Consider the following 260,719-nt stretch of genomic DNA (forward strand, 5'->3'; position numbering starts at 1 on the left):
ATCTACCTCCGTTTGATCATTCCTACCTCTGTCTTCAAAACAAGCCTCCTCTGTCCTGCTCTTCTCTGAATAGTACTGTTTCCGGAAGCTGTAATTATTTCCCTAGCTTTCCTGAAACCCTGACATTTTAAGAAAGGAGTCCAGATCACTTCTGCCTTGCCTGAATGACATTCACTCCCTATCCTTCCCTCCCCAGCTCCTCTCGCCCCTGGCAGTCTGACTGTTCTCACAGCCACTTTTCCAGCCCTAAAAATCTAGGTGCTGAGCCACTAGCCAACACACAAACAGAGGTCTATCTCTCTGAGCATGCTCTTTCTGCAACCACCTGTCTCTTCTCTTCTAGACCATTCTACAGACCTTATCTACATGTGTCAACTCACATCATCATCCCAACAATCCTATGAGGAAGGTACTAGTATTATCCCCATTTTACCAAAGGGAGAAATTGAGGCTGAGGACAGTTGACTAATCCATCCGTGCTTGTATAGCTAGTAACTGGTGGAGCTGGAATCCTGTCCATAACCTTAACCACCTCACCAATCGTCTCTTATTGGAGGCTAGCGCAGGGTTCCTTCTGTCCCACGAGACTGTGTATATGGTATACAATGCCACAGGAGATCAAAAACATTCAGGACTTGGAGGTTCTGTCACAGTGTCCTGCTTGCCCAGAAAAGAGACCCTTTTGCTATGTTAATGGGACCATCTAATATTCAGCATAGTCAGTAACATCATGACAAAGTTCACTTTATTTTTAATAAATTGGTCAGCAAGATGATCCAAACATGACAAGCTAAAAGCTAAACAGAGAAAAACAGCTAATGAATGGACAAGTACTTTATTCTCTGACGTAGAAACAGTCCCACTCTGAGATAATAGGAAGGCGAAGGTAGTTTAGGTAATGGTAACGTAGCCTCTAGAGATACTATTTTTGTAAATCTTGTCATTTCAAATAGTAATAGATGCATCATCACTTTCCTCTGATGAATCTATTTTTCTTTTATTTCAGTTCTCCAGGAGAACGAAATCCAGGTTCCTTCATGTGGCCCCCTGCCCAAGCCATCAGCCTCACCACTACCAATACCACTTGCTGTCTTCTGCACAATCTATTTGCAGTCTCCCGAGGGGCTGTGGAGTTCCAGCCCCAAGGCCACGAGTACCTTTGTTTCCAGTGCACACCTATGAGCCCATGCTCCTGCAGCTGTCCCTTTTCTCCACCCTTTGGACTCTCGGAGTTCTTACCAGTGCCTGTATTTACATGTGTCTCACTCTGTTGTGACTATTTGTATCCGCATTTTGGGGAGCTCAGCCAAGCCGGGAGAGACCCAGCTGAGCTGTCAGGTGTAGGAGTGAGTAGCCCATGAAAACAATAAGACAAAAATGAATGTGTCAAGCCTTTAATCACTTACTGCCATAGTATAAGTCAGAGTCTAAAACCAGAGGAATCACCAACTCCTCCTGGCCCATTTTCCCCCGTGGAATGGTATATGAGTTGACCGGTGCAGACGAGAGGGTCCTTCTGTTGCCTGAGTTTTGTTTTATGGACTCTGAAGTGGAATGCAAGGAGCAAGCAAGGTGGGCTAGAAGAGAACTGAGTCATAGTTGGGGGGGAGGGGTGTCTTCAAGGTTCTCCCCCTCATTTCCTGTAAGGAGAGCTCAGTGGGGTTGGGTGCCTACAGAGGACACTGCCCAGGCCCCAGTGAAGAGACCGGGAAGGAAGGCCCTGCAGCGAGGCATGGAGAGATGTGAAAGATCATGACTGCAACTCCCTTCAGACTTCAGTGCCTCAAGCCTGCCTCCACCAGGACAACTTCTCCCTGAGGCCAGTCATGTAAAGCCTATGTAATTGACTTTAGTCAGGCCTGAAAAATCACACCTATTGCTTTTAATCTGCAGCTGGACTCCTCACATATCAATCTGTCTGCCCTACTGAATTTTCACTTCTTGAAGGCATCAGTCATGACTCATGTTTGTGTCTCCATACAAAGTGAATGCTCAACCACACGCAAGATCCTGTCGATTGAGTGAATACCTGTTTCACCTGAGCCCTTCCACCTGGATCCAATTAGAAAACCACTGAAATAGAATACTCTTGCTCTGGTTGTCTTATCGATCAAATCTTAGAAGGTGCATATTTAATAAATTTTAATAGTGTTATATCAAGATCCACCTGATTCAAATTTGTCCTCCAAAAAAATATAGTATTTCTTGCCACCTTGAAAAAAAAAATTCTCTGGTTTAATAGGTCCAGAAATTAACACATAGAACTGCTACTCGCACTATCGAGTTCATCCTGTGCTGATTCTGGTGGTCATGGCAAAGGTTTTGAAAGTACATGAATCTGATTGATATTCAGAATTTAAGGTTTACAGTGATTATTTGTTTTTTTACCTTCCCTTCATTCATTATTAATGTGAGTCATCTCAGGAATATATGATTTTGTTTAGCACAGTTGTTTTCAGTCTGATTATCCTTGATACTTCAGATTCTAAATGCTTGGAACTTGAGTACCATGGCTTCAAGATTACTTCCCCAGGCAATCTATCGGGAAAGCCGTGGTTTCGACACATCTAGAGGAAGAGCTGTGCCTTCTGCCCCTTTCTACCCCCAGTATATACTACAGATCCTGGGATATACAAGGACTCAATATACATTTGTCCAATTGAATTGCCCCACTTTATCTTGAATGTTTGATATTTAAATAATTGTCACTCTTACTTTGTGGTTTATTTGGAGGAAGAGGCTCTTACTTTAGGGAGCATGATCTTTTAGAGATCAAAAAATGTTCCCTTCATCCCTTCTAGGTTCTTTGGCTCATTTAACAATTAAATTGACACAAAACACAGGAGAAAAACAAATTTAATTACATATATACAGGGTCCCCACAAGGACATGAGGGTCAAAGGCAACCGGGCAGTTGACGCTTATGTATGGGTAGTATGCGGCTTATACAAATCCTGAGCTCACTGAGAAGGGGGTAGCGGTCTAGAGTCAAAGGGAAGGAAGACAATTCACAGGAAAAGCAAATATGTGGTAAACAAATGCCTGCCACACCATCCAAATAAGTCTTTCCGATATAAAATTATCTCTGGTATTAACTCTCATTTATATAGGCCATTATCTAATTTTTTTAGGCAGGTAAGGTGGAGGTAAGAAATTCTTCCTGAGTCTGCTGGGCCTTGATTGCCTTCAACCCAAAATAACCCACGTGTCAAAGTGGAATATTTTGGGATAGCGTATTCTGTCACCCCTTAGTCTCTGGGTTGTGACTTCCTGATTTCTCTCTTGTATTTGTTCACATGTATCATTACATTAATAGGGTCTCAGCAAAGCACAATAATATTTCAGATTTTATCACCCAGCATTATCAGTCTCACTTTTGACAAAATTAGATATTAACTTTTGATCACACAGAATATGAAGCTTCAGTAAAGTTGAAGATAATATCACTAGGTTTTATTAATCATTTCCAAGCTGGTGTCCTGAGTCTCCTAAAGAGATTGTTACTACTTCTTCCTTTGCTGATTAACTTTAAATCATAGACTTTCTTCACCCACATCTGTTCTCTTTCTCATTTGTATTCTGCCAGGTATTAATTATCTTTTGTAGAGATTGGGAAAAGAGGGTGTTTGAAAAATGCTTGAAAAATATGATATACGTACAAACACATGGCACAAGTAATAAAAAGTACTGAATGAAAGTCCTCAACGAAACCATAAGCATAGAAACACAATTAATGCCAAGTGAACTATGAAAAAGAGCCAATACACAGCTTTTAAACTTTAATTACTGCCTGTGTCACAGAGAAGGAAAAAAAAAAACAAAACAGTTTCTAGCACTTTGTATACCTGCTAAAGACTCTAATGGAATCAGATATATAGGTATTTCTCCGGTAGTTAAAGAGGTTGGTATCCACGTACTGTGCAAAGACTTTAATTAAATCCCAATTTCAATCTGTGCTAAGACACTGCTCTCTTGAAGCTGTAAATAAAGGAGAACTATTCCAAATAGCTTCAGTGCACTGCACACCAAGGAAAAACAGGAGTATGGGCATGTAGACAAATGCATTGTGAATTAGCTCTTTCAGGGAAAAGAAAAAGGAAAGGTAAAAGAACAGAAGTGAGGTCTTATTAAATGTGACTGAGTCACAGATCACAGAACTAACGGTGCTGGGCCTCTCACACGTAAATATGCATGAAGCCCCTACTGTTTGTGTAGCATAGAAGTGTATAGAGCCCCAAAGGCCTTCCTAATCCAGTTGATGAAAAAGCATAAATTCAGAAAAAGGCATTGTCACAATTGTCTACATGCAAGATCAACACACAAAAAATCAATCACAGTTTTATATGTTTACAATGGCCATAAAGAAACTGAAATTTTAAAACACAGTGTTATTTAAAAATCTCCTCAAAGAAGATGAAATGCTTAGGTATAAACCTAACAAAATAAGTACAGGATCTCTGTGGAAAAGAAATTACAAAATACTGATGAAAGAAATCAAAGAAAGCCCATCTGGAGAGAAATACTGTTCGTGGGTTGGTCAACTCAACATAGCAACAACGTCAATTCTCCCTAAATTGATCTATAGATATAATTCAATTTCCATCTAAATCTCACCAAGGTATTTTGTAGACACAGATAAGTTTATTCTAAAACTGATATGGAAAGGGGTACCTGGGTGACTCAGTCAGTTAAGCATCTGCCTTTGACTCAGGACTTGATCCCAGGACCCTGAGATCATGACCTGAGCCAGGCTCCCTGCTCAGTGGGGAGTCTGCTTCTCCCTCTCCCTCTGCTTGTATTCTCTCCTTCTCTCTCTTGCTCTTTCTTGCTCTCTCTCTCAAATAAATAAATAAAATCTTTAAATGAAATAAAATAAATTTTATATGAAAAGACCTAGAAGAGCTGAGAAAATCTTGGAAAAGAAGAATAAAGGAGGAAGAATCACTTAATTTGATGTTAAGGCTGACAATATAGCTACAGTAATCGAGAGAACATGGTATTGGCAAAGGGATAAATACATGGGTCAATGGAATAGAGAATCCAGAAATAAACCCACACCATTACGCTCAGCTGATTTTTGGCAAAGGTACAAAAGCAATTCAATAGAAAAAGGATAGCCTTTTCAACAAATGGTGCTGGAGTAACTAGATATTCATGAGTCAAAAATGAATCTCAACCCAAATCTCAAGCCTGATGCTAACATTTTTTAAAGATTATATTTATTTATTTATTTATTTATTTGAGAGAGAAAGTGAGAGGGAGAGGAGAGAGAGCAGGAGCAGGGGAGAGAGGGAGAAGCAGACCCCCCACTGTGCAGGTAGCCCAACCCAGGGCTCAATCCCAGAACCCTGAGATCACGACCTGAGCCAAAGGCAGACACTTAATTGAGCCACTCAGGGGCCCCACCTTATGCTAATATTAATTCAAAATCATCATGGACTTAAATGTGGAACAAAAAATGTAGAATTTTTAGTAAAAAAAAAGGGGGGGTAAGCAGAGAGTTCTTAGACTTGACACCACCCACAAAATTCATGAAAGAAAAAATGAATTAACTGGACTTCATCACAATGTTAAAATATTTGTTTTGTGAAAGACCCTGTTAAACAGATGAAAAGATGAGCACAGGCAGACATGAAGAAAATATGTGCAAACCACATGTCTGGCAAAAGACTAGTACTAAGAATATACAAAGAACTCTCAAACCTCAACAACAACTAAAGAAACAAACAACCCAATTAGAAAAGGGACAATAGACATAAAAGAACATGTTATTATAGAGACTATACAGATGGCAAATGAGCACAGGAAAAAATGTTCAACATCACTAGCCATTAAAGAAATGCAAATTAAGACCACCATGGGATATCATTACACACATGCAACACAGCTAAAATAACAAATTGTGGGGGCACCTGGGTTCAGTCAGTTAAGCATCTGCCTTCCACTCAGGTCATGATCCCAGGGTCCTGGGAGTGAGCCCTGGGTTGGGCTCCCTGCTCAGTGGGGAGTCTGCTTCTCTCCCTCCCTCTGCCCCTCGCCCCTGCTCATGCACTCATGCACGCACGCGGGCGCTCTCTCTCTCTCTCTTTCTCTCAAATAAATAAATAAAATCTTTTTTAAAAATCGTGATAATGCCAAATGCTGTCATGGATACAGAGAAAAATCAATGTCCTATATATGGATGATGGGAATACAAAATTATATTTCTGGAATACTTCTGGAATACATTTGAAATTTCTTATAACAACTAAATATGCAATTACTATAAGACCCAGCAACTGCATTCCTGGGCATCTACCCCAGAGAAATGAAAACTTATGTCTACACAAAACTTATACATGAATGTTGATAACAGCTTAATTTATCATAGTCAAAGCTGGAGACAGACCAAATATCCTTCAACAGGTAAATGATTTAAAAAATTCTGAAAAAAGACAAAAGGTGAATATGTGAAGTGATGGCTGTGTTAATTGTTTGTGGGAACTTTCACAATGTATATGTATATCAAAGCACATCATTTATTTTAAATATACTTTTATTTGTCAATTATATCTTAATAAAGCTTAAAAAAAAAAACCTGTGGTATATCCTCACCTTGGAATACTACTCAGCAATAATAAGAACAAAATACTGATACTCACAAAAGCTTTCATCATATTCCAACCTCAACAGAAGTAAAAGAAAATGGATTCTTCCACTATGATACACATTTATTGCTTTAAAGGTTTTGAATATGATGTGACCTTACCAAGTCCAACATCATCTTCCAACAGATGGGAAACCTGAACTTTGACAGGTAAGGGACTTACTACCTAAGGCCACACAGCTAGACAGAGGAACTGAGAGCAGGTCAGATATGACAAACCAACTGGTTGGTAAAATGGAAGTGATTATAACTTTGGGAGAAACCAAATACGTGTCAGAGTCCTAGATATCCAAATAGGGGAATTCTGAGCCACATTAGAGGTAGATTGGAGATTTTAAAAAGTCAGCCAAAAAAAAAAAAAAAAATCAGATAGGCTGTCTAAGAACAAAGCAAGTAGAGGCCCATATTGGGGAAGAAATGGTTACATAGATATCTGGAAAGATGCTTTTCAAAAACTACATGCAACAAATAGAATGAAAAAATACTTCATCAACATCAATGCCAGATGAATTGCACAGACCTATAATCCTATAATTTGAATAATGTCAGAAGAACTAAACCCCAGAACCAACTACAAAAATAAAATAAATTAAATAAGATAAAATAAATCAACAATAACAATAACAAAAAATAACTATGAATAGTTAGCAAAATTAAATGGCTTTTTAAATTGTTCTCTGAGAAAAAAAAGAATAAGAGTTTTATCTGTTTCTGAAAGCAGATAGTTTTATATTAATTTGACCAAAGAAGCAAAATCCTCTCAGATTTCATTCTGCATTCTCTAAGAAATGCATCTTTAGTCATAAAAGCATACAACAAACATGTTACAGGGAACAGGGTCCAATATTCATCCATTCCTTCACCTATTCTCCCCCCTAAAAAAAATTTAGGCTCACACAATATGCTAGGTATTTTTCAAGGGGTACAAAAGTGGCATAAATATGACACAGAAGATAAAAAAGTGACAAGGATCTAAAAGTGAGCAAAACCAGGTGTTATCTGTTTCCTCAAAACTTCACTGATTTATTGTAGGAAACATAGTAAATCAATTGTCACCCAAATAAGTGTAAAATCACATTTCCCAAGTGCTACCAAAGAGAAGTCTATGGTGCTATCATTGCATGCATTGGGAAGATTCAATTTAGAGGAACAAAGGAGGGTGTCAGGATATGACTGGGAGAGGCTTCCTTAGGGAGGAATGATTGAGCTGAGATCTAAAGATGAGTGTGAGCTAAATCTGGATAAAAACAGGACAGAGAAGAGCCTAGCTGGCAGGGGGGAATTACCAATGCAAGATCGGGAAAGCAAGGTGCGCATGCTCAGGTCCAGAAAGAAGACCAAGGGGGCCAAGGATGAAGATGAAGGCAGAGTGCAATGTAGCTTCAGGGGTAGGCAGGACAGCCTGGACTCTGCTTTCTAAGCCACAGCCAAGATTTTAACTTTTAACCAGAATAAAGGGAATTCGTTATAGAATGATATAGTCAGATTCATACCTCAGAAGACCAGCATGCCTCTCAGGAGTTGCCCCAGGTGCCCAATTAGGAAGTTATTCCATCAGCCGAGGTGAGAAATGATATATGTTGAACTGGTATAGGAGAAGGGGAGTTAATAAGAAGGGGGAAATGTGAAAAGTATTTTTAGAAGGTATAACCCATTGAATTTTTTTTGATGGATTGGATACGGAGTAAGAAGAGGTTCATGACTGTTTTCTAGTGTCCTGGTTTGCTGAACTGACCAGATGGTGGTGCCCTTCACCAAGCTAAGATACAGCAAAGAAGACCACAGTTGGGTCTGGATCTCAGGAGTTCAAGAAAATTTGAATGTTTGAGATACCCAAGTGAGGATGTCAAATTGGCAGTTGGATATGTAATTCTGACACCTAGAGGCAAGGTTTCAATCATGGAGGAAATTCAACAAAAGCCTTTTGCTGATTCCAAGATGTTAAAGTGTCCTACATATAGATAGAGATCAATATAGAGATAGAAATCAATAAAGATACATAGTATATATTCAGATGTTAAGAGAAACTGTAGACAGAATCTTGGATCTATGGTTCCTAATCTTTTAGGAATCATGCACTAAAGGATGAAGCACCAAAAGAATGGAAATGGGAATGGACAAATATTTTGAAGGGAGAAAGACTGATTCCACAAACATAAACCGGTGAGTTCAAATTTAAGCACCAAAAGACTCTAGAACAGATGAGTAACAGTATGATTTGTGAGCTCTTCAAAAAGAAAACCATAATTACCAAGTACCAGAACAGACCAAAGATTAGTCAAATTCATTCTATCCCCTCAGTCTGGAGAATTAGCATTAAAATGTGTTAGAACTAGGACCTGGATTTCAGAAAGTCACTTGACAAACATGCTCAGAATACCCTTAGGAACAAGGTAAACTAGATGGTGATAATGTTAGAGGGACTGACAGCTGGCTCCAAAAAAGTAGATTTATGGTGCTTCAACAAGAAGGTAATGGTGATCTGAGGTGCTTTGATGATAGTCCTGTCCTTTTTCTAACATTATTACTTTTAAATTTTAATATTTGGCTACAGAAAATGATTATGGATCAAATTGGCAGATAATAAGGTCAAAATAAAAAAGAATACCTTGTAGGTAGTATTTCCATACGAGTCCATATTTTCTCAACTGGTGGTGATTTTGCATCTCCTCCCAAAGACATTCTGGTAAGGTCTGAAGATATATTTTTGTTTTCGTAGCTCAGGGGAAGGAGAGAGAGGGATGGGGAAAAGTGGTACCACTAATATCTAGTAGGTAGAGGCCAGAGAAGCTGACAAACATCCTACAATGGACAGGACAGCCCCATCCCTGCTTCCATCAACCAAGAAAGAACTTTTCTATCCAAATGTCACTAGTGCCACTGTTGAGAAAACCTGATATAAGTAGATAGATCAGAAGAAAGTGTCAAATACAGCAAAATTTAATTCAGATCATTATAGCATTGTATATTTACTTCCTCCCAGTATCAACAGTGAAAATCGTGGTCAAGGAATTACGTGTCACTGGAGGGAGCTTTCTTATTCTAGCTACTCGTTTTAAGAATACAAACCCATTCCCACAGACTGACTTATCTCTTAGGGCTTCTGTTTCTTTCTTTGTAAAAAAGGATGAACATGATGGTATTTATTGTAGGCTGGAAAACAGCCCCCCAAAAGACATCCACATTCCAATACCTAGAGCCATATTTGAATAAAGGGCTCTTCTAAGATGTGATTAAATTGAGGATAGTGTTGTGAAGATTATCCCAGATTATCTTGTGTCCTAAGCACCATCACAAGGGTCTTAATAAGAGAGAGGCAGAGGGAAATGACACCACAGAGGAAAAGGAGTCATTGTGCCCATGCAGGAAGAGATTGGAAGGATGCTGTCACAATTCAGGGAATGCTGGCAGCCACCAGAGGCCAGAAGAGGCAAGGAATGGGTTCTCTCCTAGAGCCTCTGGAGGGAGCACAGTCTTGCCAATGCCTTGATTTTGGTCCAGGGTTACTAATTTCAAACCTATGGTCTCCAGAACCATGAGAGAATACACCATTTTAAGCCATCAAGTTTATGGCAATTTATTACAGCAGCCATGAGAAACAACAGAGTTTGCTCAGGATGGATCTTGAGAAAAGGAACTTATCCTCCATGATCCAGGTGGTCTCTAAATGCAATCATATTTACCATTATAAGAAAGATACAGAGGGAGTTTGGGGACAGACCCACAAAGGTGAAGGCAATATAAAGATGAACTAGAGATGCAGTCACCAGCCAGGAAATGTCAATGGCATTGGAAGATGGAAAAGGCCAGAAAGAGATTGTCCCCTAGAGCCTCTGGAGGGAGGGCAGCCCTGAGACTTCTGACCTCCAAAGCTGGGAGAGAATAAATTTCTATTCTTTGAAGCTACCAAGTTTGTGTTAATTTATTACAACAGCTTCGGGAAACTAACATAATATTCTACAACTCTTTTTTCTTAAGATTTTATTTATTTATTTGAGGGGGAGAGAGAGAGAGTGCACACATGTACTCGGCGGGGGGGGGGGGGGGGCAGAAGGGGAGGAGGAGGGACGAGGAGACTCCCCGTTGAGCATTGATTCCCAGGACCCTGAGATCAAGACCTGGGCCAAAATCAAAATTCACCCCTCAACCAACTCAGCCACCCAGGTGCCCCAATATTCTACAGCTCTAAAAATAAAATGGGGAGCTATAATGTCATAACAGTAAATAACTTTTGTAACTTGAATAACAAAGGTTTTCATGTGCCTGTGCACTCAGAGTTATGTGGCTTTCAAAAATGCAATGTCTCCTTAGACTTCCCCAACAGAAGACACTGTATAGAGAAGCTAATGCCCTGTTTCCCCCTACAGTATGTTCAGTTCTCTGTGCTACAATTTTTTTAATATTTTTTTTATTTTTAAGTAATCTCTACACCCCACAGGGACTTGAACTCATAACCCTGAGATCAAGAGTTGTGAGCTCCACTGACTGAGCTATCCAGGCTCCCCGTCTGTGCTATAATTTTTTAAACAATTGACATATTGAAATTTGCTCAAAGAAAAAAGGTCAAGAGGAAAGAGAAATCAAGCATATGACAAAGTTGAAAAAACTAAGTCGTATTAAGTGCTTATCTTGAAAAAACCTTGCAAGGAATATGGTAATTGTCCTCAAACTACACAGAAGTCTGCCTTGTGAGGGAGGGAAGGGATAATATTCTCTTTGTCTCTAAAGATCAGGACCTGGATCGAAAGAGAGGTTACATGGATGTAGATTTGGACTCCATAAATTAAAAGCCTCAAATTTTTATGGAACTGCCTGAATGGTGCTAGATTGGCTGGTACTTGAGAGGTGAATGAATGGTTGGTTATCTATTGAGTAATGTTGTCTGGGAGATTCCTGCATAAAGTAACATATTAGATGAGAGGCCCCAAGAACCCATTCAAATACAAGTGTGTAACTGTGCTGCCATTAGGAAAGTGGAATAAGTCAATTCCTGTCCTACAACATCTGAAGATTTGTTCATGTAAGGTTTAGCCTCCTTTTTTCCAGAGCAATAGATGGCGGCTTCTTTGATCCTTAGCCATAGTATTATCATCCAACATCAAAGCACTCTTTGCCTTCTCTGAACACTGCAGATTCTTCTTGACTTCCCCAGTTGCAGAGTTTAGTGTAAAAACCAGCCCTGAACATGGATGTGACCAGTTAGAAGCAGAACCAGATAATAGCAGCTTACATTCTGTTTTTCTGTTAAAGTGCTTCCCAATACAAACTCACATTTGCTTTTCTAAAATAGTGAGCCATTCAACCTTTGCATCTTTCCTGAGTATTTCCGAACTTCATTTTGTAAAGCTCCCTGATCCTTTCCATATGAATAAGATACACTTGGCAGGAACTGAACTTAGGTCTATTTGTTTCTAACCTCTAATTAAATGCTAATCCTATCCTCCAGAGGGCTGGTGTCCTCAGTCAACTTACACTGTACTTTCTCTTCCTTTTCTCATGTTCTCCAACCAACTAGATAAACAAGACAGAACCCAAGGGAGAACTCTGAACCCTCCTCCTTGGCTGTGCCTATAAAAGAGAAAAGCAATCTGGAAATCAAAGAACCAGTTATTTGAGAAAGAGAAAACCAAACTACTGGTTTGTCTAATATTTTAACTGCTTCTGGACCGACAGAGTGGTTGTTATCTCCTTCCAAGCTGAAAGCGTTTTATGAATGGCCATTTGGTGGGCACGACCTATTATGTCCATGCCTCCAGCCTGTGATATAATTACCTAGGAGAAATCGAATCTTTGCCAGTGGTTTCCAAGTACTCCACAGGAACCTACAATTCTAATACTGGTTCCCCCTTTTAGAAAGAAATTCTTGAAAGATACCACTATTATGCATTATCATTTATAATATCCCCACTGTGATGTTGTGATTTATGGTAAGAAATATATATTTGGTCTTCATCCATCTTTCTGCCACACAGCTATTAAAACTTTTGGAATTTGCTACATGAAGAGAGCAGCAACGGTGTCTTCTGTTACGTTGATGATAATGACAGTTGGAAAGCCCTTAGGTAGCCTAAGGATGAGGGGTGGTTGCCAGGAGTACTAACCATGTGATTAGAGGGTGGGAAATTTTAGTCTCAACATTGCACCTCAACCTCCAAGGAGGGGAGAGGAGCTGGAGGTTGAGTCAATCACCAAAGGCCAATGATTTTTTTAAATATTTTATTTATTTATTTGAGAGAAAGAGTATGAGCAGGGCTGGGAGGAGCAGAAGGAGAGAGAGAAGCAGACTCCCCGCTGAGCAGGGAACTGGATGTGGGGCTTGAATCCATGACCCTGGGATCATGACCTGAGCAGAAGGCAGACACTTAACTGACTGAGCCACCCAGGAGCCCACCAATGGCCAATGACTCAGTCAATCATGACAATATAAAGAAGCTTCCACAAAAACCCAAAAGGACAGGGTTTGGAGCACTTCCAGGTTGGTGAACATACAGAGATTTGGGGAAAGCAGAGCACTCAGAGAGGTCATGGAAGCTCCACGCCCCTTCCCCACACCTTGCCCAATGCATGTGTTCTCTCTGGCTATTCCTAGGTTATTTCCTTTTATAATAAACTAGTAATCTGATACATAAAATGTTTCTCCAAGTTCTATAAGCCACTCTAACAAATTAATGGAACCCAAGGGGCAGGTTGTTGGTACTCCAATCTATAAGCAATGGGTCAAAAGCATAGGTAATAACCTGGATTTATGGTTTGTGTCTGCAGTGGGGGGAGGGAGTCTGGGTAAGACTGAGCCCTTACCTATGGGATCTGAAACTATCTCCAGGTCGATAGTGTCAAAATTGTGTTGAATTGTAGGATGCACAGCTGGCGTGGGAGAATTGCTTGGTGGGGAGGGAGGGAGCTACACACTGGAATTCAGTATAGAATCATACCCAGCAAAAACACACCAAAGTGGGGACTAAAGGGCACACTACCAAAAAAATTAGATTGACAGCTTCTCAGACGTGCTTCCATTGAATGCTTCCTATCTAAGCATTCATGCATGTAATTTTGATTTCAATTGTCCTGGAACAAAACTGATAACCTGTTTTAACTAACATGCCAAATTTATTTCTGAAACACACAAATAAATTAGCAAAGGTTTATTTGACTCCACTGATTGTAGTATGCAAATGAATTAAGAAGTCATGATATTCAACTTACATCTAACCTTGCATCTAAAAATTGGATATGGAATATTATACCCTAAGGTTGTTTTGTTTTCTTTTACATAGAGCAATTCACTCATCAACCAACACAAATGCACGGAAATCCCAAAAGGCACATGATCATCACTAATAAAAATGACTGGGGGGCGCCTGTGTGGCACAGAGGTTAAGCGTCTGCCTTCAGCTCAGGGGGTGATCCCGGCGTTACAGGATCGAGCCCCACATCAGGCTCTTCTGCTATGAGCCTGCTTCTTCCTCTTCCACTCCCCCTGCTTGTGTTCCCTCTCTTGCTGGCTGTCTCGATCTCTGTCGAATAAATAAAAATCTTTAAAAAAAATGACTGGGGTGCATTTTATTCATATAAAAATACCATGTAAATGTTGAATAATTATAAGTCATTATTTCAAATCTGATTCTAGAGGCAAAGCATCTCCATTTGGCAAGACTTGTCTTCTGCTCCTAATTACTGAGCAACCTTCAAATTCACTATAAACAATGACTGGCATCTTCTTTACAAAAGCTTTCATATTTTCAAGCTATAACATTTTATGCTAGAATTGAGAGTTCTTATTTAGTCCACCTCATGGAAGAGTCACAAAAGTTGGGAGAGTGAAGGGCAGGAATATTTTCTAGGGAGCAGAAAACTAACTGGGTTTCCACCAGCAAGATAAAGGGCATGCCTTTGAAAGCAGGATCAACTGGTATATTAAAGTGAGTTCACTGAACAATTAGACATAAATATAAACTATCTGTTAGCACAGAATATATTAAACTCCATTCTCCCTAAAAGCTAAATGACTACATCTTTCCTTCATAAAGCAATCCTATATTCTATCAAGTATTACAGTAGTTTTCAAAGTGTGTTCTAAAGGTCCTGAGGAGTGCAGCTCTATATACGAATCCTACCTGTGACCTTCCTGATGCAAACACAGGCTCTACCTGGCAGACCTCACATTGAGAAAGCTGCCCTCCCAACATCAGACTTGGTGCAAAGCGAGTCCACCGCAGTCACTGAGGGAGTGGCTGTCAAGGACTGTGCCTGCCTCACCAGCCATGCTCATACACATATTTGCATTCCCAGTCTAGGCACCTCCATTAAGAAGCCTCATTGTATGTGTTGGGGGGGGTGGCTGCTCTCCATTCCCCTAGACCCCAGGGCCATCAAATGGCAGGAGGCTTTTATTTGAGGGCTCCCTGAGCAGTGAGACCGTCCCCTCCCCACATCTGTGCGGATCCATGTGACCCATGCCCAGTGCCCATTCCATGGGGGGGAAAATGGGACAATGGAGGAACTAGCACTGTCTTTTCTGGCCTCTTGCTTTCACTATCACAGTTAGTGAACAAAGGCTACATCACTACTTTTCACTGGACTTGTCTTCTAATTGACCACCATAACACCTGGAAGCTCTCCATCAGGTCCAAGAGTTTCAAGGAGAGGCCAGGAGGATATCATGAGGGAGAAAGGAGAGGATAGGTAACAGTAGTCCTCCGGGCAACCTCCTTTCCAAAACACACCTACTAGTTTCAATCACACGGCTCTGTGTCTATCTGTTTTATATGGTGAAGTTATAAGGAAGATTCCAGCTGAGAAAAGGACTGTCCAAGGCTTACAATCATGCCTGGCACACAGTAAGAGATCAATACATTTTAGTTATGATTACTGCAAATTTGAAAAACATTACACTAGTAGTTCAAGCTTCTAGATTCTAAATAGTCATGCCATTTTGGAAAGCCAAGAACCCAGTATAACCAGCCAGGTCATCATTCATTATAGACCCCTCCCTCTCAGACCAGGGAGGGCTCAGCCATCACAGTAAAGGGGATCTTAAGACTGTAGCAAAGTTGTAAAGAGCATGATGGACATTAACACCTATCTTTACTAGAATTTTCCACTCAAAGAGAGGGAAGAGATGGAAATATGCCTTATATGGACTCAGTGATTAATAGACATGAGAGTTCTTGCTAACATCATGGTAGTCATCATACCCTAATGCCTACTGTTTAGAGAATACTTACATTGCAAACACACACCAGACAGGGAATTTTCATATGTCGTCGAAATTAATCCTTTAACAAAACCCTGAAGTATAATCCCCATTTTATAGCTTAACAAACTGAAACTTGAAGGGGTTGAATAATATTTCCAAGGCCACACAGAAGATGAATTTCAACTACATCTTAACCCATTTTATTTCAAAGTCTATGCTTTTAATTCCTACTCAATAACACCCTCCCCACTAATGTTCCAACCTGCACAGAAGGAAATAATATCTGCTCTATTACTTACCCCTTGTACTGGGTACCTTAACAACAAACTAATTCTTTCAAACTACTGACAAAAGAATATTTTCAGACAGTCAAAGCAAACTAACCCTGACATGCTCAGACATATGCAATGAAACAAAGCCAAGAAACAAACAAAAACAAAATCTAAGGACCTAACAAAATTTTCAGTCACTGACCCAATCCATACGTGATGTCTTTTTAATCTTTCTACCTAACAGTCTCTTCTCCAAGAGTGAACAATGAACAGGAGTCCCATCAGCAAACGGCAGAAACATCTGATTTGACTTTTTCCCCACTCCGGTGATCATCTTCAATTGCTCTACCCACACTCTCTTGCTTGCTGTGTGATCAAAAACCAGGTCTTCTGATTGTGACAATTAAATAGAAAGATGTTAAACTGCTATCTGTGGGTTTTGAACACTTTATCTTAAAGTTTCTATGGACCTGTGTTTTAATGAATTCACAGTTAAGATCCAAATCCCAGAAGGCATTACACACAATCTCACCCTTCTGCCCTCATCCCCACCCTACCACCTTGACAACCCTTCCTCACTCCCAGCTTACTATAAAATGCATACATTCCAGAAGAGAATGTAAACTTGAGGCAGCATAATACTTTAAAATTAGCCCACTGCCCAGCTCTTTCTCCCTTGCGTTAATTTGCATCCGTGAGCAATTAAACCAAGAAGGTGTATTTCTGTGTCCTCATGCATGCCTTGGCTTTCATTTGTCAGAATGACTTCATTGTGAACCACCTCCCAGAAAGTAAATTTCTCCCACTTTTCTATGACTTTCAGGGTCAGTTAATAGAGCCCTATCTAGCTGCTAATCCATTCAGCTGAAATTCAATGAACTGTCACTCTAAGTGGTTTAAATGGCAAGTTTGCTATCTACTAGGACAGGTGTCATACAGTCTCCTCACTCGACCAAACTACAGATGCTTGGTGCAAGTCAGGGCACAGCCAACTCATCTGGCAATGGATGCAGATGACTCACTGTGAGAGCCAAAGATACCGCCAATGAGAATGACCCTGTCTTGTAACATTTTCTCACCCTGCCAACTCGGTTTTAAGATTGGTGGTTGCATTGCCCATTTCCTGTGTGCCTCTTTCTTCTGAAACCAATAAAAATACCCAAGTCAATTCTAGCCAGCCTGTATCTTTCCTGCATCTTTCCTTATGTTACTCGAGACCATAAAAGGCAATGAGCACAAGAAAGTGGTGCCAGAACCACTAACACATCTGGAGCATGGTGACACTCTGGGCTCATCACCACCACCTCTGAGATGAGATGCTGAAAGAAACCTCAACTGTCTCTAGGCTCTGTTCCCTAGGACGAGGAGGAGCAGAGGTCAGAGAGGCAAGGAATGGGACTCCAGACAAGGAACAGAGTTTGTATTTTAAAAGGAATTCACTAAGATGATGTTGATTCCAGCTCTCTAGAATGTTGGTATCTCTGGAATGTTGGTTCCACAAAATAATAATAATAATAATAAAATTATATTACTATATAATACAATGTTATGATAATTATAATAATTACATTATTATTATTATTATTATTATTATTATTATTATTATTATTATTTATGGAGCCATTACTCTGTGCTAGGCATTATACTTACTGTTCCATTCACATTATCTCATTTTATCTTGCAACCCTAGGAAGTAGGGTTCTCTACTCCTACCCATGAGGCAGCAGAACAAAGCAGTAAGGAGATGGAACCTAGAGACAAACTGCTAATAGGCTCTGCCCCCTAGTAGCTCTATCACCCTGGACCTACCCCATGAAGTGACTTGTGATTTAAAGTGCTGACCTGTAGAAAGCACTCAGTCAGCATGCAGGCTGCCTGTGATCATTGTCATACCATCAGTGGTTACCTGGGAGCTGCAGAGTAGAGGTGAGGGAAATAGGATGTGACACAATGGCTCCCCCAAGACCCAGCTCTGAAGGAGCCCTTTTGGTAGGATGGCTGCCATAGAGGAGCAGCCCTCATCAGTGATGGTAACACAGATCTTCCTCCTTCATCTGCTGTGTGTGTAGCCACCTACAGACCAGGAAAAGACAAGAAGAGGCCATTTCTCTAATCTCGCCAAAACCAGACCCTTGTTTCTAGGAAAAGAATGCACCCACAGTCCCTGTCTTTACGTTCAAATTTCGCCCCAGTGGCAACTGTCTATTCAAGATGAATCTCCCTCAATAAGACAGATATAGTTCTTGTATTCCCTGGGGTTCCCTAGAAACAGAGCCTGAGACAAGGGTTTGGCAAACATGATTTTTTGAGGGGGTGCTCCTCAGCAAAATCCTGAAGGGGAGAGAGAGAGAAGCAGGCTAGGGAAAGGAAAAAATTGAGCAGGGATGTGGTCTCAGATCAATGGCAGCCTCAACCTGGTCCACAGAGGATTCTAGAACATAAATCACACCACAAAGTTGTCCTCATCTTGAGGGAAGGGGTCTGGCCCTTTGTACTCTCCTATCAGTGAGTCATTGGCCATGAACAGCTTCCAGGGTGAACTGCAGCCAAGGTCAGTTCTACAGGAGGGGCAGAGGAGGTGGGTGATGATCCCTGGGCAGCCAATCTCCATGGCAGCTGGGTGACTGGACAGGGCATCAACAGCACCTACTACATTCCTATCAGGCACAGAGCTATACAAACAAAGTAATTGCCCCTCACACCCTTTACACAAGTAGATGACTTGATAAAGAAAGAGTTCAACCATAAAGGATTAAATGGCCAATTTGCCTTCTTATATTTTAAAACAATCAAAGTAAAATCTCTGAATCTCAATGATCAACCCAAGCCAGGCAGACTCACCAGGGTTCTTTGTTTTAGGGGGAACATGATAGGCTGGGGCTCATCTCAACAAGAAGTTCCAGTTAACAGTCCTCTTGCCCATCCCCTGAATAAACCTGTTCTTCTGGCTTAGCTTTGCTGAAATGGACACAGGCTAAAGGAAATCACTTCTAATGCTTATTGGCAGGCTACCATATTTCCTCCACTAGAGAAAGTCATGGTAGGGAAGGATGTTCCCAACCTTCCTTCTCTAAGGAAATTACAAGAGTGAGACAGTTCAGTTACAGGAGTGTAATTAATGTTATTAAATCACTGTTGGGGAATGATTATGCCTTGAATTTAGAGGTCACCTCCCCACAGGGATCCATGAAGGAAAAATCCTTCCCTTATGTTGTCTTACTCATCCTGACAGCACCTCCTGTGAGACAGGCAGACAATCTGCTGTAGTATATGTGGCCTTCCTGGGCAAGCACACACATTTAATTTAGCATCCTCCAATGCTTCCCCTAGAGGACTGTCTTCCCGCATGACTTTCTGTGTTGTACGCAGGTCCACTTTGCGGACATGTGACTTGCACAGTTGCACAGGGCTCCACACTTAGGACTTCAGATGATACTCTCTTGGAACTCTTAATAATTTTTGAATAAGGGGCCACACATTTTCATTTTACACTGGACCCCACAAATCTTACAGCCATCCCTGGGTGTATGTCTTCAGCTGAACCTGGGAAGTATGTAAGGAAGGGTCTCAGCAAGCCGACTATAGCATGTAACGTCCCCAGGGATTGTGTAGCCCAAGGATGCGGTAGTCATTAGCACTGCCAATCAATAATTTTGGGTTCTTCTTTCAGACACAGGTAGGATTGGACTGGAGCTTGCTGTTGATAAAATGTGAGCAGGCAGTGATGATGTCACATCTGGGCAAAAGGTTTACAGGCCAGAACTCCATCTGCCACATCCCCTTTCTCCTGCCTTGATGGTTAAGATGGAGCTTCCCTCAGCAAGTCCCTGAGAGAGACAGAGCCCCCAGACAACCTGCAATGAACATGTTCTGCGAGCAAGATAAACTGTCGTTTGAAGCCACGGAGATTTATTTTTTCCCATAATTTAGTCTATCCTGATGGACACACAGGATGATAAACAGATTCTCAAAGCATCCTTTGCAGTACTAAAAGACTGAGCTGGGGAGAAAGAACAGGGTGCAAGGCAACAACATTTCTGATAATGAAGAAGAAGACTCCTACACAAAGATATGAGAAAGTGGTGGGAGCCCTACAGGCTATCATTTAATTTATTTAGTCCAAATATTCACCACTGAAAGACAGAAAATACAGCATTAGCAGGGTTCATTTGTAATGGTCTCAACAACAAATAAGTTTGTGTCACAGGAAAAAAAAATGTGATACAATTTGTATGTTCTTCCATCCTGCCATTTTGTTAGTCAAACACTAGGCAAGTGCAAAATGCTCCTTTTTGAGGGATAAGGAAAAGAGTGAAAGATAAAATGACCCTAAAAGACCCCAAAAAGTTTCCTGGGGCTGACTAGTGAGGCTCAGCAAATACACAGTATTTTAATAAAATGTCTGATTTGATATTTGTCTCTCTCCTAAGCAAGGTATTCAAGGTCACTGTGAATGTATAGTAGCCTCTGGAACAGCTCTGTAAAAAAGGGTCTCCATCCTGCCTGCAAGCTGGAACAGCTGCTGAGTTCTTTTATTCATGACCAAATGTTTCCAGAATGATTAAACCAGCATTGTAAATGTGCAGTCTATATCTGCTGAGTGACAAGGATTAAGCGAGATTCAGATTAAAATGCTAAGTGAGTTTGTCCCAAGATCAAGCCAGATATATGGTTAACACTAAGAAAATACATGCTGAAGAAGAAGTATAAAAACAACCACCTAGAGAAAACCTCAGAATAACAAATTGTACCAGAGAAAGTGTCTTGAATGGCAAGTAAGCCAGCAAGGGCTGAAATTACCTTTTTGAAAGTACAACTGCTCGGCAATATTTAGAAAAAATACACAGCCAACCAAAAAACTTAATCAACATGCACGTTCACAGTGCATTTGGTTCTGAAGGGAACATTCCACTTTGGCATGTGGATTATTTTGAGTTTAAGACAATCAAGGCCCATAAACTCAGAAAGAGATTTTAACTTTGCTCTCAACTACCTCTAAGAATTTAGATAGAGGACCTGGCCCAGGAAAAGAGCTATCACCAGAGACAGCTACAGAGTCTGGGCCAGGTGTGGTCAGCCTGGGGGAGCTCAGCAGGGCCTGCATATTCAAAGTCCTCTCTGTGTCCTGCTGTCTCCCCTTGGCATGGAACCCATTTGTTTATCAAACATTTGCTCTTCCCATCTTCCTGTGAATTGTCTTCCTTCCCTTTAAGCTCCAGACTCCTATCCCATTCCTTAGCTCAGGATGGCATATAAACTGACTCGCCCTTGAGTCTCACCTCTTTGGGCCTCCCATAGGTAAGAAATTAATTTTTTTCTCCTGTTGATCTGTCTTGGATGTCAATTAATAGACCAGCCAAAAGAACTTGAAAGAGTAGAGAAAAAATTTTTCCTCCCCTACAGTTTACAAAAAGGTACCATAATAAAAATCTATTTCATTGACATAATAATATTGATAAACAAATTTCAGAACAAAATATAAGTTGGAAACCAAAAATTACTATTAGAACTGCTGGATTTGCTACTACAAAAGAATAAGAATTCTTTGCTTCACATAGAGCTTTTCTCCCGGAAAATTGACAATCAAAAGCCAAAACGAATGTAAATTTATTATTTGCCAAATACTAGTGTAACAGAATAAAAAAGAAAACACCATGAGAAAAAAATCTGCTGCCACTGTATGAGTAATGTCTTGAAATTTTTTTGTATAATCAATATAGAAATACTCTAGAAAATCACATACTCCTTTTGTCTTTAATGACATTTAAAGTGATCTGAGACCTTGACAAATAAATAGCGTATTTGAATTGATAGCCTCAAACCTCTCTATCTTTGCTTTCTCATCTTCTCTAAACCAGCTCACATTCCATGGAACTTAATCCCATCAGTCTGCAGGTCTTTGCTACAACCTACATTTTTGCCTGGGAAATTTCCCCAATTGACTTCATGGGAATAGTCCTTCTCAGACTCATCAGACACTCTTGTTTTTTCCCCCTCATCAGACAGTCTGATATGTGCTCCTGGGGGTTGAGTACATATACCCCTCACTCATGTAGCACTGAAAAGGAACAGTGGAATGGTGGCTCTCTTTGTGTGCCTGGTGCCAATGAGGACACAGTCGTGCCTGGGATAAAATAAGATGGAGACCCTACACAGCACAGTGCTTAAGAGCAGGGGCTCTGAGTCCATCCAACCTAAGTGCAAACTTCCTATCGCTCTTGTTTCCACATCTGTGGCATGGGTACGGTGATAATACATAACACCTCATAAACCAAATAATCCTTGCACAGAACTTATGGGCTATCTTGCACATAGGAAGTCAGCAATATACGGTTGCCATTGTGATTACAGTGAATTCTCCTTTCTGGGAAAAATTGAGAGACACCCCAAGGCTCTTGGCTCCTCCCACCCTCCTTGAAGAATCACAGATTTCTACTTATGTGCTAAGGATACTGATATAAAATAGGTGAACAGATGTAGCTGTCCCAAAATTGGACAGAAAGATAAAATATAGATTGTTGAAGAAAGGTCAGAGAGAGGCAGCTGCACAGGAAGATTAAGTAGAAAACAATATTTAAGGTCTGACCCCTGATGAGGTGTTAAATGGCCGGTGGGAGCGATCCCAGCTGTAATCCAGTTAACATTTAGCACCTAATTATCACTTCTCAGCAGCGTCCAGACTAGATAATTGTGAACTGCAACCTCCGAGCTACGCAGGAAATGTTTGATGCTACTAAGCCTCAGATTCAATCATTTAACAGGCACTGGCTATCCAGAAGCAAGTAACAAGAGGTATAGAATGTTATTACTCTACTCAACCAGTAAAGCATCATCTCTCCTCGTGATCTAGCCCATAGTTCAGCAGATTCTCACCAAACAAGATGTGGATGATTTTTTTTAAAGATTTTATTTATTTATTTGATTAAGAGAAAGACAGAGAGCACACATGCATGTGCATGCATGAACAGGGGTGTAGGGAGAGGGGCAGAGGGAGAAGCAGACTCCTTGCTGAGCAGAGAGCCTGACATGGGGCTCCATCCCAGGACCCTGGGATCAGGACCTGAGTCATAGGCAGACACTTAACTGACTGAGCCTCCTAGGCACCCAGATGTGGATGATTTATTCCAAGATTTCCCTCTAAATTGTCTTCATGACCAGCAGTGTGAGATTACAATATAATCTGAGATTCTAAACCTAGATTTTCCTTCACACGGGTGCAAAGCCATGCTAGTGATTCACCAACATTGTTTTTCTGGGTGGGATGATAAATTTCCTCATCCTTCCAATCTTCTGAATATAATTTTTTTTTTCTCAGTATCTAAACAAGACAACTGCTGATGGGGATATAATGATGACGAAACATAGGTCCTACTCACGAAAAGCTCTAATATGAAATTCTAATTATGAACACTGAGAAAGTGAAGATTTTCAATATAATAATAAGAGAAACCAAAAAAAAAAAAAAGTGTGGGAACACACGAGACACAGCAATTAAATCTGCAATGCTATTTATGTCACGTCTCAAGAATAAGTAGAAGAAAGAAAAGGAAAGACATTCTGGGCAGAAAGAAAGGCAAATAGAACAAGACTTGGCATGTGTGAGCCAAGTGGGAAGTATGTTGTATGTGACGCAGATTTGGGGGCATGGCGCTGGAGAGATGGGCAGGGGGTGTGGAGGGAAACATGACATGAGGAATATGATCAAAGAAACCTAGGCATTTGGATTTAATCCTGTAGGTTATGGGGACCAATAGTGAGTTGTTTTTCAATTTTGTTTTTTGTTTTCATGTTTGTTTTTAAGATAAGGAAGTGATGCAAAGAGCTGTTCATTTCGAAACATGACAGTAAGTACAGAGAATGCAGGAGAAGGGAAGGGAATGGAGATGATAAAACCAAGTAGGACATGGTTGTGATGGTCCAGGGAGAACAGACTGGGCTTGTGGGCAGTGGAGACGGAAGAGAGGGCAATTTTAAAAGACAATTATGAGATGCAACTGATGAGGTTGTGGAGTATAGGTGGGGTTCAGTGGGGTGGAATCCAGAGCCGATGACCAAGAAAGAATTCTTGAGACGTCTTTGGTGCAAAATGGTGGCTTATTAAAGCAGGGGGACATGACCCTTGGGCAGAAAGAGCTGCTGCACTGGGTTGTGAAGGGTGGCTGATTATATACTATGGGGTTGGGGGAGGTAAGGAAAAAGGAAGGTTGAGAAAATACTTTCATATGTTAAAGAAGACTCACAGGATACTGGAGCCCTTGCCATTGTCAAGTTAAGGTTGTTTACCCCTCTAGTAAGGCATTAACATGAAGATAGTTGGGAACTTCCTGGAGGCTGCAGATTATAAGGACATTTAATTGTATCTACATTTCCTTCTGGAAGCTAGGTTATTGATAGAAATGCTTTGTTCTTGTAGATTGTTAAGACATTTGTAAACTGAGGGAGATTCAAGTCAGGATTGTGACTGAGGACTGTAGGACTCAGTCTATAGGACTATAACCTATAACTCTATAGGTTAACTATTTCTTTTTCTCTAGGGCAGCCAGGAGTGCCTGAGGAATGTCACATATATTCCATGGGTGTGGGTGGGTGGGGGCGGGGGTGTTTGGAGGTGTCAGTTTCTGCTTTGTCCTCAGCTTGCCTTCTGATTCCTCAACACAACCCCAAGAAACTAGTGATACTGGATGCCTGGGATGAAGAAGGAAGTAAGTTAAGAATATATCCACAGTGAGTCGTGGGGTGAAAGCCATACTGCAGAGCAGGGAGGGAAGGAAAGGGAAGCCCTCTCAAGCAGACTTGAATGAATGGATGTTTTTCCCTCGTCTCCTTTATGGAAAAGGTGCATATCCTCAGGATGACTGCGTAGAAGTCATGGAACAAAATGGAGGCCAGTCATGGAGTAAAATGAAGCCAAATGGGTCACTTTGGGTCTGCAGTTCACTAGCCTGGCCTCACTTGAACCACCTCAGTCAACCAGCCTCAGGCCAAAAAATTTCAAATCAGATACACTTACCAGGTGCACACTTCTGTCAAGCAAAGACAGGAAGCAATTGTTTCCAATAGCTCTGCCTTAACCTCAGTCCCCCAGAAAGCAGAGCCCAAGACAGACATGTGCACAAGAAATTTATCAAGTGGGATCCCAGGAGCAGGAAGGTAAAGCAGGGACGAGAGCGGTCAACACAGAGATGTGTCAGCCACTGCCACAGGCAGCTGGTCGTTCAAACCTCCAAGCATCCACCTATGATGCCACATGGACAGACGGCTTCCTTGCCTCTCATTCACCCCTCACCATTACTCCTTTTGATATTCAATCATTGAGTAATTAAAAGTATGCAAAACACATATGTAGCATGCAAAGGACTGTAGAAATAGCCATTGTTATGTGTACCCAGATCAACACATGTTAAAGCAGGTCTTATTCTCCAGGTTCAAGAGAGCTGGTCTAGCTGTGGGTGACCATCCCTTCCTCCTTGTAGACCTCTTACACTTTTGCATTGTACAGGGTTGAATAGTGTCTCCCCAAAATTCATGTCCATCCAGAACCTCACGATGCAACCTTACGTAGAAATAGGACCTTTGCAGGGGTACTGGATGTCTCAGTAGGTTAAGCATCTGCCTTTGGCTCAGGTCACGATCCCAGGGTTCTGAGATCAAGTCCCGCAGTGAGCTCCCTGCTCAGCGGGGCGTCTGCTTCTCCCTCTGTCCCTTCCCCCCTGCTTGTGCTCATGCTCTCTTTCTCTCCAATAAATAAATAAAATCTTTAAAAAAAGGAAATAGAACCTTTGCAGACACAGTGGGTTGCGATGAGGTCGTACTAGATTAGAATGGCCCCTAAATCCAATAACTGGTATCTTCATAAGAGGCAGGAGGAAATCCAGGACACACAGGAGAAAAGAAGAATGTGAAAACGGACACAGAAATTTTGGTGACACATCTACAAACCAAGAAGCACCAAGGACTACTTGTGACCACCAGAAGCTAGGACAGAACCATGGGATGGTTTCTCCTCTCCACAAGCCTCCAAAGGCACCAATGCTGCTGATAACTTGATTTCAGATTTCAGGTTTCCAGAACCATGAGAAACAGTTTGAAGCCTCCCAGTTTGCTGTGACAGCTCTGGGAAACTGACATTGTTTTCAGTGACAATTCCCCGGCCAGGGTATTAGAGTACCTGGGATCCTGTGCTGGAGTTGCCGAACAGACCTCAAAGTCCATACAACACACCCAGCCAGCTGGCTGCTATAAATTTTCCAAAACTTTCCACCAACCTGTGACTAAACACTGTATCTGCATCCTCCAAAAAACACACAGATTCTTATCCTGTAAAGCTGAGTTGAATATTTCTGCTATTGAATTATACTAATCTTCAGAAACCTTGAAGAAGATCTCATAGACAGTATCTCACACACTTAAACTTTTTTTGAATTTGTAAGTGTTTTAGGGGAAAAATGGGGGGTTGGGCTAGCATTCAACTCTAGTGCTTTTAAAATAAGGGCAAGGAATTTAACTCCAAATTATAAAAATGTTCAGTTCATATGAGGGTCCCTGAAGAGAGAGGAGAAATAGGGGTAAGTATATGAGAAGATACAAGGGAAAAGAAAAAGAATAGAATAAAGAAACACCCTATTTCATTCCTAAGACATACGTTCTTTCACAGACTATGCTCTAAAATCAAGATGCATCACACAGTTGGTAAGGTTTATGATCGTGAGGTAAATGTTATGCCATAGTTTTCTGAAAATCTTCCTTTGACAATGTCTACAAGGATCAAAAAAACAAAACAAAACAACAGCATTAAAGCACACTGGAATTGATGAAATAGGGGTAATAAGAAGGAAGGAGACACTTTGGGGCAGTTCCATAGGCATCAGACAAGTACTTCAGTGGAAGATGAATTGCTCTTTCACGCTGTGGAGTTCCCTGGGGTTTGGGGGATAGTAAGCTATGCCCTGGTCACCCTGCTCATGTAGAAACTGTCTTTTATACCCTAGAAAATGCATTCCATTGTCAACCATGGAAAGATCTTTTTCGTTTTAAATAAGAACATTTGTGAGGGGTGGGGAGGGGGGATTTTACAGTTTCACAGAACAGGAAGGAATGACTAGGAATATCAAATTTTGGGGGAAAATGGGTCTTTAGTGTTATATTCTTGATTTTATAAACTTATAAAATTGAAAGACAAAGAAATTAAAGTGATGTGTGCAAGGTTGCATTTCAGGTGCATTGAGAGCTCAGTATTCTAGGTGGCATGTAGTTTTTCCTAGGTTTTAGTGAGTCCTTTGGAAAGACCAATGTAAATTTACTACCTATACCAAAAACCTGTTACACGGTCTTTAATCTTTCAAGAGTTATGGCTGCTGCATTTGGTAATACCTAAAAGTTACACTGAACCCTTCAAGTCAAATCCAGACTTCTGGTCTAACTGGACCTTAGTCCGTACAATATATATTGCATTATCATTGCGAAAAAAAAAAATGCTGATTATTAGAACGCTCACCCCAGAGGTGTTGCATACCATGCCTGTTCAATACAGAATAAACTCAAATAAGAATTAAATAGAACTTTTTCAGGTATTACTGTCCAAGTAGCAATATTCACAGGTCTTCAACTGCTCTTCGGAAGCATTAAGAAGCTCCTCTGTAATTACTATGGCTAACGGTAATCCAGGGCTCAGCCACAGAAATAGAACTCCATCTTCTCCTTCAGGGCCTCACACCTGAGGCACAGCGCTATCTTCCACTCTCATTTCTGGTCTTCTTTCTTGGACTTCCTTCATTAAGCTTCGGGATCAATACCAACTGAACACACACTTTCCTACTTCTATTCCCACTTTAAGCTCTTCGATTCCCTTTGCTATTAGAGATGCTGTGGAAAATACTCCCCAGTTATTCCTTGTTTTAGACTTAAGCACTGGAGATACATACTAACGTGCATGCAGTATGGAAAGGACATCTCTGATTTGTGCCACTATCAGCCATGACTACTGTGACTTTATTTTGTTTATCACGGGAGGGACACAGGAGGGGTAAATTGTGACAATACATTTAGACCATGGGTACTCTTAGAGAAAGTAAACATGGCTAAGCAACCTCAGGGAGCAGGTCAGAAAACACTAGGGGCAAAAGAAAAACAGTAATAAAAGGCTCTAGAGAGAAATTTTCCTTACTTAGTAATGTGGATTAAGATCTGACCTCTGAAATAATAAATCCTCATCATCTTTCCCTCTCTCTCTCACTCACTGTCTCCTACACACACACACAGGCACGCACACGTGCGTGCGCACACACACACCATTCCTACCATTTTAGCTCTGCTTTCAGGGAAGAGATAATATTCTACTTCATGACACCCGTTATTGCTATTGTTATGAGGTTAATGCATTAATATATGCAAAGCATTTAGAAGTATGCCAGACATATGGTGGGTACTCTGTAATTATTATATAACAATTATTACCACCACATCCACCCATTTATATTTTTCACACAGATACAGAAAAAAAAGTTACTAAGACTCTTTAAAATGCTTAGCACTGAAGGAGGTGCTACGGAAATAAAGAGAAACCAAATTCCTGATTTTGAACATTTTGGTGTGATAAAAATAGATGAAAACAGGGATGGTGTTCAAATCCTTCTGTTAATCTTAGGAGTTAAGTGTTATTATCCTCACTATCCTCATGAAGAAGTCGAGATTCGGAGAAGTGACTTGAGAATCCACAGCTGATAATTCCTGAAGCTAGGACTCGAGACCAGGTCTGTCCGAAGCCAAATAGGAGCTGTGGTTCAGGGTGCATGATGCATGGTTGTACAGCTATAGGACTCTCCTGGGTCAATGGGTTGGAAAAGAAAACATAAGAGCAAGATGGAACTAATTCTACCTGGGAAACTCAGGGAAAGCTTCAGAGAGCAGGTGACACATGACCAGAGAAGAATCCAAAAAGAAGAGAAGGCAGGAAGTAGAGGGCATTTCAGTTTAAGGAGCAACCCCCTGTATCGGGGTTTGGGTGATGGGGTCCAGGGACATCTGAGAGCTCCGTAAATCCTATAGCTCCCCTTTCCTTGTTTGGGACGGTTGACCTGCTCTCCTCAGGGAGTATTTATTGAGCAACTATGCTGGAACAGGCATCACAGTAGGCACCATATTAGGCATTGTCATGGATACGAAAAAGATTCCAAAACACACTCCACCCCCAAGGATCTTCCTCGAGTAAAGCGCTAACCAAGTTAGCTCCTCCTTCAGCCCTCTTCAGTGTTCAAAACCCATGTGTTGTTCTCCTCCTGCCCTGGCGTGGAAAGCAGGTGTAAAATGTTTCTGATTAGAGTGTATTTCCTGTTACTCTAAGACTTACTACTCTCTGGAATACCAGAATACAAGTTACAAAAAATACTGTTATTTTCAGAAGAGACACACATGTATATGCGCCCTAAATAACAAATGGGAAAAATCATTAGGAATTTAGTTTAATCTAGACTATGAGTGTGAAATGTGATCCAAAAGTGAGTTGAGAGAGAGTATGACATTTCCATGGAGAGCACTTACGATGAGAAACTCCAAGCTGGAAATAGGAGGTGAGCTCATGTCACCTGCAGGGTAGCAGGGTCAGAACCTGAACCCAGGTATAGACCAAAGGTTAATAAGCCTTTTCCTTGGAGCCTGGTAAACATAATGAAAGCACCTCCTTGGCTTCTGTGGATGGATGGAAAGTGACTGGGAAATCGAAAGGGTTTTTAATGAATTTGAAAATCTATTACATTTTCTATGATTCTTTTTATTATTATTAACATATATTATTTGATTCAGGGGTACAGGTCTGTGATTCATCAGTCTTACACAATTCACAGTGCTTACCATAGCACATACCTGCCCCAATGTCCATCACTCAGCCACCCCATCCCTCCCACCCCCCTCCACTCCAGCAACCCTCAGTTTGTTTCCTGAAATTAAGAGTCTCTTATGGTTTGTCTCCCTCTCTGGCTTCATCTTGTTTCATTTTCTCCTCTCTTCCCCTATGATCCTCTCTTGTTTCTTAAATTCCACATATCAGTAAGATCATATGATAATTGTCTTTCTCTGATTGACTTATTTCACCTAGCATAATACCCTCTAGTTCCATCCACATCAATGCAAATGGCAATATTTCATTTTTGATGGCTGCATAATATTCCTCTGTGTGTGTGTGTGTGTGTGTGTGTGTGTGTGTGTGTGTGTGTGTCTATACTACATCTTCTTTATCCATTCAACTGTCAATGGACATCTAGGCTCTTTCCATAGTTTGGCTATTGTGGACATTGCTGCTATAAAAATTGGGGTGCACATGCCCTTTTGGATTAAATACCCAGTAGTGCAATTGCTGCGTCGTAGGGTAGCTCTATTTTCAACTTTTTGAGGAACTTCCAAACTGTTTTCCAGAGTAACTGCACCAGCTTGCATTCCCACCAACAGTGTAGGAAGGTTCCCCTTTCTCCACATCCTCACCAACATCCGTCGTTTCCTGACTTATTAATTTTAGCCATTCTGACTGGTATGAGATGGTATCTCATTGTGGTTTTGATTTGTATTTCCCTGATGCCGAGTGATGTTGAGCACTTTTTCATTTGTCTGTTGGCCATCTGGATGTCTTCTTTGCAGAAATGTCTGTTCATGTCTTCTGCCCATTTCTTGGTTGGATTATTTATTCCTTGGGTGTTGAGTTTGATAAGTTCTTTACAAGATTTTGGATAATAGCCCTTTATCTGATAGGCTATTTGCAAATATCTTCTCCTGGTCTGTTTGTTGTCTTTTGGTTTTGTTGACTGATTCCCTTGCTGTGCAAAAGTTTTCTATCTTGAGGAAGTCCCAATAGTTCATTTTTGCCCTTGCTTCCCTTGCCTTTGGTTATGTGTCTAGGAAAAGGTTGCTACCTCTATTCTCCTCAAGGATTTTGATGGATTCCTATCTCACATTTAGGTCTTTCATCCATTTTGAGTCTGTCTTTGTGTATGGTGTAAGGAAATGGTCCAGTTTCCTTCTTCTGCATGTGGCTGTCCAATTTTCCCAATACCATTTGTTGAAGAGACTGTCTTTTTTTCCATTGGATGTTCTTTCCTGCTTTGTCGAAGGTTAGTTGACCATAGAGTTGAGGGTCCATTTCTGGGCTCTCTATTCTATTCCATTGATCTATGTGTCTGTCTTTGTGACAGTACCATACTGTCTTGATGATTACAACTTTGTACTAGAGCTTGAAGTCTGGAATTGTGATGCCACCAGCTTTACTTTTCTTTTTCAACATTCCACTGGCTATTCAGAGTTTTTTCTGGTTCCATACAAATATAAGGATTATTTGTTCCATTTCTGTGAAAAAAAGTTGATGGTATTTTTCTAGGGATTTCATTAAATGTGTAGATTGCTCTAGGTAGCATAAACATTTTAACAATATTTTTCTTCTAATCCATGAGCATTGAATGTTTTTCCTTTCTTTTTTTTTTTTTTTTTTTTTTGTCTTCCTCAACTTCTGAGTATTCTATAGTTTTCTGAATACAGATTCTTTGCCTCTTTGGTTAGATTTATTCCTAGGTAGCCTACAGTTTTGGGTGCAATTGAAACTGGGATCGACTCCATAATTTCTCTTTCTTCTGTCTCGTTGTCGGTGTATAGAAATGCAACTGATTTCTGTGCATTGATTTTATATCCTGCCACTTTACTGAATTCCTGTATGAGTTCTAGCAGTTTTGGCGTGGAGTCTTTCGGGTTTTCCACTTAAAGTATCATATCATCTGCAAAGAGTGAGAGTTTGACTTCTTCTTTGCCGATTCAGATGCCTTTTATTTCTTTTTGTTGTCTAATTGCTGAGGCTAGGACTTCTAGTACTATGTTGAACAACAGTGGTGATAGTGGACATCCCTGCCATATTCCTGACCATAGGGGAAAAGCTGACAGCTTTTCCCCATTGAGAATGATATTCACTGTGGGTTTTTAATAGATGGCTTTTATGATATTGAGGTATGTACCCTGTATTCCTACATTGTGAAGAGTTTTAATCAAGAAAGGATGCTGTACTTTGTCAAATACTTTTTCTGCATCTATTGAGAGTATCATATGGTCCTTGTTCTTTCTTTTATCAGTACCAAAAGATTGGGATCATTCCCTGCATATTTTTAAACGATAATGCTTTGAAACTTGAACTCAATCACAAGAGGAAAGTTGGAAAGAATTCAAATACATGGAGGATAAAGAGCATCCTCCTAAAGAATGGGTGAATCAGAAAATTAAAGAAGAATTTTTAAAATTCATGGAAACAAATGAAAATGAAAACACAACCGTTCACAATCTTTGGGATGCAGCAAAGGCAGCCCTAAGAGGAAAGTATATAGCAATACAAGCCTTTCTCAAGATATACGAAAGGTCTCAAATACACAACCTAACCCTACACCTAAAGGAGCTGGAGAAAGAACAGCAAATAAAGCCTAAACCCAGCAGGAGAAGAGAAATAATAAAGATCAGAGCAGAAATCAATGAAATAGAAACCAAAAGAACAGTAGAACAGATCAATAAAACCAGAATCTGGTTTTTTGAAAGAATGAATAAGATTGATAAACCCCTGGCCAGACTTATCAAAAAGAAAAGAGAAAGAACCCAAATAAATAAAATCATGAATGAAAGAGATCACAACCAACACCAAAGAAATACAAACAATTATAAGAACATATTATGAACAACTATAGCAACTATAAGCCAACAAATCAGACAATCTGGAAGAAATGGATATATTCCTAGAGACATATAAACTACAAAACTGAACCAAGAATAAATAGAAAACCTGAACAGACCCATAACCAGCAAGGAAATTGAAGCAGTAATCAAAAATCTCCCAACAAACAAGAGCCCAGGGCCAGAAGGCTTCCCAGGGGAATTCTACCAAACATTTAAAGAAGAGTTAATACCTATTCTTCTGAAACTGTTTCAAGAAATAGAAATGGAAGGAAAACTTCCAAACTCATTTTATGAGAACAGCATTACCTTGATCACAAAACCAGACAAAGACCCCATCAAAAAAAGAATTACAGACCAATACCCCTGATGAACATGGATGCAAAAATTCTCACCAAATTACTAGCCAATAGGATCCAACAGTACATTAAAAGGATTATTCACCATGACCAAGTGGGATTTATTCCTGGGCTGCAAGGTTGGTTTAACATCCTCAAATCAATCAATGTGATACACTACATTAACATTTTCTATGATTCTGTGACACAATATAATTAAACCACTGGCAGCACATTCTACTTGCCCCACAGAAATGTCCCTGGGTGAACAAGATGTGTCCCCATTCCTGTGGATTCCATAGTCAAGGCTGACGTGCAAACATCTATTTAAGTTCTACCGCTACTACTAAGGACAATAATAGTAGCTAAGATTTAAGGACTCTCTTTTATGCGACTGGTTACTTTATTTTCTCCAATCCTTATATATATTCTTGAGGCAGGTATTATTAGCCTCATTTTGCAGGTAAGTTGACCAAAACTCTGAGAAGTTTAGAAACTTTCCCAAAATGACACCTTCCTCAAAGTCTCAAGTCGCTCAGAGTAAGAGAAAAGGTAGCAATCTCAGACCTTGTAATTGGTGGCTGGGCAAGATAACAGTGTGAGAGTCCTGGATTCAAATCCTGATTGTGCCACCTGCTAACTCTGTGAGTCTCGAGCAAGTCACTAGACACTTGGTCTTTGCGTACATAATTAAGGTGGTTCTTTAAAGAATTTTATGAGATGACTGGTTCTGAGCGTGCCAAAGCAACACTTAGCACACCACAGATTCTCATTTAAAGCTAGTTGAACTGAATAACCAAGAAAACCCTAAGATGACAAAATGAGAATTCACCAAACTTATGCTTTCATTCCCATCCCCAAAGAAAAGGATCCCTCTAGGATATTGTTAACAGAAGAATATTCCTAATGCATATAAACCGTAATGTGATTTGCAAACATTAGTGTTATACAACTTCCCAGATGCATTCGTTTCATGAAACAAGGTGTACTGGAAATGTAGTCGCTGAGAGACTGCCTTCCCCTTGCATCTCCAGATATTAAAAACTGCTTACAAAACAAGTCATTAGAAACTTTATAAAATTTAATCACTCTATTACTTATTATTCAAATCGATGGGGATGACTTACACAGGGTGAAGGACACTAGAAGACACTAACTATCCAGCATGTTTGGGTTTGTTACATAAGTGTCACCGGACAGCTTCACTCACAAGGTTCACAAATATTACACTCTTGGTACTTCCGGGCTGTCAATCATCCAAACTCCCAGATCTCTCATCACCATAGAATGGCCTGGGTTTTCCAGCTGATTTCAAATATTCTCTCTTGTCATCAGACCACATCTCCCAACGTCAAGTTTAGAACATTTGTTCATGGTATGTTTAATTTACAGCCAGTTTAAAGCATGGATTTCTTTGAAAGGAGGAAGGAAAAAGAGAGAAAGAAAGATGGGAGAAAGAAAAGAAAGAAGAGAAAAGAAGGGGAGGGGAGAGAAGAGAAAAAAGAAAAGGAAAGAAAGGAAAATGAAACAACAAGAAAGAAAAATGAAACAACAAGAAAGAAAACAAAAAGAAGAAAAGAAAAGAAGAAAGCAAACCTTTCCTTTTGCCCACACAAGGACCACATGAGGCACAGAGCACAATTATTTATCCAGCAGACTGATGTGGTAGCCACAGGGATTCATTTACAAGGGGAAACTACCACCCTCAAAGAAACAAAAAGTATGAATTCGTCAAACTTAGCAGTAAAGCCTTATCCATTTGTAGGTCTATCTTCCCTACCCCCCCCCATTTTTATGTTATTCATGGTCATTTGAAAAACTAATCAACTGCTAGATGAGGTGTGAATTTGGGGTTTTTTGCTTGTATTTGGCAAGCCTGTCTCCCCTACCCTGACAAATTAATTACCTGTGAATACCTCCCAGCAGCCCCAGACCTTCTCAGATGAAAGAACAGTGAGTACATGTGCTCAGCATTTCAAAATGTGAGCATAACAAATGAAGTGATGAAAACACAGGGCTCTGACCTGGAGCCAAGGACAGAAAGCCTGCTGTGGGCTCTTTTCGACATTGTTTTCATCAGCTTCACATACCACAGAGCACAAGTCCCAGGGCTGCCAGTAGAATGGACTGAATATTGCTGTGTGGGAGGAGGAAAAAGTCACAGGGGCAAAGGAGCTATTAGAAAGAGAGAGGCCCTGAGTAACTGGGAGGCTCAGCCTGGAAAGTTCTCCAGGGGAGGGAGAGCTTGTCAAAGGGAGAGGAGGAAGCGAGGAAGGTGAAGCCGCAGGGCGCCACTGCCACGGAGAAGCACCCTACCTTTGCTGGGGACAAAACAGTGGGTTGCTTCGCCTGTGCAGGGACAGAGCTAGTTCTTGGTACAGCAGCCCCGTTATCGGCAGGAGCTTGCTTCCACGTTACCTTGCAATTTCTCCTTAATTGTTCCAGCGAGATCTGAGCCTGGTTTTAAATGCCTCAAGGGCAGGAACCAAGATGGTTGTTTCGTTTACGACTTTCTACAGGGCTGAGGAGCCAAACAGCATTTGCATAAAGCTTTAGGGCTTACAAATGGCTCCTTATGCATCAGCTCACTTGTTCTTCACCATAACCTTGAGAGGTGGGGACTACTGTTATGATTTGACACAGTGTTCGGCAGACACACGAATGCTGTAGATGGTTAGTCCATTTCATCAAAAGGCTAATGTGTTTTCCTTAATATACTGGGTACTTATCACCTAGATATAGGAGAGGAAAATACGCACCCCTTTGTGAACTTGTAAACTATATTACAAGCTAAAGGTTTGGAGAATTTTGAACATAGGCTTTAGTTTAGAAAACTTCCCAGGAGTATAAAAGTATGTGACAAGAAATAAGATTACATGAGACAGGCCTTGGTCTTCAAGTAAATCCAGTTGAGAAGGGGAGTTCCCTATTAGTCAAAATAAGTGGTTCTCCAATCCTTATCGGCATCGAGCGCCATCTATAGCTGAAGTAACATGTCTCATCCATATACACCTATTTTGCAAATGATCAAATCACATTTAAGAATTAACTTCACTGAGGGGCACCTGGGTGGCTAAGTCAGCTGAGCATCCGACTCTCGATTTCGGCTCAGGGTTGTGATCTCAGGGTCATGGGATCAAGCCCTGTGTCGGGCTCCATGCTCAGCAGAGAGTCTGCTTGAGATTCTCCCATTCTCCCTTTGCCCTCCCTCCCACTTGTGTGCGTGCACACACACTCTCTCTCTCAAATTAGTCAAAGAATCTTTAAAAATAAAAATTACTTCACTCGCAGTAGCATTTCTTTCATTGTATGTGTTCTCAAACAACAGTTACTAGATGACCACCACTGTTACGAGAGAGCCATCAATTTTAAAAGAGGTCCCCATGGGGTAGATGGTCTCACTCACGGAGTCAGATCTTGGAATGGACGCTGGATTCCCAAATCCCAAATGACCCTCAAGAAACGTGTGAGTGGGGCAGGTGTTGCACCAGAGTGTGTAAGAATCACCCACAGATGACAGGAATGACGTGTGATCTCCGCAATCAACAGTCTCCTTGGATCTCATCTGCGCTGTGTCCAACGGAGACTTAATTCAGGGCAAAGGTCTCCTCCAAGGAGAGAAAGAATAAACAGTGAAGATGACTCACTGCTATCACTATAATCTTTGTCCCAGATCATCCTGTTTGGAACCCCAGAAAATGCTCTGGCAGAAATCAGAGAGCAATCCTCGGCATCCTCATCGATGGCACACTTGTTACTACTTCTCCCAAACTAAACCCATGGGTTCAATATGATTTCAACCAAAGTTCCAGTTGAGTGTCTTCACATAACATTCAAACTGATTCTCGAATTCATTTGGAAGAGCAAATGGGCCAGAATAGCCAAGATAATTTTATAAGAGAGCAGAATTGGGTCCAGCCCTCCCAGTGTCAGGACATATAAAAAATTATAGTAATTATGTGGTAGCAGTGTAGGCATAAATAGATTATTTGAAGAAAGTCGAAAACTAAACAGATTCATGGATAGGTAGGAATTTAATATTTCGTAAAAGTGACACTTTATGAAGAAAGAGTAGATTAGTGAACAAGTGATACTGGGAATAACAAACGTCCTTCTGAAACAAAATAAAATTTGTTCATATGGAGATTCCACATGGCTTAAAGACAGAAATATAAACTATATATCTATAAAAGTGCTAAAAAATAGTAGAGAATATCTCTGTGACTTTGAAGGCAACAGGAACTCTCCTTAAATAAGATGCTGAAAAAGCAAGAATGACAAATTTAGCTACATCAAAATTTAACACTTATGTTTATCAAAAGACACCATAAACAGAATCAAAACGTAAGCAGAAATTGAGAAAAAATATTTGCAACACACAAAACACTGGACTAATATTCCCTACCAGTAAAAAAAAAAAAAAAAAAAAAAAAAGTCAAACAAGCCAGTAGAAAAATGGGCAACATATACTACCAGGCAATTACCAGAAAAGGAAATATAAATGGCCAATAAACATATGAAAGTATACTCAAACCCACTGGTAATTAGCGCATTAAACCTGCAAATAATACCTTTTCTTTTTCACACCTAAGATTATCAAAAATTCTTAAGGTGATGACAAGTTTGACAAGAAACTAAGGAAAAGATTTCTCTCGTGTTTTGTGGTTATTACTTAAATTGGCATAGCCACCTTGCTGATCAGCATACAGTACTGGCTGAAGCTAAAAATGTATGTATTTTACGATCCTACATTATCTCATTCCTGAGAACTCCCCTAGTACAATACATGCACAAGTGAGCTAGAAAGGTGTTTGTCACAACACTGCTTGTGCAAGTGAAAAACCAGAATCAACCCAAATATCCATCAATAGGGAGATGGTTTTTAATAACACGAGACACACATAACACAGGACTCTGCAATAGTTAAAATTAATGAGGTTATTCAAACCTATTAACCTGGAAAAACCTTGAAGCATACTGAGTGGGGGGAAAAGCTGCAGAATAATACTGCATCTATTTTCTAAAGAGAAAAAAATTATATATTATATTATACATATAATATAAATGTTTGATAAACATATATATTACATATATTATATAATTTATATATATAAATATATGTATATAATTATAATTATATAAATAATTATATATTATATAAATAATTATAAATAAAATTATATGAATTATATGTAATTATATATAATTATATAATTATATAAATAATATATAATATATATTATATATGTATATATATGTATATATATATATATGTAATATGTATAAATCAATGCCCAGCAAAAGACCAGGGAAAACACAAACACATGCACACACACATGCAAGCAGCAAGAGTAATTACCTACTGATAGCACTGTAGGGGGCTAAGAATGCAATTGGAGAGGATGAATAGCTTGAAGGGCACTTTGGCTTCTCTGTAATATTACAATATTTTTGCAGGGATAATATATTTTTATGTAATTAAAATTTAATTTAAAATGAACACTGTTTTCAATAAACAGTGTTCATTGAAAATGTATGGTTCAGACACTGTGCAGTCCTTTATGGGTATTATTTCATATGAAGCTCAAAACATGTACTATTATTATGTATTATTATTTCCATTTTACAGATGAGAAAGTTGAGTCCAACAAAGAGTAAGTCATAGGTCTGCCTGGCCTATCTATAGTCTGCCGACTTCTCTTGGAGTCTAAAGGGTACTTAGAAATGATATGTCTCAGAGCGCCTGGGTGGCTCAGTCGGTAAGGTGTCCAACTCTTGGTTTCGGGTCAGGTCATCCTCTCAGGGTCCTGAGATCAAGCCCCACGTTGGGATCCATGCTCAGCAGGGAGTCTGCTTCTCCTTCTCCCTCTGCCCCTCCCCCCCACTCACACTCTTTTTCTCTCTCTCTTTCTCAAAATAAATAATAAATCTTTTTTAAAAAAGAAGAAGAAATAGCATGTCTCCTTGTCATGCATATGTGTGTAAGTCTTTCTCTAGAATAGATACCAGGAATTTGAATTTCTGGGCCACAAAGTAGGCATACATTCAACTTCAACTGATTTGATCAAACTGACCCCCCAGGGTTGGCACATCAAGTTACACTAGGCTAACCCTTTCACTTCTCAGAGAAGGATGCTCTGGTCCAGGGACCAGAAGACTAGTCTCAACATCCCAGGTCAGCGTCCTCCCCACAATGAGACATCCTGTCACAGAACATCATTCCAGTCCCAGACTAACGTTTCACAAATGCTGGAGTCCATGGGGCAGTGGTTAACATCCATTAGGTAACAGTCAAAGGCCAAACAATGCTAATCTTCCATTGAAGGGACCCTGCAGCCACTGGCAGTGGGTTTTAATTGGGTTTTCTATTAAAGCAATTTTCTCCTCAGTGATTTATCATAAAGAAATGAAACAATTGAGTTTCATTTGGAAACACTAATGAATTATTTAGCGTGAGTCCAGCACAAAGAAAACATGAGCTCTGTTAGTCTCATCTGAGGTAGAAGAGCATCTAGAAGAAACAGCCTAAGATGGTAGGAAGTGGGGGGCGTGGTGGAGAGTTGCAGCTGTCCACACAACCTCCTTCATTCCAGTGGACCTCCCACCCCAATCTGTCCTGGACCAATTCACAAGAAAAAGCTTGCTAATTCCATTTTGACCAATCTTGCCCATTTTTCACTCGCCTAGGTAATAAAGTCCCTCAGCCTGGCTTCCAACGTTCATTCTATTGGTCCCTCCCTTTCTGGTCTTTACCTTTATTTTCCCACAGAAACAGGATGTGGCTTAATCTCTGAGCTGCACAAATGTCTTCTTGAAGAGCCTATCCCGTGAGCACTACAGAAGACTTAACCGGGGAAACCAGACGTCACAGCAACGACAGCCCCGACACGTCTGGATCTAAACTCCCAACACAGTCGCTACAGATCTTAATGCAGCTTGGAACAGATCCAGTCTGTGTGATGAAGAGAAAAATATCACAACTTACAACAGCCATTTCTGCATGGGAAGAGAATAAAAGGACTTTTCTCTACAAAGCAAGCTTTCTCAGGTCTGCCACTGACTCTCCTGAAAAACACAAAAACACACCAGACAACACCAGCAACTGATTTGTGGCATTTGCCAATTTCTGCGGTGTAAAGACTCCTGCCGTGGCCAAGAAGCCCCAAATTCCTGACCACTTCATGAACAGCCCTTTGCAGCCAGCCCTGGCAGGCTCCAGCAGAGAGAGGACTCTCATTGGATTCTCTGAATAGGAAAAGTAAGCCCCCAAAGGCAGAAAAACAAAGAGCAGCTGAATTATTCAGCAGCTGGCTCAAGCAACTGAAGCAGTAAGTAGAGGAGTCCGGGAGGAGAGGCCAATGAGAAATTCCTGAACAGTCTCCCCTAAGGAATTTTAAAATCCAGCAGGATATGCTCCCTTGATGTAAGTAATTTGCAATGTTGTAATAGAAATTCCCTCAATAACTCTGAAGCTTCCATTAAAGCCAGGCTCCCTCTCCACCCCGTGGGGATGGCATTCTTGGGAGCAAGAGCACACCAGGAGGCATCCAACAGGGAATTCTATCACAAGGAAAAAGAGGAGCACACACAGGGCACCAAGGCCAAGACAATCCCAGGAAACTGGATGATTAGGGGGAACAGACAAGCAGAGCTGATGAAGGAAAACAGCTCATTTCGTGGCATGCATCCCGAAGTCCCCCAGAGAGCCTGGAAGCATGCCACTGTGAAGGAGTAAAGGTTCAAGTGAATTCTAGTTGACCTTCAGAAGCCAGGGTGACTCCAGCGAGCATCTGCACTACCGATTCTAATTGCTTTCCTTCTTATTTTGTCTTTAGGTATCATGTGTCCATTACACACACACACACACACACACACACACACACACACACACACTAAAGGGCAGACTGGAGGAGTCAACGTTCCAGTGTCAGTTAGACATAAACCCAGCAGAGAATGAAATTCAGCAGCTGTGGGTACAACATCAGATCTGAAACAAAGTCCCAGAGGCGAGCAAAAGCGAGGGAGAAAGAGGAGAGAAGCGTTTTCCAAATAGACAAGCAACATTCTGTGCTCAGAAAGTCGATACGGTCTGTCGGACAAAAACTGAGTGAGCCAACATTAACAGAGCTGCAGGAGGGCAAGGCCAGCCTCCCGGTAAGTGGCTTGGGAGCCAGAGGGGCACCTCAGCAATAGGTTGTGGTCACAAAGCCAGCAGCAATACTCTTGGCCAGGCATGGGGTGTCCCCTCCTCCACATGGCTGTGACCATGGCTGCTGGAGGTCATGGCCAGCAGCTCCAGCTGACAATCTGCTCTCGTGATTTTAAGCATCTCTCAGCTCTGCTCTTGGGGCCCACAATGAAGGCTACCAACGCCCTTGATTAAACTACAGGTGGTGGGGCACCTGGGTGGCTCAGTCAGTTAAGCGTCTGCTCAGCAGGGAGTCTGCTTCTCCCTCTCTGCCTGCAGCTCCCCCTGCTCATGTTCTCCCTCTCTCTCTCTCTGTCAAATAAATAAATAAAATCTTAAAAAAAAAAAAAAAAAAAACTACAGGTGGCAAAGTTACCAGCTTTTGTTTTTCTTCCTTCCATGGGAAGCCAGTTTTCCAGGGAAGCTCTTGCTGGTGGTTGTCAGTTTCAACTGTCCCCGTGCAATGAGCCTGCGGATTTACACTGGGCACCTGGCTCTCACCTTCCAAAACCATCAAGGAGAGCACGACACAACCGCTTTGGCTAGAGGAGAGGGATATTTTAATGGACAATGTGATGATCAGCAAAACAAAAGCAGGAGGCATTGTAATCACCAGACACCCAAGGAGCCTGGGGTCAGCAGTTGCCTGTAGACCAGGAATATCACCGCGGGCTCTCCGGAGTGGGTTTTGTCCCCTCTACACGGAGCAGGGTGATCCAGGATGCAACAGACTTATGAGAAAACGGCTTGTTTTGAAACACTGGCACATTTTTCTCACAGGGATAAATTCTTCTGGTCTTCAGCATCACGCGGCTCAGAAAAGCAGGAGGGCGGCAATTAGCATGCTGTCTGCACACTCAGAAAATCGCACACAGTCAGATGCACCCTGGAATTCATCTTGGTGATTTTATCAAGTCTCGCTCAGCTCTAAATTACTGATTCTGAGCTCAGAAATGGCACCACAGGGGGCTAAAAGAGGTCATTTGGATTCCCAACGTTTCCACGTCCTCCTGAGTCGTCCGGCCAACACATTACTGCTGAGGAAATCAGGCAAGAACCTAAAGGACTGAATCATTTCTCAAAGCCATCACTTCCTCTCAGCCCCTAGCACCCCTCTCATCCCAACCTCAGCAGGGAGTCTTCCCACATCCAGCCTCACCCCTTCCCGACTTCCACGTAGCAAGTCAAAGAGACTTTGCTAGAAAACAAGTCTGATTATGTTACTGCTCTTTTTGAAACACCACAATAGGTTCCCATTGCTCTTAAGATGCAGGACACAGGCCCTAAGATGACTTAGAAAGCCCCACGTGCCTTAGCCTCTCCCTTCAGCCACAGCTCCATCCCTCACTGCTGCCCCCACCACAACCCTCCCACCCCCATGCTCCAGTGATAATAAACTTCAGGTCCTGGAGCAACCTCTCTCTCCCACCTCTAAACTTTCATGCCTGTTGTTCCCTCTGGCTCAAACAGTGATCCTCTTTTCCCTTTGCCTAATTAGGCCCCGTTCACTCACTGCAAGTTGGACGAGGTTTATTCTGGGAAGCCTGTCCTGACCCCAAGCCCTGAGTGAGGAACTCAACAGCTGCGGCCAGCATCTGCCACAACCCCATCGCTTGCTCCCTGAACGCCCTGATGGCTTGCCTGCTGGTCATGGCCACACTATGACTTCTTTCTGCAAAGCCAGGCACAGGGCTTGTCTGGTTCACAGACACCTCTGCAGCACCTGGCATAAAGCCTGCCCACAGAAGTTACATAATTGGTACCTGCTGAATAAATACGAGAAAACAAGAAGTACTAAGTATAATATACTTCATTTGCATTACCCCCAAGTAAATCAAAGAAAGACAGTGATGCATAAAACCTTAACGTCTTTCCTCAGTGTCTGATTCTTTTTCTTTCAAATCTCTGAGCCCCTCACAACTGTCAGATTAGGGGTTTGACAGGTAAATCTTGGTTCACAACCTCAGAGATTTCCCAGGTGAAATCTGAAACTGGCCCCTCGTACACGGAGGGCAGGGAGACGGAAGAAAGACGCAGGTTGATGGGGGGTAATTCTAATACACAAAGGAACCTACACAAGGCTTGTCTTCCATGGCTGCCAGATCAGTAGACCTCCCTATCTGCCCACTAGAACCTTACAAGTTTATACAGACACACATAAAGTCCAGATGGTCCCAGCAACACCCTACTCTCAAGGCTGTGTCCTTGAAAATAGTCCCCACTGTGGGAATGGTGGGTGGAAGGTACATTCAGGGGCAGGGGAGGGGCTATGGTGCCAGGGCCAGCCTGGTGGTCACGTCCTCTTCTTGATGACCTCCTCCAACAGCAAGCCATAAAAGTGGGGAGGTTTCACCTTGCCCCAAGTCCTTATGCAAGGTCTTGCCAAAGACTGCACTGGAGTCCTGACTGAGATGCTCTCTGCTCTATGAGGTCTCCCACTACTCTCACGGGAGAAAAAAGTCTGATTTCTAACAAAGAGAAGAGCTTCACAGGATTCTCTGATACATTTAGACAGCAAAAGAAGTCATCATGCAATCTGTGATTACCTTCAGGAAATTTTTAGGCTATCAGTAGACGTCTTCGTTTCTTCAAATTCCTCAAGGAAAAAAATTCATACTGTGGACAATTTCATTTATCTATTTCATTTTTTATGTGAATATATTTGGGTCAAAGGACAAAAACTCTAAAAAATCAAGAAAAGAGACATTTTCATGACACTACACAGCATCGATTAGGGTTAAAATGCAGAGAGGAGGCCAACTGAGGTAGAAAAGGGAAGCTGACCAATAAGAGATCCCAACTCACCTGTTTCTCTGCCCTCTTGAACTTGCTGTTGCTGGAAAGCCCTGACACATCAAAGTGCCACCCACACCCAGCTGCTGTTAAGAAGCCCTGAATAATTACCTCATTGTCAGAGAGAGAGAGAATGAGGAGGGGGGAGAGAGAAACCAGAACCAGTCTCTCCTAAGATATCTGAGAACTGCCTCCAAGGAAATCAACACAAGTTGCAAGCATTTGGAAAGCATTTGGTGGTGACAGCCCTTCTCATCTGTCCTCCTTACAAAACAGTCTGGGCACGTTTCTTAGCAGCAAGAGATCAACCAACAAAAAATTAAATAGCCACTCTGTCCCCTGCCTTGTGTTTGGTACAGTCCAGAATTTAGGAAAGGTCCATTAGGCAGAGCCTCTGCCCTCATGGAATTTCAAATCTTGCTGGAGAGCCAACACACATGGGAAGAAAGAAGGGTACATGGATATGGACAGAAACTCACCACTGAAAATTAAGATATTAATTCCAACTTGCCAAACCACAATAAGATACCACTTCGCACCCACTAGAAGGGCTAAACTCAAAACGGGTCAAAACACCACATGGGATGTTCTTATGCTGCTGGTGGGACAGCAAAATCGAAGCAACCACTTCGGAAAACCTGTTTGGAAGTTTCTGATGGAACTAAACATACACTTGGCTCAAACGGCCCACTCTGGTACCCAAAAGAAATGAAAATACATGTCCACCAAAAGACTTGTATGAGAATGTTTACAGCATCCTTACTCATAGTAGCCCAAACTGGAAACAACCCAAATGTCCATAATCGGGAGAACGGGGAGAACGGATAAATAAATTGTGGTATCTCCCTGTAATGGAATGTTACTCTGTGATTAAAAGGACCAATCTATTGACGTATGAAATAGCATGAATGAGTCTCGAATTATGTTGAGTGAAAGGAGCCAGGCACAAATGCATATATATGGTATGATTCCATTTAAATGAAATCCCACATACAGGGAACATGAATACATTGTGATAGAAATCAGAAAAGGGTCAAGAGTACAAAGGGTACAGAGAACTTGCTGAGGGGGATGGAAGTTTCACATATCTTATTTTGGGTGGTAACTACATAAGTGTATATAATTGTCAAAATTCATCAAAAATCCATAAGTTTTCTTTTGTGTTAATCAGTTCCCAATTAAAAAACATAAAGAACCTACTTTGCCAGGCTAGCAACACAAGCCCTGTTCAGGGTTCCCAGATCTCCCTGGCCTACATAACTTAACTGCTAAGAGTTCCGTCCTTCTTAAACACTTTATACGCCACAGACCCCCTAGAAAAGGGACTTCTAAACATCTTCAGGCTTTGGGAATAGATATGGTACTCAGAGAAGGCAGGAAGCAGAAGCTCAGAGAGGTTAAGCAACTCTCCCAAAGTCACCCCGCTGGCAAATGATAGAATCAAAACTCAGTATCAGACTACCTATGTCTAAAGTTCATGCTTTTTCCAATATCCCTGTGGCATCATTCTATAGGGTAGATACCTCTCAAAAATTCAGTGCCAAGATTCTGCATCTGTTATGCCAAAAGAAGAAGGGAATTTTATGACCCTAAGAGTTTCTCAGGGAAGGGGAGATTAATACCCATTAACATGAGTAATAGGAGATTTACTCAACACTACAGAAGGGTAACCCCTTGTGATATATTCAACAAACAAATCCTAACATCCAAAAGATACAAAGACCTCCTACAACTTAGTGAAGAAAAATATCAACAATCCATAGAAAAATAGCTGAAAGAAATAGCAGGAATTTTCAGAAGAAATATAAAAGCCAAAAAACACTGTCTTGTTAACAAAGGAACACAAAGTAAATAATGAAATTTGAATGTTGTCCGTAAGTTTGTCAAATGTTTTTACAGATTGGTAATATCCTGTGTTGGCAGGAATGTGGAGAACTCACACATGCAGTGTGAAATAGTATAAAGTGGTACAAACTTTTTGGAAGACAATTTGACAGTATCTAACAAAATATAAAACATAAATTCCCTCCAACTCACAATCTTACTTTCGTCTTACAGAAATACAGACACGAATCCACACTGACACATGTACAAAGATTTTCATTAAAGCGTTGTTTGCAATGGGAACAGTTAGAACAATACACACGCCTATGAATAGGGGACTGAGTAACTGTAGGATGCTGAATTATGTAATGAAATACTATGTAACTGTTAAAAAGAATAAAGTGCTCTTAAAATCGCAGAGGAAGGGCTATCCTCGGAATGGTGTCCTTGATACATAACGAATATACAGAAAATGTTGCCATTTTTGCAAAACTGGGTCCTGGGCACTGATTCCTCGTTCAGTGCACTTTCAGAGACTGAGTAAGATTACACATTTGAGCACAGCAGGAACTCAAGTATGGTTTGGGTTTGAATTTCAGGAGCGCTGACGTAATCAACCAGCAAGGAGAGCAAATGCTGATTCTTGGCAGGCATCCTGGGAGCTGAGGCAAGGTCCCATCCTGGTGACCCATTAAGATATAAATGACAGCGATGGTTTTTATTTCTTTAGCACTTCAGAATTGCTGAAGTACTTTCTCATATATTGTCTTATTTAATACTCTCATCTCTTTCTTGAGGTTGGCATTGTCACCCTCAGACCATGAGGAGGGAGTCTTCAGACAGGTTCCATGAGTAACACACGTCCACTGCAGTCTAATTCCCCCACAGTGTTGCCGGCCTCTTGTCACCATGCATCACACACAGGAAGAAAAGGGCTCGAAGATGTACTGCATGAGTAGGTAAGGGAGCGGATGGGTGGGTGAGTAAGTGAAAATGAGCAAATTTGCTTTCACTTGTGACAAAACCTCACCCCGCTCATGCCCACCACTGACAGATAGGCAGGCAGGGGGTGACCAATACGAGACAAGAAGATCTTAAGAATATAAACCAAAATATACAGCAGCCTCACCGTTTTCCCCCACAGTTGTGGCACTGTAAGTGTCCAGGGCAGAAGCAATGGCACCAAGTCCAGATGACCATCTCTAGGGGCAGACTTAGCAGCCAAGCAGCCCAGGAGGGTCCCTGCAAAGGGACTGTGAGGTCCCAGTGAGGTCTTCCCCCTCATACCCTCACATGTCTCTTCCATCAAAATATGGTGGAGTGGTACGGAGACCTGACTTCAGATCTCCGCTTGGTCCTTTGCTAGCTTCATGGACTGAGGCCAATCATGTACTTTCTCTAGCTTCTGTTTCCTTGTCTCTAAAGGAGGGCCACTAATAGTTGCTTCCAAGGGAGGATATAAAGGATTAATGGGATAATGCAGATAAAGTATAGCTTCTGATACCTGGTTAACTAACACTCAAAGTTCCCCCATTAGTTTCTGATTATCACCCAGTAGGATAAACATCATAAAATGACCACAGGATATCTGCAGAGAGCACTTTAAGCAAAGGTGCATGCATCCAAACGTGCGTGTGCACGAGTCTTGGTGCCGAGCAGAGGGTTTTATGGTTTGATCACAGGGAAGAGGCTATTTCAAAGAAACCCTGGGAAGAGTGGGGTTCTCAAACTGTGTTACTGCCCTCTTGGAAAACCATTAAGACAATGCCAGGGCCCAGACCAAAGGCTGGAGTCACCCCAGGTATCTCTCCCCTGCCCGAACAGCTTTTCTCACATCCTTCCACATACATGGGCATGATCGGGAAACCTGTAAGAACACATTCTAATCAGAAGCTGTTTCAGCATTCGATCCCCCAAGAGGTGATTCTTTGCTCCCCGATTATTGTAAAGAGTAAGAGTGATGACACAGTTTTCTGTGCTTTTGTGTCCCAATCACGTTGGGACTTGCTTACTATTAATCGAGAGGCTCTATCTATTCCAACATGTTACCAAAGTGTTATTCCTCCAAACTGGAGAGGGCTTTCACAATTTTGCTCAGAATCTATAACAATGGGGTAAATGAAAAGAAATACCTTTTCTGTTACCATTCTCATCTCCCACCTGAAACTGTTTCTCTTTCTGTTGTTAACAGAGCAGGACCAATCCCAAGAACTCAGCTGCATTCCTCCCACTGGCCATGTTACCATGATACTCTACACAGGCGGCCCCAGAGAGCGGAGTCTGGGTTGGGCTGTCTTTCCTCCCAAAGCCAGCTAACACACGAGCTTGAGAAATGTCCTGAGTGGCACAGGAAACAAAGAGGAAGGAAAGACTTTCCAGAATAATCTAGCGTCTCCACAACTCCACACAAGCCCCTGCTCAAAAACTGAGCATTTCCCCAACAGAACTGCCCATGCTGTTTCCTTCCAGAAGAGTGAGGAGAGCAGTTTTGGTATACTCCCTCCACCCAGGCTGCCAGAATTCTGGTGAGCTCCCCTGGGGAGAGCTTTCACTGATTGCTGAAGGCTGCCCACCCCTTCCCAGGGATGGCCCAGCTTGGATATGGGGTCAGGTGGCCATTTGCTTGTTTTAAGGATGCCACAGACCCCGGGGGTCAGAACACACAGCAGAAACACAGAAAGCCACAGAGTGTGGTAGGCAGTGAGGGGAAAGGGAGGGCTGGCTATTAGGTAAAAGGAACCCTGGGTGGCCCCTTCCAGTGGTCTCTAGATGAGCTGTCTGCTAACCAAGAGTCTCCCAGGAATATTCCAGAAAGGCCAACACACAAGTTTCTGATTAGTTCCACTAAATGTAGATCATCCTAATGCTGAGTCTTTAAAAATGAGCACAGCACAGGCCTGACCCTTGAGGAGCTCACGAGCTAATATTAGAAGGACCACCTGCATACCTTGCACACTTGCTGCTCACCTGGTTCGAGCAGGGCTCCAAAGGTCAGTCCGTGTGCAACATCCAGTGACAAAGCAGCTCCTGGCCTGGACTCAGAGCACACGGAAAGGGGTGGGCAGGGAGCATACAGAGGAGTTGCCCGGGGCTGGTAGTGCCTATGAAAGGAATCATCATCAGGCCTAGGGGCTTCGAGGGTGGAGTGGGAATGGACAGGGGGTGACTTCCTACTTGCTTACTATTTGGATAGCTTTAACTCTCGTTTCTATTCCAAAGACTATAAAACTCCCATACAGATGTCAGAGACTCGGGCCTGATGTGTTTGCAAAATGAGCCTTCACTCGTCCTGACAGAGGGTACCTCTGAGTGGAAGTAAGATTACTCAGCCAAGGAGAACTGTATCCAGTAATGGTCACGCTAGCTGTATAAAAATAAAAGTATGCACATTTCTCCAAATCTTTACCAAAACTGAGTATAATCATTTAAATTTTTTTGCTTGGATGGATATTTTAATTATGCTGCATCTATAAAATGGAATAATATATAAAATGGAATAATATATAGCTGTTCGATTTTCAAAAAACAATGACATGATCCAATACCCCCTGTGATGGCTTCAATTGTGCTCCTGAAAAAGATGTGCTGAAATCCTAATTCCCAGTACCTGTGAGTGGGCTCTTATCTGGAAACAAGGTCAATGAAGGTGGCCCAGCCAATATTTTTCACCATGTTTACTGGTCCCCATACTTTCTTATGAGAATTATCTGCTCACACCTTCCAGGAAAGGTAATTCTTGAGGTTGAGAATTATTCAGCACTCCAGCCCAGGGCTCTGGGGTAGCTCCAGGGCTGACCACTTAGCTGCCCCCTGAGTCTCCCTCGCTCTACTCAGAGTAGGAACCCAATACTCTGAAGGTTAAAATCTGATCCCCTCAGTTGCCCCTAAGTTCCCTTCCAAGGGTTGGTTTGGCCACTGACCTGAGTTTCCTCTTTGGCAGAGAACAGATTCAATGCAAAATTATTTAGCTTAAATTACTTCCAATGTTCCAAGCACATTTCCTGTTCCAGGACTGTAGAATTGATACAAGTACAACAGCTTAGGAACATTACATAATGCATAATTGCCTGATTGGGGCTCTTACTATTGTCAAACTCTTGACTGAGCCCAAGAGGACAGGATGTATTTTCCTTCCCTATGCCTTCCCTTCTTCACCCAAGCCACCTATCCTTAAACCACCAACACTATGACGTAGGAATTCATAGGCATGAGAATCTGCAGCCTGCTCCCCTCCCTCAGCCCTCTCTCTTCCCCATCAATAGCAAGCCACAGCCTCTGTCTCTCTCCAGAGGAAGCTGGCCACGGACACATTATGGCGTCAGTTGCTTACTGGGTACTTTCAAACTATACACCCTTCTCCTATTTAGGGATTTCTAAATACAATCCGTAGTTGTAATTTTTCACAAGTAACCTATTATCTGTTTTCCTCTCAAACTAATGATTCTCCAGTTGGGAATACTCAAAGAAGTTATCAAATGTAAACCCTGATTCTATTATAAACCTTAAAGCTCTGTATTATTTTACGTACATACTGGACTATGTTTTATTTGCATACTAGACTATGAGCTCTTGATTTCAGGGTCATGATTTGTTTCTTTTTGGATTTTCCCGGCTTACATCCTCTGTTGGTGCTCAATACAGTCAATGTGTTTTTCTGAGGAAGATTTTGAAAGCTTGATGTGGCCTCTTCAGCCGAAGAGTGGAGCAGGATAGAGGGACATGGGGAGAGAACTGGAGGGATTATCTGCACACCCTTACAGTGTGGCAGTTGGAGCAGTTTAGAGAATGTCTCCCATATGAGGTGACCTTTCAGTTGGGCCTGGAAAAAATGACTATAATTTCACCAAATGGGAAGGGGGAATGAGGGACGAGCCCAAGGTAGTGTGCAAGGAAGTTTGTGTAATTACCTTGGTGTGGCTGGAGCATAGGGTGGGCAGAAGGCCTGATGGAAACTTGCAAAAAGTTGCAAAATGTTTATCCAGATTAAGCCTGAATGCACCACTAATGAGCACGGTCATTTTTCCGTGGTCTGTTCCTGACTTTAAATCCAGCCTGACTTTCTCTCATTCAGCAGGCATATTGAGCCGCTTTGTTAGGACTGGCATCTGTCTCAGTCCCGCCCGTACAATGGGTCACCCGTTGCTTTAGAAAGGTGATGTAGATGTTCTACGCAGTCTGCTTTAGCTCTGATCTTAAAGCATGAGCTAGAGATTGCATCTTTAACCCTTACATAGCCTCCCACAAAGTATGCATAAATGTTTTATAGATACTGGTTTTAATAAATGCTTTTGAATTGAGTTAAGCTATTCTCAAGTACAAGAATAGCAGAAGGAAGAGGGATAACAGGTGAGAAAAATATATGCAAAAGAAGAACACCTAGGAAAGAAAATGTAAGTGCAAGGCAGGAAATAATTAGAACAGAGAATAAAGGAGATTTAATGAGAAGATGTTAAAGAGCACAGAATCTTGGGTCTTAAAGGATGAATCTTGGGTTTACATGGGTTTCCAAAGGCCACCACTTAAGGACACCTCGATTATAAAGGAAGATGGACAGGACTCTAATATTCTCTCTAACGCTGAAGTTCTAGGCAGCATACAGCAATGTTACTTTGACTCATATTTGACTAAGCAACTGTAGGACTATTTCCATACACCCAAAGACATGGCCTAAGGGTACTGAGCCACCTGGCAAAAGATGGGATCATAATTATAGCAGCTGAACTAATGCTTCAGGACTGGGTAAAATTAGGTTGATAGAATATCAAAGCATTAAAAAAAAAAGTCACAGTAATCTTTTTCTCTAACTCCAAAATACAGTGTCCAAGTTTTGGGCCTGTGAAACCGGAGGACCCAACCTAGACTGCCTCATGTACCAACATCCATTGTTTCTGACAAGCCAAGTGAACAGCACTGTTTCTAACTTGTGCAAATCACACTGCTCTTCAAATCTGCTGCTTCCAGATAGAGGGGATATGTCCCCAAAGTTCCATTTCCCCATTATGGTCTTGGTCGTCGTACAGGCATCATAATAGTGACACATAACTCTCCTCTACTGTTTTTATTACATCAAGTTTCAGTGGACCTTGGGGAAAAGATGACTAATGACACCCCCTCCTTCTTCAGTGTGACACAAATGAATCAGACACCACACCAGGAAGCAGTGGAAATAGAACTAGCTTATGAATCAGGAATCGTGGCTCTTAGGTAAGGTTTTGTCTCTAGTCCTGAAATCTTGCAGACATCTCTCCAGGCATCATTGATCACCTCCTTTTAAAAATGTGTCCCCATTAAACTTTAACAGTCTTATCTCTCAACTCTTCTTCCAAAATCTAATTAAATTTCTATTTATTCTGAAACAGGTCTTATATGTTCATTGTCTGAATATTTTGGAGGACAAAGTATTCTATCCAGGTATTTGGACACCTGCTGAATAACACCTAGCTTATGCATAAGATTTGTCTCCACAGAAGCAATTAAAAGCAGAGGAAGCCTTTGGCATTGATTCCTCCGGAATTTAGAGAAGCTACTTATACAAGGTCTGCCATTTTGTTAGATGGACTTTTTTTAAGGCATGTGCACGCAGCCAGCAAAGCTGGAGCCCAGACGAGCTGAGAAAAAGAAGCTATAGCATATATTTCATTCCTCCTCCAAGAACTCAAAGAATTCATTCATTAGACTGTCAGGTTAATACTGTAAGACAGAACTTAGAATGGAAGAAATCTTTAGTTACTGGCTCCTCAAAAGGTAGGGACATTATCAGGCACTTTGACCTATACCATTAATACTGTAAAGTAGTAAATATGCTATTATTGGTGCTGATGGTATTACATTTGCCACAAAAAAGGTGGGGGGAGTTGTCTACTTTTAACCCAAAATTTCTTCTCTGGTCCTTTCGACTTTGGGCCATTCCCTTCAATGCTCTCAGGCTCTTTCTTAACTAACAGATACAAAGAATTATCAACCACTCTTGGAGAATTTGACATGAAAAAAAAGCTACACACTAGAAGGAGGATACCTTGGAATATTTCTGAAATTAGGTAGAAGTTGGAAAAAGACTTTTTTGAGCAATGATCTTCCCTAGAGCCCCTGAAATCAGAGTATTCCTACATGTCAGCCAATTTTGTGTGTCCTGTCACATAAAATCCCTTCCAGCAGGCATGATGCCAACCAGGCATCATTTTATGGATCACCAGTAACTTTTAACATGAACCAATTACTTATAAGTAAGCTCAGGACCTGCCAGCTTTTCTTAGGGTTCAAAGCTGAACACCTAAGTCTGAAATGATTTTAGAAGCTGCCTAAAGCTGTAAGAGTGAGCCTGAGAAATGTGTACCCGGCCCAGGCTGTCCTTCATAATAAATTAGAAGGCTGCCTGGCTAACAAAGGTTTAGAACAAAGGGAATCAACACTTTTCTTCCATCCTACTAAGCAACGGTGAGTTGCACAGCCATGACCTACCAAAAAGGTAAGTGAATGGGTTTTAGCTTTTTGAGAACAACCTACTTACCAAGCATCTTCTACATATCCCTATCCACATACTGCTATGCTTAACCTACCTATTTATCTACCTACGTACCTACCTATTAGTTTCTGTCTCAAATAATAACCTCATCCTTGACATCAAAACCAGAGTAATGATGACATCGAAACCAGAGTAGTGACCAGAAAGCATACCTGAAATCAATCCCCGTATTTAAAACCTTTAATCCTTGTGTTTAATATGTGTGTATTACACACACACACACACACACACACACACACACACATACATGGTCCAGCCCATTCTCACATCATACCAACTGGTTCCAAAACATTTTCCCTCCAAACATTAGCCTTGACTCAAGATTAAATCTTGACACTCCTGTCTCCATTTTCACGAAGAACATAAAACTTCAGAAGGCAGCTACCATCATGATCACTAGACATTGATTCATGTTCCAACATGTGCTAGGAACAAGAATTAGAAATACTTTAGAAACTTCAAATCTAATTGCGGGAGGTAGAGAAAAAACAGAACGAAGAAAGTAATAACCCAGAAGTAAAAACGTGTTGGTGTCTAGAGCTACAGGGGTCCACACTGGGCATTTTTTCCAGTCCCATCTCTGGATTTCCTCCCTGTAGTCACAAGTTTAAAAATTTCACTCATATTTCAAGATCCAGGTCATTAGACACACTTTTTTCAGACTTTCAAAGCCTCAAATCTAAGATGTACTTCATTTATCCCCAAATCAGAAGTAATTTCTCAATTCTTTCAACTCCCACAGCAGCTAATCTGTTTCTCTCCTAGGATACTTGTATCATAAATATCTATGTACATGATTTATTTCCTGGGCCAGATTAGATTAGAAACCTCTGGGGGACAGAATCTATGTATCTGTGAATCTCAATATAACCTAGCACAAGGGGCTGGGGAAGGGGGAAAATGGGGAGATGTTGGTCAAAAGTCAAAAACTCCCAGTGATAAGACCACTAAGTTCTGGGATCCAATGTACAGCATGATGCTTATGGTTAATAATACTGTATTACATTGTGTACATATACTGAAAGTTGCTGAGAGTAGAACTTAAATGTTCTCACCAGGAAAAGGAATGGTAATTACGTGAAATGATGGAAGTATTAGCTAATGCTCTGGGGGTAATCATTTTGCAAGATGTAAGTGTACAGGTCAGCGTGTTTATACCTTAAACTTATACAATACTGCATGTCAATCATATCTCAATAAAGCTCTGGGAGGGAACACAGGAGGAAAAAAACACTATGGAAAGACACTGCTGAGGTCTTGGGGCAGCTTTTCAGATTCTAAGCCTGTATTTCTCTTCCAGCCCTATGGTATTCCTTCTCCACCCCTAAAACCAACCTGTTAACCAGAAAGGATCTAATTGACTTTTTCACTAATTGCTAAAATAGCAGCTAATATATTTTCCCCCTCCCAAGATAAACTTATCAAAGAAACTATTTCAAATACCCAAATAGTCTCTTGTACCAACTGGTTTACAAGATCCACAAAAGCCGTAGTGTTACTTATTGTTGGGGAAAAGGGAATGTGGAAAAGCAAACATACTTGGGTAGAGACCATGCCTGGAATGCCCTCCAATCACCTGCTCCACCTGAGCAAGGCTGAGACCAGTCCTGCCCACTGCACCCTCAGTCCACATGAATCTGCAAAGCCAAGATTCCTGCAAAGGAGGCTGGGCCTCAGGACTGGGCTAAACAGGATTTCTCAGCCACGGCATTTCAGAAAATGTGAAATTGGATCTTGATCATTGGGAACCTGCCATCATCATTAAACAGAAAGAAAGCAGACAGACATCTGTTCTGTCCGGGAACACAAGGAGCATACTAATCGCAAGCGACTGCCTGGTAGGGAACACTGCGGCCCCAGCCTAGGACAGGCTGCAGTCACCCCGGGAGCAAGGGAGGCCACCACCCAAGTGTCCTGCCTCTCAGCAGGGAATGAACAAATTCTATGGAGCCCCTTCTCCATCATTGTCTCCACCCCTCCCCTTAGAGATCCTGGATTCTGGGGACAAATCTGAGACGTGAGACTGTAGGCTGAATCTTGTGCTTTTCATTCCCTAAGCCTGTCATAATACTCTCCTCTCTCCCTCTTTTACTCAAATCTCATCCACCTGGCAAGGCTCATCTCCAGATCCACCTCATTCATTCACTGATTTATTCATTTACCAAAAACGAGTACTTACTTTATACAAGGTGATGTACTGGTCATTGTGCAGAATTCAAAGTGGCTTGTGGGGGAGATCCTTCTTTCACGATGTTTATAAGCCTGGAGAGCAAATAAACACACAAATAATGCCAAAAGAAGGCCAAAAAAAAAAAAAAGTGGTGGTACCATAAGACAGATAAGACTAGATTCTGTAGGTGTTCAAAATAAAGAACAGTGACCTCTACTCAAGCACATCCTTCGTTGAAAAGATGGTGGTCACATTTGGACTCGAAGAATGAGCAGCACTTGCAGACACAGATATGGAGGAAGAAGCGCAAAGAACCACCAAAGGAAATAAAGGGAAGGAAGAATGTGCAAGCTATGTTTACAGAACACCAAAGACATTCAGTGTGATGTGAAATGAACTTAGAAAGGAATCATGAAATACCTACAAAGGCAGGTTAAGGCGTAATCATAGCATCCTTTCTAGAAAACAACTTGAGCACTGACGACCTCTCCTGCCCTCTTTTCTCTGTGACTTTCCATAATGCTTCTGTCTGCATCTCAGCCTCTGTGCCCTGACTGGCAGCCATTGCATAAATGTGTGTTGAATAATGAATTAATAAGACATTCCCTGGTAAATGTTTTTATGTAATACAACTCAGGGAAATTGAGTAGTATATTCTAAGTGAAAACTGAGTTGCTTCAAAATGATCATCTTTGTTCCCTAATGGTTGCAAGACTAATAAATAAAACCTATGGACTTGAGAAAGGCAAGATAATAGTGATAACTTACATTTAAGGGCATCTTGAGATGTGTAAATCATTTACTTTATCTCAAGTTACTTCAGACTGAGAAGGAACCAAAGGCAGATTTGCTAGAGGAACCTGGAAGACCTGTGTTGCCCCCAGGCTCCTGGATAGGCATATACCTCCCCCACCCCCCATGCCACCTTATGGAAACATCCACCAAGAGTCCAGAGACAGCATATGTTGAAAATAGACCTGGTGAAAGAGAAATGAAGCACATGGAGAATGCTTGAGAAACTGATAAGACTTCAGACTCCCAGCTGAAAATATTCATAAGCTCTCAAAATATTCAGCTAAATCATCACCACACCACCACCATCATCGTCGTCATCATAATTTATTGAGTACTTACTATGTACCAGGCCTTGTGATAAATGCTTTATAAACAGAATTTCATTTAATTCTCCTAACTACCATATGAAGTAGATATTACTATAACTGTTTTACAGACGAGAATGAGGTATGCAGTGGCGAAGCAACCAGACGAGGTTTAATAGCAAGAGTTGGCAGAGCCAGGATTAAACCCCAGGTCTGTCCAATTCCAAGCCCTACTTAGACTACCTCTCTGCATGCCTAACAGGTGATAGATTCTTCATGCACTGTGCAAAGAGACCAGGACACTTAGCAGAAACCAACACAATAGGCAATTAAAAGTCAGCCATGCCCATCCAAAGTCTAACCTCTGATAGAATGTGACTGAGAGCTTCTGGATTTTTTCCATGTGTGCTGCTTCTTTCTGTCTTTGAAGGATGAAAAACACAGCAGCCATGTCACAAGAATAAATAAATGTTCACCAGATCCACTCACTGAATATGAGAAAAGCAAGCTAACAAGCAACATGTCAAAACTCCTTAAAGATGTACTTTCTGAAGACTGGGAAGGACAACAGGTTTCAACAGTGTTGAAAAGTAGTGTTGAAACTCGGGGCAAGAGCTGAGAACCAGAAGAACAGAGAACACACAGCCATCCCTATGGTTCCTTCTTTGGTCTGTCCCCTGTTTAATAAAAATAGAGTTGCTTCTTCCTGTTTTTCAGGCAAAATATCACTAATACCCTAAATCCTGTCCAGGAGATAAATCTATAGATTCCAGTCCTCCTTTCCCATGTAGTAATTGTGTGACCTGTGAAAAGTCACTGTGAGCCTGTGTCATCATGGATGCAAGCCACTTCTCCCTATACCTCGGCCTCCTTATCTGTAAAATTGGGATAATAACACACACATAGAGCTGATGTGAGGATTTAATATGCTTATAATTAATATATACATAATGTGCCTAAAACAATGCCTGCCTAGCACGTAGTAAGCACTAGGTAAACTGAGGTTTTGTTAATTCTGTGTGTAGAATGGCTGGGCAAATATTAACTATTTTAGCAATCATTTCCATTAAATGCCACTTACCAGTGGTCTGCAGAGTCTCCCGAAGCAGGGGTCACTGTATTTACCTGCTAACCTGCCCACACCTACACACATTTTCTGAGATTTTTCACAGGTAATTTCTAGTGTGTTCTTGCTTTCACGCATCTGTGTGTGTTTTTTCTTGAATATCATCACAGAATTCACGCTCTTCATCGTTCTTCCATCTCGCCCATGGGGAGTCCCTGCCGTTGGGGTCAGGGGCGAGGTGAGGGGCTCAAAGTGCCTTGGTGGTGCAAAAGCGAGAAAGTTCTTTCAGCAGGGCCGCGCTCTGCCAGCCTAGCGGAGCTCCTCACCTCGCGTGTCTCATCAAGGACAAAACTCAGGGTCCAGAGAGGCCTCTGCATACCCCAAATGTATCTCAAACGGGGTTGTGGTGCAAGAAGCACCCTCAGGTCGGCCTTCCTTCTCCACTTAGAAACACCGTGTGGTGTACCTGCTGTGCCAGACCCCATGCTGGGCAGGACAAGAGACCAGGACTACAGAAGCGCAGAGCTGGCGCCCAGCCGCTGCGGCGCTCTCCCAGGACACAGCGACCCGCCACAAGGACCACCAGCCGCCTCTTCCCTCTCCCCCCACCCCCACTCCCACTCCCACTCCCACTCCCACTCCGACCAGCGCTGCCAGGCAGGGACCGGGTCGGCGCACGCGCCCGGCAGGGCCCCGCCCACGCGCCGCCCGAGCGCGCCCCGCGGACGCACGTGGCCCTTCCGGCGGCCGCCGCAGCTGCGCGGGCCTCGGGCGCGCGGGCCGCCCAGCTGTCAATCACGCGCGGGCTAAGCTCCGCACGGCGGGAGCGGCGGCGGCGGCGGCGACGGCGACGGCGACGATGGGACCCCGGCGAGAGATCTGCGGCTAGCTGGCTGCACTTGCTCCACGGGTCAGGGGATCGGAGGGGGCAGGTAAAGCCATGCGGAGCCCAGGGGAGGTTTTCTGTGCTCCATTTGTCTTTCCCCACTTCTCCCTCTCCTCCCTTCCTCTCTCCTTCCTCTCTCCTCACGCACACATATTCGTGTTGTTTTTCTGTGCCTGTCACACACACACGCACGCTCCCCTTACTCATTCACGTTTATAATATGTGCACAAATCTCTCCAAAGATCATGCATATTAAAATCCGCGAACACATCCAAATTAGGGGTAGCTAACTCCATGCTTTGGTGGTTTGTGGTTTGTGTTACGTAAGAATTGGGGAGGTATACAGGGAAAACTTAAGAGTTTCTTTCCCGGGAGACAAGAAAAGTTATGTATTAGGTTAAGAGTCAAATATATGTATTTGGAGTTTACAAAGCTGGTTTGATTTGTTTTCCAATTGAATTTAACCCCCACTTGCCCTCCCCATTCCTTTGCCATATTCAAAGATATGCGAGTGCTTTGTTATAATCTCAGGACCTACTTCTTTGCGTTGTTAGAAAGAGGCGTTGGGTGGGGGTCAGAGCAAAGCTGATGACCTCAAAGAAAACAGAGCTGGAGTTCAACAGCTGGTGTTTACTTAATTGGTTCCTGGCTCTGTAGCAGAAATGTTTTCAGCACGTTGGAGAGATCCCCAGGCTCCAGACCAGGCCAGCCTTTGGTGAAGGGCGTGTATGGAGTCATTTCCTTCAGAGAAAAGGGGCAAGGAGACAGACAAAAAGAAGGGACGTTTAATTCAGAGAGAGGCACGGATGGGGGAGGGGAGTAGACTTGTTTTTTGGGGGTTTTTTGGGTTTTTTTGCTTATCCAGATCCAGGATCCTAATATAATTTGCTTTTTTCCCCTAAATCTGCTCACATACCACCTGCAAAATAAAATGTTAGGGGAAGGAAATGAGTCTTGAAGAAGGTTTGACTATGGCTCATACAGACTGAAACTGGAAAATACTGAAAACAGTCTGTTAGGCCTCAACTAGACTTGCTCACCTCAAGTCTTTCAGATTCTCTTCCAAATGCATAGGGAACTGCTCATCAACAAGAATTTTTAGTGACCTCTTGAAAAATAATGCCCAGCTATTATTTTATTTCACATGACTAGAGTAATGTAGGAAGCCAGCAGCTCTATAGCTGGCAGTAACGTTTTAATTAAATCTTGCATGGGCACCTGCTTTTCGTAGGCAGAAGGAAAGTGAAGTGATCATGATAGGAAGAAATGGATATAGGAGTAAAAAATCAACCCAATGAGTAAATCATGTAAAGAACCTTAATAAGTCTAAAATGCATGTTAATGGATCAGAAAATACAATGGCTATAAGATTGATTTATTTTACAATATAATGGAACAGGCACCAAATAGATCAATTCTGGAGTATCTAGGGAGCAAATAAACTTTTTATTTAGAATTTTTAAAATACAAATGTATTAGTCTAGTTGTATTACTGACTATGCAGAATATAATTATATCAAAATAAGAATCGCATTCGCATAGTGTGTTATAGTTTACAAAGCCCATTTATGTTGTCTCATTTACCCTATAAAGTCTGCTGAGAGTGCATTAAAAAGCTATGAAATATGTATACTTGTGTTAAAAACAAATAACTCCCTGCTCTTCAACAAGAAGTCCTTTGTCAATGTTTTTGTCAACATTAAAATGACTCTTTACAGGTCATAAAATGGCTTATGAAATTTGGATTTTTATCTGTATCATAATCTGCAGAGATTTTTTTTTTCTTAAATAGGTTTGAAGGATGATGTGCCGTTAAAAAGAAAGGCCAAAGACTAAACAAGGAGAAGAGAAAGAGGAAGACTTCAAAGGTAAGCCTCCAACCTTGTCACAAGCAAATTCATAAGCACCTGTGGTTTACATGTCGATAAAGAAGAGGTTTAAGGAGAATATATTGGTCCTTTTTCTCTTCTCATTTTGATTATGGACTTTGTATACCTTACTTACAAACATATCTTGAAGAAGTAATGTGGTAATTGCATATCATTATTCCTCTTTTAAAAATTATCAAAGTGGGGGCACCTGGGTGGCTCAGTTGGTGAAGCGTCTGCCTTCGGCTCAGGTCCTGATCTCAGGGTGCTGGGATCGAGTCTCACATCAGGCTCCCTGCTCAGTGGGTAGTCTGCTTCTCCCTCTTCTTCTGCCTCTCTGCCCTGCTTGTGCTCTGTCTCTCTCTCTCTCTCTCTCTCTATCTATCTATCTCTATCTGAAGTAATAAAATCTTTAAAAAAAAAAAAAACTATAGAAGTGGGGGCACCTGGGTGGTGCAGTTGGTTAAGGGGCCGACTCTTGGTTTTAGCTCAGGTCATGATCTCAGGGTCATGAGATTGAGCCCTGAGTTCATCTCCATGCTTGGCATGGAGGTGTGGAGTCTGCTTGAGATTCTCTCCTTCTCCCTCTGCCCCTTCTGCTCGTTCTCTCTCTCTCTCTCTCAATCTCTCTTCCTAAAACAAACAAATAAATCTGTAAAAAAATTATAAAAGTGGCTGCATGCCTACTGACTTAGAAGGTATTAAAAAGCTTATAATATAGAGTCACAATCTCTACCACTGTTCCAAGAAAATAAAATACCTCTGCCATGATCTTTTGGTAGAAACACATTTTCATTTTAAGGTCATGCTTATACAATTCTAGAATGCCTGATTTTAAAATGAAAGAGCTGTTAGCAGGCTTTCATGCCTTCCTGCATCCACACTGAGACTGAATCCTTTAAGCAAATTGACCTTTTGGTTTGGTGTTGGATAAATGGTGTAAAGCGGTTCTGTGCCTATACCCTGCAGCACCAGCTCTGTGGAAAAGTGGCTCTAATGGGGACTTCACTCTCATTATCTCAGAGGGATTTTATGGGAGAGAAAGGCAGTATGAAAAAATCGAATGATATTTCAAAGAGAATAAATAGAACAGGGCCTGTGCCTGGCCTCACAACTGACTCACACATGGAGCCATGGGAAAACACTAATCTTTTTTGTGCCTCAATTTTCTGCCTCTCTTCTCTCAAGGAGACCATGAAGACAAATAATACAGAGTCTGTGATGTTCTTGGAGTTTCATGAGGCATAAAGACTTATTTCTGTTTTCATGGCTATGAACGTTTTTTAAGTAAAATAAAAAGTAATTGCATTTATTTGAGATTCAAATTGCCAACAAATTGATACTATAGCATGTTGGTACATGTAGAGATCATAACAGTACCTATATGGGTTTACTTGCTGAAAGAGGAATTGTTCATGGAGAGAGGGAAGGAAAAATAAAATAAGATGAAATCAGAGAGGAAGACAAACCAGAAGAGATTCTTAACTGTAGGAAACAGACTGAGGGTTGCTGGAGGGGAGAGTGGGGGGATGGGGTAACTGGGTGATGGGCATTAAGGAGGGCACGAGATGTAATGAGCACTGGGTGTTATAGGCAACTGATGAATCACTAAATTCTACCCCTGAAACTAATAATACATTATATGTTAACTAAATTGAATTTAAAGAAAAAAATTTTTTAAAAAGAGGAGTTATCCAAGGGATTCTCAGCATTTTCACTTCCTTCAGCTACAAATACCTGGGTTTTTTTGGTTTACTTATTTACTTATTTTTATTTGAGAGAGTGCATGCACGTGTGGGGGGAGGAGCAGAGAGAGAATCTCAAGCAGACTCCGTGCTGAGCGTGGAGCCTGAAATGAGGCCTGATCGCAAGACGCTGAGATCATGACCTGAGCCGAAATCAAGAGTCAGACATTCAGTCGACTGAGCCACCCAGGTGCCCCAGCGAGCATCTGTTTTTGGTGCCAGTTTTGTTGCCCTTCTTGCTTCAGCAGTGTTTCTCCTACTCTAACTATCCACTGAGAGCACACTGTGCCCTGCTCACCTGTACTATCTCACATAATCGGGGACAAAGCTAGTGCAGCCAAAACAAGGAAGGAAGGGAGGAATGGAAAAGGAAGGACAACTCGGACCATCATCCACACCAACCCATGTACAGCTTTGTGCCAAGAAGTTTCGAGGTGCTTGTCACCAGGACAGGAAGAGCCCCCGCCCTCAGGAAGCTTACAGTCCATCACACACTTGGTCTGTTGAACCATGAACAAATAAACCACATAAGGGGGCATCAGATGGTAACAAGCACTATAAAAAGAAACAAACTTGGACAAGAGAACAGAGAGGGATAGAGGGCTGACACAGAACAGGCTAATTGTAGGAAGCCTCTCGGGAGAGTTTGGAAAGGGAGTTAAGGCATGACTTTCTCCTCCTGGGATCTCTGGGACATGACAGGTGTGCTGTACGGCCAAGAGTTGAATATCCATCTAAATGTATAACCGTGCATGCAGTTGAGATAGAGACCATAGATAGATTATAAAAAGAAGAAAACCATGCACAGATCCTCACTAATCAGCACCTAGAATGTCCTTCGGGAAGAGTGAAAATAACTCCCTCTTCATAGATGACCAAACAGCCAGATGCTACTGTTCCTGGCGCTCCATCATGATGGCCATGCTGGCAGTGAGGACGCGGCATCAAACAGGAACTAGGCTGTTTATAAAAGGAATACTCACGTGGACTCATTTAAGTACAACACTGGAAAATATTTTCACTCACTGCCCCACCCCCCCATTCATGCATTTCCTGGGATGTTAAGGCTTTCCCTAAAGAAAAGCCATCTCTAGAACCCATCACTTAACAAGAGTCACAGATAGAACATTACCGTTTGTGCAGCTGCTACCATAGCTGTAGTTGTTCCAATACAAACACGAGATTGCTCAGGAAACCTTGCTCACTAAGTAAATGCTGAGCCAAGCTGGAGAGCCTTTGTACATACCTTCCGTTTCTTCTCAGCCCTAGTTTATTTCATAATAATTGTCCAGCTTTTAAAAGGGACTTTATGAAGTGACATCATGTATCCTCTTTATGATACTGGAGGTGTCAATCCAAGAAGTAGATTCTAAATAACTGTAACATTTTCTATATTGGGACGAAAAGTTACTGGCTTCACTATGAGGAATTATAACTCTGTTGCGTTTTTGTAGGTGCAAAATTCTCACTGTAACCTGTTATAATTTAAAACTCCTTTCTAGTGATCGTTCTCCTCTAAGAATGAATCCAATCCTTTATCCACCTGGAAAGATGTATGAAACCCCTAAGGTCCCCAGAAACTACAAGCATACCTCATTTTATTGCACTTCACTTTACTGGGCATTGCAGATAATGTATTTTTCACAAATTGAAGGTTTGTGGCGGCCCTGCATCAAACAAGTCTATCAAGCACCCTTTTCCCAATAGCATTTGTTCACTTCATGTCTCTGTGTCACATTTTGGTAATTCCTGCAATTTCAAACTTTTTCATTATTGCTGTATTTGCTACAGCGATCTGTGATCAGTGATCTTTGATGTTATAATAGTGATGGTTTTGGGGGCACCAGGAACTATGCCCATATAGAGACAGCAAACTTAATCAATAAATGCTCTGTGTGTTCTAACTGCTCTACCAAACAGCCGTTCCCCAGTCTCTCTCCCTCTCCTTGGGCCCCCCTGTTCCCTGAGACACAGCAGTATTGAAATTAGGACAATCAATACCTCTACAGTGGCCCTTAGGAGTTCAAGTGAAAGGCAGAGTCAGTTGATGCGGCAAACTTCATTGTTGTCTTGTTTTAAGAAATTGCCACAGCCACCCCCACCATTAAGCCACCACCACCTGATCAGTCAGCAGCCGTCAACACTGAGGCAGAGACCCTCTCTGCAAAAAGATTATGGCTTGCTGCCAGTTCAGATTTTCTAGCAATAAAGAATTTTTCAATTAATAGACATAATGTTATTACACCCTTAGTAGACTACGGTATAGTGTAAAAATAACACTTATAGGCACTGGGAAACCAAAAAGTTCATTTGCCTTGTTTTATCTATTTGCTTTATCGTGGGGGTCTGGAACCAAACCTGGAATTATCTGAGATACACTTACACTCTTTAGGAACGTACACAGTCCTGAAGTAAGTTGTGAAACAAACAATACACAACCGTTTAGTCTACCTAATACCAAGTAATTGATCTAACTAGTCGTTTATATGTTCTTGTAAACCAAAGCTCCACTGTACTATAATGATAAAGCATTGAGGACAATCAGACAATCCGTCCATGAGTGCATGGGAGAAGGTGGGAAATCAGTAAACCCAGTTGTTTATCCAACAAAAATAATTGACTCATTCTATAAATTCATGGCCAAAGACTCCTGGAAAACTATATCTAGAAGGAATTCAAGGCTGTCTGGCCCACGCATCTTATTTTAAGTATGATAAAACCATAGGTTAGGGAGGTGAATGAGTTTACCTGTGATGTCATGACCAATACATTGGCGATCAAGAACTAGGATTAGAACCCATTCTCTGCCCTGTGTGGTTAGCTCAGTGCAGGCTGTGTCTTGCGCTTTATATCCTGGAGAAGAAAGTAAGGCTTTTTGGGATTCCTTTCCTGGCACAGATCTAGCATCACTAAAAATCTATTCTGACTTCCATCACTCAGGCTCAAAAACATTTGTTTAGGACACTTTCTAGCTCTTTCATGATTTGACCCGTATTTTGTTTAATAACGAAGTTGAATTCCTGAGTCCCACCCTATAAAGAGAAACACTCGACCCCATGTGCCGGAAACCAGCTGTGCAGAGAGGGGCTACACCATGTCACACGTCCAGCTCTGCGTCAGAGCTCCACCCCTGAGCAAGAGGGACTTCAGCATTGAAGGAGCATAACTCGGACTGTTGCTATGAGGAATTTCTTTGTGCTCTGGTCCTATCTATTTTTGTCCTTTCTCCATGTCAAAGTCTCTGATGTTTTATAGAAAATCTGGAAATACATATCTGGATACTTGGTCTGATTATGCAAGTACATGATTCAGTCCATACTCCTGCCTTCATCTGCTCCCTGACTCATGGTGTCACCTTTTAGCAGATGACTTTTCGGTGCCTCAGTTTCTTCAAAGACAAAGCAGAATTAGTAAAATACTAATCCCTTCTCCCCTTGATCAAAATTTTATATCGATAATTACTTTCTTTCTCTTAATTTAAATTCAGTTAGCCAACATAGAGTACATCATTAGTTTCAGATGTAGTGTTCAGTGATTCATCAGTAGCATGTAACACCCAGTGCACCTTGATCAAAATTTTATTAGGATATCTTTTTTTAAAAGTGCCTTTAAAATGATTCTACTTATGGGAGCCCCTGGGTGGCTCAGTCAGTTAAGCATCAGCCTTTGCTCAGGTCATAATCCCAGGGTCCTGGGATCAAGTCCCAAGTTGGGCTCCCTGCTCAGCGGGGAGTCTGCTTCTCCTTCTCCCTCTGCCCCTTCCCCTGTTCGTGATTTCTCTCTCTAATGAATAAATTTAAAAATCTTTAAAAAATAAAATTATTCTACTTATATATCATTACTAATAGACCCTTATTAATCATCTTCATTGTAAGGTATTAAATTAAAGGTACTGAAGATATCATCCTAACACTTAAAATATGAAAACTATGTTAACAAAAGAACTTGATCCATCACACTTTGCTGCTCCAATCAGGCAAAATTCATTCTAAAATCTTTATATTTTATGAAATAATATCCTTCTGAAATGCTTAAAAGTTAAAAAAGAAATTTTTATATTTCCTCCCCTGCTCTCTCTTCCTGGATCATCTCTCCTGGCTGCCAGATCTGAAACAGGGTGAAAGGCCCTGAATGTAATACTGACCAACGGTTAAAAAGATGAGAGTATTGGTCACCATCAGTAGCACCAATCTGCATCACTTTTCTAAGATCAGGGCCATATTTTTTTTTTCTGAATTTGATGACATTTTCTAACCAGAATGCATTTTTGGCTAAGAACACACATTACAAGATAATTTTATGGATTCACTTTGTGGCCATGGGACAGGACAATGCTAACTATCTGTGGCTTCAACTTTGATTTTAGCCCCATAATTCTTTTTTTTTTTTAAGATTTTATTTATTTGTTTGTCAGAATGAGAGAGAGAGCAAGAAAGAACACAAGCAGGGGGAGCAGCAGGCAAAGAAAGAAGCAGGCTCCCTGCTGAGCAAGGAGCCCAATGTGGGACTCGATCCCAGGACCATGAGATCATGACCTGAGGCGAAGGCAGACGCTTAACAGACTGAGCCACCCAGTCATCCCTAACCCATAATTCTTTCCAACTAAACTCAGTGTCCACACAGGGGCACTTGCTGGCAGCTTAGATTAATTTTTCCCTTGTAGATAAACATCACAACATGATTTCCAGATAAGGAATTGGAAAGATTTTAGGTCTTCTATTAGCCTGGATTACAAGACAAGTCCTGAGAGAACTTGGTTCAATGGGAGAATCCTCTTCTACATCATTCCTTGCTTTGTCATTCTGATACTGACTATGTCCACACAGGGAAAACCATCTGGAGGATAACTGGAAAATCTAAAAAAGTATTTCACATTTCCAGCTACATATGTATCTGCCTATATGGAGATAAGAAAACCAAACACCAAACAGAGAATTACTAAAAATTTCCTTACTCACCAAAATTGCTGTCCCTCAGCAATTCCTTTTTTTTTTTAACATGAATTAATAACCAATGCTTCTCTCTAAAGGTATTGATTAGATCAAATCAAGTAGCAATTTCCATCTTAAGAAGACCGAGTCCCAAACAACCCACCCAGAGCATAGTTTCATTTAACAGTTCCCTGGCCTCTTGTGTATAATAGACACTTTGTGCAACATGATGGAAGGCTAGGTCTACCCTCTCCATTATGCTCTACCATCCCGCCTGGACAGATGGATTCACAAATAATGACTGCAGTATCTAGTGGTAGAGTCAGTGAGGTATAAAGGATTGGCCGAGCCATTTCTGATTAATAAAGCATGAAGCGTAAGTTGCCCAGCAGCCTTCAAACACAGTTTCTCTACAACATGACAATTAGCTAAAATGTGAGAGCAAGATCCATGAGATCTGAAAGCAAAATTGCAGACTGCGAAAGAGTAACATCATGTATTTTCCACCAGGGAACGGAGTTAAGCATCCGAGAGGACAATCCAAGACAAATTCCATCTGTACCAAGTGAGAGTACCCGCCTAATTCTTTAACATGTAAGTGTGAAGACTGCTGGTTTCTAAGAGATTAAAGATTTCTTGTCAAGACAATGAAAATCTCGGCTTCTCTGTTGCTTTCATTTTTGCATAATTTAAGTGAGCTGTGCCGTTATGTCTCATTTCATTTACGGAGAACCAGTTTCTAGCCATCGAGTGTTTGCGGGTAATTTTGCATTGAGTCAAAAAGCAGAGCAGCTTATAAGAAAGGCAGGTCTTTAAAAATGTCTTTTCCCTTAAGAAAAGAGCATTGTTCAGATAGACTAACATTACTCAGCCCAGTTCTCACCTTTAATATACCTTTTAATCCTGAAGCCAGAGCTCACGGGGCTGATGTCTGTGGATGTTCTCATTCCAGCTGGGAAGGATGAGTTCTTGCAGCAACATCTGTGGGTCCAAGCAGGCACAGGCTGCTGCTACTGAGGGCACGTACCAGCGCTACGGAGTCCGGTCCTATCTGCATCAGTTTTATGAGGACTGTACCACCTCGATCTGGGAGTATGAGGATGATTTCCAGATCCAGAGATCACCTAATAGGTGGAGCTCAGTATTCTGGAAGGTAAGGAAAGAACACGTGTGTAAGTCAAGAAATGGAAACGTTACTGGACATGGTAAACCCTGTAGCTATGAGGCACTGAGAGGTGTGGTCTTCTCTGTGTGCATCTGTCTTGATGATACTAAGTGCAGTCTTCTTCCCTTAGGAAAGGAGAATATAGATCTGAGGCTGAAGAAAGCCCTTGAGTGCAGCACAGTGGTTAATTTGCAGATTAAACATAAATAGGTATAAATGTCATCATTATTATTTTTGCTACGGTTATTGATGCGCCGCTAAATTCACCAGCTGCAAAGCCACCCATAGGCAAAACATTATATGCTTCCCGCCTCCCTTATAGGCTTGGTAAGTATCATTTGACAAATTGCGACAATTACTGAAAAGAAATTCATTGGGCATTGAGAGAGAGTTGATGCTGAGATGTAACACAATGGTCAGTGTGCAGTCTTGACCTCTACCAGACGTGATCATGAGGCCCTATGACCTTCAGCTTCTTCACATGAAAGCACCACATTGGACAATGTACTCAGTCATTCAGCATATAGTTAGTGAGCACCTACTCTGTGCTGAGAAGTTGCAATGTGCTAGAAATTAAAGCAATGAAAAGGAAAAGCCCTTGCCCTCTTGGAACTCGCAACCTATCACGGGAAACAGACCATAAGCCAATAAACCACATAATAGAAGGTCAGGTGGTGACAAGTGCTGTGCAGAGAAACGAAGCAGGGCAAGACGGTAGGGAGTGATGGAGGCCTGGTATTTACTATGCTGTTTGTAGACAGCCCTTCAGAGGAGATGACATTTGAGCAAGCACCAGGCTGAGCTGAGGGAGCAGATCATAACATGCATGCCCTTCTGGGCTGGGAAAATAGCAAGCCCAAAGCTCTGAAATGGGAACCAGTTTCACGTGCTTGAAAAACAGCAAGAGTTCCCACCTGGCTGGAGTGGAATGAGAGGAGAAAAAGGACAGGGGATGGACCCAGTGAAATAACAGGACACAAGATGATTTGTGTAGCACCTTGTAGATGATGATGAGGACACTGGCTTTTACCTTGAGAGACATGGGAAGCCACTTGAGCATTTTAAGCAGAGGAGTGACATGATCTGACTAATATTTCAACAGGATTGTGCTGGCTACAGTATGGAAAATAGATTATAGGAGGACAAGAGTAGAGGCAGCCAGATCATTAGGGAGGCTCCGAAAGCATGCAGGCAAGAGGTGATGATGGCTTGGATTAGGGTGGCGTTGGTAGAGATGGTGAGAAGTAGTCTGATTTAGCATAAAGTTTAAAGACCAAGCTGATGACGTAGACATGAGACAAAGAAGAGTCAAGCATGCCTCTAAGGCTTGCATCCTGAGCCATTTTCTGAATGATGTTCTAATTTTCTGGGATGGGAAATACTGGGAAAGCAGTGGGAATGGTGGGGAACCAAAAGTTTGAATTTGGCCGTGATATGCTGGAGATGCCTATCAGACATGTGAGTGGGGGTCTCTAGTGGTAATTTAAACACAGCTCATGGATTGGGAATCCCTGACATACAGAATATATAAGAGGCAACAAGCTAGATAAAATGACCGAGGAAGAGAGTATGGACATAGAAGAGAAGAGGGCATCAGCATGTCCGAACATTTAGAGATCAAGAAAAGGGTGAAGATTTAGGAAGAGAGGCTGAGAAGGTACAGCCTTAGGTGGGGCCTCAGGTCCCCTCCAGCTCGGGGATCCCAATCATCCCCAACCTTCTCCCAAAAGATCACAGAATGTTTTACATTGATGTTGACATAAACCTACAACTTATTGGCAATATAGTTTAACAAGAGGCAATGTCGCATAAAGCTTATGAGCACGGACTCCATCCTCAGATTACACGGGTTCAAACCTCAGCTCTTCCATTTAGTAGCACTGTACCTTTGGGCAAGTTAATTGACCTTAGTGGGCCCCAGTGGTGATGCTTATTGTACCTACCAGGTTAAGTTGTGTGAATTAAGTAAGATGTTTCGTATGCATTCAAGCATTCAGTGTGTTAACTCCTACTATCAGAGGTCCTATGAAACATTGGATCCTGAAGTAGAAAGAAAATTTGAAATCTAGTTAATAAATAAAGTACCGGGCAACACAGTTGTTAACATGGATTATCCAAGACCTGCGTTAATTCAGTATCTTACAAGTGTCATGGACTCTGCATTAGAAGTGATTGAGCCAGCATCCTTGCCCTGTAGAAATGTCATCTCTGATGAATCCTTACTGGCCTGGACCGATGAAATACATAGCCAAGCTTGGCACATCTTGTATTTACCCAGTTAAGTGGGTGGTTGCTTCCCTATGTGTCAAAAAACAAATATTTGGCTGACAGATCCGTCGTGCCAAGAGCCTGAAATGCCACTGTCATACAGAACATTGAAAGCATTCACATGGTTCCAAGGCACTACCAGTTCGAGACTTGAGAAGCTCTAAATCCATCAAGTAGTACATAGGTATGGATTTAAAATAAAGAACTCACAGTAGATTACCAACCCCAGAATTCAGATTTCAGAATCCTCTCTTCTATTTTACATAAACAAGATTCAGAGTATTTGTTCCCCATTGTGCCAGACCTACTTCAGAGACGAAAAACAGGCAAAAGTCCATGGCCTCAGGGAGATTATATTCCAGGAAAATCCAAATCCTAGACTCAGATCGTAATCACAAAACATGACACTGGCATTCAGAAGCTTAGAGTCAGCCTCAATCACCTAAGAATTCACTGTCTTACAGACCTCCCCTCTACTAAGGGAACAAACTAACTGTTCGGTTTTCTTCTAGGAAGGACAAGTGAATCCATTCCAGTGGGTTTTATGAAATGTTTTGTATCAGTACAGAGAAAGGCAATGATTGTGCACATGTTTCTAATTATGATTCTTTTTCGTGATTTTTTTTCTTTCATTTCAAACTGCATGTGTAGGTGGTTCAAGTTATGGGCTTCCCCTTTCCCCATTCCCAGCAAAGTGGTGCTAAGGGATTGCTGGTCTCTTGCTAGAGGCTAGGACACTGCCACTGAGCTGGCTCCTTAGCAGCCGAAAGCTTGGAGGGGCTTAATGAGAATGGAGACTGGAATCTAATGAGCTTGAGTTAGAATCTTTGCCTGGTCACATGGATCCATGTAGCCTGTGTCTCACAATGCTATTCATCCTTTCCTTCTACAAATGTTTACGTGTCCACTGTGTGCACAGTTATGCGGTAGGCTCTGGGATTCATTTGTGAATAAGATGCTGTCTTCACCTGTGAATCGGATACAACCTTGACCTGAAGGGGTTCGCAGACAAAGAAGAAGGGCAGACATGTCCACAGACAGTTACAATCCAGCATGATAAACACTACCCTAAAATAGTCCCAGTACTTACTGGGAGCATGGGGTCTGAGGGCAGGGAGGGTCTGATGCAGCCTGGGCAAGGAGTGGCTCCCCAGAGAGAGCACCTGTGAACAAGCAGGAGCTGGGCATCCCGGTAGGAAGAAATGTGTTGCAAAAGCTGAGTCATGAGAGATGATGGCACATTCAGGAGATGGCCAACAGCTCTGTACGGCTGGGGTAAGAGGGGAAGTTGGAGGAGAGGGGACAAGAGATGAGTGGGGGAATGTATTTAAGAGCTGGATCGCAGAAGACTTTGAAAAGCTTTGAAATCGGAAATTTCTCCAGAACCTTCCAGCTTGAGTACAGTGAAGGGGCAAGATAATTAACACAGGCTTTCTTGGGGAGGTTGTCTCTTAGTTAGGTGTAAACACACACACACACACACACACACACGCGCGCGCGCACGCACACGTAGGATTACACACAATCTCTGTGCCTCACAGGCTGTACCCCGGGGCTGCCTCAGCCACACTCCTTTATCCCAGTGTCTACAACTCCTGCCACCTGCAAAGGTCTCTGTGATGGGCTCCCACCGACCCCCTGGTACCCACTGCCCTGACCAGGAACCAAACTGGCTGTGGTAGGACTTTTCTTCTTAGTCTTGCACTTGACCTTGATGAAAGCTGTTGCCACCTGATTGTGTAGCAAATCATCTCAGTAAGGCAGGTATAAACTAAGGGGAGCGATCTCCTTACTCCATTCATGCTTTCCTCACCTCAGGGTCACCCTCCTTCTAACCTTCTCCTCAACCCATACTAGAAACCTCTCAGCGTCCCCACAGCAATATGCAGGTACAACATAAGACTGCTTCCTCCATAGCCTCACTGAACGGGAGAGACTCTGGCCCCTCTCTTTTCCCCAAGACCCTCCTCCTAACTGTCCTGATCTCTAGTTTTCCCCCTGAGCTAAGTCGGAGTTTATACTTCTGTCTTAGACTTCTCTTCAAAGTGTTGCTAGAGGTTACAGAGTTGGTTTTATACTAGAAATGAGAGGAGCTCGGTGAAAGGGTGGATGGCAGGAACACAGAGAAAGTAGGACGGAAGGAACGAAGGGAAGGGAAGAGGAAGAGAGGAAAGAAAGAAGGAAGGAGTACCATTTTGAATATTTGGGGCTTGAGGAGCCTTTGGGACATTTCATGTAGATCTTCCCATTGGCTGTCAGAAGTACGGGCTAGAGCCCAGGAAGGAAATCCTGGCTGGAGATGGAGATTGGAAGTCATTGGCATACAGGTGGGAGTTGAAACTGCAGCCACACATTCAACCCTAGAGAGATCATCTTGAACAAGAGATGTGAGTCAAGGCGGAACCCTGGGGAACACCATTAATTTAAGAACATCTGGTGAAACAGGCTGAGAGTGCGTTGTTAAAGATGCAGATGTGAAAACAGGAGAGTCGTGTCAGGGACAACAATAGGTGAAGGTTTTTAAGGAGACAAAATTGCTTAACATCACTGACTGCAGAATATTCGAATGAGGTCACATTGGATTGGACAATTAGGAGGGCTTTAGTGACCTCAGAGAAACCAACTTCAGTGAAATTGTGGGATTCAGCTTGAATATCAAGGGTCGGATGAGTTCAAGCAGTAGCCTAAGAGAGACATGGGGCTCTGGAATCGCTTTTGAAACAATTGAATGTGTTCCCACGCGGGAGGAACCGAGCCTCCATCAGGTAGGATGCTGAGCCCCGAGCGCGGGACACCAGGTATCCTGCCTGGAGGGCGTGGGCCTGGGTCCCAGCTGGACACCGGTGGTTGCTCCACAAAGCTCAGTGTCCTACAGGCAGGTCAGGCCAGAGGAGTTGTCTCTGCGTCACTGCTGGCAGGGGACACCACTCAGAGCCCTGGCCCTGCTCAGGAGAGGTCAGAGTGGCCCTTGGGGCTGAGGAAGAAGACGGGCCCGACTTCTGCCTTCTTGTGCTTCCCCTGAGTGCTACCTCGAAGCCAGATGGCTCCTTTCACCTTCAGCTTCCCCAGCTCCCCCACCGTCCTTCCTGCCGCGCTGGTTCTCGCTTCCAGCGGTCATTACCACGTCCTCCGCCAGGACAGCTGCGCAGCTCCTGCTGCCAGCCCTGCTGTTTTGGAGCAAACGGAGGTATGTTCAGACCTCATCAGCTCACACAGAGATGACGACGGCGATGTCGTTCCGAGTCACAGCAGGGTTTCTGGAATCCGGGTTCTCCTCCCTATCCAAGTCCACTTTCCAGCAGCAGATGCTGGATTCTCACACATCCTCCCCATAGCCGGGAGGGCCATCAGAAGTCACTGTCCTTGCTGTTGTCTGTAAGGTCTGTCACAGCGGAGAGAGGCCCTTCTCTCTCAGCACTGGGCTGGCCTGACCACCAGCTGTCCCAGGCTTTCTGCCAGTTCCCAGGGAGCCCTCACCTCATGGCGTTCCAGCTCTCTGCATGGACCCACACAGGGCTGTTTGCACTCTCAGACCCTTAAGGACCCGTGCTGCATTTTTTAAACTCTATTAAATAGAGCCCCCTTTCTCTTAGACCGAGGGCCACTCCAACTCAGAGCTGTGTCCAGAGACAGCTTCGATGATTCTGTGTGGCATCACTCCCAAAATCTTTATTCCTTCCGATTCTCCAAGATGGTACCAGCATTAAGCCGATGCATCCCAACGTCCCTTCTCACCTCTGTCCGACTCTCGGTTAAGACACAGCATATTTAGATCCCATGGCTGCCCCTCCACTCCCTCCACTCCCACCACCCCACACTCTCCCAGACACGTTGTCACAATGTTTGGGGCCCTTTCTGGGCCCATGTCTTGGAGATCCTCTTCTGACTGGCATGGAGGGCACCTTCTGGATCCTGGAGTTGGCCGTTCGCCACCATCACGCTCCCTCCACAGACGGCAGGCCTCTCTGGGACACTCTGATTCAATGGGGAAAAGGGAGCAGGCTCAGGGAGGCCAGCCACTTTCCAGTGCTTGAAGCGAGCAGGAGTTCTGCCATCTGCAAGGCACGGTTTGCCTTTTAGCTTCCGAGTGAGATTCCAAGAGTGGATTTTAATCTCTAAAGCACTGCTCAGTTGGGAACAGCCTGCTCTGAGAACCAGTCACCTGGCTCCGTAGTCAGCAGTCTGGCGGGTTCAGTCAGTCAGTTAGGAATACTTACAGAGTGGAAGGCAGGAACAGAAGACACGGAGCCCTGGCCTCAGTGGCTCTCAGAACCTCAGACACTATGATGGATACATTCTTACCGTCCTCGGTTTTTGAAAGTGAATGCCGATTCTTGAGGAAGACGAGGATTGAGTGACATATGAAGCATGTCACCGTGGATATTTAATTTAGCTTTTGCATTCAGAATTTTCCAATGTGACTCATTTTTTAAGTTACAAATAAGGGTTAGGCTTTGGAAGTGAATTTGCCACTGTTTTTAGAAAAATGTAGAAAGCCATCCAAAATGTTGTATTTTACAACCCAACTTTTCCTATAGTACTTAAATCTTATGTAGGAAAGTTTCTGTTCTTTTCGGAAGACATTATATTGACTCTGTTTCTTCAGTTTCTTTATAATATTACATAATGGAAATTTGTCCCTATATGGTGACTAAAACTCTGTGGTAGTTTAAAAAAATAATAATAGCAGATAATATATTAAACAGTCATTGGTGAGGTATCATGGGAGAATTGAAGGGAGCATGAGGCTTGGAAGTCACACAGACCTGGGTTAGAGCCCAGTCACGCCACCTGCTAGCTGCAAGACCTTGAATTTTGCTTCTTCCACCCCACTCACCTCGGTCTCTTACAGGTGAAATGGGAATAAAAATACCTCCTTTGCATAAGAGGCTGCTGAGGACCAAGTGAAAAACATATCAAACACTATGCCTAAGAGATACTCAATAATACTAGCTCTCTGATGGATTTGTCAATATGTTTTCCTTCTATTATCCAAACCTTCTTTATTAGTGTATTACCCTAAAATTTAATATATAAGTTAAATAAATATGCTTTAAACTCAAAGCTCAAGGTTAAGAAGTGTTGTGCATTTGGTTTTTTCCAACTTTGTGATGCTAACCAAAAGCAATTAGGAACAGGAGGAAATGAAAAATGTATTTAAAAAATAAATAACTATATTAGCTGTTCTTCAAGTGCTCAGATCGTTATAACGCTGTTGCCAATGCAGCATCATTTCACAAGAGGTGCCTTTCCAAACAGATGTAATAATAGCTGCTTATTACCAATGCATTGCTTCTCCAGGCACAGGGCCCAGTGCCTTCGAGCCTGGCCTCACTTGGTCCTCACCACAATTGCGATTATCATGTAGCACTTTATAGATGGGGCAATTAACGATGAAAGTGTTTAAGTAACTTTCCTTATATGCTTAAAGTACTAGTTGGCAGTGCCGGAACCCAAGCTTGAAATCTGTCCCTTCCAAGCTTCCAAACCACCAGATGGTAGACAGTCCTCTCCCACTTCAGTGTGTTACATTGAACTCGAACTGGAGCTAACACAGTTTCTCTGCAACTTGCTAGCTGTCACCCATCCTTGGGCCAGTGACCCACTCTCTTTGAGGCGACATTTCCTGACCTGTATACTAGCAATTATGGTTCCTTCCCGGTAACTTAGGGGAAGAGGTGGGTGGTTACGTGGATTGCCAATGTCCTCCATCCAAATCACCGGGAACATACCTGTACATTAGACAAGTTGAGTTGATTCCTCATCAGAGGGAGAGAGGTGACACCAGAGGGTCTCCTGGGGCATTTCAGTAAGAGTGTGAGGAAGGATGTGTTACAGGGCTTTGGGTGGGCAGAGGGTCTGCAGGAGCTGGAGTTCACTCTGGATTGTCAGGGCCAATTCTATGATTGGGCAATAAATAAATAATAAATCTTACCCACGGGGAGGGGCAGACTAGGGTAAGACTAAAGCTGTAATGGGTGAAGAAGTAGCCGATGTTCATATTACTGGGGGTGAAGGTGAGGCTGTGGATAGTGTGTGCTTTGCACAATGACGCTGCTTTTGTCTGTGCTTAGACAGAAACGATGGCGCGGACTTGTTTCGTGTCCCTCCGTGACAGGCGCAGAATGAGCTTGACGGATGTGGACATTCTGCGTCACAGATTATATCCATAGGCGAACAACGTGGCCTCAGTGTGAGGGCCAGGCCAGCTTCTGAGAGCACCAGGACCCAGTGGAGAGAGTGAGGCTAGTTCCCAGGTATCGGGGCTGCTTTGCTCTTCCTCAAAGACTGCAGGAGACAACCAAAACCAAAAGCAGCTCTGTCAGCTGCAAAGCTTGGACAACCAGAAAGCTCCACGGAAAAATCAGGGCAGTGCTGCCGTGTCTGGTTGGCATTAAAATCAGAAGGGTCTCCTTTCACCTTCTTTTATCATTAGGAAATGATGTAGGCTTCTTGTTGCAAATTTGGGGTGCACGGGAATATTAACTGCTCCCAGAAACCAAGTCCCACTCTGGATGGCTCAGGAGAGCCGCAGCGCTGAGCTTACTCTGTCTTGCCTCCCCGTGTCTTTCTCCAGGTCGGACTCATCTCCGGCACGGTCTTCGTGATTCTCGGACTGACTGTTCTGGCAGTGGGCTTTCTGGTGCCCCCCAAAATTGAAGCCTTTGGCGAAGCCGACTTTGTGGTGGTCGACACGCACGCCGTGCAGTTTAACGGAGCCCTAGAGGCGTGCAAGCTGGCAGGGGCCGTTCTCTTCTGTCTCGGGGGCACATCCATGGCAGGGTGCCTGCTGACCTCGGTGTTCGTGAGAAGCTACTCCAAAGAGGAGAAATTCCTTCAGCAAAAGTTTAAAGAGCGCATTGCAGACATCAAGGCCCACACCCAGCCCATTACAAAAGCCCCGGGCCCCGGAGAAACCAAGATTCCAGTCACTCTGTCCAGGGTTCAAAATGTCCAGCCTGTTTCGGCAACCTGAGACGCCTCCCACTCCAGGCTCCCCTCTCTGATTGCACACAGTGTTCACAGGGAGCGGGGCCGGGTTTGGAGATGATGGGGCTTGGGCGTTGGCTGGCCCAGGGTGGGGCTCAGCTGCGGGCAGCGCGGTGCCTGAGCTCACATTGGCTCGGTTTGGGGGGCTCGGAAGGAGGTGATGCCCATGGAGACCCGTGCATATGCACTGAGCTGCTCTGGGGGTCCTCTGTGTGCCCTCTGGAGCTCCCCTCTCAAGTATCGTGACTCTCTTGTCATTTCCCGCGTTACTGAGAGCACCCAACAGTTTAGACCAGTTGGATGACCAGTGGCTAACGCGGTGTGTTTTATTTTCTAATATCGGTTTCCTGATCTTTCTTGTGTGGTGCTGCTTCGATTCCTGTCTCACTACGTGTAAGATAGTGTCGTGCGTGTTCATAGAAAAATCGAGCTCCTTGATTTTGACCCAAACATTCGTCTTTTAACTCTGTCTTCACATGAGGTTAGTGAGATTGGAAACAAATTTATTGGAGCGTTCTGCCAATCTTTTTTTGGTCTTGTTTGTTTTCTCCAGGGTTTTCACTTGAAAAGCTAAAATTGCCAATCTTGGGGAAGAAATTAACATTAGGAGTATCTATGCAGTGTCCGAAAGCCGGGGAACGAGATGCTACTACTACCTAGCTGTGTGATCTTGGAGGATTCGTTTAACCTCCCCCGGCCTCAGTTTCCCCATGTATAGGACAGAGATCCTGGACTGTGGTGTCTGAGATTCCTTTTTTGCCACGTGTCATCGTGTATCCCTGGGGCCATGATTGTGATGTCCCCGGGGCTCTCAGCTCGGTGGGACTGTTTGAGATCTGGACTCCCAGAAAATCTCCGAATCAGCAGCTACTCACCTTTCAATATCCAACCCCAGCAGTTTATACAGCGCTCTCGTGTTTTTATAAAGATGAAAGTAAGCCATCCTCAAATAAGAAACCTGTGAGTAGATATTAACCTTAAAAAGGGTTTTCTTCCTATAATAAGATGTTTTATTCTCCAGCAAGATGCTCATCTCACCCCTATGCACTTTTACTTAATCTGTGGATTTAAACTGGACTAAGGAACACGTGACCTTGGTATTCTCTCAGAAATTGTGTCTCCCTTCTCTTTCTTCCTTCACTGGATAAATAAAATATGTGACCGAGCAGAACTTGAGTTGCACCGTCATTCCTGTGCTGCAGCTCTTTCTCTCCAAGGAGTCTGTTTTCTCTCCAAGGAGCGAGTCTCCATCCTGAGGCTGGATGGGCAAGCTCTCCTGTTTCCCTGGTGAAAAGAAGAACAAAGCAAGCGATTAGTGCTCTCGGTGCACACTGTTTGTTTTGCCCGGTCCAGCAGGGAACACGGGGCAGATCGTCATCCTCAACAAGGATCATGGGCCAGATAGGGGAGAAATCATTCCAGTGTCCTCAGGTTCTCACCTTGCCATGGAAATCGCATTTTAATTGTATGCTTTGAAGCCTTACCTAAGCCCAAGCATCTGTTCGAGGCAGCATCATTTGAAGCTTTCCATGCTTGCTTCTGCGTTGTGTACCAAGGAATCTTGGAGGATGCGACTTGACTTGTAAAAGCCTCCAGAATGAAAAATAATGGTGGCAGGGCTTGGGAACCTTCAGGTACAGGCAGGATAGCCATAAAAAAGCAGCTCTGTTCCCCCAAGGACCTAAAGAAAACCAAAACAGGGAGAGGAGAAGCTGAGCGCAGGTGTGTGAGGACCCTCCCAGCGCCCTTGGGAGGGACTGTGGGAAAGCAGAGGAAAAGAAAATGCAGTTTGATCTTTGGAAAGAGCAAGGACTACCTGCTGAGTAGACAGCAGTGGGATGGCAGGCAGAACGGCCTTACAGCCTCGGTCTCATTCTGTCTGCTCTCCGGGAGCCGGTCCCTCCTCCCTGCTACTGAAATTCCCATAGGTGCGTGGAAGTGCATGCCCACCGCCAGGGAGGGAGGCCAGGTAGGCTGTGCCCACACTGCAACTGGAGAAACAGAATGCGTTCAGGCACGGAGATCACACAGGAATAGCGTGCAATCGGCACCAACCCTAGATGATATAGGCCTGCCCACGTCGGCACAGGTCCCACAAGCACTCAGGGAGCTGCAGTGAGGGACCCCTCCTGCTTCCCAGGGCAAGCTCCTGCGTCTTACCGTGGCTCTATGTGGTTAGTAAGCTTACCCTCAGATCTTTCCAAAATCTTCCCTTCTATACCTTCCATGCATTGGACCAAATGCCATCATTCGAAGTTACTGCAAGCCTATTCTCACTTACAAAGGCTCACTCACCACCCCACTGCAGCCCCAGGCTAGGAAGATTTTCATTCAACTATTTCCTGTCCCCTCCGCAGTGTCTTCTGCAGGGAGACATGCCTGTGTGTTCTTACTGTTGCTATTTCATCCGTGCAACCTATGAAATGGGGTCCCTACCAGTTTTCAAGTGTGCATAGGTTATAGATCCCAGAACATACTGTGTGCACGAAACCTCAAACCTGAGAACTGATGGCAGGGGACTGTGTAGCAGCCTCTCCATGAGCATCTGAGGCCTCCCGGGATCCGATCTAGCTCCTTCCCAGTCTTAACTCTGACACTCACTCCAGAGCCCTGCATCCCGGCCACGCACCACCACTCTCCTCTCCCAGCGTGCCTTCACTCACAGGGCTTATCTTCCCAGCCATAACCACCTGCGCTGGAGATTGAACCATCATTCGAGGCCCCATGAGGAAGTAATAGCAATAATCATAAGACCTAATATGTACTGAGTAGAAGCATTTTATGTAAGTAATTCATCTGATTCTCACCAAAAAACCCTGTGAGGTCAGAGCTACTGTCATATGCCCAACTGACGGGAGAGGAAATAGGCAAAGAGAGAACCACTTGCCCGAGAAGAAACCAGATTCAAATCTCAGCCACCTGGCTGCAGAGTCTGCAAGCTCCCGTTTCATCCAACGTGCTCTCTGCCGCTTTTCCTCTCTCCCTTCCCCGACCCCTGGTTCAGACTCACAGTCTCTTCCTCAATACAGCCAGCAATTTGTACAAACATGTTCTATCACACTTACCTGTCTCTATTATAGTGATTGGTTTACACATCTGTTTCTTCCATTAGCGGCTGGACTATTAGCTGTTTGGGTACAGGGACTACATCTTAATGAGGGTGAACCCTCAAAAATGCATATGTAAAAGCTATGTGCTACTATTACGTGGTCATTTAAAACAACTATTGCAGCTTTACTTAGAGCCAGGCACTACAGAAAACAAACAGATAATCTATAGGGGCACTAAAATTTCTGCATTCCTAACATGTGAGTGTGTGTGTGTGTGTGTGTGTGTGTGTGTGTACAGGGGATGTCCTGGACAGAACTAAGACCAGAGTATGGACATGGGTGCCTCAAACCAAAGCTGTCCTCAATCTAACATTTGGATTGAGGCAGCCCAGTCTAACGGCTGGCTTGCCATTATGACATCTAAAAGCAAAATCCTTCCGCGGAGGAGCCCTGCTCACTGACATAGAACTAGCAAGCACATTTCTTATTCCTGAGAGAGATGGATGGAAGACCCAGAATGGGCTGGTCGGGAGCAGAGTCACTGTCTCCAACACTCCTGAACCAACCACGGGGTCGTTCATCCTGAAATACGAAAGTACAGTCAGAATCATCAGGCACCTGAGGAAAGTCAGCACCTTGAAAGATGATACACAGAGAATAACAGATTCCATGGGAAACATAAGTATTTCAGAAACCACAGGAGAACTCTAAAAAAATCTAACTAGTCTTCAAGAAGAAATTGCACCCATAAGACAAAAACAGAATACTATAAAAAAGGAACATCAAATAGTTTTTAAATAACAAATTACTACGTAAATAATTTGAAAGTCCTTCCCAAAAAGTAAAATCCCCTCTCGTAAAAATTTTTAAAAAGAGATAAAAAATAAAAGACACACAGAGTCCATCAAAGATAAAAAGATAACAGGAGAAAAAAGGAGAAAAATTGGCAATAAAATGACAGAAGAAAATTTCTCCTGGCTACAGAATACAGAAATCTTCAGATTGGATGTGTCTGTTGAATATTCAACATTGTGAATGGTTAAAGGAAAGAGGCACATTTTTGTGAAATTTTAGGATAAAAAAGAAAAAAAGCATCCAAGAAGCTTCCAGAGAGAACAAACAGACATCTACAAAATAATAAAAATCAGAGTGGGAAGAGAAAAGGGCAGTGATTTCAGGCAATAGATGGGAAGGTTACTTTTTAGTCTACAGAAAGATACATTGACTCTTCTCAAGGAGAAAAAAAGACAAGCAACAGAAACCCCAAATGACGTTTAAATATAGGGGTGCCTCGCTGGCTCAGTCAGTGGAGCATGTGACTCCTGATCTCAGGGTCATGAGTTCAAGCCCCATGTTGGGCCTAGAGCTTTCTTAAAAATAAATAAATAGGAGCGCCTGGGTGGGTCAGTCGTTAAGCATCTGCCTTCGGCTCAGGGCGTGATCCTGGGGTTCTGGGATCGAGCCCTGCATCAGGCTCCTCCACTGGGAGCCTGCTCCTTCCTCTCCCACTGCCCCTGCTTGTATTCCCTCTCTCACTGGCTCTCTCTCTCTCTGTCAAATAAATAAATAAATAAATAAATAAATAAATAAATAAATAAAGTTTTAAAAAGAGAGAGATAGAAAGGAAATTTAAAAATATGGTGCACAACAAAATCATGGACCAAATTATTAAGCACGATTCTGGAATCATGGGGAAGAACTGAAAAGAGTCTAAGACAAGAGAAGCCACGTGAAACTGGGCTTTCCACTGGGCACGGTCTATTGCTGGTGGGACAGGAGCTGGGACGTGAGCCCACAGACAGAGGACTGCACCCTCCCCCCTCGACGGGTTCTGCCACAACGAAGCCAAAATAGTGCACACCGATTACTTATTTTCAACCTTAAGAATCAAACTGTAGACAAACAGAATGCCTAAGACATCATTATGACATGGACCGCACATGTGATCCATCTGATGCTGTAGCAATAAAGGGAGAGCTAGCAAGATGTGGAAAGCAGAAGGGAAAGGGTAAGGGGAGGTCTGGGTGGGAAAACTGACATCATCATCTGATCGAGTGAGAAATTAAGAGTAACTATCTGAAGGTCAGGGAAAGAAGAAATGGATGTAAAATTAAGAACTTAAAAAAGAAAAATTTAAAAAACACACTCTCTCTAAAAAAAAAACCTAATTAATTTAATTAATTTAAAAAGGGGTGCTTGGGTGGCTCAGTAGGTTAAGCCTACGACTCTTGATTTCAGGTCATGATCTCAGGGTTGTGAGATCGAGCCCCACATGGAGCTCATGGTGTGAAGCCTGCTTAGGGTTCTCTCCCCTGCCCCAACCCCCCCCCCCCACCATGCTCACACTCTCTCTCTCTCTTTCACTCAATCAATCAATAAAAAGAGTTTATGGCTTCAGTTTATAATTTGTCATTATAAAGATAGCCCAATGAAAGAACTAAAAATGAAACACAAACATTAGAAAGAAGAGAGGGAATAAAATGAGCTACAGAAAACATAAAGGAAACCCTCCTCTTTCCATGATAGACAATCAGTCAGTTACGATCTCAGTTAGGGGCGCCTGGGTGGCACAGCGGTTAAGCGTCTGCCTTCGGCTCAGGGCGTGATCCCGGCGTTCTGGGATCGAGCCCCACATCAGGCTCCTCCGCTATGAGCCTGCTTCTTCCTCTCCCACTCCCCCTGCTTGTGTTCCCTCTCTCGCTGGCTGTCTCTATCTCTGTCGAATAAATAAATAAAATCTTTAAAAAAAAAATATGATCTCAGTTAATAAATCAAGAAATCGTAAATAAGTGTGTTATTTGCAGTTACGGAAGGAGCCCCTAAGATTAGAGCTTCAAACAGGAATAATTATTAAATTATTAAATTATTAAAAAGAGGTCGCCTCTCAGAGAGGCTGCGGGAAGAAGGCCAGACCGGAGGCAGGACTATTTTCGTTCACACAGGGAAGACCAGGACAGACCGCGTCCCTGTCCCCGAGACCTTGACACAGACTTGAAGCAAATCGCTCTTGTGTTAGAGGCTACAAAAAAGGAGCATCCAGGGATCCCATTTAAACAAAGGGATCTGTCCTAGATTATGTTTCTGGGGAACTGTATGAAGTGCACTCTAACTAAAGCAGCTCAGGACTGGGCTGGGGGGACCGGGGAGGGGGGAGCGGAGGGGGGCAGGGAAGCATCTGGGACAAGGCCACCCAGATGCACCGACTGGAGGATGAGGCTGAGTAGTGGCAGAGGGCAAGGTTTTCTGCAGAAGGCCAAAACGGGGCCAGAGGAGAAAGGGAAGCTTGAGGACCGCAGAGGACAGCTCCGCGCAGCCATGTGCAGGAGAGCGGAGTGCGGATCGGACCTGAATGCACTGATGAAGAGAGCAGCCGCTCTGCGCCCCTTGGTTTTCTCTCAAGGACCCGTCTCCCGCTCATCACCCCCCTCAGTCTGGTCCAGAGGAGCTGCTCCCTTGTTTCTTCTCTTTCCTCCTGAGAAGGAGACAACGTCAGCCAGAAACGCTGAGCTTGTTACTCCCATGGTTACTGGCCCAATTTACTATATGCTCTGAGGGGAAAAAGAAAGAGTGGAACGTAATTTTTGTTCTGCCAGAGAGTTTTTTCTAGAGTGCTGCCTGATGAGATGGAACTCGGGAAAGGAATCAACATAGCTTTCATGTACTGAGCACTTTCTCTCTTGCCCGCAATGTGATAAACACCCTTCTGCCTTTTTGCATTTAATTTATCCTGGAAAGAATTCCAAGGTGACCACTTTTGTTTCCTCCACGTTACAGAGAGATGAAATAAGTCTCCCAAACACATATGGCCAGAAAGTGATCAAGCTGGCATTTATACCAGGGGGCCTGGCTCAGAGACTTCCCCGCTTGGATAGATTCTGCTGGAAATGAGGAGAAAGTAGGTGCATCTCATCTCTCTTCAAAGTGTCCCACATTAAACATGTCCTTTATCACAGAGCTCTGCACGTGTACGGAGCCTAAAAACGTGGGCAGGAACTACTGCATATGTATCTTACCACCACATGGGAACTCAGTCTAAACCAGTGTGAGCAATGAAAGCGAGTCCCCCCTCGGAACTCAAGCACCGAGTTTACAAAAGATCCATCCAGACTATTTCCGTGTTTTCCCAGAAATCTTAGGAAGGGCAGACCTGCTCATCTTTGAGCGCCTTGAAGGTCAATACCACATCTGACTCATACTTCTCCCTGGCACCTAACATAGTTTCAAGTTCACAACAGCTCAAGAAATGTTTGCTAAATCAAGGTATTTTAGTTCAAAAAACTGCAATAATTGTTCTTACCAACCCAATCTCCCAGTGACCCCTACCAATCCGTATGATATCGGTGAGAATCACCTGCCTTGTGTGTTTTGACCTATCCTAAAATGCATTTGCTGGAATTCCTGGAAGGCAGTGGTGCCTCAAAACCCACGGGAGGCTGGTGCATTTTTAACTATGTGAACAGAACCCAACCCCTGATGGAAGGAGGTAGCAAAGACTAGTGTTCAAGCACGTGGACTCTGGAGTCAGAATCCATGCATTCACATCTTAGCTCTATCACTTTGTAATCACTTTGTAGACTGCAGGACCTTGGACAAGTCATCACAATTCTCCGTGCCTTAGTTTCCTTATCTATCAGGAATTATAAGAGCATGTACCTACTAGAGTTGTCATTGGGGATTAAATGCATTAATGCATCTAAACTCTTGGAGAAATGACTGACACAGAGCCAGCACTCAATATAAATGCTAATGTCGCCCGCTGGGACATGGCTCGTTTACAATGCACCCAGTGAAGGCACCAGTGGTCGGCCTAAGACCCCATGTGCCTGTGCACACGTTTGTTTCACCCCTACAGCCACCCCTACTGTCAGGTCTGAAGTGATTTGGAGCCCGCCAGACAGGGCACTGACCTTTTCAACATCAAGTTTAATTAAGGCTGGTGAGTAGCTAAAGTGTAATGTTTCATGTCTTTCCATGTAGTTCAGTAAGAAAGATTTATTAACTCATTAAAATGTCTTGTTAGTGAGCTACTCAGAATGACTACTACTCCCAGCCAGCTACTTATCCCAGAAAACACCAAGAATAGAATCCAGCTTTATTGACTTCCTAGGTGGCATTTGTGTCACTAGATCATGTTGCTCCAACATGAGGATAAAAAGCTTCAACAGGTGTGGTGGTTGATTAAAACTCACCTGCGTCTGTAACACACAAAAGGCTGACATGATGAGGCCACATCAGGCTGGCCCCATATCCCACTTCTCCTCACTGTAGAGGGGAGCTGGCAGAGTGGATGGAGTCATCAAGTTCTGAGGAGCTGAGTCTCTGTGAGGTGTTGACCTTGCTTCCTCCAGGCCAACCACCTGAGCCCACCAACCTCAAGCTAACCTACTCTGCTCTCCATTTGGCCTATCAGACCGTTTCCATTTCTAAAACGTAATCTTCCGGGGCGCCTGGGTGGCTCAGTTGGCTAAGCGTCTGCCTTCAACTCAGGTCATGATCCCGGAGTCCTGGAATCGAGCCCCACATTTGGCTCCCTGCTCAGTGGGAAGTCTGCTTCTCCCTCTCCCTCTGCCACTCCCCCTGCTCGTGCTCTCTCTCTCTCCCTCTCAAATAAATAAAACCTTTTTTAAAAAGTAAAATAAAATGTCATCTTTCTGCTTCTCCACCTGCCTTTCCCATTCTTTCCATCAATTTACAAATACATAGTCTCCTTTTCAGAATCTCACTGTTTTGCAAACCAGGAATTTGCCTCAATATCCAATTCCTCAAATTCTCTTCTCACCCCCATCCTGCAAAATGTGCTAAACTCTAGCATGCGATAATAAATCCACATTTGTATTTTTGGTCTATATGTGCATTCTCTCTGTTCTTCCTAGATTTTTTTCTTGTTACATTAGAAGCAATAGAACATAGTGGTTAATGATGTGAGCTGGGAAGGGGTGAATCCAGACTCTTCTATTCACTAGTTGTGTGACTTTGAGTAAATTATTGACTTTGTGTCTCAAGCACTTCATCAATATAATGGAAGTAATAACAGTCCCTTCCTCATATGGCTATCGTGAGGACTACATTTTTTTAAAAGCCAACTAAGGTTCTTAAAAGAATGTCTATCAATAATTAAGTATCAAATTAATACTGTCATTTTGTTCTTGTGGTTCTTCATTGTTTTTGTTGTTACAAGGTGCTAATGGGCAGGGGCCCAATCACCCATAGTGCCAAGCAGAGATCGATATTTAATAAAGTTCTTTTGATAATGGGCTATTGATGAGAATAGGAATGAGGGGGGAAATGCCAAATAAGGTCTAGGTTTTTAATAAATTAAAGTAGGCAACAGTGATTTCCCTAGCAACCAGATTTCTGAACACATTTCCACCATCATCTCAAGCTTCCCATTTATTATGACAATTTCCTGCTTTCAAATATTGAGCACCAAACAGGAAATTAGTTTGAGGATGATGGTCTCCATCCAGAAAGGAAAGTAATTTCCGCATCAAGTAACCAGACACTCTTCCTAGGAAATTTCCTTCAGGAAATGGATATGATGAACATGGACCTTGAAATAATCTCAGTATGCTTAAAAATTTCACTCCTAGAAATGAAGCACAAGTTGCACTCTGGTCTGGATAGCCCAAATCGTCACCACGATTTTGTTTTATTTTCTAAGTGGAGACTGTCTTCCAGAAATGCACAGAGGGATATGACTCCACAGTTGGAAAACGGGTTACTGTCTGGTGATTTCCTCCCTCCTTGTACTGGGGTCGCATCCACGGACAGGAGCAGAGACGCTGGGAGGCAGAGCTGGGAGGCACCGTGCTACACATGCTGGGAGCTCCATAAACATTTCATTAATGATAAAGATGATCATGCTTAAAACTTCATACTCATACTAGTGTGATGTCCAAACAGGGGTCTGGCTACCCACTAGTATTTCAAAGGAAGCCTAACACTGACCACTTCACAGATTGTGTAATGGAAACTTTCCAGTATAACATTCAAATCACCTGTGGCTACTCTGTTTTGGCTGCAGGGGTTAGGATCAACAGTAATTAAGGCTCTAAGGTAGATATGAAGACAAAACTCCTGAATCTACATGTAAACAGTCTGTGTATTCAATGTGGCAAAGCTTAATAAAACTAACGTCAAGATGATGACACATAAAACAATATGGCTGACATGGGGCGCCTGGGTGGCTCAGTTGGTTAAGCATCCGACTCTTGGTTTCGGCTCAGATCATGATCTCAGGGTCATGAGATCGAGCCCCATGTTGGGCTCTGCACTCAGTACAGAGTCTGCTTAGGATTCTCTCTTTTCCTCTCCCTCTGCCCCTCTCCCCTCAAATAAATAAATAAATAAATAAATAAATAAATAAATGAATAAATAAATAAAATCTTTTAAAAACACACACACAATATGGCTGACCCATCCCCACTCTCATATGGACAACACTCAGACACCATCAATACCATCTCCCTCTCTTTATATGGACGCTCTGGAAATAATCAGCAGCTTTAGCGAGAGAGAGAAGTCATGAACTCAGTAGGTCCAAGGTAATGCAGGTATAGCAAGACCAAAAGTGGTACTTTGGGGAGTATTTTTGTCAATAATGGAAAAGCACCAATTTTTTTAAAAAATCGATTCTGGTTCAAACATAGATAATAAAGAAGCAGTAAGAAGCCAGGGAAAGTTGGCAGGAGTTTCAGAAGAAGATGCCAAAAACCAAGTCAAAGCTAGTGATCCTAACATCTAACAGCTGCGGAGTGCTTGCCCTCTGCCGAGTGCTGTCCATGTCTGCTCTCCATTATTCCTCACAAGTCAACAAATTACTGTTATTTTCTCCTTTGCATAATGAGAAAGCTGAGACTCAAGGAGGTTGAAAAAGTTGCCTAAGCCACACCGTAGTGCTGAATGCCAAAACTCAAACTGAAGCCTGTGTACTTAAGCACCAGAGACAGTGGGAGTGACCCAAGATGAAAGTGGGAGAGAGTAGAGGAGGCAGCGAGCCCTGAGTAGTTTGTTATAGCAGCCTGAACAGACCAAGACGGGAACCCCCAAACAACAGCCAGTTTATGAATGAGCAATTAGAAAACTCCACTCACAGGCTCCTAGAAATAGCATGGACCTTTTGCTCTCCACACTACCTTCTTGATAGGAAAAAATACATATACGTGTACAATTCAAATCCAGCCTAGCAATATTCACGGGGTCCCAAATTTATACTACGCCAGTACTGTGGGATTCCTCAATCAGACAACGAAACCGAAGACCATGAAACTTCTAGGGCAGTGGCAAAAGGAAACGTGAAGCCTCTTCAGAGACATTTCTAGAACCCGGAGTATACTTGTCTCATGCAAAATAAAGAACAAAGATAAGATGAGTTCATGGTAACAATATGTAAGCCATGCAAGGAAAAGAGCTCAGGAGGTCAAGTCAGCAGGCGCAGCAAACGGGGAAATGGACCCCAAGGAGTAGCTTTTAAAGTCGTATGGGTCTATAATTATTTAAAGTATGTTTAAAATTATTAAATTTGGAAAGAGAGCTCGGAGACATAATAAAAAGACAGAAACTCCAGAGACAGAAAGACCAATTTAAAAAACAAAGTAGAGTTTCTACAAAAGAACCGGTCATTTTTCCCCAGATATATTGAGGTATAATCGACCAGTGAAATTTTATAAGTATATATTTATGGGGTACAACATGATTTGATACACATATACACTGTGAAATGACTGCCACAATCAAGCTAATTAACACCTCCATCACCTGCCATAGTTATCTTTTTTGTGTGTGGGTGTGGTAAGAACCCTCAAAAATCTACTCTCTGGGCAATGTAAAATTGTCAACTCTAGTCACCATGCTGTATATTTAATCTCCAGAACTTACTCATCTTATAACTAACGAAAAGTATATGCCCCGTGACCAACATCTCATTTGCCCTAGCCCTAGCCCCTGGTAGCCAGCATCTTACTCTCTGCTCCTGTGCATTTGACTTTTTGAGACTCCACATAGAGGTGAGATCATCCAGTATTTGCCACTCTTTGTCTGGTTTATTTCACTTGGCCTCATGTCCTCTACGTCCATCCACGTTGGCACAAATGGCAGGATTTCCTTCTTTCTCGTGACTGAACGATATTCCATTATATTTAGATACAACATTTTCTTTATCCATTTGTCTGTTGATGGACACTTAAGTTTTTTTTTCCCACGTCTTGGCTGATGTGAAAAATGCTGCAATGAATGTGGGAATGCAAATGTCTGAGTTACTCTCTTCATTTTCTTTGGATGTACAATTGCTAGAGCATAGGGTAGTATTATTTTGAATTTTTTGAGGAAGGTCCATACTGTTTTCCATAAAACATTCCCATCAACACTGTGCAAGGGACCCGTCTCCTCTACAACCTCATTAACACACGTTACCTCTTGTTTTTTTGGTAACAGCCATCCTAACAGATTTGAGGGGATATCTTATGGTAGTTTTGCCATTTCCCTGATTCTTAGTGATTTTGAGCATCTTTTCATATACCTGTTAGCCATTTGTATATGTTCTTTGAGAAAACGTCTATTCAGTTCCTTTGCACATTTTTTAAAAAGGTTATTAGGGTTTTTGTGCTATTTAGTTTTATGAGTTCCTTATGGATTTTGGATATTGACGCCATGTCAGATATTTTCTCTAATTATGTAGCCTGACTTTTCATTTTGTTGATGCTTTCTTTTGCTGTGCAGAAGCTTTTTAATTTGTTGTGGTCCACTTGTTTTTTGCTTTTATTGCCTGTGCTTTCGGTGTCAAATCCAAAAAATTAGTGCCACATCAGCATCAAGGAGCTTTCTCCTCTATGCGTTCTTCTAAGGGTTTTATGGATTTAGGTCTTACATTTAAGTCTTTAATCCATTCCAAGTTAACTTTTGTGAGTGACATTGTAATTGTAACATCTCACTTTCACCACCTTATTTGAGTTTCTCTTTTTCTCTTGGTTAGTTTGGCTAAAGGTTGGTCAATTTTGTTTATATTTTCAAGAGCAGCTCTTAGTTTCATTGATCTTCCTATTGTCTTTCTAGTATATTTCATTTATTTCTGCCCTAATCTTTATTATTTCCATTCCTCTTGTTAACTTTTGGCTTATTTTTTTTGTTCCTTTTCTAGTTCCTTGATGTGTAGGCTAGGTTTGTTTGAGATCTTTCTTTTCTCTCAATGTAGGCATTCATCACTGTAAAATTCCCTCAGAACTATTTTTGCTGCATCCCATAAGTTTTGGTATATTGTGTTTCCATTTTGTTTGTCTCAAGATCCTACCTGATACATTGGTTGTTTAGCAGTGTTGCTTAATTTCTACCTTCATTTCCGCTTTCCAACTTTTCCTCCTAATTTCTAGTTTCATACCATTTCTAGTTTCTAGTTTCATACCATTGCGAAAGATTCTTGATGTGATTTCAGTCTCCTTAAATGTATTAAGACTTGTTTTGTGGCCTAACATATGATCTATCCTGAGAAGGTTCCATGCACACTTGAGAAGAATGTGATTTCTGCTGCTCTTGGATGGAATGTTCTATGTATGTCTGTTAGCTCCCTTTGGTTCAAAGTATGGTTCATGTCTGCTGTTTTCTTGTTGATTTTCTGGCTGGATGATCTATCTGTTGTTGAAACTGGGTTATGAAAGTCCCCTACTGTTATTTTATTGCTGTCTATTTCTCCCTTCAGTCTGTTAATATTTGCTTTATATATTTATATGCTATGTTGGCTGCATATATATTAATAACTGTTATAACCTTAGTCATTAATCTTAAAGAAAAAAAAGTAAAACAAAACAAAACAAAAAAAACAGTAGGTTAAAACTGCTAAAGAAAGATGTGGAGAGGGACGCCTGGATGGAACAGTTGGTTAAGCATCTGCCTTCAGCTCAGGTCATGATCCCAGGGTCCTGGGATCGAGCCCCGCATCAGGCTCCCTGCTCAGCTGGGTGTCTGCTTCTCCTCTACATCTGCCCCTCCCCCTGCTCGCGCTCTCTCCCTCAAATAAATAAATAAAATCTTTTAAAAAAGAAAAAGAAAGATTTGGGGAACTGAAGAAATATCTGAAGTAATTACCCATAAGTCAGCATAAAACATAAATGGGTAAAAATATAAAGGAAGATCGTGACTTGGAAAATGAATTAAATGCCCAATACATATCTAAGCAAAGTTACAGGACAGAAAAAAATAGAATGGAACTAAGGTATTATTTAAAATGGTAAACCTGAGAATTTTCCAGAAATTCTTTGAGAATTTTCTAGAATAAGGAAACAAAGTGCATATGAAAAATAGATATATCAAAATGAGATCATAGAATGAGGTACAAATATATGTAAATTAAGTAAACCCCCTTTTTTAAGCACAAAGATTCATAGATTCCATTTTTAAAATCCAGTTAAATGCCATTGACAAGAGATACTTTAATAATGGCACAGAGAGGGTGAAAGTAAAAGAATGAAATAAGATATGGCCAACCAAATACTCACCAAAAAGAGCTTGAACAGTAGTATGGATATCCAAAGAAATAATATAGCCTTTTAGTGAGACCACAAATGTTTACTCTTGACCAGCCCGTGGAAATGCAAACTGAGTCTCCTTCTTATTGGGTATTGAAAAGAACACATACGCCTGATCAGTACAGGTACATACCATGCACCAGAGGCTATGCTAATCTTTTCTAATAAAGATACTGCATTTGACACAAGCTTTTGGAATTGGGGCTATTTGTTACAAGGTGGTAGCATATTATTGTTACCATTTGCAGTGGCCAGGCCTAGTAAATTAAATGGGGATATGATGGGGCTACCACCCTTGTATCCTTTAAATTTTTAAGAATATCACTGATCTCTGTCATTTCCTCAACATGTGATATTTATTTTCTTGGCCTGGAGGGAAAGTTTCTTGGCCTTTCCTACTGTAATAACTCCTATTCTACAGGTCATAAGAATCAAGATGAGGGTTGAGAACGGTCACTCTAATTATTTATTTGGGACTGAGGAAATGACCCTGGGTGGGTCTGTGTGCCTAGCAGACCCACTGTGATATGGACCTTGGCCTGGACTCCATGTATGATCTGACTCCCATATGTCTCTACAGTGATAGAGGAGGCCAGGATATCACTTTGGGTCTCCAAGAATCAGTGTCAACTTGGAACCGGTATCCAACAGTGCTCAAAAAAACTGGACATATCCCTTTCCTCCATGTATGGTTATCCAAGTACACATCTATAGTTCCTTTTGGGGAAGGATTGAGGAAATTACTTAACTGCCCATGTCACAGTGTTTCAGGGTCCTTCTCCATGGGGACCTGGCTTTTGTAGTTAATTGGTTTTGGGACTAAAAAAATATAGCTCAGGCTGAAAACCAGGCAAAGGATCATGACCATTTATTGGGGCCACTGTCCTCAGCCTTCTGCTCATTCTTTACTCCATTTGGTCATATATATTAAGCAACATCCTCGTTAGTGGCCCATCTATCTTGCCTTTAGGAACACCATATTCTATCGACCATCCTTGTGGATCCTGCAAGGCAGGGTCCTGTGGACGCCAATCCAATATTGCTGTCCACAACAGTCATTACTCCAACTTTGCTTTGGTTAAGTGCTGTTCTGGGATCCCTGCATCTTTACTGTTGCTACAAAGCCCAGTTCTGCAATAGCATCTCCTACCATCCATTCCAGCCTACAAAATACAGCTACTGCCAAGCTTCTAAAACATGCTGGTGCTCACTGGCACATTCATTGCCTTCATAAGTGGCATAGCTTCCAAGCTCTCCTGACACCTTCCTGTCTTACACAGGAGACTTATTCTAGCATGCTCACATCAAGGTATTTTTTTTGTCTCTTCCTTCATAGCCTGACCTGACTGCCTGACACCTATACTTCATTTAATTGGAACCAGTGCTTTTTCCAATCTTCTAAGGGCTATCCCAGTAGCATATTAGAACTATGTCCCAGGGCCTGTGCTGGGGAATTCAATCTTGTGTCACCAGAGCATGCCTCCAAGTTGGCAAGCTCTCCATCCAGCCGTATATTCTTCCCTCCTTGATCCAACATCCCCAGCCTCCACTGCAGCCATGCTACCCCGGTTCTTGCAAGATGGTAAGCACAATCTAGTAAATGGTCTGCCTTCGAACCAGACCTCTGCATAGTACTCAAGCAAAGGGGGGCTCTAATTCCCAATGAGAGGGAGTGATGTCTTCAGATCCAGAGGGTTCAGGAGAAACCAGAGTAGGTTTAAGGTTCTCAACTGCATCTGCCCACACGGTCCCACACCCAGTCTTGGGTTCCCAGTCCTTCCCCATTTAAGAACCTGGCATTGCCACAGGGGACTTGCCTGGGCTAAGAATTCAGCCTTCTTTGAGTTCTTCTTCTCTCATTACATCCTGGGTTTGGTCTTCAGCTCTATCTGCCTCTGAACATACAAGGAAATAATTCTTTTAAATGCTGCCAGTGAGGCTCTTGGAATTTCACATTCTGCTTTAAATTGCTGACTAACAGACCTGAACCTGTCATTTTCTTTCTTCAGTGTTTAAGGAGCATTTAGCAAGAGCAACCTAATTCCAGCCATCCTCCTTAGTGTAACCACTTTCCCCACGTACCTCTCAAATCCCAGAGACATCACACCAGCGAGTGCACTGCCTTCCACCTACAAGTTCTCCAACTTTACCACAGATGACACGGTACACCAGAGACTATCAAAACTCCACCTACTGCCAGGAATGGGATGCCCATTGCTGTCTGGCTTGTGAGTTCTCCACCTCCAAAATTCTACCCAAAAAATCTATTTCCCAAGCTCATGCTATTCTGTTCCCCCGTCTTAGGTTGTATCATCTAGGTGCATAACCTGAGATGAGGATTCTTGTATGATCGTTGGAGGGAGGGAGGAGATGAAGAGGGAGAGAAACAGGAGAGGGCAGAGGGGAAAGTAAAGCAAGAAGGTGGCCCCACTGAAGAGTAACCTGATCCCACAGGGAGGTCTGGAGCACAAACTGCATCACTGAGTTGGTGTCCTCTTGAGACGGGGGGCTCACATTATTTCCTCCCGTGTCAGTCGGTCATCGGTTGCAAGCCGTCACTGTGAGATTGAAGCTTCCTGGGCAAGGCAGCTTCTGCTTGACTTCTTCACAGGAAGTCAACACTCCCAGCATTCAGTGGATGGGTGCACTGGCCAGGTAAAATGGGATGTGGATGGGGCGCCAACAGCATCCCCTGCCCACACCCACTGACCCATGAGTCAGTGAAGAAAATAGAGAACCTTATAAAAACTATTTAGAGTCAAATGACACTAAAAAATTACTTCTATTGGAACACACGGTTATAGGTAACATGGCACAGATTGGTAAATGGAGAGCCTCAAAAGTGCACATGAGAAATGAATCAAGCCAAAATAAGATTAGCAAGGCATTTGACCTATGGAGTTACGGAAAACACACAGAAAGCAGGGAAGGAAATACGAGTGGTAAGAATTGAGAGCAATAATGAAATGGAAAAAGAGTATAGAGGATCAGAAAATTAGGAATTTTTTTAAAATTAATAAAAACAAATATCCAGTGATACGGAACACAAAAGAAAAAGGAGATATAAACAATCCTAGAAATGAAAAAAAAGAGAACATGACAACATTTAGACAAGAGTTTTAAAAGAATACTATAAATAGCTTTGGCAAACAACCTTGAAAACATGAAGGAAACAATTTTCTAGCTAAATATAAACTACCAATTTGATTCAATAAACAGAAAATCTATTAGACATGTAACCATTAAAGAATTTAATTTAAAAAAAAAAACCGACTTCAAACACACACACACACACACACAACACCAGGCGCGGGCAGTTTTCAAGCCCTCAAGAAAGAGATGACCCACCCCTGAAAAATGTTTAGTGAACCAAAAAAGCGGGAAAGCTTTCCTCCTTATTTTAGGAAGGAATTATAACTTTGAGAGTAAAACCAGAAAAAGGTCATATGAGACTCAATTGAAAGAGCTCAATTCCATTTACAAACACGGCTATACAAATCCTAAGTACTAGCAAATCAGGTCCATCAACATATAAAGATGCATGTACGTATTACCAGTTACTGTTTGTCCTCAGAAGGTAGTAACAGTTAAACATTAGGGGGAAAAAAGTAATGTAATTCACAACATTAAAGAAAAACTGATGGGAAAAAATAATGAAAATCTTAATAGATGCCAAGTTTTATAAAAATCATGCATGAGTTTTATAAAAAACTCACCCTTTCGGAGTTTGCAAATAAAACCACCTCCTAGGAAACTACAAGCAAAAGAGAAATTTAACTTGATAAAAGGTACCTACCAAAAATATAAACAAACATTACATTTAATGTTAAATACCAGAAGCATTCCCTTAATATCAGGGGAAGACAACAATATCCACTATTGCCACTTCCATTCAAGATATGCTGGGGACACTAGCTAGTTCAATAAGAATTGGGGGGGGGGGAAGATTTCAAGGATTGAAAGGAACAGGAAAAAAAAAACCCAAGTGTTAGTTTTGCAGACAGTATTAGAGTCTACATTTAAAATCCCACAGAAACTTATAAACCGCTTTTAATAAAGGAGTTCAGCAAGGTGCTAGATACAAAATCAATTTACGGAGAACAGTGACATCCCCCGATATCATGAATACGTTACTGGAAAACCTAATCTTAAAAAATTATTCAATTCACAATAGCCACTGAATTATAAGCTCTCTGGGAATAAATATATTAGAAGACGTTCAAGACCTTTACAATATGCAAATTTTTGGATTTTTAAAAAAGCCCTGGATAAATGAAAGTTTCAAATTTATAGCTATCTCAATATTATAAAGATGCAGTTTTAATCAAAATCTCAACAGAGCTTTTCACAGATCCTGACAAGTTTAGCCTATAAATGTCTACAGAACAGCTAAGAGCCAAGATAGTTTAGAATGGCGTAGGGGGTTCATGCAACCAAACACCCCTTCTTATTATAAAGCTATAGTATTTAAAAGTGAAGTTTCGGCATAAGGAGCCCAACAAAACAGAGGGGCCAATCTATGGACAGACCCTCCTCTATAGGCCATTTGTCACGAACATACTTCCTTCATCTATGAACACAAGAACTGAATACACGATCACGAGGAGGGCTGGGTACCTCCAAGGCTTGGGTCATTCCTGTCCCAAGAGATCACATCTTTAAAAAAATAAATGAAAGATGGGTAGTAAGGAGGGCACGTATTGCATGGTGCCCTGGGTGTTATACACAACTAATGAAGCATCGAACTTTACATCAAAAACCAGGGATGTACTGTATGGTGACTAACACAATATTATAAAAAATATATATATTATTATAAAAAAAATAAAAAAATAAATGAGAGAGAGATCATACCTAAAAGTTTCAGGGAAGGGAAGGCATCAAGCATGGAGTCGTATCACCTGCATTTTTAATTAGTGCATTGTCATGACCATTTTTGCATGCTTCCTTTTTTGATTTTTTTTTTTTTTTTAATCAGAGAGGAACCGTGCCTGGCAATACCTTCGATGAGACATGTTTTCCATTGCATCTCACTCTTGTCAACCATCTTGGATATAAAAGAAATGCCTAGTCACCACACAGGTGGAGAAGCAGCGTCCAGACTCAGCACAGCGTCCAGACTCTGCGGGGAGCTCGACCCTGGGCAGGGCCTCCTTGGACCCACGTCTCCGCTGACGCAGCCTCTCATACTCTTCAAAGGAAGGGCGCTCATTAGCAGCAGCCTGGAAAAACAAATGTGGATAATACAGGATACAAAATTAATGTTATCTTGAGTATAAAGAGAATTTGTTGAAAATAAACGTTCTAAACTAGTATTTTCTCCTGTATAGTCACTGACCAAATAAATAAACCCTATTACATAATTCAGGACCCAGCAAGAAGCGGTCTGTGTTCGTCCGCTCAGCTGCCATTACAAGACATCTCAGACGGGGTGGCTTCAACAACAGGCGTTAATTTTCTCACTGCTCTGGAGGTGGAAGTCCATAACCAAGGTGCTGGTGGGTTTGGTTTCTGGAGAGACAGAGGGCTGGCTTGTAGAGGATGCCTTCGGTGTCCTCACGCAGACTTTGCTGTGTGTGCGCCAGCAGGGAGCAGAAACTCGCTGTCTCTTCTCTTCCTGTAAGGACACCAGCCCTGTAGGTTTAGGCCCCACCCTTATGACCCCCTCTAACCGTAAATGCCTCCATGAGGACCCTGTGGGGTCGGAGATTTCCACATACACATTTGGGGTGGGGAGGATCAGAATGTAGCCCATAATAAGATTCTCCTCCAATCTTGACCCAAGAATGTCCCTAAAACACATGGAAACTTGGTATAGTTCCCACTACGAATCGATGGGGGAAAAGACAGCATGTTCAATAAACGGTGCTAATGGGATGTAAAGTACAGCATAGGGAATACGGTCAATAATACTGTTACAACTTTGTACGACAACAGAGGGTAACTACACTTACTGCGGTGGGCACGTCGTAATGTATACAAATGTCGAATCAATATGTTGTACAGCTGAAACTAACACAACACTGAATGTTAACTATTCTGGAATTAAAGTTAAAACTTAAAAAAAAAAAGAAGAAGAAGAAGAAGAAGAAATACACTGGTTCTGGTTCCCAGACCGGCTGGCTACTCACAGAAGCAATAGAAAAAAAAAATTTTTTTAAATAAATATATTTTCAAGAAAATGGAACATTTGGGTTTGAGGCAACTATGGGGTATCCAACTGAGAGTTGTATGCCCGGGTCTGGAGCACCCATGCAGGAGACACCTGGCCTGGAGACCAAGATTTTAAGTAGAGGTGGCTGTTAAGATCATGACTGCATGTGAGTTTGCTCAGGGAAAACACAAAAATTCATAGAGAAGGGAGATCAATAAATTAACAGCCAGAGTAGGGGGAGAACCACGGTAATCCTCATGCTTCTCTGTATCCACAAAGGAAAAATACAGTGGAAACCAAGGGGCATTGACTCGAGTTTTAAACTTCATGAGTATTTTTTTTTGTTTTTTTGTTTTTTTTAGATTTTATTTATTTATTTGACAGACAGACAGCCAATAAGAGAGGGAACACAAGCAGGGGGAGTGGGAGAGGAAGAAGCAGGCTGCCAGCGGAGGAGCCTGATGCGGGGCTCTATCCCAGAACGCTGAGATCACACCCTGAGCCGAAGGCAGACGCTTAACAACTGCACCACCCAGACGCCCCATTTTTTTTTTTTGCATTTTTAAATCATTTTTGTTACTATAAAACCCGTAACAAATGGAAAGGGACATGCAGGACATCTCTGCACCATTTGTCTCTTTAATGGAAGATTGAGTTTGTGAGGGCATTTGAGACATCTGTACAAACATTTAACAGATTAAGGTCCCATTAGGGGGGAGAAAAACACTTGGAAACCTGCAAAAATGCTGTATGTTTATTTTCATAAATAAGAATTTTGTAAGCAGTGCATGGCTAGTCACTTTACAATACCTTGTAGAAATGACGGTCATTGCTGGTCGTGGGAAGTGTGTAAGGAGATTTGACTTTGGCAATCCAGATGCCTTCTTTGTTGGTGAGGTTTCCCTTTTCACTCTCATGGAATAACAAAGATATTTGGGTCAACTGCTCAAAAAGGTATTCTCCTGGGGCGCCTGGGTAGCGCAGTCATTAAGCGTCTGCCTTCGGCTCAGGGCGTGATCCCGGCGTTCTGGGATCGAGTCCCACATCAGGCTCCTCCGCTGGGAGCCTGCTTCTTCCTCTCCCACTCCCCCTGCTGTGTTCCCTCTCTCGCTGGCTGTCTCTCTGTCACATAAATAAATAAAATCTTTAAAAAAAAAAAAAAAGGTATTCTCCTCAGTGCAGTGCCCCAACCCACACATTTTGTTATTATATCAAGAGGGCAAAATACTTGTGCTTAATGACCTTTGTTTTTCAAATGTGAAGGGAAAACACAAAATGACTTCAATTCAGAATGAAGGCAGTGATTCGCCCACGAACTGGAGCAGACTTTTAGCTAACCTCTTTGAAAAATTTTAAGTTTAAAAAACAATTGTAAGTTTATTCCCATAGCTACTTCTACACAAAATACGTGTAATTTGGGCAATTTGTTCTGTTTTTAAGATATCTTTACTTATCACGTAACAAAAACTTGGACCTGTGTTTCCCTAATACCATTTCACAAAAGACAATTTTTAATACACTTGAAAATTTCACTAACTAAACAACATGTATATGAAGATGTAAAAAAATTTTTCTTTACATAATGATGTTTAATATCCATGCCAAATAGAAACAGAAGTATTGTTCGGTGTGTTGAATTTCCACATGGTTTAAATCAAAAAGTTTCTACTGTGAGAAACGTCATGCAGAGAATTGATAAATGAAATATCAGCCACACGACATCATAAACAAACAATAAAACAGCCGGACACATTTCAGTTAAATAAAACAAAGATCTATTTACTCAAAAGATACAGTAAACTTCCATATATACTTCACATAAACTTCCAGAGTGAGCACTGATACAGAAATTAAAAAAAAAACAACTAATGCTCATAATTTGATCAAAGCACAAATAATTTTCCTTACAAAGAGAAGTGCTAAACATAAATCACATAAAAATGATAAGCGCAACTTAACCTTTACTTACAACGCCAATAATAATCACCCATTATCATTGTACATAGTAAGGATTTAAGGCATGAAAAGCAGCAGCAAAGGGAAAACCAGGGTGAGTTTGCTCCAAACTTCTTCTGAAATGGACTATGGTCATTCTCTCTTCCTACTTGCCAGACATTTGTGGCGAAAACTCAGTCACTCAATTAGACTGTGATTTAAGCTGATCAACTACAGAGAAACTACAGAGAATTCGTTTGGTCGCGTTCGTAGATGGAAGCTAAGTCTCTCGTGGGCTTAAGTCAACGGAGCTCCATTACTTACCTGATTTTATACACGCTTTACAGTTATACGGACATTTTAAAATTCTTTCCTAATTCCCCGTATCTTCCAGGATGTCACGCCTCTTCCCAAGCAAGATTCCCTTCTTTATCAACATGTGGGGATACACTCTCACGCTCTCTCCGAGTCACTTAAGAGGTCACGGTAGGAAACATGCAAATTGTATGTAGTAAGAACAAAAATCAGACCCATTTCCATACTGGGATGATTTCTGGAAAGCAAGAATCTTAGAGTATTTACAAGACTGATATTTAATAACAAAGAACTGCATGTGCTTGTCACCTTAGAAAAACAGACTGACCTTAAAAAAAAGAAAAAGAAAACAAAGTTTCGCCACTCCGGGATAGGACAGTCACTCAAGGACACTCAAAGCTTCTGTGCTGAACTAGAACATTATAGATAGAGTGGTAGAATAGTAAGTCAGTCTTGCATCCTATTTGTAGAGAACCTGGCTGCTGGGTACCAAAGACAGTCCTCCACGCATTCCTATAAATCATGCTCGCACATTCACTAACAGCGATAGCCTTTTGACAGAGCCTCTGTTAGTGTGAAATATTCAGCATCTAAAGCATATGGTAGTTAAGGCTGGTAACAAAGAACTAAGAGACTGTACTCTGTCGTTAGGTCAGGAAAGCAAGATGATCTGTCATCTATCTATCTATCTATCTGCAATCACCGCTTCATAGAACAAATTCTTCATTAAAATTCTGGTAGCTTTCTTACTTTGAAAATTTTAAATCTCTTAAAGCCTTCAGGAAACAAGTTTTAAAGCACGATGATACAGATCATTTCTTAGCGTTTCCTCTCCACGTGTTTTTTTACACATTGCTTCTCTCAAAAGAGCCTCGTTCTATTAATAATGCTGTGCCTGAGGAGGCCCGTTCAATATTTTAAAGTGTGTGAGTGCATCTGTAAAAGGGTTTGATATGTATACGTGAATATCTATATATTCTCTTTCTGTTCAGATTGGCAACAGTTCAGATGGGATGCTTTCTCTTTAGTCATTTAATCTGCTTTTGAAAAATTTCACATCGCTGCTTACTGAGCAAAAATTGAAAGGACGGAGCTAATTCTTTAGAATGGTCAGCTGATAACATAAAGAAATCTTCCTGACGTCCTATGGCCACAATTCTGAATACACAGACGTTTCCTAGGTGAGTGAATTTTATCCCTTGTGTGTAAGATAGGTCGTTTAGCGAAATTTTCCAGGAGGTTGGTTTATGAGCTATACGCTGGAAAAGTTAGCATGAGTAAGTTCACGTTAGTATGGCTTGACAACTGTGAGCCCGCAGAGGTATCTAACGGACTCCAAGCCACATATAAATGGGATGGTTCTGTCTTTACGGACCACAGCAGAAACCAACACTCTCAGAATAAAACAGGAGGCGTGGAGAGTATCATGCTTTCCCTGTTGAGTCTGGCATTCGAATAGTCCCCAAAACACATACGGGGAAAAGCAACGTCTTAATAAGTGGAAAGTCATTCTCTGGCTACAGAGAAAAACGACGAGTAAAGAGTTACCATATGGTCATAATATCACGTTCTGTAACTAGAAATCCATGGACGTTCAGTAGGTATTGAACAGAAGCTACTGAGCGAGACAGTGTCCTTAGCATGAAAATGATGTTAGCTAAAATCTGTATTTTGCTCTCCACGTCTCTAACATTCCAATTCAACTCAGAAACCAGTTGTTTAGGAATGTCTTAAAACCCAATTAAGCTTGAGAAATGAGCTCCATAAAACTACAACGAGGGGGTCTGTACCCGCAGCCTCACACACAACTGACATGGCCAAGCTTCCCACTGGTGAGCACATTAGAGCTCGGTGAGTTTGTCACCATGTCCTCTCTCCTGCAAACAATACCTGCAGCCTGACCGAGATCTCTTCTGCTCGCTCACGTAAATGCTCTCCAGATCTGCCCGTGAATCCAGCTGAATTCGTGCAGCTAGCCCGCCACGGAGACCACGACTCCACGGAGAACACGTCCACACGTGCGAGGTGAATCAGCTTTCTTTCTTCGTGTCGATGTCATCTTTAAAATGGTGTTCACGCTTCCCGTTCTCTGTGAACGATGTCTTCCGTGGTTGGACGGCATATTTCATTCTTTTTTTTTTTTTTTAGTAGTAGTAGCATATGTTTACCAAGTGTTTTAAGGTGATGGGTTGCTGTTCATCTCCTCAAGATGGGTCACAATTACATCTTGTCAACAGGTGCTAAAATGTGCACATCCAAGAGAAGAATTATATCTTGATTTTTCCATTTTTTGTTACAGTTCCTGTGGCCTGTCGTCTTCTTGAAGTATTTGTATGTTTTGTTGTTCATATAAAACAACATTGGGCTTCACTGGGATGACTCTGAAAAAGGCCCTGAAAACCTAAGCTTTGTAGTAAAATGACAAACAGAAGAAAAAAAAAATACAAGATATTTCTTATAAAGAAGGAAAAAAGAGAAACTCATTAAAGGAAGAAAAGTGAAAGAATCACCTTGATAATTAGTTATAATTTCTTGCATTTAATTCCTGATTTCTATAAACTATTTAATAGCATTAACCCCAGGCCCAGTAATGGCACCGGAATTTAACATCAAAAAACCAGCTGGTCGATCTCCCTAGCAACACAAGACTGTTGCTTGTAGCCTACAGTGCTTCATATTATCCCCGCTGAAAAAATAAGCCTACCCGTAATAAACACAATCTAGATTTTATACCAGAAATGTAGAACCCCCATTTATGATTTATCCTCCCAGATCAATATGCCCTTATATCACCATCTCCTTCCAATACTCTGTTACATTATATGCTTCCTGTTTGTAGAAAATATTAAAATAGCTGCTAGGAAAAAAAATACATTCATTTTCTGTAGTATTATGAAGTATTCGATCTAACTACCTTTATTCCAAAGGGTTGGTTATGAAACCTGGAGGGGAAGAAAATCTTTTAACCTTATGATTAATAATGAATTCCATGAAAGCATTAGAAGTGTCCTTTCAAATTTATAACATCTACGTAATTAACAAAAATATTCTTTAATATGAGAAAAATACATTATTTCTATATTTAAGGAAGATCTGTGTCATCTCTTAAAAATTCAGAAAACTAATACAATTCTGTTTTTCCCCATATACACCTAACAAGGCCATTGTGAGTTCATTTAATTAGCCCACAAAATTATAATAAGAAACTGGTTTCATCATGACAATTTAAACATTTTTCAACAATTTCTATCAGAGAGCTGCTAGTTAAATAGGAAGGAATCTGCTTGAAAGTCTAAATATAACTGGCCATTAAAATAAACATTTGCTGATATCCCCAAGGGCAAAAATATGACAAGGCTAACCCGAATAGAAATAAGGCAAAAAGCGAGTCAAATGGAGCAGTAACAAAACTTCATAGAGCCTCCTTTTTTGCTATTATGCAGTCTTGTTTTTTTTGTTATTTTGTAAAAAAAAAAAAAAAAAAATTGGCAAGAATTCTATCTTTAGACTAGCCAATCCTGAGTTTTCTAACATAGTAACTTGATGGAGAAGAGATGGGTATCATTGGTGAAGGCAGACTAGATCCATGAAAATCCACAGGGTATCAGAACTTGCAAACCAGCCAGCCAGGCTCAGTGACCGCAGCTGGGTGTTCCACTGTAAAATTCCTTCCTGAGTGTGTCCTTAAAGCCATACGGATTAAAACCGGAAGCACTTGAGGGAGGGGTGCCAAGATTAATCACTAACACACTGAATGGAGACTTCCTCCTTCCAAAATGTGCTCTTTTTAATACATGGAAGATGGATTTGAGATAAGGAGGAAGAAAGGAAGGAGTGTCAACAAGTCACGGAAACACTTCAATCTACCGCCATCTCTGAAACTAAATTACAATTTGTTTATCCAAGAGTTTATTGCTTTAAAAAAAATAGTACATGCTTTCCTATTATCATCTCTTTAAAATTCTATGCCTTCCTAGGTAAGTGCTTTAGAATAAGCTCCCATCTAATAACCTCACTTCTAAATTTGTAGACAAGTGTACAATAGGTGTGGTCCTATCCTTTTTCATCGCTTACCAAGGCAAGTGGCCAATTGTCTGGGCAACTGCCCCTCTACTCCTCTTACTTAATTTTTCTAAATGACTTTTACCAACGCATCCCATGAAAAGAAGCCACTCTCCTTTAGTAGCTATTCAAAATTATCTAGTCTTTCTATTAAGCTTCTAATCTTAGAATTCCATAGGTAGTATTCAACCATATTGTCACATTATGTTCAGCAGTAACTATATCCTTATTATTCAAGTATTATAACCCTTCATTTTCCTGATAATGAATGCACTCTCTTTTTAAAATTTATCTACGCTACAACAGCATAGTCCTTGTTCTGTTCGTTGTTCTCATTTTCTTGCGGACTCGTGATTTTTACTTCTGGTCTTGGTGGTCTTTGAGGGTCTGAGTCAGCCTGGAAGAAAAGAGAGCAAAACAAAGATATTTAGCTCTTTTGTCCCAAAGATCATAAAATTCACAAGGCAAAAAATGACTCCGTATTTCAGGTAATCATAGAAATATTCAACTAAAAGTAGCTCCTTGGGTCCCCTTTGTGTTTTAGTTGATCATTCCCACTGGACGTGCCGTCCTCAACACCTCACTTGCAAAAAAGCCCTACCTGGGACCGTAAGAGCACAGACTCATTGCTTGTGATTCAGGCTTCATTTTTTCTCAATTTTTTTTTTCTTCTTCTTTTTTAAAAAAAATTATTTATTTAATTGTCAGAGAGAGAGAGAAAATGGAGAGAGAGCACAAACAGTGGAAGTGGCAGGCAGAGTGAGAAGCAGGCTCCTCGCTGAGCAGGAAGCACGATGCCGGACTCGATCCCAGGACCCTGGGATCATGACCTGAGCCGAAGGCAGACACTTCACCAACTGAGCCACCCAGGTGCCCCCCAATTTTTCTTGATTTCACTTTAAGTTTTTCTTTTCAACAGCATATTTACACTTTTCATTTTAGCATTTTGAGAGAAAAAAGTACAGCAATTCTACCCTCCTGTCACATTAACCCAGCCCCATACCCCATACCATCAAGTATCAGAGAGATAAGGGCAGGAAGGAAACCAAGTACAGAGGCAGTATTTCTCCAACGGCACAGGCGTCCCTATACTTGGACTTCTCCTATGGTGTCAAGGATCCTGTCTCATATACAATGTGCCCTTCTCCCACTAGACTGAAATCCAAGGAGATGAGATTAGAATTCACTGGTTTTTGAACTCTGCTCCGTGGAATGCTGGAGGCCCCTATAAGGGCCACCCATGTGCGGACAGGAGAACTAGCTCCAAGGCCCCTGCCCCTACAGCCATAATTTATGCTCTAAAAAAGAAAAAGAAAAATACTGGGACTGTCCCTTATTTCACACTGTTATCTCATCAAGTGTCTCAAATAGAGCACGAGCTCAACAAATGTCCGTTGCTTACGGTGTGTTTCTCCTGTGTTCCCTGCTGTCTTCCTGTCATCACAGCGCACTGTGCCTAAGAACGGTTACATGGAACAAAATGTTATGTGACAAACTGAACCCTTAGTCATTCTAGAAGTAAACAATCCTTTTGAAAAATTTAATTTTTAATGTATAATTTATAATTCCCATGAATCTTGTTTTCCATATATTTGATATGCTTCAAATGTACCCGAACGCGTCCTTGGGGGAGAATGAAAACAACACGCATTTCCATTAGAAGAGAGATGAGTCGGGTCAGAGTCCATCTCTCTGTGGCTGACTGCTCTGCTTGGGCACCGGCAGAGTTAACGTCCCTAACTCGTCACATAGCAGCCCGTGGTCATCTGCAGCTCCACAAGTTTAGATTCACCATCCGTACAGCCCGGGAAGCCCTGTACTTCGCATTATGTGACCTTGATCTGGACTGGGGCCCGATTCTTGTAAGAGGCCTATTTTTAAAAGTTAAATTTACAGAATAGAAAGATAGGTAATCCATTCATTTCTGTACAACCGTTTCAGGTTATAACACTGAATTAAAACCTAGAGCATCGGAAGAGGACCTACTAGGATCTTATGACCTAGGTCCCACATAGGATTTGTACTTTGATTTCATGCTGTAGACTTTCACCAAAGGCAACGATAACAAAGAGCTTCATGAAGCCATGAAGCCGACTATTGTAGTTACCGTATCAACGGCAATAAGGACACTGTCCTCTACGTTACTGTGCTTTCCAGATGATATCCCCAGATGAACCATTTTGCTTCCCTTGAGAAAGAGTGTGTGTGTGTGTGTGTGTGTGTGTGTGTGTGTGTGTGTTCCTTGAGTAGTTCATTTTGTTCCCTTATTGAGGGAAAGGGAATCATGTAATTGACTGATTTCCTTTTCTAACTTTAGCTACAAACAACTTCAGGATACAAATTTTCACTCAATTTAGGGAACTATGTAGAACGGCAGATGGGGAATTTCTTACCGACTACGACTGGGATTCCCTCACCTTGAGGAAAGAGGAACCAGGAGACACATTGAGTGTTTTCATTTAGATGTTGAGAATGTTTCTGTATAAACCAGAAACAGATTACACACAACTCTGGGCTGGTTATTAAAACCTGGCCACAAGAAGGTTTTGCATTTGACCATTACTAAATTTGATCCCCCCCTAAGCAAAACAAAACAGATGAGTCAATAATAAACCATCAAGAAAACCACACTCATGACACCAGGTGTGAGGAATAAAGACAGAAAGGGCCGCTTGAGAGGTTACGGTCTGAGGGAGGTGGGCCCTGACCAGAGGGACAGACAGGAAGGCTTCATTCTCCTGGATGGGAAGAAGGCTGTGGAGATCACCCTGCCTCTTACACTATGACGGTGAACTTGAGCCTACTCATCAGTCTCCAGTTTAATCATCCATCCTCTGGAAGAATGCCTGCACGTGAGACTATCCCGCTGCAGGGCCCCTGGTGGGAAAACGGGCTAGGAAGGAGCTTTACCATGTAATTCCTTACCCTCTCTGTATAATAAATAGAACCACATATTATTAAGTGTCTGGTGCACTGAATGCTTAATTCAGTTAATCCACTTAACGTGGACTGAACAAGTGAAACTTTAACATCTCCAGAGTGCAAAGAAGTTACCCATGACAGAGGGGATGTTCTTTCTTTCCTGTCTTGGTCTCGTGGCCTTGATGTCCATTTCTTGTCTGTACCTCCCCTGAACTTAACTTACTTGTATTTGTTTATATTTGTTATATACATTCTCAGGAGCCTCGGCAAACTCCGTAGAATGAGATAAGGGAGGGAGGGATGGATGGATGGATGAATGGACGGATACATACATACATGGGTGGATGGGTGAAATGGGTAGATGAGTGGGTGCATGTGTGGATGAGTGGGTGCATGTGTGGATGAGTGCGTGGAGGGGTGGATGGGTGGAAGAGTGGATGGGCAGGTGGATATGTGGCTGGGTAGGTAGGTGGAAGGCTGGGTGGGTGAGTGGGTAGATGGGTGGGTAGATGGATGGGTGGGTGATTACTGGGTGGATGGGTGGATGAGTGAGTGGTTGGGTAGACAGATGGATGAGTGATGGGTGGCTGGATGGATAGATGACAGGACAGATGTGTGGATTCTCTGATCAGTGGATGACAGTACTTGTTAAATGACTGAAATAATATAGTCAAGTAAATCGTATTGAGTCCTTCCCTGCTCAACAGTAAGTGGTTTCAATGTGAGTCTTAGGTGCCTGAATAGTTCCCTAAGTGCATGGGCGTGTGCACCACACACACATTCACGCATGAACACAAGTGAGCAAAAGCAATAGAAATACCTCATCGTGTCCACTGACAGCTCCTTGCGACTTCACCTCCTCGTCCACTGCCTCCTGAGGCTCAGTATTAACCTGATCCAGCTCCTCGCCATTTTCTTCATCGGTGCCTCCGTTACCGCGGGCGGGAGCCACCTGCTCCTCGCTGTGATCCGGGACCCCCTCGACTTGCTCAGAGGCACCTGTAGCCTCCTCCTCTCCTCCTTCTTCAACTTCACCATTCATTCCCGAAAAATCTTCTTTCTGCTCTGCATCCTTGTTCGCTTTTTCTCCGTCTTCTTCCTCATCTATGATTTCTGCGGGCCTCTGGCGGGTCAGAATGAATAATGCGTAAAAGTAAGCAGGGTAACGGAGATTTTCCGCAGCGCATCACACCGATGCGATGATTATCATAAGACAGTCAAGTAAGACCTCCTGACACGTGCGTCGTGCTCTGCAGCAGGTAACGTGCTAACCCTTACCGAGTTCCTACGGAGTGCCTCTCTTCACAAGGATTTCCTCATTTGCTCCTCAAAACAATCCTGTGAGGTTGGTATTAGTCCCCTTCTACAGGTGAGAAAACTAGGGTGCAAAGGGACCAAACATCTAGCCCAAATCCCTCTGTATGAAAGCAGAAGAGATAGAACAAGGCGTGTGACTCCAGGAGCAGTGCTCGTAAGCCCCGTGGCAGAAAGGAAGCCAGACTGCAGGGCCTTTGGCCAGTACCTAGCGGAATATCCAGCCCAGGGGAGGAAGTTTAAAAAAAAAGTCTCTGCGGAGAAGTCATCACCCCACCGCGACTGCCTGGTGTGTACTTCGATCACTAAATACAGAAAGTGGGCAATGGTAGTAGCACCAGGACGTGAAGCCAGGCCTGCCAGCACCAACGCGGCCCACTGCCCACACAGCGCCTGGGGGCTCACCGTGCCTCTCAAAACACAAACACAGCCAAGCAGATCCAAGGCCAAGAAACTCCATGTCCTTTCTACAAAAAATGATAAGTGCTCAAGAACTGATGAGCTCAAATGAGGCATTTTCCAAGTTATTTGGATACATGTAAATCTGCTTTAAAAGACAGCAGGAGGCTGACTTCCAGAGCCAAGGCTTTGGAGAAAGACCCAGGTTCAAGCCCTGGCCAAGCACTTCCTGGCTGTCAGGTCACTGCTGTGAGTGCCGGAGCCCCACTTGTATCTGAGAATAAAATAAAACATCCAGAGGGAATGAACGAGAGAAGTTATATGCAGCACCTACCACCGTACCTGGCACATCACATCCTAAGAAAACATTAGAGTCGCTTCCCATTTGCATGACATGCTCTGTCCTAGAGCCCTCGTATTTTTCACTGCCTGCAATAAAATAACAGCTTTTCTTTTCAAGTATAGTATAGACAGAACACAGGATTTGTTCTAAGTTAGGACCTAGATCTGCCTCTTTCTGGTTGACACTGGACAGGTCAGGCAGTCCCCCAGAACCTGTAACAGGAGGGTCTGAGATGCAGATCATCCTGACCACCCCCCCTTTCAGCTCTAGAAGTCCATTCTCCTCAAACTGCTCAAATGCTTGTTATGACGTCTTAATGGTCTTCTTGTAAAAGTTAACGCAATACTCTCCATTTTGGAAGTAAAGAAAAAAAAAAACCAGAGCGGACTAAAAGTTCAGGGCAAAACTACACACATTACTTTGAAGAGGAAAAGAGCTGAACCGTGTTTATATTCTGCCCAAAATAGAGTCTCAGTTTTACCGCATGATATCAAGGATGCACTTCAAAAAAATGAAAGAAAAAGAAATAGCTGTTCCTAAGATATTCCAATACCCGTGGCGTTTGTCATCACACGGCTTAAACCATAGCACAGTATGGGGCTCCTGGGTGGCACAGCGGTTAAGCGTCTGCCTTCGGCTCAGGGAGTGATCCCGGCGTTATGGGATCGAGCCCCACATCAGGCTCCTCTGCTATGCACCTGCTTATTCCTCTCCCACTCCCCCTGCTTGTGTTCCCTCTCTTGCTGGCTGTCTCTATCTCATAAATAAATTTAAAAAATCTTTAAAAAAAAAAAAAAAACCATAGCACAGTGAGGCTGTCTTTCACATTTCCATTTGGATGCTTAATGTCGAACAGAACAGCGTGGGGCCCCCGCCATCCCTAAGCTTGCTCCCAGGGTGAGGCCCTTGGGAAGGCCAAATGCTGGACGGAAATGGGCATGCAGGGGGGCGAATCTGCCAGATGGTGCCAGGACAGAAGACGAAGACTTATGAAGTGGAACCTATGATGATTGGTAAGGATTTCCAGCTTTGATGTATACGACCAAAATGAATGAAGGTGAGCAAAACCTCTAATTTCCAAGAGGCAAAACAGTATATACGCTCCCATGCCCACACCCCTGTCCCACTGTCTCTACAGAGAACACTCATGGCAAAGCGCTGAGCCGAGGAAGAGTGTGCTGAGTGAGAGGGTGGGCACTGCCACCACGAAAGCAGCAGAGAGGAAATGTTGGGGGCCAGAGTTGGTGTGTATGCACCCCTGAGTGGCAAGGGCTTTGAGGGGGGTTTCCTCAATAGGACACTAGGACAGAGAGGGGACTCCAGGCAGCAAGAAGCTAGAACAAGGAGCCAATTCAGATCACGGTGGATGGCTTCCCAGTCCCATGTCACAAGAGGCCAAGAAAAGGCCGAGGGGTCTCAAGCCCAGAGACTGCACGCTCCTTTCCAGGGACTCTGAAGGATGTGGGGGGTACTCACTGTGCCACCCTAAGAGACATCTGCAAGGCTCGGTCACTGTGACTCATGGATGGGCCTGGAGTACCCATCCGTCCTGACCAGGACTCTGGATGCTGGGCATTCAGAGACAAATAGACAGGACTCAAGGTGCTCAGAGCCGTGCAGTCACAGGCACACTGTAACATGGCCCGAGAAGAGAGGTGCCCAGCGCATGGGTCAGGAAAGCGACCTCCCTCTTAGCCCCGCACACACATCAGGAAAAGGAAAAGCCACGTGATACTTCAGCATCACACAGCGATGACCACGCAGGGCGAGGATTTGAACCCAGGGCGATAGTTTGCCCCCGAGTCCCGACGTTCTTCCTTAAGAAAATGACATGGGAAGCCGCTGCTTCACAGTCACGGCGGCCAGCACGCTCGTGTACCTTCCACGGCCGAAGGCAGGACGCTGCAGGACGCGACACTGCTTTCCGCCTTTGAAGCATCACCGACCTGGGAACAAAACATCTCTGCATCTCTATGGAAGACTCCGGTGTCACCTAGGGAGGGCACGTTGTAAAGATGGCCAGGCAGAGTCCCCAGAGCCTTACGGACCAAAACCCCGGAGATACAACGGCACTGATGGCCAACAGGAGCAGAGTTCTTTCTAAATTCTGAGAACTGGATAATTGCGTATCACCCTGCTAGAAACCATTAGTGTATCTAAACTTGCGCTATTCAGAGCCACATCTGGTTTTGGCTTTACAGAGAAGTTATGCAGAATTTTATAATAAAAACATTGAATGATAACAACAGAGAAAACCCCAAATTTACTGCGATCAGTTAGGGATGTAGATGTGTTCCTTGTCTCTCTGAGGCTCTAGTACAGGAACTTGCTAACGTCTGCTAAGCTGACTGACTACTTCTGTGTCCAGAGAAGTCTGCTTTCCTTTCCTGAAATCTGGGTGTATACCGAAATGTGGCAAAATCATGTGAGTTGGTTTTAGTTTTTAGTTTTGTGTTTCTCATCTTACCCTTAGTCTTCACTCCCAATTCCCAAACACATATGCATTTTTTTTTCTTCTTCCCGTGCAAGCAGCTGGGACAGACCTAACCTCTCTCCAAGGAAGGAGACGCCCCGCCCTGAAATTGAGGCTCTGTTCTCCCCACCACGATGAGCACGACCCTTCCATCCCATTCTTTCTGTTGCACTCTCCCACCATGGCCACCTCACCGTCGTCACAGGAAACCACGTCTGGTTACCTCAACTTCACGAAATGCAAAATTAAGGTGCTGCGCTACCAACCGGATCAATTTAAATAAGACGGTAACAGGAGTTAAAAGGTTATAATGCTTTAAAATATCCACAGTGTGGAACACAATTTATTATTACGACGACACTGCAACTCAGGCCAAAAAAAAAAAAAAAAATTCTGCTATGACAGACCCATAATGAATAAATGAAAAGCAATGTGCTTTTTGGTGTAATCTCCTTTGAAGCAGGCATTAAATTATTAAAGATGGTTCCAGTGCATACATCAATCAAATCACCCCCGGAAGGAACACTGGGTTTCACACCCGTACACACACACACACACACACACACACACACACACAGATAAAATCTATAGCATGATGAGGACCTGCAGAGAAGCAAAAGAACACCCCTTGCACAAGACGGTGGGGGTCCACAGTGGGCGGAAGAGAGGAGGGACAGTCAGCAAGCTGCACACTTCCTCAACCCTTGCCCCCCTTCTCTTGACGCAGAGAAACTCTCCAGGAGGACGCTGGTGCCCCTCACACGAGCCTGGCCTGACGTTCGGCCCCAGCGCTGGGATGCCCACAAAGCAGAGTCTACACCAGCGAATGAATGCCGTTCTTAGAGGCCTTGGGCTCTCCCCTCACAGCTGGAACAGCCCTTCCCGGCAGGCAGGCTGTGAGATAGCTCTGCGCAAAGCCAGACCCAGAACGTCACATGCTGTCTGATTTCATTTCCACGAAACATTCAGCACAGGTCAGTCTGTAAAGATGGGAAGGGGAGTCGTGGTTGCCAGGCTTGCGGAGAAGGGGGAATGGGGAGAGGCTGCTTGATAGGCAGGAGGTTTCGGGGCACCTGAGTGGCTCAGTCAAATTGAGCATCTGAGTCTTGGGTTAAGGCTTAGTGCATGATCTCAGGTTCCTGGGATCGAGCCCCATGCTAGACTCCGGCACTCAGCAGCGAGCCTGCTTCTCCCTCTCCCTCTGCCCTTCCGCCGGGCTCGCACACTCTCTGTCTCTCACTCTCTCTCTCAAATAAATAAATCTTGAAAAAAAAATAGGCATGGGATTTCCATTTGGGAAGATGGAAAATGCCCTGGAACTAGACAGAGGAAACAGCTGAACAATACTGTGAATGTTTGAAAGGCCACAGATCTGTATATTTAAGAATGGTTAATAGTTCGTTGTTAGGAAAATCTTCAACGTCTTTCTTTCTTTCTTTTCTTTCTTTCTTTCTTCCTTCCCTTCTTTCTTTCTTTCTTTTTTCTTTTGGGGGGGGGAGCACAAGCACAAGCAGGAGAGCTGGGGAGGGGCAGAGGGAAAGAGAATCTTAAGCAGGCTGCATACCCAGCACAGAGCCTGATGTGGGGCTCTATCCCAGGACCTGAGATCATGACCCTGAGATAGTGACCCTGAGATAGTGACCTGAGCCGAAATCAAAGAGTCAGACGCCCAACTGATCAGGCCAACCAGGCACCCCTCCTGCTTCAACTTTTGTATGCTCCAACTCCTGACCACCAGGTAGAGTTATGTGGCCACCTCTCTGTGTCTAAGATGCCCACAGAACGTGTCGCCTAACCGAGGAACCAACCTCTAGTTATCTCCCTACTTTATTCTGCAGTTACACTCCAAGCAGGAAGTCACTGGGATGCTGAATGAATGAGAAAGCTGCATGAATGAACTAACAAACAGATCTGAGACAAGCAGCTTACTTGGAATTAAAACACCGAATGTGCTAGAAAAATATTCCTAGTCCCCTGGCTCCCCCACCAAAAAAAAAAAAAAAAAAATCTTTACAACTATTTAATTTCCTCAAAATCCCCAAGTAGTTCTCAGGCTCTGTGCACTTAGCTGGAAATGCCCTGTTGTCGGGGTGTGGGAACAGTCACAGCTAGCCAGGCACCAGCATTAAGTCAGTGAGCAAGGCTCAGGTGCACAGAGCCCATGTTCCACTCCCACCTCAAAGAACACTACAAAGATCCCGATAACCTTAATAATTTAGAAAGAGAAAGGTAGACGCACCAGCCAAAGGGAGGGGCTGGGGGGGTAAGGGGAGGAAGGAGCAGGGATCCCAAAGGAAAAGGTAAGATTAAGAAATGGCAATTCATCTTGAAGGAGCTGAAGAAGGAGGAAGAGAAACGGAAAAAATATCCTTTTCCCCAGGTCCCATTACAGGGTCCCTCCTGCAGATAAGGAAGCAGCGCTCCCATGCATGACCTCACCCCTCCACCTGGCAGAAGCCAGTTCTCAGGTGATCCCGAGAGATTGTGTTCCTACCCCAGCAAGATCACGGGGACTCCTGCACAAGATCTGTGACTGCTGATGTCTGTTGCAGCGATGGCATCTACTGCCAACGTCAAATACACACTGTGCAGGGTGAGGCAGCTGGGACTCTGCTCCTGGCCAGCAATGTCACCACACCTGGCCCGAGTACAATTACACTCCAAGCAGGTCACGCCCTTCATCCTCAGTTGGGGGGGCAAGCTGGCGGTAGCCAGTTAGGGGGACGATAATGACAGATGTGTAGGTAGCACGTTACGCTTTCCAAAGTACCTTCACAAATACTTTCTCATTTTATCTTCCTGAGCAGTAGGCAGGCAGAGTTATCCCCATTATACAGAGTGGGAAACTGAGCCTGAGGAAAAGTCAAGCAACTTGCCAAAGGGTTATGTGGCCAGTGGGTGGTATCTTTCATCTACATTTAAAAAAAAAATTAACAAGGATTCCAGTTGAGGGATACTGGTCCCAGTAGTTTATATACTGGTCATCATGGTAACCAGGTACCCAGCCAGCCCCACCCTTCCCATGGGACAGACTGAAAGACAGAGGGACTGGCTGGCTGAGCTGGGCTCCACGCCTCCGCCTCTCCCCTCTCACCACCTCACCTCCAGGCACCTGTCTGACAGACAAGACTTCAAAAGCTGACTCCTCCACTGAAAATTAGTCTTTTGATTTGCCGAGTAGACACACCACATTTTCTCACTCTTTGGTGCTGAACTGTGTCTCCTCAGAATTTACATGCTTAAGTCCGAACCCCCAGTGCCTCACAAGGTGACTGTATTTGGAGTTGGAGCCTCTAAAGAGGTAATGAAATTAAAATGAGGTCCACAGGGTGGGCTGTGATCCAATATGACAGATGTCCTTACAAGAAACAGGACACAGACACGTACAGAGTAAAGACTACGTGAAGACACCGGGAGAAGACATCCATCTACCAGCTGAAGAGAGAGAGCCCAGAAGAAACGAAGCTGCCAAAACCATGATCTCACACTCCCAGCCTCCAGAACGAAGTGTCTCCCGTTCAAGCCCCCAGCTGCTGGTACGCTGTTCCGGCAGCTGGCCGGACCACGATGCTCACCAGGTACCACCTTACCTCCCTTTTCCTCCTCAGCCCCACACACGTTCATGTTCATGTTCATGTTCTTCCTCTCTCTCCCTCCTTCTTCCTTCAGCACAAACCAGGGCTCCTCACGAAGGGAAGAGGGCTGGCTGGATGTGGCAGGGTGGGGAGGGCAAACCCAGTCCCTCCCAGACATGAGTACTGGGGGCTGGGGAACATCCTCCGTCCTCCGTGGAAGAGGCTGAAAGAAGTCCTGCCCCCTGCACCACGCCATTAACTCATTCTGTTCCCTCTACCTTCACCTGGAATGCTCTTCCTTCCCCTGTTAGACCCACCTTCTCTTCAAGCCTTCCTGGCTCCCTCAAGCAGCAGACATGCCTTACCTGTGCCCTCCTGAGATCTGTCAGATCTCCTCAGTACACTCTACCCACGGTGTGCGAAGATTCACTATTTATGTGATATGAAAATAGTGGTCATGAGTTGCTACCGATTAGATGCCTCAAACGATATTTGGAAGGATCATGGAATAATGGGGAAATATCAGCCTTGGCTCTGCAGAGGCCCTCTGGAAGGTTCTAGAAGCAAGAGCTCTTTCTTATTCATCTTTGTATCCATTGCCACACTTACCATGGTATTACACAGTCGTTGTCTTGAATTAAACACAAGTATGCTACAGGCAAAAATTCAGCATAATATGTGCCTTTGGAAGGGACAGATGATGGCGACGAGGCTCACATTTCCTGGGCACTCTCCAGGTACCCGGCCACGATACGGTCAGAAATACACCCCTTGGGGAAGGCATTTTTGGTTAAAATTCTAATTGTAAAAAGTACCTTGAAAGAGTGCCTCTTTTTTTTTTTAAATTTAAATTCAGTTAGCCAACATATCATCGGATTTTGGTGTAGTGTTCCATGATTCACTGGTTGCATGTAAATAGTGCCTTTTTAAACAAGAATAGTATTTTTTATGTTAAAAAATACCAATTTTTTTGAAAGCTGGGAGAAAATAGGATTGACTGTCGACAAAATGATCTTTAGCCCTAAAGACAATTCTACAAGATTTAGTCTAATTACCTCACCCTGCCATTCTTTGTTAAGAGTCATGTTACACGGGGCGCCTGGGTGGCACAGCGGTTAAGCGTCTGCCTTCAGCTCAGGGCGTGAACCCGGCGTTATGGGATCGAGCCCCACATCAGGCTCCTCCACTATGAGCCTGCTTCTTCCTCTCCCACTCCCCCTGCTTGTGTTCCCTCTCTTGCTGGCTGTCTCTATCTCTGTCAAATAAATAAATAAAATCTTAAAAAAAAAAAAAAAGAGTCATATTACAGAAAGGAGACAAAGCATAGCAAAGGCAACAAGTCAGGAAGATGCTTTCACCTATCCTTCAAGTCTTCTCCCCCGAAGAAGGGGATTTACCTTCTTCTTTACATTTACCTCAAATTTTAGCCAACTTGTGACTAAAATTTTAAGAGAACCAGTTTTCAGGTAGGAATTGTTTCTCCAAACAGTATGTCCATCCTAAACTCTCAGGACCAGCTGAGACTGTGAGGAACTGTGGAATCCTATGTCCTGTATAAATCACAATTCCTAGTCTTCGCTGGAGTCAAGAAAGGGTATTCACTAGACCTTCTCCGTGACACTCACTGAACCGACGAACGTAATAGTACAAGGATCACAGAAGTCACTCAAATGATTCCAGCCTCACGGCCTCTCTGACGTCAGGAACATCCCAGCACGGCTAGAGTAACAGACATGCTACATATATATTTAAAATTGCAGCAATATGCACCCTGAAACATACAAGTTTGTATAAGAAAGCTGAGAACTTTTACCTTTCAAAAAGCATGTTACTTAGGGTTGCCTGGGTGGCTCAGTCGGTTGAGCGTCTGACTCTTGGTTTTGGCTCAGGTCACAATCCCAGGGTCGTAAGATCGAACCCCCGCATCAGGCTCCGTGCTCAGTAGGGAGTCTGCTTAAGATTCTCTCTCTCCCTCTGCCCCTCCCCCTCTTAAAAAAAGCACATTATTTATCATAAGCAATTGCTCTTAAAAAGGTCCTCTAGAACAATGGAATATTACTCAGTTATCGGAAAGAACGAGTTCTCAACATTTGCTGCAACATGGACGGCACTGGAGGAGATAATGCTAAGTGAAATAAGTCAAGCAGAGAAAGACAATTATCATATGATTTCTCTCATCTATGGAACATAAGAACTAGGATGATCGGTTAGGGGAAGAAAGGGATAAAGAAAAGGGGGGTAATCAGAAGGGGGAATGAAACATGAGAGACTATGGACTCTGAGAAACAAACTGTGGGCCTCAGAGGGGAGGGGGGTGGAGGAATGGGATAGACCGGTGATGGGTAGTAAGGAGGGCACGTATTGCATGGTGCACTGGGTGTTATACACAACTAATGAATCATCGAGCTTTGCATCGGAAACCGGGGATGTACTGTATGGTGACTAACATAATATAATAAAAAATCATTAAAAAAATAAAATAAAATAAAATAAAATAAATAAAAACGTAAAAAAAAAAAAGGTCCTCTAGAAAGGTTCCGTATTTCTCCTTTTTTTTTTTTTTTTAAAGATTTATTTATTTATTTGACAGAGACAGAGACAGCCAGCGAGAGAGGGAACACAAGCAGGGGGAGTGGGAGAGGAAGAAGCAGGCTCATAGCGGAGGAGCCTGATGTGGGACTCGATCCCATAACGCCGGGATCACGCCCTGAGCCGAAGGCAGACGCTTAACGACGGCGCCACGCAGGCGCCCCCGTATTTCTCCTTAATACAACACCAGTGTTGGTATTCTAAGTGCCTTTTGCCTGCATTCGCTTATATGCACATCTTACTATTTATTTCGTAACAGACGGTCTGAGATGATGGCTGATTTGTATGGCGAGTCAGGAAAGGTCTGGTAGTTATTAGCGCTGGCTGCGTCCTAACGGGGACGGCTTTAAGTATTCAGGATTCCTAGAGAGTGTGCATGCGGTGACTAAGGTTAACTCAGGATTCCTGAGTAGTGAGAGGAAGGGAGATGGAATATGGAAATCATATGGAAATGAGTCACAAAATGTCGAAAGCGTCAATTACTTGGATGGTATTCACGGGCAGCCGGGGCTGCTCGGAGGACTTGCGCTTTAAACTCCCATCACACCTTTGACAGCGACAGCACAGCAGCACCCAAAATTAGAAACTGGAAAGGCATCTACACAGAGACCACAGCTGATGTCCCACCCATTTTAGTAAGTAAATGTTGATTTGTCTTATATTTGCGTCCAAATTCCCCGAGGAATATATGTTAAGGTTTAAGACCCTGGCTATCTGAGAGGATAGTGCAAGTTAGACCTTTCTAGTCAAGGTACCCTCCCTAACCACCACGTCTCCTCCCCAATCCCACCTGTCACTTCCTCCTCCCTGAAACCCATTCCACCAGGAAGCGAAGATCAGCGCAAACAAGAAACAAAATGACGACCTTAGATATGTCCACTTCTCATGTAACATTTACTACATCTGTGCTTCGAGAACGAGGGAGAGTTTGATTCAGGCTCTGGGATGGAAGGTGTTTCTCTGCATTTCACGGCAGAGTTCGGGCATTGGTGTTGCAGACACAGAAGTCACCTTACTTGTTTTTATTTCGGTTCCCATGGAAACTAAAAGTCATCTTGTACCCAAGTGAAATGAGGTGTTTGGAAAAAATCCGTTTCAATTTTTCATGAGAGCAAAGTACCATTTCCTGTTTTCAGCTTTCACAGAGGGGAAAAGAAAAATAAATAAATAAAAAGGTTCAGATGCGGTTTGAAGTACCATGACCTACAAAAAAGGGGGGTTATGTTCATAGATGTGACCCCGCAAAGACATGACAGAGGGAAGCTCTGGCAGCCACCTGCTGAGAGCTGGCTCTCCCGAGCCCACGAAGCTCCCCCCATTCCTGAGACACCCAGATGGAAAGACAGAATACACTGCAAACTTCTATTTAGATAGCATGAGAATATTTTAGTCATCATTAGAAAAAAAAAATCCCCATTAAGTTCTCTCACTTTAGAAGTAAATGTTGATTTTCTCTCACTTACATCAGAAATCCCCGAGGGCTACATTTTAATGTTTAACACCATTTCCATCAAGTAAACACAAATCTAGTAACAGGATGACACAAAGAGCCTTGTTGAGGAGGCACGGGGAAATTAAGAAGCCGGATTACCGCCATCTTAGCTCCTGCTCCTTGCAGCAGCGAACGTGAACACGATTCATGGAGAGGATAGGACTTGAAAGAATGGTGGAGATACTGTTTTTACAATGATCCCTTTCACTTCAGTGAAGGCACTGACAGCCAAGGAGCCCTCCACACAGATGGAATGTGTTGCTATTTGTGGGAAAACTAGAAGTCCCTAATCTCCCCCATTGCCCTTCCTCAAGGTGCTCAGAGAGAGGGTTCCAAGTTGGAAGCCAAGAGCCCCGGGCGCCTGCGTGGACTCCCTCTTCAACAGGCTGTGGCTCTGTGGGAAGACAGGGCTTTGTGTCTTCGATGGCAAAATAAGGAGTGTGCACACATGTCCCTTCTGGTTTTAAACATTTTCTAAGTCTTATTTTAACAAATACATTCCATGGAAATAGACTTCCAGGTCAGGTCAGAAAAAGCAGCCCCCTCTCACCTTTCTGTGTCCTTTATTACACATGGAAAAGTGATGCAGAGAAGCTCTCCATCTAGCTTGCCTGTCACAGGAGAAAATGCAAGTGGCAGCAGGGTCCCCATAAGCCAGCAGGTCGGGTAAGTGGTGAGACCACGTGAGATAACGTGAGACCACGTGAGGGCATGGAGAACAGGATTAATGGGCATCTTGGGATTTCAAACCTCTCCTTTCTGGTTAGACTACAGGTTTTTTAAAAGATTTTACTTATTTATTTGAGAGAGAGAGAGCAGATGCAGGAGGAGGAGCAGAGGGAGAGGGAGAAGCAGACTCCCCACTGAGCAGAGAGCCCAATGTGGGGCTCAATCCGAGGACCCTGAGATCATGACCTGAGTCAAAGGCAGATGCTCGAATGACTGAGCCACCCAGGCACCCTGACTACAGATTTTTTTTAATGGCATTATGTTCTATATGCATAGACAAATAATTACAAGCTCAGATGCCCCCAGGGGCTGGGCAGATGACAGAAGTGTGTAACCCCGGACCGGTGTTCGTAACACGGCCTGCTGTGGTCTGGGGAGTGCTGAAGAGTGCTCAGGCTACTAAGGAGGTTCCGTAAGCCCTGTGTCAGCCAGAGAGGAGTCTCTTGTAGGAGATTTGGTCACAGGCTGCCAGTTTCTCGTCACTAGCAGAGATTCTATAAAGACAGTTTATTTTCCCTGTGATGAATTCGTGTGGAAGTGATTTCTGGTTAAATACAGCAAGTGGAACAAATGTGGTGGTTTTTTTTCTTAGCTCCCTTCTGATATCCCTCTAAATTGTCGGTAAAGGCAATTTTTAAAAAAGGATGAACCTGTAAGGGCACAGCAGCCTGGAAAGGAAACAATAGCCTCAAAATTTGGAAAACTGTAAAGCCAACAGATACGGAGCCAGTAATAACAGAACTTATGCCGCTAAAATTTCTCCTGTGGGAAGGGAAGCCAAGAAGCCAACTTCTGCACGCAGAGGGACCGACACAAAGCTGAAGGACTGGAGGAAACATCTGTCTCTGGAAGAAGGGGCATAGGTGTGACTAAAAGTAAGGGGACTGGCTTAGAGTCTTTAAAAGAAGCAGACAGATACCCTCCCTGCCCTTGAGAAATACAGGAGGTTTCTTCTTTAAAGATGTTGAACTACAGGAGAGCTGGACTCAGCACAGATGAGAACAAGGGCACCACGGGCACCGTGCTGAAATCAGGAAGAATAAATCTCTTTACCTAACAGCGAGATCCCCAAGACCCTGTCCTACAGTCAGATCCCCAAATGCTCACAGCCAGGCTGACACCTGAAAGATTCCATTCAAACGAAACAGACCAACCCAAAAGAACAATGAAAAATGGAGGTCTGCTAACGAAATGGTAAAAAGCCAATCACCCTACAGTGAAACTCCCCCAACCCAAGGAGCTGAGCCTATGTATACAGAATTTCCCTAATGCTTCATCCTAAAATCTAACCAGACATACATCTTAAATTTATACAATGCTATATGTCAGATATATTTCAAGTTAAAAAAAAAAAAAATCTAACCAGACAGCCAAGGAACACCCCTAACATGGAGACAGAGATCAAAACCTAGAAAGAAACAAAGAAACTCAGAAGAAACAGATTTTTCAGGAAAAGGAAGTTTAAAATAATAGATGAATCCTTGGCGATATAAAGGAAGATATCACATCCATAAAATGAGAATAGGATGCTACAATTATGAACATTCAGAGAATATGAAAAAAGCTCCTAGAAATGAAAAATACGATGACAAGAAAAAAAAATCAATAGATGGAAGGGAAGTGCTGAGGCTTTTTGATTTTAAAAGAAGTTGAGAAAATAGTAAAAAATTTATAGAGATGGAACATAGGAGAGATAAGTGGAGGGTCAGTCTAGGAAGGCCTGTATCCAAATATTTGGAGTTCCAGAAAGAAAGAAGTGGAGAGAAGGAAACTGTCAAAGAGACAGTTCAATAATTTTTTTTTCCAGAACAGAGAAATAAACATTACCAAAATTAAAAAGCCCAGTGAGAGGGGTGCCCGGGTGTCTCAGTCAGTTAGACATCTGACTTTGGTACAGGTCATGACCTTGGGGTCCTGGATTGGGTCCTGCATTGGGCTCCCTGCTCAGAGAAGGGAGTCTGCTTGTCCCTCTGACCCTCCCCCTACTTGTGCTCTCTCTTTCTCTAATAAATAAAATCTTTTTTTAAAAAAGTCCACTGAGTACCCAGTCTAGTGAGCAAGAAACACTGCACCAAGGCACATTACTGGAAATTTTCAGAACACCAGAAACAAAGAAAAGAGCCTAAAAGCTTCCAAAGAGGAAAAAAAGATTATTTACAAAGGTTCAGCAAACAGAATGACATCAAACTTTCCAAGTGCCCTTCTGGATGGAAAGGACAACTGAGCAATGGTTTCAAAATTCTCAGAGAAATCATCATCTTACCTAAAATTTTATACCCAGCCATACCTACAGTCAAGTTTGAGTCGAAGAAAAGACACGTTCAGACATGCAAAGTCTCAAGCACAATGTGCTTCCCGTGCCGCTGCTCCCCAGAGACCACTCAGGGTGAACTGACAAGAAATGAAGGTGGGACCAAAAAAGGGGAAGATGTGGAATCCAAGGGGTAGGAGATCCATCCCCTGAAGAAGTGAAGGAAATTCCCAAGATGATGGTCCAGAAAAATACCAGGATAACTCTAAACAGCAGATCCAGAGAACACGTAACCAGCCTGAGAGCGATGACTGACGTGTCTGAGAAAAAGATGAAGTTGAAATGTCGCGGTCACTGCACACGCTAGCGTACAGCAAGAGGAAATCCACTGCCTGGCGGAGTTTAGAGATGGCTTGGTAACAGCTACACAGAAGACTAAGCAAATGAATTTTTTTTTTTTTAAGCAAATGAATTTTAAAAAGGCGATTACTAAAATAGGAAGGAGGAAAAGAGTGTTATGCAGGAAAGGAAATGTGACCAGAGTCCACTCTGGCTTGACTAACAATAAGGCTGACATAGTAAAAATAATGTACAGATTAAATACGGACTTAGGCAAAAATCATCGTAAAATGAGAGTGGAAAGAAAGAAGGAGAAGGTCGTGTGTGTGTGTGCGTGCACGCGTGTGTGTGTGTGTGTATGTGTGCATGTGGCCTTATTGGGGGGTGGCGGAGAAAAGTTGGTAAGAGATTTAAACATCCATCTTCCACAGTCATTAGAGATAAAGTGAACTGTATCTAAATCTGAAAACTAAAATCAAGAAACTTATTTTATCAAATTGGAGATGTCACCTATTTAAAAGGATCTCCATTATTTTATGTACCTCTTAGAATAAAAAAAAAAAGCCAATTAAACTATGACATGCAATCGCTTGCAAGACCCCAAATTTCAGAGGTATTCAAGTGGAAGGGAGGGAAGGGTGTATGGTTTAGCAATATACTGGTGTGTTCTACGAGAAAGAGCTGAATCCAGGTGAGGAGGAGTGAGGCACGTGGTTGCTACTTTTGTTGTAATCTTTGTTCAACTTTTAAAAATATTATATATTATATGTGTAACTTAATGGTTAATTAAGATTTAAATAAACGAAGAAGAGTATATATCACAACCTCCAGCTAAAAAACAAGCTTTCCCTGCTCCAGTGTTCATGATACCGCTAAAACGCTATTTAATGAAACTACTTCGCATAAAAACGTCTTGTAATTCTCATTATATTACTATTCAAAATCAACTACAAATGGGTGAGGAGAGCTATAAAATAATCGGAAACCACTTGGAAGTTACTATCCCCATCTTCTGCCCTCTTTTCTCCAACGGATCAAAATTCAAAATATTGCTGCTTCTTTGCCCATTTTATAGGAATTTGTTTGCTCGGGCTTCTGAGATGGTGGGTTCTCCTGCCTGATCTTTCCTTACTAGGGGCAGTTTACCTAACGGAGCAGGCTCACTTGCTGCCTCTTTAGCTTGGAAGAGCATCAATTTATAAGTGGCACATGCGTCACCAATGCCAGAGCGTAACCACAGGTCCTGGTTAATCAGGCACTTGCCCCACTGCTTATGAGAAACCAGACCGATTTGGAGTGTGCATGCGAAAAAAAAAAAAAAAATTCTAATTTTAAAAGAATACTTTATTCTTGCTAGACCTAAACTCTCTCCTGAGAAAAGATATTTATTCTAGCCTCCCCACATACATTTTTAAAAATGTGTCATTCTTCAGTTTCCAGTGGGTTTGGAAGTAGAATTAGATCCAGGATCGTCTAAAAAATGACAAGAGTCTGAACACTGGGACAGAGTTCAGCCACGTTCTTGGTGGAACGAGTCCACATTTACACACACTGAAACACACAAACACATGCAGTAGAGGCAAGGACTCCGGCAGGTCTGAAATTTTACCCTACTTACGAGCTTACCCATTAGCCTGCCGTGATTTCACGGATGTGGCAGAAGACAGGAGATTCCTGAATCAGAGACAAAGAGCTTTATTGCTCACGACAATAGCAGTAGCCAGAGTATAACCATGGGCACCCGCTCCCCGAGGCCCCATTCCCCCAGGGCAATGGGAAGGGGGGCAGGTGATACAAATAGCGGCTTACATTCCAGGGAAAGAACCCAATCTTCTTTCTCCGAATACTTTTACTGTGCTAAAATACACATAACATTTACAATTTTGACTAGTTTCTTTTTTATATTTATTCATTTATTTTAGAGGGAGAGAACACATGCGTGCAGGGGTGGGAAGGGCAGAGGGAGAGGCAGAGAGTCTTAAGCAGACTCCACGAGCCCGACGGAGGGCTCGAGCCCATGACCCTGAAATCACGACCGGAGCAGAAACCAAGAGTCTGACGCTTAACCAACTGTGCCACCCAGGCGCCCCCAATTTTGACTAGTTTTGAGCATACAATTCCATGGCACCGTATCTTTTATAACGGATACTAACCCTCCCTGACCCTGCACCGCGGGAAGACATTATCTTTATGACGCTGAACAACAAACAAACCTGGCCTTTGCTCTACGCCAGGGCTCTCATCGCCGTCCCATTAACATTTTGGACTGAACAACTTTTTGTTGTGAGGGCTGTAGTGTGCATTACAAGATATTAAGCAGTATTCCTGGCCACTTCCCACCGGATGCCAGGTTATGCCTCAGTTATAACAATCAAAAAATGTCCCCAGAAAGTGCCAAACATCCCTTAGAGGCAAGACTGCCTCCAGCTGAGAATGACTGTACCAGAGGAAGTCACTCTGTCTGTCTTCCAAGCTTGTTCAAACATCTTTGAAAAGATAGTCCAAAAAAAAAAAAAAAAGAAAAGATAGTTCAGAACAAAAGCAATCTGTCCCTCTGCTCATAAGATATGCAGAAACACAAGAGATCCGTGGAGAATTGGCTCCCGGCAATATTTACTTCTAAAACCTGATCTGCTTTTTAGGCACAGATACAATTACACATGATAGTTACTCACACACACACACACACACACACACACACACACACACACACACCCTGCCCATGGCCCTTTGACTGAAGTTATAACATGAACCATTTAGATGATAGGAAATCAGTTCAAAGAAATTAACTAGCTATGGCCCAAAAGGGAGTGTATGTAAGTGTCATTTATAGCTGAGCCAAGGAGCGTATGATGACTACGTTTCCTTTCCTCTGCGGGAATTTTTTTCCTTCCTTAAGCTAACAATTGGCTTTTTTGGGTTTGGTTTTTTGGTTCTGGTTTTGGTTTTTTGGTTTGTTTGTTTTTGCATTTAATACTATTTCTCTATGTAAAGCAGGGGTGATACGACCTGTGTTCCAGGGCTGTCATCACAATTACAGGAGGTAACAGTGCCTAGTACGGTGCCTGGCACTCGGTAGGTACTTGGTCAACGGTACCTACTGCTTCATGAGGAGTTGTTCCTCACTGTCATGGAGCTTTACACTAATTTCTCCACACCCTCCCTTGGTTCTTCACAATACTGATAACACAGCTGCTGAGAAAGTGGAGCAAACGGTCAGCAGGCCACAGGAGAACGAATCTAAGACCGGACCCCATAAGCATCTCTCGCCAACCGCTAATTCCAGCTCTGTCAGTAATAGGGTCAAAGAAGAAAGGAATTCTGACTTCTGTGTTACCCGGTTTTATTTCTTTCAAACTGACATCCGTGTGTTGATGTTGCCCAGCTTTTGCCAATCTGTTTACTCAGTTTCTCTGCATACTCGCATTTTAATAAGCTAACCCTCTCCAGTCAACTGAGAACTGGGGCTCTGCAGACACTTAACCAAGGCTGTTCAGGTAGCGGCAGAGATCAGCTCCTTCTGTCTGTCTGCTCCCCTTCCTTGTGACACCAAACTTCCAAGTAAAGAAACACCTATCACAGATTTTGAAACTTGTTAAGAGATGAACGAAGAGATTTCTCTTTTGGTAATCGTGGTCTGATTTTCTCTTGATCGCTGGCATTCTGACTCTGGAATAAATCCGTCTTCTTTTGGGCAGCTGTTCGGATGCTGTACGTACCTGATGATTACTCTTCTTTGTCTTCAAATGTAACATTTAATTATAGCTTCACAGAAGACTTAAAATGCCATTTTCCCTCAGGAAAAAAAAAACCTATAACTGCAGTTTATGAAAAATTATAAGTTGTAGCTAATCCCGGGTAATAAATTGGATTTTTGAAATCTGTGTGATTTTTAACACATTAGGCTTTTCATCAGGAAGGCGATGCTTATGGGAAGTGCCTGTGGAATAAGCAAGCGGCAATTTCACCGCCACACGGGTAAGACAAATACAACTGAGAAGATCATCTACGGAACTTGCTGGATTGTGAAATTTGCTTTCTGTAAAGGAAATATCACATAATAGTCAGAGGACAAGTGGCAATTCCTAGTGACTTCTCATCCCTTGAGCCTGGGGTTACGGTGTCCCCCTCCCCACCTCAATTCCAATCCTCCATTTAGAAATGTAAGAAATCCAGCTGAATTTTATTAAAAGGCCTAACTGACTTTTTTCTTGCATCATTTAACCAACACTAACATTACTTCATCCGTTCTACAAGCACATGCACATACACACACACACACACACACACTCTCACACACTCACTCTCATTGTCTCTCTCCTGCAAGTACTGTGTTCCATTGGCCTAAAAAGAAAACCAATACACACACACCAAATATGCGAGTTGTATTTGTATAAGCAATTCTTTTATGAAAAATAAATTCCAACCACAACAATTTCAAGGACCCTCAAGGAGAGAATGTCACAGCATTTTTTTTAAATGCTTTTCTGCATGGAAGACTTTTTTTCTAGATAAAACCCCCCAGCCAATACGCTTTTTCTGTATCAAACCTTCTCCCTCTTTGCATCTCATGGCTTAGCCCCATCCACCGTATTCTTCAATGCGATTTCATAAAGTTACATCAACGATAGCCCAAAGAGCCCAAATGGCTATTCTTTGTAGGAATACCAGGAAGACCTAAAGGGGACCACCCAGCACCTGAGAGGGTCTAACCACCATAGAGTAGAAACAACCCGGAGCAGATAACACAAGACTTGAAAGAAAAAAAAAGTGGACATTGGTTTATACATATTTTTAAAAACATGGCGACTACCTGGTCAACTGGGATCTCCACTTGAGTGTCTTCATCTTCGTGGACTTCTGCTGCCCCCCGTGTCTCAGACCTCTCTGCTCCAGCTTTGAAAACGCCTTCATCTATTGTTGGGGACAGATGCACAGTGAGAATCAAAATCCAATTGTGACATCATGTGGCTGGATGCTGAAACTGCAATCAAGTACCCAATGAAGATCGTGCTTTTTAACAGGTACTTTGCCTCCCTTTGTACTGATAGGGTTTGGGCAGCCCTCTCCGCCCCCAACCCCCCCTCCCACTTCTGCACTTTAGCAGGAAAGACAAGGCTGACCCCGCAGAGCAGAGCTGTGTCCCAGACTCCCCCTCACCTTCTGGCTGCTGATCCAGTCCCTGTACAGGTATTTCCATAGAAAGGACCTCACACCTGTCATCTTTCCCCCCTTCCCATCCAAAAGCTGTGACGATGCTCGGTACCTGAAAATACTAGTGTGAGAGGTTCTCCTTTCTGAAGAGAATGCCGTGCACTGAATATAGTGTGTTGGCATAATTCTCTCTATTTGCAGCAATATTAAAAAATATATTTTTTCTTGCAACAGAATCACAGAGCTGACTCTGGGTCTCACACAACTCAATCTTTTAGTTTGCAGATTTCTACAACCTAGGTCTCAAAATCCTGAACCATAAAATGTAACCTAATTCTCTCAGGCTTTAGGTTTAAGCTCCCGTGACTTGTGTTCCCACGGAACGCCATGATAGCTGTTTTCCGTACCCAAAACTACCCAAAGTAGTTTTCCTCTTTCCCCCTCCGTCCGCTCTCCTCCAGGCCAAGTCATCAAAGAATCAGAATCATTTGTCATTCTATCCGCGCACCCCAAAATAGGTTTAAGGCTTCAGTCCTTCTCACAGATGTTTCCTCTGCCCAATTATTAAGGATCTCCAGGGATGAAGATTTCACCTCCTTCTCTGGTAATCTATTATAGGATTCCCCCCACCCCACCCCAGTCTAGAAAATACGGTTTCACCTTTCATCTTAAAACCTCCTCTATTTCTCTAATGGAAGCTTGTTTCCCAGAGCACGATTATCTGACACATGTCACATAGTGACACTTCATAGTGTGAAAGTTGTAAAGTCACTCGTTATTCATGATTAAATGGAAACCATACTTCTACATTCGTGGAAGATCAGTTATATGTAAGGCCCCACGTGAGTCATTGTGGCCACCCGAGACATACGTGAGAGGTAGACTGTTCGCTCAGGTTGCTTATAGACCAATGAGTGTCTGTTTGGAGATGTGTACACACATCCCCAGCAAGGCGCCCTGGCGGAAATGCTACAACAGGTAAGGGCTGGAGCGGAGCACCATGGGCACTCAGAAGATATAGCCCAAGTGCAAAAGGGAGGGAAGGAGGGAGGAAATATAACCAAACTCAAGCCCTTCTTGTTTCTCCTAGAGAAACCACTTTCCTTTTTAATCACTCTTTTTTTTTTTTTTTGGTAACTTGACTGGATATTGGCTTCTCTGCTCTCCTTTTTAAAAACAAGGGACAACAGAGCTGTCCTCAAAGCTGATTATACACGTTAGATTAATTCTCATGGATTGACTCATTTTGAGGATTATCTACAGCAATCATTTAATCCCAGACTGGCTCTTCCTATCATCCAACAAAGTTTTCCCACCCAACGATCCCTTCCTTCCATCAGCTCTTGTATGCTTAAGCAATCCAGAGTAATTTTTCATTCATTAGCATTTTCTCAGTTAAATCATCCTCCATGTATATGAAAACTGAAAATACACATATACACAGGAATCCCTACAAAATCATCACCAAAAGAGGATGTCAGCATTGGTAACTATTTGGGATTATCACTAGCACTAATCCTCCCCAAAAACACGGCCCACACAGCACAGCCAAGGACTATGTCCTGACTTGGTCTTGTCTTACAACTGAGGACATGAATCTACAATGACATCTTAGCCAAAACCTCAGCAACATCAGAAGAAAGAATATAGAAAGCGAAATAGAGAATGTGCGGACGTCGTCACAGATGTAGGAAGAAATGCACAGCGTTTTGGTCATGCGCTCAACGAAGCCATCCTTGACCTAGCAAGAGTGCACGGAGGGCCACTTTGAGGGGCTAGGAAAATAGCTCAGATTTATTCTGTCGTAAAGCAGGAAAAGTGAAAGGAGGAATCAAGTCTACAAAATTGGGAGTCAACAGAGATAGGGTAAGCTCTTGGTCTCTCCATCAAACTCCGGAACTTGGAACTCAAGAAAACAATTGGCGGAAACGACACAAATAACTTCTGCCTTATTCACACGTGGAGTTCATAACCCTGAAAACGTGCGGAGGCAGATTTCAAAAAGAGGCGACACAATTTATCAAATGTTATCTCCAGTGTAATTTTAAAAGGAAAATCAGGCATGTTTGACATTCATTGTTACCTTCTGGATTACCTTAGAAGACAATAAACATACCGATCCCCAAAACATCCCTTGAGTCAACCTTCAGTGAAAGGCATTGCATTCTAGTTATGACCCGAGTACATGACTTTTTTGGATGACATTTTGGCACCCAAGTGTTGCACTTGCCTTCAAAGACACTACCAAGAGAAACCTACAGATATGAAAGGAATACATTCTTAAATACATCCAACAAAATGCTTGACTGTATCCAACCAGAGCTACGAATGACTTGCAGATGTGTTTTAGAATAAACATTTCACAGGAAAAGAAAAATAAAATCAATAATACCAAATAAAATAAGATTGAAAGGGTGCTGGAATGGAAAATGGCAGCCATAGGATATAAAAGGTGAAGGGACAAATCAACAAAAGTCCACGTTGTGCAGAGCGACACAGAGAACAGAGAGAGAACGTGTCTGTCTGTGGTGTGGGTGAGGCATCTTGTTCACCAGCGAGCTGACGTGTGAGCCATCTCCTTCGGCAGCACAGAGCAAGGAGGGAAGGTCAGAGGGAATTCACAGGAATAAATGGTGGCCAAAAAACAAAGGGAAGAACAGCTAGGAAATTACTCTGTGATGGGAGAAAGCCTTCTAGGATTTTAATGTTTACTATACACGTCATATAAAATTAAAAATAGAGAAATACTAATGTCTAGAGAAAAACTATTTTTATATAGCATGTACTGATGATACATTGTTTACATAATATGTATGCATTTTAGAAAGTTTGGAAAATGAAGAAAACAAGCATCCTTCTAACCTCATGACCCAGAGATAACCACCACTAAGAATTTGACAGTGGACTCTCCCTGCCTTTCTCTTTTTTTCCCTTACACACACACACACACACACACACACACTCAAAAGAGTGGGATCTTACTGTATATATAATTTTTGAGTGTGTTTTTACTTTAAAATCACTTCCTGGGCATTTCCCATATCCTTAAATGGGTGTGGTGTGGTGTGGGTGTACCAAACTGTAATTAACGGACAATATTGAACAATGAAACATTGTTTTTAAATGAATAGGTAGATTTCATTCATTTGATTGATAGGTAAATATGTGTCAAGATTCACCATATAAAAATTACTCTGGGAAACCTCAAAGGGTTGCTCTTGACAAGCTTAGCAGCTTCTGGAAAGTTCACAGACACGTGGGTTATTTATCTTCCCGCGTACCTACCCTGTAGCTCCTTTCCTGCCCTGTGGGTCCTTGTTTCCCAAAAGAAGCACGGCGCACTGCCCAGGGTAAGCCCTCAATAAACGCTCATTGAAGTTTAAGTGAGAAGACAAGTTCATAGTTTCATCTCTTCCTGGCATATCAAGTCCCTGCTCTGCGCCCCTCCCACCCTGCCCCTGCGCACTCTGTCAAGTACTGAATTTGCTCTTCCAAAACCTCCCCTGAGCCTGAGGACATCCCGGTTTCAATACAACTTTCACTGATATGATTACCTCATATGAATCCTCAGTCTCTCCACTGAGTGTCTCATTTTGGAGGAAACCTCACCAATCTGTTTCTCTCCATCCTGTACCCACCATCTGAGTTGTTTCAATACCTGGGCGATGAGCCAGTCCACACCACAGCCTGAATACTTCAGCTTCTCAACTCCACTGACCACTCCAAGTCCACTTTAGCACGCACCCCTTCGCCCTGGTCAGCACTTCCATCACAGCCCACCTGCAAAGCCCACGGCGCTCGCTCACGTCTCCTGCGTGTGTCCTGACATCTACTTTACTTCTTTCACCCTTGTCCCCGTGCTGCTTCCTGTTGGAGTCCACCTGTCCATCAGTCCAGCTCTCTCTCTCCATTTTTCCGTTAAACTCTCCGCGTTTTGGCATCACTGCCAGCTGCTGCTTCTCCACCTCCCTGCCCAACCCAACCTCCTCTGTTCACCTTCTGAGTGCTGGACCACCCAGAGCGCATCGTGGGTCTACTTCTGGATTCACACACTCTCCCTAGACAGTCTCATCAAGACCATGGTTTGAACACCAGCCATATGCCAACAACTCTCTAACCTACAACAGCCTCTTCAGAGAGCCCAACACTTATATATCCAATGGTCCGACCTGACATTTCACCTTTGACATCAAATGCACACCTCCACCGTAACATGGTCGAAGCAGAACTCAGGTCCTCCCCCCGCCAACTGCTCATCATCTCTCTTCCCCAGCCCAGGAAATGGCAGTACCCCGAGAGTCATTCTCACTTCCATATTGCTCACTCCTTGTATCCATTCCATTCTTGTCTTGTCAATTCAATTTCCTTTAAAATATATCCCAAATCTGTGACTATTACTTCCATCTCCACTATCATCTTGGTCTAATCACCATTATCTGCAGGGTGGGCCACCGCAAAGCTTACACATTGGTGTCTCTCCTCTTCACTCTTGCTATCCTATACTTCACCCTCCACAAAATAGCCAAGTCATCTCAATAAATGAGAAAAACTATTTAGAAACTCTCTAATGTCTTTCCATCATGCAAAGAACCCAAGTTCTCTACCATGGCTTGCAAGGATGTGATCAGGCACTTACCCTCCTCACTTCCTACCGCTCTCCCTTTGCCCATTACACTCCAGCCACATTCTGTTTCTCCAACAGAAAACTCATTCCTGCCTTTGTACTTCTTAGGCCCTCTGCCTGGAATATTCTTTCCCCTTTTTTCACATGATTGGCTCCTCCTCGCCATTCAGATCTTGGAAACACTCCTCCCCCCTGTTCCAGTAGCCAACCAGTCATTCGTACTGCTGTTTTTAATCCTCTGCCTAGCATTTGCTATGAGCTGATATTCTTCCTGTTTATTTGGCGTTTCAGTGTTTGTCAGTCTCCACGAAACCATAAGCTCCAAGAGCGCAGGTAGCATGCCGATATTGTTCAGTGCTGATCCCCAGCACGTGAGAGGGCTCAGCCCGTAGGCGTTCACAAGTATCTGTTGAGCGAATGAAGAGCAAGCACCCAGAAACATTTGCTGCACGGCGGTAAAATGTAAGGGGCATACCATTTAAAAGCCACTAACCCAGCCCATTAATTCTTCGTGCTATTACAGGGTTGATGCCCCATCTGGCCATAACCAGCAGTACAGCCGTCAAATGAGGAGGGGGATATGCAGGTTGAAAAGAAAGCAGGTTGGAGTACAACCTACACAGGGATTGACTACGTCTGCTGTGTGGTAGTTAAAATAACAGCCCCCAAAGATGTCCATGTCCTAATCCTCAGAGACTGAATATGTCGCATTGCATCGCAGAGCTGAATTAGGGTGGAAGATGGAATTACTATTGCTAATCAGCTGACCCTGATGGGGAGATGATCCTGGATTATGCTCATGGACCCAATGTAATCACACAGGTCCTCATAAATGAGAGAGAGAGGTAGGAGAATCAGGGTTCCAGTGATCCAGTGTGAGAAAGACTTGCCTGGTCACTGCTGGCTTTGAAGAGGGAGGGGAACATAGGCCAGGGAATTGCAGACAAGCTTTGAAAACTGAAGAAGGCAGGATGCAAATTTTCCCCCTTAGAGACTCAAGAAGGAACAAAGCCCTGCCAACTCTCCGGTTATAAGCCAGTGAGGACCATTTTGGAATTCTGACCTCTGGGACTGAACCATAATGAATTTGTATGTTGTTTTAAGTACCCCCCCCCCCCCGCCTTCCCCATTTGTGGTTAAGTTGTTGCAGCAGCAACAGGAAACTAATACACCATGTGTCTAAAGATCATGGTCGAGACAGAACATGAGGGCCGTCACCACGGCTGATCCCCTTTCTGACTCCTGCAGGTACCTGCTGGACGGGGGCGGCCAGCTCCAACACCGTCTGCTCCCTCTGCCATTCATGTGGTGGTCTGAAAAAGCCCTTGCAAGTCTGCTGGCTTCAGTTTTCCTCCTCTGTTATTACTTCTCCTTCTCACTCCCCTACAAGGTGCAGAAACCAGCCACCACCGCCCCCAGACACCCCCCCACATCTGCCAGCAAGAAAGGGATTTCATTTTTGTTAACAGCTTCCCCTACCCTGAAACCTTTGTAATAAAAGCCATTTGCTAACAAACTAAAGAGCAGGGAAGAATTTGATACACAATACCGCTCTCGTTCAATGACTCTACTAAGGATCAAATTCAATGCTCGGGTGCACGTGTGCCCAAATGCAGCTCTAATCCTTCTTGTCTGCCTCGTGAGTAGGCATCCGAGTGTATAGGACGCCGTAAAGCAACGGCAAACATGCTAGTAAAAATTAAAATGCTCCTCAATTATTTTTCACTTATCCCCTTATGAATTTTATTGCCTAAAAAAGGAAATAGGAGCAGCGGCAGCGTTACCGCGGAGCTCATCAGGCGTAGGAACCTGTCTCCCCACAGAAGGGGAGAACGGACGCTCATGTGTGCTTAGCCTCCACGCCGGAGGAAGAGAAGGTACCAGAGAATGAACAACAGGTGCATGGAACTGGAGATAACTCAGATTAAAGCCCAACCACCTTGTTTAAAGCATACCTCCTCACCAGGAATTATTAAAAATCGTTTTTAAATAGGATTGTAAGCCATATTTTGATGAGTTTCATGTCTGAAATCAATGGGAACTTATGAGCACAAATAAGAAGAAAAATAACAGCATAATGCCCAGTTCTGAGTACTCTCTGGAAATACGGGGTATCTATTAAGTGGAAGGGCCACGTGTAAGCAAGAAAAGTTTAATGTGACTATAAACATTTTACTGTGATTTGCTACCGAGACTGTCTCATAAAGAAATGTTAAATTAGAAACAAGACATTAATTTTAAAATGTAGCTCATTAAACCCAGTAGAGGAAAAAACTGTGGAGAAATGAGGAGTTTATAGCTCTCAGTGTATAAAATAATATTCTAAGAAAAAACATATATATATAGGCCTATTTACAAGAAAAACTATGTACCCTTTCTATGTGTCACATCAGTCACCAAAGACAGCATTAAAATTGAAATGGGTAAGAAGGTGACATAAAAATTATTTTCATTAGCTGATGTTCATGGGAATACATCTGCACGTGAAATATATTCAATTTCTAATACATAACTCTTCGTCGATATAGATTACTGTCATCATATCTTATCGAAATTTAAAGGAAGCACTTCCCAGAAGCTGACCCAGTGGCAGGCAGCCCCTGGAACGTTCAGCAAGCAGAGAGGCAGGGCAGAAGAATGCGTCCACGTGTAATAACGTTTCCCTGTGAGAGGATATTGGCCGACCCTCCCTGATCCTTGCTACCACTCACACAATATCCTCCTCACACCACTCCTCTGCATTAAAGGATATTATCGTTACGAAGAATCAGGGCACGTGACAGCGGATGTTCTGAGCGTGTCTGAGGCACTGCAGAAATATAACCCAAATGTTTTTTAATCACTAATCTTCTCCATATGTTTCATTATGTCCCATAAACCCAAATGGAAACTCTTTACAGAAACAGGAATATCACAAGTGATATTTTTCTTTGGCAATTTAGAATATGACATGAAAACAACTTTATCCATATGCTTATATAGACTGTATTTTCTCGACTGCAGCTTAAAATATGTGGCTTCTTTCTATTCCCTGACTCCCACTGCAGGGTATTAAATATCACCTGTGACACAACTGAGGTTTAAATCTGACTGTGAAGCCTGCATAGACTTGATCTTAACCGTGATGGTTATTTTACCTTGACTTTAAACAGGGGCAACAAAATTTTCCAAGTGTAGACAGAATTTAAAAGCAGGATGATTATTACGGATTTCCCCAGATCACAGGCAATTTTGTTCTTATCCCTGCATTCCTTTTTAAATCTTTTTAAAGATACAGATGTTTTAGATTTTCATCAAAATCAGAAATATTCAGAGGACAAAGAATGAAGCACATATTTACAATACATATTATTCATAACTCTTAATCATTTTATAACCTATGTAGACTTCGATATAATTTCCAAAGTCTGTACCAGATACACGGGACGAAGAAAAATAAAGTAGCTCCGAATAGGTTTGCCTAAGTCAACAAGGATATATGGCTTTACTTTTCCATTTCTAATTTTGTTACCTTATAAAAATTCCACAGCAAATTAGTTTTAGTTTATCAGAATAATTGAACTGTTCCTCTTTATCCCCTAGTGACCAGGAGTTACTTAATAAGTGGCCTAAAATTCTCGGTTCCTGTTCTTAATTCTGGCTGGTCCAACTACCTTCGAACGACCTCGTGTGTTCCAGTCTGTAAAAGAGCCGGCCCTCCTCAAACTACTTCTCTACCCTAGAAATTTTCTTGTGGTAACAGAGTACTTGTACATAATAGAAATACATGGTTCCATTAAATTCTTCAACTTTTTGTTCATTCATTCATTCTGCCCATGTCTCCCGAGCCACCTCGTGCTCAGGCATGTGCTGGATACCAGCCGTAGAAAGATGAACAAGGCACTGGCCTCAAGGTGCTTTCTGTCTGCTGGGGAATCAGAGGAGAACGTCAACGGCACAGAGAAAGCGTAGCGAGTGCTACACAGACTGTCTGGCGAGAATGCACAGAAGCGGGAAAGGGGAATGTTCAGGGGGACAGTCAAGGCTTCTGACAGACAGAAGCTACAAATCCAAAGACGAACAGAACTCATCCCTGAGGAGCAGAGGAAGGGCATCAGGACAGAAAGATCAGTGTGTACAAAACCTGTGAGAGGAGGGCTGCAGTCAGACGGGCTGCAGGGCTGGGGAGGGCAGGGTGGGTGGGGAAGAACTCGGAAAACCTTGTGTGATAGAACCGACTCTGAACTTGGTCTTACAGATGATGAAGAGCAACCGAGGGACCTGGGGTGGGGGACTGTCGTGGAAGAGGGCTGCCCAGATGGAAGGGGGTGGGGATTCCCAGCAGGGTGTGCACCGAGGAGGGGGAGAGATGGAAGGTACTAGTCAAGGCCGTCTGGCACAGTACTGCCTGGTGGGAGGTAACAGGTCAGAGTGAGAAGGCTGGCTGCAACTGTAGAAAGGAAAGCCTGGAATATGGGTCAGATGGAAGCAACAAAAGGCTGGTAGCCTGGAGGATTCCAAGAATGGGATGGGAACTAAAGCTGGGAAGGATGGGTCCCACACATCCGTTGTGACAGCAGGACAGGCACTGCTCAGGGGGACTGTGGTCTGCATGAGACTTGTAGCTCCCATGTGAAGACAGTGGCAGCAGGATGGGCGGAGGGACACGAGGGACACAAAGGTGTACTCACAGGGCTCCATGACCCCCGGGATGTGGGAGGGGAGAGGTGTAGGAGCCACAGGGGACTCTCAGGTTTCCTGCCTGGGTGTCTACATGGTAGACAGTATATTGGTAAATAGTAGAGCTATTTACCAGGATGAGGGACAGAAGACAAGGCGGGTGGGTGCTAAGAAGGGAGGTGATGAGTTCTGAATTGGAGGCCCTGGTTAGAGTGCCCTGTGAAGCATCTCGACAGACATGTCGGCTAACTGTTTGGAGATACAGATCTGTTGACTAGGATCATGTTCTAGGATGGGGATATAGATTTGGGGAGTATCTGAAAGCAGTTGGTAAAGAAAATCATGGGTCTGGACAATAACTTGCAATGAGACTAGAAGATGACAGGGGACAAAATTCTAGGAAACAACATTTAAGGGATGGGCAGAAGAGGAACTCACAAAGATTGAAAACAAATAATGACAGCTATGAGAAAAAAATTAGAGAGTGAGCTGTCCGGGGAGCCCAGGGAAAAGTGAAGGCAACAACAAAGGAGAAATCAGTATTAAAAAGTGTCCTCTGGGGGCACCTGGATGGTTCCGTCAGTTAAGCGTCTGCTGTTGGCTCAGGTCATGATCCCAGGGTCCTGGTATTGAGCCCCACGTCGGGCTCCCTGTTCAGTGGGAAGCCTGCTTCTCCCTCTGCTGCTCCCCCTGCTCATGCCCTGTCTCTCTCTCAAATCAATAAATAAAATCTTTTAAAAAAATAAATAAAGATAGGGGTGCCTGGGTGGCTCAGTCGTTAAGCGTCTGCCTTCGGCTCAGGGCGTGATCCTGGAGTTCTGGGATCGAGCCCCATGTCAGGCTCTTCCGCTGGGAGCCTGCTTCTTCCTCTCCCACTCCCCCTGCTTGTGTTCCCTCTCTCGCTGGCTGTCTCTCTCTGTGTCAAATAAATAAAATCTAAATAATAAATAAATAAATAAATAAAGTGTCTTCCAGCTTGGCATCCCAGGGATCTGGCCAAAGAGGTGAGAGCAATTTCAGTAGAACTTGAAGATCAGATTATGTTGGGGTGTGCCTGAAACAGTGGTGAGGAAGTGAAGACAGGATTATGGGCTATCTTTCAAGATGATGTGGGGTGAAGAGGAGCAGACTTGTAAAACTGAACTCAGAGCCCTGAGGCCGTGAAGGTAGGGAAGGCTGAACGGGGGTCAAATCCCATCTTTTCTAACTCCCGGCTTCCAATGAATTTGTCACAGACGCCAGCACCATAAAGCCGTAGCTAACCCTATGTCCCCCGTGCGCAAGCATGTCTAATGAAATCCAAGCCCTCTTGCAAAATCTCAAACAGCTCCCCCAGCCACTTGTGACCGAGTTACACCAAAGCAGACCATCTTCATCTTGATAAAACAAATGTAACTAGAACTTTATGTCATGAAAATACCAATCATTCTTGCTATGCAGACATGTACTGGAGTTTAAACTTCTTAGCTAAAATGTGTAAATGGTCATCTGTCCGCAGGGAGTTGGGGCCAGGAGGTGACAGGGCAGCAGCCATCCCAGGAAACAAGGCACCGTCCACCTGCACGCCTAAATGATATGGTCATTAACAACCATCTCAGACAGAGAAATAAAAGACCCCTTAACCCCAGAAAACTACCAAGAATTCATGCAAGAAATCTCAAGACCCAAAAGACTGAGGAAAAACTGGGATTTAAAATTTTCAAAATCTAGCTGCAGTCAACAAAACTTGAGACGGAAGAGTGAAATACTTCTCTAAATATTTGTTTCCAAATTACATACGCGGCATATACTTATGGGATTAAATACCTAGCTCAAACATGAAAATAAAGAGAGACTAACTGTGCGTTTTCAAAAGTTGGTTATTAATCCCAATCACTACTAAATTACTCCTTTGAGAATCTAAGACTCCAACGTTCGCTTTTTTTTTCTTCTTTTAAACATTGTCAGCTTTCATTTTCCATTTTATTTTTTTATAATAATTGTTGATTATGTTATGTTAGTCACCATACAGTACATCATTAGTTTTTGATGTAAAGTTCCATGATTCATTACTTGCGTATAACACGCAGTGCACCACGCAATACGTGCCCTCCTTACTACCCATCAGCAGCCTATCCCAGTCCCCCACCCTCTCCCCTCTGAAGCCCTCAGTTCTCTTTCAACAACCAGCAAGGATACGCTTTAAAATAATATGCTCAACAATGCCAATACTACTGGAAGAATAAAGCCAGAATCACCACTTTTAAAACGAGTCTAATCCTGAGACAGGTGCTGCGGATTCTGTGAACCGTGGTCCTCGCTCAGGGTAAAGGGACATGCAGGGCAGCTGTGCAAACTGGCCCAAACCAGTCATTCTGAATAAAGGGATCGGATAATTTTTCATCTCATCTGTTTGGCTCAGGTATTACGCCTGACTTGTTCATTAAATCTGAGTGAGAGCATTTCAATTTAACCATTTCAGCATTTTACAGATAGCGGGCTTCTACTCGCTTTAAACGATCAAAGCGAGATCTCTTGAATGCTTAGTATTGCAGGTGTTTATATTTGCTCCACGGTTGTTTCTGGAGAGGATGATACATTTTTGTCAGAATTGATGCCCTGCTAAAAATGGAACTTGGCTTTGGTTAACATACAATGGGAAGTTACAATATACTCAATTCAGCATCTCTATAAACTCTATAATTCAAGGAGCTGCTGTCAATACATAGTAGGCAAAAATCAGTTTTTGCATAAGATATTTTTCTCTGCAATATCTATCATGTTCCGAATTTTATTTAAAACAGCCTGAGATAAATCCACTTAAGTGAGTCTACCGAATTCCATCATAAGAGGACTATATAGCCACAAATATGCCCACATATCACCAATTTCGGATACAAAGTGACTATATATTGACTTAGTACAAAATTTGAGAGAATCAAGGCAACAAAAAATGTCAAACCATCGGTGGGAAAAGTGATCCCAATAGCTTCAGTTAATGATGGGAAATACACAGATGGGTTACAGGATAGTACTATTTCTTATGAAACTCTCAAGGAAGGAAACAGATAAAAACAAATCAGTGTGCGCTTCACTTGCTTAGACTTCATGTTGCTCCAACCGCACGTACTGACCGGGCACCCACCAGATACTGCCTTTTCATTTAGGGTTGAGACTTAGAGATTTAGTCTGTATTATAACAAAAATCTGTGGATGCTGTACTTTCACAAAGATAGAAAACATTCTCTTCTAGCATGTTTGCCTATGATTGAAGTTCGTCATCTAATAGTTTCCTTCCAAAAGGAATAATTCTGGCTCCTAAAGCTCAGGGAATGGTACCTTTCAAATATCCTTGCTTCTTTCTTAACCGATAATTGAGAGATACCAATAATCTACTTGTGGGTTTTTGTTTTGTTTTGTTTGTGAGAGAGAGAGCATGTGCATGTGTGCACAAGCATGGGGAAGAGGGGCAGACAGAGAGAGAGAGAGAGAATCTTAAGCAGACTCCATGCCCAGTGTGGAGCCCAACATGGGTCTTGAGCTCATGGGTCTTGAACTCACGACTCTGAGATCAGAACCTGAGCTGAAATCAAGACTTGGACGCTGAACCAACTGAGCCACCCAGGTCCCCCCCAAAAATCTACTTCTTTCAATCTTGGGGAGGGGGAAACAGAAATAAAGTAATCTTTCATTGGATCTTTCATTAATCTATATTTTAAGTATTCCCATTGCATTAAGTGGGTAAGAATTAACATTTGCTTCGTTATATAATGTTTTCACATACTGGCAGTTAAGATAAAACACAAAGATGGTGAACCTAAGAAAATAGCTCTTTTAGAATAGGGTGGAAATGCTTATTATCTGGTCAGGAAAGATTTTTTCTTCCGGCATTTACCTAAAGCAAGGTAATAATAATAATAGTGACAACATTAATAATGATGATGATTAGTTAATAGTTACTGGATGCTTATTATACGACAGGCATTGCTCTAAGCACATTACATGTGAAACTCATTCGATGCCCAAAACAACTTTATGAAGGAATTGCTGACACTACCTGCATCTTCCACACAGACCACAAAGGTATGCTAAAGTCCCAGGCAGCAAGTGTTGGAAGCAAGATTCAGATACGGCAATTGAAACTAGATGGCTTGACTACTCTTTTAATGCAGGCTTTCTGATGTGCCAGTCATGACCCATTAGTGGATTGTGACAACAGTTTAATGAGTTGCAAGTAGTGTTATTGAAGGAAAATAGAAGAAACCAGAAAATGGATTGTGACACCAGGGTTAGCTTCATGGGCCTGGGAGCCAAACCTTTGCACCAGTGGTGGGGGGGACCCTGCTAGGGAGAACGCTCCGCTTAGCTTAATGCTGTGCTGTCACCACCTTGAAATTATTATTATTAATTTTAAAGATTTTATTTATTTGAGAGCAAGAGAGAATGAGTGCGGGGGGAGAGTCAGAAGCAGACTCCCTACTGAGCAGGGAGCCCGACTCAGGACTTGATCCCAAGACCCCGGGATCATGACCTGAGCTGAAGGCAGATGCTTCACCGACTGAGCCACCCAGGCACCCCTCAAAGTATGAGTTTGAATCTGGTGTGTGCCCTAGGGGGAGTTTGGAGAAAGAATGAAGTTTCGTCTGCTTTTGGCTTCATGGATGGATAGCTGATGACTATCTATGGCTTTTCTTTAAAAACCTTAACCTATTACTGAATCCCCTAACCATCCTTCAGGATAATTCTTCTTCCATGTGAAGCAAAACTATATCTCTTCCTGACTTAGAGTTTAACTGTTGGAACCTTTCCATCCAAGGCGTGATTGCCAAAATAACCACGGGGTTTAATACCTGATTGTATCAGAAATGCCGGCAGCGATAAAAATGTTAATGTGGGGTATGAGTGTAACAGGCAGTGAGCGCCATATGAGAACATCCGTGACAATTTCATTCTTAGCTCCACAGTGAAAAGCAAGAGCTTTCATTTCAGAGTAAAGAAACTCTGAAAAACCATCTGTTTCCCTTAGATGTTCCCAAGCTGATATATATTTTCTTTTTCATTGAGAGGAGAGTTAAAAATAAGGCAGGAGGAACGAGTTGCGCTCCAGATAGAACAGTATACCCGTCAGGCAGCAGAATAAAGCAGACGAGATAACAACAATTAAAATAGCGAAGGCCTCTTTCAACAGTGAAGTCACAAAGTTCCATCATAATCAAAACTATTTTTATTTCCAATCACATTCGCTTCTTGGAATATGTTTTCCTTTTTGGGGACAAAAGCTGAACTTCTTTGGGAAAAAAAGTAATGAGAAAAGTGTATTTTCATTGGAGTACTATGTATGAATTAAAAAAAAAATCAGTATATTCCTTTTTGAAAAGTCAGTGGCCAGATGAGTTTAGCACACATTAATGAATCCCACAGCTGGGTTTAAATAGAACTGAGCAAACCTCTATTAGACAACTTTCAAAAAAAAAGCTTTTAAATAAAAAGGGAGCTCCTAATATTGAAACTGTCTAACTGGATTGACTTCATTCTGAATGCTATTCAAAAAAGTTCAACAGTCCAATTTTACATTTAAGTGTATTCCACGTTGTTCTTAAATACAACTTAAGCAGCATATTTTAAACCAGAAGGTGTAAGCGCACGCCAGGGTCACACGCGGCCCCGAGGGAAGCAAGGGGGGGGCCTCAGTGCTCCCACTCGGCTCTGCACACCCTCTCCTTCCCAACTAACCTCCTTTATAAAATTCATGCAGGTCGCAGCAATTTTACCTTAATTCTGGAAAGGTCGTTGAATTACAAGCCAGAGATGGTACATGCTGGCAAATTAATAACTAAAGAAATAAATGCATAAAGAAAGAAATTTTTGCATTAAATAAACAACCTATGTAATCTGTTGCACATCTGACATACTTCCCTGGATTTATTAACTTGCAAAAAGGAAGCTATAAATTGCACTGCCCAGGGATCGTGCCCACCAGGCTTTTTCACAAATTATCCAGTGCCTGAGGATTTGGGGCCAGCCACACCTGCCACACGTGCTTATGTAACCGTCACATCCGCACTCACCAAGAAAGGTAAACCAGACGGAGATAAAACCATTCAGACTGCTGCTCATCTGAAAGAGTTTAAGAGTGAAAACTGTTCTTAAACGTCACTGTACTGAGCTTTCCCACCAGTGGAACGTAAAAGTGAGAACTGGCTTTTGTCTGACATTTCCAATGACCTTGACCTTGCCCCTGACCTTCCCCCTCTGCACAGAGGATTGGGACAATTTGGATGATCTGCAGATACACACACACACAGCATGCAGATTCCCACCAACCCTCTCAGGGAAGACAAGGAAGAGTGGGAAGGTCTCTCTGGAAGGGCAGAGGCAGCCAGGAACCCACGTTGCCAGAGTGCACTGGGAATGGTCTCCAGATCCAGCTTTACGGTTTATAAGCCCTCCCCTGACTCCGTCCATCCATTCATTCTTTTGCTGTCTGAACTGTGTACCAACCGGTTGAAGAAGACAGCCCTTGCCCCGACATATGCAGACCACACATCGGGTGCTCTGGAGGTCTGATGGACATCTGTGTGGGGTACAACGGGGCACTGAGCATGGAGTCATCAAACACCCAAGCAGACAGGCACAGAGGAAAGGGTGTTGAAGCTGGTGTGAAAGAATGAGCGGCAAGTTCAAGGCCACGTGAGTTTGGAGCCCAGCGGTCCAGGTTCATCTGAGGAGCTGTGAAGGATGCCTATGGGTGACCGACCGGACACAGGGCGAGAGAAGTCCTGAGGGGTCAGCTGAAGCCCACAGCGGAAGGAGTTTTATAAGCCAGGTAAAGGCTCGGTCCTGGAAAGGGGGCCTCTGGCTGGATTTTAAGCAGATGAGGAACGTTCTGAGGTCTGAGCTTTAGATAGAGCATTCTGGAAGCAGGTGAGGGTGAGCTGCACGCTGCAGGAAAGTGAGAGGCGGGAGAGTCCCCGGGGCTGGATCACAGCATGTCTGCCTGGGACATCAGGTGACGAACCTGGAGACTCTAACATTGAAGGGGAGGCAGAGTAAGTAAGAGGAGTCAACGAAGACGACGGAAAGACAGAGAGGTAGGAGGAGAACCAAAGAGGGCTGTCAAAGTTAGAGATGGCTTTAAAAAAAAAAAAAAAGAGTGATCAGAAGAGTTAAATAGCACTTCACAGTGCAGACTTTGTGCCAGGCACTCTGCATATATTAACTCAGTTAATACAAGGCTGTGGTGATAATAATACTATTGTCATCTCATTTTATGCTAGAGGAAATCGAGGCAGAGAGCACCTGAGTAACCTGTCCACGGTCACACGCATGTGAAGTGACACAGGAGAGGCCAAGCGGCCAAGTGAGATGAAGCTGGATGTAACCTTCTGAAGGTCAAGGGCAGCATGTGCCCCTGCATTTTCACTGGAAGGTGAAAACCGAAAAATGTTTCTGTTAGGTTGAAGCGTGACTTGTAGGAGGGCAATTAGAGAGGTTGGGGGTGGAAGCCAATGACACTTGAGTCTTTTACAGAAGCCAGTGACACCTAAGTCTTTGCTAATATGAGCTGCTCCGTTCTCCATAGCTGAAGCATTTGGCGGGTGAGTGTGTAAGCACGTGCACACGTGCAGTGTGTGTTGATGCTTGAAAATGAGAAGGGAGAAAGCAGCCAGAAGGCGAAGATCTCGTAAGCCCCTCTTGGGATCGGGGGGGAGGATGTTGTCCTAAGGATAGCAGGGAGCCACTCATGACCACCCGACTCTCCACACTTCCCTGAGACTTCCCTCATCCCAGCCCCTCGGTCTGATTTCGGCTATTCCTCTTCTACGATTGCACGGCACCCTGGACCCACCTCTGTCCCAGGAAGCACCCACCACCCAGCTGTAAAGACCAACGCACCTGACTGTGAATGCTCTGTGGGAAGGGACCACATCTTACTCCTTTTCGGATCCTTAGCATCTAACAGGGCCATGAAATCAATCAATAAAAAAATAAATGTGTGGGTATGTGTTTCTGGCAGACACGTGTTTTAGAAATACTCCTCTCGGAGCTGTGTCCAAGATGACCTGGAGAGCCCTAGGGATGGAGACTTTTCTTCTAAGTCATAAACACTTTCTCAGCTCTCAGGTTTTCCTCTTCCAATTCGGGGGTTCCTACCACACCCAACTTTCTGTAAGCGGCTGCTGAGTCCATGCCCCAACAAAAACTTGTAAATGCATCATGCTGTGGGACTCCGGGTGCTTCTGGAAAATGTCTACGTGGGATGAAATGTTTGTTCCATTTCAATGAGTTGTACAAAGATAGTCAGGCTGTCAGTAAGTAATTCTCGAGTATCTGCTGTGTGCTGAACAACGTGTTACATGTGAACTATCTAGAACAGGGAAGTAGACATGAATACATGAACAAGTCTGTCCCTGGTGTGGAAATGCATGCAGTTTAACTGCACAAACATACACACACACAAATGAGTGTGCATATGTACGTCTACACACACATACTTGTATATATAGACAGATGCAACCAGCGTGCCACACCAGTCAGTCAGACTGTTTAACTCTTCATTTAACTGGTAAGGACCTTCTCATGTTGGCAAGCCCATGACCTGCTGATGTTCTACGCACTGCATAAAGACAGCCTTCGGTGGGAACTTTTGCCTAGACGATCCCACACACACACGGATACGCATGTTTTGAGACTACAGCTCTTTGGTTAAGTCTGAAACTCCTTTTTCTTTTTCAATTTCACTACCTAATTCAACCTAAATAAAGATTCCCCCAAAGTCCTGGCAATTAATTTCCCACTTTAAATGCATGTGCTCCCATTAATGCCACAGCAGTAAAAAACAAAACAAAACAAAAATGGCGCATTACGCCAAATCATAACACAGCACGACTCTATACTCCAGCACACGTCAGTGAAACATTCAACTCCACACTGTCTCCTGCTGTTCTATTCCCTCTTGCTTAAAGCTTTTTTAAAAAAAGATTCTGTTTATTTATTTGAGAGAGAGAAAGAGAGAGAGAGCATGAGTGCAAGTGGGGGGAGGGGGGAGGGACAAGGAGAGTCCATGCTCAGCACGGACCCCAACGTAGGGCTCGATCCCATGACCCTGAGATCGTGGCTGAGCTGAAATCAAGAGTCGGACGCCCAACTGACTGAGCCACCCAGGAGCCCCTTGCTTATAGTCTTAATCACAAATTAGTCGACAAGTATTTATCCTTTGTCACATGTATAATATTTGTCCAGTGGTGGATTTGTATTTTAATTGGAAGTGAACACCCATTGATTGACAAGCTTTCATGGATACCCACTCCCACCCTCTGTGACCCAGTTATCATCCTAGCATTCAGGACACAAAGACGGACAAAAGACGTGGACCCTGGCCTCAAACAGATCATGTCAATAAATAAAAACACATTCTATGTACTAGATACCATCATGAGAGTGTGCAAAGAGCTAACGGTACCCTAAAAAAAATAGTGATTGTTAAGCAGTGAGCAAGGGAGGGCGTAATTACGAAGACTTCACGGAGGCACTAAAATCTTAGCTGGCTCCTGCAAGGCATTCACAAGCCCGGTGGCGGGACCGTCCCCACACAAGTGCGAGCAGTGAAGACAGGCAGACCCGCCAAGACTCATAAGCGACACGTAAGAGACAGGCCCGGCTCTGGTGAGCAAGAAGTCGCCGAGGTTTCCAGGAGAGAGTCACGATCCCGTCTGTGTTTCAGACAATAACGTGTGGCCATCAGGAATAGGTTAAAGGGGAAGAAGGCTGGGGGCTGAAACACCTGAGCTAGGGCTGCCCACAGGTAGAGAGACTAGGACCCAGGGCAATGGCAGTGAGAAGCAGAGATAACTCTAGAATATACACTGGAAAGGTACCAAACAGTGCCCTGTGGGATGTGGACAGGAAGAAAGACAGCTGAAGGGGACGCTGAGGGTTCTCATGAGGCATCTCAGTAGAATATATAAGGAAGATGTGTCTGGAGGGACACACAAAGCATGGTTAGATCTGGAATCTTCTCGGCCTGAAAATCCAGTGGTATCAGCGAAGGGAGACAGCAGGTGGCTGGGGTGCAGGACGAGCACTGCAGGGAGAGACGGAGGTGAGCAACGCGGAACCAAAGACAGAGCCTCTGACCTCACCAAGGGACAGCACACTCGAAGACAGAGAGGCAGGCTGATCTTTCTTCTCAGACTGAGAAGGATCAGGAAGGTAGAAGGGAAGACAGCAGACAGGAACATCACCAAAACCAAGAGAGGAGGCTTGAGAAGATGGTAGGTACCCACAAAACAGCAGCATGATGTACTGACGTCACTAAGTGATAAATAGTGCTTCCCTATTAGATGGAGCCTGTCCGTGAGTCCAGTAAATAGATGCTGAAGGTTCAGGTCAGTGAGGGTGAGGATTACAAGGTCTTCCAGGGATCGCTGCACAACCCCTGGGCTTTCAGAGCATGAGACTACGAAGAAGAGAAGCAGAGCACTGGGACATTCCAGGCAGGAATTAAAAGCAAGAACGGAGCATTGGAGGAGCAGGGATCATCAAGGGACCTAAGGCAAGGAATCTGTCTCCATGGATCCTACTGAGGAGTGGTGGGAGATAGACCTGGACCCGCTGAAGGGCTACTGAAGAGCCTTGACAATCCAGCAGAGACGCTGGGACTCATCCGGACCATGGCTCCACCCACGGGTCCCATCTGCTCTGCACCAAAACCTGACCATGAGAGCCCCAAATTATTCCTGGCAACTCTCTCCATACCAGCTCCTGCCCTAACAAGAGGCTGGGCAGGAGGGCAGAATCAGCCCGCTGCTTTTCTATCAGCACAGGCTGCAGACGACCCCGCCTGCCCATCCTTCCGCTCGCTGACCTTGCCAGCCCCACGTGCACAACTGACCGTGCCCCCATTAATCTGGTAAACCGAAGGGGGCACGTCAAAGATGCCCAGCGGCTTACCCCTGGGAAATTCTCATTAACCTGACTATCAGGGTGGGAAAGAAGAGATAAAAAACCTGGACTTGCTCACTGCTTAACAATTATTCAAAGATGGTGATTCTCACACCTGCTGATTCCATCTTGAAAGAGCCTTTCGAGGCAAAAAAAGAACACTGTTCACTTTTTCTCTCCCATCCTCTTCCTTCTCTTCTGTGGCTCATGCAAACACAGCCCTGTTGCAGTTCATAGGTGGAATACTGGGCAGCTTCTTAATCTCGATGAAACACACATAGCAGTAGATTATGCGGGAATTATCAGTGACTTACATAATGGAACCCGATGAACAGAAAGGGGTTTCGTTCTTAAATAATTAGGGGAAAATCAGTTCTGGCTTCTTTTTGGAATCTGGAAGCCTCTTCCTACTGCAGACAGGATCAAAAGGTTACAGTAAATTTGAAGAAATGTCTGCACCCAGCTTGGAGAAATTTACACATTGGCTTTTTAAATGAAGTCACTTTTTATAGCATTAATTGGAGATTTCGAGCAGCAGGTGGTGAGATTTCATTTTTATTTTGTAAGGAAAAGTCTAACCGTTGTCGAATGGCCTGGGTAGAAGTGAATTATTTTGAGTTTTTTCTCAAACTCTCAGAAATGAAGCTTTTACTGCCTGCCGTGTAATGGCCTTCTTTTGCCATGGAAATGTGGGATCAATCTAACTTTAAACAGAAAGATTTTTCTAATGCGTTTTTGGTATTTTTCAAGCTGTGATACAGCTGATAGGAGTTCTTATAAGATGCGAATTACAGGAAATTCATATTTATAAGCTTCTGCGAGTAATTTTAGAGCGCTGACTTTTAAACATCTGCTAATGAAGATTTCCATGAGCAGCCCCACGCGCTGACTTTCCACATTCCCCACGTGGGAGAGCAGTCACGCCTTGCGGTCTGGCCCCGGGCGGGTCCCACTCTGTGAGCTTCTGGTCGCTGTCCTTGAGCCGCAGTGGAGGACAGAGGGTCCTGGACCTCAATCCTTGGGCGAGGTCCCTGGTGGCCACCTGCCAGGTGTGGCAGCCACGGACCCCTCAAGTGCTTTGCGGTTCTGTGTGTGGCTTTTGATTTTCCCTGGAATGCTGGAAATCACGACATTGCACAGGAGACAAGGGGGGGGCAACACGACATTGCACAGGAGACAAGGGGGGGGCAACACACGGAGGCAGGTTTGCGTCTGCTGCTTGCCCCGACCTGGTTTCCGATCATGGAGGTAACAGATTAAAACCACACACAGGTATTATCTCACGGATCGAGAGGTCAGAGTCTGAGATGCATCTCACTGAGCTAAAACCTGGGTTTTAGCTGCACTCCCTTCCTTCCTAGAGGCTGTGGGGAAAAATCAGTCTTCTTGATGTCTCCAGCTTCCAGACGTTACCCTCGTTCCAGGCTTGTGGCCCCCCTTCCATTGTCAAGGCCAGCAAGGGCCTACCTGTGAGTTTCTTATAGTGTCTTATAATGTCAACTCTTCTGCCTGCTCTCCCATGTTTATAGGACCCCTAGGACCCAGCAACTTAATTTGGGACCATCTCCCTGTTTCCAGGTCAGCTGATCAGCATCCCTAATCCCCCCCGGCCCCGTAACATAACACATTCACGGATCCTGGGCATGACGATGTGGCTCCGTGGGGGCCATTATTCTGCCTATCGCATTCCCACTAGAGGTTTTCAAGTCATTTATACAGTGAATCCGCTAGTCAGATAGAAAAGCTGGTTTCCTCACAATACTGACATTCTAATATGATTTTTTTTTAAATCCCAAACACTTATGACCATGTCTTCAAACAACCAGTAAAGGAAGGTGAATCGTAAGCATCTCTCAGTTACATTATTTTATACGCATGTCTTTAGAACCAACCAACCACAGAGGTGAATTCCCATGTCTGCACTTAACAGCCACTAATCTCAGAGGGGCTGCAGGAGAAGTCAGGGGGTGCTGAGCCCACACCCCACCGCAGGCCAGCTCCCAGTCACACCATTTTCCCTGAGAGGCCCGTGGTCTGGTCGCCGGCCTTCTTCTCCCCTGACCCAGGACCACATTCCCCTCCTCCCTGGACCAGAAAAGGATTAGCACTTCTGTCCTAACCCCTAAGTCCCAAAAGCAAACAGCCCTTTTGAGATTTTTTAAAAAATAGGAACACTTGAGAAATACTTTTTTTAGCCTTTCATGAATTCGACAGTTTTTATTAGGCACCTATGACTCTGTGTCAGGCCTGGTTCTAAGCACGAAAAACGCAGAGGGTGAACAAAAGCAGAAGTCTCTGGCCTCACGGAGCTTGGAGGGAGGAGGGACAATGGAGAGAGAGACAAAAACATGAAAAAGAAGAGTATGACATCATCCAAGAGCTATGAAGTACCTGCCAGAGGACGCAATTTCAGCAGACGACCAGAGCAGGCCTCGCCGAAGAAAATAACACTTTAATGAAGACCTGAGAAGCACAAGGAATGGGTACGTGAGGGGAAAATCTTCCAGGCAGAGGAAATGGCTGGTAAAGGTCCTGAGGCGGGAGCGAACAAAGAAAAGGTTACCAAGTATCAGGAGGATATAGACTTCACTACAAAAGTTACCCTTAAACTTCATTTGTATGCAAAAAGACTAGATCAAATCTTTTAGAAAAAAAAAAATTCTCCTCTACAACCATCTTCATTGTTTTTAAATCTTAAGACTCAGTCTAGTTATTCTTTTCCTCAGCACTGCTCTGCACGGGCCATGCTCCAGGCCATGTGGTAAGGGCCAAGGCTGGGGACCCAGGAGAAATGGCGAGAAATCACCACGGAGGGGCAGAGTGACATGGAAAGAGGGAGCTTACGAGGCACACGCTGTGCCTGACCCACGACTTGCCCTCCATGCAGAGGATTCCAGACGCACAAGTGGGAACATGGAGAACACAGACCCCCAGGGCAGAGCTCCTGCGTTTCCTTCCTGGCATCGCTGTTCCCTGCCCTGCCCGATCTCTGTATCTGTTTCCTGCTTTGTTGCATGTCTCCTTCACTAGAGTTTTCACCCCCTAAGAGCAAGCATCTTGCCTGACTTGCTCGCCCCACCCCCCGTATCACCCCCCAAGAGGGTAGCCCAGGGTCACCTTCATATGTGGGGTATCATCATGTGTGGGGTGTTCTTTCTGAGACACAGGCCAGGCACCTGGTGGCAGAAGCAGGTCCCCAAAGAAGGAAAAGATACCAGGCCAGAGGTGGATTCTTTCTCTGCAAAAACACTGCCATTTCTCCATGCAAGACGTTTATTGTTAAAAAAAAAAATGTGCACCTGCTTCCTGAAACACTTCTTTCCACCCAGCTCAGACCTGGGTCTCGTTGGGACGAGTGCCTACCTTCTGTCACTACCTGGGGAAACCTTCATCTGAGTAGAGCGCTATTCTCCACACTCCGACGGAAAGCAGTGAGAGCTGGAGGGAAGTTATGGCAGGAGGCATTTTAAAAAAACAGAACTGTAATTATTTATGTGATGAAAAGGTTGTTCTGGGGATGCTGTGCAGACGCACGATGTGGTGGAAATAGTCCCATCACATTAATAATAATAATAAAAAGGCCTTCACCTCCCATGACAAGAAGCTGCAAATCTAAATAATTTTATCTTCTCCTCTATTTCCCAGGATACAACAGTAGCTCTCAGGCAGAGAGAAATTATTCACTGAGAACATTAAAATACTCCCTTTCAAAAATGACTTTGAGAAAATATTTGTTATGTGACTTTGGTAATTATATAGATGTATATATACGAAATTATAATATATATAATTATATACGCACACGTATAAATTTCTCTTACTTGAATGCTCAGTTTTGTTGATGGAACGGTTTAAACTTCATACAGCAATTTCATCTGCGGCAGCATATGTAGGGAAAGATCTATGTCTCTGCCACCTATTACTGATGTCCGAGGCATCGTAATATCCACGTACTCAAGCACGGCATTTAAAAATGCATTCATATAAAATGTCATAAAATCAAAGCACCTCAACTCAATTAACCAGGCTCAGAAATATTTTAACTGTTTTCCCGCAGCATAACATGAACTCACTCCATGTTCCGACACCTGAGCCGTGAACATTTACGCCTCCTCTCCACGCAGGATATTTCCTCGTTGACGTGAGTGCTGTTGTCCCCGCATCTCAGAACTTTGTCCTACGCAGGTTCACAAAGTCAACCCAATCAGCATGCTCAGGCACTAGACAAACTCACACACACTGAAGTGCGAGCCAGAAGGCCATCAAAACTAATTAGATCATTATATCTTAGAGCCTCAAAGGACTGTCGAACGCAAACGGTTCAACCCTTTCATTTTCCAATCGAGAGCAGAATTGTGGCACAATTTGCCCAGGGCATGACGAGACCCACATTTCTCACTTACGCGGGCCATGCTCCTTAATTTACAGTAGGCTAGATCCGGCTGATGGGCAACATATTATGGGGGGTGCGGGGGGGGGGAGCCGAACATGAATTATCGATTCATAGTGTTGCTTTAGTGATCACGGAACGGTCTCTAGAGCTCAACAGAGTACTGCCCAGAGAGCCACTGCTCATGAACAGTTCCCAAAGGTGAATGAACGATTGGATGGAGTTCTTGAAAAAGTGTATTTGCTTCAGATCATACTTCCTCCTGGCCATGGGAAAACCCAGCAAACCTCCTGTTCTGTGTCTGCCTCCGAGCAATACGGGGACTGGCATTCCCAAACTGAAGCAAGGACAGCATGACTAACCGGGCAGCACTGGTTCTTCCTGGCTTGAATTCTTTTTGGTTTTTTCCCCCAGATCTAATGTGTCTCCACGGACACAAACTCAGCAGGCGAGGTGTCCTATCTCATGCCAATGGCTCTCTGACTTCGTGGAAAGTTCTGATAAAATCGTCTGCCACTATTCCAAAAAGTTTCGTCATTTTTACATTTAGGCCTACGGTTAGGTTCATTTCTAAAATCATCCTCGTAGCCTCACAATGAGCTCAACATGAAATCAAGGGAGGGCCTGTTTCCGGGACCTTTGCCTGATTCCCTTCAGAAGTAACAGAGTGTCCGCCCCTGTATCACGTGGCGCGGTTGTCTGCTTGCTTTTTGTTTGCTTAAATCACCGCCATTTCATAAAAATGCCAGACGCTTATCGTCTGTGCCATTCCTTTTGATCCTTGACCACTTTCTGGATTTATCGTTACTAGTTTCATATTTACGCCGCCTTCCCTCGATGAGCTTATCCAGCACTCAGTGTCAGGAGGCACATCTTACAGCATCACAGAGAGCAGTCAATAAATCCATGCTATTTTACCTGGGGCCTGAGTGTCGGAGGCCACTGGAAAGAAGGAACCATGTAAAAAGAATTCTCCACTCAGGCGGTTTAATTAGAAGTGCATTCCTTCCAGAATTGTTTGTGGGCATTTAAGAAAAGATGCAGCAATGGCAAAAGGTCCAAAATAAGTTCACTTAGCATATCAGTAATGAGAAAAAATGTCTTTTTTTTTTAACCAGGTTGCTAGTTTGATAGATGAATAAACATCAGAGAGTATTTGCCTTTCAACATACTAGCTAATGGATTCACTGGCCACAGAGCTTTGTGTATACGATGGTAACATTTGAGATGGGAAATAAAATGATTATATGAATCTAAGTAGGTCCATTTATCCATTACTTTGCTCAACAAATATTTACTGAGTATCTATTAAAGACCAGATGAGGGGCGCCTGGGTTGCTCAGTCAGTTAAGCGTCTGCCTTTGGCTCAGGTCATGATCTCAGGGTCTTGGGATCGAGCCCCGAGTTGGGCTCCCTGCTCAGCGGGGAGTCTGCTTTCCCTCTCCCTCTGCCCCTCTCCCCGCTCGTGCTCTCTCATGCTCTCTCTCAAATACATAAAATCTTTAGGGAAAAAAAAGACCAGGTGAAATGCAGACTATGCCACAATGAGTGAGCCAGGGAGCCTGACTTGACTACCTCACTGTCTAGTGAGGGATAACCAGCAAATATGGACAGAGCTCTATACAGTTCTATGGGTGGGAGCAGGAGACCTCTGTATCCGCAGGAGAAGGCTTCGGGAACATCTTAGGGAAGAAGCACACCCAAGCTGAACATTAAAAACAAGTAAGCTTTGACAAAAAAGAAGTTTGGGGGGCAGTAGGAGTGGGGAGAAGCTCAGACAAAGAAGACCAAAAGAACCAAGAGAGCATGTGGGGCATGTCAGAACTTACAAGCCATTGGATATTGTGAAAGCCTCAAACCCAGGCTGGGGAGGGTCGGAGGAGATGCTGCAGAAGAGCTGGACCATGAACTTGAGGGCTATGTTGAAGACCTTGGGCTTTGTCATGCAGGGCACAAGGGAGCCATGGGAGGGTTTTCAGCATGGGACCCACACAGAGCCAAGTTGTGTTTCAGAGCGGGGACCTCAGAAATGAGTGCAGAAGACAGTGGGGAAAGATCAGAAGGATGGATACCTGTTAGGAGGTCACTCCTGCCTGTGGAGAGCAAACAGAAGCTAAACAAGCATTGTGGTAGGGAGATGGAAATCAGGGCACCCTCCCAACACTGAGCAAGGAAATCCACAGAACACTGCCAACAACTGGGAACATGTGCTAAGGGGAAGGAAGGAGTAGAGACTGTGCCTCGATTTCGGGCATAGGTAGGAGTACAAGTGATGATGCCGATCCATATGGAAAGTTCTGGGGCAGAAGATGGTTGGTTTAGTTTCAGGAATGTCTTTGAACTCTTTCCATTCCCCACAAAATGCTCACTGCTGTCGGGGTGGCAATTTGAAGGACAGGTGCTCTCATTGGCCCCTGTTTCAATAACTTATCAAAATAATTGGATACCATATAGATAGCCCATTGCCAAATATCCAGATTATGGTAAGATGGAAAAGATATCAAATAAATAAATATATGAATAACAAATTCAAGAACCAAAATGATCATGACAGACCAAGAGACAGATCAACAAAATTAAATCTAATAGGAAAACATGAGGAGTCCTGCATTGTGGGATCAGAAGATGTGATGTGAAGTCATTCATGTGAAGATAAATGGAAATTTTAGTAGCACTTAAACTTAATATAACCTATAGTAAGTCTGCAAACTTGGAGTCCGTAAAAATACGTAATACATTTTCTAACAATACATTTTTCGGATTGAGGTGGGCCACCAATCCGTCAAGAGTTTCACCAAATGTTTCATTGGCCACTACAGTATATGAGGAGGGAAAACATGGGCAAGGGTCCAGAAAACTCCTCTCAACCAGAAAAAGATCTCCTTTATTTATTATACAAAGTGGACTTTGTATAGTTTCCTTCAATGAAAGCATTCCCCTATTAAAGCCACTGATTATCATCCTAAGCTATAATCATCCCACTGTAAATCCTGCACAAGTCAAATGGCATCTTGGGTGTCTCTGCTCGGGTCTAGGCATCGCATCTGAAGGTGGCCACGGACACAGCCAAAAGTTTATGGGGAGCACGTAACAAGGATGGGGGGGGATCCAAGAAATCCTCCTCGCTGAGGAATGGCTGGCAGAATCAAGGATGTGTTCGCTGGAGAAAGGCCAAGACAAAGGGCAACATCTATCTCCAAATACCTAAAGGGTTATCAAACAGAAGCCTTCTGATGGGTCCATCAGGAGCAATGGATGGAGACTGCAAGGGAATGGATGACGGGTCATACAGGAAGGGACTGATCACACTCAGACTAACAGAAATGGCCGCCCTGGGAGGCCTTGAGCTCCCCGAAGGTGTGCAGGAGATTCTGTCTGCCAGACAACAAAGCTTATCAGCTTTAACAGCTTTGTGTTGCAACTGGAGAATAAAAGACACATGTAATCCAACTATATTCTGTGCCTCAACTCTGCTAGACTCTACTTCCCAAGTTCATGCCTTTAGTTGCAGGCACTCATGTCCAAACGTGAAGATCTTCAAATGTGAATAAGCAAGGTCCCGACCCACAAGGAGTCCACAGTGGAGGCGGCGGCTGGTGAGCAAATTATTACACGACATGTTAAGTACGACCGAGGAGAGGAGAAGCTACATTACCCTTCTGACACTGAGGTGGGCACGTGACCCAGTGAATCGTAAACCATTATTCCCCAGCCATGATACTCCCAAGGGGTGGACATGTGCCATGAAGCCGGACCAACAAGAATCCTTCTCTGTGACTTCATTTTTCAACCTGAAGTTAGAAGGTAAAGCTCTTTGCTTTGATGTTTGCTCCTGGACAATCCCGGAGCTGCCTGCAGACTCATTCCCGTCATGTGAAGGAAGTCTGTGTTCAAGAAGGAAAACTGAAGCCAAGGGGTAGGGAGACAGCTGAATGAGGCAACGAGGATGTTGTGGGCATCCGTGCCCCTGGTTCCAGCCTGAGGTCCCTCACTTTGCCCTAGTCTTGAGAATTTTTTTTTCAATTCTGTTGAACATTCTGTATTGAAATCACCTATTTCAATATTCAAAGTCACTTTCAACAAAAGGATGCATACAATGAAATGGTTCTATAGAACTTAGAAAAGTTTATTTTCTCACTCCAAGCTGGTGTGCAATGTACAAAAGATAGAAACAAGACATTGAGATTATGTGTTTCCATTTGTTCAACCAAGAACACTGCTGGGCACTAACAGTGTGACAGAGGATGGGTAGGTGTTGGGGAGAGAACAGGTATGCAAAACAGCAAGTAACCATGTAGACAACAATATAAGTGCGTATAGATCTGGGTCTAGATGGAACGTAGTTAAAATACGCATAAAGGTCATGGGCACCTGGGTGGCTCAGTCAGTTGAGCATCTGCCTCTTGGTTTGGGCTCAGGTCATGATCACAGGATCCAGGATCCAGCCCCACGTGGGGCTCTGCGCTTAAGCACAGAGTCGGCTTGTCCCTCTCCCTTCCCCTGTGCTCCTCCCCTCACTCACACACACACACTCTCTCTCTGTCAAATAAATAAAATCTTTTTTAAAAATACACATAAAAATCATGGTGGCATTATTTGCAAGTTAAAAAGTCAAAGTATTTTAGAACAAAAGAACAGTGGCACGGACTAGTTAGAAAATCACAAACAACTAGTGTGGGTTTTGACCATAATGCTAAGTACCAGCTAAAAATCAGCCCTGATTATAGTCAGAATGCCTCTTTTAATTCACCCTAAAAATTAATTATCATCCTTGAATCCTCAGTGGCTTTAAGGGGATACATCGGGAAGTAGGAAGAGGTTAGAGGCAGTAATTGAACATTGAGTTTATGCCAGTTTTTCTGATTACAGGCATCATGCAATTTATCTGCTGCTAATTGAACTGTAAAGTTTTTTTTCCATGGGGGTTTGGGGCTAAATTTGAAAGTGGTGGACTTCTATGAAATTATTTGGTCAACAAGGCAAGAATAGGCCTGTTCAGCCACATTGCTTGCCTTAGCAATTTCCATGAGCTAAATTCACATAGCAGGCCTACGCAGTGGAAAATCATTAACGCTATTATTTTGATGACCCTTTTGGAATAAATGACTAACGGACTAGGGAACCAGTCAATTTCAAAATCAAAGTGATCCGGAGAGGCTAATCGGTGCTCCGCCGTCAGACGCGGGCTGGATTGATAGAACATGGCTCATAGCATCAAGCTGCGGACAGAAACAGAGGCGGCCCACACACAGAAGTACCCGATAAAGCTGGGAAAACAAAGAATCAATCCCTGGTGCAGCCGAGAGTTTAAAATATTCATAAAGCTTCCACTGCCCAAAAGCAGCAGGGGCAGCTTCATTTCAATTAAGAGAACGGGAAGGAAATTGAGTATTATAACAAGATAATGGGCTCCTACTTGGGCACGACTATTTGTGTAAAGTCAAAATGTCTAATAACCAAGCACCTGATACCGCTATCAAGACAACCAGTAACAGGGGCGCCTGGGTGGCACAGCGGTTAAGCGTCTGCCTTCGGCTCAGGGCGTGATCCCGGCGTTCCAGGATCGAGCCCCACATCAGGCTCCTCCGCTATGAGCCTGCTTCTTCCTCTCCCACTCCCCCTGCTTGTGTTCCCTCTCTTGCTGGCTGTCTCTCTCTCTGTCGAATAAATAAAATCTTAAAAAAAAAAAAAAAAAAAGACAACCAGTAACAATGGAAGTCGTTGGCACAATCATGTTTTGCTGGTTGTGGGATTCGGGTACCTGTCAATTCCTGTAACAGAGTACAGGCTGACGTTCTATTGTTGGATTATAAGACCCATGACCCCCCCCCCACCAGGGCTGGACACGGAGTTTAATGACCCCTTACGGCTGCGCCTAGGGTACGATCCACCAACATACCAACAGTGTTCTTGGTTGAACAAATGGAGACACATAATCTCAATGTCTTGTTTCTATCTTTTGTACATCGCACACCAGCTTGGAGTGGAAAAATAAACTTTTCTAAGTTCTATAGAATCATTTCATTGTATGCATCCTTTTGCTGAAAGTGACTTTGAATATTGAAATAGGTGATTTCAATACAGAATGTTCAACAGAATTGAAAAAAAAGAATTCTCAAGACTAGGGCAAAGTGAGGGACCTCAGGGTCTGGAACCAGGGGCACGGATGCCCACAACATCCTCGTTGCCTCATTCAGCTGTCCCCTTGGCTTCATTTTCCCTTCTTGAACACAGACTTCCTTCACATGACAGGAATGAGTCTGCGGGCAGCTCTGGGATTGTCCAGGAGCAAACATCAAAGCAAAGAGCTTTACCTTCTAACTTCAGGTTGAGAAATGAAGTCACAGAGAAAAAAATGGCTCTTGGGATTTACACCTTGCAGTTCTCTTATAGGCCCTTCCAAATGATGACCGAGTAGAATAAAAAGAACCATGAGTCCCAAACCTTTATAACGCCGGAATTTTCTACATGGAGCACCCTGGAGGACAGGACGGTTTACATAAATATATTTCATGTCTTCGTACCCTAAATCTTGACTGTGTTTGGAGAGCAGGTTTCATTTATGGGTCACAATAAAAGGTACAATCACTGGGGCACCTGGGTGGCTCAGTCGGTTGGGCGGCCAACTCTTAATTCAGGCTCAGGTCATGAACTCAGGGTCCTCAGATTGAGCCCCCCCATAGGGCTGCGCACTCAGCGGGGCATGTGCTTGGGATTCTTACCTTCTCCCTCTGCCCCTCCCCACATGCTTGCTTATTCTCTCTCTCTAAACAAAAGAAATAAATCTTAAAAATATATATATATATAATCACCAGCTTCCCCTTGTATTTATATGGGTAAGTTTCAAGGAAGAAGAGAAAATTAGAAGATTTGGAGAAAAAATAAGCAGTGAACCATATTTTTAGAATACATACATTTCCTGGGATTTTGAAACAATTTCTCGAATGTTCTCCAACTGCAAAAACTCTAGAGCAAACAAACAAACAAAAAACTGCTCTTCCCTAGGGAGAGTATTTCAATATCTTCTGGCAGTGTTTTTAAAGACCTACAAAGCACTGGGAGAGTCATCTCCAAAGAGCCGTGTTTAAATAGGCCACTCTCCCCAAGGTTCCTCAAACCTGCGATTGTTTACTTTACGTCTTTCTATATTTTCATGTCTTATTCCTAAAGGACAGTAGGATATAGGAGTATACTTTCTGTTTTACTAGCTGTACAAATGGAGAATACAATTTCCTCAAAGAGAAATGACCCAAATAGCAAACTCTCAGTTTGTTATTATTTCTTGGCACCTGTAACAGCCACAGAATAAAATCCAGACACTGCAGCCAGCTCCCCAGGGCCCTTCGAATTCTAGGCCTGGGCTCCCTTCCCAGCTCCAGGTCATCCCACCCCCTCGAGTGCGTTTTACTGGCCCATCTCCGGCTCGCCATGGCCACCCCTGCCTCCGAGCCTCCAAGCCGCCAAGCCTGGATGCATGCTGGTTCTCTGCCCGGAACAGATTTCCCCTGTTTGTTTACCTGGAGGAGGTTTACCGCAGCCTCTGCCCCACATTCTTCCCAGACCTCTCCCCATCCTCTCCCCGGCCTCACTCATCCCGAGAAAGAGTCGAGTCCGTGTTACAGCCCTGACACAGCCCAGAAACCACATCTAATTCCTCATAGGAGATGCTGAGCTCCCCGAAGACAAACACTGCACTTTGTCCGCCCAGCATGGAGCCTGATGGAGGCAGACAGTTGATAACACTGAATGAGTGAATGAATGAATGAAAATTTTCCACTGGAGAAGGCACTGGACACCCCCAGTCAAGACAGCCTGGAGGTCTACTCTCTGAGGGATCGCCTCTGTCCAAACCCAATTTGCAATGAGAGAAAACAGAAGAGCAAAATGCCGAAGACACAGCCAGATTCGGAAACAAGCTGAACCTCTCAGCCACCACGGAGAATCAGAGTGGTGAGGAGCGCTGAAAGCCCAGCCCCCCGAGTTCCTTGTCTGGAGCAGGGGAGAGGGGCGGGCAGCTCCACCTGCGGGGTAGCCGAGTGACGGGACCAGAGCCAGGCCGCACGTGAGGCCGTTCACCTCTGGAGAGCAAGACAGACTGCAGCTAATCCAGGCCCTTCTTCCATCACCGAGCCACGTGATTCTGGGCGACTTCCCGAGCCCACCTCTGTTTCCCCATCGGTCAGATAAGGCTAGTGAGAGTCCCAGCTCCCCGCGTTGTGGGGACCTGGCAAGTGTGGGCTGTCGTATTATTATAATTGTTATGAACACTACCATTGTCAAGAGCACGACAACACCCCTCTTGTCTATTGCTTCCAGGGGCTGCAGATGACATGGGGCTGGGGGCTCCTTTGGAAGGAAGACCCAGGCTGGGCCTGCAGCTCCCGTGACCGACTCCTCATGCACTGGAGACCCCATATGGCCGGGACCCTGACTTCTGAGGTGAGTCTGGTTCCGGCCTGTGGGATCGGCTAAGCAGAGAGAGGCAGCCCAAAAGCCACGGGGAGGGGAGTGTGGGGAGGGGGGTTGCTGCTGAGTGGGCAGCGAAGAGACGGCCCGAGAGAGACGGACCAACAAGAGTCTAAAGATAAAACTACGTCCTCGCCACCTGCTTCATAACCTGGGCTAATACCTAACTTCCAGCCACAATGCCCGTGTCTCATTTCAGGATTCACCCTGTGATGAGCGTTCATAAGGCTGATGGTCTGGCCTCCTAGGAAAGAGAGCTCAGCTCCAATCAGCATCGACAGCAGCCTCCAACGGGTGTCGGGGCGGACGCCAAAGCTTCTGCTTCAGAACCAACAGTTGCCATAAGCGCAACATTTGCAGCCCAGAGTGTAAACTCCAGAGGACTGCCAAAGGAAGAGCTCCTGTTTCTGCTGACAATCAAAATGTCCTTCTGCTCCTAATGGCACACTAAAGGGAAATTCGGAAATGGGGACCTCCCGCCTTGGCTCCTAACCGTCCCAATGGAAAAGGTGCAGAATGATGTGGAATCGAGAAGCCTCGTCAAAAGACTTCTCTTAAGAAGAAAAAAAAAGTACGTGCAATTGGTTTAAAAATGAAGCAGGGGTGGCGGGAAAAGGAGCAAACTTACCCCACGATAAAAACCACACGAGATGAGCAGAAATCGCCCCGACCTTTCAGCGCATGACTGCTCATGACTGCCTCTGCCTTAGGTCCTCCTTCGTTTGATCTGGCTGAGTCAATGTCACGGGCTCGGTGAGAACTGCGGATTATGTATCTACAGGGCCAGAGCAGGGTCGCCCCTAAGCAGGAGCAGGAAGCTAGTCTCCCTGCCTTCCAGCCTCCCTTTCTGTGCCCTTGCCCACTTTTCCTTTCTGGGCTGCACCCAGAAGACCAGTGCATCTCGTCCTCCTCCACCAGCTCCTGTTGGTCCCCTCTGGGTGCCCAGGCCCCCCCCTGCTGGCGGAGCTCCATGTCCCAAGTCAGTCTTTCACCCATCTGCAAACTTGGACAAAATCCCTCAGCGCAAACTTATGTGGCTGGAACTTGAAGCAACATGATGGAGGGAGGGGGACACAGGCTCTCTCCTGCTACAAACACGGGAAGCTGCAGATAATACGTGACTCGGAAGTTTTCATCATAACTGAGCTCCAAAGAAAGGGCAGTCCCCAGGTGCTATCAATAAAGCAGGCCGTCTCTGTGCTTCAAGGGGGATGGACAGAGAGATCAGCTCTAGTGGCCAGGAACTAGGAGCTTAAGGACCACAAGGCGGAGGGCTGGAACGGAGACTGCAACACAAAACGGGGACCATGCCAGGGACTCCTCATCTCTGAGAAGAGGGATTTAAACTGTGCACTAGACCAGAGAGCAGCAAGAAAGCCGGGTGTCCCCCTGGGGTCCTTGAGAAATTGAAACTCCAACTATGTGCTATGCAAAGGGCTACAACATCTAAATTTATACTGTTTGAGTGGTGAAGATACCTCCAGCCAAGAAATAAACCTCAAAACGGGTCCAAAACCAGGACGGTGTCTGTGGCCTCTGTGAAAGCAAATGCAGAATGCAAAAACACTGTCAGGGGTGGCTTCCTCCATCCCAGGAACACGGGACTGTCTTAGCAGAACCAACTTCCCAGTGAGCGTCAACCCACCATGAAAATGTACAGACTAAAATTTACAAACTAACCACCATGAAGGAGAGTCAGTAGACACAACAAGAGAGAGATGGCATTCCCAAGGGCAGGAGATAATAGGGCAATTTCAAAAGAGAGTATTTAGAAATGCACATGCCATCTTTTGCCGTCCCTAACATACTCAACTGGATATCCTTGAACTTATATCTTTGGGCACATGTGCTAATTTATGTATAGAATCAGTTTGCAGAAGTTAGAAGGATTAGGCCCAATGGTATAGCCTCTTTTAATTATGATGTTTTCTAAAGCACCTTAAAATGATTAGAGAAATAAAAGAGAATGGAAACAAGGCTGAAAGAAAAGTATACGCAAAGACGGGCAAATCTGGAAAAGGATCAAATAGAAACTGTAGAAATGAAAAAACAATGGCATTGAAATTAACAACTCAATGGACAGACTGAATACCAAACAGACCAAGCAGGTTTTCTCAGGTGAAGAGAGCATGAGTGATCTGGAAGACGGGTCTAAAGAAATCGCCAGAACACAACACAGACAATAAGAGTAAAAATCACGAGAGATCAAATTTCACCGAGAGCAAGTTGAATATTTTCCCATAAGGTAGTTTTGTCAGGAAATGATATGCTTATATCTCCAAGGATTATTTACATTCTTTTTTTTTAAAAATCTATTATTCCAAATGATTAGATGTTTAGTGGTGAAATTTTACAGAAAACAAACTCCTACCCCATTTAAACTACCTGCCATCTTACAGGCATTCACTTAACGGACCTGATTATAAGCTCTGTCTTAGACAAATGATGACAAGTCTTAACTTGGTAAAATGTTTTAGAGTTCTGCTTTATTTTGTTTTTTAATTAACTCTCACCTTTTCTGCGTCACTGGCTTTCATTATAAAATCAGAAGAGTGTCCCCATAGAAAAAGATAAACCCCAAGGGGATGAAAACATCTAGTAAAACAACCGATCTTTATGTATGTAAAGAGAGTCAACTACTGTTACGTTCTGAAGTATAAGAAAACCACACAAAAAATCTGTTTCCAGCCAGTGCCTGCTACCTGGAATTCCAGGAAAATTAACCCCACAAACTGCCCATAACTCTGGGAAGAGCCAGATATTAAGGCACTGGTATTTGTAACTTGGTACAAAGGAGCTTACTGGGGTCTTTACGACATGTGATTTTATTGGGGAGGAAGGAACAAGAGATGGATTGGAGGCTCTAGTCACCCAAAGATGAGGTACAGGAAAGATGGGGTGTGCTGAAGATGGGGAACAGATCCTGGAAAGAGGAAGGAGAAAGCTCTAAACTTTCCAAATAAAACTGTTCAGTCGCTCAGATATATGCTGGACTGTCTTCAACTCAAATGAGGACTGGCTGCGTTCACTAGGACGCACACAAAGAGAAACTGGTTTCAGTGGGGCCAATTGGAAATACAGGTGTAGCAATGGGCTTCGGAGCCTGAGTGGTCTCTTCTGAAACTCAGTTATGTCCCTTAAGAGCAGTGTAATCTTAAGTATGTTCTTGAACTTCTCTCCAGCTCAGTTTTCCCATCGGTAGGTTGGGAAAATGAAAATATGTTGTTGAAAGTGCTTCGTATATACAATGGATTATTACTCAGCCATCAGAAAGGATGGAAAGCTACCGTTTAGATCAACATGGACAGGACTGGAGGGCATTATGCTAAGTGAAATAAGTCAATCAGAGAAAGACAATTACTATATGGTTTCACTCATATGCGGAATATAAGGAATAGTGCAGAGCATCACAGGGGAAGGGAGCGAAAACTGAATGGGAAGTCATCAGAGAGGGAGACCAACCATATGAGACTCTTGACTCTGGGAAATAAACTGAGGGTTGCGGAAAGGGAGGTGGGTGGGAGGATGGGGTAACTGGGTGATGGGCATTAAGGAGGACACGTGATACGATAAGCACTGTTATACACAACTAATGAATTGTTGGAGATTATATCAAAAACTAATGATGTTCTATACATCGGATAATTGAATTTAAATTAAAAAAAAAGAAAGTGCTTCGTCAAACAGCAGCACTAAGTAGCTGCTCAAGAAACGTAGCCATCTTTAGCCCCGCAAGACATGGCGCGGTATCGCTCTGGGGAGCAGGGCCTTGGATTCAAACACCAACCCCTTCACTCCCCAGACCTAGGGCTTCACACACAAGTCACGTGCTCTGAACTCCTCCAAGCCTCAGATGTCTCCTCTAAAACTGAGGGAGTAGCTGCCTCATGGCCCCATTACGAAAATTAAATTATACAACATACATAAAGAACTTAGTATAGTGCTGGGTACACAGGGAGCCCTTAGTCCATGGGACGCATTATTGTTTTCGGGCACAATCTCCTAAACCCAGTTTAACTGGCAAGGAAGGTGTGATTACGCAAGGGTCACTGTGTGACCTTTGGAATATGAAGACTCTAAGGGGTAAATTTTAATTTGTAGTTCTCCCACGCCATCCAAGGCCGATGTCAACTGCATGTCAGATCCCCCGCACGTGAATGACTCACCCCTACAGAGAGATAGGCCGACCCGCCTCACAGAAAAGACGCAACAGATAAAAACCACGATAAACATTTTCAAGGTACCAACTTCTGCAGCAATGTTAAATTAAGACAGGAGTTCACCAGGGAATAACTCGTCAGATGTTCGAAAACATAAAGCATCTGTCTTCACATTATGCCAATTAACCTAATGCCCTTGTTCCTTTAAACCTGCAAATGCCAATCACCAGCCTGCCGCCCAGTGAACAGCCCCAGCTTCTTGCTGGCATTAAATCATTTCAGGTATTTGTTCTCAGAAAGGAAATAGAAAGGTGTCAAACGAAGTGACCAAAATCTCAAAGGTCCTTTTGACTTTGATTTCCGTTACTCTTTTTCAATAGAGTAAAACTCAATCCTATAAGAGCCATTCATTCTAAAGTGACTCACTTAAGAATACCTGGTGACCCCCACACAAAGGAATTAGCCGAATGAAAGGCTCTGCTTTATGATTCTACTTAAAGGAAAGTTCGCGTGAGCGGACTGCTTTCAATGCCTCCATAATTAAAAATATACTACAATCACAGCTCCGTGGAGATGTTTGACTCGCTAAAACCTATTTAACTAGGGTAAATTGCTAAAATTCTACTTAAGGGACCTGATAGTTTGAGTTTCATGTCAGAAGACAATTCTTTATTCACTATGATACTTTTCCTTATTCAACTGAGAAATTTAATACAGCTTCTCTTCTAAATTTTTCAAATAGCGAAGCCCAACTTTGCTCACAGCTACGCTGCTAAGACACAAGGTAATGGAGCCTTTCCTACAGGAATAATCTCAAAGTCTCAAGAGAAGGTGTGGACGTGCTTGTTGCAAAATGCCTGTATTTTAGGTTTCCATCAACGTATCCCTGGTGTGTCTTTTATCTAAACCTAAATAAGCTCCACTGAGCGTGTTAAATTAAAAAAAAAAATGTTAACGGTTGCAGAGTGAAGACAGTTTTCATTGTCATTTACTGACAACTCTTTTGCAAACCAGGCCTCAGGAATATCATACCCCTTGTTCAGTGTTGGAGAGTAAATATCCCACGTGCACTTGTTGAATGAGTGACTCTAGTCCCTCCCCAACCCCACTGCCCTTTCTTTACTTACACATTAAGATTGCAATATTCTTTGAATTGTAAATTTAAGAATTAATGGTCTTCTTTTCTGTCTCATAATGTAATCACTGGTTACAGTCTAACCGGATGAAATATGTTATGCAGCAGAGAAAAATAACTCTCGTGCCACCCTCTCAGGTTTAGTGATGGGGGTGTGCTAATTAAACAGACAAAAGATTAACAGGGGAAAAACTCTATTCTACATGCACACAGGGGCTTCACAGAAAAGAAGTGAAAACCCCCCCAAAAGTGGTTAGGCCTGGGGGCTTTTATACCATTCTAACAAGGAGCGATAATTTGTGGAGAAGTGGGCAGACATGGGAAAAGCAGGGGTGGTAAACTGTGGGAAGGTAAATACAGGAGGGAAACGAATGGAAGATTTGGGTGATTTGAGCAAGGTTCATTTACGCAGTCTCAGGTCCGTGTCCTCTCCAACGATGAAAGGCTGCCCTCTGCCTGGTATGGGATAAAGAGACACTTTCACAAAAGGAAATGTACACTCTGCTTTTAGGCATCTGCTGTTTCTCGATTGCCTTTCACTCAAATGGTGGCATATTTGGGGGCGGGATATTCTGATCCTCTTCTCCCACTTCGAGAATGGCCCCATATATTGATGAGAGCAAAGACAGTGGCGGGCTTGTCCGTTCACCCCCGATGATGACAGTGGTCTGTACTCTGAGCACAGTGCAATTTGAGAGGTCAAGTCCTTTGTGATTTGCTAAGTTTTCACCCCTGTTTCTGGGTAGCCTCCACACTCAACCTCTTGACCTTACCTTCCTGATAATCTCTCACTCAAGGCAGTAAGAGGTGAGGGGTGGGTGGGGCAAGAACCTCCAGGCAGGCTGAAATCCATTAAGTCACAGGTGAGTGCAGACCAGTCACCAAAAGCAAAGGAGCCAAAATCAGATCAAGTTCAGGTGACAGGGCCAAAGGAGAGAACGGGGCCTAGGGTAAGCAGAGGGTGGTCTGAACCACAAGCCCTTGTCTGTCACCAGTAATTATAAGGTACAGCACTGGGGTAGCCCCACTGTACTTAAAGGACAAGGACCAAAGGGACCCTACAGAGGTCCACAATTTTGCAGATAGCACAGGCTTCCTCCTCAGGGCAATAAAAAACATGTCCTGAACATGCACATATTTGATGCATTCAGCTTCTGAAAGCATACTGCCCCTTCTAGTGCTGGAAGGCGAGAGCTCTTGGTAACACAATCTTAACATACACAATTTGCATATACTAAATATGTAAAATATGTGAACAACTCTAAAAAAACGGACTGCATTAGAAGGATGGAAATAATACACAGTATTCTGCAAAATGTCATTTCCCAACTTACATCCCCGTCCTTATACCCATCCTATTAATTCGGCACTAAAAAAACAAAAAACAAAACAAACAAAAAAACCCACCAGAAAATATAAATCATACCCCTAAAGCACTAATACATCAGGCACCGAAATTACATAGCATGATGATGCATAATTATGGTACTTTCAAACAGCATTTGAGAGCGTGTCACAAGCGATGAAAAATGTAATTTATTTCTAGTGACAGATATTAATTGCTCTGTGTTAGAAAATTTTTGAACCATTACTGATAAGCAGAAATGGTAACATAAATGCCTGAAAAACAACTGCAAGGAAAGAAGTATAGTTCTAATCATAAAAACTCCCATAGCATAAGGAAAGGCAATTTCTCAAAGAGGACATCTATTATTAAAATTTGTAAATTGTTGCCGTGATACACAGGAAGAGGCTCAAATGCGAAGTCGCTTCCAGCAGGTCTAAAGTGTTATTAATCTCTGATAGCACTGGCTAATTGGAATTTAGGGTTTTGCCTTGTTTCCTCAGCAAACTGTCTTTATTAGGGCAAAACCGGAACCCTCAGGATGGGAGGACACATGCAGAATAGATTCTGCCTTTAAAACAGAACCCCAAATGGTCACAAATGAAATTCACTTGTGGAGAGCTGTGCTTTTCGTCATTACTATTATTTATTACTACCCCCTTTTCCCCTTATTACTTATTACTACCGTTCCTGCTAACTGGTTTCAGTCCGTTACTTTAGAGACTGCGGAATGTGGACAGCAGTGTTGGGTTACGTTGGCTTCCATAGCTCATACGGCTAAACACAAAGTCATCACAGATCTTGCGAGACTCCACTATCTTCAAGAGAAGCCTAGGTGAGGTCCTTCCATCCACCATCTTCACCACCTCCCAATACCTGTGTCGATACCCACACTCAGCACTCTGAGGACCCACCTAAGCTAATCGCCCCTATACAACACTACTTCTGACTCTTTGGTCTTGGGCACCATCTTTGTGCCTGAATTCTGCTTCACATCCTTTCATCCCTATTTCTGTCAATAGCGCCTCTGGTTTCTTTAAAACCTAGGCTGGATTTCCTGAATTATCATTGAATCCTCCTTATCCCTTGCCCTAAGACTTATTAATCTGTTACCATCTTGCTATGCATCTTACCATCTCAAATCAAATAATTTTTCCAGGATCTTTCTAAACTCCTTCCGATTTCATTCTGTCACAACTATCAGATCATTCTCCCTAAAAACATGACTTTCCCCACATCAAACCACTGTACACATATCATAATCTCCAGCGCCATCCCTGCATACCTGCAGGATAATGTCTAAATGCATCAGCTTGACATTTAAGGCCCTTTGTGATCTGACCTCAATCTACCTGTTTGGACCAGGTTACAGTAATTCTGCTTACTGATGCTGTCCCCTCTAACTTCTGTGATCTATGAAATACAAACACAGTGAAGTTTTCCTGCCTCTAGATTTTCACTCAGGCAAACTCCCTGTGGTTCACATATCTGTTTTCCTATTTTTTGATTTCAGAACAAATTCCAGGCTCTCTATAAAGCCATTCCAGCCCATAATGACTGCCTTCTTCCTACTACAGTCACATCATTTTTATTAAATACACCCTTGTATTTGTTGTATGTGGGGGTCCTGATTCCAGCCGGATCACAAGCCCTTGAGGGCATGGACTACGTCAAACGTTTCTGAAATCCCATGACCTGTGCTCCGTGAATGCCTGCTGACAGCTGTCTGATCAGCTTCTTTAACATGCAGAATCTAAAGGAAGGGGAGAGCGCCATGCTGGCCTACTGAACAAAGCCACAGAACCAAAGTGGTAAAGGGCAGTAACAGAAACAAGAATCTTAAGTAGAAGATAGGTCAGAGCCAGAAGACACCATGTGAAAACATATGTGAATTCAAATATAGCTAGGCCAAAAGAGGAAGCCATGGTGAAAGCAAACAAGAGAGCAAAGGGATGTAAGGAGCAAAAAAGAGAAAAGCAGATGGATGGTAAAGGGAGGAAGAGTTTGGAGCCATTCCAAAGCCAAGATGCAAAATTAAGAAACTTGCCCTAACTGCAAACACAGGACAGGGCACTCAGCAGTGATGGCGCACCAACATTTTCAAGCACCTTTGCAACTGTTAACAAGTTTAACCCCTGCAAGTCCACAAAGCACATCTCAACAATTTAAAGAGGTTAATTTATTTAAGCCTGTTCTTTTACCGCAATGGAATTAAACTCAAAATCAAAATAGGATAACTGGAAAATCAAAAAATGCAGTTTTGAAATGAAGTCATGCCACTTTAAATATCCCCATATCAAAGACAAAATGACAATGGAAATTTTAAACAATTGGTATAAGTAATAAAAATAAGACAAATCAAACATGTGTACAGCTAAAGCTGTGGTTAGAGGGAAATTAATAGGTTTGCATGTCTATATGAGAAAAAAAAAAGACTGAAAATCTATGTTCTAAATATTCATCTCAAGAAGTTGGAGAAAGAATCACAGGTTATGTTCAAAGAAAGCCAAAGAGGGGAAATAATAAATATGAGAGCAGAAATTCAGTGAAAAATAAAACAGGTTACACAGAAAGATCAACAAAGTCAAAATTAGTTATTCTGAAAGACCAACAAAATTGATGGGCCAAAAAAAAATTGATGGACCGTTAATTAGAAAGACTGATAATGAAAAAAAAGAAGCAGCAAAATTACCAACATAGGGAAATGAAAAACAGTACATTCGTATAGACCCTATAGACCTTTCTAAAGAGGACATGAGGAATAGCTTTGAACTAATAAATTTTAAATTTTAAGTAAAGTGAACTTTTAAAACACAACTTACCAAAACTGACTCTGGAAAAGATAAAAAACATAAATATCCCTATAGCTATGAAAGAAATGAAACCCAAAATTTAAAATCTTCACCTAAAGAAAGCCCCAGCTCTAAGTGATGGCAGCAGTGAGACATCAGAAGGATAAAATATCATGGCCAGTTTGGATTTCATCCAGAAATGCCCATTAAGTTTGATATCCAAAAATCAATGTAATTCACATTATAAAGAACAAAGGGGAAAATCATAACAATCCTTTCAACAGAAACGTCATTTGATATGATTTAAAACCCATTCCAATTTTTAGAAAATCTTAGCAAACAAAAAAGGAAAGTTCCCCTAATAAATAGAACCTCCTAAATCTGACAGGATGTGCAAAAACTTAGAACAAACATCATTCTTCATGGTGAATTCCTGAGGACTTTCTTCCTGGGGTCAAAGATGAGATACAGATGTCTACTCTCACTGATTCTGTTCAATTTTGTAACGGAAGTACAAACAAGTAAGGGAAAGGCTGTAAGAGGGAAAAGAAGGCTATAAAGGACTTTTCTGAGGTCTGTGAGTTCTTCGAGCAAATTGTCAAGTGGGGGTGAGGCAAGTTTTCAAAACCCCTGACTTTGTAGCCAAGGAGGACAGAAGTGAGGTCAACTGACACTTGCAACTGGCATCCCAACTGAGGGTCGTCTTGTGGACGGGAGCCCTTAAACCTATGGAGTCCTGACTCCATATGACGCTGACTCAGGTAGGTAGTGTTAGAATTGGACCAGACTGTGGGACACCTAGGTGGTGCTGCAGAGATGGTGTTGGGAAAGACACCAGGTGTTAGGTGTCAAGAAGAAAAGAAAACCTCACACTGGCAACGTTCTATTTCTTGATCCAGCTGTTGGCTACATGGGTCTGCTCAGCTCGTAAAGATTCATCAAGAGATGTACTTATGATCCAAGTACTCTTCTGTACGTATACATGAATGAAAAGTTAATTCTTTTTTAAATGTGCCCATGTCGTATGTGTGTGTCTGTGCAGCCCCCTGCCCCTCTGGCAGGTAAAGAGAAGACTCCAAATATTGGGATATTTCTGTTAACGTCTAAGAGAATAGAGTCCAAGAAAAAAAAATGAATAGAACAGTGAGTAGCCTGAGCCTGTGTGAGAACAGGAGAGGGATTCATCAAGAGGCTGAACATGCAGCCTTTGTATAATTTTGTTTGCGAGGGGGCCGCGATTTAAAGTTATGCTCCATCATTTAATGTGAGAAATTAGAAATGTAAATAATCTTTAGTCCAAAGTGGCTTTTAAATCCTCTCATAATGGAAAATCCGATAGCATGTAGACAGCACTACACAAAGAATAATTTCACATTATAAATTGAGGAAAATTCATCAACTCTGGTTTTAATAGCCTCCGTTTTTTTAGTGGCATCTTTTTCAAGCTGGTATCTTAGCAGCACAGTGTACTAATTCAGGGGCCATTCAACCACGTTGTGGTTTTTTAAATTATTATTAAATTATAACAAGATAAATTTTTCAGTTTTCCCCACAGAGAGCCGTATACTGCACCCAAGCACTGATATTGATTTCTTAAGTCAGGTAAGAGGTCTTGTCTCTAACCTATTACTTCGCCTTGAATTTGAATAAAATGCATCTACTTCCACGGCTATCTATCTACTTTGCCTCACCAGGGGTGGCGGGTGCAGGCAGACCCTGTTCACAGCTATGCCACTACGAGATGTTTGATTAGCAATCTGATTTCAACAAGCTAACCCTGAGTAAGACATATCATTAATAAATGCAATGCTCAAATTCAAGTAAAAGCACAGGCACGAAAAAAAAAATCATACACTGTTAGGAAAAATTCAGTCATTCTCTCATCAGGCTTTACAGAGAGCTCACTACATGTTTGAAATCAAGCCAGATGAGGCGCTCGCTGGGATGAATAAGGCAATAATGAAGAGGATCCCGGCTTGCACATTGTTCACAGACCAGATTTTATAGAAGAGAGGATAGCACAGGGAGTCTTCAGGAGAACAAAGCTGATGGGCACTGGAAGAGTATTCTAGGCACACACAAAGGGATATGGAAAAGGCTCATGCAATCAAGAAACTCTAACAAGTTCTCTATGTCCACCATGCGTATGGTAGGCTGGGGGAAGATGAGGTTGGAAGAGAGGCCATGAAAGCGATAAGCTTCTGAAGGAATCTCATCAGAAAAGTTTTTGTGTTTTAAGGGCACGTGTGGCTGGCAGGATTGGGAAGGACTGACAAGGAGGGAGCTTAGGAGACCATCTAGGAGGCTACAGTAGTCGGTATGGAAAATAAGGAGCTTCAATCAGGAATGGTGAGGAAAACCAGTTTCAAGAGATTTTGAGAAGGTAGAATCAATGCCAATGGGTCATGACTGCGTATGGACAGTGAGGAGCATAGAAGAATCTAGGCCGACTCTAAAGTTAACAAGATTAAGATGACAGAAATGGTAATGTGAAGGGGATTATAAAGGAATGGGCCGTGTAGGAAGCAGACAAACGCCATCTTGGACAAATTGCCATGGTTACCACTCTGTGACCTGAAGCCCCCCTGAGCACTGCCCTCTACACATTCTAATTACACCCTCAAGTATGCCCTTGGGGCACAATGCCCCCCATCTGCACGGGAGGTAACAGGACTGAGTCTCCAACATCTCCTCCAGGTGGTCCCCCCACCCCACCCCGTGTGCTCCCAGCCTCTAAGGCTACAAAAGAAGGTCTTACAGGAGGTGGGGTCATTCAAGACATGCTTCTGTCCTTAAGTCCCAGGAATAAACCATTTCTCCTCAAACTGGACCTGTCAGCCTTTTCCTTTGGTCTTCAGGCTCCCTGGGTTTTTGGAGGCTATTTTGCATAGACCTCCCTTCCACAGGACAGGCAGGGACTGCTCATGTCCTTAACCATCACCGAGAGCCGATGGAAATTGTAAACACTTCCACAGACCCGGTCCACACACATGGATTACCCCAGGGTTCTGGCTTGATGGTACCCTGAGCCAGGGACTATGTGAGGGAAATTAAGTAAATAAAGGCAATGCAAGGTTTGGATAATATTTTGTGTAACACCTGCAGATGGGGTGCCTGTGGGAAATCAAGGCAGAAATTTCAAGTACAATTGATCTTTGCACAACGCGGGTTTGAACTGTGCAGGTCCGCCAATAGGCAGATCTTTTCCCCAGTAAGTACAGTACCGAACCATAAGTGTATTTTCTCTTCCTTATGATTTTAAGACCATTTTCCTTTCTGAGTCTTACTTTACTGTAGGAATAGTATATAACACATAAACAAAATATGTGTTCATTGACTATTCATGTTATCAGTAAGGTTTCCAGTGAACAGTAGGCTATTAGTTAAGTGTTCAGGGAGTCAAAAGTTATACAAGACTTTCAACTGTGCAGGGGTAGGCACCCCTCGCCCCCCGCATTGTTTAAGGGTCCACCACAGTCAGAAATATGGGCCTTCACCTACGAAAAGTGGTTGAGCCTGCAAGCAAGTTCCAATGTCACGTCCAAAATGAGGCTGTTGAGAATGTACCGAAGGCCTTTTAGTGAGGGATTCGTGAGAATGAAAATTAAAGTCTCCTAGTCACTTTAAGGAAAAGTCCCAGTTTTCGTTGTTTTGGGAGCAATGGCCTTTAGCATAAACAGTGATGTTAGCTGTCACTATTATGATGTTTAATAAAAGTACATGGGAACTTTTAAGCTAATCTGAGAAATGATATAAAAATAACATTCTAAGATTAAACCATCAAGGAAAAGCTCCCCCACCGCCAAACAAACAAACAAAATTACAGCAATTCTCCACTGTCCAATAAACAAATTCCTGAACAATCCCTCCCCTTCCCTGCTCATATTAAATTCAATTACTATTCTAATTTGGAAGATTAATTAACATTTAACTACTCTGGCTTTAAAATACATTAGAGATTTAAATGCTGAACTCAGTCCTGGCTTTGCTATTCTTTCCCACCACCAGCCCCCACCCCACCCCGCCCCCAGATTCTATGCCCAGAGCTTTGTCTCTCAAATAAATATCACTTCCCGATTTCAGTAATCAGATTCGACGCCCCCCCCCCCCCGTTCTCAAAGCCTTTCACACGGACCCTGTCCTGCCGCCTGCCATGCCCTACCATGACCTAGACACACTTCTGCGTCTCCAACCCTATGTTAATCTTCATGAGAAGAAAACTATGTTTTTCCCCATTATGAGGTCTCTCCTCCCAGGAGAGCACTCACCCCGCTGACTGTAGAATAATGGGGCAGAACTAGCTAGAACAGGGCTAAGCCAGAAACTAACTGGAGTGAGAAACAGTGAATGCCGAATGCCATATTTTTAGAGTTTTAAAAAAACTTTTATTAGAAAAAATGACATTGTCTGTCTGGCTGACCTTTTCCTTCTGTCTCCTCCTACTCCTTTCTAATCCTGCTGACCTTCACCCGTCGAACACTTCAGCGCCGGGCCTCGGACTGGAACAGCAACGGAGTCTGGGAGGCGAGAGGGAGGGAAGAACAAGGCAGCTCCCTGGGGGCAGCGTGAGTGAGTGACAGGGGCTCCCCGGCCCCCCACCTCCAGGCTCCCTGATTCCAAGTACTCAAGGTCCTCATTTCTGGAGGAACATTTTGGAGACCAAACCAAACTAATTCAAGACTCCTTACACACACACACTGCTATTAACCAACAGCCTCTTTAAGCACTTGCCCCTTTTTATAAAAGTGTTTTCCCGTTCATTTTCATTAATGCTCCATCGTTATAAAAATGCTAAGTAACGATAACCGCACTTCTAAATTATAACCTCGGGGTCAACCTGGGAATAAAGCCTAAAGAGAAACTTGATTGTTCTTCCAAGCTAATTTCTAAAAATTAAACAGGAAACCTGCCTCACAAATGAAAAACTGCCTCATCTCCATCTAGCTACCAAAGAAACTTTATTCCTTCGTCCCTTCTGTCCGAGGCTTGCTGAGAAAATAAAAATCCATAAGGGGTGAGTTTGTCCATCTCAATGTTACTGAGCGCCGGACTAATTAGATCTGGAAGTCTGTCTTAGTTAGAAAACCTTACCAAATGGAAAATGCAATAAATCTCACGTGTGCGAAGGCAGAAAGCACCAGAAAAAATATGGAGACCGTCTGTCAGCGATGGTTTGTTTCTGTCCTGGGTGGCTATTCTGATTTCATGCAGAGAGCAGTGACAGGCACAGCACTCATGCCAACATCAGATGGGATCGTTGAGAACTCTGGTCCCGGTGAGAGGTAAATGGTGGAATTCTTCTTTTAATCAAAGAAAAACAGCCATCGTTCCCCTGTGCCCCTCAGAAGTTCTTGGGCTAGTCTGATACGGAGCCTTTCCAGCTGGACCTTTTTGGGTAGCTCTACAGTTAGAGAGGAATCGTCATTCATATCCAAATGGATGGCAATGTGTGCACCTCTTACTAAAAACGATTTCAGGATTCTGAACTATCATTTCCTTCAAAATCCCTCATTAAGTACAGTTTGAATCCATTTTCTTGCTATTATTTTTCGGTGTTCAATCACCGTGCATAATGAGTCTGCTCTGTTTTCCATCTGAGATGTCAACGCTCTCTCACTTCTACGGGGGCTGTGCGTACAGGTTAATAGTGATAGGCGTAGGGTTTAGCACCTTCTGGCTGGTCTCAGCTTCCCCTAAATAGACACAGAATCTCTGTGACACATTTGGGCTCTACACAACTCCAAAGTCTGATTAAGGCCACTGCGATCATTAAACTTGAGGGCAGAGGACCTTGGCTCACATGCCAGACACCTGGGCAATAAAGGTCATTTATCACACGCCTCCTGGCTTGCTGCAGACGGTGGGATACTAAATCTTCCTGGACGTTAGTCTTCAGATCCGTAGAATGGAAATTAGCATTTCCGTCTATGAACAACACCTACCCCGCGGTGTTTGCCCCTGAGACGAGCGAGGTAATGAGCGGTGTGAGTGCTATACAATTGTTTTCTCATTCCTACTTCTCCACATCCTCTTTCTGAACTTGCTCTAAGAGTCAGGGTTGCCCCTTCTCCTCTAGGGCTACGGGCCCTCCCTGGACATCTTTTCCGGCACCGGACTCTGATGCTCACCCATCAGCTGATGACCTCAGGACGTACCTCTGCAAGAGGAGTCTTTCCATTTCCAGCTGGTCCACGTACACCTGCACCGGACGCCAGACAGCCCCCTCTGTCTCCACGTGTACAGTATTCCCCTCCTCGTGGGCGCATCCCCCCAAAGGTTAATGATACGACCATCTACCCAGGCCCTGTGGGACCCACTAACTCTCTCACATCCTCCCACGTGACCTTGGGTCACATTCATTCTGTCTCCTACATATTTCTCAAACCCGCCCTCTCTCCTCTATCCACCATCAAAGATTGTCAAGTCCAACATCTTCCCTGTCCCGGTCCCCGGCAGGCCACCTCTGGAAGTCCTCCTCTTGCCCTGCCCTCATCCTCTTGGCCCAACCCAGAAGTCTACTGCACTTCAAGCTCCTGACTTTGCCTGAAACCTTTCTCTGGCCACAGAAGCTCGTTCCGACTGAGTGTGGCCAGCCCAGAGCACCAGGGAGCTACTGTTCCAAGAGCTGCCCCCGACCAGTGAAGGATGGGATTTGGCACACAGATGTCTCGGGGTCCTCACCCCTGCACTGGGCAGTTTTGAGGTATGTTTCATATGCTCTCTCCGAAGGTTCCAGCAGCAAGACTCCCCATTTGCCGACATAGGGCCCTCCTTAGGAGTAGCCCCCACCCCCCACCCCCACCCCACTTCTAAGCTCTCCTCTCTTCTATGTCAGACCTGCCCATGCTTCCGGGATCACCTCCCAAATGAACTATTGCACTCAAGTCCTTTTCTGAGATCCTCACCTATCAAGCGAACTTTTGGGGAAACCCATTCAGACAAGCAGGAGTGACAGCGGCGTCAGATTTCTTAACAGCAACGATGAAGTAATACATTCAGAAGGCTCATTGAGAAGCATTACCAACCAAGAATTCTAGGTCTGTCCAAACTCAAAATTAAATGTGAGAGCATGATGAAGACATTCTCAGACACGCTGAATGGGATAGAGTAAGAAACACATTTTGGCCTTGTCCAGAGTTTCTGGCGCAGAGCTCCTAACATGCTTATAATGTCCTAAGTGATAAAGAGGAAAGTGAGCATCTTTCAATATTCAGTCTTTCGCCCTCAAATAACTCCAGCTCCCAAAACAGTTCCGGAGCAGAGGTGAAAAAGTGTCTTGATATTTATAACAAGCCCTTTCAACCGCATCTGAGTTTAAGCAAGTGAGGTGACTTCCAGAGAACTTCTAAGGATGGGGGCCGGTTGCCAGGAGAACCAACCGTGTGATTAGGGGGTGGCAAGCTTCCTGTCCCATTGCCCACTCCCACACCTCCCGGGAGGGCAGAGGGGCTGGACGTGGAGGTCATCACTCATGACAATGATCTAATCAGTCATGCCTACATAATGAAACCTCTATTTGCAAAACCCTACAGGAAGGGGTTTGGAGAGCTCCCAGACTGGCTGAGGCATGGAGGTGCTAGAAGGGCCTGGAAGCCCCACGTCCCCTCCCCCACACCCAGCCCCGTGCGTCTCTTCCATCTGGCTGCTCCTGAGTTGTATCCTGTACAATAAACTGGGGGGCTGGTAAGTCCACTGTCTTCCTGAGTTCTGTGGGCTGTGCTAGCAAATTGTCAAATCCATGGAGTGGTCATGGGAACCTCCAATTTACAGTCTGGACTCATGGTTGGTGTGGGATTTCCTCACGCTAACCCTGGGTCCATCCTCTTAGAGAGGGCACCACACCTTCTCTCCCACTGCCATGAAATCTCCTTAAATCCCCTCATAGCCAATAAGGGACCAGAACACGGTGAGGCAGGGTGCGAACAGCACTGGCCTTGCCTCCTGCTAGAATTCCTGGATCTGTCTGAGCACGAGCACTTTCAGAAGCACGCCGTCGATTTTGTTTCCCCTGCACTAATACACATGATTATTGGTCCCCATATGCACACACAGGCCAGTGTGAATTCCCACCGTCTGCTGCTCAGTGGGACAGCGGACGACACTCCCGGGCCTCACTGCCAGGACTCAAGGCCACGCAGGCCCCCAGACAGCATCCTACAACAGACCGAAACCATGGGTCTGAGCCTCCACTGCTGGCAGCTTATTCGGTCAAATGCAAACTTCTTAACCCTTCAGCATTTTGGCTCCTTCATCTGTAAAACAGGGATGGTGCTACCAGTGATGACCTGAGCCCTGGGGCTGATCGGAAGGTCAATGAGACTGTAGACCTACAGCGCTCAGCCCGGCCCCCAGCACAGTGGACACTCAGAAAAGGTGAGATGCTTATGGGTGAGCTATTGCTCTGATCAGAGCCACACGAAGAGACGGTATCTCACTGACCCCTCGGCAGACATCCTCCTGTGCCTTGTAACCTGCGGGGACACGAGGCAGTGTGGCTACAGCCCAGTGCTCCTCACACTGTGCTCTGTGCTCGGCACCACCATCCTCCCACTAACGCGCTTCCGCTACAGGGAATCCAGAGTCCGAAGGAGCAAGGGACACTTCCACGTGAAAGGCTCTGCGGACTCCTGCAGCAAAGACAGTGGCTTACCTCTGCATAATTCAGCATTTCCCAAACTTCTATTTGAGCTTGGCTCTCTTACTATCTATTCAGAGCACACAAAGCTATTGTTCCACGGAACGCTGGGTGAGACCCTCCACGTCAAGGTCACCCAGAAGCTCTGGGTGATGCCAAGGGATCCTGAGGCAGGTACAGAGTGCCAGGAGGCCTCACCAAGGTCACAGGAGCTGTCCTCGATGACCTGGGCAGAGGACGCCTGTTTCTTACCATGGCGCAGGTAAGACTCCTCTGTTAAAAGTCTATCCCTTTGTGTTGGCACCCTTCCCATTAAGCACCACAAAGCCCGGGAGAAAGCCAGCTCCACTCAACCCAAAGATGACAGACGTGTTCTTGCTGGGACAAAAGGTCAAAGTCAGCTTCACAACCCATGAAACATGCCTTTCAGTATGGATGGCATTTTCTTTCTTTTTTTTTTTCATGTATATTTTTTTAAAATTTTACTTATTTATTTGACAGAGAGAGAGCGCACAAGCAGGGGGAGCAGCAGGCAGAAAGAGAGGGAGAAGCAGACTCCCCACTGAGCAGGGAGCCCAACATGCGGCTCGATCCCAGGACCCTGGGATCATGACCTAAGCCAAAGGCAAATGCTTAACCCACTGAGCCACCCAGGCACCCCATGGATGAAATTTTCAAGGGAGTGATACGTTGCCCAATTTCAGAAAGACAATTTGGTATTATCATCCAGGTGTATAAAATAAGAGTAAACAGCTTTAAAGCTACAAAGCTCAAAAGTACTTTGTTGATATTTTATGTTTACCCCCAAGGCGGTGGCATGCTATGTGGTGATTTGAAACACAGGTTATATCTCATTTAGAAAACAACGAGGGTTCCTGAGAAGAATAAAAATAGCATTCGTATATAAAATCGACCCCGGTGTACAACGGCATCCCGGTGTATCATATGAGTGGGGAAAGATCCCTGTCCTGTCTTGCGGTACCATGTAGTATTCTGCACTGTCCCAGGCAACGGACTAAGCACCTGCAAGCAGAAATGCTATTTGCCCCATGGACAAAAGGGATACAGAGACATCTCAGCAAGAAGGAAAAACATGTCAGTGCCTAGCACATAAACACACGTCAGCATTTACGAGTGGCAAACAGAGTCTGGTCATCGAAAAGGAGAAGGGAATGGCTTCTACTCTATCGAGGACGATTTCTTGGTCACAGTATCATGCTGGCTACCGGAAGAAACTGCTAGTGCTGAGCAGTCAGCACAAAAGAGAGGGAACGGAGGTGTCCTGCTGATTACAAAATGTGTGGTACGCAGGAAGCACTCGGTCCATGTCTACTGAAGATATGAACGCGGCAGTCTCAGAAAGGGGGTCGGGGCTCCTAAGTCCAATGATTCATGAAATGTGGAGAAAGAAACTCAGATGCTCAGAAGGGCTTGGGGTCTAAGAGTTGAAGTCTTACAGTGTAACTAAAAATCCTCTTAAAAAAATAAGATTTGGGGGCGCCTGGGTGGCACAGCGGTTAAGCGTCTGCCTTCGGCTCAGGGCGTGATCCCGGCACTATGGGATCGAGCCCCACATCAGGCTCCTCCGCTATGAGCCTGCTTCTTCCTCTACCACTCCCCCTGCTTGTGCTCCCTCTCTCACTGGCTGTCTCTATCTCTGTCAAATAAATAAATAAAATCTTTTAAAAAAAATAAGATTTGGTCATTTGATAAACTAGAGGTCAGCATCAAAAGTATGCACCTTCTTCAAGGCTCCCCAACTCTGAACACAGCAGGAGGCCTGGACTCGGTCCGAGGGTAGAGAAAACCCACCATCACACCACATTGCTAAAGAGGAAAATCTCGTTGGTGATAATTCACTCCTTCCACCTACAAAACAGAAAGTGCTCAAATCCGTCACCCCCGTTTACAAAGGAAGATGAAACATTGAAGAATGGAAGAGAAGAAAGATGGGAACTCCTTGCAATCTCTCGGACAAGCTACAGGGTCAGCTGTGACACATCAACACTCTTACACCAAACCGAAGGGAGACAGCTCCAAGCTCCTCCCCACTGAAGCCGCCCTCACTCTCCCCTAGCCTCACGGGCGTCTGCACCCCACAAATAACCCCACGGGTACGTCTGCCTCTTGGCCCACGATGGGTCAGCGTGGCAATTTCCAGAAATCTCTCAGCACTGATAGACCCTTTGACTCTGGGAAAATGGGTTTCTCCTCTTTCTCTCTCCCATTTGTAAACCTAGGGAAATGCTGTTTCTCTGAGGATTGGTAGATGGAGTTTATAAAATACCAGACTAAAATCCACAACTGAGATGTCCTGGAGCACGGGTATTAGAATTGTGCCATTCATCGGGGTTTAATTTCAATAGTTACCACAGAGGTAGGCATAATGGACCTACACACACACACACACACACACACGCACACACTCGACTAATGCTAAGTGCTGCTCCGAGGGGGAGCTCCGGGGGCTAGTCTTTGTCTCACGAGAGCACGACAGCTGAGGGGTCGCCAACACCCGAAAGGACCCGGCCCCCCATCCTACTTTTACCTCACCTCCTGCTCACAGAAGAAAGGGAGAGTTGGGAAGAGGCCTGGCTGTTTCTTCTTCGTCCTGCACCATGTCAGCCCCACGATCAGCGTCTCACAGGCATCCCCGATGTGAGACCCGCCCCAACGCAGCCTCAGTCTGGGCCCCACCTCGGACCCCAGGATGAAAGGCCCGGCTGGGGATAACCCAGTTTCAGCTTCTCCCTGAAAAGCTGACGAGCCACACTTGAGTCCTCTGTGTGCCAGACACTCACCGCTGGTATAGATTTCACGTTGTCTCTACAGGACGCTAGAGAAAAGTTTGCCGCTAACTTTGGAGGTAGCAGAATCAAAGAAATAACTGTGAATCCGTTGGGGTCTTTGAGGGGCCAAGAAGGAATAGGCCCTGTCTACAAGTAATGGGCAGCATCGAGCCAAAGCCTGAAGCTAGGGGAAAAAATAAAGATGAGACAATCCCAACGTTCTCCTCTTACAGAATATCAAATAATAAAAGAACCTCATTCCAAACCTCAGTGTCCCCCCCAAGCCCCATAATGCCAGGTCTGGCCCCCCAACCTCTGCATTCTTCCTCAGACCCAAATCCAGTTAGTTGAATCCCTGACCTCAGCCTCTTCAGCCTACGCCAGGAATTTGTCCGAGGGCCGCTCTGCGTGCCTGGGCAGCAGGGTCCCATGAGTCCTCGGCCCACAGATGGAACTTCCAGCTCATGTTCCCACTAGCCTCGCTAGCGTGCACGGCAGGGAACGCACATGGCATACATGGGTATGGGGCAAGAATTAAAATGCATTCTGGGTTACACAGAACTTGCGGGCTGCTTGTATGGAAAATGGGGGGTGGGTACTAAAACACCTAGTGAATTTCTGGGATAAAAATCTTCCAAAGGTTTGGAAGCAGCTCTGTAATTCAACAGCTCCCTAACTTTGCCTTGTGAAAACCAAAAGCATCTTCACACCCCAATGGTGGGCTACATAAAAAAAAAATAGCCCCCCAAAAGACGTTTCCTACAGAGGCCTCAACCCTACATCCGCTGTAAAAGAATGGTTTTCTCAGAGTGGTTCTCCATCCGGGGTACAAAGTGTGTAAGAAAGCAGGATACAAACAGACTCTCTTTTGAAAAGGTTCTCCTCTCAAAGATAAACATCTTGCCGGTAGTCGGCCAGCCTCTAAGTTTTCAACCTCTCGGCTCTGAAGTGAACAGCACAGTAGACACTCCTAAACGAATTTTTAGTAATAGAATTGGAATACCATAGTAAAACCTCAAGAAATTACTAAAATCCTTAATGTACTAGAGTTCCGTCGTACAATAAATAGGTCATTCCAACAAGGGGAATGCCTGTTTTACAAATTTTTATCGTACCAGGACTTGATCGCAGCAAGATGTGACCCGTATCCCACAGTCCCCACTGCCTCTGAGAGAAGTCACCCTCGATGAAGGAATGAAAAGCCCGCATTTCTCCGCCCCAAGCCGAGTGGGTGGCACCACGCACCAGCGGAGCCGAAATCTTACCGCGGCCTCTTAAACAAACCCAGCGCCCTGTTTTGTGAACTCATCCTGGTGCCTTCTTATAGACCGTCTCCCCGTACCTGATGCCCCTCAGAGGCTGAGGCTTGGGGGAGCGCATTTGGAAACGTGCTTCCTGTTCTCTTTTCAGAGCCTCCTGTGACTGGGAACCACGCAAGTGCCTGAGCCGGTTCATCGGCTGAACCGAAGCAGCTCAAGCGTGTGCTTCATGCCCGGGGCAACGCAGCAAACCATGTGCAGATTGTGGCTATTAGAAAATTCAGGAGCATGACCGCTCAAGGGCAGTCACCCAGCAAGGTCATAATATCCAGACATCCCTTCCCGGCTCTGCACCTGCTGCCCATCATTCATCAGGAATCTAAACGTGGCAAATTCCTTAGGAACGATCACAGAACGATGCTGGGAATAAGCCAGGCACTACGTCAAGTAGGATACTAACTAGTCTCTGTGTGTGTGTGTGTGTGTGTGTGTGTGTGTGTGTACTCATGCACACACATGCACAGAGAATCAAACATCCTTCAAAAGAAAACAAGTCTTGTTTTTGCTTACGTTTTAAAATTCTGCTTTAAAAGTGTTTATAATGATCAATGCCACATAAGCCGCAGCAACACAGACCCGCCTACCTGTTCTGCAGCCTTTCCAATATTTCTAAGGAGCCCTAAGTTCACTGTACTTCCTGTGTCCCAAGAGCTCTTAAGACGCTAATTTTTTTCATGCAGAAAATATTCAAAATATCGGCGAATACAATCAATCCCGAAATACTATTTCGAGACAATCATCATTGCTACTTTGCTCGTGGTGGAAAGGGTAGCTAGTCAACAGCCTCTAAAACGTATCTCAAGGCATTACAAATCAAGTGGAAAGTGTACGGGAAACAGGCTGGCCAGTTAAGCTGGTATTTAAATGCGGCACTAAAAATGCATTTCACACCCAACTTCATCAATCACCAACCAATCTTACTTTGCATCTTGGCTACCAAAAGAAAATGGGATTTGTTTCCCTGAAGAAATATGTCACAACTCTGCTTGAATTATTAAGCTTTACTATTACGAAAAGAAACAGAGTTGGAAAGAAAAAAAAAAAAAAGAAAAGAAAAAGAAAAAAATAAAATTAGAGCCAGGTTGCCATCTACAGACAGATATCAGCACTGCTCATTCATATGGCACTAGACACCGAATATCAGTAAATATCAACAGTAAAAGAAAGACAACAGGTATGATTACAGCCTTCATTATAATAAAAATCAAGACAGCCTACAGAGTCTCTCTCTTCTCATTAACATGAGAACAGTATAGGTAATGAACGCTGGACCAAAAATTTGCACAATTTCACCTATGTTATGAGATGATCATTCTACCTCTAAAATTTAACACTTTGAAAGAAAATTGAATCAACCACTTAATTCCAAATGTAAAATACTGGTAAGTAGAAAAAAACTATGTTTCATCTCTAACATCAAATCCTTGCATTTTTTATTCGATATTTGTATATGTTACAAAACAATCACCACAGTAAGTCTAGTTAACATCTGTTACCATACATGGTAACAAAAAAAAACAAAAAAAAAAAACTTTTTTCTTGTGATGAGAACTTTTAATATCTACTCTCTTAGCAACTTTCAAATATACAATCTGGTATTCAATTCTTGCATTTTTTACTAATTAACTTGACTCACCACACACCTTCCTTTTTGTTTTGCTTACAGTCCTATTGCTTTTAATTTTCTAGACAATGAGAGTGCTCTTGAGATAAGACTATCCAAAAGCACACACTTGGTTCCAATCACTAGAGGACATAAAAGTAAAAAGCAATTGTAAGAATAAACGAATATGAAGCTGAACTAAGGGGTGAAAAAAAGAGAAATTTGATACTATAACCTGGAAATTTTCTATAGCCAAAGACATCTGGAGAGAGATCTGATAGGGGGGAAATAGCTCAATTTTCAAAAGTACAGATTTAAGCTAATCCCCTTAAATTTGTCAAGTGATGATGTAATCTAGTGAACTGCACAAGATCTTTTTTTTTCATTTTCCCTGGAAAAAACTGTTTTTGGAGGCCAAGATTCATTTTCCAGGTTATATGTTCTTTCTATCGAGAAGAAAAGATACAAAATGCTTCATCTCAACTCTTCTGTACACTTCTGGGTCATGTAAGTTTCTTACTGGGGGGAAAATCCACTCCCCTAAACTGTCACTTGAAAGACATCAGCAGGAGACACCTGGGGGGCTCAGTCGGTGAAGCATCTGCCTTCGGCTCAGGTCCTGGGATTGAGCCCCGCACTGGGCTCCCTGCTCAGTGGGGAGTCTGCTTCTCCTTCCCCCTCTGTCCCTCCCCCTGCTTGTGCTCCCTCCCTCTCTCTCTCTGACAAATAAATAAATCTTTAAAATAAAGTAAAATGAAACACACCAGCAGCTGCTCCACGTAAAAGTGAGGTCCAGCAGTTGGAAGTGTACATTCCGCTCATTATAAAACGACATTGGAAAACAGACACTTAAAATGGACGATTATCTGAGGGGGCGCCTGGGTGGCACAGCGGTTAAGCGTCTGCCTTCGGCTCAGGGCATGCTCCCGGCGTGATGGGATCGAGCCCCACATCAGGCTCCTCCGCTATGAGCCTGCTTCTTCCTCTCCCACTCCCCCTGCTTGTGTTCCCTCTCTCGCTGGCTGTCTCTATCTCTGTCGAATAAATAAAAATAAAATCTTTAAAATGGGCGATTATCTAAAACAACAGCCAGGCTCTCCAAAGACAAGGGAAAAACAGCAATGGCCTTCCACCTTTCCTGAGCACTTTTTAAAAACTAACTTGCTTCAATGCTCAACACGTTTCTTGTTATTATCATCCCCGTAGGTACCGTTGTTGAAAACCGAGAATTTCTACGAAACCAAAAAATACTGGTCATTTAACTTTTCAATAAATGTTCCTTTCCAGTGCAAGATGGAACTGTGGATGTAACCTCATTCTACAGAATTTCTGCGAGAAATGACAAGGTGAAAGTCCCCTTTCTTCTGAGAAGCAATTACTGAAACTAAAGACTTCAAAACATACATATTAGAAGGAGGAATTGGGATTTTTCACAGGCTAAGACGAGCCTCACAGAATATAAGCCTCATTTTACAAAAGCCTTTAATGAAAATATTTGTGAGAAGTTTAAAGTAGGTCCTGCTTCGTAATGGGTTTCAAAGTATGAGAGAGACCTGTCTACGTTGTCCCGTTCAGCACTAGTTTGCCAATACTTATTACGTGTCTCGTATCCATCAGACCCATGCCAGTCGTGAATAAAAACAAAACAACTAGTAAGACCCAGCTCAGGGCCTTGGGGGCTTCACAGTCTGGTATATCGATTAAAACAAAGCCTCTATGATTTTAAATCCTTGAGGTATGGCATACTCTTCCAGGCTAGCTTCTTTCCTTCGGTGCCTGAGATAAAATATGCATTCAATAAACATTCGTTGGCCACATTGGACCCTGGCCTCTCCCGTTTCTTCGTCACTGCGAAGGATTATATAGACTTAACGATAAGCAAACTTTCAAGCTAAATCTGAATATGAACCCACATTTTGCAGAGAGCTGATGGGGCCCCAAAAAGTTATGTGGCTTGGTCCATCACAGAGCTGCAACGAGAATCCAGGACCCTCCATCTCCAGCTGGTCTCCATCACTGAAATGATGTAAAGCCCCCTCCATTCTATCTCCTCTTTGTAACTGACTCATCATGAAGCCTGCTCCTCTCAGTCTCACGCAGCTTTCCCACAACTCCTTTGTCACCTGCCACATCCTAGGAACTCCCACAAATTCACGTGTCCCCTTTGTTGTGAGGCCCACAGTAGCTGTCATTCTTCACATTAGAAAGAAGGTGAAGCTTCTCCCAAGCGGAAGACGGAGAGCTGACCATGAATCCAAAACAACAGCCCATTCACCCTCCTTCCTCCTGCCCAGCATGTCCCCCGGCAGGTGTGTGAGGGGAGCCCAGGGTGAAGGAGAAGCAGCCCCTCCACAGGGCTGTGGCCCAGCGGGCTCGTCCCACCGACAGCATGCTTGGAATGAAACCAAAAAGAGCCTGTCTTCCCAAAAATTCCCATGAAAAGTCTTCCCATGAAAGTTCACAACTCTGCACAAATCTCTACTGATGAAAATGTTTAAAAACTTATTTTATGGCATCTCTTACCTGGTGATGCAAGATACAGAACTAATTTGCGGACATGTTGTCCTACTATTAAGTTTTCTGGGTGTGTCACATTCTCTCGGATATCGGTAAAATTAGGAAAACATCTTTTTGGAGAAAGGGATCTATGACTCAAAGTAACTTGTGATCAATGTGGATAAGGGTTGCAGACACACAAGTAAGAAAGACCAATGTCAACAGTAATTGGTATCCACGTTACTCAAGCCCTTTTTGTAGAAGAAAAGGATGATAAGATTCACTTTTTTTTAATATGAGACCACCACCAGAAATATGTTACCTCAAAACATGTGCTCTTGTACACAGCCTCTAATTACAAACAGAAATTTGGCAGGAAAAACAGAAGAATCTCTCCTACAACAAAAACTCTTCTTTGAAAACTCTCCTTCAGGACTATAAGGAGTATCTTCCGTGGGTCCAGAGAAATAAACAGATCTACTTAAGAATTAAAATCGTACCACAGCCTTAAGATGATAATCAATAAAAACAATAGAATAATCACAAGGACAAACTTACCACTGTTTGGGCTTATTTGTGGTGAGTTCTTCAACTTTACATTTTGTTTCCCTTTCTTGGGTTTTTCCAAATTCACTTCCTCTTTTTTCCCTTTCCTCTTTGGGGGCTGAGGGGACGTGTTGTCGCTGGATCCAACCGTTGACTTGGACTGACGATCATTTCCCTGAGTGGCAGAAGATGAGACCCTTACCATGGGCTAATGAAGTCCCAAAGTGACTCCTACTCAATGTCAGTCATTAACCAGCAGTAAATGGGGCAGGCATGGGAGCGGATGTAATTTGCTGATTCCCTGCTCTCTGTTTTAATACGCACATTAACTTTTCCTGGTGCCAGGAGAAGGGTCTAGCCTAGGCATGAGAATAAAAGAAGCTAAAAAGTATTGAATACTTAATATGTACCAGACATTCTATAAAATTCCTTCAGTCCTCACAACCCTGAGACAGCCACTCTTATCGCCCATTGCAGAGAGGAAGAAATGAGGCTTGGAGGTGGAGTCTTATCCAAGGTCACTAGCCAGCGAGGCCACTGCCTTAACCATCCTCTCCCTCCTGTGACTTCCAGAAAAATCTACTGAATGAAGAAGGGTAACAGCCCTCAGTTTGACCACTTAATCTGGAGATACCTTCTTAACTAGTGGTCACTGTGAATATGCAGGTATCATCATACAAGGAACATCCACTGTGCTTGTAGAAATCCTCAAATACGTACTCATCTGTTGGTGACTGCCATGCTCCCGACAATCGCAAATCCAGAGCCACGTGGACACAAGCAGCTCAAGACCACGCTCTTGCAAGGCAGCCACCAATGATCATACATTCAGTGGTTTCCTGTGGTCTCCACGCGCCTCTGGAAACGAAAACCTTGCCTCTGCAAAGGAGGCTTTTCAGCACGAAGGTGAGTTTGGGTTTCCCTGGCCCACGTACAGATCCCGGGGAGCCACACTAACAGCCACCACAGTGATGGCCACTGTGAGCACCCAAAGAACAGTTGTGCTCAGCCTCAGTCGCTGCTTGGCCATTGCTACAGCAAGTACCTCCCTCCTAACAAGACAACTTGGTCCTCAGATGCTCAGGTGCTAAACCCACTTGAGTGTCTTGAGTGCGTAAGGTGTGAGGCTGCAGGAAGTAGAAAGAATGCAAGTTTTAGAGACCAAAAATACGTGGCTCAGAGCCACTGCACTGCCACTGACCACCTATGGGACCTCAGGCTAACTAACTCCTGCCTTCTTTGACTGTGTCCTTCTCAGTTGAGTGGGGCTAACTGCCTGCCTTTAGGTCTACCGTGGGGAGGAAATGGTAACATTTATAAAAGAACTAGTACAGTGCCTGTCAGGCAGTATTTGCTCGATGAGTAGCAGAGTGCTTTCTCCAAGAGCAGAGTTAATATCTTTTCCTTAAAAATCATACCCGACTCATACCATATTGGGTGAAATCTTTATGCAACATCTGTACTATGCTAGGATCTGAAAATAAACGTAGTAATATTAAATAAACAAATCTGCCTAGAAACCTATTATAACTGCTCATTTTAAACATTTATATATGCAGTCATCCAGAAGCATTTAAATGGTTTTAGCCATCACCCAATTAAGAATAGAAAAATTCACAGCCTTACAAATGAAGCTATTTATGCTATTTTGTCGTAGCCTACAAGAAAATGAATTATGCATAGATTTATTAACAGTATGAAAACTTGTCCAAATCTGTAACTCTCCTTTGCACAATTTAATTTCCCATTCCAACTGCAATTTAAACATACACTTCCATTTAATTATTGCATTAACTGCAACCAGAGTTGTTGCTTATTTTCTCTCCTTTTCTCCAGTGATTCTTTCTCACGAGGCCGTGGACTGCCTGGCAGAAAAAACAGACCATGCGATTATAGTGGCAATTCCACACCCATCCGCCACATCTCATATTCCAGCCTATTTTCCATCGCGTCTATTCATTCCATGATTTTGAAACTTCAAAAGCCTTGGATGAGCGGAGTCACCCTTCTAGCAAGCCTACTGGAAGGTTCAGAGATGCTGTGGAACTTTCGAGAAATAAAATGAACCTTAGTGAGTGAGAGCTCTGGATATGGGCAGGAAGGTCCCTCACAGCTTTCTGGGAAAAGGCATTTTCACAAACCGCGTATGACAAGGGAGGAGCGGGATTGTGCCCGGGATTCATACAACTTTAAAAGTCAACTCTCTTATTGACTGTACAGAAAGTTCTGATTTACTCCGTTTCTGGTAAGGACACTCAAAAGGGTTTATTTTGGAGCATCGAGAAATCCTGCTGGATTCCAGTAACGATACACGGCATGGCTTTGGTGACGGACACCCATGCATTCAATCATTGAATCATGACCGATCGTCAGACGCTTTGTGAGGACTACATTAAAAAGAAGAAAGGGAAGAATTTGTTTTGTAACTAGAGGACTGGAAACAATGTAAGTGCCTGTGTTTTTTAACAAAGAAAAAATGTTGATTTCATCTAAAGTGTTAACAATATAAAAGAAATATATAATAATGATACACAAAATGTAAACTATATAATACATGTTATATATATTCATATTTATTCACATAGTTAATTACATAAGTTATAGGTGATCTACCAATAAATTATAGAAGGCGGGGGGACAAAGGAATGGAGAGGGAGATTTTCCTTCCTTTTTTGAGACTTCCTCATGTGACTAATAACCTGGATACATAAATGGAGAGTGTGGCTATTTGGGGGGCACAGGAAATAAAGGAGCTTTGCCCTTCTCGTACAGCTCCGCCGGCTGATAAAACAGTATTAATGCTAAATACCCGCTTAACACAAATATGGTATTACTGTTACCATTTTACAGGTACAGGGGGTTAACCTTCTCAAGGTCACCCAGGTCCGATTTTTCTACTACATGGAAGCTTTCTGATACCAGGGCCCTGCAAATATTTATTATATGGCATGATTCTGTGAGAAGGCCCCCGGGAAGTGACAGACTGTGGCTTTATGCCAAAGTGGAGACAATCAAGAAGCAACCTGATTTTGCAGCATGTCCTACGCGAAAACTGGACCCGTGCGGGACGTGGACCACCGCCCCGCCTCCCACCCCGCACAGCGTGTATCTTGCAGCACCAGCAATCCTCTGGCTCAAATCAACAAGAAACTGAAAAGAGCCCTTCGTTCTCCCCTACTTTACTGAAACTAGGATTTTTTTTTAATAGCTCCCTAGACTCTTTTCAACACGAGCCACTCAACTCAGATTTCTTTCATTACCACAGGAAATTCATTCCCAGCTCCCGTGAGCACAGGCACGGAGGGCCGAAAGCATCAAGTTTAAGATACTGTTGTGAGGCTTGTCTCACGGAGCAGCCTTCGCCTCGGTGTCTTTCGGAGATGCACCCAGAAGGGAGACTCCTCACCAGGAAGCTAGACCCACACTCGGGCTGGCATTTTCTCTCACTGGCGTATCTGGTGATGGCAAGTGTGCAAAAAGCCCTTTTATCCATACAGGACTCAGTTTCCCAAAATGCAAAAGGAAGCTTTGGGAGCCCCTGGAATTTATCTTGCTTCACAGTGGCTTTGTGATATATGGATAATCGTGGTTTTTTGTTTTTGTTTTTTCCAGAATGTTAGCAATGACAACATTTGAGTCTGTAAACTACTGATCAAAAGGCGTTATCAGCCACATGGTAATAGGAACAAGAACGCTGAGTTCACACATCTTCCACGAGGGGGCGCCTCGATCCTGCGTGGTGTGCCCGGGCAGCCTCCCGATTGAGGGGGTGGCTTACACACTTAATAGAATTTAACAGGATTCGCTTCTATCTTCCTTTTGTTTTCAAGGCCAGAACTGCAAGCTAAAATAACTCAATTTGCTCGCGTGTGTGAGTCCCCCAGCACTAGGAGTCTGTGCAGGGAATGGCTTTCTGGTCTACTCCTGCTCTGCACCAGGCGTTCCTTAGCTGCTCTGAAAGGCTCTGCCTGAGCCCAGAAGTCCCCCTCATCACCCGCGCTCCCTACCACAAGGGTGGGTGCAGCTGACCCACCAGCAGGGGCCCCTGTGCAAACTCTGGCAGTTTTCCCCTTTTTTTTTTTCATTAAGTTCTCTCAGGCCCCCTCCCTTCCTTATGCAACAGAGCAATTCCTAGAAAGTCTTGCAAGAAATGAATTCCTAAAAATCCAGTTCTGCATCCCCTTCGATTTGTATTACCCGTTTGGGGGTACCTTACCCGCTGACTCGGGGGTGGTCCCTACAGTCCTGAGCTAGGTCTCCCCCGGCCCCCTCCCCCACATCCCCACTTGGTGCCAAGCAGTTAACGATCTTTAAAAACATGTACATTCTCCAGGGACCCAATTAATTAAAGGACAGGAGTAAAATAATCCTTCTGTTAAAAAACCAAGTCTGTGACTTTGGAATTGCCAACACAGATGGTCCCTCCATGCGGCGCACTGCCCGGCATTCTCACACCCACTGCACAGGTGTTGTGCGAACCTGCCGTGTGCCAGGTGGGTTCTGCCCCTCTGCTCGAATATAACCTCCTAAAAGAGGTCTGCCCTGACCACCCAGATGATACACTCCCTCTTCCCATACCTTGATGCGCTTTTCTTCAAGCTTATCCTCGATTAATACCAAATGTATTGCGTATTTGCCTATCTCCTCCCCTACAAGGTACACTCCATACCCTTCGTGCTTTCTCTAGATTCCCTGCCTCCCTCTCCCCACGAGCACTAAAACAGGGCCCAGGACATAACAAGCACTCAGTAAATGCCTGTTGGCTGAATGCACCAATCAGAACGGTTACAAGATACTCGAGGAGGAATCGTCACAGACGTCCAGCTCACCTGCTACCACCTGACCAGGTCACCTGTGTCCCGTGCCTGGGTCCAGCCGCCCCACTGCCTCCTGCTTCGGTTCTCCCCCGACCCACTTCTCTGTAGACACCACAGCTGAAGTGATCTCTCACTAATGTAAATCCAACAATACCCCTGTCTTCTTTTCTTCTAAGCCTCAGATGTTGTCCCATCAAGGAATAAAATCCAGCTCCTAGCACAGCGTCCACAGCCTGGCCCTACGTGCCTCTCCAAGCTCATCTCAGACCACTCTGGCCCTCTTCCTGCCTTCCTCACATGCCAAGATGCCAGGCTCTTCACCAAAGGCCTTTGTGAACGTTGCCTCTGCCACAGAGGCTCTTTCTGGTCCTGCCCTGCCTTGCAGGACTGGCTCCTTTAGTCATTAAGCTCTCAGAGAATTTTCTATCAATTCGTGCTTTGCTACATTTTATCTTCCCTCTCGTGCTTAGCACCATGTGAAATTATGTATACATTTGTTTAGAGGTTGATTGTCTACCCCATCCTCCTGCTCCATCTCCCCTCCACACACACACACACAAACACTAAAAGGAAAGTGCCATGAGGTCTGAAACCTATCTGTTGGCCTGTGAGCTGGTCCTTTAGGTGGCTCCTGGCACATTAATAACTGCTCAATTAGTGTGTGTCAAATGGCTAACTGAACGAGCAGGTGGGCAGATGCTTTTGGAGTGTTGTGGAAAGAGGTAAACTCTACCATCATTTTATATTTCTAAGTGGACATGTAATTTTGACTCTGCTTTCTATGAGATGGAAGCATGTCATGACGTTGAGTCTTTCCTCCAAGGTCACTTCCCCAGAGAAGACCAGTCCTGACCTACCTGCCTGAACAGGTTCTCCTTTCATTGTCGCATATCGCTCTGTACTTTTCTTTCATTCCTACCGCACCTTGTTATATACTGATTTCTGGAATTGTTAGTTTAAACTTGTTCTCCCCCTGGCGTACCTTGAGCTCAGAGCACCCTGTCTTTTTTGCTCATCTCCATCTCCCTGGGGCTCTGCTCCATTCCACATACGCAGGAAACTCCATTTACCATTAGATGAACCAGCATTCACACCACAGATTCTAAATCACTCCCAAGCAAGCAAGCAAGCAAGTAAGAAAACTGCATGGATGTGCCTCTTGCCCATGAATTTTAAAGCAGGAAACACATCGCACGTTTTTAATAAAAAATTTAGACATTCCAAACTTCAGAATAATAAGCCTGTAATTAGGGGCGCCTGGGTGGCACAGCGGTTAAGCGTCTGCCGTCAGCTCAGGGCGTGATCCCGGCGTTCTGGGATCGAGCCCCACATCAGGCTCCTCCGCTATGAGCCTGCTTCTTCCTCTCCCACTCCCCCTGCTTGTGTTCCCTCTCTCGCTGGCTGTCTCTATCTCTGTCGAATAAATAAATAAAATCTTAAAGAAAAATAAAAATTAAAAAAATTAAAATTAAAATAAAAAAAAAAGAATTTCTCATGATGCTAGATCATATTTAAAAAAATAATAATAATAAGCCTGTAATTACAAAAGTCTGGTAATTGTGAATGCAAAGAGTTGAGTTATGGTCTTGGTTCTGACACCAACTTTCCCAGCTGGCCTAGGGTCACTTACGAAGTCCCCTGGGTCTCTGTTTGACGACTACTCTTCCAGAGGCATCGTGGGAATCGATCAGCCCACACATACCTGGTAGACAGGGAGACTCTGCCCCAAAATCCTGAAGAAGAGCAAGAGGACAAAATCTCCAAACCCTAAATTCGTGGGTTTTATTTAGCTTTGGTAGTGACTAATATCTATCTTTGAGCCACTGGAACATTCTCTTTCCTCCTCCTGTGTAGACATGTGCAGTCAGGCTGCCTCGGGGCAGGTCCTCTGTGGTGTGTGAGCACTGTCTCCAGGCTCCTACTCGACAGCAGGAGAAGAGCTGCCCCCCCAACCCCCGCCGGGCTGGGCCCAGTGCCAGGAAGGAACAGCAGAGCGACGACGGATCTGCTCTCCAGCTAGGACGGCTCTGCGGATGAACTTGCAATCTGGGCCTCAGATCCTCCTCAGGCCTAGGTCTCCACCAGTTACAGCTGCTTGCTGAACACTTTCCAATAGATTTCGTGATGACTCTTCCAACTCAGTAAGTTTGAAACTAGGCAGGTCATTATTTCCTCTGACCGCCCTCTTCTTGGCCAGAGTCGCACCATTTTCTGGGCCATCCAAACTCAAGAACTTGCAGTTATCTCTGGCTCCAACCTCTGCATTAAGCCCCTGTGTCCCGCCACCAAGAAGGTCTTCCATGTGTTCAAGAGCAACAGGCACCTTCCTAGCCTAGCTCTTTCCACCTGATGCCAAGGTTCCGGCCTGCAATGGCCGCATAACAGACGTCTCTCATGCATGGCCTCTCACCACGTTAAGTCTTCCCCCACAGAAAAAGATCCGCCCTTCCTAGAATGGACTTGGGTTCACATTCTCACTTCTCGGTTCGTGAGCTGCCCTCTACTCAAGGATAAGGACTAGCCTCTTGATTGACATTCAAGGCCATCTGAAACTGCCACCACCTACCCTCCAGGCTTTCCAGCCTCCACGCGTGATGCGTCCTCCGCTCCAGTCAGCCGGAGGGACTCCCTGTGCCCCGCAGTCATGAGCGTGAGCTCCCACCGGACGGGCCATCTGGACTCAAGGGAGCCTTGGGATGTGCTCCTCCTACTGTCTGCGCGGAATGCCCCTTCCCGTTAAGTGCAGATCACAGCCTGCATTATTGCCCTCGGGGAGCACATCGGGGCTCCTTTCTCACACCATCCTCTCCATCTGAAGCCCCTCCCCCTCATCAACCTTCATCTGTCGCAAACAGCCCTCAGAGGCAGTGCTCACACGCGACTTCCTTCGTGTACTTTGGCGAACACACACTCCCTCCGCCTCGCGTTTACCGACCTCACCGCGTACTCGCTGTTCAGCGTTTGCTCGTCAGTCACCTTTTCGGGCTCTGTTCTCCACTTCAACTAGATTGTACGTTTCCTGGGAGCAAAAGCTTTGTCGTGAACAGTGTAAGGGCCTCAGCTAACGAGTGGGTGATAAAGATCTGTTGTTTGTTGGGCTGAGTTCAGCATTACATCACACAAAAGTATTTCTCCTTTTTTGTTTTTCCAAAGAATGTTGCATGACAGACAAAAAGGTTGAAGGAGGGGGAACCTAAATCATCATCAGGAGACATATCATCGCCCAGCCATCGTTTCTGTCACAAAATACCAACAGAAGAATTCTTAGTTAAGTCAGGGGGCAGTGTGCAGACCGGGGGACACGTCAAACCAACTCTGATCACTGCGGGTCAGGCAGCTCAGCCAAAGGGGCAGAGAGAGAAGCCTCCGCCAGAAAAAACCTGTCAGAGTAGACCTCCGGCCTGGCATCGCACCCCTCCCTGCGAGGGGGTAAGGCCCGAAAATACAAACAGGGCACGGAGCCACCTAGTAAACGTTCACCACAGCTCCCCCGGGAGAGGTACTGAGGGACATTCGCTGAGTTAACAAACACTTGGACCAATCACAGACGGAAAAAATTCTGAGAGGGAACGAGGTAGAGTGACTCCCAATCTTTTAAAGGAAGATAACTTGAGGATTGCTTTTTTTTTTTTTTTTTTTTTTTTACAAAACCTTCCTTCTTTTAGTCAGACATAGAAAACCAGACTGAGCAGACCACTAATGTGACCTAATCCAGCCTTTCCTCTACTTTTATGCATCGTTGCCCAGATTTCAGCTGTGAGAGAAGTTACCTCAGGTCTATACACAAGGAAAAAGACACCTACTTTGGAACCTCTGTTTTTAAAATGTTAGTTCACTCTGAAGACTTTAACTGCAACGTTAATGTTCTAGCGTTGTTTCACATAATTGCTCAGATACCACAAGGCAGCTCAGTTTTATGTCTTCAAATTTAATTGAAACCCAGAGGACAGCCTCTCCGTATCGTATAGAAATAGAGAACATTAATGAGTAAAGCATCTGATACTTACACTCCCTTTAGACTTTCTGGATCCTACAATAGGAGGTAGTGAAGAAGCTTTCTGACTGCGGAAACAAATCGCAATTAAGAAATCTGAACGTTATTGACAAATAATACATAATGCAAGATAACTGTCATCCCACCTTGTCGTCCCAACCTGCAAGTCAACTGTTTAAGGGACACGCGTGCTTCACAAAAAGTACCATATACTTTCCTGCTTTCACACAGACCAACCATAAAATTACTAAATTCCATTCCAAAAGATCTTTAATATTTAATGTTGAACTATTTTCATCGATGCTGCCTATAAACTTTTAGTACCACCTTAAATTTTTTTTTGTTGCATTTTTATTCAAATCCCCAAACCTTCTGGATGTATTTCAAAAAGTCGTTGCCCAAACTGAGTGATGGCTTTGCCAGATTGAGTCAAAAACAGTAAATGTCTATTGTTTTCCTAATATCTGCAGTGTCTATGTCAGAAGCTCAGAATGGCAAAAACTACTAGAATTTATAACCAGGGGGCTTCTAGGCTGGTCATTCTCAATAAAAAATAGAAATTCTCTTTGGCTGTAGGAATGCTGTTCCACAGATGGTAGGAAGTGACCTAGCTTGGAACCCAATGACCCCCTCTGAAAAGAAGACCACACATAGATGAAGGTGTGTCTAATTTGTCGGAGAGAGGCCACCATGAGCTACAGACTTCTCACTTAAGAACACGTTAGCCCACAGCAAGTGAATCCAGTGTCACTCAGCAGAGACTGTGAAGAATTTGACGTCATGGATGGCTAAGGATGGTTGTCAATAAGTCTGCTGGTAAATAATTCTAAAGTGCTTGGAAAACCCACTCCAAACACCGCCCTGAAAGTCCCTTTCATCCCTCACTTATTTGGAAACCCTCAGCCGCCCGCTCCATCAAGCTTCACAAACTGCAAATTAGTGAAGAACAAATTGGTGACCTTCTGCTATCTCTGTGCAAGTAACACACAGCCCAGCGAGGACAGCCACGAAAAGTCAGGTTCTGAGAGCTAAGTGGCCACAGAATGTCTGGGAAAAGCAGCACAGGTGTTAAAAAGCCACACCATGAGCAAGCCAGGGGGTGCCTGCATCTGCTGGGGGCCAGGGCTTTGCATGTGTGTCTTTGCTGGCCCTCTACTCAGCTGAAATAAGGCATCTGTCACAAATACAGGACATTTTATAGAGAAAAAAAGGGTCACAGTGCACTGTAATTAAAAGTGTAATCTTTAAAATTTTACATGTAATAATTATAGTCTCTATTGCTGCTCTACTTACTTGCCTAAGGAGAATTATATTGTTTTTATTATCATTAAAAGGCATATAAAATATTGTTTTTAACACTTGTAGATGTTTGTATATGCACCAACTGAAAATTATTTGGTCAAGCTAACCAGCAGAGACATTATTAAACTTCGAACGATGTATGCAATATAGTATCTTCTTCACAAAAATAAATCTTTATATTTACTAAAAATTCATAAGTGAATGGTTAAAAAATGCTATATAACCTTTCATAGATCCCCCCAAATTATATTTTCGTGCAAAAAAAAAAAAAAGAAAACAAACCTCCAATCTCCAGTCATGGCAAAAAAAAAAAAAAATCAAGTCAATATGTATGACACATGCTTTCTATTCTAACTGATGGGCGAGATTATAGAAGACATACCAGTGGTCAGCATAAGACTCAATGTTATTTCAAGTGATAACTAAAATAGGAGACGTGAATGAGGATGAACACTTACCCATAGGACCTTCTCATGGTGGACTTGTCAAAAAGTAATTCACTGTAAGCCAATTTCTTAAATTTATCTCTGCCGACGGCCACATAAAACTGCCCATTCTCCAACTCGGCCCCGCTCTCGACAAGTTTTCCTTCTAATGTGTAAAGTCTGCCGAAACATGAATGCCCACAGTTAAAATTTTAACGAGCATGAAAGAGCCACTTAAAATTACAAAGTTCAATAAAAACATTCCTCTCTTAAGCTGCTCATTTGTTACTATTCTAACTATTGAATCCGAAACACCTCAAAGTCATTAGATTTGACTAAATGCCAGTGTTACAACATAGAGACAGTTACCCCCTCTCTGTACAGGCACTTCATCCCAATAAACCCATGTACCCAACAGAAGAATCCTCTCCTGCTGCCCGAGTGAGATTTCAGATGGAAAGCACTGACTCGCACAGAACGTAGTGCTTTATTTTTATTATTATCACTTTTTTGAGATTCTCTTTATTCATGAGAGAGAGAGAGGGAGGGAGGCAGAGGGAGAAGCAGGCTCCCCGCAGAGCAAGGAGCCCGGTGCGGGACTCGATCCCAGGACCCGGGGATCGTGACCTGAGCCGAAGGCAGGCACTGAACAGACTGAGCCCCCCAGGTGCCCGAATGTGGTGCTTTAAATGGAGCTCAGCGCCCGCTGAAGATCGAATCTTCTATTTCTATTTTGTGAGCATGTTTACAGTTTCTTTTCTTAATGTATTTGTCAGGTTGACAAACTTACTGCATTCTGTGCAAGAGCCCTCAGCCAAAACAGTACAGCCAAACACACACAGAACGGGGTCAGAGAACAAGAGAAAAAGGGGCCCACGGCGAGGCTTAATGATGCAGAACCGCATAGCATTCGTGCCTCTTCCTTTTTTTTTCCTTGCCTCCCCTCAGCTTCCCAGAATCAAGGGATTTCACAAGGACCTCCCTTTACTGTAGAACTGCTGCTACAAGTGACAACATGAATATGTTACTTATTAAAAGAACAGTGAAAACTTTACTAGACGATTTAAAGTATCCACATAATTTTTTTTTTTTAAAAAACAAGAAATAGCAGACTATTAGAAAACAACACGAGAAAGGCAATGCCTACTTTTGAAGGTTATAAACCAGAGTTCGTGACTGGAAGGAGTTCAAGAAAATCATTAAAAAAAAACCTCTCAGACTTCTTATATTACCTAATAAAGGTTAGTGGCATCTGCAAAGGAAAAAAAGGAAAGACACTGATCTGTCTGCTTCTTCACCGATGATGTAAATGGCCATATCAAAAGGAGCCAAGAAGTACATAGAAAACAGCCACAAAAACCCTGAAATGTGTTTGGGTTGATTTAATATAAAGATGTTCCTTCTTTATAACCCTGTAAATCTATCCCTGCGAGTCTAATTATCAACACTTAATCCAGATTTTCTGGTTTTCCCTCCTTAACCTAGACCAGGGTTTCTGAACAATGGTGCTATTGGCATTCTGGATCTGATAATTGTTGGAGCTGAAGGGAGGGGTGGGAGCCTGCCTGTAAACTAACTGTAGGAAGCTAACAGCTTGGCCTCTACCCAGTAGATGGTAGTGGTAGCCATCCCATCCCCAGCCGCGACTACCAAAAATGACTGGATGCTGCCAAATGTCCCCTAGAGGCAAGATCGTCCCAGGCTGAGAACCCCTGGCCTGGATCCCATATTCATTTTCCTTCAAAACAGGGAGATCTGAGTCCATAGTGAACTTTTATGGCTTGAAATTAAAAAAGAGCATCACTGTGGATCCGGAAATAGCCAAGATTTGACTGGTTTCCTCTGCAGGTAGTTAAGCGTACTGAATAAATTCAAACCCATGATTTTAGCCTTCATTTATAGGACTTTGGTTGACCTGCTTTCTTCCTTTTTCACAAAGGGCAAGACATAAATGGGGAGTTGAGCCAGTTTTAATGGGATGCCTCTGATATATAAACATACTGAGGCACAGGGAGGGTCCAACCATAAGACTTTTTAAAGCTCTGTTAAAGGAAAATGTGCATGTCCCAAATGACCGGCAACCACATCTCACTCATATCTGGCATTATACTGAGAATTAAGTTTCTCCAAGTATTCAAATATTGGAGTGGGGGTGGGGGAACATATATATTCATTTTGTATTTATACTTGCATATATTTTATTTCTATGAGTGAATTTGTTCAAATCACTATGCATATCAACAGGTATATCTGGGCATGCAACTGTATATATCTTTGGGTGCTTTATATTATTTATTGAGTCGGTTTACATTTATGTATCTGTCAAAAGACACAACTGTATATCTAAAAGAATAAAGAAAGAACTTTTAAGATCTGCCTTCACTCTTGACACCAAAATAAATCCAGAAGGATCAAAGGTTTAAATGAAATTTAAAAGTATAAGACGAAAACACTGCAGAATATTTTTATAATCTTGGAATGAGGAAAAGCTAAGCTAGTCACAAAACTTAATGATCACAAGAAAAGACTGAAAATTTGACTGTACCAAAATTCAACTTAACTGTATACAAAAAAATAATAATAATAAAGAATCAAAAATACTAACTGGAAACATATTTAAAACTCATGGGAGACAGGGCCAGATGCCCTAATATGTAAAGAGTGTCTATAAATCAATAAGATAAACATGCAATGGTGATACAGATAGTTCATATATAATGAATGATAAATTTGTGGCATTTATTTTGAGAACAGTTTAGTGGTTAAGAGTACAGGCTCTGGAGCCAGACTGGGGACCAGTGACTCCTGAGCATGGTGGGATTCTCCTGAACGCTTCTGAAACCCATGCCCCCAGGGAAGATGACTTTGGCATACCTGTGGACAGCCCCACTCCTCAGAGTTACTTTTTCCGTGACCATTTGTAGCACGTGATCCCACTGATTCAAGGTTTTTCTGGGGATGAGGAGGCGAGAAGCCGGACTTATGAGGTCTCCATTTGCAATCAAGCTAGAAAAACAAAACAAAACAAAACCAGGCAGCCATGCCATTTGTAACAGTTATACTTTTAAAGCTACAAAACAAATTCCAAACCACAAGGAAAGCAACCTTCCAACTTCAGGTAAAAGTCTTCCACTTACAAGATGGTGCAGGGCTCCTGAAGGGGTTTTCGAAAGCGAGCGGACACGTTGATCCTGCTGTGCATTACCGGCTTCACCTTTAGAAAAGCAAAGAAATGCACGTCACTGAGCATCTGTGAGGTTCTCTCTTTTTTTTCTAGGAGTTAAAACTACAGGTTTTCAGGGACGGGCTGAGACCTGTTGCGCCTTTGTTAAAATCTTGCGCTTTTTTCCCCAATTACAAAACACTCTGGGCCCACTTTCTAGCAATATCGCAGGCCCTTAACAAAGCTCTCAAAAAAAATTTCCCTTAACCCCTGGCTTACTGCTCATGATCTGTGCCCACAATCGGGCCTGTCCTGAGAATTTTAAGGCAACATTTTAAACACTGCTTTCCCTAACACAGGAACAAAGTAATCTTACAAAATCTGGAACTCCTCTCTGGGGCTGAATCTAGGCACGCTGTCCCCAAGGCACGTGACCCCATCTAGCCCCACCCCCCAGACACATGACCCCATCCCATTTTCCCCACGGATTCCACTTCTCCCTTCTCCATCAGCCCACTTTCCCAAGCCTTTACTTCCAGGCTTTCCAGGGCCAGTGGCAAGAAGCTCAAGGCCCCCCCAGGGCCCCTTCACCTGAGGCCAGGTTTGGGCTTCCAGCAGCCCTCTCCTCCCTACTCAACTATTTATGGGTTTTTTTCCTGAATCTCTACCCCTCACGCTGCACTCTAAAATTCCACTGCAGACACACTCACTCTCAGCAGATCACTTCTTTCCAAACATAAGGAAATGGGGGCCAACAGGCATGAAGCCCCCAGAGCTCCCTTCCCTTTACAACCCTCCTCATCTTCCTCTTCGCCACTTTTCTCCTTTCTGCCTGTCTCCAGTGGAACCTGAGCCCTTTATAAAGCTAACCTCCACCTTGGGGTTGTCTCCAGCTACCTGTACTGGATCCGTTAATCTTCTGCTTGTCTTAAAGCTGCTGCCACATCCCTGGCTCCCCAACACCCTTCCCTGCTGATTTTCCCATAGCACTTACCATATCTGACACATGACACATTTTATTTATTTGATTTTCAATTGCTTGTCCCTACTGCGTCCCTTTGGTGCTACCCTCAGTACTCCCTAGTACTGTACTGAGCACATACCTCACACTCTAGTAATTCTGCTCCAGTGTCTTGCCTCTTGACTTTGATTATTTAAGACCTTCCTATTGGATTCTTGAATTAAAGGTGAAGGTGAACATATTATATAAACAAATAACTTCACAATTCTTGTTAAATTGGCTAAAACGTGCTATTTTTCTTTAGAGCATACATACCTATAAACATAACATAAATTCATAAATGCATGACTTAATTATATAATTCTGAGTGTATAAGTTGTTACTGGCACTAAATCAAACCACTTGTTTTGAATAATAATTGTTTTCCTCGTTCAGCATGGCAAAAAGTTTCCCCAAATGTTCATGATTAACCAGGTAAACTGAAGATTAACCTTAAATATATATTTCTTTGAGTCATTATAATTAAATTAACTAGGTTGTTTTCAAATATACTAATAATAGAAACTGAAAAAATAATCCAAGTAATATATCTGAATTGAAAAAAAAAGTAAGGCCATTGTATAAAACAACTGAAAGTTTTTGGAAAAGGTACTATTTTTAATTTACAGTGCATTTTTTTAATCGGCATTTCAAATAATAACTTCAATCACACACACAAAAATAAACCAAATCAACTGCATGTAAGGGAAGTTTTTCCATAACGCTTTTCAGAGATGAGGGACTGGTCACCTGGTACTAATGTAGAGAATTATGGCTTTAGATAACAGAAAACATAATAATCAATTAGGTCTCTAAAATTTGTAAATTTCCTTATTAGCCCATACAATTTCCCTTGCCCTTTAAAAATATATAGTATTTGAAATATGAGTATAATGTTAAATATCAACACACCTAGTTAGGGAGGGATGGACACCCAGGGATAGGACGTGAGGTACTCCCACTCAGACCCTGGGTACCAGGGAATGACTTTTGTTGGTGACTGATCAATGGCTGGTCAGTGTTAGTTGTGGAATCTAGGACTATGGGACCAAATCAAATGAAAACATATCAATTCAAAACTCCAACTTTCATTTTGGACCCAGCACACTAATAATCCTCCTAATTGGTTTGGTCAGTTGGGAACCCACCACAAAGTAATGGGGGGACATGCTTACAGCTGACCTCTTGCCTGGATTCTTCACTGGGTTCAACATTGTCTCGGAAAAGCCAGTTTATTTGGATACCGAGAAGTAAGTAAGCCTAATTAATCAGAGAGAAGAGTCATTCCCTGAGTGGAAGTTAGGTGAACAGATAGGTAGGTCAGTAGGTAGGGAGACAGAGAACTGAATAAATATCTGGCTCATATTTTTTCTAGAAACTAGTTCTAAAGCCAAAGGCTGCAAAAGTGACGTAAATCAAAGAGTGTGTCTGCAGAATGAGGTGAACCAGGTCTCCGGATACAAATCCCAGGTGCTTTCCAAAATATCCCTTAGTCTCTATCTTCTTTAGATTGTGTTTATGTCACAGATGGCCATAATAAACACTTTTTCAGAGCCCACAATGCTTCATGTGAACCTAGTAAGTCGATATGTGATTTAACTCAAGTTCATCAAATTCCACATGACACTTAGGACAATAACCACCGCTGGGTCAAATTCAAGTAAAAACCTACAAGACTCAAAAAATATGAATCTGTTTGTTATAAAAATGAGCTCAGTGAAAACAAAGTTATTGCTTTGAAAATATATCTTTGAAATAATAACACCAAAGTCTACAAGTGGAGTAATTGACTACAGGTCTACGATTCTGAGCTCCAGGACTGACTGCCAACACTTTCAACGAGAACCAATTCAATGCCTCACACCTCATTTTCTTAATCTGCAAAAAATAGGGATAATCCTGCTAAACTAGCCCAAAGGGAGGCTCCATGAACTAATTAACCAAGAGGCAATGCCACTCCCTAGGGCTGTTAGGCTGAATGCTTCAGAGAATCCACCTGCCTCAAATCTCAGTACTCATCACCTCTTGAAACTTCTCGAAATCCAGGCCAAGACGATCAAACTAGTCTCAGGGCCTGAGAAAATGATGCTGTTAAATGAGCACCATCCCAAAAATCAAGTGACTGCCAACCTCTTGTAAACATACGTTATACAATTCTAAAAGTCAATGTTAAATAACTTTTTTAAAAATACATCTGGTTTTTGTGACTGTCCATAATAAAGATGAACCTAGGCATTTAGAGGAAAAAATGTAATAAAGTCATTTATTTGCCAAATATATGCCAACCCACACAAAGAAATTTCAACTCTATTATTTTTATTGTATGGATTTAAGAAACAGCAGGTTCTCCAAATGGTGATCTTTGGGGAAACTTTGTTACTACTTTGCAAAGACAGCACAACAGCATCAAAGAGGAGAACAAAGTCCTTTACAAAATATTTCATCAATTTTCACCACTTTTTGATAAGTGAGAAGAAAAGGGCCAAACATTTTCATAGAAGACATCAGAGTTGAAAATAACTTGCCTAACAGTCAATAAAGCAGACACGTCCAAACTAGGAATTGTTCCAAAGAAATATTTTAAGTAATTATCCTTTTTTCAATATTACTATTTTTGTAAAGATTTATGTATTTGTTTTAGAGAGAAAGAGAGCGAACGAGCATGGGGAGGGGCAGAGGGAAAGAGAGAATCCTGAAGCAGACTCCCTGCTGCACACAGAGCCCAATGTGGGGCTCGAGATCATGACCTGAGATGACATCAAGAGATAGCCATTTAACAGACTGAGCCACCCAGGCACCCCTACTAATTTTTACGTGGAAGACTGGCCAAGATGCCTGATGGACGGTGATGGTACATGTCCTGCGGTGATGGTTTATATGATAATTAACAATCAGAAAATGCCTCTGTCAGAGGATAGCTCACGTTGGGAATACGTCCTAAGCCTCATGGAATGAAACCATTTATCATGGAGATACTCCAGTGCAGCAAGGGAAGGCTGTGTAACAAGAGGTGAGGACAATAACCAAACTTCTCAAAAGAACAGCTGACTCACTCTCTCCTTGGATTTCTATCAATGGCATTACATTGCATCTCAATTAGTATGAGTCTTGTGCCATATTCTAACCTTCAGATTAACACAGATCCTTCAGAGACACAAAAATTACACCGTTTCCCTACCACTATTTCCCCTTTTCATATCTGAGAAAGTAAATTCTAATAAATTTGATAAATAAAATGCATCTCTCTGCCTGTGTCAGATTGTTCTTCCATGTTTAAAGGTTGTTTGTTTGTTTTTTTTCCATATTCAAGTAAACTAAAGGATAGTTCCACTTCGGGTTAGGAGGTAGAAGTTTGTAGGGGACTATTGTTCCCAACGTGACAACAAAAACTGAAAGATAAGCTAAATAGCATAATTTTTTATGTGTAAACATCCCATGTCGTGTACTTGTAACACAGACTAGCACACACCCTCACAAACACAGAGTGAAATTTTTAAGTGTGGTTAGTCTTGGAGGGTAGGCTGGAGTACAGTAAGTAGAGGGGATGTTATAAAGGTACTTTCCCTTTTTTATACCTCAATCCTTTCTATATAACTTCTTTTATCTTTTGACACCTTACCCATGTCTCCTACCCACCTTCTCACCTCTGACAACCACCAATCTATACTCTGTCTCTATGAGCTTGTTTTGTTTTGTTTTAATTGCACATATAAGAGAGATCATATTGTATTTGTCTTTCTCTTTCCGACTTATTTCACTTAGCATAATGCAACTGAGGCCCTTAAGACCTATTCATGTTGTCACAGATGGAAAGAATTCATTGGCTAAATAATATTTCATGGCCAAATAATATTCCATTATAAATGTATATATCGCAATATTTATCCAATCACACATCGATGGACACTTAGGTGGTTTTCATATCTTGACTCTTGTAAATAATGCAGCAATAAATATGGGGATGCATATTTCTTTTCAAGTTAATGTTTTTATTTTCTTTGGAAAATACCCAGAAGTGGAAGTGCTCCATCATATTAAGGTTTTTTTCCTGAGGTTTTATCCTATTCTGTCATTTGGAACGGATTCCTCAGCTTCTTCATTTTGTTTGACTCTCTGTGTTCGTTTCCATACAGTATACGAAACAACCAACTCTCCCAGCCTTGAGGAAGTGGCTTTGTGTAGCAGGTAAGCACTGTTCAACCCTGCCCCAGCCCTTTGTCACCTCCCAACCTTTGAGCTTGCCCAAGCAGCCTATTACACTTTTAAGAGCTCCCAGTAGTTGAAGATGTGCCAAGACCTGTCAGTGTCCCTAAGGAGAAGCTCTCAGCACCTAGATTCAAGCTCTTTAGAATCTAGATCCTCAGGCAACAGCTTTTAAAAGCATGTAAAAATATACAGTTCTGTATATAGCCTTAGGGATGGCAAACATAAGCCCCACTGGCCTGGAGATCTGGCAGGGTCCCATGGGCAGCAGTCACAAAAATTAGGGTTCTAGACATAAAAACCAGGGTACCAGCTGTGAGTCCAGCTCCTATCTAGGACACACTGGTGCTCGGGAGAATGGCAGAGGGAGAACATGAAGACAGCACCCACCTTCCACGGTCTCCAGAAGATCTCAGTTAGTCCCTCGGCATGTATAATTTAGAAGCCTGCCCCTCAGGCTGCCATCATGATTAGCTTATAGGCCTCCCTCACAGAAAGACTGAGCTCCTGGATCTGCTGCCTCTTGCTTGGTCCTGGGGGCATGGGAGCTGTATAAGAACTCTTTCTTCATTGGTTATGGTCCTGTGGGAACCACAAGCGTAAGCCCCACTGGCTTCTGGAACCAGGCAATATGGAAGTGTTTCCCATCAGTAACTGCAAGAATTGGGGTGTGAGATAGGGATTTAAGCTCCTTTCTGGGTAACACCAATTATTACAGTCCCACAGGACCAGGAACACAAGGTCCCTTGGCCTCCAGAACCAGGCAGTCAAGAGGTGTCCCCCAGGTGGGAGCCACAAAGACTGGGATCTTCCTATGTCACCATCTTAAACTGGAACCTATAATTTTTTTTTTTTAATGCATCAAAGAACGTAGGATGCAAAGAAGTCTAAATGAACTGGGGCACCTGGGTGGCTCAGTTAGTTAAGTGTCTGTCTTCAGCTCAGGTCATGATCCTGGGGTCCTAGGATCAAGTCCCGCATTGGGCTCCCTGTTCAAAGGGGAGCCTGCTTCTCCCTCTCCCTCTACCCCTTACCCCTGCTCATGCTCTCTCCCTCTTTCTCTCTCTAAAACAAATAAATAAAAATCTTTTTAAGGGACACCTGGGTGGCTCAGTTGGTTAAGCATCTGCCTTCGACTCAGGTCATGATCTCGGGGTCCTGGGATCAAGCCCCGCATCAAGCTCCTGCTCAGTGTGGAGTCTGCTTCTCCCTCTGCCTGCTCTGCCTGCTTCTCCCCCTCCATGTGCTCTGTCTCTCCGACAAATAAATAAAATCTTTAAAAAAATAAAAATAAACATATTTTCTAAAAAAAGAAGTCTAAATGAACTAAATATCAGACAGGGATGAGCCCTTTCTAACTGAGAAGAAACCTATAGCGGCTTTCACCCCCAGAGGCACAGCAGGCAGAAGAAAAAACCTTCCACAGACAGAGAGCCCGTGTGTGGGCAGACAGGAGAGAGGAGACCCAGATGTAGGGCGAGTCTATCTCACCCACTAATTCTTCCCCATAGGACCTCTTTAAATGCAAAGAAGTGGGGCACCTGGGTGACTCAGTTGTTAAGCATCTGCTTTCAGCTCAGGGCATAATCCCAGGATTCTGGGATCGAGCCCCGCATTGGGCTCCCTGCTCTGCTGGGAGCCTGCTTCTTCCTCTCCCACTCCCCCTACTTGTGTTCCCTCTCTCACTGGCTGTGTCTCTGTCAAAAAAATAAAACCATAAATAAATAAATAAATACATACATACATACATACATGCAAAGTGTAACAAAAGCGAAGAGCCCAGTAAAAGAGCAGAACCAGCAATCCCATGGTGTGAAAAGCTGGAGGTGGGGCTAGAGCATAAAGAGAGAGTTCCCTTGATGTCAAGTCTGGGCACCTTTCAACCTGCTGCTTTTGCGCTGGGTCCTAGGGCAAGCGAGTCTGTGCACAAGCCCTTTGAGAGCAGAGTCTCAGTTTCCTACAGCCGTTTGGGTCTCTTCGACATAAGCCCTGTCAGGTTTCAAAGCCAGACCTATGGAGGGCTCATCTCCAGAGCATGGTCCCAAGGGATGTGCTCCATTTTTGCAAGATCCCTACATCTTGTGGGTAGCTGCACTGGGAGTGGGGTTTTGGTCAAGACTGTGTCTCTGCCTCTCCTAGAATTCTCAATGTGGTCTTTTTATTCTTTGTTTTGGAGTAGATATTCAGGTAATTTTCAGGTCTCTTTCAGAGACAACTGTTCTATAGGTAGTTGTAGATTTGGTGTGTCTGTGGGAGGTGGTGAGTTCAGGGTCTTCCTGAGGCTGCCATCTTGAACCTTCTCCAGATGTTTTTGTATCAATGCAAAATCACAAGAGATACATAATGTCCATGTGCTCTATTCATTTTCATAACAGATTTCTATTAAAGGGTTTTTTAAAACAAATACACATTTTAACCTTGGGTCTTTCTTACAAAACATATCCTATACAATATCTGACATACTAGTCAGATTTTTTCTAGTACTAGTCTCTTTTGGACTTAGGGAGACTAAGTTCCAGAAATACTGTTAATCTGGAATAGATATTTGGGGTTTATGATCCTCTATGATAGTGAAGAAAAGTAAACATGGAATGTGTAGCTGGAAATTCCATCCGAGTTCAGCAATATGTTGTCCAACTCCATCCTTCTGTGACCACTGCCAGTTTCCTAGCCTAATAAATACTTCAGCCCACACCTAAATGTTGGTTCTTCCCCCAGGAGTCCACCCCAGCCTTCTTCTCTTTAACTCAAACACTCTCCCTGGTCACATTTATCCAACTTGATGTTACTTATTATCAGCAGCACTTTGTTGATGATGATCAATCTCTATATTTAGTCCAGATCTTTCTCCTGATACCAAACCAATTTTTTTTAGTGTATACCATGCCTAGAACTGCATCAAACAACTTTCCATAGGTTATCTTAACTTTTTACATCATCTTCACAAGCTAGTTATTTTCAAATAAGTTTATAATTGTAAAACACATCAGAATTTATAACATGTTTTCAGTGGGGCACCTGGGTGGCTCATTCAGTTAGGTGTCCGACTCTTGACTTCAACTCAGGTCATGATCTCAGGGTCCTGGGATTGAATACCTTCGGGCTCTGAGCTCAGTGGGGAGTCTGCTTGAGGATTCTCTCTTTCCCTCTCCCTCTGCCCCTCCCCACACTCATGCACTCTCTCACTCTCTCAAATAAATAAATCTTTAAAAAAGATAAAATGCTTTCATTTACAGTGACATTTGTTCCTCAAAATAACATTATGAAGTTAGTGTTATTCTAACTGTATGAATGGGAAAAGATGAGTCTTTCATCTGTCAAGGTCACATGATAAGCAAAGCAGCAGACCCAAGAACCCACTTCTGATTCCCAGCCCAAGCAGGATTCAATTCCACTGCTAATCAGGCCCAAGACAGAAATGGCCCACTAGCAGGTGTAGCAGACACGTATTCACACCTATTTAAATAAGATCTTTCTCGAATTATCTGTAACTGAATATATGCATATATATATACATACATATATACACATACATATATACACCTAGAATGCCCTTATTCTGTGGTCCCCATATTTTCTCAAGATCATTCAACTTTCTCTCTCTCAAATATCCTTTACATGATTATATCAGTATAATTTATGGAACCTCAATGGGAATGAACATTTAAATCCCTTAGCCCCCAGAACTTTCTAGAAATTCCAGAAAGGCGTAGTGGCAAAATCAGCCCAGCCAATGAGATACTTTGGAGAGAATACATTCTTTGTTATATAATAATAAAACTTCCAACTACTCTAACTTCAGTGAGGACCTAGTTATAGAAGATGTCTCAAATTATAATGAACAGGCTGTTTAGAACATTCCCAGAAGGGTCCAATTAGTTTCCACGAGCTGATGAAACCACTCATCTCTCCCTGGGTCCCCTGTAGGTCCCCATGTTGTTGTACCCAGTCCAGGGCTGATTCCCAGAGGAAGGAGTTAAATTCATCCGTCAAGTGTGGATTAGTATCTCTTATTCATGGGTTATTTTTCTGCCAATACAAGATACAGTGCCATCAGTTTGCAGATTTGTCTTTTGAACTATTCTCTAAATGAATGCCTCCCTTCCTTGGAGCAGGAAAACAATTCAAAACAAAGTCACAAATAAATGGCATGGCCATTCAAAACCATGGCACAGTAAAGGACTTCCTTTTAGCTTAAAAGTGACCCAAGAGTGACGTGTCATTATGAATTTGTCCAAACCCATAAAATGTACACCAAGGGTGAGCCCTAATGTAAATATGGACTCTGGGCAATTACAATGTGTCGATATACCACTCTTAACAGGTGACGCAGATAATGCGGAAGGCTGTGCCCGTGTGAGGGTAGAGGGCACAAGGGACATCTCTGTATCTTCCCTTCAATTTTGCTATGAACATGAAAATGCTCTAAAAAAAATAACATCTAATAAAAAAAAAACTTAAAAAGTGAACCAAAAGATATCAAGTATAAGTAACACATTCTTTGGAAAACCCTTAAGTATAACTACAAATTTAAATAAAGTGTCCAGATTGCCAAATCTCCTTGACTTAAAAAGCAGAATGCCATCAATTGTGATCAAATTTTGAATCAGCAAGTCAATGTCCCAGCATATCACAAATTTTTAAACCACTGGCATTCTCATTCAATTTTCTCTTTACTGCATTTTGTAGAATATTTTTTTTAAATCAGATAAGCCTGAACATTCTGAATGTATAATGCTAAACCTCACATTTGTTACCTTTATCCTAAAACTATTATTTGCAATGGGCACTTTACCTTATAGGAAAACCGAACATGACTTGAGTCATTTTTAAGGCATTTGTAAGTTAAGTCTGCCTGAGTTTCCCTAATGCTGTGCTGAAGAGGATAGTATGACCTGACGAAGTTAAAAAATAACCAATTAACCCAAGAGAACTCAGGAGAAATTACAGGAAATACCACCAACCAAGCATTAAAAAAATTAATTTTTAATTGTCTTTCCTTTATTCCTTCTCCACTCATTATACCCCGCTTACTATCTCACCACTGTCATTTTTGTTTGTTTTGTTTTCCCAAGTGGGATTTTGGTTACCAAGCCAATCTCGGCAGTGGAATGCAAAATTTCCACTAGGAATGCGGAGCAGCGGGAAGTGTGTCCATAACAATGCAAGATGAAAGTGAGCAATGCTGAGTGTGCAGCCTGGTCCTGTGGGCGGGGCAGAGAACAGCTTCACCTGCATTTAAGGAAGTTACTGAGTCCCAGGACTCCCACAGAAGAATGTGCCAAGTGTACGTGATCTTCATTCAGCCATTCATAAGCACCAAGGACGCTATTCACCCACCAGCAGAGACCAAGGGAGGGGCCCCTGGCGTTCTGAGGGGCTGTGAGTCTTTCACCCACACGTGCTGGTTGTGCTCTGTGCTGACGAGAGGGTATTAAGGGGGGCAGATGGGGGGGTCTCCACGCTCGTGGAGCTACCTGTGGGGCGGGATGTGGGCGTAAACATGGCAGCACAACATTACTGAGGAGCACTGGGCTGGGAGGCAACTTCAAGGCCTTAGGAGCTCCACTCCTCATGGAGTCACTGAGGCCAGTGGCCTCACCAACCTGGGCAGCCATGTCCACTCAGTCGTAGGACGAGGGGACCACATTCTGGTTATCTCTCAGTTCCCTTCAAATTCCCACATTATCCAAAAATATTAACCTATGATCAAAATGCGACCTGTCTCAAACGAAAAGTAAAGCTTTTGAAATTAAACGATTAAAAATATCATTAGCTAACCCTATGTGTCAAAGAATTGCGAAGGCAATTGAGATCTCTATAGTTCGGAACAAAACATCATTATGTACATTAAGGCGGGTCCAAGACAGGTGTAGTCTCATAACTCTTAGATAAACCCAGTCAACTGGGTTTTTAATAAAATCATCTATAAACTTCAGTTTCAACTGCTTACAAGAGGCATGTCTGCAACCATACACCTCACAGAACAAGGAGGATAGTAATGAAATTTGAATTAGCAAGTAGTCGCTGACTCACACTGTTCAAAAAAACACCCTCCACACATCTCATAGTTTGTTTTCTTTCCACATTAGATGGCTCACTCATTCAGTGACATCTGTCAGTTGTCACAGTTACCAGCTGTGTACTGGGCACTGGGGTAAGGGCTGAGTGCTCACTGGTAAATGAGTCAAGATTCCCACCCTTAAGAAGCCCATAGAACATAGTTCAGGGGTCAGTAGCAAACAAAAAGTAAAAAAAAAAAAAAAAAGCATAATCACAATTGATGAAAAGTGCTCTGAGGAAGATGAGGCAGTGGTGAGATAAGACAGGTGGAGAGTAGCCAGAGCACGCAGGTGAGAGCAGGAAAGGACAAGCTGGCAGGCACCATGCACAGCCCTACCAGCCAAGGAGGGGAGGCTCGATGTCAGCCTAAGTGCAGTCAGTCTCGACGACAGATTTCACAAGGGTCACTCCAGCTGCTGCTGCCTGGAGAGGAACTGCAGAAAACAAGACTGGAGGCGAGGGGACCAAAAGGGGGTCTGTTGAGTTATCCAAGTAAGAGACAGGGGTGGCTTTTCCTAGGGCCTTACTACGGGGAAAGAAAAAGTGGTAGAGCCAAGATATTAGAGGTAGAAATTAGAACCTACTGGAAGAAGCATGTGGACAGCGAGGGAAAGAGGGCTTGAGCAGGTGGGTATCCAGGGGTGCTGCACAGGAGACAGAGAAGGAAGATCCGCCCCAGCTGTGGAATCAAGGGTCTCGTTTTGGACGTTACACTGGAGATGCCCGTGAGAACTCCAAGCAGACGTGTCACCACATAGGCGAGCTGGAGCTCCTGGAAGCAGCCAGGGCTCGAGATACAAAGTGGGGGTGATCAGATGTGAAGCCATGAGGCAGAGTGAGCTCGCCGAGGGAGGGAGCGGAAAGCAAAGACGGGGGTTGGATTACAGAGGAGAAATCATTCCACAGGAGACGGGACCAAAGCGGGACAGACAAGGAACAGGTAAACCAAGAGAGTGCAACATTCCAGGGCCAGCGGTCCCCAGCCAGATTCAGATGAGGACAGGAGAATGCCTGCTGACTTGGTCAACAGACCGCACGGGAGAGCTTGACAAGAGCATCACAAGAGGAATGCAAGGCATGGAACCCTGCTGAAGTGAGTGCAGGGCTCGAAAAGAGGGCAAACAAGTGGAGAGGGACCCTTCTGCTTGGCATTATTAGTGTCCGCAGGAAACACTGAATAAATTAGGGATAAGCTCCTTCCTATCTATACCTGTATCCATACCTGCTAAAGCCAGGACGTGTAGGAGGCATTCAGGACAGAAGGAAAGAGAACGTCCAGCTTCCCTTCAAACACAGAAGCAGCTCAGCTCAAGAAGCGAAGCAAGGGAGAGCTTTGGGGTCACAAAATTACATGTGTCACATATGCGGAGTCATGGATGAGGAGGGCGCTGAACCCAGCCACGAGAGGACATGGGACCTTGCTGACCAGAAGGAGCACAGAGGAGGTCGGCTGGGCAAAGGAGAGGGAAGAAGGAGCCCGAGGAAAGCAAACCACTTCTGCACCAGGGCACGAAGCTGGATTATCCAAATATAACTGGTGCAAACTGGGAAATTTGTACAAAATTACTATCCTACTTTTCTCTTTCCAAAGAGATTGCTTGAAGCATTTCAACCAACAAGAGAAACACGTACCAAAATACTACCAAACTCAGAGTGCTTTAAGAAAATCGAAATTCCTACATATTCTTGAGACTAATTAAATACCATTGTTCCAATGCGAGGAGATTTGGGGCAAAACTACATTACTGATAACATTAGGTTAATATAATAGTTTTTCAAAACTCTGTGGAATTTCATATCCAGAGGCATAAAATGTACTGTATATACCTTCTGACCCTGAATTTGTCACATTTATCCTGATAGAATCATTCAGAAGTAGAAAAAGCTATATACTTAAAGATGTTAACCAGATTACAGAGCAAAAGCAATTGAGCTGATCCAAATATAAATGTAACTTAAGCATCAACTCAATAAAACAGTATACATTACTATCAAAAACGATGACAAACGCCATGTAAAGGTGAAAAATAGAGAAACAATGTAAGTGAAATACGGTCAATAATATAAAATCTATAAAATATATATATGATATGTATAAAATTTGTAAAGATGTATGCTGTGATTACAATTCTATACACAGAGAGATAAATAAAAGACAGACATGTATATGGAGAAAAAGTAGAAGAGAATTTACAAAAATGAAATCCAACTGTTTCAATGACAGGCTTAGGGAAAATACAATTTTCACTTTATTTTTTTACTTATTTTAACCTAATATTTTGATAATTTTATTAATTTTTTAATAAATTATTTATTTATTTATTGAGAGAGAGAGAGAGAGAGAGAGAGAAAGCAAGCATGTGAGCAGGGGGAGGGGCAGAGGGAGAGAGTGAAGCAGACTCCCCGCTGAGCGTGGAGGCCAGTCTGTGGCTCAATCCCAGGACCCTGAGATCATGACCTGAGCCAGAATCAAGAGATGGACACCGAACTGCCTGAACCACCCAGGCACCCCTATTTTGATAATTTTTAGCTACGGTTTTAAAAATTTATTTTAGCAGTGTGGTACTCGAATAGACGAAAGTAAAGTAAGTACACTGGCAATTTGGTGTATGGTCAAACGGGCATCTCAGATCACTGGGGCAGAGACAGGCTTTCAATAAGTGATCCTGAGACAGCTGGGTAGCCCATGCATCTTTGGAAAAAGATAAAATTACATCTCTATCTCACACCACGGACAAGGCACCACCTCAGTCAAGTGGTCCAAACTAATACCGCTAACAAGAAGGCATATGAAACATGTAGACTAAAAACAAAGACGAAACAAAAGGATTAGCCCTCCCTGATGAAAATAGAAGTTTTCTCTCCCCACCTTTTTCTCGGAGGATTTACTTTAGAAACCTTGCAGCTGCAGGTACTTTCTCCTGTGTCGGAAATGTATGCAACAGCCCTCTGAAGATTAGATACTCTTTTATCAACATCAGGTCCCAAGAATGTCTTCCTAAGGACTGGGGATGTCGATAAACATCAAGCGAGATCGCACCGTTATCTCCCAGCGTCAGCCAGTGGACAGGAGCCTAAGTTGGTGGGCACGTTGCTCCACGTTGCAAAACCATGTGCTGTTATAAAAATATGAGTAGTTTGGTTTTCTTCTGAATAAAGCCAACTAGCTAACACAGACTGGTCACCCCAGTTACCCGGTGAATTCAGGATGAACTGTGTGTGTTCTCAAGTCCTCTACTTGAGCAGTTATTTTTTATCTTCAAAATGTGGATGGCGGAGGGCATCTGCTTGGCTGTATGAAAGAGTAAGATTTCCTTGTGTCTTGGCGATCTCTGCCCTGTGATGCCCATCGCACTCTGGTTTAATGCTTGGTTGATAATCATAGTGCTTTCTTCCTCTGTTGCTTTGTGGAGAGGATTTCTGGCTGGAAAGAGGAGATTTTGCGTTTAACTCTATTTCCCCAACAGTACCCTCTGACACGATGCACTGGACGGGGCACAACCTCAACCTGATCACAAGAAAAACATCAGGAAAACCCAAACCGAAGGACGTTTTACAAAGTCACTAACCTTTCAGGTTGTCAAGATCATGAAAAATTGAGGAACGGCTGCAGGTTAGTAGAAACTAAGAGGATATGACGACTAAACGCAGTGTGGGATCCTGAATTGGATCTTGGACCCGAAAAAAAAAAAAATCAGTGTCAAAACTGATAAAATTTACGGGCGCCTGGGTAGCGCAGTCGTTAAAGCGTCTGCCTTCGGCTCAGGGCGTGATCCCGGCGTACCGGGATCGAGTCCCACATCGGGCTCCTCTGCTAGGAGCCTGCTTCTTCCTCTCCCGCTCCCCCTGCTTGTGTTCCCTCTCTCGCTGGCTGTCTCTCTGTCACATAAATAAATAAAATCTTTAAAAAAAAAAAAAAACTGACAAAATTTAGATAAGATTTGTAAAACAGTGGACCGTATCGACTTCAATTCCCTGCTATCAGGAACTATCCCAGGATTGTGTAAGCTGCTAGCAAAGGAAGCTGGGTGCAGCAAAGCACGCGAAGGAGTCTCTGCATTATTTGGCAACTTTTGCCTAAAATTATTTCAAAAGAAAAAGTTTAAAAACTGTGATGTTTAATACCCTTTACCCTAACTAAAGACCTAATACCTAGGAGGCCTCCCTCACCCTGTCTTCGCCTCCCCTGCCCTGTCTTCTCCCCATTATCAACCACCACTCTGCATTTCAAATGTTAACAGAAATGTTAACAGAAAGAGAAAAAAAAAATACCTTCTGCGAAAATCAACGATAGGCTCTCCATTTGTAACCAGACTAAGCTTAAGCACTTCTGACTTGCGATTACATTGAGTTTGGGGGTTAGTTTCAAAGAAACTGGATCCTCCATTACTGTCTTGAGACAAGTTGAAAAGAGGGGAAAAAAACCCTCAAGCTACATTTGACACTAAATTAGTTATTTCTTGCACCCTAAATCAGAGAAGAAGGTACAGTTCTCTCCCTGAAGATCAGTCGTGGGGTTTGTCACCAATATGCAAAGGTGGGGGTCTTTTCTCACACAGCAGGCTTCCTAGCTCAGAACAGTAAGAAACAATGGTTTGTTGTTAGCCAGGGAACCTAGCTTAGGTGGGAAAATATCTGCATTCCCTTAGGGTACAACTAGCTCAAGAGAATCTCACCCTTATATCAAAACTGCACCATCCTGGGGGTCAAAGCACACGATGTGCATAAAGAATGTTCAAGGTTCAGTGGAGACTTTTTTTTTTTCCTTAATTAAAAGCATAAGAAAAAGCTCAAAAAGTAACAGTTCGAGACTATCACTGGCCCAGGAACACCCCAGTTTATGTAATTCACTCACTGTGAGCTCCCCTCCTGCCTACAGGAATGAAGTACATTCCCTGAAGAATAGAAAATTAATGAGAATGCAACTGTTTTAAGGAAAACACAGGAAGAAATAAACTTTGTATTTGGCCCATTAAAGACTTAAGATTGGGGGGGAAGCTTAGGATACTTTGTGTCTCACTTATGAATAATTGTTAGCAAGAAAATCAGTCTGTTCCCTCTGTGTGCCCCATGTTTTCATATTTCTCTTCCTTCTCCATCTAGATTGCTTGCGTGAAGATAGCTCATTGCCGAGCCTTGGCACTTCGGTATCTAAAACAGTTTGACTAAATCAAGGAACACGAGAGCCAGAAGGAAGAGTTTCACATCAAATACACCTTCGTGAAGCCAAGTTCATCTTACTCCCGGTCTGCCTATTGCAGGGAAAGCCTTGGAATTCAGAGGTCCCTGGAGTGAACCTCATCTCGTGGAATCATCCAAAACCAGAACCTCTAAAGCTGCCCTGTTCAAATCCAACACCGTCTAGGAGGGAGCAGGGTGTCCACTTCCTCCCATTCTGCCGCTTTTCAGATAAAGGCAGTAAATAGGCACATTGGGAGGTCCTCCTAGTGATAGGAAAAGCACCACAGGGTGTAGGTTATTACGCTTTTAATACGCCCTATGGAGAAACCCTGAAAGTCTTGGAGCCTCAACCAACTAAGCATCCTGGAAAACTAACTTAGACCTTCCCTCCCACCTGCAAGGACAGCGGGTGTTTTGCCCCCTCCACGCTGAGAGACTAACTGTCCTTCCCGCATCACATGGGAGGCCCATTTCTGCAACGTGGTTGTGCAAAGAACAAATTAAAGATTTTAGTTACGTTAGCAGCACGTCCTAGTCCAGGAGTTTTCGACAAATGTGTTCCACAAAATCATTTGCAATTCTAAGCCGGTGGAGTGGATTTTTATTATTTTTAAAAATAAATTACTGGAGACCATTGTTCTCACTCTCTTCTCTGTCCTCACACTCATCTCTCAGCCCACAACAGGGTATATTCCTTAGTGTAACAGCAAGGTCTGTTTTCAAGAAACAAATGCATACCTGTCAGTGCAAGACGAGTCATGTTTATCTCACCACGTCTCTGAGTTTTGAAGTAAGAGGACCAAAAACTGTTTTCAGTCACACCACCTCACCATTCTCACTACCGTATATTACTTCAGACCTTCCTCTCCCACTCTCCTGCTGAATCCTAGACCACAAACCAGTATAATTTTTCTTGAACATCATATGTGGGAAGAGAGAATTGAAATTGTTCATCAGGTTTCACAGGAAGTTCCCAAACCAGGAAGGACAGAAGGAAGGAAGTAAAGGAGGAAGGAAGTGAGGGAAGGAGAAAGGAAGGAAGAAGGAAGGAAGGAAAGAAGGGAGGGAGGAAGGAGAAGGGAAGGAAGGAAAGAGGAAGGAGGGAGGAAAGAAAAAAGGGAAAAAGGTAGGAAGAAAAGAAAATGTCTGGTCAATTGAGGTAATTGAAGAAGCATATGAGCCCACACATAATTTGCAGTTTTGTGAGTAAGCACATCTACGCGAAACTTCCAATTCTCCCTATCGATGGAGAGAAGGGATACGGATAATCACAGCACTGGCTAATCCAAAAGTCATTTAAGATGAAAATTCATTAAATCAGCATTTTGCCAATGTATTTACTATCTCCCTTTGCAACTGAAGCTATTGTGAGAGTAAGTCTTCCTTTTTAGAACACATCAAGCAGCAAAAGGACATCTCTTAGATGGCTCCCAAGATGAGAAAATCAGTCCAAATTTCAAAGTTTACTATAGATGATTAAAAAAAATCAAACATCGGGGCGCCTGGGTGGCACAGCGGTTGAGCGTCTGCCTTTGGCTCAGGGCATGATCCCGGCGTTATGGGATCGAGCCCCACATCAGGCTCCTCTGCTATGAGCCTGCTTCTTCCTCTCCCACTCCCCCTGCTTGTGTTCCCTCTCTTGCTGGCTGTCTCTATCTCTGTCAAATAAATAAATAAAATCTTTAAAAAAAAAAATCAAACATCTCATGAAGATTACAAAGAGCTGGCTGGCAGGTGTCTTAGCCATCAAGAGAACAGACAGAGGAAAGAAGTCATAGTTTATCCAGCACGTGAAGGAAAAAAAACCCCACCATCGTTCATATCATTTAAACCAAAGAAAAGGAAGGAAGGAAGGAAGGAAGGAAGGAAGGAAGGAAGGAAGGAAGGAAGTCCAATGAGAATGTATGAAGAATTTCCACTTACATCCTCACTGAACCCATACCATCCTGCCTTCTGGTTAGGACATTTGGTGACTGTTGTCTCTCCCTGGATGGACTGTTCACCCTGTGAGCCCAGGGACTACTTTACCCCTCAGGCTTTCCTCCCATGCAGCCCAGGGGCTGACACGCCGAGAGCAGCAGCAACGGACATCTGGGGGTTTTCAGGGGGCCATGCACAATTCAGTCAGAGTTAGGGAAACTGAGGCCACAAGACAAGCCAGCCCAGCACCTCTGACTGTCAATCCTGAGATCCTTCTACTGGACCCAAGCATTTTGTTTTCATCTCTACCAACACTTTCTTTCTTGACCTCCTAACTTGAAACTCATCTCTGCTAGAATCTTCCGGGTCTTTTTTAGCAACCGCCCGCGTGTAATGGGTCTCAGATGCAATTAGTTCTCACTGCAGCAATCCGCTCGACAGAGACCTGTTAACATTATAAACTTACAATGAAGAAATAGGGTGTTGCTAGTCAACAAAATTAATACTCTTTACAGAATGTTTTTAGCGCCTAGTCTCTACTGTACCCGTCTTTCCCCTTGCTTGTATTAGTCTCGCTTAATACGCATCTAGCTTGATTGACGCTTTCGTGCGCACCGTCGGCTACTCTCCAACAGACGACTAAGTTGGCAAGCACAAAAAAAGGAGTTCTAGATTAATCTTGTCCCCTTTCAAGGAGGACAGTATAGACTACTTTCTGAGTAAAGTATAAATTCCCTGACGATGCACAAGAATAGTTTGTGTGTCGAAAGATGTCTAATGCGTGGCATTTGCTCAAGAACCACAGAGGAATACTCCTCCATATATACAGAAACTTGACAAGCTCCTGCTCAGGTCACATGGTCATTCTAAATCCCCTGCCTATTGGCACCGAGTTGCCGGCAACCGAGGATTTTCAAGCGGATTCCCCTGTGTAGACCTACCTTTACGGTTAGTAGGGCTCCAGGTAATGAAGAGCTTGGATTCCCGTCAAGCACAGGACGGGGATATTAAGCTGGCTGTGCTTTGGGCATTCCAAATATGCAACGCTTGTGAGTCCAACTACTTGAGGCCACAACTTATATCTGAACATCGCTGGGCACAGGGGGAATTTGTATAGTTAGAATGTTCCAGGAACTGAGATCCCTGCTTTGGGGACTGGTTATCGCCAGGGGGCATTTCCATCACGTGAGGCCCATGGCCTCTCATACCCCGCGGGTCTGCTGCGCAAACTGAAGGCCCCCGCAGCTGTGAAACGTTATGCTTCTGTGCCCTTGCTCATGGGATTCTTACCTCATCTGCAATACGTCTACTGAACTACTGATTTTATAAGACCCCGACCCTGTCTGAAACGTCCTCTCTCTCCGATCCTCCCGCCATGGCAGTACTAACTACGTTCCCCTCGGACGCTCATCAACTTTGGGCTTAACTGTGGTGCGTGACTGTCACTTCGACGCCTGTCTATCATTCTTGCTTACACAAGACTAACCCCTGGACAATGGGGGCCGCCTGCTTTTCATTTCCCATACCTGGCACCTGGCACATGGCAGACCTCCACTTAACGTTTCTTGATAACTACAGCGCCGAGACAAGACTTCTCTCCGGTTTCCAATGAGGAAACAGTGCTTTAGGTCCCCGCATCGGGATTAAAAGACAGGTCTCTTCGGCTCCAAAATTCACGTTCTTTCCTCCAGGCCCTGCCATCTGTCCACGACAGTGCTAACCTGAGACGTTCAAATAAAAGCAGATGGCCATTCCCTTGCTGATGGAAACACGTAAGTGAAGGCCTGGAGACGTCAACCAGGGTAGATACGCTTTATTACCCAGAATGTACGTAGATATGGAGTAAGAGGGGAGACATACAAAATAAAACAGTAACACAAATGAAGGAGAAAGTTCACCCTTACTTGCGCTGCACAAAGACGGATTTCTTGGAAACACCTTCACCAAGTTTGCGTGTTGGTTTTCCTAGGCATAAAGTATCATACGGGGAAGAAAAAGCAAGTTTCATTAAATTTTTCATCAACTTGGATTCGTGGAAACACTCGTTGGAATGAATCCCACTGCATTTCTGCTTCATTTCAACTCCTCACTTTCGCCCTGCGATCGCGTGATTATAAAGGTGAGGAAGAATGGGGACCGCTAGTAACCACGGATACGCTGGACGGAGACAGACAGCTTGGGTAACACTCCACGTGGGTCACCTCAATTCCCAACAGAATGGGAAACTGAAGAGAGATGCCTGCCATTGCCCCCAGACCGGAAACAACCCATTTCCCTGATTCATCTGGGTTTTACAAGAGGTCTCATATACTTGGTGCTTTAATTACATTCAGGACAAAGAATTCAAGGAACCACTGAGATGACACAAAATCAGCTTCCCCCACCCCGAAACTGTAAGTCCTCCCTGCACTATCTATCTGCTGGTCCGCCAGCACGTATATTCCTCATGCCAAAATGAAGACATGAATGAATAAAATGGAGAGGGGCTATTGGTGTTCTAATTTCCACACTGTGTTCCTTTCCATTTGATTGTCGTGCTTACATAATATGAAATGCTGAAGGAAAAAAAAATATTTATTTAAAGAAAGCAAGCCTCTTATCCTTTCTTGGATATGGAGAAAAAATAGCTACACGAGCCTTCAAATGAAAAAGAATGGCACCTCTTCCACTGTCAGTCCCAACTAACAACTTTAGCCAACACATTACCAGGGATTGTGGGATTATTTAATGATTTTTTAAAAAGTTCCACTGCACAATGCCTCAGAATTACTGTACCCCAATTAGCAATAACCACGAACGAGAAGGCAGTCTTGTTTGCAAGGACCGTCTAGTCAATTCCTGGCAGATCCCCTCCCGGTATTGCTTTCATTATGAGCACTCAGAAGGACAACTGTGTTTGGCTGGCTTGTTGTTGCAATTAGGTTTCCAGGTTACCAACTACCAAACAATCCCAGGCTGTAACTTCTAGACATGCTTTTCCAAAGACTCCAAAACCTGCCCTATGCATCAAAAGATAACTTGCAATCTTCACACCCATGGGGAATAGCATAACAAATCAAAGAAAAGGGTCACCCCGTATAAACAGTATTGGTTGGGCAATCTTGCCCTGAAAAGTCATTCTGTCTGGCTTCAAAGGAGGAGAGATTCAGCCTCCTACACCATCTGAAAACTTGGCCTTTTAAAATGGGCCACCATGAAGAAGAATGCTTAAGAATTTTTATCCTTGTAAATTTGCTTTGCTAATACATAACGCAGGCTACCTTCCTGATTCGAGACTGGGCCGTCTCTTTCTAGATTACTGCGTATAGATAAGATCCCACGATTCAAGAGGAACAGAGAATTTGGAAGGAAAGAGAGCCCAGCCACTGAGGGACAGGGAAATAGGACCCACGAGGAAGGGTCCTAAATGGACGTCATTCGGTCTGAATAAGAAAAAGCTAGGCCGCAGTTGAATCTAATTTTTCTGCACTGTGATGAACTTTTCCCCAGCACAGACATGCCCGGCTGAGTTCCCAAAAAGCTTAAATTGCAGTTTTCAAAACTAAGTATTCTCGTCATTAAAACGAATCACGGTGAAAAGCTACTGGAGCGTTTTCTCTACTCCACAAGTACAATTATCTGGGGGAGAAAAGGAATATTGAAATAAAAGACTCTTCTTGTGTTCTTTCCAGATAAATGCTAACATCCGTCAGTGCCCCCTCCTGCATCCCCAGCTCTTCAGATGTCCTCCCATCTTTTACTCAAGCAACTACTATAATCTCACCCAGTCTATAAAATCTTTCCTACTTACGTGAAGAAGGGAAGGGAATCCTGTCTGGGAACATGTCATTTCCATTGGTCTTCCCTCACTCACAGCCTTATAACACGCATCCAGCCGTTTCGAAATCCATGTCTTAGCTCAGGGCTGTTTCACGGGTCTTCTAACCTTTCTCAGCACCATCTGCTTCCAATGCAAGCTCCTAAGGACTGCCCCGCTCTCTTCCTTGACAAGCAACCCACCCCGGGGGCCTGAGGACCATGAAACAAGGAAAGGCAGCTGCCGATTTGCCCTCAGGTCATGCAAATGATTGGACAAAAATGGCTTCATTTTGTAATTCCGTGAAAAGTCCCTACTAATTTCTTTAAATGACAACCGACATGTATCAGCTTCTGAAAAAGAGGGTGCACCTCCTATAAATTAGGGGGAAAAAATCCTTACGCGGTTTACATGGCAAATGAAACACACGCATCCTTGTTCGCAGTTGCGCTTCTAATAACTAGATGACAACGTTTAACTGAGAGGACGTTCTAAATCATCTACACCGCTTGGCCTACTTGCGGGAATCGGGACTCCTTTGTCATATTACTAGTGAAGTCTCCTTCTACGATGTCTTCCAGCTGGGGAAAACTTTTATACCGTGTTCTTCAGGATGCTGAAAAGAGAGAAGGTGAGGGGAGAGAGAGAGGAGGAGAGCTGTCCGCTAGTTCACAAGGTTATCGTCAAATCCATGGGTGCCTGAAGGCAGGCGATAACCGTATCTACATGTTGTCAGCAAAAGAACTTCCAGTGTGGCAGACTGTACTGTCCACAGCAATATTCCTGGCCCACTTCTTTGCTAGAATCTCGGCACTCCCCATAAGAGGTAAAGTCTATTTCCCCTCCCTGAAAACCTTGGACAGGACCTTGGACTGACTGGAAGAAAAGAATGCAGTGGAAAGGACTCTGAACCTCTCTCCCTCTATGTCTCTCTCTATCCCCCCCTTCCCTCTCCCACCCTCCCCTCTCCTCCTCCTTCCTCCTTCTGTCTCCTCCTCCTTCTTCCCTCCCTCCCTCTCTCTCTTTTCCTCTCCTTCTCCTCTGCCCTTTCTGTCTCTGTCTCCCCTTCTCTGCCTCCTCCTCCTCCTCCTCCTTTCTCTCTCTCCCATCTTCCCTCCCTCCCTCCCTCTCCACACTTGCCCCTGACACCCCCCACCGCTCTGTGAAGGTGCTCCATCTAGCCCACAAGGAGAGGCCACACGGGACAGGGCAGGTGAGGGGGAACTAAGCCCAGCTGATGACCGACATCGCTACCACTCACATGAGTGAACAAGCCTTCAAAGGATTCCAGCACGCAGCTTTCAAGGCTGGACTCCAGACATGCTGAAGCAGAGAAAAGCTCTCTCTGCTGTGTCCTCCCCGACTTCCAGACACACACAGGACCCATAAGGAAATAAATCACTGTTTTATGCTACTAATTCATGTATTTATATAACAATCATCTCAACCGTTTATCAGGCATCGACTCTATGGCCACCCCAGTCAGAGGGAGTGATAAGGACCCCGCAGCACGGTTGCTCGTCCATAAGCACCTTCAGTTATATTTTCCCCTTTTGGCCACAGCCTGTAACAGCAGTATGATGTCTTATTCCACTGGCCAGACATGACTGACATCACAGCACCGGGGCACGATTTGCATCGACTGAGTTCAAACTGTGTGCTTGGCACAGTGCTGAGAGTTTAACACATCTATGTGCTTCTAATCTCCGCCACAATTCTTTGAAGAGGTATTATTATTTCCACGTTTCAGATGAAGCAAGTGGGGTCCACAGAGATCAAGCGAATTACACCTTGAGATCTTGGGGGGGAACATGCAATTTGTGTCCAACACGGATGCCTTCCCTACCCCCTTCCGCCCATCCTGAAGGCTGTGCTGTTAGCGGTTACTCAACACATCTGGTCAGGATGTTTGCCAAAGAGACCAAATGGCCCTTTGACAGTAAACACGATGACAATTAAAAATTCATTCATGGTTCTTGGTTCGATGTGTCCTTCTCTAACTTCTTCACACCCTGTAGTAAATTTCCATGTAAAAATATTTTAGGTTTCCTGGGGGAGCTGTTTTATAAGTAGACATGCCAAAGCCATTTCAAGTGCTGTATTGGAAACATTCAGCATAAATATCCTGTCCTAGAGGGAATATTAGCAAAGGTTAAAAAAAAAAAAAAAGTCCATTGAGAATACAACTAAAATAAGGCCATGCAAGTTACCACGATTAATGGTAACTTGTTAAAGAGTATGAAGGATATTAAAACTGTGCCCCTTTTCCAGATTGACTTCCCAGCCGTAGTCTTCTTTATCTTCTCTTTCCTATCATCATTAAATTAAAGTGCAATAAATAAATAAGACCCTTTGCCCTCTCAACGCCCTTTCAACACCAAAAAAGACACAGTCAGTCCCTCTCAACTATGAAGTCTGCAGGACCCAGTCTTGGTCACTAGTTTCTTCCTCTGCAAAATGGCTTAGTAACAACCCCTACTGTGTAAGGTTGTTGTGAGGATTGAGTTAGACAATCTCTATGAGGGGCCTGGAACACTACCAGGTACACAGTAAAGAACCCCCCCCCATCTGTCTCTCGCTCTCTTCCCATGGTGGGCTCTGGTTTTATGCAACCCCCAACATTTTGGTTGGCTCCATGTCCAAACAGTTAAGACTTCAAATATTTCTGACTGTCACTGTTATTAAGAAAAAAGATGGGGGGGGGGCACCTGGGTGGCACAGCGGTTAAGCGTCTGCCTTCAGCTCAGGGCGTGATCCCGGCATTATGGGATCGAGCCCCACATCAGGCTCCTCTGCTATGAGCCTGCTTCTTCCTCTCCCACTCCCTCTGCTTGTGTTCCCTCTCTCTCTGGCTGTCTCTATCTCTGTCAAATAAATAAATAAAATCTTTAAAAAAAAAAAGAAAAAAGAAAAAAGATGGGGGGTGGTGCCTGGATGGCTCAGTCAGTTAATTGTCTGACTCTTAGTGTTGGCTCAGGTCGTGATCTCAGGGTCGTGGGATTGAGCCCCACGTGAGGCTCCGTGCTCAGCGTGGAGTTTGCTTGTCCCTTTCCCTTCCCGTCTCGCCTTCCCCCCACTCTCTCTCTCTCTAAAAATGAACAAATAAAATCTTAAAAAAAAAACATACCGTTCCCCCTGTCTCTGTGAGGGGGAATCTATCTGCCCATTGATGATAGAACCATCTATCCAGTTGACAGAGCCAGAAATCCAAGAATCATCCACTAATCTCTCTTCATTACTCCCACACCCAACCAATGACGAAGTCCTGCCTCTCAAATCTAGTCCCTCTACCCTCCTAAGCCTCCCCCAACATAAGCACCATGTTCCTCTCCACTAAGTGGTCTCCCAGCCTCCTGCCTGGCTGGGGCAGCAAGAGCCATCTTGTCGACTCCCTGCTGAACCCCTTCTAAAACTTTCAATGGTTTTAGAAGAAAGTCAAAGCTCCTTTAAAAACTCCTTATCGCTGGGTCCCCCTCTACCTCCCGAGTCTTGTCTCTCACATATCCCCATCCCCTCCCTGACACCCCAAAGCCTTCCCATTCTTCAGCCAAACTGAACTGGTGTGAGTTTCTGAATGTGCCCCACGTTCCCTCATTTTCAGGTGTTCACACGTGCTGTTCCCTTTGCGGGGACCTTCCCCCCACCCACACCCCGTCGGCCCGGCTGACACCCACTCATCCTTTAGGGCTCCACTGAAATGCCATTTCTTCCAGGAAACATTTCAGGAGTCCCCTGGCTCTGGTCCCTGCCCCTCTAGGACCCCGCACCTCCTGGGCTGCGTGCTCTCTTATGATGGCTTCTTCGCCTCCACCGAACAATGGTCTTTATGAAGGCTGTGACCGTCTCTGGCTTCCCTGCAGTTGTAAGTACAACTTAGCATGATGCCTGGCACATAAATAGGGACTCAATACTTTTTGTGATGAAAAAAATTGTGATATTAATTTTTTACTACCAAAAAGAGCCATAAAACTTGTGATTAGTGTCATTCCCTAAAGCTCCCAACTTTCTCCTCCGTGAAAGAAGGCCTAAAATAATAGCAGAGATGCAGAGCAATTCATCTGCACACTCCACTTCCCAAGCCCCGCAAACACGGCCATCTGCTTCAAAGTCTTCAGGATGGCTTCGATGGAGTACGAGAAGACTACCGTTATGATTTTATGATTCTACCTATACACGCAGAGTAGTCCCAGGGTGTCTGGGACACCCAAGCTAAACCAGCATTGCTCCCAGATGAGATGTACACATCGACGAATGAATACATTTGTAGTAAGCACTGGACATGTTCTGTTGACACCAAATTTCCTGCACACAACTCTACTGACTTGATACCAGAAAGTAGAGCAAAGGGAAATCCCAAACAGATGGAGAACTACAATTTGAATATGGTTATGTGGAAACAAGTGAATTCGGGAGGTGGGGGAGGCGAGGAGAGTTTAGAAATAAATTACAGTCACAGAGTTAAAATGCTGAAAGTTCCCAGGGACAAACCACGTCCCCTCCACTTCATTATATCCAGACCCAGGCATATGTGATTAGGCAGATGAATAGGTGAGAAGAGCCAAAGTTAATCAATATTATTGATAAAATATTTGAAACAGGAAAAACACAAGTGAACAGCAATCTGACCAGGAGAAGCACTGCCTAGCAGAAAGGTAATTTAATTCAATTTCCAAATACTCTTAGACTAAATTAAGTATCAGCCAATTAGCATCCATGAGAAACAAGCTATCCATTTGCAAAAGCTATAGTAATATATATATATAATTATATATAAATTATATATTAAATATATAAATTATATATTTAATATATAAATTGTATATTTAATATATAAATTATATATCTAATATAAATTACATGTTTAATACATATATATTAAATACATATATATAACTTAAAATTGAGATTTCCAATCCCTTTTTAATCCAGTTTTTAAAAACAGCAGTGGGAGATCCCATACTCACTAATGCAAAACTTGTAGCACTAGAAATCGAGCTGTCTGTTCACTTGTAGGAAAACGGGCTGTGAAGATGGCGTTTGACCAATTAATGTACACTTTACAACATGGCTAATATTAGATGATTTGTTTTATAAAAATTTCTAGAAGTTGGCAGCCCAGTTACATTAGGTTGTATAATCTGAAACAGGAAAGATGACCATGGAAGTTCATTAATCTCTGAAACTCAAGGTGAGACACACACACACACACACACAGCAGCAGCACAGACTGCCACTAGAAATTTCCTAGAGAGAAATGTTCCAGGTTAAACATCAGACACTGCAAATATACCAAGTCAATTTAGTTTTCTCTCTCCCACAATCCTTCCCGCTTCAAGTTTTGTCCCCAGCTAACAGGTGGGCTGAAATCAACCTTATTTCAACAAACCAAACATCCAAACTATGTAATCATGGGATGACATCTGAGCTTGATCTGGCTGGCTGCCTGTAAAGGAGTCTTTCACAATGATAAATGGGTGTTCTCATTGTTGACCAAGCCAGACACCTGCATACTTCCTACTGAAATCAACCAAATGTAAATAAATAGCCTTTCTTTCTTTCTTTTTTTTTTTTTTTTTAAGTTGGCTCCATGCTGGGTGGGGAGCCCAACACGGGGCCCAATGCAGGGCCTGAACTCACAACCCTGAGATCAAGACCTGAGCCGAAATCAAGAGTCAGACACTTAACCGACTGAGCCAACCAGGCACCCCAATAGTCCTATCTTAAAAGAGCACCGCCATCCATCCATTTTGAAGTATGCTGAAATCTGTTATTTTGTATATGAAGATAAAACTATTATCCTGCTACCTACCTGCGAGATAGAGAACTTTATAGGTGTTTTTCCAGCACAGTGATAGAGGTAAGCTAAATCATGCATACGCCCCCGTCTTCAGTCACCAGCACCACACTTGAGAGGGCTGGGGGCTGTCCGGGGGTCAGTCTGGGGCCACAGACCTAGCAGAACTAAGAGGCCCATGGGGTCCAAGCACAAGTCCATGGCTTCATTCCCATTGCTAATCCACCCGCAGAAGTCCAGGATTTATTGCTGTTTTGTGCTAAGCTGGATCTTTGAAGTAAAGTTTCTACAAGTAATCCATTTGAGAGTAAAATGGGAAAAACACATGCACACAGAGAGAATTTGTTCTAAATTAAAGGGAAATAAAATTTAAAATTAGGCATACACTGACAAGCTTCAATACCATAAACAAACCAATTTATCATCACAGATGATGTTATATGCTTGTTTCTCATCACTGATTCCTCTGAGTTTCACTTCTCTTATTCCTTTAACACATCACCCTCTTGAGTTTTCTTTTCCAGACTTAGACTGTGTGGGGAAAAAACGAAACGTCTCTCAGGATGGTTGCAGTATCTGTCGAGGATGCTAGGCTACCTTCATTCCAGCAGTTCTCTCTTGCCTACTCCCTCCTCCGTGGAGGGGTGTGACAACCCAAGCACGGGTCTTCCCAGGTTTCCCAGGAAGGCTCCCACAAAACCCTGGATCAGAGGGCATTTTGAAACTCCTGTCAATCTCAATTCAGCTCCGCCATCTTGGTATGCAACTGAGACATGCAAGTCAGAAGAATGGGTCTATCCTTAGAAATAGGCAGAAAGGAGACGTGACCCTTTCTTTCAGTAAGTGTTTTTAGTAGTCTTCACCAATTTTTTTTAAAGTGTTCTTTCAATCTGACTCAAATGCTTCAGCCCTCACCCTATAGTTTAATTTTGTTCCCCCCTTTTTGGTACCCAGCTGTGATGGAGAAGAGCTAGTCACCATATTCTTTGTAAGTACTGAAGCCAATTATGAATTAGGTCTAAATAAATCATTTTCACCCCTTGGAGTAACAATCTCGGGTATTATGTTTCCATCTTGTTCTTCTTTTTGGTGTATCTTACCTCTTCGAACTCTTTCCAGAGCCCTACAACAATTACCTTGTTGTACTTTCTGATCTGCACATGATAAGTGTCTTTTTATGTCTGTGTGGCAGGAGTCTAGCCCACTGCCTGGCATTCAGCACACTCTTGCTACATCTTCTTGAGAAAATGTAAAATCATTCATGGGCAGTATTCAATAAATGGCTGAGTATAATTTATTTGTCTTTCTTGGCTATACTTTGCTACTTGTTCAGCTGCCCTTTCTCGATTATTCCTACCATATGGAAATCATCATACTTTCATCATGAATAGTCCCTTTAACCTTACCAGAAAATTCAGTAGGCTCCTTCTCACAATGATCCTAAAATGTGAACCTAAGTATTGATTTTCTAGTAAGTGCACAACCAGAAGCTTGGTCTACCTTGACAGAACTTCAAATCATAGTCCACATTCCTAAAATTTCAACTTGGATGTGTCTGAATCCCATGCAGTATAAGAAGAAGTTTTTCTCTGTTCAATAGGTTTTGTTGTTTAGTGGGGACTTAAATGTCTTATTACAAGTAGTTCGACACTTCAATTAAGTGCTATCTTTAAACATATACATTTAGTTAGCAATTTATTTTATTAGACACTTTTTCTGTTTTCTTCTTAAAAGGTCGGTAATCATTTTCCAAATGTTTATTGTACGTCTGTCTTTGCTTAGAATAACTTCTTACTATAAATTTAAAAATTATACATGTTCTAATTACATGCCTTTCACTTTCACACTGAATCTCCTAAAATCCTGTCTAAATCCAAAATAGAGAATACAAATTATTTGGAACAAATGTCATGACTCATGCTAATGGACAAACTAAAAATCGCCAAACTGTTAGCTTTTGATCAGAGCTCGTTAGGGTTATTAATGGATAGTTTTCATTAGACCACTATGGTCCCGATTGACAGAAACACTTCTTTCTCACTCTTGATCAAACACACACATACACAGCTCAATACTGAGGAAAAAATAAAACAAGAACGTGTGAAAGGAAGATGAAGCATAGCCACTTGTTTTTAATAGAAAATTGTGTCTTCATAGAGCCTTGGCAAGGTCATACTCACCTTGGAATCACCATGACCACTGATGGGAACTAGCTATCCTTGGACAAATACCTCTTACTTAGCAGTTATATTAGAGAGGTGGGGGAAGGTAAGAAATAAAAGATTGGGGAGGGCCACAATTATTGTTGAAAGAACTCATAGATGTGGGTTTTGTCTTCTTTGATTCTTCAATAAATTAGTAAACCTGTCCAACATAATCTGGAAATCTTTCCCTAAGTTAAAGAAAGAACCATTTGGGACTTTAACTATATAGTAGCTCCCCCTTTGAACCCAGAATTCCCAGGCTAAAGATTAGTGAGTTAAACCACAGAGCCCCATGCCTTCCCTGCAGCAAGGTTAATAATTACACCCCATTTAATGTCTAGAATCCCATTTCCAACCAAAAGCCTTTAAGTAGCAAATCTCATAGTATGTTTCATTAGAGATTATACCTAATGATTAAGCTGAAATACGAAGTTTAAAAACTTATATGCAGAACCTAAAGATGTGCCCCAGAGAGCTTGCCTAAAGTATGGACAACTCCTATTACCACAAACTTTTCAGTTTTGATATTCCAGAAATCTCTCTTCTGATCTCTCTCCCCCTCTCCCAGGTGCTCCTGCAAGTGCTCCACCCCACTAAGAAGAAACAAAGTTTACCCAAATTCTCCAAAATTGAAAATCTAAGATGAGGGATGTGGATTCGAGAGAATTCAACCTGATCGCTCATCTAACAAGGAGGCTCCCACGTCCTTGGAAAGGCATTCACTAGGGTCTTAGTTCAGATTTTAACCTGCAGATTTCTCATTGAGGCCCCACTTCTCAAAACTACAGAGAGCACGCTTCCTCATGGACAGATCACTTAGACTAAGGAGAGCCTGATCTGCTGGTCATCAGGTGCGCGTGTGTCTCCTACCTCCACTAGCACGTGAGAAAGAGCAGAGAAAAGAAGGACAAAACCAAACAGATCCTTGATTTTTTTCAGAAATACGAACGTGAAGAATCGGTAAAAATGATCTTTTCTGCTGACTCTGAGAACACACACTAGCAAGATTCAAGAAGAGAAAGCTCCAAGTGGTTCTGTACGAGACATCGATGGAAATTTTCATTGGGGGTAGAGCAGAGAAGAACTGGACAGAGGAAGAAGAAGACAGAGGAGGCCAAGAAGGAAGGTCAAAGGCCGGAGCCTGAATTGGCCTTGGAGACCAAGGTACTTTTAATAATGGGGAAGTCTGACATTCAGTTCAAAAACTGTTTAGCCCTCAAAATGAGGGCCTTGAACCAAGCAAACGTACAAGTTCTTCAACAAAGGTCATTGCCAATGGAGTTAAAATCAATCCTAGCAACCAAGAGAGGCTAAAGAGTAGTCAAGTCCGTGAGGACGGTGCCATGTTGCTTGGCTCCCAGGGCACAAGCACAAAGCCTAGCACATAGCAGGCATACAATAAATCCTTGTGAAGTGAATAACGCTCATTTCATACAGCTCCAGATTACACTGGAGAGACAATAAGTGTATCACTAAAAGGTTTAGCTACAGCTAATTTTATCCCTGCAACAAAATCTAAATAGATGGTGACCATGAAGACCTTAAAGTTACTTGCAACATCCCACTCACTCGGAACGAGGCATGCACGAGGCAAAGAGACGTCTCTCTTAGCTGTTGATAAGGAATATCTGAAAGGACAGGGATTAAAACTATTACCAGCCTGTTAATGCAAGGTGCTCTGCAGACCTCCCAGAGACTGACCATTTAACCAGGCAGGGCTGATGCATGCATTCAGCCCAATCAGCTAGAGACTAACCAGGAATGGGAACAAACTTACAGTCCCATGAAACTGTATTTATTGACTTGGTGCAGCAAGAGACAGCACTTGGAGAAAGCCCAAGACAAGGCTGAGAGAGAAGGGGGAGGGAATCATCTTTTGTAAGGTCTGGCTTCTCCTTGAAGGATTCTGAGGCCGTGTCTACGGGAAGCAGATTCAGTTCTGGATTGACTGCGGCTTGGAGGTGAGATCAAAAGCGGAGCTTAAGTAGGGGTTGTTATGTGGTGAGGACAGTTGAGCAATTAAGGGTCTCCCAGGAAAATATGGGCAGCGCAAAGCAGGCCTGAACCGTTCAGCAGTAAAAAAGCAGGAGCCACTTAGAGAGGGGTCCCACAACCATGGGAGAAGCGATGTCGTCAATGAACTTTGCAGCTTGCTTGCTGCGGGTCCATCATCCAAGCCTGACCGAAGGCAAGGCTGTTTCTCCCTCTCTTCTATCCAGCTGACTTCCACTCCCCCAGTAAGAGGCAGGCTTTGACTCTTACACGGATGTAAGTATCATATACTCTCCCTTAATCAAGTTGTAGAAAGGGACATTCTCAGAACCTTCATCTAAGAGAAACAGGTGAAAATATGAACCATCCTGACCAATAACTGTAATCCCACGTGCAGTTGCACAGTCCTCCAAGCAAAGCCCTAGCCCAGCACCTGTGCCCTGGGTAACGATGGTGGGTTTGCTTCCCTGTCTCCTCCCCTAGACTCTACACCCCTCAAGAGGAAGAGCGGGGAAGTCTTCATTCCTGCCTGGCACCCCCCTTCCCCAGCCCAGCACACGTGCTCCCGAGCTAAGCCGTCTGCTAGTCTTTTTTTTTTTTAATATTTATTTATTCGACAGAGATAGAGACAGCCAGCGAGAGAGGGAACACAAGCAGGGGGAGTGGGAGAGGAAGAAGCAGGCTCATAGCGGAGGAGCCTGATGCGGGGCTGGATCCCAGAACGCCGGGATCACGCCCTGAGCCGAAGGCAGACGCTTAACGACTGAGCCACCCAGGCGCCCCCGCTAGTCTCCGTCTATATGATGTGTACCAAGGCCTCTCACGTGGTAAACCAGACTGTGCACTCCAGACAACCACTTAAGACTGTCCTACTCCAAAGGACGCACTACACAGGGCAGGATGGCCAGCAAGGTCGACAACTCTACGTCAAAGAAGGAAGCTTCCATTTGAAGAGCTCACCAATGACTTTGTTGCAACGTGATGGCATCAAGAGCACTCCAACAGCCCCGCACAGACTGGATTGAATCCCTACCAAATTGAATCCCTTATCGTCTGGTACTAGACAGCCGCACACATCTGTCTTTTCAGCAAGACTATAAATTCCTGGGGGTGAGAGGTTATGCGTGTCTTGCTGAGTTTGCCCCCCATGCTCTGCCTACTGTGTTGTGCTGAATAGGCGTCCAAGCCCATGAAGGCAAAGCCGATGAGGTGGAGAAACAAGGAGAAACTCCTTCACTTAAAGCAAAAGGGTAAGAGCACAGTGGGGCTGGTAAGGAAGAGGAAAAGTAGCCCACGTGCTGATTAGAGGCTCCCAGCCCTGGAGGGCAGAGGACTCCCACAGCCAGCTTAGGTGGCAGAGGAAAGAGAAAAGCTGGTGGGTTGACTTGGAAGGTGGAAGCATCATAAGAGATCTATACCTGGGCTGACAGGAGGGGAGAAGGAAGCAAAGAGAGGACCAGGAAGACGTAAACAACAAATGAGCTGCCAAGGTCAGAAGATGAGCAATCATCTTTATTAAGACCACCACTGATGGAGGGAGTATGGGAAGAAAGAAGAGAATACGGCTATAGAAAATGCCTGAGGACTAGGAGCAAGAGTCCAAGCTTGATCTAGAAGCTTCCTTTATCTGGATATTAGTGAAAGCAAGCTGGGTATGTAGGGAGACAAGGGAAGTCTGCTCTGAGCCCACCGTGCTGCCCCGTCTTGGAGCAGATGCAAACCCCCACAGAGACGCCTTCTCAGTTTCTAATTCTTATCTCCTTTTGCTTCTCCTCCTTTCCTCCTGCCGTCCAAAGTGTTGGCCAAATAAGACCGTGCACTTCTGGGGCGCCTGGGTGGCGCAGTCGGGGCACCACGGTGGCTCAGTCGTTAAGCGTCTGCCTTCGGCTCAGGGCATGATGCCAGCATTCTGGGATCGAGCCCCACATCAGGCTCCTCCGCTTGGAGCCTGCTTCTTCCTCTCCCACTCCCCCTGCTTGTGTTCCCTCTCTCGCTGGCTGTCTCTGTCGAATAAATAAATAAAAATCTTAAAAAAAAAAAAAAAAAGGGCATGCACTTCTTCGGGGTTAGTGGAAGAGGTCCATGAGAGTTCTGCCTTTCTCCGTCCTGGCGATACGGCCACAAAGAAGAAGAGGTACAGGCCTGGCTGTCCTTTCAGTGTCTCTTTGAAGATGAGCCTCATGGAACAGAAAAGCAGTGACCGAAACCACAAAAGGACTTCAAATGTCAAGGTGACACGCACATTCTCATTACTGTGATCTGTGGTCAGCAAGTGGATACCACCGTGTCTACATTACTAACTATCTAAACAGCACCCAGATCATATTGTGGGCTTGGGTGAGGGTGCTGTGGGAGAAGGGAAGGAAGGCCGCTAACTCCCAGCACCTACTGGCCGGGCTTCCTACCACGTGTGTGAAGGGAGCCACGGTGGCCAGGACACAAAGCTGCACATCCAGCAGAATGCCTCTGAACTGTAAAGGGTCTTCCTATAGTAACATGTGCTGGGGATTCTAGAATTAATATGTTAAAGCAATGAAGATAACTGAATCATGTACACTGGTGTGATGGCCTTCATTACGTAGCCCAACACAGGCAACTCGAACAGTATGACCTTATCTCAGGTTTGAGGGAAATGCCCCCAATTTTGATAAGTAACGTTACTCACCCTTGATACTGGAACATCTCTGAATAAGCTTGGTCTTTACTATTACCTGAAATATCCCCCCTTGAACCCACCCTCCACCATCCGATTCTATGTATCCATGTTCTACACCCACTTCAAGAATTCTCTGGACCCCTCCCTGTGACTGGGAAGAAGATAGGTTATCTTCCTCCCAAGAACAGTGGTCATCAATAGCCCTTAACAAGGGGTGCCACTTTTTCTCGGTTGATAGAATGCTGAATGAAATCACCACCTTAGATCAAGAAAACAGCATCTATAGTTTTTGTGAAAGCCTGGTGTCTATCATCAAGTCTGTTCTCAAATTCCGAACACAGATAGTCCTCTAACTTTAAACTTGCTGAATTCTAAAAGTTTGATTGTAAATCAGTTGTGGAAAGGAGAGAGGTATTTCCCCACAGTAAGAATTACACACATAACAGGTTCTCAGAACAGCTCACAAAAGCTAGTGCTGTGCCTCAAACAACAGGAATAATACAGTAGAACTGAGAATCAGAGTGACGTCTTTATGAGAAAATGCACTCACACTTCCCTTTTGGGGATGCCAGGAACCCCAAACTTGCCCTTTCTGGCAATGAAAGCAGGGGCTCCCCTTGCTCAAAGTGGGCACTGGGCATGGTCCTGGTGTGGACTTCGGGGAGGAACGTCTCTGTGTTGAAGATCAAGACCAGGGATGCGGGTGAGGGGAAGGAATACATCCTTGGCTAGACTGGGAGGGAGGCTGAGGAGGACAGGAGGGGGACAGAGGGCCCCAGGGAGGAGCAGTGCTTGGGTAGTCGGAGAGCACAGACTGCTGCTTCTCACCACCGCTCCCATCTCCTCTGCACGCCCAAACTACTTCTACTTCTTTCTCTTTGTCTCCTCTGGAGGGTTGGTGGGGAAGGGCCGAGCGGAATTGAAAGGTGACAGCAGGGTCTATGCAGTCAGAAGAAAGGAGAAGAGGAGGGAATCACCAGCGAGAAATAAAGTGGAAGAGATACAATCTCCTAGTTGGAGGAAGGGGTGGGTTTCTCACAGGTAAGATGTGCGTCCATCAGTCAGAACCTTGTCTGTGGGGCTGGTGCACAGACCTGCAGGTAAGAGACACCAAGAAGAGCTACCACTCCCCAGTGGAAGAACACTCAGCACATTAGAGTCTGTGTGAACGCTTCCCCTTATGAAGGATAATCTGTTTAAGGAAGTGGATTCGAAAAATTCATTGCACACCTGTTGCACATTGTCAACACCCTCATCAAAGACGTAGGATCCAGAGCACATGTATGCTCGCTTTTAAAGAATTCGCACCCCTCAAATTCTATCACAGAAATTTGGCCTTGGTCACCAATTTCAAGCAAGGTAGCTTGCTTTGAACAGTTGCGTATCCTTCAAACAAAATTCCATCCAGAACCAATGATGCGCTGTCGTACTTTTTACTACTTGCTACCGATTCTAACTAGTGGTCATTCTTCAGCTATAACAGAAGCAAAACCTGAAACATGGATACCTGTGTCCACAAATGATTAGAATGCCGCCCAAATTTTAAGACATGCTATAAGAAATACAAAAATGGCATTGTTATTTTTTTGAACGTTCAAGATAACTGTTCACATTACCTCTGTATTAACAACTTCCATAGGTCTCTTCTTCATTTCTCCTATGTCCAAGTAACTGGGGGAGGAAAACAAAACAGTAAGGGTTTCTTTTATTGCTTTGGAGTGAGTTACATAAATTTCTTACAAACAATTATTGAAAACTAAAGCAAACCATAGGAAATACTTCTGCCTAAAGCAAAAATCCATAGCTACTAATTAAAAGCTCTTAGGGTGGCAGGAACTGCTCTGAGCATCACCAGCAGAGCTGATACATGTCTTCTTCAACCAACTTCAATGAAACGGAAGTCTTAGAAACACATACTTCTTCGAGGGAACATTTTTCCCCCACAATGGTTGGCCCCTGACTATCTATGCGGTATTTCTAATTCTTACAGCAGTTTTGATTGAAAGAGTAGTCTGCGTGTACAGGTCCTTAACGGTTCCATTAATCATAGCCTTTAGGTCAAAACAAAGGAAGTACTGGGACCCCTGGGTGGCTCAGTCAGTTAAGCACCCGATGACTCTTGGTTTCGGCTCAGGTCATGATCTCACAGTCGTAGGATCGAGTCCCACATTGGGCTCTGGGCTCAGCTTGGAGTCTGCTTCAGATTTTCTCTCCCTCCTACTCACTCTCTCTCTCTCTCTCATATAAATACATAAAATCTAAAAAACATCAAAAACAACAACAAAGGAAGTACTGATAGCATGCATTAAACCATCTGTGAAAGGCTGGGGAATCTTCTTCCCTATGAAAACACTTTCATGATATGGAAATGCTCAGCCATGGGGAATGGTTTAGGCGTTGGTTTGGCTAAAATGCACATGGGTGGACTAGTTAACCTCTGGAGACCCCTATTACTAAATTACTACTTGCTATAGATATTAACTAGTGAGCCTTCTTTAGCTATAGTGTGAGTGCAAACTGCAAACTACACTTTTGTCAACCTCAAGCCCTAAGTCCATCCCTGTGATCTGGTTCCACTGTCCTTCACCCATAGCAGGTGCTAAAGAAATGTTTTAATATGAAAAATAAGTATAAATCTAGCATTTAATTTATACCCATAGATACAAAGATACAACTACCGTAATTGCTGAGCTGTCAAAAAAAGAGTTTATATTAGAATTCAATTTCATTTTGTTACTGTAGTTGCATTTTTGGATAGAATGCTTTAGTTAATCAATACCACTGGGAATTATATTTTTTTCACATGAACAGTGTTTACATAAGACAGCGCAAGACTCCCCCTGTTTAGCAATAAAATGGCTCTTTTGCAAATCTGCAGGGACTGATTTCTGACAAAAGAGCAAAAGAGCTTAACTGTCACGTGCAGAAAAGTGATCTCAGATCCATTAATGAAGTAAAGTCAACTTCCAAAAACACATAGGAAAATTTTAAGGAAAATAATTATCTCTAGAATTCTCCACTATAAAATAAAGGTTGTATAGCTACCCCAAGTTTAATTGTGGTTTCAAAAATATTAGGAAAAATCTGAGTAAAAAAAAATCCAATAAGGAAGTTGATCGTTTTCATTTGAATAATTTTTTTCTACCATTGATAAGTTTCCCAACATCCTTTAGGGCCTAAATGACATAAATTACCTTCAATATCTTCTGGGCTTTCTTCTGTTCTGGAGCAATTGCTCCATGTTATGTAAACTTGCAACTGCTAAGCTTCAAATATATTCAGCATTTAAATCTTCTGGGCTTATCATTATAACCATAGATACTACTACTTTAACAGAAATAAACTATTCATCCGTCAGCATGGAAAACTAACCATGGAAACTGTTATAACAAACTCGGGGGTTTTCTGTATGTGAATTAAAAGCGAAAATAACCATGCAAATCTCTTATATCTATACAAAGAATGACTTGAAGTACACTTTCTATGTGGTTTGGAACTGGACCTGTTTTTATCTTTTGAGCTGGCAGTGCCAAATAAGCAGAAGAGAACATGAGTTACAAAAGTGGGTCTGCAATTTTGAGCTGTTAATAGATTCCGAAACAGAGTTCCATTCCCATGACACTGCTTTTTTATGGGAATTTTTTAATTTTTTAAAAATCAACAAAATACATGATGAAACTGGTACTGTGCATGGCCATAGTGATGCTTTGGAGTTATATGACCTTTTGATGTTTACAAAGCACATTCACAACCACTGCAATTCACTTTTCTAACAACCGGGTGAGGCAGGCCTGGTGAGGCTCCTTGTGGGTATCAGGAAGCTGACTTGCTGAGTCAAGTGGCCTGCCCAAAGACACACAGCTAATCAACAGCTCAGCCTCATGTCTCCTGATTTTTAAGTTCTAAGTATTTTTGAAGCACATCACTTCGTTTAGTTCTTGTCTATGAAGTTAGACAAAGTATGCCAAAGGAGGTTTCCAGGAAGGGAAAACGAAACCCAAGTGTATCTATCACCTTGCATTAAGAAGAATGTCTAGCAGAACAAAAAAGCAGAATGCTCAGAACTCAGTTTAAGCACATTCAGGAAAGGAAAAATGATATGAGACAACATCAGTGATATTTGGGGAAATATTTCTATATAGTGAAAATGGGAATTCACAAGTCTAGACTTTACAGTAAAGATAATTTTTTGCTATCCTGAGGCCCAAGCCGAATTACTATAAAAATATTATAGTAACAACTATGAAATATAAAGTTTCCGTGCGATCCAGTATTTCCACTCCTAGGTATATAACCAAGAAAAATGAAAACTTGTACACAAGTGTTTCTAGCAGCATTATTTCATAGTAGCCCAAAGGGAAACAACCCAAATGTCTATCAATGGTTGAACAAAATGTGGCATAGCCATAACCATGGAATATTCTTCAATAATACAAAGAATAAACTGCTAATACATGCTACACTGGGAAACATTAGGCCAAGTGAAAAAGGCCAGAAACACGAAAGGCCACATATTGTATGATTCCATATTGTATGATTCCAGAACAGACAAATCCATAGAGACAGAGAGTAAGCAGATTAGCAGTTGCCAGAGGATGGGGAGAAGGGGAAACTGGGAGGAACAGGCTTTCATGTTGGAGTGCTGGACATGTGCTAACATTAGTTCATACTGATGTTTGCACAACTCCATGAACGTACTAAAATGACTGAAATAAGTAAAGTTTATGTTATGTGAAATATATCTCAATAAAACTGTAAAAAAAAATCCTATGGAATATTAAATTCTACCTGTCCTCCAACACCCACCCCCACCAGAAACAATGTCCCTCAACTGTGAACTTCCACATGACTTTGTTTTTCTAATTGCAGTTATTCCTTTGTACTTTACGTTAAACTTATCGGTGTGCATGTAGTCTGTCCTGTTAGATCTCAAACTCTTTAGGACAAGGAGTCACATCTTGTTCATTTTGTTCTCTTCGCAGATCTAAGCACAGCTTGCTAACTCACTGCACACCTACTATGAGTGAGCTCCCTGCCAGGAACTGGGAATAAGCACCCATACTGACGCCCTGTGCGGGAAGGGGTAGCCACAAAGTATCTACAAACAGACATAGAGACAAATACGGTAAGCCAATAAACTTTTCCAAGCATTGTGCTAATAGCATAAACCTGCAGGCGGTGGGAGGAGGGTCACAACAGTGGGGCGTGGTCAGTTCTACTTGGAATGAAAGTTTGGAAGAATTTAAGCAGTGTGGGGGAAGTGGAGAAAGCCATTTTCTCCTCTGGTAACTACATAGTATCCAATACTTCTAAATGATTTTTAAGAAATCGTTATTTAAACTCAAAAAAGCAGGTGCCAAGAAAAAAGAGGAAAGAAAAAACAGAACAGAATATGCTAAAGTACCAGTGTGGTCACTTAATACTTTTCTAAGATTCCTGTTCCTCCTCCTACCCAAGTGAAATTCCTTCCCCAGTCACACTTTCAACCCCCCACCCCAGCTGCAGCGGGAGCTCAGACAGGCAACCACCCGGGCAGCCCCAGCCCCTGGAATCACAGCGGGTGGGCGAGGCGGGGCTCACTCCTTTGCTCAAGCGAACCGCACGCTTTAATGCAACTTTAAATGGTGGGCGGAGGGGACAGACCGACTCACTTGAGCTTCTTGAAGGCTTCCTGGCCCCCGGCCACGTAGTTGCCCCCGCTCTGGATCTGGTCTAGCTTCCGGATGCGGTGCCCGGTCCGGGGAGTATAGATGTTCCTGACGGCTCCAAAGGGCGCCTGAACGCCACCCGTCACCTCCTTCAGAAAGACGTCGAAGCTGGACACCTTCTTCTCATGGATGACGACGCGGCGTCCCGCGAAGAAGGGGTCCCCGTTGCGGTATACGAGCACGCTCTTCACGACCGGCTGGGACAGGTGGCTGGACCTGGCGCCTGTGCGGCTCATCTTCCCCGCGGGACGCCGCCCTGCTGGCTTCTCGGGGGAGGTGCCTCTGCAGCCCAGCTGCCTCACCGCACGCACCCCGCGGGGTCGCCTCCTGAAACCAACGCGAAACAGACGAGCCCGCGGTTAAAAAAAAAAAAAAAAAAAAAAGCGGAGCAACGGCCGTGCGCCAGGCGTGCACCCCAAGGAGACCCTGCAGGCTGCGGGACTCACGGTCCACGTCCAGGTATTTCACCATAGTCTGCACAGCCAATCAGCGTTCGCCGTGCGCGCAGCACACCTGCTTCGCACGCTACGGGCAGAGCCCAGGTGTAGCCACCTCCGGACAGGAGCACGCCAGGGCTTTACGCCCGCGAGCCGAGGGGGCGCCGGAGGGAGAGGTGGGCACGCGCGCTCACACGCACACACGAATTAGAAAGATGCTCCAACTCCAACTCTCACATCATATTCGTGTTACTTTTCCAAAACGCTTGTCTTTTCTCGCCTTGCCCCCTCACCCCTTGATCTCCTGCTTGCTCCCCAAATGAAAGCAGTTAAGCTTCTGGCTGGAATTGCCCGAATTTTTATTTGCTGAAAAATAATAGCCTAACGTGCGTTGAGAGAGAAAAGGGCGGCTATGCGGGAGGCTCGAGCTTCCGGGACCCTTCGCCCCCTCGGGCGACCATCCGCGCCACCACCGGCGAAGGTCCCGTGGGCACCGTTTGAACACCGCGGCGCACAACCGAGTCCCAGGGCGGGAGACAGCGGGTGGGGTCCCCGAGGACGCGCCCGCCGCGGGGGTACCTGGCGACACTCGAGGGCCGGCTGGGGGAGGGGCGGCTCCGGCGAGGGCCGGGCGGGGCTGGGCTGGGGCGCGGTGCGGCGACTTGGCTGGCACCGCGCTGAACTCGGCGGCAGCGCGGCGCTCCCGCTGTTCCTCCGCTGCCGTTGCCTCCGCGGGCCTCCCTCACCCCCAGGGGGGATGGACTTGTTACTTCTCGCCGTTTCCATAGCGACTGCAGCCACGCGCGGAGCCGAGTTGGCGAACGAGTCCTGGCGCGCGCCCGAGTCCCGCAGGCTTTGCCCGGGACCTCCCCGGAGACAGTGGAGATGTAAGGGTTTGGGGGCTGGAGGGGAAGCTTGGATGGCATTATCATGCTGTCATAATATAAATGGACGACCCGTGTGTGCCAGGCGCTATGCTAGAGGTTGGGGATACAGCGATGAAGGGGACAGCCTGCACTATTTGAGTGCCTACCACCTGCTAACTTTATGCTGAGGACGAACTTTTTCCCGCTGCCTGTGCCCAAGACGCCACATCCGTGCTGTTTGAGTAGTATGGGTCAGTGCACAGGTAAGACCGTGGAACTTTAGTAAAGAGGTGTTGCCCGATCCACTCGGGGACATACATATTGTGGAGCCAGGAAAAGTCTCCTTAAATTCTCCTTGTCGTGTGCAAACTTCATTACTGACTGTTTCTAATGTATCATAATGAACAAAAGTAAAATTGATAATAACTGCTAGTCACTGAATGTTACCACGTAGCAGGCTTTGTATTTAGGTCTTTATGTAGATTGTCTAATTGAATGCTCACAATAACCTTCAGAGGCAAACATTATTCTTTCCTCAGATGAGGAAACCAAGGAAGGAATAGAGAAACCAAAGAACTCAGTTTGGGTCACACACAAAAATTCAAGCCTTGTTCTCTGTCATTCCAGAACCGCCTTGACCACCATGTCATATTAAGCTAAAAGGCGAATGTGTAAAACATCGCAGCCTGGAGCAGAAACACTTTTTATTTAAGTTATCTACTACGTTAATGTCTGGAGAGTTAACGGTTTTCCAAAGAGGACCAGAGAGAAGAGAATAATACAGACAGAAAAGAGAAAGGAATTCTGTGAGCCAGTGGTAAGGAATGCACAGGTTGAGGGAATGAATGGGAAGTATATGTGTGCAAATATGCTACCAAGCAAGGGAAGAAGAGAATATCTGTTTTAAGGGATGGACGGCAGTAAACCAAGCAACCCCCAGGCCTCCCAAACCTCTCTACCACTTATACCAGCCCAGTGCAAAATGAAAACGTGCTGCCCCTTATTCAAAAATTAAGAATGTCAGGGGGCGCCTGGGTGGCACAGCAGTTAAGCGTCTGCCTTCGGCTCAGGGCGTGATCCCGGCGTTATGGGATCGAGCCCCATATCAGGCTCTTCCACTATGAGCCTGCTTCTTCCTCTCCCACTCCCCCTGCTTGTGTTCCCTCTCTCACTGGCTGTCTCTATCTCTGTCGAATAAATAAATAAAATCTTTAAAAAAATATATTAAGAATGTCAGGATGGCAACAGCAAAGCATTAAACCAAACACGGGGATGTTCCTAAGTGTGGGGCCTTGTTGTAAGTCCATGAAGCCACCACCCCATATGTACGTTCGCTTCCTTCCACAACAGCATCTCCAGCGCAGATGTGTCTCCTGGGGCCAGACTTATTTATCCAGCTCTCTCTTAGTGATGTGGTGACAAGCATTTAGTTACTGGCTGTTGGGGAAGCAAAGGCCTTGATTCATAGCTTTTGCCCATTTTTGTAGTGTAAATAGTGCAAATGCAGCTGATTTCCAGCTACCAATCTCATTTCACTGAAGCCAAGAGATGCACACTTGCATGCCCTTATTTGGTATTTCCATTGTACTGTTACTATAGACGTGGAACTTCATAGATAATAGTAAAATATAGGTGGTGATGAGTTTTGAGTTCATTTATTACTTCTGTTTTTAATACAATTTATTTAACTGTATGTTTATCCAATCTAATTTTTTAGTGGCTGTGTTTGAAATTTTTGAAAATTTAGCAATTGACTCTCACAAGGCAGCTCTCAGCACACCATGCTCCTGAACGGCTACCCTAGACTATCAAAAGGCAGCCTAGACGCAACACATTCACAGGATCTCATGTTTTCACCAACACCTTCTCTTTTCCTAAGTTTTGCATCTCCATGAATGGGCCCTCATCTACCCATCTGAACACACACCTTTCTCTTGCTCACAGAACACATTTGACTATGCAGAGAAAAAAAAAAAAAAAAAAAAAAACAGCAAACACAGTCATCTAGTCAACCTCTCTGCTCTTGTTCTTTGCTGACTTCGTCTTGGAGCCGTGCTCTCTTGCTCTTGCGCAGAATCCCAAAGCCACCAAGCAAAGGGAGAAGGATTTCGGAAGCCACAAAGGCTACATGAACCCGGATCACAAAGAGCTGAGGTGGAATGAGAAGCGCTTTAGATGGATACTGGGGAATGTTAGCACACACACACAGACAGGAGTTTTTTTTTCTGCTTCTTCCTAAGTGTGAGAAACACCTTGAGGGTGAGAGATGGCAAAAGAGGATTCTTAAGGAAGTATATGCAAAAATATAATACCGTAAAGGTGTGTGGCGTTTCCTCAAGAGCCTGAGTAAAATCTCTGAAATGCTTCCGAGTCTATCTTTCTGCAAAAATAATAATTAATTCATTGTGCTACTGTGCTTAAAGCAGATCACATTGCTCCCTGGGTTTATAAGTATTCTTCAGTCAGTCACCAACCTCTATCCATTCTCCCTCTCAAATATTTCTTCACATGTGAATCAATCGATTTGCTCATCTCCAAATCCATTTCCGCTGTCATCACCTAAAGTGTCACCCTGTCTCCTTGTGTTTCCCTCCTCACCATTCTCCACAGGACAGCCAGCCTGAAAGACTGTTGAAAAACACACATCTAGTCATGTCACTTTCCAACTGAAAACTTTGTGGAGGCCCCCTGTTTTTCATAAGATAAAATCCGACATCATCCACAATGATCCCAAAACCTTGAATATGTTGGCTCATAATGGTTTCATTCCATTCTCTTCTCACTCAACTCTCCCTATGTCTTCCCCACGTCAAGACCTGTCCTTCCACTTCCTTGAATATGACTTTGTACGTACTTTCCAGCTCCTTCCCCCCACTGCCATGTGTTTGGCTCCTTTCAACCAATACTTCAAGTCCCAATTAAATGTCATTTCCCCTCATGTCCCAGATCAGAATAGCTCTGCACTTATTACATATTTTCCCCCATACGTCTTATCAGTTGTAGTTATAAACCTTTGTAAAATTATATATTTAATTTTTGTCTTTGTATAACTAGGTGTTTAATCTTTCTATATGTATATATGTATAAATTCCCTGAAGGAAAAAAACTATGTCCATTTTATCCCACAGAGGCTGATAAATATATGTGTGTGTGTGCGTGTGTGTGTGTGTGTGTGTGTATTAGTACAAAGTAATTATTTGATGAGTGAATAAAGGCAAAATGTTTTAAGTTTAAAAATTAAGATAAAACTTCAAAATATTTAGAAACTCAGAATATTTAGAAGCTCCTGTGGAAGAAACTATACTTTCAGATGAGCAAATAAAAAAGTACTTGACAACTAAAGAGATTCTAAAACTAATTGCTTAGCTTTGGAGAGAAAATACGTAGCCGGATGCAGACGAAAGCACCTACACAGGAAGCCAGACTCTTTTTCTTTTTAATCAATTAATTAACATATAGTGTACGATTAGTTTCAGACATAGAATTTAGTGATTCATCGGTTGCATATAAAACCCATGCTCATTCCATCAAGTGAGGAGCCAGACTCTTACCCACCACTGAGTTTTAACAGTCTTTCAAGGCAATAGACATATTTATAGAATGCGGGATATATTCTGCTAGTTTTCCCTCAAAGATTGTCATCACCTTTACAATTGGTGTTCATATCTCAGTCTCAGAAAGAACAACGGAGTCAGCTCCTTGACACTACGTTTCTTGGATAACATTTGGATAACAGTGGCTGCTTCTGATGAGTCCTGAATTCCTCTTGTCCGGTTAACTCAGTTGGTTCCAGTAACAACTAAACTCTTCTTCATATCCAGGTTCCTGGGTTGTCTACCCCAGTTGGCTATATTTAAAGTGCCCAAAGGTGTCTGTAAGAAAGACTTTCCTCATCTCCTATTTACAGCCAAATCATGTAGGTTCTATCTACTTAACACGCCCTAAGCCTTCCCCTTCTCATTATGCCCCCTCTCCTACCTTGGTTTAGATCTTAGTAAGAATGCTTGCCACATACTTAAGGAGTTGTTAATAATAAAAAATAATTGTTTCCTACTTTAGCTGACTTACTGCTATTTAGAGTATGAGATGACTAATCACGATCTCTTGAAACAATAAACTTGATCCTTCTTTTTTTATATTGCTTCCTGTCATAAAGTAAACCCCAAAGGAACCTATAGCAATTTATCTTTAAATTCCACATAAGCCAAATATCACATTTTCCTGAGTTACTATTTTCTTCCTCTGAAAGACGTACGATTTCATGGCAAGATTTAATATCAGTGAAAAACTTTGCAGTTCACTAGGGTGTGATCTGCAAGCCCAACAGAAAAATGGCAAGTTTAGAGGCAGAGAGAAGTTGAGAGAATTTGCACAGAGAGCTTCTATTTTCCCTGAACTGCAGAAGGAAATATTACCTTGCCTGAATCTTCCAGCACTTAGCATCATTGGTAAAGGCAGGTGTTCAAAAAATATTTGTTAAATGAATTAATCTGAGAGTTAAGTGTGATGCAGACATGAAGGAAGAAGAAAGAACTAAGACATCTTGAGGAGAGCTGAATGGCCACTATGATGTGGCCAGCATTGCATTCAATTCTGTTGTGGAATATATTTGTTCATATACGATTTCTGCCTTTAGTGAGCCCGTAAAAAGGATATTGATAGAACTCTATTTCCAGCATGAGCTAAATATCCTGAATCACTGTCCTTCTAAAACAGTAAAAAAAAAAAAATAAATTTAAAAAATGCTGGATTAAAAAATGTTGAAATCTTTTTAAATGCACTGCCAATTTGTCAAGAATGAAAAGAATTCAGAAAAGCCAAAAGCTGAGTGAAAACAGCTTGGGAGGTAAGCAAGCACTGAAGTCAGCTTTAACCCTAAATACACCTGCCCATGCCCTGGTGACCTGGAAATGATGTTCTGATAACTGTACAGGGAGACAGACACAAGAGGTAAGTCTAGGACCTTCCCAGGATGGACAGACTGAGAGGAGGCCCCACGTGGATATGGGACCTCAAGTTCCCCCGTAAAGGTAATGGCAACAAGAATTAACTCTCTTCACAGAGCAAGCACAGCTAGGAGATACGCTTAATTTTACATTCGTGCTAGAAGTAGAGGTGGGAAGGAAGGATGGAGAAATTTCCCCCAATACTTGATAATCATAACAGTTGACTCTGGGTAGCTACTGAAATTAATTACCCTAGCTTTGTGATCTAAATTATGTGAGTTAAATTTAAAGTGATTCTAGGTTGGAAATGCTCCCAGCTGGCTGAGAAAGTCAACACAAATCCTATCTGAGGAACACAACTTCTACTCAATCTACCAGTGATTCCCATAATGTCCTAAGGAACATGGACTCACAGCCAAAACACATAAAACTTAGAAGAAAACAAGCCACGAGTGAGAGCCCGAAGAAACAATGGACAACATCCAGGCCTGCAAGGATTTAAGATCCTGGAATCATCAGAGGCAGAACGTAAGATAATTAATCTTAATATGTTTAAAGAAATAAAATTATTGCAAATATTAGTAAGGAACAAGAGACTTTAAGAAATCACCAAAGTTTTAAAAAATGGTAAGATAAAATTTCCAGACAAAAAAACAAAAACTAAAATTAAAAACTCCACAGAGAAGTTAAATAGCACATTAGTCACATCCAAAGAGAGAGTTATTGAAAAGTATATTCAAAGAAGTTACCGAGAAGCTGCACAGCAAGATGGATAAATGAAAAATAAATATGAAGGAAAGGTCAGAGGCTAAATTAAGACTATTTACCAGAGGTATGATGAAAATTCCAGAAGCAGAAATAGATACACTGGCACAGAGGCACTATTTGAAGTGTCTTCCAGAATCTTTGAAGGATACAAATCCTCCCATTCAGGAAATCAAATGAATCCCAAGTAGGATAAATTCAAACAATCACCATCTATGTGTATTGAAGGGGAATCTGCCATAGAAAATATACAAAATATGATCCTAAAAGCAGTTTGTGGAAAAAGACAAATTACCTACAAAAGAAAGACATTAATAGCTGACTTCTCAAAAGCAGCAATAGAAATTAGAAGAGAGTGAAATAAGATCTTCGATGTTGAGGAAATAATTGTGAATATGAAATTTCTACCCAGCAAAACTATATTCCTCAGGAATGGGTGCAAATTCAGAGCATTTGCCACCAATAGGAATTCACTAAGAAAATTCCAAAGAACTTAAGCGTAAAAAAAATGGTCCCAAATAAGTCTGAAAGGCAAGAAGGAATGATGGACAAAGACATTGTTAACTATGTGGTAAATATTTTTAATGATTACATGAAACAATAATAAAATGTCTGATGTATGGTGTTTATGATACAATTAGAACTAACATAAAAAATAAATAAAAATTTAAAAATTTAAATAAAATAATCTGCCTTAAAAAAAGAACTAATATACTAGAAAATAATTGCATATAAATGGGGAGAGGAGTGTTCAAATTTAAGTATTATAAGAACCTCTTGTTTTCACACCCACTAGGATAGTTGTAAGAGTTTAAAACAACAAAAACAACAATAAAAAATATGTATTGATGAGGATGATGAGGAGAAATTAGAAAGCTCATACAGGGGTGACTGGGGGGCTCAGTCAGTTAAACATCTAACTCTTGATTTTGGCTCAGGTCATGATCTCAAGGTCCTGGGATGGAGCCCCGGGTCAGGCTCCCTGCTCTGAGGGGAGTCTGCTTCCCCTCTCCCTCTGCTCCTCTCCACCCCCCGCACATGTTCTCTCTCTCTCTCTCTCAAATAAATAAATAAAATCTTAAAAAAAAAAACAAGTTAGACATAGTGTATCATGTGACCCAGCAATTCCATTTCTAGGCATATACCCAAGAGAATTGAAAACATATGTTTACACAAAAACATGCAATAAATGTTGACAGAAACAGTATTTATAACAGCCCGAAGTGGGAACAACCCCATCAGCTGGTGAATGGACATAGGCATTTGGATGTACGTGAGGATTGGAAGCTAACAAGTGAGACGCTAAACTTTACCCTGCCTGTCTCCTGTGTCCTAGCCTTTGTTATTGGGACCAAGTTTATTTCTCTTAGTACCTTTACTCTAGAGTGAGTGTTTTTCTCCGGTGATGCCTCAGTTTCTCATAAAGACACATTCCCGGTGGGTCCAACTGACAGTCTGGCAGACAGGCTCAGATAGATGTGAATCCCTGTAGTGGACATAGCTGAGACCCCAGCTTGGACACCTTCCTTCCCTCGCCCCTTCCCTTCCTCCTTCCCTCCCTTCCTTTCTCTCTCCTCCACTGTCGTGTGTCTCTCCTTTTACACACATACACATATAATGTTCCTTTGCTCAACTCTTTGGCGGGCACTGCTCTAAGCACTTGACAAAATAGTGTCCCACTCTTCTCAACATTTTAGGGAATGCCAAGTGCTATGAACAGGAAAAGGGTGTTGTGGCAGACCATGACCAGGGATACACGGGGTTAAGGAAGGCCTTTCTTTCTTTCTTTCTTTCTTTCTTTCTTTCTTTCTTTCTTTCTTTCTTTCTTTCTTTCTTTTGTTTTTATTTCAATTCCAGTTAGTTAACATACAGTGTAACATGAGTTTCAGGAGTACAGTACAGTGATTCAACACTGACATCCATCACCCGGTGCTCATCTGGACAAGTGCCCTCCTTCATCCCTGTCACCTATTTCCCCATCCCCCCACCCACCTCCCCTCTGGTAACCAGCAGTGTGTTCTCTAGAGTTAAGAGTCTGTTTCTTGGTTTGCCCCTCTCTTTTATTTTCCCCTATAATCACTTCTTCTGTTTCTTTTTTTTTTTTTTTTTTTTTTTTAAAGATTTTATTTATTTATGTGACAGAGAGACAGCCAGTGAGAGAGGGAACACAGCAGGGGGAGTGGGAGAGGAAGAAGCAGGCTCCTAGCGGAGGAGCCTGATGTGGGACTCGATCCCGGTACGCCAGGATCACGCCCTGAGCCGAAGGCAGACGCTTTAACGACTGCGCTACCCAGGCGCCCCTACTTCTTCTGTTTCTTAAATTCCACATACGAGTGAAATCATGTGGTATTTGTCTTTCTCTGACTGACTTATTTCACTTAGCATAATACTCTCTAGCTCCATCATGTCATTGCAAATGGCAAGCGTTCATTCTTTTTTAGGGCTGAGTAATATTCCATTTTATATATACCACATCTTCTTTATCCATTCACCTGTCGATGGACATTTGGGCTGTTTCCGTAGTTCGGCCGTTGTAGATAATGCTGCTAGAGACATCAGGGTGCACATGCCTCTTCGAATTAGTATTCTATATCCTCTGGGTAAATACCTAGTATTGCAATTGCTGAATTATAGGGTGATTCGATTATTAACTTTTTGAGGAATCTCCATACTGTCTTCTAGAGTGGCTGTACCAGTTTATAAAGAACTTATAAAACTCAACACCCAAGAAAACAAATAATCCAGTTAAAAAGTGGGCAGAAGACATGAATAGGCATTTTTTTCAAAGAAGACATCCAGATGGGGCCTAGAGACACATGAAGAGATGCTCAACATCATTCATCATCAAGGAAATACAAATCAAAACCGCGATGAGATACTATCTCATACTTGTCAGATGGCTAAAATTAACAACACAGGAAACAACAGGTGTTGGCAGGGATAAGGAGAAAGGGGAAACTTCTTACACTGTTGGTGGGAATGAAAATGATGCCGCCACTAGGGAAGGTCTTCCTGATGAGGTAAACACTCAGCTCAGCTAAATGACAAGAGAGACTCAGCTACACAAAACCCTGGCATTGAAGCATTCCATGCAAGGTAGTAGCAGTGTTTATATTTATATCTTATACGTTATATGCCATGATCTGAGAGCTTCCCTTGCCCTTAAAGATGGAAGAGATGGGATTTTACACTTAACCCACCCCTGGTTGGCTTGTTCCACTCACCCAGGTGTGATGTTGGAGTCCATCTTGAGCACTTCCCACAGGGCTCTCAGCTGTAGGGATCATCTGCAGATCCCTCTTGGGGCACAGCCATATTTCCAACTTACTGCACGTTCTAATGGGGCCTCTGGGCATATGGTTTTCAGGGTTTCTAACCTCATTCCACAGGGAGGAGAACTTCAGGGAAATCCCAGACAAGGTGCAGAATCACAGTGAGGATAAAGCAGTGGGGAGCCTACATCCCCCTGGCCCCCCATCCCTTATTTTCAGGGAATTCCAGATTCCACAAAACTAAGATCTAGGAGATGAAGAGTAGGAATTTCTCCACTCTTGTCTGGGCATTCTGATAGAGCAGGAGCATAAAGCCTGGATTCCGCAAGGTGGCTAAGGGACTCAGGGGGGCACCCATGAGAATCAGGGTCTCCCTTTCAGCTCCTTAGAGAAGACAGTGGTTGCCACCGGCTGGGCCTCCTCTCACACAGCCTCACTGATTTTTCCCTAAAAAGGGCCCTCCTCCTCTGCTATCTATGCATCACTGCCCTTGGTCACAGGCTCCCCAAGAGACACAGGCCTTCCTACCGTCTCCTGAGTGGGTCCAGAAGAGAGGGCTATTTGCCTTGTGGATGCTTCTTGGGCTCATTCCTCCAGATTGTCTTTGTTCATCTTCTTCTCCTCATGAGAATTCCTTTCACTTCCTCTCCATCTTTTCACTGTATCACATCATATCAGTTCTTGAAGGCATATTTCAAAACTCACCTCCTCTGAGCAGCCCTCCCTGATTGCTGTTGCTTCATTAATGTCTTCTTTGCTGAACGCCTTCAAATCCTAGACTCTTACTCATACCCTCTTGATAGCTCCCCTCCCTTCCTCTCTCCCCACTTTCTTCTTTCTATTCCTTCCTTCCTTCCTTCCAAATAATAAACTTATTCATCTCAACCCTTTTAGAAAAAAATTATTACTATATTTTAAATGTCTAATGATAATATTTCAAATGTATGTGAGGGGCATAAAACATTAACAGTAATACAAAGATATGTATGCCCCCCCCCACCAGCTCAAGAACAAAATATTACCGTTTTCCCATGATATCCCAGTGTGCTCCTGCTAGACTCAACCCCTGTATTCCCCCTCCCCACCTGATGGGTAACCACTATCCTGAACATTGTGTCTATCATTCTCCCTGACCTTTCTTTGTAGCTTTACCACTTTGGAGCCCTAACCAGCGAATTATTTAGTTCTGCATGCCTTTGAATTTTACACTAGTACAATTCTACCATATGTACTGTTTTGTGCATTATTATTTGGACACCGCATTATGTTTGTGAAGATTCTTCCACGTTGGCACAGGCTGCTGAGCTCCTTTTCCCCGTCCATGGTGTTCCAGGGACGACTGCGTCGTTATTTGCTTACCCACTCTATTGCTCTTCTGCGCTAGCATTGTCTGCATTCTTCTTATGAGAAATGCTGCTTAACGTTCTTGTAGATTTCTCCTGATGCACCTGGTGGGAGTTTCTCCAGGATATGTACAAAGTATCAGTAACACTGGTTCTAAGGGTCTGCAGTATTCAACTGCACAGACAAGCTGTTGCCGAGCTCCTGCAGCTGCACATCCTTCACGACCTCGGTTTTTCATCTCTTCATTTTTGCCAATCTGGGGCAAAATCTTAGAGATTTTAGTTAGAATTTCTCTGATTTCTGGGGCAGGCTCAGTCCGTTAAGCAGCAGACTCTTGATTTCGGCTCACATCATGATCTCAGTGTCGTGGGACCGAGCCCTGCGTCAGGCTCCAACCATGGAACCTGCTTAAGATTCTCTCTCTCTCCCTCTCCTTCGGTGACTTACCACCTGTTAGCACACATGCTCTCTCGCTCTCTTGATTAAAAAAAAAAAAAGAATGGAGAGAGGAGTTAAGATGGCGGAGGAGTAGGAGACACCGTTTTCAGCCGGTCCTCCGAGTCGAGCTGGATAGGTACCAGACCAGCCTAAACAACCACGGAACCAGCCTGAGACGCAGGAAGACACATCTGGATCTCTACAAATGAACATCTCCAGCGCTGAGTATTGAGGTACGAAGCGGGGAGCCATGAAACTGTGCACAGATATCGGAAGATAAACGGAAGGGGGAGGGAGCCGCCGCGTTCGGGCGCCGGGAAGCGGTAGCCACTTGCACGGGGGAGCGGGCGGGGCTCACGGTCGGCACCCGCAAAACAGCAGACTGAGACCGTGAGCCGGGTGCGCGCGCCACCAGGCATCTCGCGGAACCCCGGAATCCCGGTGCGCTCACGGGATCCAGACTGAGACCGGGAGATCCGGGAGCGCGCGCGGGGCAGCTGGCGGCTGGCGGCATTAGAAACACAAAGGACAGAGACGCGCCGGCCCTGGAAGTGAGGGCTGGGACGCCGGGTGTGGGGCGCACATCCCGGGACGCTGCAGGGTTGAGCAGCACCAACAGTAACAGAGTTAAAGTGGCCAGAACATTAGTAGAGAACGGGCCGCAATCCCTCTGTTCTGTGACAAAGGCTGAGATTCTGCCGCTGCTGCTCTGACTCTCAGAAGAGGCACAGCAAACCGCCAGGGAAAGCCGCCAGAGAACAAAAGCCTGGAAATACCGGCTCAGGGAGTGCCCATCCCCATCCCCCCTCGCAGGGGACACGGAGACTCTACCCAAACACGGCTGCCTGAGTATCGGCGCGGCAGGCCCCTCCCCCAGAAGGCAGGCTGAAAAATCAAGAAGCCCACAACCCGGGCGCCTGGGTGGCGCAGTCATTGAGCGCCTGCCTTCGGCTTAGGGCGTGATCCCGGCGTTCCGGAAAGGAGTCCCTCATCGGGCTCCTCCGCTGGGAGCCTGCTTCTTCCTCTCCCACTCCCCTGCTTCTGTTCCCTCTCTCGCTGGTTGGCTGCCACATAAATAAATAAATAAAATCTTTAAAGAAGAAGCCCACATCCCTAAGATCCCTATAAAACAAGGGGCACGGCTTGGGACCCAGTCAATAATTTGGGCTCTGGAAACCCCACAACCTCTCTTCATCAGAATGACAAGAAGGAGAAGCCCCCCCCAGCAAAGAAAAGACAGTGAGACTGTGGCCACAGAAATAATGGATATGGATGTAACCAAATTATCAGAAATGGAATTCAGAGTAACGATGGTCAAAATGATGAGTAGAATTGAAAAAACTATAAACGAAAAGGTTACTGAGAATATAGAATCCCTAAGGACAGAAATGAGAGCGAATCTGACAGAAATTAAAAATTCTATGAGCCAAATGCAGGCAAAACTAGAGGCTCTGACAGCCAGGGTCGCAGAAGCAGAAGAAAGGGTTAGTGAATTGGAGGATGGGTTAATAGAGGAAAAAATGAAAATAGAAGATGGTCTTAAAAAAAATCCACGCCCACGAATGTAGGTTACGGGAGATTACTGACTCAATGAAACGATCCAATGTCAGAATCATTGGCATCCCCGAGGGGGTGGAGAAAAACAGAGGTCTAGAAGAGATATTTGAACAAATTGTAGCTGAAAACTTCCCTAATCTAGCAAGGGAAACAAACATTCGTGTCCAAGAGGCAGAGAGGACCCCTCCCAAGCTCAACCACGACAAACCTACGCCACGTCACGTCATAGTGCATTTTGCAAATATTAGATGCAAGGATACAGTATTGAAAGCGGCCAGGGCAAAGAAATTTCTCACGTACCAAGGCAAAAGCATCAGAATTACGTCAGACCTGTCTACACAGACCTGGAATGAGAGAAAGGGTTGGGGGAGCATATTTAAAGCTCTTTCAGAGAAAAACATGCAGCCAAGGATCCTTTATCCAGCAAGGCTGTCATTCAGAATTGATGGAGAAATAAAGACATTTCAGAATCGCCAGTCACTAACCAATTTTGTAACTACGAAACCAGCCCTACAGGAGATATTACGGGGGGTTCTATAAAAGTAAAAAGGCCCCAAGAGTGATACAGAACAGAAAGTCACAGCCAATACAAAAAAAAGACTTTACTGGCAACATGGCAACATTAAAATCATATCTCTCAGTAATCAGCCTTAATGTAAATGGTTTGAACCATCCCATAAAGCGCCACAGGGTTGCAGATTGGATAAAAAGAAATGACCCATCCATTTGCTGTCTACAAGAGACTCATTTCGAACCCAAAGATACATTCAGACTGAGAGTAAGGGGATGGAGTACCATCTTTCACGCAAATGGACCTCAAAAGAAAGCTGGGGTAGCAATTCTCATATCAGATAAATTGGATTTTAAACTACAGACTATAGTTAGAGATGCAGAAGGGCACTATATTATTCTTAAGGGAAGTATTCAACAAGTGGATATGACAATTATAAATATATATGCCCCCAACAGGGGAGCAGCAAGATACACAAGCCAACTCTTATCCAGAATAAAGAGACATATAAATGAAAATACATTAATAGTAGGGGACCTCAACACTCCACTATCAGAAATAGACAGAACACCCTGGCAAAAACTAAGCAAAGAATCAAAGGCTTTGAATGCCATACTCGATGAGTTGGACCTCATAGATATATATAGAACACTACACCCCAGAACCAAAAAATACTCATTCTATTCTAATGCCCATGGAACATTCTCAAGAATAGACCATGTTCTGGGACACAAAACAGGTCTCAACCGATACCAAAAGATTGAAATTATCCCCTGCATATTCTCAGACCACAACGCTCTGAAATTGGAACTCAACCACAAGGAAAAATTTGGAAGAAACTCAAACACTTGGAGACTAAGAACCATCCTGCTCAGGAATGACTCGATAAACCAGGAAATCAAAAATCAAATTAAACAATTTATGGAGACCAATGAGAATGAAAATACAACAGTCCAAAACCTATGGGATACTGCAAAGGCAGTCCTAAGGGGGAAATACATAGCCATCCAAGCCTCACTCAAAAGAATAGAAAAATCTAAAATGCAGTTTTTATATTCCCACCTCAAGAAGCTGGAACAGCAACAGAGGGACAGGCCTAATCCACGTACGAGGAAGCAGTTGACCAAAATTAGAGCTGAAATCAATCAAGCAGAAACCAGAAGTACAGTAGAGCAGATCAACAGGACTAGAAGCTGGTTCTTTGAGAGAATCAATAAAATTGACAGACCACTGGCAAGACTTATCCAAAAGAAAAGAGAAAGGACCCAGATTATTAAAATTATGAATGAAAAAGGAGAGGTCACGACGAGCACCATTGAAATTGGAAGGATTATTAGAAATTTTTATCAACAGCTATATGCCAATAAACTAAGCAATCTGGAAGAGATGGAATCCTTCCTGGAAACCTATAAACTACCAAGATTGAAACCGGAAGAAATTGATTCCTTAAACAGGCCAATTAATTATGAAGAAATTGAGTCAGTGATAAACAACCTTCCAAATAACAAAACTCCAGGCCCGGACGGTTTTCCTGGGGAATTCTACCAAACATTCAAAGAAGAAATAATACCTATTCTCCTAAAGCTATTTCAAAAAATAAAAACAGAAGGAAAGCTACCAAACTCATTCTATGAGGCCAATATTACCTTGATCCCCAAACCAGGCAAAGACCCCCTCAAAAAGGAGAATTACAGACCGATTTCCCTAATGAATATGGACGCCAAAATCCTCAACAAGATACTTGCTAATAGAATCCAACAGTACATTAAAAGGATTATCCATCACGATCAAGTGGGATTCATACCTGGGATGCAAGCGTGGTTCAATATTCGCAAATCAATCAGCGTGATACATCATATCAACAAGAAAAGACTCAGGAACCATATGATCCTCTCAATCGATGCCGAAAAAGCATTTGACAAAATACAGCATCCTTTCCTGATTAAAACCCTTCAGAGTGTAGGAATAGAAGGTACATTTCTCAATCTCATAAAAGCCATCTATGAAAAGCCTACTGCAAATATTATTCTCAATGGAGAAAAGCTGGAAGCCTTTCCCTTAAGATCAGGAACTCGACAAGGATGCCCACTCTCGCCACTATTATTCAACATAGTACTAGAAGTCCTTGCAACAGCAATCAGACGACAAAAAGGGATCAAAGGTATTCAAATTGGCAAAGAAGAAGTCAAAATGTCTCTCTTTGCAGATGACATGATACTCTATATGGAAAACCCAAAAGAAGCCACTCCCAAATTATTAGAAGTTATAGAGCAATTCAGTAATGTGGCAGGATACAAAATAAATGCTCAGAAATCAGTTGCATTTCTACACACGAATAACGAGACCAAAGAAAGAGAAATTAGGGAATCCATCCCATTTACAATAGCACCAAAAACCATACGTTACCTTGGAATTAACTTAACCAGAGACGTAAAGGACCTATATTCTAGAAACTATAAATCACTCTTGAAAGACATTGAGGAAGACATAAAAAGATGGAAAGATATTCCATGCTCATGGATCGGAAGAATTAACATAGTTAAAATGTCCATGCTACCCAGAGCAATCTACACTTTCAATGCTATCCCGATCAAAATACCGAGGACATTTTTCAAAGAACTGGAACAAACAGTCCTTAAATTTGTATGGAAACAGAAAAGGCCCCGAATCTCCAAGGAACTGTTGAAAAGGAAAAACAAAGCTGGGGGCATCACAATGCCGGATTTCGAGCTGTACTACAAAGCTGTGATCACAAAGACAGCATGGTACTGGCACAAAAACAGACACATAGACCAATGGAACAGAATAGAGAGCCCAGAAATGGACCCTCGGCTCTTTGGGCAACTAGTATTTGATAAAGCAGGAAAAAACATCCGGTGGGAAAAAGACAGTCTCTTCAATAAATGGTGCTGGGAAAATTGGACAGCTACATGCAAAAGAATGAAACTTGACCACTATCTCACACCATACACAAAAATAAACTCCAAATGGATGAAAGACCTCAATGTGAGACAGGAATCTATCAAAATTCTAGAGGAGAACATAGGCAACAACCTCTACGACATCGGCCAAAGCAACCTTTTTCATGACACATCCCCAAAGGCAAGAGAAACAAAAGATAAAATGAATTTATGGGACTTCATCAAGATTAAAAGTTTCTGCACAGCCAAGGAAACAGTCAGAAAAACTAAGAGGCAGCCCACGGAATGGGAGAATATATTTGCAAATGACACTACAGATAAAGGACTGGTATCCAAGATCTACAAAGAACTTCTCAAACTCAATACACGAGAAACAAATAAACAAATCAAAAAATGGGCAGAAGATATGAACAGACACTTTTCCAATGAAGACATACAAATGGCTAACAGACACATGAAAAAATGTTCAAAATCATTAGCCATCAAGGAAATTCAAATCAAAACCACACTGAGATACCACCTTACGCCAGTTAGAATGGCAAAAATAGACAAGGCAAGAAACAACAATTGTTGGAGAGGATGTGGAGAAAGAGGATCCCTCCTACATTGTTGGTGGGAATGCAAGTTGGTACAGCCACTCTGGAAAACAGTGTGGAGGTCCCTTAAAAAGTTAAAAATTGAGCTACCCTATGATCCAGCCATTGCACTACTGGGTATTTACCCCAAAGATACAGACGTAGTGAAGAGAAGGGCCATATGCACCCCAATGTTCATAGCAGCAATGTCCACAATAGCTAAATCGTGGAAGGAGCCGAGATGCCCTTCAACAGATGACTGGATTAAGAAGTTGTGGTCCATATATACAATGGAATATTACTCAGCTATCAGAAAGAACGAGTTCTCAACATTTGCTACAACATGGACAGCACTGGAGGAGATAATGCTAAGTGAAATAAGTCAAGCAGAGAAAGACAACTATCATATGATTTCTCTCATCTATGGAACATAAGAACTAGGATGATCAGTAGGGGAAGAAAGGGATAAAGAAAGGGGGGGGGTAATCAGAAGGGGGAATGAAACATGAGAGACTATGGACTATGAGAAACAAACTGAGGACTTCAGAGGGGAGGGGGGTGGGGGAATGGGATAGACCGGTGATGGGTAGTAAGGAGGGCACATATTGCATGGTGCACTGGGTGTTATACACAACTAATGAATCATCGAGCCTTACATCGGAAACCGGGGATGTACTGTATGGTGACTAACATAATATAATAAAAAATCATCAAAAAAAAAAAA

General features: G+C 43.4%; 2 protein-coding genes across 2 annotated transcripts; one reads left to right on the forward strand and one right to left on the reverse strand.

Moving 5' to 3' along the window:
* Nucleotides 1-60,474: 60,474 nt before the first annotated feature.
* NRSN1 (neurensin 1) lies at nucleotides 60,475-77,694 on the forward strand. Its single transcript, XM_026511580.4, has 4 exons — nucleotides 60,475-60,552; nucleotides 67,739-67,822; nucleotides 68,181-68,381; nucleotides 77,239-77,694. Exons 3-4 carry the CDS (start codon nucleotides 68,190-68,192, stop codon nucleotides 77,635-77,637), a joined length of 591 nt encoding a protein of 196 aa, XP_026367365.1. The 5' UTR covers nucleotides 60,475-60,552; nucleotides 67,739-67,822; nucleotides 68,181-68,189; the 3' UTR covers nucleotides 77,638-77,694.
* Nucleotides 77,695-104,135: 26,441 nt separating this feature from the next.
* On the reverse strand, nucleotides 104,136-243,445 carry DCDC2 (doublecortin domain containing 2). Its single transcript, XM_026511581.4, has 11 exons — nucleotides 243,380-243,445; nucleotides 242,307-242,690; nucleotides 238,272-238,326; nucleotides 201,821-201,897; nucleotides 201,558-201,689; nucleotides 198,717-198,863; nucleotides 196,970-197,024; nucleotides 188,158-188,320; nucleotides 127,923-128,023; nucleotides 108,426-108,728; nucleotides 104,136-105,080 (listed from the first exon to the last, which is right to left on the reverse strand). Exons 2-11 carry the CDS (start codon nucleotides 242,597-242,599, stop codon nucleotides 104,976-104,978), a joined length of 1,431 nt encoding a protein of 476 aa, XP_026367366.2. The 5' UTR covers nucleotides 242,600-242,690; nucleotides 243,380-243,445; the 3' UTR covers nucleotides 104,136-104,975.
* Nucleotides 243,446-260,719: the final 17,274 nt, after the last annotated feature.

This window comes from Ursus arctos, unplaced genomic scaffold (genome assembly GCF_023065955.2).
Source record: "Ursus arctos isolate Adak ecotype North America unplaced genomic scaffold, UrsArc2.0 scaffold_31, whole genome shotgun sequence".
Taxonomy (NCBI): domain Eukaryota; kingdom Metazoa; phylum Chordata; class Mammalia; order Carnivora; family Ursidae; genus Ursus; species Ursus arctos.

Bases quoted from the DNA above. Each gene is read 5' to 3' on its own strand.
- NRSN1 (XM_026511580.4), top strand. From the start codon at position 68,190: ATGAGTTCTTGCAGCAACATCTGTGGGTCCAAGCAGGCACAGGCTGCT. The intron at 68,382-77,238 runs GTAAGGAAAGAA...GTCTTTCTCCAG, and splicing joins GGAGCTCAGTATTCTGGAAG to GTCGGACTCATCTCCGGCAC.
- DCDC2 (XM_026511581.4), bottom strand. From the start codon at position 242,599: ATGAGCCGCACAGGCGCCAGGTCCAGCCACCTGTCCCAGCCGGTCGTG. The intron at 238,327-242,306 runs GTGAGTCGGTCT...TTCCTCCCCCAG, and splicing joins GAAGCCTTCAAGAAGCTCAA to TTACTTGGACATAGGAGAAA. The intron at 105,081-108,425 runs GTATTTCTATTG...CTTTTCTTCCAG, and splicing joins CTGTCAGTGGACACGATGAG to GCTGACTCAGACCCTCAAAG.